This window comes from Diplotaxodon limnothrissa, linkage group LG14 (assembly GCF_057381915.1).
Source record: "Diplotaxodon limnothrissa isolate DT_005_m linkage group LG14, D_limnothrissa_male_GT1.1, whole genome shotgun sequence".
Lineage (NCBI taxonomy): Eukaryota > Metazoa > Chordata > Actinopteri > Cichliformes > Cichlidae > Diplotaxodon > Diplotaxodon limnothrissa.
Genome location: NC_140609.1, coordinates 19624043 through 19912400, shown reverse-complemented (window position 1 = coordinate 19912400; position 288358 = coordinate 19624043). Strand labels below are relative to the sequence as shown.

At 39.6% G+C, this 288358-nt stretch overlaps 3 protein-coding genes across 3 annotated transcripts; 2 read left to right on the top strand and 1 right to left on the bottom strand.

The window, feature by feature from the left end:
• The first annotated feature begins 37518 nt into the window (after positions 1-37518).
• Positions 37519-91041, top strand: pdgfd (platelet derived growth factor d). The gene is made up of 7 exons (XM_085370976.1): positions 37519-37781; positions 69862-70051; positions 72974-73151; positions 80166-80225; positions 81768-81984; positions 87634-87851; positions 90887-91041. The coding sequence occupies exons 1-7, from the start codon at positions 37664-37666 to the stop codon at positions 91019-91021; spliced, it is 1116 nt and encodes a 371-aa protein (XP_085227102.1). The 5' UTR covers positions 37519-37663; the 3' UTR covers positions 91022-91041.
• A 39375-nt stretch (positions 91042-130416) lies between these two features.
• dync2h1 (dynein cytoplasmic 2 heavy chain 1) lies at positions 130417-255634 on the bottom strand. Its single transcript, XM_085370035.1, has 97 exons — positions 255614-255634; positions 254802-255005; positions 254052-254225; positions 253781-253919; positions 253449-253567; positions 252967-253111; positions 252448-252593; positions 251944-252030; positions 251174-251308; positions 249532-249645; positions 249318-249429; positions 248739-248863; positions 247270-247445; positions 246805-247000; positions 245629-245724; positions 245157-245318; positions 244916-245014; positions 244507-244646; positions 243988-244216; positions 243149-243276; positions 242534-242649; positions 242097-242224; positions 241663-241812; positions 241345-241550; positions 240997-241152; positions 240761-240875; positions 239869-240039; positions 239171-239329; positions 236646-236714; positions 236283-236437; positions 235749-235881; positions 235538-235655; positions 235255-235367; positions 234944-235057; positions 234684-234825; positions 230757-230962; positions 229626-229808; positions 229228-229410; positions 228701-228924; positions 228314-228429; positions 224821-225020; positions 224578-224709; positions 224244-224376; positions 223776-223983; positions 223545-223674; positions 223008-223163; positions 222585-222844; positions 221412-221658; positions 221119-221270; positions 220824-220968; positions 219487-219589; positions 217572-217736; positions 208491-208615; positions 207809-208057; positions 207321-207429; positions 206480-206593; positions 205780-205922; positions 205357-205438; positions 204246-204409; positions 203637-203774; positions 202370-202483; positions 202059-202219; positions 201512-201635; positions 201223-201344; positions 200833-200919; positions 200188-200314; positions 199015-199156; positions 198440-198549; positions 198113-198133; positions 197031-197129; positions 196224-196347; positions 193307-193470; positions 192995-193114; positions 185213-185347; positions 184187-184330; positions 181050-181139; positions 176401-176466; positions 176237-176287; positions 176103-176156; positions 175695-175826; positions 174218-174290; positions 170135-170295; positions 169568-169693; positions 165253-165363; positions 163836-163905; positions 163466-163551; positions 159160-159235; positions 158715-158935; positions 157828-157932; positions 152112-152228; positions 149771-149878; positions 149122-149223; positions 140922-141011; positions 133681-133790; positions 133449-133530; positions 132235-132351; positions 130417-130615 (listed from the first exon to the last, which is right to left on the bottom strand). Exons 2-97 carry the CDS (start codon positions 254982-254984, stop codon positions 130454-130456), a joined length of 12921 nt encoding a protein of 4306 aa, XP_085226161.1. The 5' UTR covers positions 254985-255005; positions 255614-255634; the 3' UTR covers positions 130417-130453.
• Positions 255635-260870: 5236 nt separating this feature from the next.
• On the top strand, positions 260871-268382 carry LOC146618745 (uncharacterized). Its single transcript, XM_085370113.1, has 8 exons — positions 260871-260876; positions 263660-263688; positions 264353-264423; positions 265360-265653; positions 265879-266175; positions 267251-267361; positions 267471-267510; positions 267702-268382. Exons 1-8 carry the CDS (start codon positions 260871-260873, stop codon positions 267748-267750), a joined length of 897 nt encoding a protein of 298 aa, XP_085226239.1. The 3' UTR covers positions 267751-268382.
• The last annotated feature ends 19976 nt before the right edge of the window (positions 268383-288358 follow it).

Sequence of the window (288358 nt, the reverse complement as noted above, 5' to 3'; positions counted from 1 at the left end):
TAGTTATTTATAGTTGGTTTACACAGCGTTGTGTATGTATGTGTAAGTATGTGCAATGTGTATATATAGACACGTGTGTGTGTGTGTGTGTGTGTGTGTGTGTGTGTGTGTGTGTGTGTGTGTGTGTGTGTGTGTGTGTGTGTGTGTGTGTGTGTGTGTGTGTGATTTACATTGCTGTGCTTGAGAGCCACCATCTACTGGAACCAAATTCCTTGTATGTGTCTGCACATATACTTGGCCAATAAACACGAATCTGATTCTGATTCTGATGCATCGCAAAGGCCATAGTCGCTCATATACTGTTTGATTATATTTGTGGACTGCCAATTGCGCTGAGTTGCTGTTGTGTTGAGCCTATCCATTTCTTCATTTAGTCCCAGATTGAGGTCGCCTCCAAGAATAAGTGTGCCATCTAAGTGTTCAGAGAGTGCACTAAAAAATCCATGGAAGAATGAGGGTTCATCAACATTTGGACCATATATACTTACTCAAAGGAGCTTGGAAAGAAAAGCGTCTGGACTTCTTTAAGTTGCTTGAAGACGTTTCACACCTTGGCTCAGGCGATTAGAGGATCATCAGGGGGTCCTTTTGTCCCTCTGTGGGGGGTCACTCCCACTAGGTTTATATCTGGGACTCTCCACTATTTGACCTTAGAACTGAAGAAGCTTCTCGGATGAGAGGTGAAACGTCTTTAAGCAACTTAAAGAAGTCCAGACGCTTTTCTTTCCAAGCTCCTTTGACTACGATGACCTGGATGACTGAGAACCTTCACAGACATATATACTTACAATACATAGCTTTTTGTTAAGTATTGATAATTTATTAATTAGGAATCTACCCTCTGGATCTATAACTGTATCGAGTACTGTAAAATTAACATTTTTATGTATTAATATTGCTATTCCCCTTTGTCTAGAATTATAACAGGCTGCAAACACATTCGGAAACTCGGGTGTTTTAAGTTCGTTTAAACCTGTGACAGGCTTGTGAGTCTCTTGTAATAAAACAACGTCTGCCTGTAGTTTTTTATGCTGGTTAAATATCTTTAACCTCTTTCCTATGGTGCCAGCTCCATTTACATTCCATGTGACAAACCTTAGTGTGCCCATAATTGTGTGTGTATGTCTAATGATGTACGCTGGGTGTTTCGTTTAGACGGGTGAAGAGAATGTGGAAACATCACTTGTTTGTAAATAGAAAGAGAGAGAAAAAAATATGGTGAGAGGCTCCATAAGTCTGACTATGTGTGTGTATATTAACTAATATGAGCAAGCGTCGCTTGCGTGTGTGTCTTGTAAGTCTGTGTGTGCTGTGAGGCTGATGTAAATGTGCTGCCATTGAGCGCATGTGTTTGCGTGATCGTGGTGTGTGAATATGCAGAAATAGAGGGTGTTGTTTGTAGGTGAGTGGGGAAGTAGGTGATCACTGCAGTGAAAGAAAAGAGAAAGAAAGACACCACGAGAATGGTGAGCAACAACAACAAAAAAAGAAAAAAACAGAAACATTCCAATTAAAGCAATGACGGGGGGGTTGTCTGCTATGACATCATACTGATATTACTAGGTTAAACACATGTTAGAGGAGAGAGTGTGAGTGGATAGGAAAAGAGTGTAGCAGGTTCTTATATGGAGTGCAGTCAATATAACCACGGAGTGGTGCCGGGATCGCGGTAGAGCTGTCTGTCCACATAGAGCCAGTCCACGGTGATGACAGCGCGGGAGCCTCTCTGGATGAAGCTACGTTGAACTGGGAACAAGACCTTGCGTCGTTCCAGGATCTCTTTGGGGAACTGGTCGTTCACGCTGAAGTCCGTTCCTTTCAGCTCCCTGCCGCGACTCTTCATCTGTTCCTTCTGTTTGAATTGGCCGAATTTGGCCACAATTGGATGTGGTCTCCCGGTCGGTAACCTCACGGCCCCAAACGATGCACTCTTTTGAAGGCGATGTTCTTCATGGTGTCCTCCGGCAGCTTCAGGTGGGTTTTAATGAAGCTTTTCACCGTTGCTTCCACGTCCTCCTCAGATTCTGGAATACCAGAGAACACAAGGTTGTCTTGCATGCTACGGGCTTATAGATCGATAACGGTCTCTTTTATTTTTTTATTTTATATGTTTAGCTGGGTCACATTATCGGTGAGAGATTTGACCGACTCCTGTAGCGTGGCATTTTCAGCGGCAAGTGTTTCCACCTGCTGCTGGCTGAATTCCAGGGATTCTCTCAGAGATTTAAATTCTCGGTGTAAAATCTCCACCAGGGACAGCCTCGCATCGAAACTGGACAATCACTTGTCGATTGACTCCAGGATGTCTGCAACGTCTTTGCCGGCAGGCGATGTTGTGCCGGGGGAGTCTACCGGGTGACATCTTTTCGATGACGGCGTCTCAATTTTTGCTGGGGAAGATGCACTCTGGGCCTTCTTCATTACTAGATGTTGGAAGCACCGGTCGATGTAATCTTGGAGAGCGTCTAAACTCTAAACTTGTCCTCCAGGGTGTTAGAGATGATAAGACAGATGTTGTTAGTTATATGACACTTGATTAGTATATTTGGTATACTTGAAGCTTGAAGAAATTTTGTTAAATTCTACGCTACCATTCACTTTTTTTCCCCGCCAAATCTCCGGCGTCTGACGTCACCTACAACATGGGTCGCTTACCTTTTCCCATCACTTCCGTCACTTACCTCCCCTACTTACCTCACACGCACACGTCAGTCCCTCACACACACACGGCCGTCTTTCTCATTCTTCATCCTTAAATGTCAGTCACATTCCAAGCACATACGTACACACACATACTACAAAAAAGTACAAGGACATATGCATAAAAGGGAATAATACGCTGTCTGAAAACATGGAAACAAACACAGATGCGCCCACACAAGAGCAGTGGACAGCCTAAGAGCAATTTGAGTACACATGCTGTGTAACATTTGCAAACAGAATGCACTCAGTAGAGCATAAGCCATCATCAGGGAACAACTGTTACAGCATTTACAGTGTGCTTCTAGCTAATTAACTGCATCTACAGCTGAATCTAATGTGACTGAGGAGAGCAGGCATGCAATAAGCTCTTTTTTTGTTCGGCTTACAATGTGAGAGTGACCTCCCAAAAACAATGAGATCACAAGGTGTGAAAACCAGTGCCTCTAAGTATTTATTGGATTTAAGATGATTGCAATAGAGAATACTGTGCATTAAAACTGCTTTTTTTATTGCTTTAGTTCTTCTAAAATATTGGATCAGTTTTAACCTTTGGATATTTAAAGAACATAATGTAGATATTCAGTGTGTGGTTGGAGAACTCAGGTCAATAAAAGAGACAGATACGTGTTTCCCGTTTCAAAACTGCAGTCAGCTTTGGTAAGTTTGGTAAATTTAAAATACTAATCATAAATTATTACTTTTTACTTGGTTTGTTTTTTTTGGTTGGTTGGCTCTGAGCTCATACAAGAGACATCATTTTAAAGATGTTTGTGGTGCTTTTGAAATGAAGTGCTTTTTATTAGTATTTCTTTTAATGAGTGTTCAATGATTTATGTACTTTTTACCTGCTCCTTATATAACCCCCATTCCCATAATTTTCAAGGTGTCTCTTGTATGCCTCAGTGTCAATGTCTGTTTTTCACTCTTTTTTCTGCTTCACACTAATTGCATTTGTCTATGTCAGCTCCCCTCTGGCCACTTAGCTAGCTTTTATTTCTCTTACTCTAAGGAAGTTGACAGAAAACAAAAGTACTGTATGTACGAAATGCCATCGCATTTCATTTTTGCCCATGCAATCTTCTCATGCTCCAACTAGTCATTTTCTCACTCCCTCTTTGCTCCTGCTGTCAAACTTGGGGACAGCTTGAGCCAGTTTGGGACTATCTTTCCTATTGTCTCTTGTTGCTCACTGCTACTATTCTCTTTGACCAGCCATCATGCAATCCAGTGTTATCTCTTTTTCCTGCCATCCTGCAGTGCACTTGCACCATCCCCCAATTTTGCCATGGACTTGAATATACAGTATTAAACTAGTGTGGACTGGTCCAGTAATTATAGACTATCACTATACATTCATAATAGAAGTTTGTCCCTCTACCATATTCTTGGTTTTATTGTGGGCTTGTCTGTACATACAGTACTGTGCAAAGGTTTTAGGCAGTTGAGAAAAAATGCTGTAAACAAAGAATGTTTTTTTGGTGTCAGATCGATACCAAAATTTACAATGTTGCACAACACTAAAGTTCAATTTTCCTCCAACAAATATCAAATTTCAATTAGAGTACAGTACAAAGGTCTTGAGCTATTTTTCCTCGAAGACTGTCTTGTAATTTAATAAAGCGATATTGATTAATAGTTCTCCAGGTTTTCTGAAGATCTTTCAAAGGTATACTTTCGGCATTACAAATTATTTACTCATCTTCAGTCCAGCCCTTGTACCTGACTATTTTCAGAAGAATATCTTTGTTTGTTAAGCTACTTAACACTAACCTGTGAACCTATGACCATTCAACCAGTGGTGTTGGGAATTTTGACACAATTGATGTAATTATGTACACAGAAAGGTATCATCAGATTTTGATCCACCATGCTATACCACATGGAATGCTGGCAATGATCCCAAACACACTCCCAATGCAATAAAACCATACCTGGATAGAAAAACATACAGTGGAGGACATAGATCAGCTCCCCAGAGCCAGGACTGCAGTGTGGGATCATCCTGACAGAGAACGGAACAAAAGGCAGCCAGCTCCAAAGAAGAGTCTTAGATGTCCTACTCAAAGAAATTTTAGGAAATCCTGCCTAAGAGAGTTCAGGCTGTGTTGAAAAATAAAGGTGGTCATACCAAATAATGATTTTCAATGTTGTTAGAACTGTATAAACTCTCGTTTGCCTTATAAACTGTATTTCCATGTATGTATTTTAATTTATGGTGTTGGTTATAGTTCTCACATCATAATATATCAGTAACAGTTGCAGACCACAATTCTTTTAATATGATTCCAGTTCAATCCTTTTAGCAAGATTCAAGCCACAAAATAGATCCACTTAATGTTTATTGTAGTAACATCTTTAAATTGTCTCAATGAACTCTGACAATGCGTGCAGGTACCCTGGCGAAACACAGATTTTAACTTTAGCTGTGACAGACATGACCAAATCTATAAAAATAGTTGCACAAACAAAATGAAAATGACCAAAGGCCTTAAAATACAGCGATAACAAAAAGAGACATATTTCTAACTCTTAATAGTCCACAACCAAGTAGTGTTCCTATTGTTGCCGCAATATGTAACAAAAACATTTCCAAATATCTGACAGATCAAATGGTGTGTTTCACAACAAGAACCATTAGCTGTTTTCCTCTAGACAGCAAAAGCAAGAAACCCTGACAGTCTTCAATTTGAAAAACACTGAACTGAACAGTGTTCCGGTGGGTTGTTAAAAGTTTTTAAATCTCTTAAGGTCACAGGCCAGAAGATAACTTTTCTGAATTCTTCTCTCTGTACTAGGGTAGCAATAAACCAGAAGAAGAAGGAAACATTTCCTGAATTGTCATTGAGAAATTACATGTTGTTTAGAACACATACATAAGGCTTCAGCTACATGTTAATGCTATCACAGACACAGTGATATATGGAGATGGTTTTGTTAAGCGTGGCATAGGGCTTGTTTTGCTTGTCTTGTTCATTCTGTCATTCTCCTTGTTTCCATTTGTGATCTTAGCTTAATGCAATATCCATGAACATTATTTTATCCTTTATGGTTGTTTAAAAAAGATATCAGATCAAAGAAGGTGGTATCTGTGTCTCTCACCTTATTTGCCTCATACATCTTTTTGTCACTTTGTCCATCTCATTTTCTTCTTTCCTTCATCACCACAGAGACCACAAAGGAAATGTGCATTTCAGCCATTTTCTTCTTCTCCTCTCTCTCTTTTTATTTCTACTCTGTTCTGCTATTTCCTCCACTCGGAGCTGAGGAACCACAATGCTTGTTATTAACTTTCTCATACCATTTATCTCTCTCTCACCACAGCCATTACCTCCCCCTGTTTTCTGTCATCTTCTCCCGGCTCCCCGGCTCTCCTCTCCTCTCTGTTCTTCTCACACACCATTTGTCTGTTACTGTCTCATCAGTATTCTCCCACTCTTGCAGACAGCAGGTTAAGTTCGGCATCCCCAACCCACCTTCGTAACTCACTATCCCTATACATAATTATAGAAGGCTGTCAAAGATAGTCGTGATCCAAAGGCTCGGTTTATTTATCCATTTAGAAACTTGATGTGATAAAAGCTCTTGTAAGGGATGCCCTCATAAGAAATGACTTGCTTTGAAGCTAGAGGCTGGTCGATAGGAGATATTTCAGGCTCTGGTTGCCTAGGCAACCCTCTAATGTCTTTACCACCCTATCATTTGTCAATCAAGGAAGGTAGTCCCTTCATTCACTTGCCTTGAAGCTACGAAAAGTAACTTATTTCACCTGTGGTCACTTAAAGTTGTTGATTTTCACTGATATCCCAGCATCTCACAGAAGATAGAAACTGTTACCCAACAAACATACCCAAAAGTGGTTGATGTACATCACCAAAGACTGAACTATAGATGGCAGAGTACAAATGGGCCGGGACAATCCAGGATTGGTATTCTGGAACCTCTAGTTAATCATCCATGCATCCATCCATCCAACCATCCATCCATCCATCCATCCATCCATCCATCCATCCATCCTTCCTTCCTTCCTTCCTTCCTTCCTTCCTTCCTTCCTTCCTTCCTTCCTTCCTTCCTTCCTTCCTTCCTTCCTTCCTTCCTTCCTTCCTTCCTCTCCTGCTTATCTAGTATCCTGCTTATTCAACTGAGTTCATATCACAGTGGCAAATCACAACAACAGGTGCCTCAAGGCGCTTTATATTGTCAGGTAAAGACCCCACAATTGTACAAAGAGAACAGAGAAAACCACAAAAATAAAATGCCCCCCTTTGAGCAAGCAACAGTGGGAAGGAAAAACTCCCTTTTAACAGGAAGAAACCTCTGGCAGAGGGGTCACAGGGGGCTGGAGCCTGTCCCGGCTACCATATTGCTCACTCATATTAATATTGAATGAGCTAATTTTTCATGTGCTGCTGCCTGGCGTTGCTTCCCATGACTCCATGGAGATACTTCTCAGTAATAGGAAAATAATGATATCCCACCGCCATACACCTTCAACACCTGTGGTGATTTTGTGATAATATTAAGTTGTTCAGAATGAACAAATATCTTAAATAAAGGACAAACGTGCTCACCTACTACAGTGACCTTACATTTATTAAGTGGCAGTGATGCCTTCCCAGGTGAGGCATTACTTCTGTCCAGGCTGTCAGTTTTCAACGTTAGGGTAGCCAGTGAAGGATCATTTTTCTCTTTGCGTTATAAAACATGATATTTGTATGTTTGTAGTGTGACAAACATGTTGTAATACAGCAGTAAAAAATAAAAGAAAATAAAACATGGAATGAGAAGATGATTGAGATGATTGCAGTTTCAGCAAAATGGTTTTTTTTGGGGGGGGGGGGGGGTTGGCTCAGTGAGCAGCACAGTAGGAGCAAAGTGCCTCAGAGTAGCATTATTTTTTTTTAAATCAGAGTGTTATGTTCTCTCTTTCGCCAAGATAACAAGCAAGCTGAATGTAGATACAAAGTGAAGTGAATTCTCAGCTTGTGCTGATTGCTGTTTGTTTTAAACCACAAACAGCTCATGGACCAACTCAGCTGCTGTGACAACAAGCAGCAACTGTGTTACTGAGAAACTGGCTTTAAAACATTGCAAAAAATCCAGTTCCCCTGTCTCCCCCCGCCTTAAAGTAGCGCCATACAAAATCAAAGAACACATTCATCAGCTTGATTCAGTTCCTTGTTTTGGGCTTTCATCCACATGTGTCAAAATAAAACCTGCAGGGTCAAATCCATCTTCTTGTAAATTTGAATCTGGCTCCTTGATAAATTCGGGGCTGACTAGTTGTAGCCACAATTAATTTTTTTTAAGGTTGTTTGATGTTTGAATCCACGCACCACCACAGATGTAGAGTCATAGACAGGAGACAGAGGGCTTCATAAGGTACCTGAAGTGAAAAGAGGAAAGGTTCATTATTTATGACAGAGAGGCTGTGTGGTAAAGGCAAACCACATGATTAAAGATTTTTTTACTTTTAATTTGGATGCCTGTGGTAGTGAAGAGACTTCTAGGAATATTTTTAAGAACAAAATTAGAGATAGTTTATTTTTCTATTACTTCATGATGTATTTGGTTCTGTTCACCATGCTTCCATTAGCTGGCTTGAGACAAAAGTTGTTTTAAGCTAGTTGTATAATAGCTTATGTGAAAACACAATTGGAATGCAGTATTTTTCTTCGCCTGATGTAATAAAGGCTAAAAATTTTACTGATGACTTATGTTGACCAAACGATGTGTTAAATGGCTGTATGAAGCTAACATTTTTAAAAATTTAAGCATGTTAATAAACTATGTATGTATGCTCCTTGTTGTGAGTCTTATTTTCTTGTATGGTGCTATTTTAACCAGTCCCAGCCTTTAAACATATAGTAGCTTGCAATGAATATGTGAATGACTAACACCTTTTACAATCTTGAAATTAGGGTCTATTGCCAATTAAAAATGTAAATGTGTGTATTTTAGTTAATTTCTTATTAGAATTAGAAACCATGTCATCATTTTTTATTAGTTTTATGAGCGTCTGTGCATTGTACTTTGCAACATGTGCTCTGTTTCAGTCTCTCAGACACACAAATATGATCATAGTCACTATAAACAAGTCAGTCTGCGGTCACAGGACATCATTACATTCACTGTTCCATCAGTTCGTCTAGAAAGAAGGCATTCTCCTGCCCCGTCTTCATGAAATACATTACAGAAGGACTTGCACCTCTCTCGATTGATTTCACTAGCAGATCTTAAAAGATGTACAAATAACCTTGTGAAATCATCACCGGGAACCCATTCCTGTTTTTGATATGACTGTGTAAACATTAGACAGTTTTAGCTATTTTATTGTTTCTTTTATTGTTGTCATTTTAATACATTTGTCTGAAACAGGTCTCTCTTGTACATGAGGTATTGAGTCACAATGGGACTACCTGTATAAATAAAGGTTAAATAAAAAATAAAAATGAAAACACATTTTCTGTCTGGAACGTCTGAAAATGATAATAAGATGATGCATCTTCAGTCTAGCCGATGAATACTTGAGCATGTGAAGCTGTCAGGGATGGAATAGCCAACTTTTTATTGTTACTTAAAAAAAACAAAGCCTACATTATGGACAACCTCAACAATTTTGCTGTACGTGCTCATTCCTGTGCTTGCTCTCTCCCATGCCCATTATGTTTTTCCTGGATTTCCTTTTTTCCAGATCACCTGCTTTTGTGGCCCACCAAATCTAAGGTACTGCAAGACCACAAGACACACACACACACACACACACACACACACACACACACACACACACACACACACACACACACACACACACGTGTCTATAAGCAGCTGTGTGATATATTATAAAAGGAACCCATCCCTTTCCTGATTAAAGGTGAGTGTGCAGCTATCTATGTATATGTCCTCCCCCTATCCGGGAGGTCAGACTGTTTCCTTGATGACAAATGATGCTCTGTCAGCCATTTGCAAAGACAACTGTGGCAAAAAGGACCCGAGGTCAGTACAGAGAGTCTTAAAAATAAAATAAAACATCATTTGGACATAGTGATTATTAAATATTATCATGGAATCTTCTTCATCTAAATGTCACATTAATTGGTTAACACTAGCAAGCTGAATCTAAACTACAGGATCTGAACACTAACACTGCTTCACTCGTCAGATGTGAAGTTATACTTGTATAACTATGCATGTGACAAATAAAGAACCTTGAACCTTGAATCGTATATTAAAATGTAACTTCTTCTAGTTTACAGTTTAATTGTATAAGCCTGCCTGCGTGAGGATGTGTCGTGCTGATGATTTGGTTTGGTTGTTTCCTGTCACTCAGGCATGTAGTTAAAAAAAATGTTAAATGAGGGCTGAAACCCATTAAGTTTGACTGTAAGTGAATGAATAATTGATGTAACCCATGACTGGAAGGTGGTTAAAAAATACTGAGAAAAAAAACAGACAACCTGAGAGAAGGCATCTCAGAGATCAGCTCTCCTCTTGTTGAAAAAACAAGGATCTAAAGGAGGTGATGAATAGAGAGTGAAGGAGTGAAGGAATTTAAAGAAGAGAAGAAAAGGTGATCATGTTTGTATGTAGTCTCCAAAGGTGATAAAAAAGCCACTGCCTGACAGCAAACTCTCCTTAAATTTTAATGGAACTGCACCGATCCCCCAGCAACACTGGATAACAGTTTTAGTAGCTGAGAAAAAGGATGTGTTTCATTTGTGTCTTCTCATACCTCAGCACGTTTGTCCTGTCTCCTGAGCATTAACGCTTCAGCCATTCTTTTTCCACAGTTTCGTTCGTGTGTGTGTGTTTCCTGCTATTGTATTTTGTTTCAACGTCCACCCAGCAGTGTGGGTGTGTTCCACAAAAGGTCATGACTTTTTGTCATAATAGGTATTCCTGATTTTAAATGCCCAGGTGATCTTGCCTATAAATCATGATGTCATTAATTTCTCCAAAGTTGTGTGCGAGTTTATCGTGTAGGTATTAAATCTCTATTTTAGTTACAGTATTCAGTGTAGTTCTTGATTTCTTTCATGGCTCATTACAAAAACAGGAGCAAAGTGCATGTGATAAAAACAAAACAGATTATGGTTCCTGTTATCACGTGTTCAGGAATGAGTCTGCTATTCAAGAAAGTTGGAAAGACTCCCATGAACTTTTTGTAAAATCGCTGCTGGACCTTTGAAATATTGACATTCATGCAGGCAAATAATCCACACTTACATCCGGAGAAAGAGGCCAGAAAGAGGGATTCCTAATGCACAAAACTTGTTACTATTTGGATACAAGTGTATGCAAGCCCTTATTCCATCTACTAATGCATCTAATATGTCATAATGAATCTCTTAAAAGATGGATAGAGGGAGTGATATGTAAGGATGAGACACTTGAGAATTAACTGCATGTGGCAGATGGGAAAAATGTCCAAGGTGACGGGAGAAATGCTGTTCAGGCTAAAACACTTCAGAAACACTCCTCTTATCCTGCAAGGCTAAATATAGGCTCATTAAAAATCTAAAGAGCCCATGAAGTGAGGGGGGGGTTGGGGTAAATGGAAAAAGAGGTTGTCAGAAACACAGAGAGAGTGAGATTAGAGGGAGAGATGGACAGGTAAAAGAGATTTAAGGGGAGACAGCGATGATGAGAGATACAAAGTAATGTTAGGTACAATGAAAAATTGATTCATAGAGAGTGAGCAGTGGGGTATTTCTGTTTTGTACCACACAGGAGAGAGGAGCATGTCACTTACATCACATAGCAGCAACCAGCTTGCCCACTTCGCCTCTTTATTCTCTGGTCTCATCCAGTATTCAATAGCCTTTCCCCTTTTTGGCCAGCAGAAATAGATAAATGCCTCTTTGTCATGTTTCACTTCTATTTCTTCCGTAATTGAAAAGTGAGGTGGAGAAGTACTGGGTGGGGGTTTCAAAAGAGAGGAATAATGTAGATGAGGCACTGATGAAAGCTGTAATCAAAAGATGAATATTTTTAGAACCATCAATTTAAAACCTTATATTTAAGACAAAGTTGAAAATACCCAAAGCACAGGATAGAAAAGATGCAGCGTGCAGTCTTCAGACACATAAGTGTTTCTCATGATTCCGATAAAAATATTTGAAACGCAAGTAAATGGTCCAAACAGTTTGGTACAATGCACAGTTATCTCTGATTCCTGTGGTTTTCAGACATTTTGTGCTCAAGGCACACCAGAGGGCAAGTCAAAATTTCAAAGCAAACCTGCAATCATATCTGTGGAAAATAGCCTCTTTGCCATCTGACATGTTATCAGCTTTACTCTCTTTGGACTGAACATGAGGGCACTTTTAATCATCTTGATGTAGTAAGACAACTCCGTTATTTATTTAGTTATTCTCACTTTACAAATAACAAATTAGCGATTTTTCAAAACTTTTAGTAGAACCAACACAATTAGTCAATAAAGCATTGCAAATGAAAATTGTCAGTCATGCATTAGACTAGCGACCTGTCCAAGGCTTGCACTGCCTCTTGCCCTATGTCAGGTTTAGCCTATTAGCCAGTCCCTGCAAGCCTAAACTGGATAAGCCAGTAAAAGGGATGGGATGGATGGAAAACTGCATTTCTTTCCTTATTTAAGAAGCTTGGATGTGTTAGATTTATTGGGGATGAAACAAGAAATCTAAGCCTACTGCAACCATAAACTTTGATTAGGAGGAAATCAGACATATGATATAAACTTTTCTTCCGTTTTGCTTTCTGCACATGGCTGGATGCCTAATTTGTTCAAACTAATTGAAGTTATTTTTAATCACAGCATCTTTTGTGTGTGTGTGCGGGGGGGAGGGGGTTCACTATAATTCTCTAATACTAAGGACTGGATAAACTTCTGGGTCATTTAAGGTTAAGAAAAGGGTGTTTCATTTTAATCCAGAGACTTAAAGCCACTCCTCTTTGATTTTGAACCTGAATTTCAAGATTTTTGGATAAGAGGGTATTCAACACAATACAACAGCACATGGAAATGGACAAGGAAATGAAACTCATGCTGGGTCATTTTTAATGTGATCAGATAACTAACAGAAATCTAGAGGACACAGAGTGTGTGAAGGTTTGGATTCTGTAATGAGGACTGAGAGGTACCCAGGTGCAAGGCCATAGATTCCTTTATGGAATAAATGCAAGTACATCACCGCAAACCAGAGGATAACACCAACTCAGCTATGAAGAGGGAAAAGAGAAAGAGACAGAAACAGAGAGAAAGGTCTTGAGAGGAATGAGAGCAGAAGAAGAGCGAGACAGCCTTTGAGGAGAGAGCAGCTGTTCAGTGGAACAGCCTAAGGGCAAATTTCAGAATGCATGACAAGGGGAACCTCGAAGGCCCGGGTACATACGCTGACACACAAACACATCCAAGATGGGATATGATTCATGCCGTGATGTATACTCGCATATGCATGGACAGATGTGTATCGTCTCTTTTTGCATAGCCATACAAAAAAAGTTGTATATTGCTTCACAAACATATACCTAAATACACATGCATGAGTTTCTCTGATAAACATGTCAGTGTACCGATAAACACCATTTTCATCCATGGGAGGCTAATTTGAACTTTTAGTTAAAGGAATTTCAATGAACAAAGAGGTTTGTTTGGAACACTGGTTACACTGGTTACATAAGATTAGCCAAAATTACTCCATTTAACTCCAGTCCATAAGGTGACAGTAAAGCAAGACGACTACCCGATCCATCAGAAATGTTTAGTACTACAGGTCACAGGCTTGCTTTGGAAAATTTCAACAGGACTTTTGGGGACATAAAATTAGGTGTCATTTAGACCCATATTCCTGTAGAATACTTGTAGAGTACATGTAGAGTAAATATGACTGCACATTAGACCCTGAAAAGTATAGTGTTAACTGAAAAATTAATATTAGCGTCAATCATATTATGAGTGTTGATATTGCATAGTATTCTCCACTCTGCAACTTCCCTGTTGACAACAGGGAAATAACTGGGAAGAATAAAGCTCAGGGAATCTTTAGGGTTTGTGTGTCTGGAAAAAAAAAAAGACCACCGAAAAACAAAAAACGACAAATTTGTCAGTATCAGTTTTAAAAGTCTTAAAAATCTAAAATAGAACTACTACACACGAAGCTAGTGACAGTATGATCTTCAGTCTATAAATTGTGCCAGTGGTAAATAAACGGGCACGATGTTGAGTAATATTTCAGGCACAGGTCTGCAAGCTTGGGTCCTCTCCCTTGGGGGTTGATGGCCTTGCAAAGAACTATAGCCGTCTTCCTCTTCTTGTCCACCACTACTATATCCGGTTGGTTAGCCATCACTAGTTTGTCTGACAGTTTCCAGAAGTCCCACAGGATCTTAGCCTGGCATTCTACCCTAGGAAGCGTATCCCATTTTGACCTTGGGACTTCCAGGGCACACTCAGCACAGATGTTTCTGTATACTATGTCAGCCACTTGGTTATGGCATCCCATGTATGCGCTGCCTGCTAGCATCTTGCACCCTGCTGTTATGTACTGGATTGTCTCAGGGGCATCTCTGCACAGCCTGCACCTGGAGTCTTGCCTGGTGTGGTAGACCCCAGCCTTTATGGATCTATCTTACGTGAAACATTTTAGTAGATTGAGTTATTATTATCAGGTCATATCACAAATGTACCAAACAGAAAACTAGTCTGAGTAGTCTACTAAATATTTAAATTCACTTTAAAGCTAATTAAGGCTAGCTGTACTGTATGTCTCTGGTATTGGCGCTAATTGGTGTCAAAAAATGACCTTCCTCCCTGTACAGTCCCAGCGGGTATATTGGTAATGTTTGAAATTCAGAATGGCTCTCAGTCATGCTCCATCAGGTATTGCTTAACCGCCTTATAGTGTCAGAATTTAATAACCAAAAAGGTTAAATACACAAACGCAAACTCAGAGACTAGCCAATGTTTAACAGTAGAATCGCCAGGGGGTCAAAATGAACCCATTGGCCCCCTCTCAGGGTCTTGCACCTGAGAGGAGGAGGAGAAGACAATAGAGAGAAATAGAGAGGAAGGAAGAAAGGAGGAGGAGGAGGCAGGCACTGTACCATGACGTAGAGTATCATTCTCTCTTTCATTCCTCTTAAACACATTACATTCTTTTTACTTACTGTCCTCTCGATTTCACAGGCTTTCAAGGCCAATTGGGTTATTTTATTGCAGTTCTGACTTTACTGCATGGGGAACAACACTGTAAATGCAAATTAGCACACAAAAGCACACATAAACACACACACAATCACAACTGCCTGTGTGGAATTGTCTGTCCACACCCCTTCAGGCTGATCGATCGATCGATCTATCGATCGATCTATCTATCTATCTATCTATCTATCTATCTATCTATCTATCTATCTATCTATCTATCTATCTATCTATCTATCTATCTATCTATCTATCTATCTCAAATGCAAGCCAGAGGCTTACACAGAATTTCACAGCATGAACATTCTGTCTCTCTCACAAAAACACAGTCGCATGTAAACTGTTAAATATTGCTTCTTAATCTCTTGTCTGTCAGAGAAAGACTTGGACCACACACTCTGCCCATAACTCTGACTTTCCTCTAGAGGGCTTTATGCTTGTGTAATTGCATGAGAATGTGTGTGATGACTAATACATCAGTCTGATAAAACTTAAAAGAAAACCTTGACTGTTGTTCCAAAGGTAACGCCAGCCTTCCTGTGGAATGGGAGAAAAAGAGATTGACATTCACAGACAGAATGGCACTGCAGAAATTTCTCAGTCTCCTTCAAAAGAAGCCACTCTGCGGTATTTGCTGAAGTGGTAGCATCTGTGTGTGCACATATGTGGGGTTTGTATGTATTTTTAAATGTTAAGTAGCTCTCTGTTTCTTACCAATGTTTAAAATGCATGGCGTAGCTCACGGCTGACAACTGGAAAGTACAAAATTTATATATATTGCGCACATTTGCATGTGTGTCAAGAGGGACAAACTGAAGGAATTAGTTCATAAAGATAGCTTGAGAGCTGATGAAGAAGTAGAGATGAAGTGACAGGGCAAGTGTTTGTCTTGTCTGTGGAATGAACTGCAGCTTAATGAGCTTTTTTGATTAACTTTGGTCTGCTACAGTTTCACTTGTTCAAAATATAGACTTTCTTCTGCACAGACTACAGCATTATTAATTTGACTGTTTAGACAAAGAGAGCACTGTTAAAGTTAGGTGAAGATTTGGTCCAATTTAATGTAGAAAATATTCAGATTGACTTGAAAAACTTTGTGATCATAGATCATAGATGAATTTAAGACAGAAGTCACTTAAAGACTAAAGAGAGCATTTCATTTAATCCACAACCTGTCTTTTGTCCGGTCTTCCTCCCCTCACCCCCAATTGGTCGAGGCAGATGGCTGCCCCTCCCTCAGCCTGGTTCTGCTGGAGGTTTCTTCCTGTTAATAGGGAGTTTTTCCTTCCCACTGTCACCAAAGTGCTTGCTCTTAGGGGGTGTGATTGTTGGGTTTCCTCTGTATTATTGTAGGGTCTCTATCTTATAATATAAAGCCCCTTTAGGTGACTGTTGTTGTGATTTGGTGCTATGTAAATAAAATGCAATTGAATTGAACTGAATTTTTGATAGATAAACCTCTCTCCACCTAATAAAAACAACTTTCTAATCTTTGCTCATGATTTTCAAACTAGGAAAAACGTGGCAGATTTTCAACTGTTTTTTTTTTCTTTTCCCCCATTACCGTTTATTTTCCACATACTTGACTAGACTTCATTTACTTAGACACTGATAAAAGAGATATTTTTAATGCTGTAATAACCACAGAGAAAATTTGATTAACTATAATTGTCTAAGGGTGGCACTATAAATCAATAAAACGTTGGCAAATAAAGCCAGAACTATCTGTTTCTTTTTGTTTTGTTTTTTTTGCCAGGTCTAGTGGCATTTATTTGGCAGCTAATGGCATGGCTAGATGCCACAAGCTATGTCATTAAAAATGAAAAAAAAAAAGTGCTTTCTTGACATTTGGCAAAATGAACCTTTGAATTTCATAAAGTGAATTAAACTGTGTTCAAGCATTTCATTTTGTTAAGAAAGAGTTTATTAGACCAATAAATGCACAGCATTGTTCTTCATCCTCATTGCTTTGCTAAAGTTTTAATTTCTCAAGGTTAACATCCAGTTTTTTCAGTACAACTTTTTTAGTTTAGCAGTCAGAGGAAAAAAGTGTATGAAGAAAAAAAAAAACCCAAACATTATGTAATTTTTTTTTTTTGAAAAATAATTTGCAGTCAGTGACAGGTTTGACCCTAGACACTGTCATGACTCTCTCACGGGTCTTTGATGAAGCCACCTTCAGCCTTTGCTTGCTGCTCACCTGTTGTGCAGTGTCTTTGCCTTCAGTCTGGTCTTCAGTGAGTTGTATGCACTTCAGAATCATCAAGGATTCTCCATCTCTTTGTGCCAGTCTTTTTGTTGCTTTGCCTTTGTCATCAAATGATCAAATGCCATATGTTTTTTGATGCATTTTATAAAAAGATTTACGCCAAAGAGTACCTATTTATACTTATGCGTTCATCAGGATGAGTTAAACTCTCTTCTTTAGCAGTGCTGTCATCAGTACCGGTGCCACTTTACCATTTCCATTGGTTGGCAAACATGCCCAAGCCATACCTGAATCACTTTTTGAGTTACAAGATGTTCCTTTGTATTGTTCTTCTGAAGTTGCATCTTTGTTTTAAGTCATTTTAACTAGACACCTCACTTGTTTAACCCTTTAGAGCCGATCGGAGCGGACACGCTCTGTTTTGCGTAACTATTTTTAAATCCCGGCACTGCAACCACGTAAGCTAGCGCAAAAATTTTTTTTGCATATGATACCGGAGGAGTTGTACTTACATCTTATGCCATCAGCTTGTCCTAGGTCACGGTTTCCTTCCACATAAAGCTTTGCAAAAACTACATAAAAAGCACTTGCAGCAACAAAAACATAATATTCCAGAAACACGCTTTGCCGATCCGATCAGCTGTTCATAACACTTCCTACGTTGGAATAGACGTCAGCGCGAACTTTTGCATTTCCGCCATTACCTGCCCGAAACCAGAAGTGACGTCATTTTCGCGGAAATGTAGTCTTTTTTACCATCAGGGCCTCAGGGCCTATACTGGTCTTTTTAAAAGTTATCTTTGACTTTATGACTTTCTGTGTCGTTTCTGGGATGCTTAGCAGTTCAATATGAGTATTGCACTGCTGGAAATAGTTTATTTTGATGCATATGCTGCTTTTTTGCAAATTTGCAGTATAATATTTATTTTCGTTTTTCCTGCAGTGTATAGAAATTGGTGTATTTCAAAAATAAAACTATGAAGACACTCAAAATAAATTTCCTGTGGTGGGAAACTATTTTGTGCAACTTTTTTGTATTTACAGTTTTGAGGGATAAGCCTCTTAAATTTCTCCAAGTAGAAATATATGTTAAAAAAGCAAAAACGATTTTCAGTTTTTTTGTAGTTTATTGCACTTTTTTGCAATTTATGTAATTGCTATGCACTTAATGAATACATATTATTAAAATCTGGGCTATAATGGTTGTATTGATGTATAGCAACTTGAAATGCTCCCAAAAATGGCTCCACAGCATGTGTATGAATGTGAGAGTGAATGAATAGTGGTATTGTAAAGCGCTTTGGGTGCCTTGAAAAGCGCTATGTAAATCCAATCCATTATTATTATTATTAAAAATATAATATAAGCTCTGGCGGACTTGGTTCTATGGTAGGTCTTAAAGGGTTAAAGCATTCTTTACATTGCAGTGATAAAGGGTTTTTCTTCAGCATTCACAATCTTTTTATCCACATTTGCTCCACATTTTAACACATTTGCTCCTCTGTCTACCAGGTCATTTGGTATAGTCCTGTTCATATGTGAACGCTTTGCGATTTATTACCTCAACAGGGCACATCCAGTGATGAAGCGCATTGCTTCCACTTAGACTTATGTAGACCGACAACTCCAGATGAATTAATTGGAAAGTTTTACCTCTCATAAACTGGCCATATGTGATTGCTGCACAAATCTTCTTGTGCTTTGGATATCTATCCATTTTCTCATCCATAACTTCTTACCCAGCTGTCATGTGGGCTTGGAGCCTATCACAGCAGACACTGGGCAAGAAGCAGTGTCTAGCTTATTACAAGGCTAAACCAGGAAATCAGAAAACCATCATCCATCATTCAACCATTCATCTTTACATTCAAGATTGCAATTAATTTAAAGTCACCAGCTAACCAAACATTCGTATAATTGGACATGAATTCCACCTTCTCCAAAAGAACATGCAAAATCGAAAAGTAAAGGGTCACAGCATACCAACAGGTTTGAACCCATAACAATCCTGCTGTAAGTACTATAAGAACTTACTTTGTCTCTTTCAGTATGATCGCAAGTCAAAGAAAAACTAGGAAAAAAACTAAGATTATATATATATATATTGCTTTAGTGTTATTCTTTTCTGTAGTTCTGACTGGACTCGACAAAATTATTTGCTGTTTACTTTGACAGCAAAAATTACATAATTATAGTATCCAACTGGGCTAATCAAAGGTATACAAGTTGATTTAGTACAAACATCAGGTATAAAAACAGAGAAGCCTGCTCCTCAACTGCGTCAGGCACAAGGCTGTAAGAAAGACACAAGAAGAGAGTGGTCCAGAGGAGAATTACTTGTTTGAACAAACCCAGAAAAAGTGGAATTATTAACTTGTTCTCTCTCCCTCCCTCTGTGTATGTGTGTTTCTCTGTGTGTGTGCATGTGGAAACAGGGTTGTCCCACCCTTCCTGCATTAGATGTGCTTCTTTTATTGCCTTCAGAGGCAATATGCAGGCAAGTAGCCATAAACACAACATTCACACACACAACTACCAAATGCAAACTTTTGTAACTTCTTTTACACACATGTTTACATGCAAGCAGCTCCATTACACAACTTTACAGCTCAGATGTGGAGGGATGCTATTAATCTGTACATCCTATCACACTGACATGAGCATGAGCTTGTTTTCACTAAACAGATGCTTGCTTCCTTCTGCAGTGATACCTTTGGCGAGTGTGGTTGTGCAGAAGAAAATATAGTTTCAACCAAAAACTGCTCAGATTTTTGTGAAACGTTGTGAGGAACAGTCAGTAACACTAACAGTCTTTTTTTTCTCTTGAAATAGACATCGCTACAAGACTTATATATTTATTTATTTATTTGGCACTGCGAGCACCACAAGGCAAATGCCAGTTAGTCTCATTATATTGCCAATATCTCCAAAACTGGGCAACTCACACAAAATGATATAGATGGAGAAACTGCAGCAGAGGAAAAATATGTAAATTGGTTTCAGGGGCAAGCTGTCTCTGTAAAAAATAAGATAAAATAAAAATCACTATTTGGTATAATTCAAGCAGAGGAAAAAATACTCTGTGATAAAAGTTGTGTGGTATTTTTGGTATCATAAGGTCATCATTTAAAGACCAATTTACAAAATGGAAGTTTCTTCTAAATTGCTAAAATGCCAGCCCTTTGTGATTGTGACTCACTCAGTATGAATCACAATCGCTGCAATGATAAACAATAGAACCAATTTAGCATCTGGAGGTGTGTGGAAAACAAAAGTGTAGGAAATCTGACAGACTCCAAAAGTGCAAATTTCAACAGCAATAAACAGCAGCAGAAATATTTGAGAAAAACTGGATAGTCAAGGTTAGATAAAAAGAAGCGGTTAGAGAATCACAAAACTCAACTTTTAATAATTCTGCTGGCACATTACCTTTTCCATAATGTAGTCACAACTCAGTTATATTCAAATAGAAAACTCAAACTTGCTCATAAAGGACCTATCATGTTCTGCCTTTGTTGTTCTGTAGCACCAAGAACAGCTGGTGATGCTGCTACAATACTGTAGCCCCCAGCCAGACAGGAATTAGCAAAGGAGTTCTTTCATACCACCATCAGCGCTGGAAACACACACAAAAAAATGTGCATGAATTTTACATGTGTACAGTTTCACCAAATACATTTACAGCCATGAGGCGCTTAATATATTCTAAAGTGTACAAATGTGGCTCAAGCAAACTTTGACACACCTGAACTCTGCTGAAGAATCATGAAGATAACAAGACTATGACTGCCTTGAACATGTGTGGCTTTAACAAGCTATTCACATTTACTGTATGACATACTCCGTTCATATTTAAACTTTGCATTAGGTATCGTTTTCACGTAGATGTGGTTATAACAGCTGCATCTTGTTCCTCCCACATGCTGCTTAAAGACCACTTTCCATGAGTCATAAAGTTTTCTTTTCACTCCTGTTTTTTAAGTAGATTTTATTTTCTTAAACGTCAGTAGATTCTGCACTCCCCCCCCCCCCCCCCCCACCCCCCAATATAGTAGCTACCAGCAAAACAGATAGTAAAGACAAAGATAAATATGCAAGCATGTTAAATAAAGATATAAGGTAAAGCATATATTTTTATGAAACAATAACTTCGCTTCAATATTGTTTTGGGCAAATATGAAACTACAAAAGGACAGCCGGAGTTGGTGTTGAGGTGGATGGAGGGGCAGACGAAAACATTAGGAGAGAAACCGCAAGTTTACTCATTCATGTTGGCTTAGCAGAAAGAATTTCTTCTGTATGTGTTGAGAAAAAGAAAACTGTCCATCCTTGTTTCCTTGCAGCTCCTGATTCAAAACAGCCTGGCTGCTGTCAAATACACAACCGCAAGAAGAAGAATCCCAATTTGAACCTAATCTCAACATTCATGAAACCAAACTAAAACACCAAATTGTACTAATAAGTCAGACTCTTCCACTACTGCTATATGCTTTGAAATCTTGTCTGGAAGTTAATTTTATGAAGTTTGTGTAGGGTTCATTTTTATTTTATTATGTTCCTTCTTCTTTCGTTTCTTGAATTCTTGAATCTCTTTCTGCTTGTATCCTTGTAAATGCTGATGGTCACGTTATTATTTTGACTTCATAATGCTAAGTTATCCTTTTTTATCTTTAAGCTCTCTTTAACTTAACAGTAAGTCATTACAATTCTTAAATCAATAATTTAACATTTTTATAAATCCCTCAAAGCCCCTGGATGACTCATTAGCTGGTATAGCCAACTTGCTGGAACTATAACTAACTAGAACAATAGAATAGAATAGAATAGAACATATGCAACTATAATCAAAATCGACCAATCATTGGTTCCTTTGAACAACTCTCTACTGCTATAGCGTTTTCATTTGACATGAAATGTGCAACAAAAGACTTATCTGCACTATTTATCTAATGTTTTTCAAGGAAACATCTGGTTGCTGATCTGCACCACCACAGGACACTGCTGTCACAATGCATCACAGTGCAAGTTTATTAATTACTTACTGCAACTTCTTTGTATTAGCATGTCTCCTGTAAGAACAGTCACATGACCATGGGCTACTTACTGAAAGTAAATTCATAGGTTTTCTCGTAACATGATAAAAAAAAATTTCTAAATAAAGAACATGGCGCTTACAATATGTGGCACTGGTTGTGTACTGTATGTGCATAGATGCCTATGTGAGGGTGAGAGGAAAGTGGAAGGGACTTTTTATGCATGTTCACCATTAGCAGGGTAGAGAGTGGCCTTCCTAATCTTCTTTCTTCTAATTAAAAGCCTGTGACTAAATGGACCAGCACCAGAGCTGTCTGCCAGGGAAATTAAAAAATGAGAGATGATTAGAGGACAGTGGAAAGATGGAGGTGGCATAGAGGGACAGAGGGACAAAGGATGTAAGACACTGAGGATGGAGCAAAAACAATGGAAAGGGAGAATATGGAAGGTAGGAGTAAAGGATGGCAAAAGGTGTAGGGTGAGAGTAAAGTAGAGACAACTTAGAGGGCATAACAGTGACAGAACCAGATGGGAAAAGAAAGAGACATGGATGTGATGGGATGAGGAGAAGTTCGATCATGGAAAGATAAGAGTCACAAATAAATGGGATAGATATGCAAAACTAGAGTCATTCTGTGGTTCAGCTATACCAGAAGCTAAATTGTAAGGTAAAATGTAAAATGTTAATGTTAATGTAATGTTCATTGTCTATCATGTACATGTGCGAACATTTCATACCTTGCACTAAACACAGATTCCAGCTTCTTACAGATTAGAACACATTACTTTACATTTTTGTGATTTTATGAAAATGTAAACCTTGATGAAGTCAGGAGATCGACCAGTTTACTTAGTCAGGCTGGAGAGGTTCCCAGTGACTAGAACCATGGAAAGGGTCTTAAAGCTGGGAGGGCTGAAATTTTGTGTAAAGTGTGTATATAATATTCCATTCATCTTGTCACATTCTTATACAACTCTAAAACGTATTTTATTCTTGCAACTATCAGACCCTGCTGCACAAAACAGAAAAACAAAACTGAACTGGTCCACCAAGAAAAATATACTGGGAAACCTTTTGGTAAATCGCTTTTTGGTAGATCACTTTGTGGCTTAACACCAGCATGCGTCAAGACAACAGGTGAGGAACTTCATTATGAAATCACTAAAAGTATACTAGACTTCTAACTACAAGGTTTCTTGATACAAAGCAGTCAAGCTATATAGTAAAGCTATTGTGCACAGGTGACTAGAATCTATCCAAATATAGATATTTTACCCAGAAGCTAAATTTAACCAGATAGTTGAGTATCCATTTGCAAGAAAAGCAGGGCTCTGAAATGACTGCTTAACAATAATGCTAAACTGTGCAGTGGCAGGTCATAATAAGCCCAAGCGCTACCTGTGTGTGCAGGTAATAATATTCCAAATGTGACTTGACACTCATAAGTTTAGCTGATAAATTTCCTCACAACAGGCACTGATGCCGAAAGTGTTCAACATGTCTGTGAGGACATTTAGCTGGTGATAGGTATTGGCTAATAGCTCATTTTGAAAAATGCACCACTTCTACTGGTGTCTAGTGGGTAACGTAATTTAACCAAGATGCTTTCCAGGGAGAAAAAGTATTTTTACTTATTTAATACAACTTCCCAAATTACACATTAGTGAATAAAATAACAGCAGGAATAGTGTTTATTGCGTTTTAACACCTCTGTCTACATATTTTTTGCATTTGGCAGAGTGTGCTGTGATGTATACCTTTTACAACAGGGGTGACTATCTTGCTAATTAAAATGGGAACAAATCATTAGACTATAGTCAATTAAATGACAAAAATGCCATGAAAAAACCTTTAAAAATAAGCACAATTTAAACTTGTTAAACACTGGCTAAACAAATATTTTATGTGTATTGTAGGAGCTATATTGATTCCAACCGTTAATCAAATCAAGCATTTGTTGGTGAAACGAGCTGCACTTTTGGTTGTTTATAATGCTGCAAACACACACAGTGGCAAAATAATTTGTGGAGTTTTTTGACCCTTGAGGTGCAAGTAGCATTAGTGTTTTTTTATGCTAGCATCAACATCCTTGTGCAAAATGTGGTTACACATTGCTTCGGTTTCTTGGTTATATTCCAGTTTAAGAAAGCTGACATAACAGCTGCTCCCTTTTTATTTTTTGTGGGGGTAAAAAGTACTGCTGGGCAGCACTTGTGAACTTCCACAGAGACATAGACAGCATGAGAGACGTCTGTGAAAACTGTATTCCTGGGTAGAGGCCACTGTTGATGTAGCATCTTTATAAGGGTAATACATTCAACTGACCAGTATTTCTGGCTCTGACTAGCAAGGATAGCAATGTTAAAATGTCCAGCTACGTGCAAACTAGTGATGGATAGAGTTAACTTGCCATCTTTAATCGCTAAAAATACTTCAAATGCAGCCTCAGTCACTGGAAGAATCACTGAAGATAAATTGAAAAAAAAAATGCATAATGAAGACAGAGATCAAAAGAAAATGTTGCTCAATGAAAGGTATTATCCATTTTAATGTGAGGAATATTTCCATATCCAGCAGTAACAAGTGTGAACAAGACCTTTGCAGTTGCTGCAAAGAACCTTTGTCCTACAGCACATAAATCTAAACTTTAGAGGAAGCAGTCTTATGTGCTACTAAGCTTTGTAACCATAAGAAAACAAAGATTGAGAGTACAAGAAAAAAGATGAGGGAATGGAAGAAGGGGGGTAAGGGTGAACAGAAGAGACAGAAAAGATAAAGAGAATAAAGTGCCCTCGAGACGAGACCGTTTGATCATCCCAGCTGAATCAGCCATGTACTTTAGCTGAATTTTAAAAAAAAACTGATGCCGAAACTCTGCAATCCAGTTATATGTATCACTCTCTCCCCTCGCTTACCCTGTTTCTAAGGATCTCTTTCCCAGCACTAACGCATTCCAATCCTGTCCCTTTTACATCCAAACCATAAAAAAAGGTCCTAGATAAGATTTTTTTTCCCTCAGCAGGACAAATTACCAAAAATGATTTACCCTGCAGCCTTAAATGTAAGAAAGAAAATATAAATGTAAAATGAAATAAACACTAAGTGAATGTAAGTGGGCACTCTTATTCAGAATGCCTAGAGGTGCAGTGGGTGAAATAGCAGTAACAGCCTGACACCAGAGTTTGGACTGGCAAGCAGTGCATCTTTTTTAACTGCTTGGAAGAAGGATATCACCATCTTCATTTACAGTTTGCATTTCGTAAGTGCCAATCAAGCTTCACTACGAGCCAAAGGGGAATGAATAATTAGCTGGTAAATAATTGGGCAATGAACACAAGCAGTTGTTGTCTAGTTTGTTTGTCTCAGGGGTGGGACAAAGCAAAACAATATCAATCTTCCCTGTTATTCAGCAACAGTTTGAGCGTGGGCAAGGACAAATTACTGTCAGTTCTTTCCAATATACAATGTTTACACGAAAGTGCACCAGCCCTTTATCTTGTTGCTGCTTAAAACTGCTCTGCTATACTGTTAAGAAAAAGACCCCTCCTGAGGGAATATACCACTCATAAAATAAAATAGTTACATGAAAAAAAAGAAGGGCAAAAGACAGCCTGGCATACTGATTGAGAGTCGAACCTGTAGGTTCTCATGCGCTGACATAACTTTGACCTACTGCAATGGTGATCTTGCATTCATTAGCAGAAAAATTACCTCTATGGCAAATGTAAAGAATTCCTCAGTGACATCATTTCATATTTATGTAGTCTTTTCATGGCAGTGCTTCCGATAGAATAACACACATTTTATTCTTATGATTTTCCATGGCAGCATATGCAGATCTGACAGCCAGTAAGAGCTGAAAGGGATTTTTTTTCTCTGCTATTGCTTAAGTTGCTATTAACTATTATTACTTGACAAAAATGCACTACTCAGTCTTAGAATAGCAAGCGCAGAAATCCGACTGCCCCAGGAGACGTTAACGTATCACTGTGGTATCCTCAGCCCAAGCCTGACCAAACATCATCAAAGGCAGCATGATTAACCCCGAAAGAGAGAGAAGAGAAACAAACATAGTATGTCTTCCACAAGTGCAGCACTGTGTTATCACTGTAATCGGGTCATCTGTTCAAAATATAAGCCTGTAAAAATTTTTCTTTTTACTGACGTGTCAACGATGTCTGACAGTTTCTTTTAATGAAATGATCAAATATACGGTACCTCTGTAAGCAGAGTGCATAACTGGTCTAATTTAGTTTAAAACAGTATCCATACTTATATTACAGTATATCATGAATTTGGTGTACTTATTTTTTTGGTAATGAAAAGCACTTTGTGTCCAAGCACTAGAAAAACAGGGTTTTTTTTACTCTCTACAACAAAACAATTCCCAGCAAGCAAACATACTGCAAATGCTGCCATGGTAGAGTTCTGTGTTAGATTAAATGGTGGTGACCTAAATATGAGAAAAGGCCATTTGAGAAGAGGATCATCAGTTTGATTCCAAAGTTCAAAAAAAGCAAAATACATAAATAGCACAAAACAAAAAAAACAAGGCAAATAAACTCCAGCTGCTTCAATGGAGGAGCTCAGTGATCAACGCTGGCCCCCTGTTGTGATTATGCAAAATGCAAGTGTGTATGAATGTGAAATAGGACACTGTTTAAATAAGAAGTAAGTTTGACAAAATTATCACTGAAGGCAAAATAGGCCACAGACCTGTTTCCACTGAAACCCAAAAAGAGAAAAAAAAAATTCTGAATATTTTAAGAATAATTGCACAGATTCACGGATGGATGTTGAAGTCTGAATGGATGTCCTTGCCTTAACTATGCGGCTGTGTGCTTGAGGATCAGGGTATCCTGTCATATAGCAGAGTAAATACCTCTGCAGACCACCACCAGCCAAGCACGGGGATTAATGGGCCATTTGAGGCTACTTGACATTTCTGAAGCTTATTTCTTCTGCAGAGAACAAGAAACACAACCCTGGAAGGCCCCGCTCCACTGTCGCCAACATGAACACACAGGCAAACAACACAGAACAACACAAAAATGATACTTGTTATACTGCAGGTGCATAAAATTATTTTACAGTTTTTATAAATTGAAAATTAAATACATGCCAAGCTACTGTATTACAAATGTTCTTCACATGCACACACAAAATAAATTGTACGAACAGAGAAAGAGATGCTGGTAAATAAAGCTGACTGATGGATTTCCAGTGACATAATGTACTATAAGCACACATAATAATAAATCCATAAATCTAGTCAAACTCTCTATTTGCTAAACTATTCAGAGTGCGTGCACTTTGTAACCCGTGATATATCTACCAAATTAAAAGACCCTTACATTTAATAGAACTTAATCAAACAAAGTAAAAGTTTACTTCTGCGTGGCATGCAGAATTACTGGCCATTAATCTATGATTTTCCAAACACAGCTAGAATTATAGTATTGCTATATAAATTGCTATATAGAAACCCATAACAAGAAAATATATAGGAAAACTCAAAAGGCAAACAAAAGGCTGCCAATCAATGCATTGGTGTTTGTTTTTTACCAAATGCGAAATCTCACAGCTGTTCAAGAGAAGTCACCATCTTCTTTCAAACGGCTAAAAGTATACCGTAACATCATGCTAACTATTTATATGGAGTCACCAAGGATACATTTAGAAAAACATTTTTTATCATAGTTTGTTCTTACTGTCTTTGAAACATTTCACTAATTAGAAAATGTTTAACACATTAACCTGCTACCTAGGGCTGTGCGATATGACCAAAATCTCATATCCCGATATTAAGACATCTATCGTCCGATAACGATATAAATCACAAAAATGTAACATTTTCTGTAAATTCTGTGAATCTCGGGCAGCTCGACTTGTGGGAAGTGTTTCCAGCTGCGCGTCATGTAGCTGGAGTCGAGTGTTTTAACCGATGCATGAAACGATACATTTTTAGACATAAGTTGTAACGGCCGCCGTTTTCTTTGTGAGTATTTATTAAACGGCGTGCTGCGGGGAAAAGCCTGTTCTAATGTTTGAGTCTAAGGTTTATTTTTTAGCACCTGGCGGCTCTTTTTTACTTCTCATCCATAAATAATCTGCTTTTTCACGTGGTTCAGTTTATTTTGAAAAGTCTCAACAGGATCTTGAGCTTTATTGTGAAAGGTTCATGTGGAACATAAACAAGCGGACACGCGATGGTTTTACCGTGGTTGTTGCTAACCACAACGCATAAAAACAGGCGCTTGTCCGTCCATAGTGTGGTTATATAAAATATAAGAGAAAGAGAGAAGTTTAAGAAATTAATATAGCCACTACAGTGACCATCAAAACGATGAAAAAATATTGCCGTAAACAGTTTATTTTGCGACACCACGAAACAAACGATAGCGTAAAATGAAATGATAGACGTTTTTATATTTCATCCGATATATATCGTTATATTGAACAGCCCTACTGCTACCTATTATCCACACCACTCAAACCACTCAGTTTACCAATTAATGTAATCATACTGTTGGGTATATGTAGTGTTATGACCCAAGATCATGTGGATCATATGTGTGTGTGTGTTTGTGTGACTCCTCCCACCAGAGGATGGCTGTGGGGTTTTTCTCTCTTCCCTCGCTCTCAGCTGTGGAAATGGGCGTGTCTTAATGGAGATGGGTGTGTATTAATGGAGACCAGTGCCTGCTGAGTGGTTGGATTGAGTTCATTCCTGTTCCGGGATTGGATAATTGGTTGATCAACCAGTACTTAACCACCACTCCTGGCCTCCACCACCCAACAAACAGTCTGGGTTTGTGATTGTTACTTTGAGTGTCTCTGACTGAAAACTTAGCAAATTAGTATATTAGTAAGTATAAATTGATGTGCATGTCTGATGCGAGAACATTACTGTTGTAAATAATTGTAAATTGCTTTGTAAAGTAGTAATTTGTACCCTTTTCACTTTGTATATATTGTCCAATGTAGCAGCCTGGTAGGAGTGAGAAGCCTTTTCTGTTGACTCAGTTTTCTTCTCAGTTTTGAAGTAGAACATTAGGTAAGCAAATTGTCTTTTGGTTGACTTTTTTTTTGACAGGGAAGCTTTGTAACCTTTTTTGTTTGTTATTTTGGCATTGCTCACTGCCGACGTCAATAAATGGCTGCATAGCATTTTGGTAAGTGGGTAGTGTTTGCTCTCTCTTGGGTGGTGCGTGAGTGGAAGGTCACATTTCTTGTTTCGTTCGATTTACTCCTAGGCCAAGAACATAACAGTAGCTGAACAATTTTGGACTTCATCACAATAAACTAGAAATACGCACAAACATTTATCTACCATGGGTGAAGTGAGCTGCGTTCGATTTAAAATGTAATGTTGAAATTTAATTTGGTGGCTGAAATTGTGTGTTGTATTTTTATTGAAACCTTTAATCTCAAACCTTACACTCTTCATCAGTGTCTTTCGAGCCAAGCAAGGAGCGTGGTTCCAGGGATGAAAATCCACCGCCACATGTTTAACTGCAGACGTTCAGTCACCGTGCCTTCTCACAATACAATACTTTGAATATAATCAAATACCCACAAAACTAACAGTCCCATTGTCATACTTACACATGCACTAAGTAAATCTTACCCCTGCTCGTGTTGTCATTGTGAGATTGTTGGAATGTTTGGAATGTTAGTATTGATTATTCTGCTCAAGCTGCACAGAGTAATCAGCATTTCTACTGACTCTTGTTTAACCGATTTGGGTTTTTGAATCAAGTAGAGTCTGAGATGTCATTTAAAGTTAAGAAAGTAACTCTGCGTTATACTTTTAAATTCAATGAAAATTGCATTTAGATGCCGGTGGATAACTTGTCCATGTGTGACATTCTGGTATTTAATGCTTAGGAAGTAAATAAAGAGTTTCTTTTTTTTAATTCATGTAATGACTGTAAAGGATTTAATTTCACATTGTGTGACTCTGTTGTGTGCTTGATAATAAGGAACTAAGGCAATTAAGCCTTATCATCTGTGTCGGGAAGCACTGTGTACACTAATCTTTTGTTTGCATATAGTGTGTGTGTTTGTGTGTATGAGAGAGAGAGAGCGAAAGCAAAAGAGAAAAGGGGGGATATGAATATATTCTTGGCTATGTTGTTTTCACATGTGCATTTGTTTGACTCAGGCGTGACTCAAGCATGTCCAGTAAGTGCTTGTTTGTGTATTGTGAGTTTTCTAGAGCATTGGTCCTCATGGATCAGTACAACGCACAATGCCTGTTAAACACTACTATTCTTGTATTCATCTCAAAGTTTATTTGCCCTCACGAGAATCAGGAATAACTCACCTACATATATCTATATGCCGTACGCGAATGTATGCATTTTAATATATGTCTTTGAGTGTGTTTGTGTGCATTTAATGTCTCCTAGTTTAATTTATATACAGAATGTAAGTGTGTGATTTTGTAAGTTGGAGGCAAGAGAACTCTGTCAGTGAAGCAAAAACAATGCTTGTTAGAATAATTCTCCATTTGCCTTATTGCCTTTTGTAACAAACCTGCTAAGAACACCTACCTATTGATAATCTGCTCCAAACACAACGCATCAGACAACAGACAACCCTACACAAAATACACACAACACACGTATAGAGTAACTGCAATGACAATAGAATACAACTAGCACTATCAGAAATACAAAAACAAACTGTTATTAAAAAAAATCCTTGATGCTTATTGCTATAACACTACACAAAACATTTTTGCTTGAACTGCTTGAAAATAAAATGTATTTGAACACATCCATCAAATTACTGCTTATCCATTTATTGTTGGAAGGGCTGGAGTACAAATAAAAGTATTCTGAAGGGCACGGAGGAAGCAAACTTTGCAGAGTTCGATACACAATCAATACCCAATCTTAAAAAGTCAAAGAAAACGGGTTGTTAATGTGTAGGTTTTGCAAACTCTTTGCACAGTTGGACAAAGAAAAAAACAATAACAACACTGAAGACCTCTGCCTTTTGTGGATAAGCAGTAGGAATTCCTTGGAAGCTCATAAACCAGAGCTGGATGATCCATGTTTTTTTTTTATCCACACCCAACACTTAAGCATAAGTTAGAAACTTCTAGGAAGTTGTCTTAACAGATTAATTTAGTGCAAGACAGATATTGTGAGTTGCACAAGCTGGACTAGTGGTTCAGTCTCTTTAATTTATGCATTATGACCTGATCACCACTTATGCTAGCTTTCCTCTTTAACCTTACTGGCACCTAGAGAGATTACTTTTTGTCTGTAGGCATTATTGATTGGATTAACAATTTCAGCCTTGATATTCTGAGACATTACCCTATATAGTCCTGTAAGTCAGTGATGTATGCCAAGATTCCCACAGAGACTGCTCCAAGATTCCCCTGAGAAGTTCCGTGCCTTTCAGCAGAGATGCCTTTAGCCGTTCACTGAATTCAGGCATGCATGAGTGTAGTACAGGACATTGTGGTTATCAAACTATCAGCAAGGCTTGGAGTGATCATATTTTCATTTAGGTGAATAGCACAGCTGGCTTCATGCATTCTCAAAAGCTGCGATCAGTGGTTATGTATGAACCATGTTTTAAACATATAATCAAATATCGGCATCAGTGATCGTAAACAAGTAATATTACACTATAGGGAAAGACGGACAAAGCAAGTTCATGTGCTGGGTCACTGTTGGTTCATTATGGCTGTCCATGGTTTGTTCCCCCCAAAAATTCAGTCTTATATACTTAAACTACAATGCAAAAGGTAGAACAAATTTTATGTTTTGATTACAGCAAACATTTTTTACTAATGAATGCTTTATATCGTTGGTGTCAAAATCAAACCCTTGTCAAAAATAAGAGCTGATTTGTCTCTGTGTGTGTTTCTTCGACCAGGCTGTTGTTACACATGATGGTCAACCTCTTTAGCTGGACACAGGATGCCATTACTCACACTACAGTTATGGAATTACTAATTGATGAAAACTGAAAATAGAAAACAATATGTTCCACACATATTTGTGAGAAAACACCCACACATGCAGCACTCAATTAGGAATTCACATCCACATACTCCAGGGACATGCACTCACCTCTCTTCTCACCTACAAGAAACCAGGAAGTGCCTCATTGCTCACATTGCGACACTCACACACACAGCTACGTGGGTAAGCACACACTTGTGTGTTCATGCACACACTGAGAGATGTTGAGCTCATTAAGAGATTCTCAGAGGGCAGCCAAGAAAGACAGGCTACTGTGGGAACCAGGAATCTGCCACTCTACTGACCTAAACATGCACATCTATTATGTACAGGAAATAAAACAACAGAAGAAAACAATATGATGCTTTATTCTGATAAGGGACCATACACCACTGATAGGTAGTTCCACATTGATTTGAACATTTTTTTTTTTTTACTTTTTTGATACTTTATCCTAGAATTGATGATTTTAGTGTCTTTTTGCCAGGCTTTGGCAAATTTCTAATGGCTTTGGTCATGACTGGTTAGTTTTATGACATTTATAGGAAAGCATGCATTACGGGAAAATAAAGAAACATCTACAAGTAGTTGTTCAACATTATCCACTCCTGTATGCGCACTATATTTCACACTCATACAAATGTAAACTTAATTCTGTTAAAGCAGGTTGATTGTTTCAGCTAGCTCAAAATACTGCTTCCACAAAGTGCTGTTGTTGTTTCACCTGGACTGTTCAACCTATAACTAGCTTCACTTTTTACAGTTTGACTTGTACAAGTTAATGAGTAAAGATTGCTTCAGTTGTCATGTCAAGGCTCCCAGGGGGATCTGTACACACATACCCAAGTTGCCCTCATGCTAGCACACACACACACACTAAAACACTGGGCACGTCTCCATCTGCTAAAACATAATCCCCCTTCATCTGATGCTAAGCCAAAAGATGGAAGGATGAGGAGGTAAACAGAGGATGAGACAGGGAGACAGAACAAAGCAGAGAAAAGCTAAAGATAACAATCCTCTTTGCCCTATTTACCTTTGACCTCTGGCTATTAATCCGACGCAATGTGTCTGAAGAGATTGAGACATTTTGAGGCAAATAATTAGTTTATGTTTGTTAATTTGAACATTTTAACACGCAGACCTGAAGTTTTAATCACCAGTTTTTAGTCAGTTTTAAGCTTTGTAACAAAGCTTTGACTGTTTATGCAAGCTTGCATGCAACTTAAACTTAAGAGAATTGTGCATTAATACAAGCACCTAAAAAGATGCAATAGTTTCATGGAGGCACTCAGCCACTAAAAGAGACAGTTTCTAAGTTTCTTTCCTTCCTTTGATTGTCTCTGGACTACTTTCAGGAAAATACAGCCCAGAGCGAGAACAGATACACCTTTTTGTGTGTCCGGTCTTTAGAAATCATGAAGGCTGCCACATTTCGAGACTTAATGATGAATACATGCAAAACCTAAAAACCTATCTGACTAAACAAACTCAAGTTCAAGTTACTCTCTATTTTTTCACCTTGTAAAAACACATTGTCTGACCTCATTTGGATCACCTCTGACCTCATTACTATACTGTATGTGATCATTCTCAGATGTAACACAGACTCTCTTTTGACTACTTTTTATGGCTTCTTTGTTTTCTTTTTGCCCTTTACATCCTTTTTTGAATTTCCATTCCATCCCTTTTTTCACTTTTTATGTTATATCATGATAAGCTAAGGAAGTTTGTTATTTATATGAGTATGAGTCTAGTCAGACAGCAAACAAGAAAGACTTGCATTTTTTCTTAGCCTCACTCTTATATACACATGCATGCAGAGTCACAAAAACACGCATTCATGGTTATATTATGAAGACCACACCAATTCTCAGAAACCCTAGCCTAATTGGCCCAAACCAGAAACTGTGGGTGTGTGTCTGAAAGAGAAAGAAGTGGATTGTAGTTACAGAGTTTCCCAATTTGACTAGTTTCTTGGTATGACTGTGCAGGATTACCAGGGTAGCTGAAAACAGCATCGTCATTACACCACAGTGGGTGCAGCATTAGAGCACGCAGCTGATACACACACACACACACACACACACACCTATCTATCTAGGGGCAATTGTGGCTCAAGAGTTGGGAGTTCGCATTGTAATCGGAAGGTTGCCGGTTCGAGCCCCGTCTTGAACAGTCTCGGTCGTTGTGTCCTTGGGCAAGACACTTCACGTGTTGCCTACTGGTGGTGGTCAGAGGGCCCGGTGGCGCTAGTGTCCGGCAGCCTCGCCTCTGTCAGTGCACCCCAGGGTGGCTGTAGCTGCCATCACCAATGGGTGGATGACTGGTTGTTTAACCTCCTAAGACCTGAACTCTTCCACAGCATGCATTTTTAATTTCTCTTTGATATTTGGGCATATTGGGGCCCGATGAATGTAAAAACAAAGAATTGCCAGATTTTTTTTTTTACCTTATTTTTGTTTTTATGAAAAATCAGAGCCACATATGAGGATATTCATTTCAAATTTTGATAGAACAGTAGCAGTATAATGTCCTCGTAAGTGGATATCAGGCACTTGTAGAGCAACATTGAGTATTTTGGTCTAAATAACCCAAAATGTGATGTCCACATATGTGGACACCAGATCCTAGGAGGTTAAAGGAATGACAACAGTCTAGTCCTTAGGGACTAGAAAAGCGCTATACAAATACAGGCCATTTACCATCTATCTATCTATCTATCTATCTATCTATCTATCTATCTATCTATCTATCTATCTATCTGTGCAGTTCCTCCATTCTGCCACCAATCACAATCATCTACCCACATTCACAAAGAACTGCAATAGACATTTGGCCCCGGCATGACCCCATTATATACATCAAGCCAAGCCCCAATCTGGGATTACATGATGAGACAGAAGCGCAGCCTTAATCTGCAGAGGAACTGTGGGAGAAGTCTACCCTTAAAAATATTTTGGTTCACATGTGATTTTGTTTTTGAAAATATTTATTTAACAGAAAATTAATAAGATAGAAATGTTTAAAATGATAAACTTAAAAATAGAGGCTCTAACATGCAAATATTACTAACTATAGTATTCCTAAATATATCTAAAATTTTCAGAAGGCTAATAGTGGATCACCTCTCTTGGACCAGTAACAAAACAGTGGCGTTCAATGGGTTATAATCATTCATTCATAAGTCATTCATTCCTGAGCCCAGTTTCATTTTGCTACCACTGAAGACATCCTGGTAAACCAAGGGTGAAATCAACATTCACTGTGGACCATCGAGTGAATGTTAAGCTAAAATCATTGTTTGGAATATTCAGACTTTAAGGCCGAAGTGTTGCTTCACCAGGCTCAGAACTATGCAGAGCTTTGCTCCAAGTAGCTTCCAAAGTTTCAACAGGCCTGTCAGTGTTTAAGATTAAATCAACAGATTAAGCGGATAGCCCACTGCACCCATAAACAAAGACACACAAGAGACATTAGTTCTACAGCACATCCATACAATGCATGCTTGCTTTAGCAAAAAAAAAAAATTTACTTAGGCTGACACTTAACACAGGCATGAAACACAAGTGAAAAGACAATACCTGCTAATGTAACTGCATTTTAATCTATGTTTGTAGTCTAGATAGAAACTAATGACACAGATTATCATTATTTTAAAATTCATGGTAATTCAGTTGCATCAACATGGCTAGTTGGTCTCAGCTGTCTATGTTTTTACATATGAGCAACTTATGTTCACTTAAGATCCAAATATTGCTACCATGTTATTACATTCTTGGCAGGTTAAAGTTTTAATACCATAAGAAGATTTCATGTCTCTGTGCGCATGTGTGCGTGTCCATACACATTGTGTATGACAACAACCGATCTCTATGTATACAGTACTTACAAATTCACTCCCGTGGTGCATATGCCTTTGAAGCTCAGCAGGGTAGTCTAATAGCTTTTAATTTTAATTAAATTTCTCTCCCTATTAATAACCTATATAATTCCCTAAGTGGTTTCAAGTTTTAGAGGTGCTGCATTAGTCATTAGCCAATTGCTCAGTAATGGGTAGGCTTTCTGCTGACTCAGCAGAAACCCGAAGTTGGCAAGTTCATCTTATAAAGTCTAAATAACTCTGATAATTTTTGTGACTATGCACATGAACATGGTGCAAAAGAAATGAAAGCAAACAAGACATGCTAACAGTATTTGTGTGACCAGGGAAAAAGTGATAAAAACAACAGTGATTCGCAATTAGTCAAGTCAGAAACACACTCATATGATATTTTACGGTGGTGGTTAGATCACTGTTAGGGAGTGATTCCAAACAGTTCATTTCCAGATTTATCACATGTGCTGTGTTATCTTAGATGGGTCGCAACACCTCATTTTGAATTACAGAAAATATATGACATTAACATCGCTCAGGCAGAGCAAAGTGATGTTGTCACTGCCAAGTGATGAAACGTTTCTCACACTGAAAAACACAACATAGATGCTCAGGTCCAGCTTTCCTTACCCAGATGATCATGCATGCATTGCACAATGCTGTGACTTACTGTGACTGCTTGGTTAAAACTTGTGTAACAGATCTCATCCCCTGGATTTACTTGTATCTCATATTTCGTCAGCATGATTCAACATTTAAGACCTGAGGAAAGTAAATTTCCCAGTAAGTCCTGGACAAGTTCATGACACGTTTCCTTTCATGTAACTGGTGACACCCCCCATTTCCTCTGGATTTTCTAAAAAAAATAAAAATTAAAGAAAAAATTTGCGTTTGCTCATTTCCTCATTCCATTTTCCAAAGTGTGTTTTAACAATCAGGTACTTAATTACAATAATCAGAAAGCAAAAGATGGATCAATAGAAAGAATAGATACGAAGAAAACTTTACATACATTTTATCGATGTTTCTTTTGAAAGGTTTTCTTTCTTTCTTTTTCTTTTTCTTTTTTTTTTTTTTGAATTATCCTGTATAACTTTACACCCAAGCATCTCACCCGCACACCCACAGCAAGCTGGACGCTCACACACGGTGCGCACGCGCCACTCATTTGGCAAAGTTTGACGCCCCAACTTTAAAAGTGCAGATGCATTAGAAACTGGAAAACTATGCGGGATATTTCTCAGTGGCAGAATAGATTTTTTTTTAGTTGTTCCACAGAGATAAGACGTCCGGCGCCTACAGTCTACAGTCTGACCGTGAGCGTGGCTATATTACCCTCCACCTGCGCTGAGCTATTTCAGAGTTTTGCACTTGGTACGCCTGTGCGCGCATAACTTTTTAAAGAAAGCAAAGACTTCCATATTTTTTGGCACTTTGGAACAAGACGGGGCATAGAGTGCGTCAGACTTCAAGCGTTGGAATCAACAAGTGATTCCAATTTACGGGTAAAGGAGAGAGCTACTCAAAGCTCGCAGTTATTGCAAACGTTAATGGAAAGCTTTAGATAACTTTTGAAGTACATCATTTTTCGCTTAAGCCACTAGAAGACGAAGAGGACATTTACTCATTTTTACCGCTGTCGTTTTTTTAACCTAGCATCATTCTCAGCAACATGAGAGGACCAGTGTTTTTCCACATGTGGACGGTTCTAATTTTGGGAACTTTAACAGGAGTCGTGAGGGCTCAGGTCTCTACGACCAAAGTGATGAGGGGCAACAACAGAAGAGACGGTGAGATCACCTTTTTTAAACTTTCTTTAGCTTTAATATCGATGTAGCTGTAATAACATGTTTTGTGGTGCACAGTGTGTACGTGGATTTGTGTGCAAACGACTGACTTGGTGGTGAAAGTTAAGTGATCTAAAAATGAGCGATGGAGAAACAGGAAGCGCATAAATTCCGTTGAATAACAATTGAAATTTTTGAAAATGAAATAAAGAACGGGCATCACTTTGTCCCACTGGGTGTTAAACACCTTTTGTAGCATAATTATCATGCATCTCTACATAATTTAAGATAAGGTCTTCAGATTCTCAGAGTCTCGTGGCTGTATAAATTTCTGGATGTGTGCCATGCTTACTTTGCGCTCGTGCCTGAGGGCAAAGTCGTGGTGAAGTAGCGCTGAGTACCACGCGCGCACACCCAAACAGCTGCAGCGTTGCTTTTGGCTGGAAAGCATGAAAATACCTCTGTATTAGGTTCTGACCTGGATAGCTGCCCCTGAGGCCTGTTTGACTAAACTCTCTCCTGTGTGAGTGTAGAAAACACAAGGTTGCATGGGGAGCTCAGCCATGAATGAAAGTCTGACACAATAAAACCCTATTAGACACGTCTTAAACTATCTTTAGTTTATTATTATTATTGTTGTTGTTGTTGTTGTTGTTGTTGTTAGCTTTTTTCATCATTTCCAATTTTATGAATCATCTCAACCAAACCTGTCAACAAAACGGTCAGTATTTGAGTTTTATCATTTGAATCCAACAGTGTAACATCCACCCGAAGGACGTTTCATTGTACCCCGTTAGATAAATGCATGTATTTACGGCAAACATCACAATAGCCATAGCCATTGCAGAGCTGTAGCAGCATTATGAGGACAAGCAGACGGAATAGAAAAGTGATGGAAGAAATGGTGCAGATTAAAAGTTGGTGCTTTAAAAAGACAGCAGCTGCATCAGATCTTTTTGGGCGAGGTTCAAAATAGCAGCAGGATGAAAAGTGTTTGTTCCCTCACAGAACAGGAAAAGAAACGGTATTAGCTGCAAAGATCAGAAGAAGGCAGCGTTAACACTGGAGTAAGTTTTCACAATACTGTTAAAATCTGTGTTTTTAATACGTGTTCCAACTTTTGTTTTTCTTTTTACAGCTCTGTAGAAAATCTCCCTTGGTGGTTGCTATTGTTGCTATTGTTTTCAAGTTTTATGTTACTGAAGTCTGTCTCAGACTGCAATTGTAAACACAGTTGTTCTACTCTTTTAGTATTCCAGACACAGTATTTAATAATAGTCTTTGACCTTCATGACCTCTAATAATATATTTACAGTTATTTTCTAACAAGCATTTATAACAGCTGATAAATGAAAATTAAAAAAATAAAGAAACAGGAGGAACACCCTCCAAACGTACTATCAGCGTCAGCATATTTGTTGAAACACCACAAACACAAGAACGAGCTGATATGAGTTAAGTAGAGCCTTGTGGTGACATTAAAACAAGATTATTTTTAAAATGCACTGTCATATTATCTCTGTAAGAACATATGAATAAATTCACATACAAACTGTTACGGAAATCCTTTTCATCTGTTGAAAAGAAAAACAACATCATCCATTACATTGGATTTTTAAGTCACAAACGACTGGTAACAGTATCAGTCTTAAAGTTCCTACATCAGTCGAACTCCAGACATCATTGTACATTATACTGTTATTTATGCTCTTGTCCTTCTTGAAATTTTTTGACAATAACATAGCTAACCATTGAATGGTCTTGGGGAACTTTTCAGCTTTAATCCTTGTCCAGGGAGGTTTGCTGCAATACCTCAAGTTTCAAACACAGAAATTATGATACCAGCATATCATGTTTACAATAAAAGATTTTTCTCACTTATATCTGCTTTAAAATGGGTTAATGAAGCAAATCCAGCGCTGCTTTAGAGGTCCCTATATACTTTTTGCAACAGCTTTGTATTGTTACAACTATTAAATGAACAAAGTCAGGATAAAAAGTTTGAAGCTTAAAAATCAGTCCCACAAGTCAACACATACAACACATGCATGCGAGATTATTCATAAATTGGTAAATTGTTTTTTTCTCCCACAAACTGGTTTTACTCTAACATTTAAAAAATAGCTGTTATACTAGAGTCTCATTGTTTCCCATGTATTGTAATCCAAACTCCTTAGTCACTAAAACAACAGCGTCTTATCAGTCTAACTTTTTTTACACACTCACACTCAATGAGATGAGGTCAGCCATTCGATAAGAGAGCCTCTTGACACAGTTGTCAAACCATCCATATTTTCTAATAATACCAAATCAGACCGATATGATCAAAGTGAAGTCGAGTCACGTGGAACCGAAGCTGCTGTCCAGTCAGCCTGATTGCAAGATGTTTAGATTCAACAGCTCTTTAATCCATTGCAGAGTCTTAAAATAATACACTGCTACAAAGTTATCTTTACTTGTGTGTTTGTGTCTAGTTTTTGCCAAAACAACCAGCTTATGTGGAATATGAGAGCTTAGTTCTGTTATTTGATTGACTGTAGCTGATTAGAGTTGTTTCCAACCTAAAGCTGATAGGGCCTCCACAGCTTTCTTTCATCCATTAACCATTGCGAATGTGCTCATATGTGCGTATTTGTGTGTAAATGTTCTGACAGAATGTCTTAGCTCATTTCAAGGAATTCCCGCCAAGGTTTTGTTTTATTTTCCTCCCGTGTTTGTTCAGCATTTTTCTCATTCTTTTTGCCTGCTATTGAAGTGAGTCTACGTGTGCTTTAAAGGGGTTTGGGTGGTGTGGAGATGGGGGGGGGGTTAGCCAGGGAGACGGCGTATTTTTGTAGAGAAGGAAACACAAAAATACACATGTAAACACATACAACAAAATAAACACTATTTGGCCTTTCTGCTCAGAGGAATTTGTCATCTCCACTGAAAAGACCAGATGTCCCAAATACAATAAAAACTAATACACAAGCACAAACATATACACAGACTCGGCTACTACCATCGAAAACATCATAAAATATCACAGATGTTCAACTATTTCCCATACTGCTTATATTCTGTGAACCGCTCTACTATTGCTCAAGATATTTATTATTATAATAACAATTTACAACAACTTGTTAATATGCAGGACTAATAATACAGCGAAATGTTGAGCAACTGATGGTAAAGGTGACTGCTCTGCTCTGGTTTTTAACAGAGGTATAACTTAACTAGGGGCGATCGTGGCTCAAGAGTTGGCCGTTTGTCTTGTAATCGGAAGGTTGCCAGTTCGAGCCCCGGCTTGGACAGTCTCGGTCGTTGTGTCCTTGGGCAAGACACTTCACCCGTTCCCTACTGGTGGTCAGAGGGCCTGGTGGCGCCAGTCTCTGATGAATACTTCGCCTCTCAGTATTCATCTCAGAGAAATGATATCCTTAGGTATTGAGAATGCAGCAGATGGATGCAAAGCCCATCCGACATCACATAGAATTGCACATGATAGAATGGCATAGATTCAACAATGTATTGGAAGCATCCGTCAGAGATTTTAGTCAATGTTGACGTGACAGCATCACACGATTTGTTGCCTGCAGATCCATGATGATCCCCTCCTGTTCCACCACATGCCAAAGGTGCTCTATTGGATTGAGATCTAGTGACTGTGGAGGTTGTTTGAGTACAGTGAACTTATTGTCACATTCAAGAAACCAATTTGAGATTATTTAGGCTGATTCATATGGTGCGTTAACCTGCAGAATAGATACACTGTGGTCATAAATGGATGGACAGGGTCAGCAGCAGTACCCAGGTACGGTGTTACTCAGCTGGTACTGAGCAAAGTCCCCTAAGCGTGCCAAGAAAATATCCTCCACACCGTTACACCATTGATTGAAGGCAGGATGGATTCATGCTTTCATGTTGTTTATGTCAATTGCTGAACCCGTCGTCTGAATTGAGATTCATAATTTTTTCAATATCTTATTATCCCATTATTTAGTGAGCCCATGCAAATTGGAGCCTCATTTTCCAGTTGTAGCTGACAGGAGTGGCACCCTCTGTGGTCTTAAGTTGCTGTAGTTTATCGGCTGTAGTCCTTATGCTCTTCTGCATATATTGATTCCAATGAGTGGCTATCTAAGTAACTGTTGCCTTCCTATGAGTTCAAAGCAGCCGGGTTTTTCTCCTCAGACATCAACATGGTGTTTACTCCTAGAGAACCGCTGCTCACTGGATATTCTTTCTTTTTCAGATGTTTCTCTGTAAACCTTAGAGATGGTTGATTTTAACTTCAGCAGGTCGTCTAAATCATGTGTACATGGTGTGTGTGTGTGTGTAGATATGTTGTGTATATGTGGAAAAACAGAAAAAATGAGAGGGACATTTGGTGAAATATTAATCTTTTTAATACACCATCAACAATCCTTGTGAGACTCCTCATATCATAGCCTAAAATTTATTTTCCGCGTAAAATAAAACTGCTGACGTCAGCTGTAATGAAAATGTCAAAATGGTAATTTTAAGTTATTTACTCCATATATATTATATTAAGATTTCTCCTTGTAATATTACATTTATTAGTGCAGCTGGGCTAATCTAAATGTACCATGGTGTGTTTAGCTACTTAGCATACTGAAGTCTAAGGCAGACAATATGTGACTTTGAGAGAATGCGGTAAAGTGAAATTCTCTAGCGATATAAGAGCACTGATATCTTCTTTTTAACTGTTTGCTTCAGGATTAAAGTTACACTTTGAAGCTTAATATGATAGCATATTACATATTCAGGGGGCTTGTATTATACTGCATTTGTACACTCTTGTCCCTTTTGCTTGCATGTAATCCTCAAAGGAGACAAAAAGGGCCTGAAAAGCACAGGCAGAGGCTATGATGGACACTTTTCCTTGTTTTTAACAGTCACTTTAGCTCTTTGTATGTTATACATGCAGCCAATTGAAAGACTAACAACAACAGAAGTGTGACTTGCCCACAGATTGGTTGTTTGTAACACTGCCCCCTGGTGACACTAAACAGTTGTAACATGTGGATGATTTGCAAAGTTGTGCGTAGGCTCTGTGTAGGGCCAAAGCACAACTATGTTTGAGCCATTAGCACGAACGCTAACATGCACCACATACAGAGTTATTATACTTGGAGTATGAAAAATAGAGAGTAACCATAATTGCAGTGATAACCAGCTCTCTACTAGCAACAGGTTAGACATACAGGTTTCTCTGTTTTTGTCATAAAACCATCATTTAGTCATGGAGTGCAACGGGTCACTTTGGCGGACAGAGATTAGAAATTACGCATCTTGTATTGAGCACAATATTTTTTTTTTATGAAGAGTCGTGGCATATCCTTCTGAATCCTTCTCTTTCTTCCAATAATTCTTATCTTTGCCGTCCTCTCAGTGCCGTCTTATCAGTCTGCGCCTCGCTACATATCACTTCATCTCTGCAGATCCTCCTCTTTCAATCTCTCTCTTTCTCATGTCTGTCTCTATCTCTCAGCCTTCACCCATCTGTTTCAGCTGTTTTTAATCAAAAGCTATTTCACCCCGTTGGCTCTGTTGGCAAATACAATGTGACAAACAGTGTCACAGACAGGCATACTAAGACAAAACAGAGACACCTGCACAAGGATAACACATTTAGTCAAATGTATTCTATCAGACACTATGGATGCACTTGATAGACCTTTATTTACCTTTGTATACTGAAAAAAGGGCATAGATTATGAGAAAAAAGCAAAAAGCCACAAGCTCCACAGCAATTCATTTAGATATTGGTACAGATAATGTCCTCACCTGTTTGCATTATCAATAACTGTGATGTCCTGCGGGCCCTCAGTGTGTATGAGTGCTCAGTGTGGCCAGGGACACACAGCACAGACACACAGAGGCACAATCACACTCCCATCAAAACAGTCTTGTGGATTGGTGCACCGCTGGACTTGTAATACACTCGTGGAAACCCTGTGAAGAACAGTTCAAAGTAGAGATTCATGTTTGACTAAACAATTTCACCTCTGTATCCGTTGGTAGATGTCTTGGAGCTTTTCCAAATGTTCACATTCTTATGGAACTGTGTATTCCATTTTCCATTTCCTAGACCACTTTCGGCTTCTTTTTACTCGTGTTGGCTTAAAAGTTGAGATGCAAAGTTTGTACATACTTGACCTTCTTAAGCATCACTTGTGAAAATATATCCTCTCTAGTGTTCATTTACTAGCTATTGTGGAACTTTACATTAATATCTTCTCAAATCAAAATCATGTCTAAAAAAGCTATTTGGCAATTAGACTCAGATCAGGAATAGGATAGGAAGTAGGATAGGAGTCTAGATGCTGGTGGTGGTGAAGATGAAGATAGAGATGTGAAAGATTTCCCTTGTTGAATTTAGACATATGCTTCATCAGGATAGTGATGGAACCAAAATTCAGTGATTCTGTTTTGTGTGTTACATCACAATGTCACACCGACTTGTGATATCACACAAGCCTGGCGAAACTGAATAATGACAGGATGTAAATGGGTTCCAAATGTTTTTCTGGGACTATATTAAACACAGGGGTGACAGCAGGGAGGATTATGACTGAGGTTATTTGGAATTCATGAGTCACATTTCGGACACCCAACATGAAGCTACTCCCCACCCGCCCACCCAGGCTGAATCAAACACAATTACAGGATCTCCCTTTCAAGGGAATCCCCCAATAAACACTTTTCATCACGCACATACACACACACGCATGCTTTGCCACACACTTTGCATGAGCCAAAGTTACCCCACCTCTAAATGTTTGGCAGACGGTCTTTTCCTCCCCTGCACAGAAAAGAAAATAGGGCGGTGACCACTTGGACAGTGTAGTGGGAGAGGAGTGTGTGCTGTTTGTGTGGCGAGAGAGAGAGAGTAAGGGAGAGAAAGAGGCAAAGGGTGAAATGATGGCTTGAAAATTGAGTGGGTCTAGGTGTAGAGTCACGTATGATATGGTGCTCATATTTTAGGAGGAGGAAGCAAGGGCAGTGGGAGAGAAGTGGTAGTTTTAAAGGAAGCTTAGAGGGCACAGAGGAGGAGAACGGGGAAAAGGTGTGTAGAGAGAGATATGCCAAGTTAAAAGACCTGTCCTTCTACTTTTCTGCCTCGTCAGCTTCCAAAGATATATAGTGAAACCAATTGCAAGCCAAATGGACAGAGAAGATGAAGGTAAGCAGAACTGATAGAGGAGGGAAAGATAAGCTATTTCTGACGAGGGAGGGGGGTCAAGATCAAGAACAGTGCCAAACACCAGCAGATTACCTGATATCTCAGTATTTGATTAAAACTTGCATGATGCAACAAAAAAAAAGAAATCCTTTCACCCCTTCTCTAAAATACTAATGTCTAAATAAGAACAATGAATTCCCCAATATTATCCAAAGTTTACAGGAGTTTACAGAAAGAAAGAAAAGAAGCAATGACAGGATCTAATACGCTCCATTAACCACAGCAATGTGAGAACCCAAGAACTGTAAATTCATGATTTAAAAAAAAATTAACCGTGACCGCATCGTCTTGCAGAAATGTGATTATACTGTAACAATTTAGAAAAACGCGATGACAAAAAAGTGGTGATGAGGAAAGTTTTGCAGTAAATGTTACAGTTTTAGGAGCATGTTTATAATCTAATTCAGTCGAGTGAAATAGCTTGTTTGTATTTGTACCAATGCCAAGCTTAAACATTTTCATTTTAGCTTTATTTTTCTGATGTGATCATTTATCTTTATCTTTCTTGCACATGAACATATTACAGTGTTTGGGGAATCCCTGTACACAGTTGCAGACATTTTCTCGAAGGTTGCACACAAAAGAAGATCAGTTGTGTTCTTACTACTAAAAAATGCTCTGGATGGTTTAAGTGAGAGTGCTAGATGCATGGGAATTACCAAAATAATGAATATACATAATTTAAATTATTGTCATATGGCAGTGTTGGCTGTAACACATTACAATGCATTACTTTACTAAATCCAGTAATTAAATGACAGTTACAACTATGTTATTACTTGCTTTAAAAGGTGCTTACAAAGGTGTGGGGCGGAAAGAAAAAAAACGAACCACAAAATTATGTGTCAATGCATTTCAAGTCATTTTATGGAGTAATCATAATATAATGTAACGAGTAGTGTAACAAATTAAAAATCCAGAAAATATACCGTATTACTATTACGAAAGTAACGATTAATGTGTAATAGATTGCTATTTTGAGTAACAACACTTCCATTTGAATATTTATATTCTGATGTTTTCCTTATCTTATCCCCCATAAGAGGTGATATATGTATGAAAACAGTTGACATATTTAATGTTCCTCCAGCCAAAGTGAGCTGAAAACATAAACTCTAATGTGCGATCATGCCAAAAGTGGGATAATTCAAAAGTATTGGTAGAATATTTTGTAATACTTTCTAGTCTATACTGTGTATAGACTTTGATTACTTAGGGTTCCCATAACTGGCAACTATGGCACTTGTTAATGCAAGCTTGTTATGAGTTGTGCAGAATCATTTATCTCTGTTGATGTGCATTGTCTTCCTTAGCTGTAATAACTGAATTTACAAGCCAGCAATGCACTTTTGAAAATGAGCTGAGTTGGGGACTCAGTAGAGGAGAATTAGAGGGCGAGGTAGAGAGAAAGGGAGACAGATGTTTAGTCCTTGTAGAGTGTCAGTCTTGGCAGCTGAGCCATCGGACTGCCAAATAGCAGGGTGCAAATAACAGAGGAGGGAAAGAGCAAGGAGGTGGAGGTGCACAGAAACAGAAAGCAGTTGGACTAGTGGGTGAAACAAAAGAACAGATTCAAATAAAAGACAGAGAAGATAATGAAGGTTGAATAAGATAAAGTGAAGGTAGCTAAACAAGGAAGACGGGAAGCTAAACAAGTAGAAATGTATAACTATATAGAAGGTAAGAGGTTGACTGGGGTAAAACAAAGAGGAAAGGCTCAAAAAAGGGTGGCGAGAGATGCTGCATTCTGCCAGTGTGTTACAAAAACAGCTGACAAGCAGACGAAAGAGAGAGCTTGTGAAAGTAAGAGGGATAACTTCAGACAACAGAAACCGAGTGATTGATATGGAGAGAGACTGTAGAGGTGTGAAAAGAGTGATATAGAGTGCATGGCATCAAAAAGGAGAAGTATGAGTGGGAGAGGGTTGTGCTGAATAAGCAGTGAATGTGAGATAAACAAGAGATTGAGGGATAAGAAGAGGATAGGAGGAGACAAAAATTTGGAGAGAGAGGAGGGAGGGAGTCTCTGAACAAAGATTCACAGCACCCCCTCAACCTCAGAGAAACGCAGATGAATAAGAATGAGGAATATTAATAGGGAGAAAACATAGTGTGAAGAAATGGAAGTGTGTACTTTGAAGGTAGTAGATTAGTTGGATGGTGAGCTTCTCTCATGGCATTTAGTCTGCTCCAGTCCTTCACAAACAAAGCTAATGTGAGTCAACAGTTCATGCATGAGAAAACTTCTCATCTGTTTGTATGAGTGTGTTAAAGATACAAGAGAGGAGGACTGCATCTGTGTAGGTATGAGTCCAATAATACCTACTGGGCTCTAAAAGTTTTATTTATTGATCTAGATTTACATCCCTTCATTTTCCCTAAAGCTACTCACCTGTAAAACAGCATTTCAGCTCAAATGTTGTCTATAACATGTGGAAAAGTGAAGTTTACATGTTCAAAGCTTACAGAGTAATTAAGTAACACGTGGAACAAAGTATTAAATGCAGTAAAATGAATAAATAAAAACATAAAATGCCTGCTTAAGGCGCCTGACTTCCACGACCTGTCAGAACAGCTTCTGCTTCCTATTTACACAAACAAATGAACTCTAATTAACAACGCCACTGTAGTTGTACTTGCAGCAGGTGTGTTAATTACATCGATGTCCCTTGGTGCAAGGTGGTACTTTGAAACATGCTCTCTGAGGGGATGGAGGGTGCAATTAAAAGAGTCTGTTGTGCAGCTATTTGGCAGTCATTTGGACTTGAGTTGGAAAGCTGCTGATCTATATCACGCTGCAGATCATAGATGCATAAAACCAAAAGATGACAACATCCTCAGTTTGGCACAACAAGAACTGAAACCGAGTGAAAATGATTTCCTGCTGAGCTGCTTTGAAGCAAAATTTGACCTTGCCATCACAGACCTCTCCCCTTATGGCTCTGTAGGGTTTAATTATTGTATTTTAGGTAATATAAGGTGTACGTTTTTAGCATGAATGCATAAATGGTTAACTTGCGTCTTAAAAACTGCTCACAGTTGGGTCAAATTGCTTATTGCTTAATGAGTCATTTTATACATGGGATTAAGAATTAAAACATAATTGTTTTTGATCTTTCCTGAGTTATTTCCAAATCAAAGACTACAGCTATTGTACTATAACTAAGAAAGTGAAGACAGCCATACAATGGTGAGTTATGTAGAATGGTTTCATGAAGTGCATAAATTGTACTGTATTGCATACTATCCATTAGAGATGTCACAGTAGCAGAAATTTAATAGTCAATACCAATATCAGTAGAATTGCACAACATTCACATGCAATATATTTATTTATTGAAAATAGTTTATAATACTAACATGGTGGTGACAGACTTTAAAAATGTTAACATATTTGACACACACACACACACTGAAATGATAGGATGGTTGTCAAGTAGCTTGCTAACGTTTTGTGGTTTTGAATCAGGAGCTGTTTCTTTCTCTTCATAATACTTTTCTGTTCTCGTAACTTTATCTTGGTTTCATGGAAAGAGTTTGTGACCTTCTTGTTGTTGAGTGTAACCAGTGGTTTGCAATTTGCTGTATTTATATTCAGCTGGGCAGTACACTATTTCTTTTTCTTTTTTTTATCTGATAGGTTTATTTTGTTTTTTAGGACTAATAAAGGACTAATTTTACCACTGGACCTCAAATTTAGAATTTCAGCAGAAAACAAAGCTACCAACTACAAGTTCAACATTTGGAATGAACTCCAGATCTTCTATCTTCTTAGGTTGTGACGAAATAGTGAAAGAGCAGGACTCACTTGGCAGTCCAACTACTTGTCGGTCAGTTGGCCAATTACTTCTCAGAACTGGAAAAGTCTGTGTATATAAATGGCTGCAATTACTAAACAGCTAATGCAATACCTTTTTGATAAACCCAGTAAATTAAAGCTGAAAATCTGCATTTCAGTCACATCTTGGTTGTTTGATATAAAACCCACTGTGGTGGCAACAGTACAAAAATAATGTGTTACTATCCTAAAGCTTTGCAAAGCCTATTTGCTACCATTTATCCACCTATTTCTCTTAAGGGCTGGGTTATCCTTGGGGAAAAATTATTCCCATCACTCCTCAATATCTGCTGTGCTGACCCTGAAGCATCCTTCAGTGGTTTAATGAGCTCAGTGCCTTGAGACCAATAATCAACTCAACATATCCTGTATTCTTAAACCAATCTGTGTCAACTTACCAAGTTATCTTTTTTCAGACTTGTGTTCATACAAATCTTTACAATACAGTTGGCCAAAAAAAACAAAAAAAAACAGTGGGCAGCAAAAAGAATTTACTTCAAGCATCGTGTACAGTGAGAACTCATACAGGGTGCTGTGCAAAAATGATGCAGAATTTAGCATTCCAGTCATTAATCGTGTGTGAAGGGTTGCTTATGGATCACGTTTGAGGGTGAAAGGTAGGTAAATGGTGGTTAGATTATTTTCTCAAACTACACAAAGGTATAAAGTCTTTCAGATGTTTTCAATGCCTGCTGAAACTTGAATGAGGGGGAGAACATGACAAATGTCAGAAGTGACACTGCAGAAAGATGAGAGCAGGAGCTGCTCTCACCCCAGGAGATTCGTCCCTGCTGAAGGAAAGAGATAAACACCCTGTGTATTTATGTTTCGTGCTTTTTATATATATGTGTGTTTGAGTGTGCGAAAGGGAAAGTGTGTTTGACAAATCCTCCAGTGCACTGTGAGAGCTATGTCTTTGTTACTCTGACAATGGCGCGCTGACACAAATGAAAAAGATTCCTTTTTTCCTCCTCTGTCAAACACTTTTATCCTTCCTTCCCCTACTGTCAGCGTTTCTGCCCCATATTCACTCTCTGTCTGATTCTCAGTTTGTGTATCTCAGCATTCCTCACACTGTCTCCTACCTCTACCCCTGTCTTCCCTCTTCTTCATTAGCTTTTCCTCCTCTGTTTTCATTTCATCATTAACTCTATGAATATTGGTATCTGAGCAGCAGAGAACGAAGAGAAGGGAGCCGCAAGTGTTGAGGGGGAGAAGCAGGGACTTATTAGTGCAGAGAAATGGGGATAGGGGACGTGGATAGGAGTAAAGGGAAATGGCATTGTTAGAGGCAGGGGCGGAGCGGGGGGGTGGCTTACGGGGCTTAAGCCCGGGTTGTTTTGTCAGAAGCCCGGGGTATTTTGGAGTGTAATTTTTTCATAGTTAGATGCCTGGCTGACAACTGTATAAAACAAAAAGTACACACAATATTCGAAGCACATAGTGCACACTGTGGGAATTTACGACTGTGCGTGAATCCCCCCCTGATATTGGTATGATCCAAGCTCAGGCACTAAGCGACTGAGCGAGGGGGCGGGGCAGCTGCTGCCCGTGAGTGCGCTGTTGGAGAGACGGAGCCAGCCATACTAAGGAGAGCTTAAGTTTGACAAGGTACCAAAGCAAATCATTCATACCGTACAAATAATGTAAATATGACGGTGCATCACGAAAGATTGATATCAAACTGATCACTTGACCAATATTATTTTACTTGCTCTTCAAGTGAATCAACAAATGGCGAAATGAAAAGCCGAACAAATGCTATTTTTTTTTAGAGAGTCTTAGCTTACGTGTGTTTATTTCATATTTTCAGTTCTTACCCTCCCCGACTAAATCGGTTTCAGTTATGTACTGAAACATAAGAATGGACATTCGAGGCTTCTTTCAAAGAAAAAACTCAGGTAAATGTTATTTTATATATTATGCTTTGTATGTTGTTCAGTATATTTCTATGCAAAACAAGAGGGATTTCAGTACACAGCAGGATATTCACATTTGTAACCAGATATTTACACTTTAGGGAGAAAACATAAAACATTTTTACTGTACAACATCAATTTAGAGTAAACTTTTGTTTTAGATAAATATTGAAATATCTTTTGAATTAGTTAAATGTCAGAATAAAGAGAGACAGAGCTGTCTATTTTTTATCACTTTGATCAAATTTAGGAGTACATGTACACTAAGTTTATTGTTAAATAATAAGAAAACTCCAGACGATTCCATTCTGAGCTGAAGAAGCTTCTGATAGGTTAGTAGAGTCCATGTGAGTAAACTGGTGGCACAGCTGTGGATGCATATAAGGCAAAACACAGAGCCTGTTTCTGTGACATGGGAAAATCAAGAGATGTCAACCAAAACACCATGAAAAGAACTGTGGAGCTCCATAAATGTGGCTCAGTTTGAATACAATTTGGTGCCATTTGCAATTAAGAAATACAGATAGTTTCTCTCTTTACTCTCAAAGTTAACAAATATGTTTTTTATATTTATCAATCTAAAAAAATAAACATTTAGTCTGATTTGATCTTACAATTAAAAAAGTGTTTGTGTTTTGATCTGAAGAGTACATAAATATCTGGTTTCAACTGTATATTTGATGATTGTCAGCACAAAGAGGGAGAGAGAGGAACAAAGAGGGAGAGAGAGGAACAGAGAGGGAGGGAGAGAGAGGGAGATGGAGAATGAGGACAGAACAGAGATGAACAAGAGCAGGTGAGACACACATGTTAGTCAAATGGTTGTTTACCAAAAGTATAACTGTATCATAGGTACTCATGTATCTCGTACCTAGTGTTTCTTTTTAGGTTTGCTATTTTTCAAATTCTATATTTATTATGTTTTGCAGGCTTGTTTGCACAACAAGGCTAAATAATTATATAAACTTTTCTCAATCTAAATATTGTACTTTGGTAGAATTAAAAAAATAAGTGTAGTGCAGGTCTATGATGATTTTTAGTGCTACTATCATCTAGTTCTGATTCTGGTTCTGTCTTGGTTAAGTCCTCAGTAGTCCTGGTTTTGAACTGTTGTAGTCCTGTTTTAATTCCGGATCAGTTCTGGGTCTGGTTGAATTGGGGTTTAGTCCTCGTGTCTTGATACAGCCCTGACCTTGTTCTGCCTCGCTGCTTAATTAAAAAACTAGTTTAAGGTGTCTTGCACATGTGATAAATATTTTTCCCTATATGAAGTCATTCTTTTTTGAACAAAAGTCAAAACAGAGCCTATTAATCTTTCAGTCATTTCTACCCCCCCCCCCCCCCCCCCAAAAAAAAAAAAAAAATCCCACATGCATACTACCCTTTAGGGCTAAGCCCCGGGTGTTTCAAATGTCTGGCTCCGCCTCTGGTTAGAGGGCTATCAAAGAGGGAAAATGAGAGAGAGTGGCAGAAAGATTAAGTTGAAAAAGAAAAGGAAAGAAGGAGAAACTAAGAAAGAAATGACAGGAGGATGGTGCCGTGTGCTACTGTGGAGCCTGCAGAAGGATAAGTGATCCCAGTGGTAGATAGAAGGTCAGATACTCACTGACAGTGAGACCACTGTTTAACCCTGCACTAAGACCACACACACACGTGCACACACGTACGGCTTGTGCTTGCGCGCATGCTTTCTACAACAAACACGAATGCACATTTGCAGACACACACAGCTGACGTGAGGCGGACAGACTGAGAGCAGGATGGCTGTCAAAACATCAGCATCTGCTCAGGATCACACACAGCGCTCAGAGCAAACACACACACAAGCATACATCGAGCAAACAGCATCCAAGCCGCCCCTAGAGGGATCGAGTCTGATTTTTAATAAACTTGCGCTACTCCAGCTGGGGCATAACAAACACACATACACGCACAGACACACACGGGCAGATAGTGCCACAGCCCAGCACTATGTCTCCTCATTTCTTCTTTCATACAGTAGAAAAGTTAGAGTGTTTTTTGGAACGGTGACGAAATTTCAAGATAAAAATGCTTTTTTTGCAAATAAAATTCATTAGATGTTGATCATGTTGTATATAATGTTGTTTATAATACAATACTGTATAAGGTGTGTTTAGATCAGTGCGCATCGGTATGCAATTATCACTGTGTGTGTATGTATGTGGGCAAATCAGGGCTAATTGATTGTCCTCGTCAGCCCTGCTGTTCAGACTGCAGTAGCTGTCAGCAGGAGCCAACTGCTTCTCTAACAAGCCTTACAAACACACACTTTTATATTCTCACAAGCTCACGCATTATCACATTAACTCTTAATGCAGAGATGCACAGACTTGTGATAAATGTAGAGTCACAGGACATACAAATCCATGCAGGCAGACAGCTTAAGAGGTCTATAAAAACCAGATGTCAGTCCTAATATTTACCATTTGTATTTGTATGACGGATTTTATCTTAAGAATCAGTTTTGAGCTGTTTACCTTCTATTTGCCTTCAAGAAACAGTAACCAACAGTTCACAATGTTACTTGTAAAGGTACCTCATCAAACAAAGTGAGTATAATGGAATATAATGAAAATGGCAGATAAAACTCTGTATCAAGACACACTCTCATATGGGGACGGTATTGCTTATGAGGGCTTAGTAAATGCTCTGCATCAAGGAGTTAGAGGCCACGTCGGGACGAGCCCCTCTCATCCCTCATCCTTCCCTTCTCCCTGTCCCACCCCTCCCTCAGAACCTCCTTAAAATCTGTTGTTACAACTTGAGCTGACTCTCCTCACCTACCTGCTTTCTCCTCTCACTTTCTCTCCCGCTTGCAGGCACAGATTCCTCTCGTGTCTCACTCAGTCGTCAACCTTCCAACATTCTAGTTCTTTCCTCCTGTCAGTCTTACTTTTAACATAATTACAAGGAAATTTTTGCTTCGTCTTCCTTATTTAGCAAGATGGGAAAAGATATCAGACACCATGCTGTGATTCCCTCTCCATCCTTCACTTGGTGCCGCACTGTATTTGTGTATGGCACCACACAGCATGTACAACACTGTGGCCAGAAAAGGATTTATTCATGTTATGCATAAGCCACAATCTGTATTCAGCTTAGATGTCGGAGAAAAAAATCTTCTGATGGAAATACCCACAAGTTTTAGTTTAGTTAGCTTGTTACACTTCTACGTTCTTGTAAAGTAAATGTAAAAGTTATAAAAATGTTTTTGGCTTTAGTAATGCTGCATTTTTGTGTTTATTTGAATTGTATTTAATAAAGGAGGCAAATATAATTGAAGTTACTGACATAAATTGGGCTCTAATATGTGTAGTTAGTATGTCAAGATGTATTGGTGAAGTGGTTGGAATGTGTTGACTATGAAAAATGCTTTAATCTGCATTGATTATGCATTTGAGCCCCATCTCCCTAATACGATCTCTGTGTTTATGTGAATATGTCGCGTCTGCTTATGCGGACTGCCTCTGCATTCATGTGTCGAGGCTGCCAGAGCCGCTAAACCACAGTGTCTCCGCTGACCTGTCCTCAGTGCTGATTCAGCGAGTTGTTCCCCCCACTGCATTATTCAGCGAGCTTAGCCAAGGTGTTAAACAGGAGCACATCACTGCAGAGGATGGGAGCATGCTAAGTGGACTGGCAGAAGGCGAAGAGAATGTAGAGATGTTAACTTAGTGCTATAGAAACAAGACTAAAGCTGTATCCTGTTTGGATTTACGGATGTTAAAAACCCACGGTAAATCAGCTTGAGTATTTAATTCAGATTAATACATTATCCTTCTATGTAATGCATAAGTAATGTGGGAGATTGTCACAGTCAAAATAAGATTCTCTAAGGGACTTAAAAACAAGTAATGTGTCTTTAAACGCCCGAAACACTGGCTTGTCTTGATTTTAGTTTGAAAAAGCGTGGAAATTGTTTGTGTGCAAATCAGGAGGAGCATGAAGACTGGAAATAACATTTTTCACTGTTGATTTAATGCTACTCATTCAAGTTGTTTACAACTTAAAGGTGCTGTTCTCCACTACTGAACAATGAGGCAGTTTTCACAAAGAGCCACTTGTAAGAGTGACCCAAAAGCAAATCAAAGCCAGTCCCATGACTCACACATTAAAATCCCATCTTAACAGTAGAAGTACAATAGTAGCAGCAATGACAAAGAAGCCATGTATCGAAGAAAGAAGTTAAGTTCTTTTTCATCTAGTTTTTTTTAAATTGTCTAAGGAGCTTGGAAAGAAAAGCGTCTGGACTTCTTTGAGTTGCTTGAAGACGTTTCACCTCTCATCCGAGAAGCTTCTTCAGTTCTAAGGTCAAATGGTGGAGAGTCCCAGATATAAATCCAGTGGGAGTATCCCCCCAAAGAGGGACAAAGGAACCCCTGATGATCCCCTACCTAATCACATGAGCCAAGGTGTGAAACTGGGTGTGGGTCCCAATCAGCCAGGGTTTCGGGTGAGCTCAATGTGAAACCTGGCCCCACCTTATCATGCGAATTCCTGAGGTCAGATGGCCCAGGATGTGAGTGGGCATTAAGGCGTCTGGGAAGGGAACTCAAAACTGGATTATAGATGGCAGACAGTTGGTGTCGTAAACCACCGCCTTTGTTCAAAGATGGTCGCTCACAGTGGACGTAAATGGCTTCTTTCACTCCTCTTTCAAACCATCTGCCCTCTCTGTCCAAAATGTGAACATTGGCATCCACGAAAGAGTGTCCTTTATCCTTAAGATGCAGATGGACTGCTGAGTCTTGTCCTGTGGAGGTGGCTCTTCTATGTTGTGCCATGCGCTTGTGAATTGGCTGTTTGGTCTCTCCAATGTAGAGGTCTGGGCATTCCTCGCTGCACTGTACAGCATACACCACATTGTTAAGTTTGTGTTTAGGCGTTTTGTCTTTCGGGTGAACCAGTTTTTGTCTACCAGACAAAAACTGGTTCACTACGATGACCTGGATGACTGAGAACCTTTTAATTATAAGTAGAGCTGGGCGATAGAACGATAACGATATGTATCGCGATATAACTTTTACTCGATAGAGAAATTAAGCTATCGCGATAGACCTCGCCGCTCTTGTCCTCTTAAAAAAAAAATTTAAAAAAAAAAAGGTCAGCCGATCCAAATTCAGTAGCGCAGAGCCGAACCAATCACAGCCGCAGCGTCACGTCGCGTGACTTGTTACGTACAGCACAAGTGCCAAGCCGCACGTGTGTTTGTTTGGGAAGCAGCCAGCGCATAATGGAGGAAATGAGTGTGCCGACTAGAAAAATCAACCGAGCGTGACCGAAGAGAAAACAGATGATGGTTCCAATGCCGGAGAGATTGTCGAACGGAAGAGCCAAAGAAGGTCCGTAGTGTGAAGGTATTTCAGCTATTTCAAGTCTGACAAAAAACAGAGTAGCGTGCACTGTAAATTGTGCCGAAAGCAAGTCTGGAAATACAATAAACTGGTGCATGCGTCACACTGTGCGCCACGTTATTGTTTCAGTGAGATGAATTTCTACAATACTGTTACAGTTAATTCTACTCTCTGCAGTGTTTAAATGCTTACATATACACACAGTTACTGTCCCTCCACACATACGACTCGGTTCTGCTTCTATGCCCCAGCTTTGTTTACTTTTTCCCACCGAGGCTTCTAGACTTCTGATTGGCCAACATTTCTGCACGGTAGGAATCTAGCGCCACCTGCTGCTTTGGCATGTTCATAGCAGCGTTTTCCTTCATTTCTGCCTTTATGTGTGGACGGGATTATTTTTTAAAACGAAAACCGAAAATCTCCGTTTTCAAAAATACCCATGTACGTGTGGACGTAGCCTCAGTCTCTGACTGGAAGCTCTAATTCGTCATTCAGCTTTTGTCAGACTAAAGTAACTGTTAAAACTGTTTGAAAAGCTAAGCTATACAACAAGGAGAGATTGAGAATTTCCTTTTAGTTCTCAGTTTATTTGATATTGACAAAAGTTAGTCAGTTTTGTCTGTTCTTCTGTAAAACAAACTAAGATTTATTTTTAGAATTAATATTTTGTTTCTAAGTGGAATTGACAATTTAGTCTGTTTTGTTTGTTCTATTTTGAAACTTGAACGCTTTAGCGGCTGCCTTTTGTGTAGTTTGCAATATTTGCCTTTATTTATCTGAAAAAGTCTCATGTTCCTTAAGTACATCTACCCTGTTGAACTTATTATGGGAAATAAATATTTAAAAACAAGCTGCTGATTATTTCACATTTTACTTGTGAGCAACGGCACATTTAAATCTTACAAATATAGTTATTTGGCTTATATCGTGATAGATATCGTTATCGCCTGAAATGAAAAAAACATATCGTGATATGAAAAAATCTCATATCGCCCAGCTCTAATTATAAGTAAGATTTCCTACATGTTACAGCAGCACACAGTACAACAAAGCAAATTAGAGATATATTAGAAAAATAAATAAGAAAAATAAATAAGAAAAGCAGTGCACAGATAAACTCATACATGCAGTAACCTACATACACAGAGATTTTTTATATGCATAAAGTGCAGTTGAAGTGAAACATGTATATTTTAGCAAGCATGTATTGTACCGTCCGACTGGAATGAAGTACCTATGATAGGGCTTGGTACTACATGCTGGCTGCACGGAGCTGTTTAGGGCCACTGCAGTCTCATGTAGCAGGTGAGAGGTGTTGTTCATAATGGAAATTAACTTGGCTGAGATCCTCCTTTCACCCACCTCCTCAGTTTAGGAGACTGGCCAGGACAGAGGTGGCCCTCTTTACCAGTCTACAAAGTCATTTCCTCCTCCTCTCTGTGCTGCCACCCCAGCAGACAACTACATAAATGATTGCAGAAGCCATCAATGTGTCATAAAAGTTTCTCAGTAATGTCCTGGACATCGCAAAAGACATAAGCATGCCCAGCAGCTGGCTTTGACTCTTGTACAGAAATGGGTGTTTTATTTAGAGATTGTAAAGGTGAAAGCATTTTAGAATCCACTGATAAACAAAGGGTACAACAAAAAACTCAAAACCTTATACATCCTAATAATTCATTTATTGTAGAAGAGTTTAAAATCAATTTTAGATGATGTGTTTAAAAGAATTACACAAAAACCTCATTCAAAATCGATTCCACGGGCAATCTTTTCACCTTCACATTGTGCTCCACTCCTGTTAATTAAAAAATCTTTGCTGGGAAATAACATGTTTAGTCACCTGACCTGATCTAGTAGAAATAAAATATAAAGTCTTTCATTCTTGATGGATGTGAATAACACTGTAGCAAAGCACTCCACAGCTGTGAGATCCCTCCACATTTTTCATTTATTTTGTGTACAGCGCTGGTTTCTGCTGCTTTAGAAAAAGTGCATTAGGGGCATGTTGGCCATTCTCCTGAAGCAATCGTTACTGTCCGAGTTTAGTGGACACATATCTTTGAACAAACAGTATGTGATTGTGTTGGTGATTTCACTGCATCTTTGTGAGCTACAAGAATACACCAATGGGCTGTACAGACTCACATTTATGGATGTGTGAGTTGATGTTTGATGATTCACCTTAGCAACAAACACCGCATTGTTTTTCTAGTCCTTCACTGATTATACTTTTTATGGTGTGCTTTTTAGATGGTTGAATAAGTTGCCTTTGCAGTGCTTTGGTTAACATCACAAAGTATTTCCAAACAACTGATGATGATCCACTTTCAGGGACAAACTTTTTTTTGCCCTCTGCTTTGCCAGATGTTAGAGTTTTGCTTTAAGTCTGTCTCCTAATGTAGTTTGACTTGGCCAGGCGAGTCCAGGAAACCTAAAGCTACCCAGAGAAGATGTGATCGGCACGGTGATTTAGGGAGCGCTTGATTGACTTTGTGTTCAATTGGCGGAGCACACATTTTCAGTATCAGTCAGTTATGTTCCTTTTATTGTGGGAAGCCAAAATCACGATGGAGATTAAAATTTGATTAATTGTGCAGAAGGCATAAAAAACAACAAGTTCACTGTTAGACAGGTTGAACAGCTCACTGCCTACATTTTAAAATTGATCTCACAGTTGGATACAACAAAATATAAAAGAAAAATTTTTTTGTAAAAGCAGAACAGAAGAGGTTTATCATCCACATCTATCTCCTGATCACCAGACCTGAGGTCTCTCTCTCATCCACTGTTCCCTCTGCTCTGCTTTAGTCTGCAGCCCTCCTCAGTTCTGCTCCTCAGGCCTGACACATGTCCGTCAGGCTGCCCTGCTTCAGATTTCCTTTATTATTAGTTCATATTAGTTTTCCACACCCTGGACTCTCTGCTCAGTTCAACTATAGCTCCCCTGCTGCTCTGCACAGCCAGCAATGTACCCAGTTCTCCACGTATCCAAATGTGTAAACAATTCTTATTTTTTCTTGAGCACAGCATTTAACATTGATTTCTATGTAGTCAAAAACATTATCAGTGGTTTTACAAAAGACCATTTTAGAAAAAAGTCACGTAATATCAGTTGATGGGCTTTATTTTAACACTAGAACTGGAGGGCAGTCAGTTTGACCCTGTCGGAAGGCATAAAAAACAACTACAGTCCCCTGTTTATTTTTTTAATCAATCATATTCACCTAGCTTTGACTAATGTTATAGCAACAATCATATTGCTTGGAAATCCTGCAGTAGTGGTTTTAGATTCATTTCTATCAGGTCAAAATGACGTCCGCGGTGATTCTAGGTAAAATCTGTCATAATTGTTTTCTTCCAGACACCCCAAAATTCAGAATTTGGTAAATAAGTCTGATTTAGTAAAAGTTATGAGATGGTGGATTTGATTTTAACAGAGTTACAAGGTTTTTAACAATGTTAACATGACTTTAAAATCCCAGTGGGTCAAAATGACATGTTGGTGGTTCTAGTGTTAAAGAAGAAATAAAAAGGTCTTCAGCCTGGAAAACAAAACAAAAAACCCCCCAAAAAACAAAATCAGCTTAGGACTCCCTTCTCTTTAAGGCAACTTTACAGAGTGATCTTTTAGATTGGAGTTTCCGTCAGGTGGGTACCCTTAATGCCAAAACACCAAACTTTATCCTTAAAAGTGTCATCCACAGAATACTGGGTTATATGATGACTTTTTTGGTTTGTGTATAATACTTAACATCCTTTATCATACATATCAATAAACATCATTAAGACATTTTAACATATTATCTTTTCAACTCAGACTTAATCCCTGATTTCCACTCACTCAGGCACAAATCATTGAGAGCTGTTTGTCCCTTTTCTTTGTATCCATTAGACTAATTTGCCCTCATCAACAGGTGTTGAGTCATAGATGCCTGAGAGCCTCTTGGAAAAGTTAAGTGGATGCTAATGCTAATCAAAGGCCTAAAAGGATCATTGAAACTCACTGGTGAAGATGTGAGGGCCAGCTAAAAAGCTCCAGTACCAAAGGAAATTTAAATGTGTTGCGAGTCATGGCTTTGCATTGATGTTTTGTCTTTGTTTATGCCTTTGAAATAGATGGGAAAAAAAACAAGATAATGATGAATTTGCACAAATCTGTGCACATCACAACAAAGCAAGTGGAACACTTACACAAACATACACACAGAGTCATATATATATGCACACATAATAATAAATTTTTTGCATATTTATGAGCCCAACTCAGATATGCTCTTTTGTGTAACTTACACAGTTTTCATGTGTTGAGATATCTTGGGGCTTCTCTTGTTGTTTTCGCTGCACAGTAGTCGTGGCCACTGCTCCATCTTTCCTTTTTTGTCCTGACCATCGTTTCCTCTTTTACTCTTGTTTTTCTCAACATCCCAGAGTTTCCCAGTTTTTCTCACACCCATTCCAGATTTTTTCATCTCTACTCCATCTCTCTTATTGTTTTGCATCCCATATCTTTCTCTTCCCCACCCTACCGTCTTTCCCTGCAAGGATGTCCACAAAGAGTTTTCTAGCTCAGTTAACAATAATTTGTTCACATCTGTTTGTCTAACCTCATCTGTCCGTGTCACAGGACACGCCTTTGTTTCAGCTTCAAAGGGCCACGAAACTCTTTCTCACACATATTCACACGTGCACATTCCCTGAAATGAAAAAAAAAAAAAAAAAACTTCTAAATCCACCCTACAACTCACAAACTCTTTCTTATGCTCTGTTTCAAATACTCATGCTGTCACCCTGAAAACATCCACCCACACAGACACTCACAGTGGGTGTAACTACTGCTGCGAGTGGAGAATGGAGAGAGGCGAACACCCGACAGTGTTTTGGAATTGCCCCCAGGCAGGGGGTTATAAGGATAAGTGCCCTGTCGGTTTGGTCATGATAAGCTTGGTCATGATAAGCATTTTCACAAGTGACAAGAAAAATGGATGGATCTGATACACACTGTAGTTTTACCTGCAGGAATCTGAAAAAAAGAGTGAGAGCGTGATGTTTGCATGTGAAAAGTTAAATATGCATGTAAATCAATGTATTTACAGCCCTGACACTGATATGACTCAGGCACCAAAAGCTTTGAAATACAAAGTTCTGCCTGATAATGTTGCCTAGCAACTAAGAGTTTTCTTAGCAAATGTTTCAAAAGTCAAACGTTAGTGTGTTGCACACATTTATAGTCCAGACGAAGTATTTGCCTCACTTTTTACCTGAAAAGAATCAAAATGAAAGTATGATGATCTGGCAGGTATTGTACATAGTTTTGAGCAAAGTCACAGGGAAGCAGTTGAATGACAGGTTGTTGCAAGAGATGTTTAGTCGTCTTCCGCAGCGTGTAACTACATCGTAAGCGAGTATATCTCAAGATATTTTCCCCTGTTTTCCAGCAAGTAGATGTAGCTCATGTTAAATATAAGCATTAACCTGTGGGCCTTAAAAATGAAGCCAATGTGGTGTAAAAATTGCAGCTTGAAACCTGCTTTAAGGGAACCAGTACCCATATGTGTTGAGGCTGTTACTCAAAATAATATATTACAACATTGTATTACTTTAGTTTTTTTGTTTTTAAGTGATGCATGACATTACTAAATTACTCATTTGACAAAGTAATTGTTGACTCTACATTGGACATTACTCTTACATTACTAGTTACCAGTTAATGATAATAATAATAAAGTTTATATATATATATATATATAACTTTACAAAGTCCTTTTCAGAAACAATAAAAAAAAGTACAAAAAAAGAAGAAAACTCAGCTATATTAGGCCAATAACATGAACATCAGTTCATCAGCAAACCTTATCATAATGAGGACAAACGGGATTTTTCTTTAAGTCTTTAAGTAAGTTATGAAGCCCAAAGAGCACTTCACAGTGATTCTTTTATAGATACAGGTCAGGGTAGAAATACGAGGTTATGGGCCTGTCTGCTCATCACTGCTGCTTGGTTACCTGCTGAAGATCACACAGGCTGCGTGATGGGGTCAGCATACTTATCTTTAATATCACTATAGATTCTTCACTACTAATTTTGTATTAGTGTGTTGTCTTTGTAGACGCTTCAGAAGAGTCAGTGTTGTGATATCAGCAGCAGGTTGCTCTGTCTGACCTGGGCACAGTTTGCACTTCATGTTCTCGTCCTTTTTTAGAAATAAAAATAATTTCTCCACTCCTCAAATGTTGTAGAATGCTCCTCTATTTTCCTCCTTCACTGAAGTTTGCATTAGCAAGTGTGAAGGAAAAAGGGCATGTTATTTTTCCCATCTGCCCATTTTGCAGACATCGTAACAATAGTTACAACAGTAAAAACAGTATTGCAATACTGGCATTACTGCATTATAAATTTATTTTTATGTCATTACAAAGTAAGACACTACACTTAAAATAGCCGACATGTTTGCAGCTTGGTACAAACATTTTTTGGTCTTTTACCCTTAGGAAAAGCTGTGCAAGTGTGACTTTTTTATGATCATCTATTTCTAGTTTTTTAATTCTGTAGTGACTGAACCGAACCTCTTAACTCCTTGGTAACTTTTAAAGCACTTTAAATGCAAATATTCTTATATATATTAATGCACATATTCTTTGGTGGTTTTTAATGCGCAGTACATCTAAAGCTGGTCGATATACTTTCTAACCACGACTTGATTGCTTACAAATATGGCAGAAGCTCTGTTTTGTGTGAGATAATAAATGTAGTGTCCACACTACATTTGCCTTGGCACATGCATTTCCATGTGGGCTGGTTAACACTATGCAGTCCCATACACCCTTCTATTAAACACATATTTTCATTCTTGATCATCTCACAAGTTATATCAAATGATTGCCGTCTTTTCTCTCAGTCAATTCAATTCAATTCAACAACAGTCACCTCAAGGCACTTTATATTGTAAGGTAGACCCTACAATAATAGATATAGAGTAAAACCCAACAATCATATGACCCCTTCATGAGGAAGCACTTTGGGGACAGTGGGAAGGAAAAACTCCCTTTTAACAGAACGAAACCTCCGGCAGAACCAGGCTCTGGGAGGGGCGGCAATCTGCCTCGACTAAGAGCCGTTTGTCTTTGCCTCCTTCATAGTGCAATCAGTCCACACAAATATCCCAACACCACACACTTTGACAATGAATGCAGAGGGCATGCATCAATTTGAATAAAAGAAAATGGCACAAATTAATGTAGGCCAGTAATAATTGTAAAGAAAATGTAAAATATCAGAAAAAGATGTAATATACTGATTAATTATAGTTGTTTTTTTTTAACTACATACACCAGAGGTTTGACCTGGTCACGATTCATGAAATATTATTAAATGTTAAATTTAAGACTTTACATTAGGCATCTATTACTAGGGAAACAAGGAAAAAGTGATTCATCGTGATTAGAAACAGAGTGAAACAGAGATGGTGCAGAAATGAGCAAAGAGAAGAAGCCAAGAGGGAGTAGATATGTGGGGTAAGAACTGATGCTGACCAAAGCTGACACCCCTTGGCATGCACTGTTCACCCCAGGATATATATGTGTATGTGTGTGACTTTTTCATGCCTTTGTGCTTGTGTTTTGAGCATGACAGAGAAACAAAGGGGCATGTTTACAGCTGATTTGTCATGAGAAAGTGGTAAAACAATGAGCCTGCATAAGCATTACAGTGAAGCACACACACACACACACACACACACACACACACACACACACACACACATATATATATATATATATATATGTGTGTGTGTGTGTGTGTGTGTGTGTGTGTATATATATATATATATACACATTTAGCCAGATGAGCATTTAGCCAGATGGAAAAGGCTTTGGTTATTTCTCATGGGTGGAAATACTCTGAGCATGTAAGTGCAGCTCTCACATCCACAACCAATAAACACTCACATGTACACAAACACAGAAACAGTGACCCATATATACCCCAGTTCCTAACAGATATGCCCATATAAACCTATTGCATACACATAAACAACTAATGATAAAAACGAATACACAGACGCACACATTTACACATGCTCGTTGTGTTTATCAGCAGTTTTGCTGTTAATGGGCAGTACACTCTGTTACCAAACACAGATGAATAAACAACTCAGCAGATAACGCAGATGGGTCTGTCGTCAAAATATTTTGGGGTTTTTTTTAAGCTAATATTTGAAAGATCATATTTTTTATTCATACTATGACAAGTATTTTTGTCACCGTATGAATACAGTTGGCCAAAGTGCTGCATACAAAGTACTACGCAACATACTGAATGGTTTATTGTTAGTGTTTCCTTTGCTATACTTTTTGAGGCACATCTGTCTAAACTGATCATTGAGTGCTTTCATGGTGCTGTCGTTATAATATCCTTGCTCTGTTTGCGTACTCAGTCCAGAAATAGTCCAGGGCTAGCATTACTCAATTCTACACACTTTTATTCTTATCTTTTTATGTTTTTCTAGACACCAAGGTGAGATGCTTCAGCAAATTGAAGTGATGCATATATTACCTTTTCCAGACTAGCTGTTTCTCTCTGCTGTCAATAAACTAATCAGCTGCTGGCTGTAGTTTTAACAGACAGTGTATCACTATGTCATCTTAACTCTCCGATAGAAAGCAAGTAAAGCACATTTTCCCCCAAAAAAAGTATTTTGACCTGTCCATTAAATACTTAACTGTGATTTTTGAAACAGGCGTAAATACTTAGTTAATAATCGTGAAGCACATCAAAAATAAACACCTGCTTTTTTTTTATTAAAAAGAGTAATGCCACCTTGAATGAAAACAGCAATCTCTGGGTAGTTTTTCACAGCTGAAAGTGAATCCATTACGTGTGTCCTGCTCTCTTGTATATGTGTGTGTTTGTGTGTGAAAGTTATGAGAATTCATTGTTAGGAGATGAAAGTCAGACAGGATATGTTAGACAGGGGATGGCAGATGTAAGAAATGGGGTCGCCTTGTTATAGGTAATGTCCTCTGGGACTGTGTCTCTGTGTGGGAATTCATCATACAGTATGTAAACTGTCACTCAAGAAAAACAGAGTTTGCTTCACACAGAACAGACACTTAAACTAAAAAATAGATTTACTTTTTTAATATTTACTCTTTGCACACCTGTGACTTCACCAAAATCTGATTTTAATTAAGAGAGAAATATAAAAGTTTCATATCTTAGCTTCAACATCAGATCCCTCCGAGCAACTTCTCTAAAGAGCTATTTTTCCTTCTGTGATGCATCATGTTGCTGGTGATTAGAGTGTGATTGGCACTGGGATCAGAAATAGATTTCAGCACCATGGAGAACATTACACTCTGACACTGGATGTGAGAGAGTTAAATTTAATTAGGGAAAAATTAACCACATACATCCTTCAAGACATGCATGCATCCAAATACACACATGTATAGTCTGAACCTTTTTCTTGTAACCTGCCACATCCATAAACACACACAGCCATGTATCCATGACTTCAGAGGACATTGCATTAACTTCCATTCATCTGATAGAAACGTACCCTAACCTTATCAAAACGCTAATGCTTTACGACAAACCCTAATCTAAAGCCAACTTTATAAAGAGCTCTTCATCTCGAAAGGGAAGGATTTAAATTTAAGGTACTTGTTTTTTTGTCTCATAAGGAAGACACAGACCCATAAAGTAGCAGGTTGTAGGTCCTCGCAAAATGATTAACACACACAGAAACTGACTGCCAATTAAACTCTCAGACTCCTGATCTGACACTTAAATAACTGTGACAATGATGCTGCGTGACTGTGTGGTGAGTTTGTGAGTGTGGAGCAGACGACAATGTGCGTGCGTGTTTGTGTGTGTGAGCAAGATGGTGGGGGTTGGAGGGGGTGGCTAAATGTAGGATTTGAGTCAGACAGTGATATTATCAGCACAATATCATTTTCTGTGACTGCAGAATGTTGACTTCCTGTCAAATACACATGCCCAATTTCATTTCATATAAATTATATGACTAGTTTAGATTAAAGATCCTATAATCAATAAGTTATAATGTGACTGAGGCTTATGTCTTGCAAAAATAGAAATAACAACAGCAAGGAATAATAATAATTAATGGCAGATGTGTTAGTCCATCGCAGGACTAACACAAAGAGCCCTATATACATTCACATTCCTACAGCCATAATCACTAATTAAATTATTAATATTGATATTTTAAATAATAATAATAATAATAATAATAATAATAGAACCTACACTGAACAAAGCTACCTCACCGTGGAAACAGATTGAAGTTAATCTTATCAGAAAATGAAAATGAAAATTTTAAATATAAGTACAAACCTGTGAAAACCTGAGCTAAATCTGTCCCTGTCCTAATATTTCCAGACTGCACTGCATATCCATCTGTGCCCGCTGATATGTCTGCTGGTTTCCGGATTCTGCTTAGTCCGTGTGAGCCATTTACCGAAAATCCTCAGCAGTCTGATAAATTGCACCAGTTAGTTTCTCCCACTGTTGATTCTGTGGACTGGATCTTTAATAGAAATTTCCTTTCTAATCACTGTATCATTTGCATTAATTTGCAACAGTGTCACTGACATCACTGCATGATTTATATTAAGGTCATGATGTGACTGCAGAACATCATCCAGAAGAGCTCACTGCTTTTCAAGCACATTTGCATATTTCCTCATTTTAGTGTCTGCCCTCTTCTTGCACACAGATAGACTCATACCTGTGCGCATGGACAGGTGCATTAATGGATGGGTGCATTAATTGGGTTGTGGTTTTACAGCAATTATGTGCTGGATTATTTCATGGTCAGAAGCACTGACTTCTATCTCTTGATGTATTTCAGTAGACAGATGCTTCATGGTGTGATAAAAAGTGGCGCTAACGTGTATTTACGGTTATATGTATTGGACATTGTAAGCAATGCACACGCTGTGCTTGCGACCACTTGCAGTCACATGAGATTTAATGCAAATTCTTTATGAAAAGAACAGAAACAGACATACTCTGTTCACCAGGGATATAGTTAGGTTAGAGTTCCTCACATATAAGCACTTCTTTTGACTGAGTGGACTTACACAGCCAGGCTTCTGATCAGCAAAGTGGAAGAATTTCATTACAAATACAATTGTGCCCCAGCACACACATGCAGTCACATTTACACACATGCTCCAGACTAGAAGTACATGCTGCATTAATGCCCGCTGCCCATGATACACACTGGAGTGCTGTGTTAACTGTTGGAGCCGGAATTAGCAGACTGTTGAAAAGAGCAGAATGACCGGTGACTGAGGCGGAACTGCAGCACTGTAGAGAAGAGAAACACAGAGAGGAGGTGAAAGGTAAAGACGGGGCTGAGCAAGAGGAGGAATTAAGAGAAGCTCAGAGTGAAGTGGAGGAGGAGGAGGCCAAAGCTTCATCATCACCATCAACTCCCAGGGGTGCAGGCTGTGCCTTGATTATGCATTCAGTGCTCTAAAAAACACACACCACTCACAAAATACAGCCCTGTCAGCCTACTTCAGCACACAGCCTGACCTTAGGGAGTGTGTGTGTAAGAGCTTTTTTTTTCCCCTCTTGAATTTTCAGGAGCTCGGGAATAGATTTAGATTTGTGAGGCCAATTAATGATTATTGTTATCAAATGTCAAAAATAGATTTATGATTGCATTGATTAGTTGTGGCAGCATTTTGAGTGGTTGTAATTTCATGTTCACCACCAATGAGCAGCCGTTTTACTTAAAGCATAACTTTAGAACCTACCCATACAGCTTCTGTACATATAAACTTGTTACCTATATATAAACATGAAGCAAGAATATTTCTTCCAGATACTTTAAGTATTTTTGTTACAATAGATTGATGTGTTCACACAGATAATACTCCTCACCTAGAAGGCGCCCAGGAGGCAGCTTACTCAGATACCGAACCACCCCAACTGGTTCCTTTCGATGTGGAGGAGCAACATCTCTACTCTGAGCCTCTACCGATTGTCTGAACTCCTCGCCTTATCTCTAAGGGAGAGGCCAGCCACCCTTTGGAGAAAGCTAATTTTTGCTTGTGTCCACGATCTCATTCTTTCTGTCACTATCCAGAGATCGTGATCATAGGTGAGGGTAGGGATGTAGACCGACCGGGAAATTGAGCGCTTTGCTTTTACGCTCAGTTCTCTCTTCACCACGACAGACCGGTACAGCGTTCGCATCATGGCTACCAGGGCACAGACCCTGACGGGTCGGTCTCCGGCTACCAAAACTAGCAATGACTCTTGGTTCCAAGAGAATTATTCTGAATGATTTTGGTGGGGGACCAGTTATTGTTGATATTCATGACCTTCAGGGAATGCATGTGAATATTTTTTGACCTTTTCTGCAGAATAATAATAGCAAGCCAAATTTAGTTAGTGACAAATGTTTCCTTGAACTGAAATATTCAAATGTAATCGGTGTGAAAAGGTCAGACAATAATATTGTTATTTGATGGACACCAGTATATAAATACATGTTTGATAGAAACACAACCAAGTCTTTGCCCTATCTGAAAGATATCAGACTTTTTTCATACTAAAACCCACATGTTATATTATACACACTCATTGTACACTTGTTAGACATTTATTAAGTCCACAGTATTAAGTATTAAGTTCCACCTTACATGGAACTCAAAGCATTTGTAGAAATGGTTGAAACAACCTCCTGAAGTTCATCTTGTTGGAATAATATTTTCTTGGCACACTTTGGGCCCTTTAGTACTAACTGAGCACTGTTTAATTATCATGTCCTGACCATGTGCACCACTGTATGACCACAGTATACCATGTTCATTTGGCTGTTTTCAGCAGAATAATGCATCATGTCACAAAACTCAGATGATCTTTTACTGGTTCCTTGAACATGATGATGAGTTTGCTGCGCTAAACGGCCTCCACTGTCAACTGATCAGTATTAGCGTAGCGCAGTATGAGCATATGTCATAATTAGGTTTTGTAGACATAAAATATCTTGACATCAAAATGATGCATTGCTTGTAAAAAGGGTTAATAGGATGCAAAAATGTCAAAGATGGTTCACTTTTGCCATCAGCAGGTGGTTTCTCAACAACATGATGATGTCACAATATTAAGACGTACCCATGTGCTAAGTCTGCCCACTGAAGTGTGGTCTCTTTATCATGTATGAGAAAATCGCGGGCAGACAGACATTTGATGTATTATAGTTGGCTAGTCTTTGGGTAATAGTATATATGTGGGCTGATTAGTAGATAAAACTGCAGTATGGAGACGGCTGTTTAAAGATTTCAGATACAAAGAGTGGGGAGAAGTTTCGAACTGTGAAATGGCCTGCTGGGTAACTACCGCAGTCTCACTTAGAAAACAAAGATAAAGATAAACCCAAACAAATCTACGTGATCCATTTCAATATGTGTGCTCGGCACGCTCTTATTTAAATTAGTCTTTCGTCCTTTGCTGAGGATTGTTTCTGTATGAGCTGTTGTTTATATGTTTTGCGCTCCTCTTTTGCATGTCTTTGTGGGTGCCGACGTCTAAAAAAGTTTTTCTCTTGGGTGTGAAATTGCATCTGTGAACAATCTGCTTTGCTTCTTCTTCTATTATTAAATTGACTAACTAACTGATTAGCTGTAACCACTAACAGACAGCAATCGCCTCACCACAGACTTGTACCGCAAGGAGGAAAACATCACAGTAACGCCACAGGGTGGAGTCATCCACAGCCCACGCTATCCCAACGCTTACCCTCGCAACCTGCTGTTGTCATGGAAACTGCTGTCACCACCAGGGAGCCGCATACACCTGGAGTTTGACGGACACTTTGGACTGGAGGAGGCTGAGAATGGAATGTGCAGGTAAAACTTGACACAATACAGCACGCGATCTAGAGAAGTAAGGAGGGCGACGTGAAAGCCATTCAGGAAAAAAAAGACAAGAGTAGTAGAAAAAGTAGAATACCGGAAACAAGGATTAAGGCAGTGAACAAAAAGAAGAAAGAACACTGATCATTTCTGAGCAGCTGTAAAGGAGAAACATCAGATGAAGGAAGAGTGATTTAGAAACCCGAGCAGGAGATAGACTGATGGAGAAGTGTGACAGGGAGGACAGGAAAGTGTATTGTGTAAAAGCCTCGAGTCTGAACAATAGCAACGGTAAAATATGTGTGAATTATTTGGTACTGTAGTCACATGGCTCCACAATAAATTGGAATTTAAATGAACTGAGAGAAAATAATATTAAAAGGTATAAGGTGCTGGAATCACTGTAGGAGAGATGGATAGCTGAAGTTTGCTTTCTTGGCAAGAACTATAAGAAGTTTGTCCTTGAGGGCTGCAGGGAGAAAATAGACTTTTTAATCCCCATATGCAACTCAGCCATCTTTGTAAGCACTTTCCTGAAAAGACAAGGGGGAGCAGCAGGGGGTGGGGGGGGGGGGGGGTTGAGAGGAGGAGGAGACAATTGAAAAGGTAGTAAGAAGGAGAGAGAGCTTTGCCCAGTCTTTCAAATCTTGTTTGTCATATTGATTATGTGTGTGTATCTTTGTGGGCTTATCATCATGCAGTTTATGGTGATGGTCTGCTTGGCTGAGAACTCATCATAAACTTCTATCATAACAAGTCTGATTACTCAAAGTGCCTCATAACCCTAAAAGTTACCTGAACCATTACAGTGGTGGAAGTGTCCATAAAGAAAAATTAGGCTTTATTCCAAAGTTGGTGTTATTTGTTATGCTCTGCGTTCAGTCTAGCCATCTATCTACCAGCTGTTTGTGAGATTGGCACAATTGGAACAGAATTTCATGGTTGGCGTCAGTGACTCGTTTAAAATTGCTTCATCAGCCTTTATGTCATGAAAATATTCAAAGTCTAGCTTTGCCCGTGAGGCTAGTTATAGCCATGGTGATGTCATATAGACAGTCATATATCAGGATATGATAAATAAAAAAAAATAGCTGGTCATTTGAAGGACTTAAAAATGTATTTAACATAAACTAAGCTAACATGTAGAAGCAGTGAGTGAAAAACGGCAGCTTGTAGGTCCGGAGCATCTAGGTGTGTGTTAACGAAAAGTCAAGGAGGAAAGACATCAGCAGTGACCTTACAGGTACTGCTGCCTTTCAGTCTAGGAAGGTTTATATGGTCATTTCCAAACAATTTATAGTCCATCATTCTACAGTGAGAAAGATTATTCCCAAGTGGAAAACATTCGAGATAGTTGCCAGTCGTTCCAGGAGTGAATGTCCCATCAAATTCATGCCAAGGTCAGACTTTTAAATCCTCAAACTACAGCGAAAACCAAAAAGCTATATCTCAGACTCTGCAGACACATGACAGCAAAAGACTGCCAACTATGACTTGTTTGAAAGGTTTGTCAGGAGAAAGCCTCTTCTCTCTAAACAGGGTTAGCACTTGAACAACCACAAGACTTACCAAACAATGTCCTTTTGACTGATGAACCAAATTGGAGATGACCATCACTACAACTACTGCAGCCCTAGGATCTGGCCAACTCGCAATCACGGAGTCAATCATGAGTTCTATATACCGAAATGTGAGGCCATCTGTCTGACAGCTAAAGCTTGTCCACAATTGGGTAATACAGCAGGGCAAACTCCAGACCTTAACCCGACTGAAGACTGTGGAAGAACCTTAAAGGAGCTGTGCATAAACAAATGCCCACAAATCTTAATGAACTGAAGCAAGAGTGAGCCAGGGTTCCTGGCTATAACGACTGAATCAGGAGGTGTTTTGTTTTCACACATTGCTTCAGCATTTTGGTTTAGTTTTTATAAAATAAATAATGACATGATGTGATATGTCAAGTTTTTTGTTAGTCTCAGGTTGTATTTATCTAATTCTAAGTCCTGGTGAGGAATTGATCATTTTTAATGTCCTTATATGCAAAACCTTAGAAGTGACATAATTGTTATTGTGGCCACGTGTGCTGTGCTAGCAAAAATGGAGCATCAATTCTGCCACAAATCACTGAACTTTTAGCATTGCAGCGAATAATTAGCTTTGTTTTTTAATCTTTGGGCATATTTATTTTGGCTATTGTCATAGCATGTTATTTAAAATGAACAGAATCAGAATCATCTTTATTTGTTCATCTTTATAAAAAACAAGTTACAGAAATTCTGATGTAACAGTATAAAAGATGGACGTAGCTACCGTAACCCAGTCCCAGTTCGAAGCCTTGACATGAGCGTTTCTGTCATCGTCATCTTGGTTAGAAAAACCTAGATGTGACGAGGAATAACACGTTTGACTATAAAACTGCACGTTCTTGTGATTGATCGTAAGTCAATCTTTAGTTTCATACCACTAAATAATCCTAATTTCAAAAACATAATACAGTCAAGATTTACAAAATAGACTTATTTATTTATTCAGTATGACTCAAAACAAGTGACTGAGCTGATAAACTCAGCAGGAAAGTGTTGACAGAGGCCAGGAGTTAACTGAAATTTTGACAGTAGTAATCCTCGTCCCTGCAGGAGAAAATACAAGAATATTATATGAAGATAAATTGGTTTATAAACTGTGATGGCTGTTTACTGTTTTCCAGCTCTCTGGCTGCTTAATCATGACCTTAGCAAGAATACGTTTTTTATTTCCAGAAATAATGGGCAAAAAAGCACCAAAAATCTAACTACCGGTACTTGTGCTTAACTTGAACATAGTTTTTTGTGTGTGTGTACAGTTTTAATCCTCAGCCAGTCTCTCTTATTTCCTACGTATTAACATACCTCTATGTTGCTCTCACTCACACTGCAGGTATGACTTTGTTGAAGTGGAGGACCAATCGGAGACCAGCACTATAATTTGGGGTCGGTGGTGCGGGCAGAAGGCACCACCCAGTCTAAACTCGAAAACCAACAAGCTCAAAGTCACCTTCAAGTCTGATGATTACTTTGTTGCAAGGCCAGGATTTAAAATCTACTACTCACCACTGGTAAGGGGCACACACACACACACACACACACATACACACACGCACACACACACACACACACGGCTGATGACGAATTATTGGCTGTTATTTGAAACACAACATAAAGTCCTTCATTCAAGTGTGTTTTTGTTTTTAAATCCGATCAGTGTCAGACTCAGTACCACAGCAGTGCCCTAGGTAAAATGCCTCTTTGACCATTTTACTTGTGGCGGCAATAAAGAAAAGGCATGAGATGGAGATAAATAGATAGGAGAGTCAGGAGCAACAGAAAAAACACAGGATCTTGTAACGCTGTCAGTAGACTGCCAACATGTGTAAGCCAACCGTGCTTTTCTCACATGTCCATTCAACAAAAGAGGAGAGATGAAGGGATAGGTGAAGGAGGGCAGGACGGTTGGGGGGAAAAGATGAGAACATGTTCTCTCAAAGGCTGTCAAACAAATTGATAAGGAGATTAGCTTTGTCATTCTGTCGGCAAGAGGAAAGAAGAAAGTGAGGGAATCCGATATGAAATGTTCACCCACCCTATTATCAGAGGGGAAAGGGGAAGAGAAAGATCAGTGGAGAGACGCACAGACATTTAAAGATGTTCCCAGACTTCCTCATTTATGACAGAGAGAGGAAGAGACACAGCATCACAGACAGGGTTGAACTGGTGGCACTGCTTATTATCTGAGAAAAAAGAGAGAGAAAAAAGTGGTGTGAACACAGAAGGAATAAAGGTCTTAGCGGGCAGAGAGAGGAAAAGATAGATATCGTATTTATTGAAGATCCTTCCCTTTCCTAGTGCCATTTTCATATTACTTTTATTTACTCTTGCTGTTATTACAGTTTGTACTCTCCATAAACTGTATAGGGTGTTTAGGTTAAATTAGCCCTTAACTACCTCGACTGCAAACACTACACAGCAATGTCATTCAACCTAATGTAATGACAATGAAGTAAAAGCACTTCATAATAGAGCACTTGCCTAAATGTATCTACTTACTTCCTACCACTGGCGTAAACCACAAACTGCTCTCTTATCTCTCCCTCTCAGACTCTCATTGCATTTCGCTGCCATCCCTCCCTCCTCAGTCTTTGTTATTTCTCCTCTGGTCAAATAATCACCCCTCTGTACATTTAAAGCAGAATCCAGCTCCAGAGGCTTATCTCATTTAATCAGTTTTACCCATTTTTCAAAGCGCTCCCATGTTTGAGTGTGTGTTTGTCTCTTTCCGTCTTTCACACACACACACACACACACACACACACACACACACACACACACACACACACACACACACACACACACAGTTTCCCTCCAGCTAGACTGGAGCTTTGTGTGTGGCTTAATTTAGCAGGTCTAATTTGTTCTCTCCAGACCTGCCGAACAGATAAGAAGGAGGAGGAGAAGAGGCAGAGGGAGGAAAGGAGGAAGTGAGAGGCAGGGAGAGGCAGGCAGAGAACGAGGAGAAGCAGCAGTGGAAGGAGAGAACAGGTGTCTGAGATGGTATCGGCATGTCAGCTAATGACTAAAACAACCTGAACTGAGAGAGACAAAGAGAGAGAGAGAGACTCTTGTGAAGAAGTAAGTTATATGGAGTGGACTAAGGTGGATTAGATAAAAGAAAAACATTAGGGAAAGTGAAACATCGGTATAATTGGGGGAAGGTAAAGCAGAGTCACACAAGGAAGCAAACAAAGAAAAAAAGTTAAATTCTTGCTGTGTTGACACCTAAAACACTTTATATCCAAACCTACTTTAATCTCAGTTTGTTTGATAAAAAGCCTTCCTTGGTCCTAATGTCTTAGATACGAAGACCCAACTTTGGCCAAGCTGCATGCAAGCAGAGCAGCAGACTCAGTCCTCCATAAGTGTGACTACTTTGGAGGAGTTGTGGAAGGATAACGAACCATAGTTTTAGCTTTAGCATAAATTTAGCTGAATATTTGGTGTTGATCCATTGCCACATCTTGGGTTTACAGATCTATCGAAGTAGATTGCTGCAAACTCACTTGCAATTCTGCTTGTGTGTACGTCACAATATGAACCCAAGAAAAATGTGTTCTTTAAAGCTAAATGAAAATTCTTAAACAGTGACATGTGGGAAAAATGGCACATCGCTGCTCATAATGAGCCTATATGGCTGCTCATTAATTAGTTAGGCTTCATGTTCTCCTTCTTTAAACTAGCTTTCTGGTGCTTATTTGAACCATCAGTATGTCAAATGCTGATCTAAATGAGGTAGTGCTGCACAAAATAGCACAAGTCAAAAAAAAGTTGGATATCTTGCTAATGTTTGTCCAATGGGGGTATTTATGTGGCTAGATATAAACAGAAGTACATGGAAATGTATTTCTACTCTATTCTTAAAATTGAAACAGCAATTGTGAGTGCAATTCCATCATTTGGGTCAAATTTCAGTTGATATGCGAGTGTGTGAGTATGTGTGTCTTTATTTCACATCTGCTAAACCACCCAAACGAGAGACAGACAAATAAAACCCTGTAGGCATCACTGCAGTCAGAGGTCTAACTTGTTATTCATGTCAGTCACTGTTTCCTCCTAAAACATTGTTTTAAACTGGTGTTACTCACCACCTGCACTGCAGAATTACATGAAGCAAAGGGTGCATTTCATTGTACAAGAGAATCTTTTTATAAAGGCCCCAAAAATGTCTTTGAGCATCTGAATATGCCATCTATTTACTGTGAAGGGAAGCTTTTCTTTGTTTATGTTTGTAAGAATATTATTGATTTTCTTTTTTTTTTTTTTTCATTGTTTTTCGTAGTGTTCCTAGTAAGTGCAGGTACGTCAAGCACAGAGAGTATCAGTTGCAAAACTTTGTGTCTTTTCTTTTCAGCCATGCTTGGGATCATTGTCCTGGTACATAACCCAATTGAGACCAAGCTTTAGCTTTCAGATGGCCTCACATCTGACTCTAGAGTAATTTGGTATACAGAGGGGTTTAGAGTCAACTCAGTGGCTGCATGGTGCCTGGGTCATGTGGCTGCAAAACCAGTTGAAGTCATCACCCCTCCACCACTTTGTTGACAGTTGTTATGAGGTGTTTGTGCAGTTAATATGCTGGGTTTGGTTTTCACCAAACGTAGTGCTGGGCGTTATGGCCTAAGAGCTCTATTTTGGTTTTCTCTTATGCTAACAGAGTCTCAGATGCAACTCTTTGATTTTTGGGAGTTTCTCTGAACATAGGATGGTCCAACCTTGGGCTAAATTTGCTTGTAGCACACATCTAAATGCTTCAGACCACCAAGTTGCTAAAACGTCTGCTTTTATCGAGGTGCTCAGACTTGCTGATAATCCGTTAATCAAGTGCATTTGATTATCAGCACCTGGCTGCTACTTACCCTTTTAAATCCTACAGAAACAGTAAGGAGCCACTGCATAGAGTCATATGACAGGACATATGTTTTGCATACTGACTAAACTCCTGTAATCCATTAAGTACGAGCCTGAATTATTCCTAGATCAGGAGTGACACCAGAGGGTCCAATCTGGCCCACTGAATGTTTTTGCCAAGTAGAAAAATTGCAGTAAAAGTGAGTGGGTTTTTTGAACTGCAAATTTCATTTGAGTCAGAGGTGTGAGTCATCATTGCTGACAAAGGCATTACCTGTGGGTTGCCATGCCACACAGAAGCCAGGTGGTAAAGCCAAAGAGCTTTGCCCATGTTAATTTGCTTTGCAACAATAGCTTTTCTGGTAAACAAAATACTGAATGTGGAAAATCTGAGACGTGTTGTTGGAATTGCACTTATTTCCCTCGAGGCTTCTCGGACAAGACATCACCTGTTTGTTATGTATAATCTTTCGTGAAGAGTTTTAATCACTTGAGATCTAAACAGGCCGTGTGGGGTCCATGGACTAAAATTTCCTGCCACTGATCCACAAACCAAACCTCCATTGACACAGCTGCAGGAATAACTGCATTAGTTTCTGGTTGAATATGTATTACAAAAAACAAGAGAAATAAATAAATACAAATTAAACAAGGAACTGTAACAGTAAGTCTTGTCAGTTCTCTAAGCTGAACATTAGCTCACGACTCAAACATAGATGAGACAGCATAAAATGTGGTCAGTGTGACTTAACTTCTAACTTAAATGTCCTCTGGCTGTGAGGGCGATAGCTGCTCATGCAGGGTAAAAGTCGACAGAAAAATGCTCTCTCCCTCCTCACCATCTACTGCTCACTTAATCCTCAGCTGCTCCACTGTCCAACTGTACAAAATGGAGGTTGAAAAGGGCAGCTCCCTGATGTCCCGCCCTGGGCTGCTACTGTAAATAAGACTGCATCCTCTCAACATTAGAAAATGTGGTAGAGTGCCTTGAAATATTAACGTTGCTTCCATGATTAGCATTACTTTGTTGTTGGAAAATGAGATTCTCCTCTCTGTGTGTCCTGTAGAATTGAAACTTTTCTCCTGACTTTTACTTCCTCTTCTCTGCTTTATTCACGTGATATTTACAAAGAATCTTATTTAGATCTGCTAACATATATTGTTCAGGGCACATTGCAGAACTTTAATCAGTTAATCTGAAGATAATGACCTGGCCTGCTTTTATGTTAATCACTTAGGCTTGTCTAATGTTATAAAAAAAATACGGTGCTGAAAAACAAAGCAGGATTTTCTGATAAAGCGTGACTTAAACATTTGTGAAGCATCCATCTTTTCATCCATTTTTGATCTACTAATCCAATTCACAGTCACTGAGGGTTTGGGACCTATTCCAGCTGTCACTGGGCAAGAGGTGGTGTACACTCTGGACTGAATTGTAGCAACAAAATAGTGCTACAATTCAAAATCTGTTTTAGTGAATAAGTTCTTCCCACCATATGAACATAGCAGCAATCTGCTCTTAATGCTCCCATTTCCAGAAAAAATGTGTTTAATCCAATATGAGAACTTTAGAGAAAGAAATATCCTCTGGACCTGATGAGTTTGGTAGTGAATTTGGATTATTTAATCATTCATTACTGCAGATGCATCATTTTGTTGCTACAGTTCACAAATTAATGATATCTTTTCAGTATCATCCAGGAATTCCCTCCTACCCTCGTGAGACCGAACCTATTCATTATGTCCTCTGCAGTGGACAAAAAAAAGAAAGTTACACTGAAAGATGTCTGTGTAGGTTCTCAGTCAACCAGATCATGGTGAACTTCTTCTTCAAGAAGTCCAGTCCTTCTCTTTTCAAACTCCTTAGACTAAACTGAAAGACACTGTTTCCTCTCAGGAAAATAGACAGGTTGATGATTTAGTGCTCTCTTTGGATGCTGAGAAAGCTGTTGACCAAGCTGAATGGTCTTTTTAATTCACTGCTTTAACAAATTTGGTTTTGAGGACAATTATAGTGGATGGCTTGAAGATCCTGTATGAGGCCACTATTCTTGTTAATGGTCTTAGATCAGATAGCTTCCCAGTACATCAAATGTACTGAGACTCATACTGGTGAAAGGGCTAGACAATAAAAGAAAATACCAAATAGACAAATAAATAATGAAACATTAATAATGAAGCAAGCATTCTGCATTAATATGACATTGACCTCGAGTTGAGTTGAAAAAATTCTGTTTTTCATCTTTTTACTTTTTACTAGTACTGAAAATTTGTTTCCATTGCACGAGAACACATTTTTAAAAAGAATTATCTCTGTCCATGCCCTGTGATGAGTCAAGTCTCTTTATTCAATCCTATTAAGGATGACATGAAGCTTTTGATCTTAAAAGGAAACGGGACTAGGTGGTTGGGTGTGCAGTTATTTGTATGAGTACATTTATCCAAAGGCCACATGGAAGAATCTGTTAAACAAAAAACCTTTGCACACCGACTATCTTTGATGTCAACTCTATTACTAGCACACACTAAGACAAAGCGAGGGCGCTGTGTGTTTGAAGTCCAGTCGAGACAGATTTACTGTTCCACATTGACTGGGGATGGTATTTAAGACTCTTCAAGGAGAGGGATTCGATAGCTAGAGAGATTTTATGTGTGTGTAAAAAGTGTGATCTCTCAGACATTGTGTGTGTGTGTGCGTGTGTTTGTCTGTGTGAAAACAAAAGGGCAAAAAAGACAAGGAATGTGTGAATGAGTGCCAAATAATTCAGTCGGATGAGCGTTTCGCGTCAAAAAATGCTTTGACCAGAGTCTGATTACGTTCCCAGACAGATGCACATACAAAGGCATGCTGTGACCGGCTTCATTGAAAATTCTTTCAGGATTTCACTGACACACTGACAGTTTACCATCTGGACAGGCAGATACCTGAATGTCTTGGAAAACATGCGAACGCTCCACCCCGTATCCTGCAAGTTGACTTCAAGGGCAGCGACTTGAACAGTAAAAATGTGAGAGCATTGAATTGATAGATGGAAGCATTTACCTTTAGCAAGCAGAGTTTCCATTCTCACTCATCTTCACAGTCCTCTCCTAACCTTTACCTAGGATTTTATTTGCCTGACTTCAAATCCAATCATCACTTACAATAACTGTAGTTTCGCTGATATGTGAAGAAAAACACAGTTTGAGAAGATGTGGAAATATGTGCAGTATGACTGTGATGTCTGAGAGATTTAAGAGAAAAGGTCACTTAGGTGGCATTATCACTACACTGAAATACATACCAATAGTGGTTATAGGTCAGTCATTCACACCATGGAGCAGATACACTTAGGTTTCTTCACATAGCAAACCATGCATTAGAGGCGTATGCTGCAAAAGGTCACAGGGGATGGTGCAGTGACTGGGTGGGCTTAGAAAATGTTACTAAATGTTACAGACTTTGCCAATAAAGAAAATGTTTAATGTCCTCTTAAGCAGCATTTAAAGGTAATTCATCTCATCCCAACAATCTTAACCTCAACTTACTCAGTTGTATCCACATTTCTGCATTGTCAGTCACCTTTGATGTGTCACGTGTCATATCCATGTAGCCTCTGTGTGCAGACTTTTTAGGAGCTTATTCAGCCATAAGCAATAACACCAGTTATTTCCATTTTCTTTTTCTGCAGTATGAGTCTCCTTTGCCTGCATCGAACACCAACTGGGAGGCTGTCACCGTGCCCATGTCGGTAAGCCATTCTCACACAAACTTTATTCATGAGTTATTAGTATAAAAGCCTGCCTTCCAACACTTCCAACCCGTGCATAAATGCATTTGTAAGCACACCAGGAACAATGACTTGTAATTGTAACATATGGATCATTTGCATAGGCCAACACTCACCCACACAGAATACATTATTGCATGCATGTACTGTATTTAATATGCATGAACCTTACAGTGTCAAATGACTTGCTTCCTTAAACTAATGTTTAAAGTACGTTCCGGAAATCAGTGTAATTTCTGTAAGAGTATGTTCTTTGACTTATCTGATCATAATAATTAATAATAAGTGGGCTTCTGGCTGTGAGGAAATTTTAATACATATGGGTTGGTTATATAAGTATGTGGGTGCACGTTTTACACTAGTACATATACTCTTATACTCTTACAAGGATTAGATAATCCAAAAAGAAAAGCTAATACAAATGGTAACAGATGACAATGTCTTTATTTAAACAACAATGCAAAGGGGCTTTAAACATTTTATTTCAATATTCAGTTGAGCTCTTGTGAACATTTATTTTATAAGAGATTGTTTCACATTTTGATAGGAAGATTTACTGATACTGGAATTATCATTTTTATAGGATACTTATTAAGCCACTTTATTTAAGAGCTTACAATAAATCTTAACAAATCTCAGCGGCTCTTGCCTGTTTCTACATTGGATGAATCCACGTTTCCCCCTTAAATTGCTGAAGCCTCATTAGGACCCATGTTCTCTGACCTTAATGAAAGTCATTGCTGATTAGGGCAGTCAGTGTCATACCTATAATGTCCAACATGTCATAATAATTATACTCCTAGAGTAGTGGTCATCCAAATATCTTTTGTTTAATCTGGTGCTACGTTTTGTGCACCCCTGTCCTGACTATTGTTGGGAAGAACTGACAAGAAGGAGATTGTGATTTCAAGAGTGTATGTTCGATATAAGAACATGTTTTTAAATAGCAGAAATTCTGTGTTTAATGTTTTTCCCCACATGTGTATATCTCAGACAGTAGGTTGACATATGCACAAACAGGTGACATATAGCTAAAAAGCATTGTTGCAAAGATTTTGGCATTAACAATATTCACATGAGGTTTAATAGGGTTCATTGTATTGTTAATATGTGCAATATATGCTGTAATGCTCATGTTCAACCATGTGATGACTGGTAGCATTTTCAATTTTGATACAAGGTCAGCCTCACACTCAAGAGTGCTTACAGGCCTGGATGCACTCATTCATTTGAGCAGAAGCGCTGTGTGTGTAAAGAGTGAGCATTTACATTATAGTAAATGGAGTTTCTTAAAATCCAGATTTTGCTAAGTTTATAAATCTGATGTTTATTCAGATTTTTCAGAAATCTGTACAGAATTCTGATCAGAAACAAACAACAGCTCCAAAGTTATGGCTGTTGCTTCAGCTGTAATCCTTTAACTGTGGAAATTTAGGATAAACTGTGGAATTTAGGATAATTTAAATAGAATTAAAGAACTAGTTTTACTCTTGACCTTTGCAGGACAGTGGTGGCGGGAAGGTGTCAGCGGCGGTCACAGAGCAGGCACCTTTTTCACTCGATGATTTAGACAGAACCATAGCTGCCTTTGACACTGTGGAGCAGCTTCTCAGATCCCTCAACCCAAACACATGGAGACAGGACCTGGACAGCATCTACACTCAAACACACATACATTATAGATCCAGGGCCTATCACCTGGCAGGCAGACATAATAAAGGTAAGTTTTACATCTTATGAAAGTTTGACCTTATCTGACCTTAAAGAAGAGGTCAGATGCCCAAATTAAGATTATATTTATAATCCCCATATATAATTCCCTATATGCCTATATGCTGTCAGTATAAACAGTGGCAGTAAAAACATAATTGTGAATACTCTGTATAGCATTATTATCATTTTGACCTTGAAATCAATCTGTTGACCTTGAAGGAGAGGTCAGAGGTCAAATGTGACATGATATTTTAAATCTTTATATGTTGATAATACAAACCACACCTGTAAAAATCATAGTTTCTAAGTTATAAGCTTATTATCTTTTACAAATAAATCATTAAGGTGACCTTGATCACCTCTATGCTGTTATCAGTGTTGGGCAAATGACTTTGAAAAAGTAATTAATTATAGTTACTAGTTACTTCTTCAAAAAAGTAACTGAGTTAGTAACTGAGTTACAAGATTCTAAAAGTAATTAATTACTTGAAAAGTAACTATTGCATTACTTTTAAAAAAATGTTTAACCCTCTGGGGTCCAGGGTATAATTGGCATAAATAATTGGTATAAATGTTTAATGAATCATATTTCATAACTTTAAATGCAAATATAAATTGTCAATTTTAAAATCAAGTTTTGCAAACAACAACGTTATTTGCAGCCATTTACCTTTTACCCTATTTAAAAAACAAAAACAAATTCAAACTATTTACAGAACAATCAGCTGTTCTGCATTCAATAAGATGCCACACAAATTATTTGTGCCACTCCAAAAAATTATTTCTGTCCACTGTAAAGAAGAACATCACAGCCTGATACCTGCAGGTCTGACAGCAGCAGGTGTATCACTCCTTTTTCTACCTGGAGACAGCAGTCGCCTCATTCTTCTGACACACAACGCAAAACTATCCACAACACCACACACTAACTACACAAGACAGTAGCCATTATTCACACCACTGCTCATTATATAGTGTCTTTGTAGACTTATGTGTTGTAATGAGACCAGCTAACTAGTAGTAATAATGAACTAGTTTATCTTCAGTCAGACAGTCAGCACACAAGTGGATGCTGGGGTGGTGGAGGGGTTGAAAGAGCAGACAAATGTGGCGCTGACATGTCAGAAACAGAGATGGGAAATCTTGCAGCTGAAACAGGGCGTCTGGTATATGACACGAGGACGATGAGGCTTTTTATTGCGTGTGCTGTGTGACGCAGTGCAGTTCCTGAACCACCTCGCAGGCTTCGCTTCATTTGATGCCGTAGGATGAAAGTCATCCCTTTTTATTGTTCTGCAGATGGTGATCCTCAAAATCACTGCTGCGTGCACAGTATTCCTCCTCGTGCCGCTGCGGTCGGTCTCTGGTAGCTTGAAGGGGAGGGGGAAGAGCGTGAAGCCTTGTGCTGACCCAGACAGACCCAAACAGCAGGAGGCCCATTCTAACATACCGAGCTATACATAAAACTCAGTGCTACACCACTGCAGAAGAAGTCTGCTGCTGTAATTTGAAGGAAATTAGTCATGTAATAACTTTGATGGAGCAAAATTGTTGCTGGATGTTCAAATATAGCGCAGATGACAGCCAAAGACAACCCATGAAAAGGTGTATTAGCCAGCCTCTGTCACTTAAGAAAGAGATCTGTTGTAACATTAGGCTTTCTAGTAGGTGAGTGCATTAATATTTAATTTGGCTTTTAGGAAGGAATATATAACAGCAGGAGAAACACGCACATGCACTTCCAGCATAGTGATCAAAGTAACGGTGACAACTAAGAGAAGTCTGATTGACTATGATTGAAAAAGGAAACTTTAAAATATTTTTTCTGTTAATACCAGAGATCTTTTTTTCGGGGGGTGCTCCATTTTATGTGCAAAAGTATTGCCGTAAGTTGTTGCATCATCGAATTGCCCTTTGGGAGGGTTTATAGTGAGTCAGTGACAAGTTTAAGGCGAGACAGAACAACGCAGCTCTTTACTGTGAAGTCAATGCCAGCGACCTGCAGTCATTCAAGCAGCAGATTTTATCCTTGGGGATACAGACTGCAGATGTCTTTGACTAGATATGAAAATTAATATGCTTATTCCATACACAATAGAAAGGGAGTGTTTGTGTGTGCATGTCTGTAAAAAAATGTTCAAGCTTGCAGCATTTGCAGTGCTTTTGAGCCATCTCTCTCCTGTTTCAGTCTTTCTACCCGAGGGCTGTCCTGTTCCTTAGTAAATATTTGTACTTGACAGCAAATCTATCTCATTTATTAGTGCACGTGTGCGTGCGCATGCTGGATTGGCACAAGGACGAGGCTCTGTGTAGGGGCAGTTAGTGCATTTTGCAGGACTACCTAGAGCTGCATAGATGCTGCAGGTCTTCGATACACAAGTATAGCTCTCTCTAATTGGGAATTCAACCTGTGCAGTGGAGCAGAAATCTGCCACAGTCAGCAGCTTGGCTTTGCTTTCATTAAGACACACATACAAAGACACCCACCTCTGTTCTCATGAAAGACAGCGAGCCAGATGATAATATTAATTGGGTCGGCTCCAGGTCCGTAAAGTAACTCACACATATTCAGCCTCAAACAATTTCAAATGAAGTCGTCGTAATGCTAATACAAATAAACTAATCTTCAAAGAAACTGAGGGGTAAACACTGGAGCAGAATATGTTTTATGATTTTCCACACGTGCTCAGACCCTATGATGTGTTCACGTTGATACTGTGTGAGTGACACAGTCATTCTTGGAGTGTTGCTTGCTCATCTGTCTCTGTGTTCTTTCCCTCCCCTTTCCACACCAGTGCCTTTCTGGGATTATACTCATTCTCCTTAAACAGACACCTGCAAGTCTCACACATACACACCTGCAAGCTCACAGCATAAAAAAGAACCCCGTGCCTTCACCGTCAACCGTAAAAGCATGTGCCTTACCCCCAAAGTACACAAACACACTTACTGGATTTGCTCATTAGAGGCAATGCAGTAGCATAAGTCTGAATGTGCTGCTGTCACATTGTACAATCTAAAGAAACATTACCTCACAATTCTGTCACCAGACATGAAATTATCTCTTGCTGAAAATGTGTCTTTTTTTATCTTTAGTAAAATCGCAGACTACCTACATGATGGGTTCACTGTCATTTGCAAGCATGGACAAGGAATAAAGGCTATAATATGGTTGTAAATGTAGATTCATTTAGTTCAGCTGTATCCACACTTGACCATTCTCCAATTCAGGGTTGTGGGTGGGAGGCTAGGTCCTATCCACTTGTCATAAGGGGAAATAGACAGGATACGCCATGGATAGTTCATCACAGGGCTAATACGGACTGACAGATAACCTGATTCCCTCCCATCCACAATCTAGGGCCAATTTAGAATCACCAGTTAACCTGACAAGCATGTTCGAGCACCGGGGACCACCCAGAGGAAACCCGTAAAGACACACAAAAGACCCCATCCAACCAGATGGTTCAAACCAGGAGTCTTTTTGTTGCGAGGTGCCAGGCTCCACATGGCAGTTCTTTCCCTTGTTAGAAAGAATTTGAGTAGCAAATGATCATTATTCTTAATTTCCTGACATTTTTATATGTATAATAAGATTTATTCAAATGAGCAGATAGCTTTAAACTGATTTCACACTATCTTCTCTACTTATCCAATATTGTCACACAGTTGTCCTCATTTAACCTGCTAATGCTCACACAAACGCTGACATTATCCACTTTTCATTTAGTCTGACGCAGATATGCAAATATCAGCTGCCTGTAAGACAGAAATCGAGGATTTTAAAGGAAGAGGCAAACGTGTGCAGCACCTCAACTAGAGATAGCTTTCATTTGATGCATTTCTTTTCTATATAACTCATAAGTCTGTTCTTAATTTCTTATGACCATTTTACTGAAAAAGGAGGCCTAAAACAACCATCATCAGTGTTATAAATGCAATATATATAGAGCGCTATCTACCTTCACTTCTCCTTCTCTCTGCCCTGCCAAAGGAAATGATAAAATCTTTCCCCGCATTTCTCTCCTAATGGCAGCCATGCTGTCTTGCTGCCAGTGTTTTTGGTTTGTTTTTTGTTTTGTTTTTTTTTGGGGGGGGGGGGGGGTTACAGCACTACCTGAACTGCTAATGAAGCTCTGCTAATGCTGACAGTTTTACCTTTAAATTGTTTCAAGTACATATATATGGACAAAAGCTCTGCTAGGGTTTGAGTGCTTAAGCCACGACTGTACTTGATTAGTTTAGGGCTTTCTCCTTGTACTCAGGGAGGACAGTTGCTTTCTACTATAAAGGTGAACGTATCAGCAGTATCTTCTTGTTATGTTGCTTTTGCGAAGCTCCGACTCAGTCATGCATCCCTGAAGTGGTTTCTGCAGGCGGTGGAACATCGGACTGTGGTATAATAAGTGCTGAAGCTTTGGTACTCGAGTATGACTCCAGCAAACTCTAGGAGACCACTGAATAAACATTTAGAACTTTTACATCTACTTTTATCAATGCGATAAGTAAATGAAAGTGAACTGTGTAATAATTTCTTTAAAAAATATAAAAAAACTTGTGTTCTTATCCACTTTATGATTTCTATGCCGCGTGTGTTGTAAAGATTCACTGCCCTTGGTATGGACAGTGCAATGATTATTATTCTGCTGATGACCACAATCAGTGAGCAATCAAACCACCACTGATTGTTGCTCTGCTTCTGCTGTCTTTCTTCTATTCTTCCTCTTATCTTTTTGCCTTCAAACTGCCTGTGGTCTCTCTGAATTGCTCCCAGATTAAATTAAAACACTCGTGCTGTTTTTCACAGACAAAACAGCACGAGTGTCGGTTTCATTTCTCTCATTTGTCTGTGCATAACTGAGATAACTGTTGTAGTTCTCTGCTTAACCACATTACAAATCAATCTTTTCATCACAGTTGTTTGTTGGCATCAGAACAAATATTCACCTTCTACATTTTCACCGAGCAGACTTATGTGAATAATAAACGTATAAAGATTCTAGTCGAGCTCCTGGATCTGAATCTTTAGCAACAAGTGCTTTAATTAATTATTTTAAGTGTCCACCTGTCAAATAATTGCCTTAATTCCCTCAAAATGAGTTTTGAGTCATTGCAGCAGGTCCAGTGTGTGCTAACTAGGTGATTTTTCTTCAAAGTGATGACACAAAGAAAGGCTGTGATCTTCAATCAATGAATGCCCCCTGCTTTTTTTACTGCATCTCTTTCAATCCTCTCTCCATCTCTACAGTCACTTGTCATTGAAGTTGTCCCCATAACTAATAGTGTCTCCACCTCTCAACCATTTTCACTCAGTCAATATTAAGGATATTTTTAATGTAAATCACTCCCGTCCTTCCACGCCATTCTTCATTCTGTGCCTCCACTGTCCCAAACATTTGTCTTTATCATCACATAAAGCAATAACTGACCTGTCTCTTTCAATCTTAGTGTTAAAGGGAACTTTGCAGTGTAACACAGTATAAAAAGAGCTATTTTCCTTAGTGTATTTCTGTCATACCATAAAACACAACAGATTAAAAAAAGAGAAGGTAATTTGCTATTGTAAAAATTAGTAAGTCTTGATAAAAAGCACAAAGCGAGAGGGAAAAAAATGTGATCGTTTATTAATTTGATACTTTTCTGCATTATTGTCAAGTTGATCTGAACCGGCTTCACAACGATGTCAAGTGGTACAGCTGTACTCCTCGCAACTACTCTGTGAACTTGCGAGAAGAGCTGAAGACCACCAACGCCGTCTTTTTCCCTCGATGTCTGCTGGTGAAACGCTGCGGGGGCAACTGTGGCTGTGGCACTACTAACTGGAATAATGGTTGTACCTGTCAGGCCTCCAAAACAACGCTCAAACTGCACGAGGTAGGTTTAGCACCATGGAGGCACTCACACCGAGTTCAGATAATTACAGATTTCCAGACCACACAGCATCACAAAGAAAGAAAGAAAAGACGTGCAAGCTATACAGACACCCACACAGGCACACTAAGATATTTGGATCTCACAGTAAACCAGCAGAAATCTTTTTTATATGGGGAAAAAGAGCAGAAAAATTAGAGGGTGTGAAAGGGAAATTTGCTAAATATTCCCTCTACTGCGTCTATCTGGTGAGCAATGCCTTTCAAAGATGTTTTCCATAATGGCTCATGTGATATTTGAGACTTTTGGTGTAAGAGATGATTTTGCTACTGTTACTGTTGAACTATGATGGAACTAGATGAGTCCACCAGAAGAAGCAAATTGTAACAACCATTACACTGTTTGTTAGTAAAACTGTTGTTTTCAATACATTCTGTTTCAAAAGAAAAAAAAGTTTCTTGTCCATAAAAACAATAGTTCAAATCATAAACAGTTTAATGTACTCAATATTTTTCCGTGAATGTTTGTGCATATTGCAGCTGTAATTATGCAGCAGTACATGGGATCGTTAAGGGTTCTTCTTAAAAAGTCTGAAAATTAATTCAGCAAAAAATCGCCCTAAAATGTCTCACACTTCACAAACTTTTGCTGTCTTCATTAAATACTGAGAGGGAGCAACAAATCATATTAACCTTGGTCACACATGGCGATGAATGAGTCAATGGACAGAATGTATAATTACAAATGTACTGTAATATTTACAAAGTCCAGCAATACAAACGGCATATATATATATATATTGTGAAATCTTTTTTAACTCCATTCACCCCTTTCTGCTCATTACTTCATTTAAATTCAATTCAATTCAGCTTTATTCTATTCATGTAGCACCAAATTACAACAACAGTTGCCTGAAGGCACTTTACATTCTAAGGTATAAAATACAGAGAAAATCCCAACAATTGTATGATATCGTATTGAGTGAAAAAAGAAAGGTGAAGGTGAAGAAGAAACACTCAGTGCATCATGGGAAACCCCCCAGCAGCCTAGACCTAACTAAACTGTAAAAGTTGAGAGGGTTCCAGTCTCCCAAAACCAAACTGGGAGCTAGTTCCACAGAACGTATCATTAAGCACTGAGATTTATCTGCAGTAGTTCTGTAAGAACATTTCTGCGTCTATTACAAACAAAGAAAAACATTCCTATAATGCACTTTTATTGCTAAATGTAATATATCAGAACTAAGACTAATACCACATGAATCATATCAAATTACAGGCCCATCGTAGACTAATAGGATACTTTCTTTCTACTTTTTTTCTTTGTGTTACTCAGATATATGAAAATCCTCAGATACATAGCAACATTTTAAGCCCAGTGAAATGCTGAGCTGGCATTACACTAATAGGACTATTTTTTATCAGCACTCCCAAATCCAAACAAAAAAACATCAATTAGGCCATAAAAATCATTAATTTAGGTTTGTTTTTTGTATGGTGCAGCGAGTCTGGTTACAGAAATGTTACAGAAAGGTGAAGCAGATTTATTCAAGCACGAGAACGACATTTAAAAGTTCCACATCGTGCTGGGTACACGATGCTGCGGAAGGAAGAGAGTGAGTGAATGAAAGAGGGACTGAGAGGAAGTGATTTAGATGCAGAGTGAGGGACAAGCAGGGAGAAATTGGGCGAGTAGTAGCGAGGGCTGCATCAACAATGAAACAGCAATGCACCATCAGTCTCGCGCTTTCTCCCCACTTCTCTTCTCAGTGCTTTGTATGCCGCCTCTGTCTTTCTCTTTCTAATCTCTCCATATCTCCATTGTAAGCATTCTGTCTCTCCCTTCCTCTCTCTCTCTCTGGGTTTCCATCATCCTTTCATTCTACCCAATTCCCATTTTCAATTTATCCCTTTGCAATCCACCATTCTTGTTCTTTAAGCCTGCCATTCATTCTTCTCTGTCACTTCCCTCCATCTCTTTGTGTCTTTGTTCTTGCATAGCATCATTATTGAAACATAGTCCATAGGGCTCTCTCTCACTGTCTCTCTTTCTCTCACTGTTAAAAATCATACAATGACAGTTTAGACAAAAGTGGGATTTGGGGTTGTAATGGTGCTATGTGTGTGAAAAGGAAAAAAAAGTGTATTGTGTCGGTACACATTGCACTGCAGAGTACAGAACCACTGCAGTTTGGGTTCTCATGAGTGTGTTTGTGTGTCTAAGAGAGAGTAGGGTACAGAGACTGTGACTTCCTTTGTTCACTCTTCTCCTTGCCGGTAATCACGGACCTGTAGCTGCTTCCTTCAGTGACTTAACTTCTCTAGAAACACGTTATTACTCACACTAACGTTTCACTTCTGGGAAGTCCTGACATTAATCATTGGTCGCGTCTCTTTCATTGAGCTTTGGAAAACAAATTTGCTGCATCATTTGTGGAACAGTTTGTACCTTTGCTGTATTTTTACATTAACAGGAAATGCAGCAAATGGTGACTAAATCAAATTATGATTTCAGTGCTATGTATTTCCCAGTAAACATTTCTTTTGGTAACTTATGTTTTCCTTATTACCTGATAATGGGAAAAGCTCCTGCTCCCAAAGACTCTGAACACAAATAAGAAGACAGGTTAAGACATGAACAGATTTTTAGTGTAGCCACTTACAATAAACAGGGAGAACAGAAACTCCCGAAAAGCCAGGAGAAGATGATTTTCCATGACTACCCCATCATCGACTTTGTAATCTACATTTTTGACTTGCCCACTTGCTTCAAAGCCAAGTTTTCTGACATATTCAAATCCTCTCAGGTAGCAGTTCCTCTTTTTTGTTGTTGTTATTGAACTCCTGTAGTGTTTTGTCCCGACTGGTGTGCTTCCTCTTGATATTTCCTCTTTTATATTCAAACAGGATTCAACAAATACAATCACTTGACAACACAAAACAACGTCTGGCAATGAGACGGAAAACAAGAAATAATTTGTGCCCATTTTCATTCCCATTCTGCGTCCTTACCATTTTTTCCCTCTGTGCCTCTTCTAGGTGCTGAAGTACGCTCCAGACCCCATTCGGTATCAGCGCCATCAGAGTCCAAAGGTTCGCTGGGTCATTGATGAAATTTTCCTCTCACATCATGAACAGTGTGAGTGCGCGTGTCCCTCCCAGCCCCCTCGCTGAGGCGGGCACATCTGGAACTGTTAGACGAGTTGTCCTTTCTATCTATTTTGCAATGGACTTCATATAATAATAGCACCGCTGACAAACATGCAACAAAGAAGAAGGTAACAATTGACTTGTAAACTGCAGCTCGCGTCATGACTTACCTTTCCTCTGTCTATGGGCCAAACCTGTAAATCCTGTAAACGCAACTCCCATCCCAATGTTTGCTATTTACCATTCCTGCAACTTGGTATTTCTGTCTTCACTGTTCGTGCTGCATTTAAACATTACATGTATGGTATGAGTGTTAACGTCTTCCAAAGAAATCCCCATTAAACTCAGTCCAATTTCTTTCCTCCCAAATTTTAAAACCGTCGTTGTTGTAAACTTAAATTTACATTTTGATGAAAGGATTTTAAGGGAGGCCAGCCTGATTGAACTGAACCTGAATTTTTCTCCAAGCCCTAGAAAAGAAGTCTTTTACTTTTATGTCACATGTTTTATTGCATTTTTTGTTTTAAATAAGACTGTTTCTAGAAACTTTAGGCAACTGCCACGAGCATGCTGAGATGAGTGAGTGTGAAACAGAAGGGGAGAGGGGGGGAGAGAGGGGGGATGGGTTGAAGGAAGTTTACACAAAAATAACACTTGATATGAACTACAACCTCCAGGCTAACTACAGCCCTCCACATTAACACATTTACATGCACACACATCCACTCCAGGCTTCCAAAACCCAAAAAACTGTAGTTATTTATACAGGATCCTGAGGCTTCTTCTACTTTGTCTGGATATCACGCTCCTCGTTATCTGTCCGTCCATCCACACAGCTCATGCGTCTTTCTTTTCTTTCTCTCTCGCTGCCTCCGAGTCGAACACATCAAAGAAAATGTCAGATCCGGCTCCTGCCCCGTGCCCAATTTTCCAAGCATTCCTGGCATTCCAGCTGCTAAGCGGAATTCTGCTAACGCGGATAAAACCGCGACACTTAGACCCTGAACGCACAGCAAAGGAAAGAGAGAGGGAAACAGGAAGTTTATAGGAGAGGAGGCTGATGGAAAAGGGGAAATCGAGCCTTCTATTTGTAGATCACCAGCACGTCGGGATAAGAGGAGCACGATGCTTTTATGATAGATTCCAATTTTTTCTTGAATTTTCTAAATGCTCGTGTGTGTCACAATCTCACACGCTGCCCTGTAAGTTTGCAGAGATCTGTGGGAATTACCGTGAGCGATGTTCTTGATCTCTGCTCATAACACAAGCAGCACTTGAGTGTGTGTATGCGTGTCAGTCCCCCTGTAGCAGCGCAGGAAGAGGTCCTTTTGTTTAAAGGGTGGAGGGTTACCAACAGTCTGTAAGAGCTGGCAGCGGATCCAAGCATGTGAATGCTCAGCATGTGACTGTGTGTGCATGTGTGTGTAGCTGTCGGTTTAATGGAGAGTCAAAGCAGCAAAGCTAGAAATTAAATGAAACGCTCACATTGTAACACTGAATTATTATTAATAGATGACAAATCTGGGTAAGTTTAGGTAAAATGACAGATTTCTGAGGCGCTCTGCTGGAAAAGTGTACAGGTATATGTAGAAGGGACTAGAAGGGACTACAGATACTTTACAGAACAAACATCTAAACGTAAATTATGATTTTTTTTAAACAAAAGCCAAATCATCTCTGAATCGCTAATAAATATTTTTTAATTTCTATGTGTTATTTCATTGTTAGACTTTTGGTACACTCAGAAAAGTGTTTTTCTTATCGCTTCTCATTGGGTTCTCATTGACTCTGCTTAGAGTCATCACCATCACTAATCAGCATATCAGAGACATCACATTCTGCAAGTTAAATTCATGCTGTGTGGTCAACACACAATGACTCAAGTCATTTATGTTATTTCAACAAAATGCTGTGTTTTGCCAGGTCAACATTTTAGGCTAAAACGTTTTTAAATGCATAGTATTGTGTTGAAGTAACACAAGGGACTCAAGTTAACTTTCTCCAATAAATCCAACTTAAGCAGAATCTTTAAAACCAACAGTAGTGAGGTTTGTTTCTTTAGAGTGCATAAGGACATCGGCTGCTGCAGTTTCTGGACCATGCATATAAAATAAAGGAATAGTTTTTACATGCAAATTGATGTATTATAAACGTAGCAGGACCTGTGGTTGTGCACCCGTGTGTGTGTGTGTGTGTGTGTGTGTGTGTGTGTGTGTGTGTGTGTGTGTGTGTGTGTGTGTGTGTGTGAGCGTGTGCATCCTGTGTCTGCCAGTTTGCTGCTGTTATCAGCACATTCCACTGTTGCATGCACCAGTGACATGCTCTTTTTTCCATGTAGCTGTTTTGTTTTCTCCTGCAGCTCTTGAATATGAGATCACATGTATCTCAGCGTAAAACTTTAACTAGTTTCTTAGGTCAAACACAAACAGAGGGCCTTTGGGAACATTTGAGAGTATCGTACCTTTCAAAGAGATTTGTTTCAGTTTCCCTTCCCAGAATTTCAACAGGTGGCTAAGTAGTTTTAACTCAGAGAAAAGCTCTTGATGTCTGTTTTAACGAACAAAAGTCAACCTCTGTTGCTCCATTCAAAATATATTAAAGACAAAACTGTATGCTTTACCTAAATAATTTATTGTCTTTTTCTGTTGTTTTATTTAAAAAAATCAGTCTGTTGGTTTTGATAAATAAAATATTTCAAGCATTATTGGCTCGAATGCTTTGTTTTGTGTTATTTTTCCCCAGCCAAAAAATGATTTTATCAGGTCTTTGCCCAGGTTTGATATGATATGGAACAATGACTTGTTTGATCACCTGTGCAAAGCAATGGCAAATCTGTGGCAGTTTTTTTTTTGTTTGTTTGTTCTTTTGTTTTGTAGTGGATACCTCACACCCGATGTAGAGAAACACTGAGAACTGCAAAGAGCCAACGCAAACATAAGAAGAAGCTGTCAGATACCTTCTTACACACAGGACACAGGTCGCACAGGTCACCACTGAAACCGCAAATGCAATTTTTAAGAACAATGTAACACTAGTAGGTTCAGGAGGGGCTAAATAATTGAGCCAATCGAGTGTTTATTAGTTTTCCACAATCACTTTTCAGGAACGCCTCCACTTTTCTCTGAGCTGGTGATTCAGCTGCAGTCCAGCAACTTGGGAAAGATTTGGACAGCTGGATAATCGGACTGAGCTTTTATTTTTTTCCCCGCTTCGTCATTCACTCTGGGGAAAAATAAAAATAGAAAAACAAAATCTCTTCATTGCAGCTTTATTTCCTGTTGCTGAGGGACAGATGTTACGTTGAATTCACAATGATGCATATTTTGTCATAATAATGCATTTTGTAATTTAACTGCATCAGTTTCATCAACACTTCTCGTAACGCTGGCACAAATTATTTTGTAATGTTGTCTGTGTGGTTGTTTTTCCAACATAATATGCTCACAGTTACATTATGGACATGTTAGTTTACTTTAGTTTGCTACTATCATAACAAGTATTAGTTAGAACTAACCAGGAAGTCAACTTGAACTTCAGAAAATATTAAAAAGATGTTGGGGATATAAACCAAATCTAATGCTGCTCAAACTTCTATATTAAAAGGCACATTCACACATTGCTTTAAGTGTTATTATTTTTAAACATCTATCACAGTGGTAGTTTAACCAAAAACCATTTGTCATGTGAACTATAGAAGCTTGAGAATTGAACCGCCGACGTCCTCTCTATGCTACTACCTGAATCATGGTAAACACACCAGGTAAGCATAATCTTTCATCATGCAGGATTAATGTGTTAAAAGGAAATGTTATGACCAAAACCTCCAAGACTGTTTTTGCTGCCTGACCTCTTAGCAGTCTCTTCATGACTAATTTCTTTGCTACCATCACTCCCAGCTGAGGATCGTTAAACAGCTGCTGTTAAACTGAAGTGCGTTCTGCAAACGCAGGTCACGCTTCAAGTTTGAGGTCAGGTCTCTGGTCCGGCCAATTCGTCCACACCAAACTTGCTTTCTGCAGTGGTGCACAGTCATGTAGAAACAGGAAGGGGCCATTCCCAAACTGAACTTTGCAGTTGGCACAATGCAGTCAGACACGGTGTCAGATTTTACATGGCCCACCACTTTGTAGTTAAGTTCCTGTTGTTCCTTATCGCTTCCACTTTGTTATAATACCACTAACAGATTACTGTGGAATATTTAGTATTTAATTTCACAACTGAACTTGCACAGGTGGCGTCCTATCACTGTACCACGCTGGAATTCACTGAGCTCCAGAGAGCGACCCATTCTTTCACAAATGATTGTAGAAGCAGTCTGCATGTCAAGGTGCCCGATTTTATACACATGCGGACATGAAAGTGACTGGAACACCTGAATTCAATGATTTTGATGGGTGAGCGATTACTTTTGGTATTATAGTGTAACATTAGTGGGCTATGACCCTTATTAGGTGCCGTGGTAATCACAGGTCAACCTCACAACAACAAAGTAGAATGCTTAGGTCATCAGTAACAAGGGCTACCAGCTAATGTGACCCATGGCACTGTCACTACCACTACAAGGCTAAACATGCACACTGTCTGCTGGATTCATCTGTAGAAAAGAGTTTGCTGTTTCAAGTCGTAATACTGCTACCCTTCCCATTTTATCCGAGTCTTTTTTACATATCTTAAGGCTGTTTCCTGTCCCAGTTGTTGCTGTGGCAACCCTTCCTGTGCTCTTATCGTTAAACAGCAGTCTCCCCTTATACAGCCCGACAGTCACATCCCAGTACAAACAGCCAGACATTTGTCCATCCATCCACCATACATCCATCCATCCTGAGTAGTTTTTGAATTACCCAAAGAGAGAGAGAGAGAAAATCCAACAAAGTACACTGCTCTGAGTCCCTATGGACACGGAAAAGACTGAATATGAAACATAGAGCGAGATAAACAAGAGTGACCAGAATTAAGATTGAGCTTTAAAAAAGTGAAGTAAACAGAGAGAGACTGTAGGGAAAGGCAGATCAATCAGAAAAGAGAGAGAGAGAAGGTCAGGGAGAGACGGGGCATGTTGTTTGTTTGAGCCCATCATTCCTACACGGCTATTTTCGAGCCTGTCAGCAGCTTCTTATCTTTTCCTTGTGGGCAAACACACACAAAATGTCAACTCACTTTGTCTTACAGATTAGGCTGCCCTCGGGCTATTTTCATTTTTTCTTAATATAAACTGAAAAAAAGAAAAAGTCCTCTCCTCCTTTGTTTTGGTTATAGCCGTGGGTAATTGTGGGCTTTTTATCACTTCCCAATGATACAGCTTCACCTCAGTTTCCTTTGTGAAGTTCTTGTCCAAGGTCATATCTGGTAAAAAATAAAATAAAATAAAATATCACAGCTGATATTGTGATCCTGCAGTCCAGTGGTCATATGGAGGACCACACATTTTCATTGTTTCTTCTCAGGGGTGCCACTCGCAGCTTTGACTGTGAAAATCTGTACATTCCAGGCATAGTTGGTTTTTGCATCACAGGCTTCCCAGATTTTTCTGCCGTTTTTCCCTTGCTTACTGGGTATATATTGCCGGAAGGGGCATTTTCCTCAAAAAGTGGACAAGACATTCATCCACTGTCACTGGCCCTGGGATGAACATCAGTGGAAGAAGCTGCACCCATCTCTCCCAGACATCCCTGATGGGAGCAAGTTTGTCAGACCTCGGTCTGGTCTCTCTGTTGTCAAATCTGAGGACTCTTGAATCAAAATGATATCAAATGTGTGAAGTGACATCGTTGCCCAGAAAATGTTTCTGCCTGTCGATGCATCCCATAGACGATCAGTGGCCTCATTGCAGCATCTGTACACTCCAGCAAGAACAATGAAAGCATCCAGGTATTCCTCATCATGTCGCCATTGACTTTTTTTCCTTCAAGGTTTATCATAGTAATGATGATTCTTTCTAGTGACAATGGCATAAATATCTCAAAACATCTCTTGATGTCACTGACTTTGGTCAGAGCAAACCTTGTGATTCCAGGGGTCATTTTGATGACATTTGCAGCAGCTGCCCTGCCATGTACATCATGAGGTACTGAGCTCCAAAAGATCTTACCATTTTTGGACTTGAATCTTTCAGCAGGAGTAGCTTCAGCACCAGCGACCTCCACCTCTGATCAGATGTGTCTGTGTCTTCTGGATGATAGTCCACATTGTCTTCCTCCTTAGAAACCTGCCCATCTGAATCGCTATGCTGCTCTGTGTCCTCTCCTTCATTTTCACCAAAAATATGATCCAGAACTTAGCTCACTGTGAATCTTCTTCTCATTTTTTGTATGCTGCAAATTGTAAATGTGCACTCTGGAAGTCAAATGGCCACTCAAATAGTGAATTCACCTCACATGCCCGTGTTTATTTTGTTTTGTTTTTGTGCAGGTATACTGCAAAAAACATGCAAAATAAGAATCCCCTAAAGCTCATATGATTAGGAGAGGCGCTTGCTGTAAGTGTTTTAGCTGACAGTGCACTTATGATTTCAGTTTTGGCTTTAATTATTGCTTTATACTCATAATATTATACCTGGGTCGAAACCGACCCTAACAACACAAAGGTCATAATTTCAACTAGGGCATTTTATAATTTAGTGAAAATAATTTTTTTTATTTTATTTTGTAGAAATAGAGGTTCCTGACAAAGTCAAAAAGCCTTGATACAATAAACAAATGTATGTGATTTTTTTATGCATTTGAAATTTAAAATGGGTCGGTGCCGACCCTAACACGAGAGGAGGGTTAATCTAGGGAGGAGGTTGAATTGTGCTTAATTAGCCTGGACAGTAGCGGGGATGGAAAGAGTTGGGTGAACTGATTAAGCGACAAACAGATTTCAGTGAGAAGAGAAATACACTTGACAAAGACAGACAGCGCCAGACAGGAAGATTTGAGGGGGCAAACTGATGGGAATTGACGGAGAGGAGAAGACTCATGAAGACAGAAAAAAAAGGCCTTAAGACAGAAGTGAGCGTTTGAGAAAAAGCGACACATGGGCAGATGATGAGGAGGTGGAGGATAGCTGATGAAGTCATTGAGGCGTGTAGGAAAGAATGGTGAGAATATGACCCTTAACTGAGACACGCTGTAGTGAGACAGCATTGCCCTACATCGCACACAGTGTGAACTGACATGCAGCAGAGACGAATGGGAGGAGCGCTGTCAATCTGTCCTTTCTTTAAAAAAAAGAAAAAGAAATTGTCTCCTCTTCTCCAGACAACTTCCAAGATAACAAAACAGCTTCTTTATGAGTATTTAGTCTTCAGCCACTTATATCACTCACAGAGTAACATGTGGCTGTTTTACTTTGTTGCCCACACGTGGGTGAGGATTGTCCTTTGGCCACTTTGGAAAACATTGCACAGTTTTTCTTCCCTTTGACTGATTCCTCTAATTACCCTTTTTACTTATACGCACACACATACAAACACCCGCGACCTGCAGCTCTTCCTCCTTGTCCCTTGCCCCCATCTTTCCCCTCTTTCACACTACATTATAGAACAGCTTTCATTTAGGTATGAATATTAGATATTTCCTTTGAATAATGGAGAGAGACTTTATGTGAGGAATCTGCAGACATAGAGAGAAAAAAGGACAGTCCTGCTCGCGGGTCTTCACTTGCACATTTAAAATAGTCCAATAAAAATGACATTCTCACATCCAAACTGTCCCATTAAATAAATGATTTACTTAAAGTGCAAGGCAAGAATTCAGGTCTGTGTCTTTCTGTACACTGTGTTGCTTCAAAAGGTGGGAAACTGGAGGTGTCTGCTTGCGATGCAACTGCAGCTCTTTCTGATATACTGCGAAGAAAGAGTACTGTGTTTTCTGAGTGATACCATATTACAGCAGTTAGTGAAAAGACACCGATTTTTTTCTTTATTGGGACATTTTATGGTGCTTGGTGCTCTCTAGACATTATGGCGGTGGAATGCATTAAAAGTTTCACACATGGCTTCTAAAAGAATGGAGACAAAAAACAAATATCAGACTTTCTTTTTTCAGTTCTCGAGAAGTCAGGTTTGAGAAATTACGTTTATAGTTGCATGATATTGGAAGAGAACAGGGAATTACAGAGAAAAAAGGAGAGCGAGGAGGGTACAGGAAAAAACAAATAACACAAGCCCCAAGGCGCAGGATACACTCAAATTTGATAAAAGTGATTCACTGCTGTGTGTGTGTGTGTGTGTGTGTATGTGTGTGTGTGTGTGTGTGTGTGTGTATTACTTATAAGAGTTCATTCTGGCAGGAACCTCATGGCACACTTGATTCTCGCAGCCTATTCAATTACCTGAATTATCCGGTGCACACACACACACACACTCTGCTGTGTTTTTGGAGCTTGAGAGGACATTACTTTGACTCTCATACATTTAGTTGGGAACTTACCCTAATCACAAGTCACCATTATGTTCACAGGATCAATCATATCCATGTGTCTCCTCATTGTAACAAGCTATGCAATATGCTCTGGCATGGAATGTATTGCACAGCTCTTCATTTGCATAATCATTATGTCTTTATGCAAATCAGAAGAGTCAAGTGTGACTCAGTGCCTCTGGAAAATCCCAATAATCTTTTAAACTAACCTTTCCTTATCTACATGCCACTGCTGTTTAATTAGCAGTGGCATGTAGAAAGAACACAGAGTCAACTTTAAATGCTTTCAAAAACATGCCAGTGAACTATTTCTGTAACAGAAGCAAATTTTGCAACCGCGTTGCAAACTTTACAGTTTATTTTAAATCGGACTGTATGTAAAGGATGGACACCATCAGCATGATATTACCAATTGATTTTGGCCACCATCCTGTTGTTTTCTAAGGAGCTAAGAGTGATCATATTTACAAGGATAGGAAGTTGCATCCATAGATTCATTAGCATTTATGCACAGTCGCACATACCTGCTAGTGAATGTTAAATAAGCTAATAACTTCTCTTATCAAAACTGGTGCTCTGACCTCTTGGCCTGTAACTCACAGCGGGCTTTGATTTTTTGCCACATAATCCCACACAGCAAACCTGGTTGTTCACTGGCTCATAACAGACATGAAACTTAGCAGACAGCTGCCAGTCACAGAGTCGTTGCAACTTTAAGTCTAAGCGGCACCTGAATGGATGAGTCATTAAAAAGTTGATAGCCTTAGTTAATGCAATCCTTTTTGTACAGACTACATGTCTTTAATGCTTGTAATGTGGGCATTGTAACACTGCAGTCTATGGGGATTGACTCGCTTTACTCACCAGCCTCAAGAGGTCACTCCAAGAACTGCAGTTTTTGGTACCTCCATGAAAACCTGCAGAAAACCTGCAATTAGTTTTTGTTCAATTAGCCACAGCTGAGTGTATATATGGTTGTAAGAGACTGCTGTACAGGGATAACACCTGCCAATTATAGCATGTTTATCTTCTTTTGAAAGCTGTGAAGTGGCAACAACACACTGACGTGAACATGTACTATCACACCTATCCTTGTGCTTATTTTAAGCTGCATCTTCAGGCGAAATTTTAACCCTTTAAGACCTGTGAAATTACCAATAAGTTTGATGTGTCACATGGCCCTCTTCCTATTGAAAAAACAAAAGTTGTATCCAAGCTGGCCGACTTCTAAATGGCCACCATGGTCACCACCCATCTTGAGGAGTTTGCCCCCTCACATATACTAATGTGCCACAAACAGGACTTTAATATCACCAACCATTCCCATGTTATTACGGTGTATCCATATAAATGGCCTACCCTGTACATTACATTAGCAGTGGCATGTAGAAAGGATTAAGGCTGGATGACAAGAATGTTACTTATATGCAACAAAAAAAAATAACTTTTACACATGCTCTTTAGGACATTTTCACTTGAATTCATCATAAGTTACAAACTTGTAAGCTTCAAAAACAGAAAAGCCAGAAACTCTAAAAGAAGTCATTTCTATACTCAGATAACAAGCCTCACGCGGAAAGTGGCGATAAGACGAAGCATCTCATCCCAAAGCAAACAACGTGATCTGCCAGACCTGCTGATGGTTCTGTTATTGATTTGCATGTATTGCAGCCAAACAAAAAACACAATTATTATTATTAATGATTATTTAAAAGATGTATATATGAGTATTCTGTACACTCACATTTAGCCAAAACACTGAATATTTCAATTATTAGTGAATCAATGATCTTAAATGTAGGGCTAACTGTAAAGTTGAATTCTGCAATTCTCTGCACAACGTAAAGTGCTCCCACATACTTGCTAACTGTTCAAATAATTACTCTGAATTGTATATGTGAACACGGACTTTGCTTTGTTTAATGGGGACAGGATGTTGAGAGCAAAAATCCCCAGGGGGATTTGCACCCTGATCCTTCATGTTGTGAGGAAATAAGGCTAAAATAAACGTGCTTTCACCCAGGTTCAAATCTTGGCAGCGATGTATTTGGCTCGGCCCGTGCAACAAACAGAGTTGGCAGTGACTGCAGATAGGAACACTGCCAGTCATGTCCTGGTCACTGTATGGCTGCCAGCGGTTGATCAGGACCCCTGTTTTGAAGGGATGGAGCAATCTGCACGAGGCAACATGAAACTCTCGATGTGAAGCTCCACACTGTGTATCTGGTAACTGCTGATCTATGCTCTCTTCAGAGAATGACAAGGCTTGGCCTGGACACAGAATACAAACATACATGATGTGAATTTGTTAATGAACTGCTTTTTTCTTTTATACCACATGCCTGTGTTAACAGTGCTTTGTGTACTACTTTTGGATGCCTATCAAGCAACTACAGATGAAAACTACTTGCAGAGTCAAAGTACATTTCAAGTGCACATGCATTGGTCCTGAGCCTGTGCTATAAAATAAGTTTAACATCTTTATATCTGCATGCACTTACCCCAACATCTTCAGTCAGGATAATACACAATGCTCAACTAATTTTAACTTATTTATCAACTCATATCGACTCATCAAAAGTTAGCTCAGGGTTTCCTCTACGGGTTTAGATGAAAGAGGTAGTGTTGGCAGCATCTGACCAATCACAAACATGGATAATTACTTTCGGCAGAGCTGCTGATTTCACTAATAAAGATTAAATTATAATATTAGAAAAATATGAAGCTATTAGACTCCAAGAAGGCTGCATAAGCACACAATAGTCAGAACTCATTCCCCGGCCTGATGGTGCAGGGAAATAATCCTGTCATCCACAGGAAAAATCCCCAAAGTTCAGGTGGCAAGCCGAGGAGATGCAAGAATACCCATCTTCCCTGCAACCTCTCACTGAGGGAATCTGCAGACTGGCACAGAGTCCATCCCCTCTCCATGAGACTGGTTCCAGAGCCCAAAATGTGCATTGAGGTGAGCCCATCTATATATCAACTATATCAGTCTCCTTCCCCACCAGAGAGGTGATATTCCATGTCCCAATAGTTAGCCTCAATAACAGGAGATTGGACCACCATGGCCCCCCGCTGCACAACATACATTGCACCCAGCCTTTACAGCGACTCCTGGAAGTGTAAGCCAACAGGTGGCCAGGCCTATGTTGTTATTTTGGGCTGGGGCCCATGCACAAAGGGCCGGCTCCAGGGAGGGGCCCCGGTAAATGTATCCCAGGTACATTGGTACGAGAGAGTTAATCATGAAAGCAAAGTTGGAGGAGATGGCTGGGGAGAGGAGGTCTGCACGTCCCCATGGCCTGGACCCGGACAAGTGAAAGAAGATGGATGGATGGATGGATGGATGGTTGGAGTAGTAAAACACATAATACAGACTGAAATCAACACAGCTGCTCCAGACAAAGCAGCAATATAAGAAGAAAAGCACTGTACAGTAGTTAAAAGTGCTCTATGAGCGTGTGAGTCAGTAAGACTGGAGAAAACTACTATATTAATAATATTTTTGACCTATTTGAGGCTAGGAAAGAAAGCTAGCAAAAATGCTACCTGTATAAGTTAACCAACTTCTCAGTATCAGAACTCTATTATTAAGACACGGGAGAAACTGATGGATTATAATGAGCATCTGATTCCATTAGTGTTTAAGAGGCAGTTATATTGCTTATTCCTTCAGCTGCAGCCTCAGCGGTGTCTCCCAGTAACAGTCTGAGAGAAACTGAAGAATAAATCTAAAAACAGATTTTAAATACAGAATCAGTCTACTTGCAAATTTGATGTAAGGTCAGTTTTAGGATCATATATTTTTACCTATCAAAGAATAAAATCATAAAATTGTTTGTAGCCAACAGGGAAAAAGTTAAGAAATAAAATTCCTTGTAAGAATTTATATTTCTTACTAATTATAAGTGAGATCTGAACACATTAGACACAAAAAAGACTTTACGCCTCCCTATCATTGTTTTCATATTTCCATTCAACACTCTGGCCAAGCTCTGAAAATATTCATGTTTTCCCTGATCATACTCTTGTTTATCTCTCTCTTGAGGAAAGAATATCAAATAAAACAGAATCAAACACACATTTGTCATTGTCTAAGCTAAAGGAGGATTTTGGAAAGTGGGAGTCCTTGCCTCTTTCGCTGGGTGGTAGATTAAATATCATTAAGATGACTATATTTCCTAAATTTCTATATCTTTTTCAGTGTCTTCCAATTTTTTTAACTAAGTCATTTTTTAATAATCTAAATAGTCAAATCTCCTCCTTCATTTGGAACAAAAAACCACCTAGGCTGAATCAGAGTGTATTACAAAGACCGCGGGGCGCAGGAGGCTTAGCACTCCCAAATTTTTTGTTTTATTACTGGGCAGCTAATATAAGAGCATTATTGTACTGGATAAAAGACCATGATAATTTATCATCATCATGGGTAACACTGGAGCGGCTGTCGGTGAGTCAATCCTCCCTGAGGTCTTTGCTGTGTGCCAGATTACCTCTGGCGGGACCGATCTCCAGCTTCACCACGAATCCTCTTGTTGTCCACTCACTGAAATTATGGTATCAGCTCAGACGGCACTTTAAACAGACTGAACTCTCTCTTAATGCACCACCGCATAGACATTGCATGTTCTCCCCATCCTTAATGGACAAGGCATTTAACATATGCACAAAGCTTGGAATAACATCAATGACTGCTCTTTTCACGGACAATATCTTTTCCTCATTTGAACAGCTGGTGAACAAGTTCAAGATCCCTCAGTCACACTTTTTCAGGTATCTACAACTCAGGAATTTTGTTGCTTCTAATACTGACTGCTTTCCGTCCTGTCCACCTCCATCCCTTTTGGATGATATTTTTGATTTTAAACCAAATGCTAAGCGGGTTATAAGTGATGTTTATGAGCTGTTAAGTAATTTTAGGCTGTCCACATTGCAATCACTTAGGGAACGATGGGGAAGTGATCTTGGCCAATGGATTGCAGATGACACTTGGCATAAGATAATCAATAGAATTTCTTCGTCATCTATTTGCCTTAAACATGTGGTGATTCAGTTCAAAGTTGTTCACCGTCTCCATTGGTCTAAAACTAGACTGAGCAAAATCAAGGATGGGTTTGACCCCACATGTGACCGGTGCAAACGAGAGCCTGCTTCCCTATTTCACATGTTCTGGGCATGTCCAAAACTGGGTAGCTTTTGGAAAAGCATATTTGAAACCATGTCCAACATATTTGATGTTCCAATTGCACCCTGCCCGTTTATAGCTATTTTTGGGGTGACACCTTGTGATGCCAGTCTTTCCAAATCACACTCTGATCTTCTGGCCTTCTGCACTCTTTTGATATATAGAATGATATTATTGAAATGGAAAGAGCCACTTCCACCTGTATATGGGCAATGGGTTAAGGGTGTCATGTACTATACTCAGCTGGAAAAGATCCGCTACACTGTAAAAGGTTCGGTTCGGAGGTTTTATGACACATGGCGACCTTTTCTTACTTACTTTGAAAGATTAAGTCCGGATACTATTGCTTAATGTGCGTGTGAGTGGGGGTTTTTTTGGGTTTTTTTGTTTTTTTGTTGTTGTTGGGGTTTTTTTGGGGGGGGGTTTCCCTTGCCGTTGTTCATTTATTTTATTATTTACTTTGTATCTGTAATTTTATTTTATTTTATCTCTTCTTTCCTCTCTGGCTGGGTTTTAGTTACACTGTTCTGGATGGGTGGGGGGGGGCACGACTGTTTGTTAATATTGCCATAATTGTTGTTGGAAGCAATTCTTTGTTCAATAAAAAGGCCTTGATCAAAAAAAAACACACACATTTGTCCACTTCTGCAGATAAACAAAGGGAACATTGTGAAGACTACCACAATAAAAGTATAATAGAAGGAAAGCTCTTCAAAAAGAACACTTTGATGATCTCACAATCGTGAGTGTGTGTGTGGTATGTGGCTTCTCTACAAATTAGAAATGATTTTTGTGTGCACTGGAAAACCCATCCTGGAGATTAGGTCAGACAAAAAAAGGCAAAAAAAGAGGTGCAAAAAAACAGGAAACACATGTTAGCAGGGGCTACATAGCTCACCTTTGAGTATCTATCGCACACAGTGTATTCTGAGAATGTTTTGATAGCCCTAGGGTTGTGTTGATAGATTCATACAATAGAAACCCAGAAGATACAGAGCAATGTCTCCTATCACATCAAAGTAAAGGTAAGGTAAATGTGAGAAGCACTGCGCCTCATCTGTTTAATACCAAAAACTGGAAAAGAAAAATGCGATTTATCAGAGACAGGACTTAGAGCAGGACTGAGATCCTACTGTCACACCAGCTGTGGGCCATTAGCAGATTAGCAGCTCTGGCTCAGTGCACCACTGTCAGTGAAAAATGCTAATATGCTAATGTTTAATAGGTATAATGTGTACAAAAACACAAAGTACAGCTGACGCTAATGGTAATGTTGTGTTACGTTTGAACCAGAACTCCCAGGACACTGATGGAAGACGGGACACTGGAATTAACTTAAGAGATTTATGACAATAATTCAGACCGACTTAAATTCAGGGTGGCTGGATCGAGAGGCCAAGGATTGTGAGTACAGCAGAGTGGGCATGCCAAACTAGAACGGAGCACTTGATGCTGAGACGCTTGCTGGCACAAAGTAAAGGTCTAGGGCACAGGAGAGCCAAGGTTATTCAGACGAAAAACAAAAAATCAATACACAAAACCGAGAAGGAGAGATTCACGAGGGAGCCTGAGCAATGCGAGTGACAGAATGATCTGGAAACGAGTGTGAGAAAGAGCCAGGGTTTAAATGCAGCATGTGACTGATTAGCTGACTGGAGACAGATGCTAGAGCTAGAGAACCAGGAGGAGCAGGTTGCCAAAACCCTGGGGAGACACAGGACCCCCCACACTCACACACACATACACACACACAGTGGACAGATAGCAAAATCAGGTACGCATGGGAAGCATAAAGGACCAGATATTTTTGAAGGTATTAGATAAACTGAAGTGAGAAGACCTCCAAATTGATGAGGATTCACCTTAACAGGGAGATGAATGTGTGTGCTGGTGTCACTGCAATAACAGTAGACCAGCGGGTTAGTATTGGATTTTGTGATAGGAAAATATGTAACAGGTCCATTGGCGAGTCATTACCCGGTTAACTTTGAAGGTGAGCTCTCTAATACATGTTCAGATAAATGAATGTTTTTTAGTCCAAACTACAATCTTTTCTTAATTCTGCAAAGTAATTTAGGTGCCTAAATATTAACCATGTGAAATAGTAAATGGACTGATACATATTTATACACTATTTATACACTGAGCACCCGAATCACTTTTTTCAAGCCTCATTCACCGACTCACACACATTCACACAAGCGCCTTTTCTATGCTTTAACAAATTGTCTGCCATGTAAGCACTCCGATGAATGGATCTGAGGCAACTCAGGGTTCAGTGTCCTGCCCAATACTTGGACATGTAGACTGGAGTAGTCGGGTATCGAATCGCAAACTTTTTGATTGGTAGACAACCTGCTACCAGCCAGCAGCTATGGCAATTTAGCAATTTAGCAACCACCATGAAATGAGATGACACATCCATACTCAGCCTGATAATGTTTGGAGGAGGATTTCTTCTGGTGATACTTGTGCAGGGCTCTAGACTAACTTTTTGCCATGGGCGTACCGGTACGCCTAACTTTAAAAAGTTAGGCGTACCGGCACAAAAGTTAGGCGCACACAAATTTTATAATAATTTATATAATATAATGTGTTTTTCTGGATACACTGTGCTTTTTCAGCATTCAAAGATTGATGACACCGTGTCAGAGCACTGGCTATGAATTTCAGAAGGATCAGGCCTTAACTTAACAGAAAAGTTAGCAATAGTTCTTTTCCTATTACAGCTACATCCACTTCTGTCGTGCCTAGGCTGCTCACTAGGGCTGGGTATCATCACTGATTTCTATAATCCATTCGATTCCGGTTTTCAAAGTCCCGATTCGATTCAACTTAGCCTCAGACAGTCAGAAATATTATAATTCTGATCATTTATCAGTACTGACTTCATCAGAATTGTGAACATCACAGCAGATGCCTTTGTGTGAAAGTAACTGAGAATAAAACACAGAAAAACATGAAGGAGATTTTCCTGGTCTGGCTTTTTATAGCAGATAACCTTAAAAATATTCTACAATGTTCTGCATATAAAGTTTAAATTTCTTCAGTATTGAACAACAGAAAAAATAGGCTTTCTTGTCCGAGGTCATTTAAGTGAAAAAAAGAAAAGAAAAAGACAGCAGCCACAGCGCTGAAAACAACGGTAGACTGGTGGGCAATAAGCGAATGAATAATACAGAAAACAGAGATTGGAGACGGGAAACTGTTCTTGAAGTAAAGAGAGAGAGAGAGAGAGAGAGAGAGAGAGAGAGCTAGCTGTGCATGAAGTGTGATTTTAATAGTCGTGGAAGCAAAACAGCAAAATTCATGACGACATTGATCAAATGTGAAGCACAGTTTGCTGCTTCTTTTGCTGCTGGCTCGGTGGATTTTGGTTGGAGAGAGACAGAACCTGCAGCTCAGAATCAGCGCAAAAAGACGTAATCACAGCGCGGACCGGACGCATCAGAATCGCTAAGCTCCGACAGCGTGTCCGTCTACGGGCCGCCCGAGAAAGACAAAGTTGATTCTGATGCGTCGGTCCGTTCTGTGTTTACGTTCAAGGTTCAAGGTTCAAGGTTCTTTATTATTTGTCACATGCATAGTTATACAAGTATAACACACAGTGAAATGTAGCCTGACACGCTCCTCGACATGTGCAAAAATTGGGGGGGGGGGGTGTAGAGGAAGAACATTTTATATATATATATATATATATATATATATATATATATATATATATATATATATATATATATATATATATATAGTATATACACTGGGTGAATGTGCAGTAGTAGCAGCAAGCAGGTGAATTCTGTACATTAATATGAATAGATATCTGACTATTTTACAGGATAGACAATATAAACATATTTAAAATTAAAGGAATTGAAATGTACATTGTGCCTTGGTTTAGTGTCTGGAAGAGTCCTGTCTCAGTCAATTATAGATGATGTGAGAGGGCGGGTGTGTGTGTTTAGGGCACGGATGGCTTGGGGATAGAAGCTCCTCTTGAGTCTCTCTGTCCTTGCCCGGAAGATGCGGAACCTTCTACCAGATTGCAGAAGTTGGAACTGTTTGTTGCCTGGATGGGACGGGTCCTTCAGTATCTGCGCTGCTCTAGTCCGGCATCTCCTGGTGTAGGTGTCCTGAAGCGGGGGGAGAGCAATCCTGCAGCAGCGTTCTGCTGTACGGATCACTCTCTGGAGAGCTTTTTGGTCCTTCACACAGCTGTTCCCGAACCACGATGTCATGTTCTGTGTGAGGATGCTCTCCACAGCGCCTGTATAGAAAATCCTGAGGATCTTTGGAGAGACCCTGAACTTCCTCAGTTGTCGTAGGTGATACAGGCGCTGCCTAGCCTTTTTGGTCTGGACCTGAATGTGGGCAGCCCATGTCAGGTCTGAGGAGATGTGGACACCAAGATACTTGAAGGACTGCACCCTCTCCACTGGAGCTCCATTGATGATAATGGGCTTGTAGTCTCTGTGCTGACCCCTTCTGAAGTCCACCACCAGCTCCTTGGTCTTGCTGACGTTCAGCTGGAGGTGGTTGTCCTGGCACCACGATGCCAGATTCTTCACTTCATCCATGTAGGCCGCCTCATCGTTGTTGGAGATGGCACCCAACAACACGTCTTTGTGTGGAGTCCGTGTACCTGCTCTCATTTGCTGTTTGGTTGTTGTTGAAATGGTTTTGTGAGCTTTAATCTGAGAATCTGGCGTTTCTGGCCAAACACAGTTATATTTAAAAGTCCATTCAGGATTTAATGAATTGATATCGCTTTATTCAAGCTACTCACCTCCCACTTCCACCTGCACTTTCAACTGGACCGCGGCCAATCAGAGAGGTCCCGCCCCTTACTATCTCTGATTGGTTTAGTCCACGATAGGGGCATAATGTGTGTCTGTTGTTGACCACAGGGAAGGTTGCAGATTTTTTTTTTTTTTGCTACCCGAACAGTTGGTCGCACAGGTGCAACCAAATATATTTTTTTAGTCGCACCACTGAAAAATTTGGTCGCATATGCGACCAAATTGGTCGCACTCTAGAGCCCTGTTGTGGGATCAACAGCTGTAGTAACATGTGCCCAGAAATATGTCTGAAGGTTCTCAGTCATCCAGGTCATTGTAGTCAAAGGAGCTTGGAAAGAAAAGCGTCTGGACTTCTTTAAGTTGCTTGAAGACGTTTCACCTCTCATCCGAGAAGCTTCTTCAGTTCTAAGGTCAAATGGTGGGGAGTCCCAGATATAAAGCTAGTGGGAGTTTCCCCCCAAAGAGGGGGGAGATGGCAGACATTATAGATGTCTGCCATCTATAATCCAGTTTTGAGTTCCCTCCCCAGACGCCTTAATCCCCACTCACATCCTGGGCCATCTAACCTCAGGAAATCACATGACAAGGTGGGGCCAGGTTTCACATTGAGCTCACCCGAAACCCTGGCTGATTAGGTCCCACACCCGCTTTCACAGCTTGGCTCATGTGATTAGAGGATCATCAGGGGGTCCTTTGTCCCTCTTTGGGGGGATACTCCCACTGGGTTTAAATCTGGGACTCCCCACCATTTGACCTTAGAACTGAAGAAGCTTCTCGGATGAGAGGTGAAACGTCTTCAAGCAACTTAAAGAAGTCCAGACACTTTTCTTTGCAAACTCCTTTTACTATGTGCCCAGAAACAACAACAGAACAAATCTAGAGATCACCACAGTCATTTGTCTGGACACCCTGCATACATGTACCCAGCAACTGACAGAAATTGGACCAATGGTGGACCAATAGTACATTTCCTGCCATTTCCTGCCTACCTACAAGGGTAGGTCTCTCCTTTTCAGGGAAAATAAACTGAATAATCCCAGTGCAGTGTAACGAATTTCATAGGTTTGCAATTACATTCCCAATTGCTCAGTTTCAAATGCTCGAGTGCTGTCTATACTCACTGATGATCTGATTATAGATTATAGTTAAAATATGCACAACTTTATCACATCAAGATAGAAGATGTCATTAAATTTAACAAGGAGGCATTTCTGATCAGCTACACGCAGCAGTGTATGTTAGTGAATGACTGAGGCATGAAATGACAGATGGGAAGCACTGATCATTCAGATTATCACATCGATGTCCTTTAAACCAGCGGTCCCCAACCCCCGGGCCACGGACTGGTACTGGTCCATGAGTCGTTTGGTACCGGGCCACGAGAGTTGAGGCTCAGGTGTGAAATGTATGGTTTTCAGGGTTTTTATCGGTTTTCAGCGTTATTTTGTTATCGTTTATATCGTTAACTCGGTTTTCCTGGGTCTTTTCATGTGTGTTATGAATAACTCTTCTTTTTTTTCAGTACCGGTACTAGTCTTATTTTGTTGTATTTTTCCGCGACACCTTAAAGGCCAGTCCGTGAAAATATTGTCGGGCATAAACTGGTCCATGGCGCAAAAAAGGTTGGGGACCTTCCTGTTTGCCCCAAATTTCAACTTTGATTTTACTAAATCACATGGAAGATCTGTCATAAGAAAATCGCTGTTTGGAGGACAACAACTCATATATTAGGAATGCATTTTAATATTGAAGAAGTCTTGAAGAATGTCCTGTCCTGAAGTCTTGAGTTTACCTTAAATACAAAGGATCTGCACCAAAAAGCCTTTTTACTCAGTGGCTCTTATGTTCTAGCATTGTACACCTCATGATGCTTGAATGAGCCTGAGACTTATTTGATAAAACTCTATAAGCAGCTAAATAAACAGTGAATAAAAACTCCATCTAAACTGCAGCTGCAGAGACATCTGTGCTCTTTGCACAAGTAAACACAACAAGCATCTCACTTTATCCTTGGCTACCTTCTAAAAACCCTTTACATTCCAAGGTTGTTTCCCTGACTTTGGGGATAAACACACAGCCACTCATGTTATGGGAAAGTTAACCGCACTACAGACCCTGTTTACTTTGGGCTTTGGTATTTCAGCAGGTGCTGTGAAAGAATGCAGTGGAGTTTTTCTATAATAATGGTTATGTAGAGTTTCAGGATGAAGGTGAAATGTCTCCTAAGGAGACTTGATTCAATATGACTGTTGTTCAATATATGTAGCATCAATATACAGCAAATAATAATTCTTATTCATTCTTTAATTCATTTCATTTCAATTGATTTGATTTTAAATCCTTATTCTTGACAGTTAGACACTTAGGCCCCATCATATCTTAAAGATTTCATAGTGTCCTATAATCGAAGCAGAGCACTTCGCTCTCAGACTGCAGTCTCACTTCTGACTCTGAGTTCTGGGAGGCAGAGCCTTCAGCTTTCAGCTCTCCTGTGGAACCAGCTCCCACTTTGGATTCAGAAGACGGACACCCTCTCTACTTTTAAGATTAGACTCAAAGCATTCTGATAGAGCTTGTAGTTAGGGCTGGGTCAGATGACTCTGAACCCTCTATTACTTCTGCTGCTACAAGCTCAGGCTGCTCATATTATACTCTATAACCCTTATGAGCTGCTGAGGTTGGCCCAGAAGTCAACAAAAATTAAAAATTAAAAAATACAAGACAGCAGTAATCCAGGAGTTTCGGTTGTTAGCACTTTTGCCTCACATCAAGGAACTCTCGGTTTGAAACCTGAGTAGGGCCCTTCGGTGTGGAGTGTGCCGTTGAAAACCACACTAGGTTAAGGCTGCCCCTGTCAGCCCAGGACATTCCTGGAAAACACATTTTTAATCTCAAGAGTTTTCTGGTTAATAAAAGTATTTAAAAACAACAACAACAAAACATCACATTATCATTATATCAGAAGTGCAATGCTGCAAATACCCAATTGTACAAAATATGCAAACACTTACTGGCGTTGCTGTCATAATTAAAAAACGAAATTCTTTACATCAGATCCTAACAAGATAAAATTGAAAAGCATCTTCAGAACAGCTTGCCCATAATAGACCATTCCTCCAGAACAGAAGTGTCTTCAAGGCCAAACAAATCAGACACGACTTCACCTAAGCAACCGGCACAAACTGAACACCTCTGAGCAACACTCCCCTCTGCACAACAAATTTATGCTTCCCCACCAGTATCGGCTTTTTGACAAGATCTCCAAAATGCAATCACTTCCTCCTTTTTATTGCTGTCAAAATCCTTTTTGTGCAAAGCAACTCCAAAAAAAAAAAAAAGATGGAGAGGACAGACCTCAAAGCTCAAACAAATTGTGCAAAGCCATTTGGAGGGCTAGGTGACCACAACCTCCTCTAGTCTATTCTCCAACTGTGTGGGCATTGCACAAAGCTGTGGGGGTGGAGCCAAAAATGCCCTTTTTATTATTGTAAGACAAGATGTTTCCCATCATCTGTATTGTTAGAACACAGTCATTTCGATGACAGCTTTACCTACATTTCAGTAATGATAACTGTTATTACAGTTTATTATTGCACTGTTTGCTGTTATTACCTGGATGTGAGCATTTATTCTTAGTGCGATAATCAGCCTGCATGTTACAGAATACTGTAATGGCATTTTGCTTATCTACGTGTGTGTTTGTGTGTGAATGCACGAGCCCCCCCGCGGACAGGTTATCTGCCCTATGAAAGGAAGTCTGCTCTCTGACACCTCAGCGTGACTGCCATAACTCATAACTTACAGCAGCCACAACACACACACAGGCACACACACAACAGATACAGTGTGCAGATAACGATAAATGAATGCACTCAGCTCAACACACATTTAAAAAACAGAGGCAGTCAGAGAGACACACACAACTCCACTAAATAAAGTCCAGACTGGCTGCCCTGAATGCCCTTCAGCTACATAATTTACGGTGAGTGTCTGCGAGTGTCTGACCTGTTTTTGATGATGTTGGTGGAAACTTGCAGAGCATTATTCATGTCTGTACAGAATCCTGACTCAGGGACACGCATTTTTTTATTCGAATGTAATACAATGTGCTTGACGGGAAAAGTTTATTTGGCTTTTTTTGACTTGGCGCTTCTAATGTGAAATGTGTTTATCTAAGATAATTGCAACCACATTCTGCAGTGCGGGGAGTCAATCATGTGGTGTGATAAACCGAGCTCGAGGCCCAGCTGCTGATTCTCAGTTGCGGTGGTTAGTATTAACAACCAAGTTGTTTGATCAAACCTTGACATTGGCAATATAATTTAACGGCACTTTAAGAAATGACAAGGCATGGTGTATGATTTATCTACCCCTGTGGTAATTTGCTGTCAAGATTCATCACCCTTCCATATTTTATTGAAAACTGTGATTATGGTGAACTTGATAAAACATGCAGACAGGATGTTTTTGTGCTGTACCTGTGATGTGCAAGACTTCATTCGCATCATAGCGTATCATTCAGATGTTTAATGCATACATGTACGACGTAGCAACAGATTCACGGTGTGAGGGAAATCTTGTAAAAATGACAGATTTATACTTTAATGAGGCAACTTTGAACAGACTTCAGCTTCTGGACAGATACAGTTCTTAGCCATTAATTAAATCTGCCTTTAAAGCCATAATAAGAGAAATGTATTACTCCTAGATGTTGTACAGCATACTAAACCAAAATAAGGCCCGTCAACCACACTTTCACACCGGACAGTAGTATGTTGACCAAAAATGTCCAAAAGCATGAAGTTTCTTTAACCAGAACTTAAAGCCTGAGCCCAACATCTGAAACACACCAACCCCACACCCTAATCCCCCCTCCACCAAACTTTACACATTGGATTGCCAGACAGAGAAGCGTGATTCATCACTCCAGAGAACATGTCTCCACTGCTCTAGAGTCCTGTGGTGGCGTGTCTTACACAACTGCATCTGCAGTTTGCATTGTGCTTGGTGATGTGGGGCTTGCATGCACCTGCTCGGACATGGAAATCCATTCCATGAAGTTCTCTACGCACTGTTCCTGAGTTAATCTGAAGGCCACATGAAGATTGATCTGCAGCAATGGACTCTGCAGAAAGTTCTCAACCACTGCCCATTATACACATCAGCATTCACTGATCCTCCTCTATGATTTTACCTGACCTACCACTTTGTAGCTGAATTGCTGTCATTTCCAATCGCTCCCACTTTGTTGCAATACCACTACCAGCTGACTGTGGAATATTTAGGGTAGATTTATGACTGGGCTCATTGCACAGGTGGCATCCTGTCAGGGTACCACTATGGAACTCATGAGAATGACCCATTCTTTCAAATGTATATGCAGAAGCAGTTTGCATGCTTAGTAGCTTAATTTTACTTTCCTGTGACCATGAAAGTGGTTGGAACACCTGCATTCAATGAATTAGATGAATAAGTAAAAACTTTTGGCAATATAGTGTAGATTTTCAAAGGGGGTAATCCCCTACTCAGATCACAATACTCCCAGGGGAGTGTGGCATTATTTACTGGTAAGGACACAGTTGTATTTTGGTAAAAGATCTATAGTCACTTAGAAAAGCACATTACCCTTCTCTCTTTTTACTTTTACTTATACATATATTGTGCTTTTTACTCAATTTTGGCACTAGTAGTACTTTTCTTACAATGTGCATCATTCACCCCCTCACACAAGTGTTGTGTCCTATGCCTAAGCACTTTTTACCTAACATTTCACACTCCAATAGATCCATCACAGGCAACTCAGGTTTCAGTAACCTGCCCGAGGATACTTCAGCATACAGGCTGGAATAGCCAGGGATCAAATCGTTGAACTTCCGCTCTACCTCCTGAGCCGCCTCCTATATCCAGTCAACCACTTGCTGTGACACTCTCGGAATTCCTTCCACCAAGAAGGTTTCGGTATATATGCTAACTGCATGTTGTGTATGCTGGTACAGTGTGGATTGAGAGGGTACGTAGGTGGGTTTTTATATTTCACATGGTTTCTGCTTTGTTACTATGTTTGTTTGTTAAAACATGTGAAAGTGACATGTTTGCAACTGTTGTGAGATGCTTTATGAATACAGAATAAAGTCCTAATAAAACAACTTTCTTTCTTTTAAAGCCACCATTGTTTACAGAGCTCGTAGCTGTAATCTTTACATGACTCAGTTGCCTTTCTTTTCAAACCAAATTTGAAATCAAGAAGATTCCTTTTGTCTTTAAAGCACTGAGTAATATGCTTTCCTTTCTTAAGCTCTCAAGCTATGAGCTCTCTATATGAGCTCTCTTGCACTCTTGTCACCTTGTTTCGCCAAGGTCAGCTCATAGTTTGAAGTGTTTCTCCTGTCTTTTTATCATGTTTTTTTCCATAATTAATAATAAATGTTCATAATAATAAATGTTTTCCATATTATCTGTGTGATTGCTAAGTAAACAGCTGTGTAAAAGTCTAGTGTTGTCACAGGAAAAACAGAAAAGTAAATAAACATTTATTTGGTAAATATTTCATCAAATAAATGTTTTTATTTGGTGAAAGGGCTGGACTGCAAACAAGCTAGTTCTCCACCTGTCTACTATGAAGTCATACTGTTGTAATAGATGCAGTATATATACCATTGTCTTGTTAGAGTATGCGAGGCTTTCCATGAAAAAAAGACATTGTCTAGATGGGAGTATATGTTGCTCTAAAGCCTGTTTATACCTTTCAACACTGATGATGCAATTCTACATGTGCAATCTGCAGATAGAAGAAGTGGCTGATATAACAAAATCCTACCAGTGACTCAACAAAGATGGACTGCAGTATAGCACAGAGGCACTTGATGCATAATAGCAGGGTGCAAGATGCTAGCAGGCAGGGCATAAATACTGAGCGGAGATCTTGTGGGACTTCCAGATACAGACAGATAAACTGGTGATGGCTAATCATACATAGTCATAGACATAGTAGCAGTGGACAAGCAGAGGAAGGTGGCTGCAGTGAAAGACTTAGCTACAACAAGTGAAGAAGGAGCATGCAAGGTCAAGCAATAGCAAGGGCTGAGAGAGGAGCTAGGGAAGGTATGGAGACCGAAAGCAACAGCGGTCCCCATGGTAACTGGAACCATGGGGGCAGTGATCCCAAAACTGGTGGCTCCAGCAAATCTAGCTGATCCAGATCTAGAAGCCAGCGTAGCCTAATTCAAGCAAGTTCATTCACCCTGAGTTCAGCTCAACCAAGTTCAGTTCAAACACCTTGTCTGAAATGAAGAGGTGGATACTGTCAATGGCTACAGGATTTACTAGGTCCAATACACAGACACACAAGTTATTTTTCAAAACTCAGAAACAGGCTGAAAGGCCGTTTCCAGCACTTTGTGGAACCACTCAGGAACATCCTAAGTTTCTGACAAGGTCCTGAGAATTGTAATAGCAAAAAGCAAGACGGGAAAGGCAGAAATCTGACTTGTGTGCGTAGGACTGTTAAAAGCATTTCAGAGCCATTAACACCATTTTCTCTCCCTGCACAGTCTTTTAAAGGCAATACAGTCTGACACTCTTTCAGACTTGATGTGTGCTGTGACTGTGTATCTGTTTCTAACAGAAAGAGTGAGATTGTGTTGGATGACGATGAGTCAACTTCACACTCCTCCCTTAAAGAAGTTGTCATCTTCCTCAGCCTATCCCTCTCTCTTTTTCTTTCCATCTTCTCCATATTTGTCTAACTCTAGGCAGATGTGAACATTCTCCCATTTCTTTCCTCCATTAGAGGAGCCCTATTCAGGCATATTATTTTTTTCTGACTCACAGCTTCCATCAATTTCTCTCTCTCCATGTTGCTCTCCTGAAATTCTTTCTCCTTAGTGTTTTGCCCTTGTCTTCCATCATATTAATTCTTACTTTTCATCTTATCTTGTTATGCTCTTATTTCATCTTCTATCTGCACCGGTAATATTTTCCCATTTTCAATTTTATGCTAAGAAATGTGACAATGAAATGCTTAGCTGTGCTAAGACATTGACATTTAACCTTTTTTACTTTCTCCACGCCTGATGGACTAAAAGCCTACCACAAGAAGGCTATTAACAAATACTTGCACATCTCAGTATTTGATATCGCTGAAATGTATTCAAAAGATGCCAAAATATAATCCAACCCTAAATTCACTGCATGTCTATACTCACATTTCTCGGCTCATTCTTCACTGGTTCAGCTGTTTTGTCAGACTGCATCTTGTCTGCCTGCTTGGCTGAGTTTATCTTTACTAATGAAGCATATTAGTGACAGAAATGCTGAGCTAATCTTTCCCTGGCTACAGCACTGAGCAGAATTGCAAAGACAACTGAAAAGACAGTTTAATGCTGGCTGTCTAAACTCTGTTGCATGATCTGATCTGAGTTATCTGAAGTTCAAATATTAGCATCCCAACAACATTCAGCAAACTGGCGAGAAGGATTTATGGTAATGATTTAAATATATCTTAATCACAAATAAAATATCAAAGTTTTCGAGGCATTTGGGGACAACTGCAACAATTTTGTGTTCCTCAAGACAGAGGATTGGGAAGAGATACTGTGGGACAAGTCTCAGTAACACTCTGCTGATGCAATCCTGATGATATAGACGAAAGTCAAAGATAGCAGTGTCTTACACTGAGATTCAGTGGAACATGCACACAAGAAAACAGTTATGAGCATCATTACTGACTCAGTCTGACACAAAGCCATGTCTTGAAAAAGAATGTGTATGATTTCTGAGACTGAGAATGACTTGAGGGTGAACCTTTAAAGCATTTTGGGCATTTGGGATTCCCCAATCCTGTTTAAAGCTGGATTTCATTTAATAACCATTATTATTTTAACTTTAACCTGGTTTTCGATCAAGCTCGCTTCATAAATTAAAGGGCAACTCACCTGACATATTACAATCTAGTTATAAAACGCAATCCTTTTTTTTTTTTGTTCCTGGAAAAATAAAAGGGATAGAGGGACAGAGAGCCTGCTGTGTTTGTTTACAAAGTAATAGGCAAATTTATCAATCTTATTTTGATATATAGTGGGTAGAGCTTCCTGAAGTGCAGTGCTATGTTGCTTTAAGTCTAATAGCTCAGTCACAGTAAAGTGAAAATAGGAGAGCAAACTTCCACCTCAGAAATCTTGACAACCACTTTGCAGTCGCAAGACAATTCCACAGGTACCTTATCAGATGGATATATTCTGGTTATATTCCTATATAAAGGTTACAGAGCACCTGCATGATTTCACTGTTAAACTACCATCCTGTGGCAATTACATCACTATTTGTGAAGGAAATTCTGAATTTCTGTATCAGATCTATGAAGTTCTGGCTGGTCTCTAAATGCAAGTACCGTAGTTAACGTGCATTTCTGTTTGTAACACTGCAAACTGTTATCATACAAAAACCCACAGACGCTTAGATTAACTAGATTAAAGTAAAATATTTGCAAAGTTTTATGTTATTTCCCCTTCCCCTTCTAAAAATCTACCTATTAGCCTGAGCAATAAAAAAAGCAAATTGTGCACAATGATCATATTTATTTAACCAACATAAGCAACACAAAAAATTGAGTTTCTGGTGTTCGTTTGAGGCATTAATTTATGCAACTTTCCCATCAATTAAACAAAACAAAAACAAACTTCCCTTGGCAAAAAGGGTAACCAAAAAAGCTTTAAAAATCACGGGTATGGTACTTGCATATTGGTAAAACCTGCAAAAAACATATTCAGCGCTGATAACACAGTTAAGCTATTACTAGTTTTACAAATACATTTACATTTGTGTGAAAAAGTAAAACACCCAGTGAACACAAATAAACTCGTTGCAGGCCTGAGTATGATGTACTGCATGTAAGCGAGCACACCATCCTTCCTCACTTGCAGTGCTATAACAGGGTTTCTCACCCTAGGCAATCAATGCTCCTTTATACTGTAGTTACTAAGAGTCCAACAATCCACAGTGGCAGTGAAGAAAAAACACAGCCAAACTCTGCATCCATGAAAAAGCAACGTTGGTCTGTCCAAGAGCAAGAGCCGAACTATGTTTCACTATTTCCCACTCTTCTCTGTCTCTCTCAGTTCTCAGTTCATGGGTAAACACTGGATTATACTGCCCCTCTTCTAAATGTATCGATGTCCCAACCAGTCATTTCTTTTTCACTCTGAGGTCTAACAGGTCTTCTTCTCTCTCTCGTTGCCATTTGCGGTTGGGACAGCGAACTGTGAAACACTACAAAGATGAAGGCGCACCAGGGATTACATCTGCTGTAACCTTGGTGATGCATACTCTCATCTCTCTGTGAATAATCACAGGAGGCTTTTCTCTGCTGGTTCCTGGTAACTCAGACAAATCATGGGGCTTACAGCGCGTTTAGCAACAGGAATACTCTTAGCATCCTCCCCATCGCTGGACTCGCAGGTCATTCGGATAGCTCCCACGTCGAGTCCTCTGACAGTTGTGTAATACCATCAATTCCCCCTCACGCAGATAAATCAAGGTTACACATCCTTCCATCGCTGCACAAAGTACCTTGGGTTATTACTTCCCTCCCCACAGACTGTATCAGGCTTAGCCTCAGCCTGGTTCAGTGGACGATATGAAGGGGTCTAAACCGGCTATTCACAATTATTACTGAGTGTTTGCAATTCCTCTGCAAGAACAGAGAAGATCCTACTTCTCGCTCTGGGAAACATAGTCCTTTTTGCTCATCAGTTACTTGTTCCCCAGTGTTTTTTCTCTTTTATAAGCTGGGGCAATTGAAACAAACACACAGAAACACTTTACATGTAACTGTATCTACATTTACACCAACTATGAAAATGTGAAAATCTCAAAGTATCATAGCGGTTATGTCAACAACAGTTTTTCCATGTATTTGAACATTTCACCATTGGGGGGTTTACCCCACAGTTACAGCATGCTGACTGTCTTATTGCCGTTTTATCGCTGTGTTGACGCACTTTGAAGATATCAGTTGACTGCAAGAGGTTAAAGACCGGTCCTCCTCTTTGAAGCAACCATTTCAAAGGGAACGAGACTGCAAGTTTGTTGCACACAGTTGCAATCAAAACTGATGTTTTAAGCCAACTTTAAAAGAGGAAAGTTCAATACATGATTAAGAGAAGTTAATTTGAGCCAAAGTTGTTGCTTTATTTTAACTGGTAGGGCTAAGTTGTGATTGAGCTGAAGGCTGAGCTCTAATAGTCATGATTTACATGTGTCAACAGCACAACAATCCTTTACTGAGCAAGAAACTGAGTTTACTCTAATGTGGGAAGTGCAAAATCATCACACCTCACCTTAAATAAATGTGAGGGAACATGTTCTAGTAGAATTGGAGCAGAAACAAGACATTTGATGCTATTAAAATGTAAAAGAAGAACTTCAAGAATATCAGGGAAAAGATATTTCTAAGGAAAGCAGACTGTATTGTGGTGAGTACTGACAGTTCAAGATGATAATGTCAATAATTCTGTTCACCGAACAAAGGCGCTTTTTTACTTCTCTTCTTCTTTCAGAAATTCATGAGTCAAATTGGCCAATGTCAGCCCACAGCAGGCATTCACTGCTTGATTGTTACTGACACAGAACTTCCCCAACTGTGACTCCTCTCTGACATAACAGCAGCCAAGGTCATTTTGCGTCATAGAAAAACAAACAAAGAAAGAAACAAAATGGGCACAGGTGAGGAAAAAAAGGTGATGACAACGCTTTGGTGGTGCAAACTCCCCCCACTGCGCCATGCTCTGTTACAAAGTTAGATCCCCTTTGAGCTGGCAATTTCTGATACTTTTATCACAAAAGAAAAAAATTATTGAGTTCCACAGTTTGCCACAAAAAATACAGAAAGAAATCATGGTTTCTGGATGTGGAAATAACAAAATAAATTGCTAAATCCTGCAAGAAGTGGGTCTGATATTGCACCTTAAAGCCTCTACTGCTACACAAGCCAGCAATGACAAACCTCAGATTCATTAGACTCAAATAACTGCATGCTCTCAACTTTTAAGTCACTTTTTTTCTCACTTTTTTTGTGTAAATTCTATTATCCAAAGAATTTCATCAACTGTAATACCGCAATGCTTCTCTGACACATGCAGATTGGATCTCTTTGCATGTGACGGTTGGTCACACGCGAACACAACAAAGGCCTTTTATGCTGTCTGAGCATGTGTATCGTCTCCACTGTAAGACTCGTGACCGTGTGCGCTTGTTCCAGTGATCCACGGTTTGTCTAAGGGCTGGTAGACAGGCCGCGGTCATAAATATGCCCAGCTGTAACCACGGTGATTTGCAGGTTTGGAGAAGCCATAAACACGGCCACTGAGCGGCCCGCTGTCCGTAGAGGAGGCTGAATTAAGTGGTGAGTGTGTGGATCTGTGCGTGCTTGTGTCTATCCATACTGGAATGTGTGCCTGCGAGCTTCCTCAAGGGTATTCTTCATTGGAGATGGGAGCAGTTTGGTCACTGGGTGAGGGTTTGAGGAGTGGTGGGGGAGGGTCATTAATCTATGCTGGTCCATTGGCTGTAACGGCGGAGGGGAGGGGTTAGTGCAGCTGGTCAGTTAACTGCTGTCAGCTTTCTAATATGGAACATTCTTCAATATTAGATGGCGAGTGCATGATCACTGGGGCCCAACCAGATCCACTAAAACACTACATCTTCTCTGTCCTGCATCTTTTAACCTCTCACATTTTTTTTGTTGTTTATTATGCAGCACGGTCTCCGGGTAGGTCGAAGATGGAAGATCATACTTGCTCTGCATTTCAATAATGCAGCAAGAACAAACTCGTTTGAACTGGTTAGCAGAATTATTGCAGACTGTATTGCAATACAGTTTGGCTACACAACCTGAGATGCAGAGGATTAGGCTAGTGTGATCCACATGCCTCAAATATAGAACTCTATGTGACCTCTTCTCAGGTTTGACATGTCTTTATTGTGTTTTTTTACCATTTATTTAACCAAAATGTCAAATTCTTGATATTGTGCCCAGCACCGGAGCTTCCAAAGAAAATCCACGCAAGCAAGTGAAGGATATGCTCCGTCAGAAATGTTTCAAACGCATGACAATCTTGCTGTAAGCCAAGAGTACTAACCCCTGAGCCAGTGTGCTTCTTACAATTAATTTGAGCACAGAAAAGCTATTCAATGTTCCAGTGATACATGCAGTACAGTATGGACAGATGCCAATTGTGGTCACAAGATGATTTCTGATTGATTCTGACTGAAGACCGTATGTAAAATCAATACAGAAAACAGCTTTTAGATGGTGTGTGTGGCCTGTGATGGTGGGATCGATCATAGATGGGAAAAACACAGCAAATAGTTTGCCCGAAAGTTCAATATCTGTGATGAAAGTCTCCGTCGCCTTCAAATGGATTTCTAAACAGTGTCAGATCTTAAAAAAAGAACAACCAAGTCCAGAGAAACAGTTTGCTGGAAAAAAAAACATTTAGATGATGTGACTTCACACTCCTCTGAGAGGTTATTACACCATTATATACCCTAATGGACTCCATCTCTATTATGCTGGCAACAGCACTTCAGCTGAAAGTTCTCAGCGAGTTTGTTTCATGTGATATACATCAAACACATTTACACTGAAACTGCAGCTTGTGATTAGCATGAATTAATTTCATATCAATTCTATACAACCCATAAAAAGAATTTATAGCAGGAAGTCGTGCTGGCGTCCATTAACTTTTGTTGTTTTGAATAGGTACAAAATAATACCCTGGTGCTAAGTGCTCTTAGCAACAGCCTGGGTCATCTATTGAGTACATGCATTTCATAAAAATGTCTTTACAACCACAATAATTTTGGCCATAATGACCACTACATAGCCCACTGTAGCTGACTTTAGACAGATGCTGGGCAAAGTGCAAAAACTTCCAACCCATATTTTTAAGCTCCTGTGCAAATAGCCGTCAGAACAGAAGATAGTTGGACATTTGCTCTGAAAGCTATTTGGAAAACAAATGTGACTTTTTTCTATTTTGTAAGAGGAACTGGCTCTGGCAACATTTTAAAACACTGATCGAAGGAAACCACAAGATACTTTAAAAAAAAAATTGATAAAGGATTTTCTGGGTAAGGTAAAGTAATTTATCTTAGCAGGCTTCCTTAGATAAGACCAAACTAAGCTATGACTTATACCTATATAAGTAAGCTAAGTCTGATATAGAAGCTAAGCTTTTAAAGGACTGTCAAATAGAGCCAATACCTCATAGAAAGAAAATTATTTCTGGAGCAGAACGCCCCTCGAAGTATCCTTATTTTAAATTGTTTGGATCACAGTAATATACTGTACAGTGGTGTGGTTGTTACCAGTGTTGCTAACCAAAAGGTTTTGTGTTTGAATCCTGGGACCCTCCCGTGTGGAGTTTGCATGTTCTGCCTGCACCTGTGTGTAATCTGGCTTCTCACCACAGTGGCTAGGTAAGTAAGAAAGTAAGGTTTATTTTTAAAGTACCTTTTACAAAAAGTGGTCAAAAAGCATTGTACACAAAATGGAGCAAAACTAAATAAGAAAACATTAAATAACATAAAAACAATTGTGATTCAGAACAAATTCCATTAGAAAAAGAAACAACCTCTGCTCAAAAAACTCTGCTGTCTCTGTGCTGACCCTGCTGCAGACTGACTACACCCCACCCCACGCCCCAGGACCTCTGGGATAGGCTCCAGCCCCTTAATTGGTGACCCTCAATTGAATTAGTAGGGAAAAATTGAGTGAATGGATGCATCAGAGTGCATCAGAGTTAAAATGTGCCATAGACACCTTGGGGTGAGGTTGGGTGAGGGCTGAGCTACCACTGCCAGAGTTTCTGAAAGTTTTCTGTGCTGCCTAGAAATCAGGATGCAGTCCACAGTGCTGCTTACTGATCACACAGCGATACTTCCCCAAATCAAATCATTTAAGTTTAAATCCCTTGAGTTATTCACAGAGAGTAAAACGAACCAAAGTGGTGGGCGTCTGAAATTTCCCCAGTATTAACAGAGGGCAGAAATCGTTCATGGGTCCAAACTGCAGTCAGTGTGAGACATCACATTGTTTACACTGAAGCCGAGAGCAGAGTAAATGTTTTTCATGTCATTCTTTTTATTTTTTCACAAGTATTGAGTATTTTCTATGTACATTTTATGACAGAGCAGACTCAAAATGATGATTTTCTTCCTGATCAGTTAATCAATAATCTATGCTGCTCACATTATTAATACGAACCACAGAGTGATTGCAGGTCGCTTCTTGTTTCCCGTCCCCTCTGTGGACTTGTGCATGTAGCTCAAAACCTTTGATCATGTGGATTGTCTGCAATGCACAAACTGTACAACTGAGAAAGCAATTTTTCCTCATGTTATTTTTTCTAGCATACATGCATATATGTGCACTTCATATGTATAAAAATTAGAAACCTGACTGGTCTGAGTTCAAGTCCACAGCTGTCAGTATTTTTGCATGAGCTGGCTTTTAGTTTTGGCAAGATCTCACATAAAACATCAGAGGACAGTAGTTCACAAACTCATACTCACATACTTTACTTTAAAATATCTCATTTTTTCAAGCTAGTTTACAACACTAAATTTTAACCCCATCTCCCTGGCACAGGTAACAAAGTCTCATACAAAACATGACCTAAAAAAAAAGAAATCTTTTGATCTGAGCCAGTTCAACCACACAGTAGGTCTCAAATATTGTATCAGAGATTGCATGAGGTCTTCAAAGGAACCTAGTTAATACAATAATCTCAATAGTTTGCACAGAGGTCATTAATTCGAGTGAGAAAGGGGCAACAACGTAAGAAGGGAGTGCAAAATTAGAAATTGTAAAGAAAAAAAACTCAGAAGGTGAGGCAAAAAAAAGGGAAAAGGTGATACCGCAGAGGGGAGAATAAGAGGTGTGAAGGAGGAAAAGATAAGTGCAAATGACAAGAGAACAAAGTAAAGTTGAGACTGAAGGCAGCAGAAGAGGAGAGGAGCGAGGAATAGAAGCGATTCAAAGCAAAAAGAGGAAAAAAAGGGGAATGAAATCCCTCTTATGGGTGTTTGTGCCTCCTGAGAGGGTCACAGATTGAGGAGATGAGTGACCTTGTGGTCATCTGTCAGCCCCTCTGACTATGCTGGAGGCAGGATATCTCTCCAGGGAAAGGACACACTAGAACACACACACGCATGCACACACTTGAACTCACAAACCATCGTACAGTATACTGAGGAGAACATATGCATACTCCCACATTCTCACTCACACGTTTGCACAGGAACAAAACAAAAAGGATGAAATCATTTGGAGCACAACACAAAATACGTGTTGTGAGGCAACTGAAGAGAGACTGCACTCTTTGCAATGAACAAACAAGATCGCTTCATGTCACATCCTGAAGGCTTTCACTGTAAAAAACTGCTGCCGTCAACTTTTCTGTACTAGGCTGTCTCATACTGGTTCCCAGAGGTTTGTACACAGGCACAGTTTTACATATGTGACACTCACATGAGAGGAAAACATGTTTTTCTATAGATATTTTAAATGTAATATCGTGCACAGGCCAACAGACTGATTTTAAAGGACTTCAGACAGGGACAGGGATATCTGGCAGTAGTTAAAACTGCATCTCGTGCCCTTCATCAGCATGTAATCATGAAAACCATCAGCCTGCGGTCACCACTCAAAATGTATATAGAAAACTGAACAGTGAACAATTTTCATTACTATTTTATGCACATAAAAAACAAATGTAAAAAGGAAAATGTCTCTTTGAAAACGTTTGTTTCATGTTCTGTGCAGTCGCTCCAGAAATCAAATGGCTCTACACATTATCAAAGGAAATTACATTAGCTACAATACTGAACTTTTTTTCCCTCCTATGATTACACTGTATTTGTTCTCAAGGCACGAGGCCAGAGCTTCTTTTACACACATATATATATAGGATATATAAGATATATTTAAGATCACTTAGGCCTTAAACCTTTTCGCAGTGGGTCCCTTGCAATTATTTTAATGGGCTCTGGGGATCCTATGTTGTTATTAGGAGAGGAATGAAATGATCATCTTGGCTAAAGCAGCAGCTGACCACTAATACATTGTCTCATTATATCTTGTACTCTCATCTTGGATGGCAGCGCTGTGGCAAGGAAAGGCCCATTACAAGAGGAAGCTAGCATGAGGTAAGTAGTGCTCCTCATAATGTGTGGGACAAAGACATAACCTTTGTAGTTTAGCCTCTGTAACACCACCATAGTGGATTGTAAATCAAACAATCAATATGGGGCAGACTAAAGTGCAGACTTTCCGCTTTAATTCAAAGGGTTTTAGAAGTTTGTTTGCTCTGGGTTTTTTGGGGTTTTTTTTTTTTGCATGAATTGTTGAAGAATTACAGACATTTGAATCTACAGTCCCCCTTTTTTAGAAGTTCAAAATGAATGGGACAATGGATCAACAAGCTGTTTCTTGGCCAGTTAATGTCAGATAGGTTTGATAACTTTTAGAGGTCTGCAGAAGGGCAGTTCTGAACACCCAACAGATGCTCAAGAAAACTTGACCTTTGACCTTCACCTTGAGGTCGAGGTCACTGAGATTCTAACTGGTCCAAGATGTTTAGCAGATGAATCCATGGTATCAATTTCAAAATCCTAATCGCCTTGTTCTCGAGTTACCACTTCCACAAACTTGACTGTCCACCCCGTCTGCCCGCCCGCCGGCATGGTGACAACACCCCAGTCGGCATGTTTATGCTGAGGGATAAAAAAGGAAGTGTCGAGCTCTCCAGGGCCAAAATAATAAAATACAACCTGACACACTATTTAATAACAAAAACTCAATATCCTACATAATCAATCAAAAACCACTATCTTTGGCTCCTCAGTCACTAACACTGGAATTGAACAGATAACGGACAATTAACAGGTAACAACTGGCAGTATTTGTGATGAGGGGTGTGGCAGACCCAGTCTGAAACCAGTGGATCTGACACTATGATAAAATAGTACAAAGCATTAAATATGACAGTATTAAGTGGTCTTTTCATATCACCAGGAACTTTAATATCGCTTAAAGATAAACAGACACTATATGTACAGCTGCAGAGCGTGCATTAAGCAAACATGTCTTGGTACAATATTTTTCAGCTGCTGTTGCCTTTGGGTCAATCGAACTTGCTCACTGCCAGGTAGATCCCACTTTTCCTCTCTTGCCTCCTTGCCAGTAGTGTTCGCATCTCTCTCTACACCTCCTCCATTTTGCTCTCCTGCAGTGTATTTTCTGCATGTTTCCATCCGGCTTGACTGTGTTGGCTTCTTCCTCTCACTTCCCACCCCTGAAGAAAACTCTCTGTTGAGTTTGGACACACTGAAGCGTTTCTGTTGTCGTTTACTGGGAAAACAGCGCAGTGAGACTTCTGAATCAAATTGTGAAGCCCATGAAGGTTCCAGTCCTGTACTGCTTATTAAAATATGGCAAGTGCCCAATAAGGGAGTGTCTCTAACATTTTAAAATCTGGGAAGCAGATATTTTATCAGCCTTGTTTTATGGCGAGCCAACACATGTTGGCCTGGTTAGCATGCTGAATGCCAAAAGTTAAAATACCATTCGACACGCCGTGAAAGGAAGACTAAACGTAGACCAAACCTGACTCCAATCTGAGGAGGCCTGATTGTATATTTTACAGTATAGAAAAACAAATGACAAGGTCCTGTTCATTCCTGTTTATTTCCTCATGTTTATTTGGACGAAAAAGCCCCCCACAAGTGTTAGAGACATTATCAGACAGAAAACAAAATGTTTATGTCTCACATATGCACGGTTTACATAAGCATTATTGTATTGTTGCTTAAACAACACAGAAAATCCCCAAACACTTGTGGACGTCATGGAGGAAGCTCGGGAAGAATGGAGGGCGGGTCAAGACAAAGGCAAAGAAAAGGCCAAGATTTTTTTATTATTATTGAAAAGTGGGAGTTTTTTGAATGCTATGCGCGCACTAAACGTGGCGGTTTACAAACGGATTACAATGCTTTGCTGAGGTAAATCAGAAATCTGTCTATCGCAGGAATCTGCAGCGTGCCGCGTTTACATCATTGCTCTGACGTTTCACCGGATTACTCATGTCGTGTGGGTTTGTGATCAGAACTCCAAACAAACAACCTGCAAAGGCAGCTGCTGAACACCGTCGCAGCAGGAGTTTTATCACAATAGTTTCTCAAACCTGGAATGCTAATTTGAGATAAAGACAAAACTCTGTAAACACATTACCTTGGAAACAAGCCCTTGGCAAAAGCCTTTTTTTTCTCCCCCCTTTGCTGCAATGCTGATGTTAATTTTCCACCGCTGCCTACAGGATTAGAAGTCATCAAAACGCGAGGAAGAGTTGTGAAACAGCGCTCACTGTTTTGAATCCAATTTCAACGTCTCATTTTTGAGCAGAGAGAAAATAATCAGCCTTTAGATTCCCATTTTGACTTGTTACAGTGCAATCTAATGAAAACATTAAAGATCTTTATGCTGTTAAGGAAATACAGGACAAACTGGCAGTGTTTCCAGTACCGTAGCAGGTATAAACCTTTCTATAAGCTCCCTGTGTTTCACTTTCTCCCTCCCCTGTTGATTCCCCATAACTCACTCACTACTTGTCCTCACTCCCTCCATCCATCTTTCCCTTTAACCTGTCCTCCCAAACCCTGTCACCTTAGCCACACTCATTTTCCTGTTTCTCTTCAATTTTCTCGCCCAAGTTTTACGGCCCTTTTCTCGCTCTTTCCCGTCCCTGCATCATCACCTCCCTCTCTCCTCCTCTGCCTCCATCCTTCTGTCTGTCTCTCGCTCGCTCGCTCTCCCTCTCTGACCCAGAGGGCCATGTTTCGCTGAAATCCAATCCTCTCTCTTTTTTAAACCTGCTGTTCCATTTCACTCCCATTTTGTCACACTGCAGTGCACACACAATACCCGCTCCTCCCTAATTTCAACTCTCCTCTCCGTCTCCTCACACACACACACAGATGTGATCACACTTTCATACACTGACATTAACAGACATTTGCGCAAAGGCATGAGAAAAATTGAAAAAGTGAGTGGGGGAGGGGGGAATCTTAATTAAGCCATCAATCAAGCTTGATGCTTATGATTGGATTCATACACAAGCGCCCATACACACCTTCCAAATCGCACGCCCACACTTGCAGCTCAGCGGCCATCCATCACAGCTTCACTGACTCCGTTCAACCTCAACTCAGAACCAATCACACAGAGGTTAGGGACTAACTTGTGCATGTGTGTGTATTTGCGTTACAGAAAGAGAACTGACACTGAAGTGCATCATGTCTGTAAAGCCCCTTTCAGCAGAGCTGTGGGAGAGGCAGAACACAGTGAACTGAGATCTGTACAGTTCACTGTCAAACAGTTCTGACTACTAATAGTATGTGACGGAGGGTCAGCGCCATTCTGAAACACCACGCACAAACACACACATCTCTTTTAGTACTTTAGCAATGTTATTCTATTGAAGGCAGGAAAGATGGTTTTTATTTTACCTTTATTTTGAATAAATACGTCCAAAAGTACAGCAGGGAATACAATGCCTATGCAAAAAACATTTTTTAATATGTAATAAACACAATTTTCTTGTGAGACTGGAAGTAGCAAGACTTACTGACAGTTTTAGTGTAGTAGTGTTTCTTGGGATCCAAATAATAATGCATGTATAGTTTATTAACAGTATCACCGCTGTTTGTCTTTTAGCTTTTTATTCAGTTTTAGTGTCGTAGCACAACCCGAGAAAGCATCAGTTATTCTTTGGTCCTGTTTTCCTTCACTCTGGTCCTTTCCCTTGTACTCTGTTATACAAATGATATGATATAAAGCAAATGTGTTTTAAAAGGTTTGGTCTATGAGCTAATGCGCGTCACTGAAAAATTACCCTGACATATCAGAGTGCTAACAATCCATCTGGTTTATTTGTTGCCCTGGTCAGATACTGAGCACAGAAAATCCTTTTTCTCTCTGTGACTCTCGCCACAACCAGATCCCGTCCTCTTACTGCTGTTTGAGAAAAAGAGCAGCTCCACACTGTATCCACTGGTTGGGGTTCGCTCCACAGGGCAGAGAGATGTGCGTGACCACCTTCACCCTCTCAGAGCTGGTATAGAGAGGCAGACAGATACTCTCCTCTGCTGCAGTGCAGGCAGCAACAGAGTTCTAGGATGAAGTAGAAATTTAGTGTATGAGCGTAAGTATGCACAAATACTGTATAGTCACAGAGTTTCATGCTAAATGATTAAAAATTGACATATCTCACAAACGTGATAACAAATAAATGACAACTTTCTGCCACTGCAATGTAACTGATTAGATAAAACATATAAAACTTCAGTCATTGGTCAGTGAAGACCTGGCAAACTCTGGTCACTAGGGAAAATGTGAATTCCTAGACCAGTTGGCGAGTGGTTGCTGGAACTTGCTGGCTGCCTCTAGGTTAAATCAGTCGCAAAGAGAGATCAAAGCAATCGCATTTCAGTGTAGCCTCTTTGCAACCAATCTCACAGCAACTACTCGCCAACCAGTCGAAAGGTCTCAAGACCAGCCTGTAGAGCCCAGTCAACCTCTTAAGTCTGACATCATTAGCCATTTCTTAGCCCAGCAAAGAAGGAGGATGAGGATGAACTTTTTTCCCCTCAATAAACGTTCATGTGCGGGTCCCCGATAGGCAGAGACAAATGCAATCACATGGTAAGAAGAAGACGCCAAAAACTGACCCAACTTCAGCAAGAGAAGACCTGAGACGATCCATCTACAACATGAGTTTAGACATTAATATGCTGCTGCATGGTTTGGATGACTCGCTATGAACAATTCTTAAACCTAAGCTTGACGTCCACACTGAAATTTTAGTCAGAGCGATTCTTTTCTGGAGCACTCATATATTTGGTGTCCGGCAAACCAAGAGTCTGTGGGCTGTAGTTACGTGGAAGGGTTTTAAAAACTGACCATAAAGACATGTTGCACATGAATAGTGCTAATAAAAAGCCAGAGAGGCCGACGATGACCACTAATTCTTTTTAGGGACTGACAGAAGATTTTTAAGACCAATACTAATATTCGGTCTTTTACAAATATGGCAAACAGACAAATGTTATTTATTTCATATGTTATTTATGAATTGTTACTAAAATAATTAACAATCCAAGTTAAAAATAAACATGTCTCAATGTCAACACTGAAGCTGTATAGCGCCCTCTGTTGGACAAACTATGCAACATCAACACTGAAAAATGTTCTAACGCAGTTGAAAGACGATCCTCTCGTCTCTTCATTACTTTTTAAATTAGTATTTATCAGCTGTTACATGTTAGCAAATATCAGCCATATCAGTCAGATATTTGGCTGGGCTCTACCTGTGTGACTGAAGCCTAAACAGCAAAAAACTCCCATCTGCACAAATCCCCAGAGCGTCCTCCAGACTTTGTGTAATTTTGATAAACATTCATATTTCCACCATAACGCAACATCCAAGGTCAAAGAACAAGTACTTCATTAACAGAGTAGTCAACTGACATGAGAGCACCTGGCAACTGTTTAAAAAATGATCTAGTCATTTGTGTCACTTTTCAAATAAAATTGCAAACAATTGCTGCCAAAACCCTAAAATGTAAACAAAAAGAATTCTGTTTTATACAATTTATTAGCTTAAACTGTACATGTTTGGGTTTTGAAAGACGACGTTGCTGTGGGCTTTGGAAATCTTGAACAAAACATTTAAGATGATTACTGTCAGGTGCTGCACAGTGTGGTTCTCTCTTTTAAGAACACATGCATACCTGTGGAACCCAGGCCATGTAGCACGTAGGGACAGCTGACACGCTGGGAGAATCATGCTGGTTCTCACAAAGATGAACACCATCAAAACTGCAACCCTCCAACTGGAGACCTCCAATCTACAAAGAAAATGCAAATGATAAGATGAACAAGAGAAACAGACACGCGAAAATGGAACAACGGGAAAACAGCTACTCTGTGACTTAAACGCTGAACACTGGTGGGAGCCCTTCCCAGATTAACTAGCATGCTACATACTACATGAAAGAGACATCAAGTGAAGTCAGTCTAGTGACTCAGGGATTTTCCACAGTAGGACAGACAATAAAGGGAACTCTGGCGTCAAATCAGACACACACATACAAGTACTATATCACCATAATCTGGGAAAGAAAAACCCAGAGAGTGAGAGCAAGACACAAATCCAGAAAATGTTTTTACATATTGTGTGTGTGTGTGTGTGTGTTTGTGTGTGTGTGTGAGAGAGAGCTCATTGCTTCACAACAATTATATCCTTTCACTTTCTCTGTCAGACGTCTGAGTGTTTTCCCCTTCCCTCCCTGCAGCTGCAGCCTCTTTGTCAGCACCAACACCCTTTCCTTCTCTCTTTGTGTATTTTAACTAAGCGCATGTCAAACTGTGCCAATTTTTATTGGCATGAGAGAAATAGAAGTATTGCCTCAAAGTATTATATTAAAGACAGTCATATCACCCTTAAATCAGAGCATAAAATGAATAACTGATGACTGAGAGGAGTGCTGCACAGTTCTGTTTGGTCAGAAAGGACTAGAATTACACAATATATCCAAAACGCACCAGAGACCTGAGCTGGCTGCTGTCAGCAGCGGCCTTGTCCCTAATAAAGGCTTTATTCACACCAGGGGGATCTTTGCACATTTCCAAAAGTGCAGTTTGGGTTAGCTGAGTGATCCCCATGTCCCAAAATCAGGCATAATTCTGGGTAACGTACCCTTCTTAAAGAGTTGAGTTCTGGCACAATGGCTAATTCTTTGCTTTTCTTTTACCCCCAGTCTCTCCTTTTTCTTCAGTCTTGTAACTCCTGCCTCCTTACCTGCATCTGTATCTATTCTTGCTGTCTTCTTCTCCAATAATTATCACTCAGCCAGTGTACCTTGGTTATAGCACTTATATTCTTCTGTAGATGGAGGTGAGGATCTGATGTTTGCATGCATGAGCAGTAGATGACTGGCTTTACCTTTACTTGTAGTTTTGCTTGTGCAATTGGACTCCTCCATGACGAAACAAACACCAAACTATCCATAGAACAGGACATGGTCCTTAAAAAAAGCAAAATGAATATATGTATTTTTAACATTGATATATACACTTATTCAATCCCCTATGAAGGTGTCCAGTGTGTGTGTGTGTGTGTGTGTGTGTGTGTGTGTGTGTGTGTGTGTGTGTGTGTGTGTGTGTGTGTGTGTTACCTGGCAGTTTCCTGTCTCAAAGCATTAAGAAAGGTATCAGGGTGAAATAGCTCAGATAGATCTAGGATGTCTGACAGGAGTGCCTGTCTATTTGCACGTTCCACCCAACTCTGTATGAAAAGAAAGACAGAGAAACAGAAACAGAGAGACGTGTAGACGCAAAGATTAATGAGCCAAATACTTTGCAAATTACAAATAAAGACTCAAAGCTAACACATAATGCAGGCATAAAATCTGTAACACAAAGGCGTCACACAGTTTTATGTCACATGGAAATACGACACAGATTTGAATTCTAAAAAACTTGTTTACGTTACATGCTTGTGCTTCTCATAAAATAAAACATACAGTTAGATCCATGTGCTTTTGGGGTTTTTTTTGTGTGTGTACCAGAGCTTATTCTAGTTTCAGTTAAATAATGACTATGGGCTTAAAGTGTAGCACAGGTTTAATTGGAGGGGTTGAACAAAAAAACCAAACACAAACAAAAAGTGCATGAACCACAGTAGGTGTCTTTATAAACAGAGGCTCAGATGTAATTGGATACATAATTATAAAGCTGTTTTATGGCCAAGTGTGGGCTACATTTTTTCATAAATTAGGTAGGTCAGATGTCCGGATATAAGCTGAAGAGTGGAAGCTGTTTGGGTTAATCCAAAATATGCTGTCAAAGGAGCACTCACTGCAGGAGGAACAGGCCGTCCTCAGGCTACATACACTAAACAAATCCAACAGAGAGGTAGCAGGGACTTTAGGAGTGGTCAGATCAAGAATTGAGTGCATTTGGGACACACCGGTGAGCACCGCAACATAAAAAGGTTTAGACATCCACTGAAGATAACAGTGCCAGATGACCACAGGGTCCTTTCCTATGAAAAAAACCCTTTAGAACATTCAGCCGAGTGGAAGGACAGTCTCCAGGAGGGGACTGACGTCACATCTTATGAAGACTCTAGAGCGGCTCTTCCTCAACCTCCTCCGACCACAGGTACAACATGCCCAGGACCCACTACAGTTTGCATACAAGGTGGGTGTCGGAGTGGAGGATGCCATCCTGTACCTCCTACACAGAGCCCACTCACACCTGGATGGGGGAAAAGGCACGGTCAGGATCCTGTTTCTTGACTTTTCCAGTGCCTTTAATACCATCCGGCCCTGTATGCTTCAGGAAAAACTGAACAGGATGGAGGTGGACCCCTGCCTGGTGGCTTGGATCTCCGACTACCTCACCGACAGACCACAGTACGTCAGGCTGAAGGACATCACGTCTGACACAGTGGTCAGCAGCACAGGAGCACCACAGGGAACTGTGCTGTCCCCTCTTCTCTTCACCCTGTACACCTCTGACTTCTGCTACAACTCTGAATTATGTCATATTCAGAAGTTTGCAGATGACACGGCCATCATGGGGTGTATCTGGGATGATCAAGAAGAGGAGTACAGAAGTCTGGTGAGGAACTTTGTCGCATGGAGTCACACAAACCACCTGCAACTCAACACCTCAAAGACTAAGGAACTGGTTGTGGACTTCGGGAGGTCCAGAGAAGGTCCACTGCCAGTTCAGATAGAGGGGGAGGAGGTGGAGGTGGTCAACAAGTACAAGTACCTCGGGCTGTGGGTGGACAATAAACTGGACTGGTCATGCAACACAGAGCACCTGTATAAAAAAGCCCAAAGCCGACTGTACTTCCTCAGGAGGCTGAGGTCTTTTAACATCTGCAGGAAGCTCCTGAGGATGTTTTACCAGTCAGTGGTTGCTGGAGTACTTTTCTATGCTGTGGTGTGCTGGGGGAGCAGCACAGCAAAGAGGGACTCATCCAGGCTGGAGAAACTGATCAGGAGGGCTAGCTCTGTGGTCGGCATGAAGCTGGACACTCTGGTGACAGTGGCAGAGAAAAGGACATTAAAGAAACTGATGGACATTATGGACAATGCTGGGCATCCTCTGCACACGGCCATAAACAATCAGAAGAGTCTGTTCAGTGACAGGTTGCTTCTCCCCAAGACAAGAACTAACAGACTTAAAAACTCCTTTGTCCCACACGCCATCAGACTGTTTAACTCCTCTCTGGAGGGGAGAGGGAGGGGAAACAGGAGGACAAAGGAGGGGGGAACAACTAAGCTGTAGTGCCTCTGCACCTCACTGTACAATACCTTGTGCAATACTTTTTGTAAATAGTCAACAGTGCAATAGACTCAATACTTGAAATGTGCAATTCACTTGTATTTTTATTTTTTATTCCTATTTATTCTATTTATCCCCTTTGTATATTTTATTTATATTTGTCTCTGTATTTATATATATATGTGTGTGTGTGTGTGTGTGTGTGTGTGTGTGTGTGTGTGTGTGTGTGTGTGTATATATATATATATAACAGTTCTGTAACTGTAACTTTGGTCGTTGCTGTGCTTTTTTTGGAAGTCGAATTTCCCAGAGGAACCCACCCGAGGGATTAATAAAGTTCTATCTTATCTTATCTTATCTTATCTTATATCATTATCCAGGTCTACCATAAAGAGAAGCATATTCATTACAAGATGCAAACCAGTCACCAGCCTCAAAACAGAAAGAACATATTAGACTTTTCCATAAACACAGCGTAGGACTTTGTTCATTTAAAAACTGCATTGTATATTTGTTTGGGTCATCTTTCTCTAAAATTAAAGCTTGTTGTGATGATCTGAAACAGGTGAATGTGACAAATATGAAAAAAAAAAAAAAAAAACGAAAGAAAACGAAGAAATCAGGAAGGGGGCAAATAGTTGCAATCCATCAGGTTTTGAGAAGTAAATTAGCGGAATATTCTGCAGAGTTAATCACCTGGTCTGAGTCGATCAACAACAACTGAATGGAGCAGCAGTAATGGCCAAAAACATACACACACACAGCAGGAAAACCATTATTTGGGGAGGGCCACGAGTGCCACACTTCAGGGGATCATTTAAAGAAAAGGATTTTTACAAAGTATTTATTAATATGTTGATTTGTCCAATTACATATTGAACCTCTAAAAACACCAAACTGTTCAGAAAAACATTTCAGCTAATATTTTCATTCAAACCTTTAAATAAAAGGTGAAAGGTTGAGATTCAAACTCATATTCATCATGTAACTGTAACTTGACCACATTTTGGTGAACAGCTAAAATAATAAATAATGTCACAGTCCAAAAACACATGGACCCAGCATGTATCTTTCAGTGGAATGGTTCCTAAATTGGACAGAGTAATTTTTGTCTCAGTTATTGTGTATTTGTAAAGTGAAGCCAAAGGGTTACAAAGGAGAGAATAAAATGCACAGCCTAATGTGGCTAATAGACCATTTAATGCCTCACCTTTTTATCACCGCATCAACAAGCTGATAAAACTGGAACACCAATTATGCACTAATGGGAACATAATACACATACAGACGCACGCCCACAAACCTCGCAAAGCCCAACGCCATTTTATGAGCGCGTGGACAGGGTTAGTGGTGTACATTTACTGAAGCACTATTCTGAGGTACAGTTTTAATGTACTTGATTAAGGTATTTCTATGTAATGCCATTTCTATTTCTATCCTTCTCTTTTAAGTAATGAGTATGTGTTTCAGCACTTTGTAAGAGAGTAATTAAATACAAAACAAGGTGCAGTGCTGCTTTTCCCAAAGTATATCTGTACAAGGTCTGCGCATGAGACCAAAAACCATGCAGAATATTTTCTACAGCAATTTCTTAACTGTATTTATAATCAAGTATTAAGATTTGCCACCCCAACTTTAAAAATAATCCTGGAAACACTCCCAGATTCTTGGGTTTTGTGCAAAAACAGTAAAATAAAATAAATGCTTAACCCAGACAAACAGTGATGTTAAACATAATTCTTTGTGTAACTCTGCACAGATGGACTTGGAGCTTTGTTAGCCCCGTCCAATATGTTGATGCAGTCTGCTATATTCAGCAACATCTGCTTTGATTAGATGTCGGCCATCTATTGTGTCACAACAAAAAGGGATAAAAAAAATTATTAAATTGTGTGGCAAGCAAAAATACTTTATTACTGGTAAATGTTGCAGAGCACAACTGATTTCACTGTGCTTTTAAACTTTATAAATACAAAAGATTATTTAAGCCCGATTGGCTTCAGCTCTAAGATTTAATGTCAACTGAAGAAAAATGCTGACAAATGGAGGCAGAATGAGCAAACATTTTATCTGTCCAATAGAGATCCAATCTCTTTTATTAATAGATTCACTTTTACCACAGAATCAGTCTGCACTGGCTTTAGAGATAAACTGAGATGAGCTTTATGTCAAGAAGAAATGTGCATAAATCCTAGCTTCACATACACACAAGTACACACTTGCAACCGGGCGCATGTGGGCACACATAATCAAAGCGAGGCATGCACCAAGAAAGATTTGGGTGCATTAATAATAAAGCGAACCGAGTTGTGCTGATGTTGCTCATGCTATTTGTGCGTATATACTGTATGTGTGCAAGCATTTGAGTGCTGTCAAGGTCGTCCTGTTCGTCTGGGTGCACTGCTGTGCTGTTGGCTTTTTATTCTTCAGCAGCTCCACACAGCTGCAGCTCTGGAAGAGTCCGCCTTTATTGCGCTGATTAGCTAATAGAATACAGACATGCTGCAAACAGAGATATCACTCAGTGCTGATGGGCAGAAACAGACAGTTAAGGACAGCGCAGCCTCTAGACAGACACATACTAAGACAGATGGAGTGTAGGTAGACAGGGAGGCTAGAAGACAGGGCAAAAAAAAGAGAAAAAACAAAAATCGAGTATCAGGCAGACATACACGCAAACAGATGGGTAGACAGGCAGGCCAGCAGACAGACAGAGGCAGGGAGGCTCGCCCACGCAGATAATGAAATGCATCCACACAGAAATAATTTCTGAACGTGAGGGTGTATGTGTGCATTCTAGTCTGCCAGAACATATTGAAGTACAGTCAGACACAGTTGAGCGGAGATAGAGAGGAATTTCCGCCAGAACCCTTATTTCCTGGCACCAACCTAAGGCTGACACTTCGCAGAACCTCCTGCTTTTATAGAATAATCCCCTTTTATTTATGTACCCCTATTGAAAACAACAAGAAATTTTCTGGCAGCGTTTTAATAAACACATTGCCTAGACCACCCTGTATGTCATAACGTAAAGTACCGCAAATTCAGCTTAAAGGCCTCTTGTTGTTTTGAGATCCGTTTATAAAAAGTGGAATTCCACTTCATATTTTATGATCTCTGAAATGCGAGGTTCTCTTTAAATCCTTTGGAATTAAAATTTTTAGAAAAGAAATCTGTTAATATTCATCACTGCTGAATGACAAAGCTCTGGGTAGGATAAATGCATGATGAATTTAAATGGATCCCTCAAAGGCTGATTAGAAAACTCTTATACTTCTTAAGTCTCCTTCCGTTGAGAGCAGCACTACAGAGGATTCTCAAGGCCATCTCAATTTTTAACTCAGGCCATCAGAAAATACCATGTGTTGTTGAGGACAAAGGTGCTCTTATAGTAGTGGGCTCTTGTGAATTTCAGCCCGTGAAGAAATAATTAAAACTAAATGATAACAACTGTTACACACTAAGGTGCAAAGCCTTTTTCTTTTGCTTCTATGGAGCCACAATTTCTTTTCATTTTTCAAAGTGATCTCAAGCAATAGTTCTTCACATTTTTTTGAAGGTCTTTCAGTGTTTTTCTTTGGGCATTGGCTGCTTTTACGCTCAGTTTCACTCCAGTCCTTGTGCCTGACCATTTTCAGGGAAATGTTACTTTTTGGTTGTCAAGCCACTTAAATACTGACCTATTATTCATTCATGTGTAGAAAATGACACCTAACATTAAGAGATAAACCTGTGCAAAGAACCAACACATTATTTACAAAAGTGAAAAAGACAACACATATATTTGCACGAACAAGGTGATTCCAAAAGAACAATTAGCCAAAAACGTGCCATATCTCGGAACGGTGTATAGAGTTTCGTTAAAAAGCCTGAGCGAACTGGGTAAGTAGAGTACAGGACTGTCACAGTCCTCTATTTCATCTGACCCTTCAGTTGATCCATCTACTGAAGCCTCATCAGAATTGCTCTCTGTGGAAGGGTAGCTATCAAGGAGCCATTCTTGAGGAAGGGAAACAGGGAGAAAATGCTTAGGTATGCTAAATTACTGGACTGAAAATCAGTGCCAATAGGTCTTTTGGAGTAATGGATCCAAATTAGAAATTTGGACAACAGTGAGTGTATATAGCCATTTATAATACATGATTGAAGCTCTGACATGTGGCTGTATTTCAGCCAGTGGGGTTTGGGATCTTGCCAAAATTTTATGTAATTATCAACACTGCAAAGTACTATCAGATAATGAACCACCATGCAATACTATCTGGAAAGCGTCTGATTGGCAACAGTTTAAATTTTCAAGCATGATAATGATCCCAAACACACTGCCAGTGTAGTAAAAACATACCTGGAGAGTAGAAACACACAGTAGAACACTATCAGTGATGGACTGGCATTCCCAGAATACAGACTTGAACATTATTGAAGCAGTGTGGAATCATCTTTATAGAGAAGAGAACAAAAGGGAGCCAACATCCAAAGAAGAGCTTTGAATATCCTTCAAGAAGCCTGGAGACCTATTCCAGAAGACTACTTAAAGAAATTACAAGAAAGCCTGCCTAAAGGTGTTCAGGCTGTGTTACAGAATAAAGGTGGCCATAACAAATACTGAGCTTTGTGCCAACTCTTTTTTTTTGCCTTATGTACTGATTTTCCATATATTTCGGCACCCATTTCCCATTGTAGCATTAAGCCTCAAAACATTTGCACTTTTCCATCCATCCATTCTCTTCCTTTTATCCTTTTCAGGGTTGTGGGGGTGCTGGAGGCTATTCCAGCTGTCTTAGGGCGAGAGGCAGGGTACATCTAGTACAGGTCGTCAGTCTGTCACAGGGTTAACATATAGACACACACAACTATTCGCACTCACATTCACACGGGGCAATTTAGGGTTTTCAATTATACTAACTCCATGTCTTTGGACTGTGGGAGGAAACCAGAGTATCTGGAGAGAACCCACGCACGAAGAATGCACTATATTTGTCATGTATTGCATAGCATGTTAATAGATGTTTGTCTGCTTTTTATAAATATTCTTTTTGTGACTGTGGTGAAAAGCAGGTTCCTAAAGAAAGACAGCAGATTATGTCTTTTTGCTATACCATCCATCACGTGTTACCTGTATGGCGAGGGCCCGTGTTACGACTGCTCTGAGGTACTGCATTGGCTCCTCTGGTCCCTCCCATTTATTCTGCCATGTTAAAGGACACTGAGACAAGAGGAAACAAGCACAGAGAATAAAGGTCAATGCAAGCAATAATAAAAGCAAAAATCACAAAAATGAGTATAAGCAAAAGAGTGATGTAAACCATGTTTTTTAAAAAACAAAACAAACAAAAACAAAACAGGGGTACTCTGCAGGTTTACTCTGCCACTATGTGAACCTGCCTCTATGTCCTTCTCCTAACCATGCTGGCAGCCAAGCCACAGTTAATCTGCAGGAGGACTGCAGCAACATCAGCCCCTGTCGAGTTGCCTTGACACGATTCAAAATACAAATTTAACAATATGTGTAAGTCACTGAAGGGCACGCTGCGCCCAGCTACATCCTCACTGTGGTCCAGCTAAAATGCAATCTATATTTAAGTTTCTGTGATGTCACTGGTGACATCCTCAATTTCTGTCATGACATGCAAAAACAGTTACAGCTGGGTGATACTGAGATAAATCTCAGGCACTATTTTATATATTGTAAAAATACTGAATATATTTGTGACTTGTTACAATGCTAACTTAAACTTTACAAGTGAAAAATACTCTTGTGTTCATAAACAGTACTGTCTGTCTGTCTCCTGATGTAAGTAACTGTTGCAGATCCACAGACAGTCTTGTCTGTGCAGCAATATCTGTAATGTCTTAATTTGGAAGTCACAGACAAATGTAAAATGTTTGCAGGGTTGGGAAAGGAAAGCTTTCTCAAGAGAAGAATGTTAACTCCTGAACACGTTAGGCCGTGTATGTTACCGTTAAACAGAGATCAAAGATTTGACTCACACACACATGCACAAACATGCACAGCAGGAGGCTGAGAATTGAGAATTTGGTGGTATTTAGGCATGAAAGCCATAATGGAAATAAAAGAGACTTTGCATGTCTCTCAGCTGCAAGTCAACCATTCACTCACTCACTCTCCTGCTGCGGGGATGGGTGTGTGTATGTATGTGTGTGTGTTGCACTGAAGTGTCTTAGGAGGAAAAACGTGCTGGTTTAAGTTAAGTCACTGCCATTTGTGGGGTACAAATAAGTGTAAAATGCTGTTTTAATTATTATTTTTTAACAAGATAAGGGTGGCAGAAAACAGAGACACAAACCAAATGTATACAGGAGTGCAATCAATATACACCGATCAGACATAACATCATAACCACCTACCTAATATTGTATTGGCACCCCTTTTACTCAATTGAATCCTGGATGCTCAATTGATTGAAATCTGGGGAATTCAGAGGCCAAGTCTGCACCTCATACTTGTTGTTGTTGTGCTCTTCAAACCATTCCTGATCCATTTTTGCTTTGTGGCATGCCACATTATCCTGCTGAAAGAGGCCACAGCCATCAGGGATTACCTGATATGTTAATGAAAGTGTGTACAAGGTCTGCAACAATGCTTAGGTAGGTGGCAGGAGCCAAGATTTCCTACCAGAACATTGCCCAAAGCAGCAAACTGCCTCTGCTGGCTTTCCTTTTTTCTGCATCCTGGTGCCTCCTCCCCAAGCGAGCAGTGAACACACACCCGGGTCATGCACATGATATGCATCAGACCAGGCCAACTTCTTCCGTTTCTCCATGGTCTAGTTCTGATACTTATGTGCCATTGCTGGGGCTTTCAGCAGTGGATATGGGTCAGCATAAGCACCCCGACTGATATATCCCGCCCACTAACAGGTGCCATAATGAAGAGAAAATCTGTCTTAATCACGTCAGCTGTAAGTGGTCTTAATGTCATGCCTGATCGATGTACAGTGGGGCAAAAAAGTATTTAGTCAGCCACCGATTGTGCAAGTTCCCCCACTTAAAATGATGACAGAGGTCAGTAATTTGCACCAGAGGTACACTTCAACTGTGAGAGACAGAATGTGAAAAAAAAATCCATGAATTCACATGGTAGGATTTGTAAAGAATTTATTCGTAAATTAGGGTGGAAAATAAGTATTTGGTCACCTCAAACAAGGAAAATCTCTGGCTCTCACAGACCTGTAACGTCTTCTGTAAGAAGCTTTTCTGTCCCCCACTCGTTACCTGTATGAATGGCACCTGTTTGAACTCATCATCTGTATAAAAGACACCTGTCCACAGCCTCAAACAGTCAGACTCCAAACTCCGCCATGGCCAAGACCAAAGAGCTTTCGAAAGACACCAGGAAAAGTATTGTAGACCTGCACCAGACTGGGAAGAGTGAATCTACAATAGGCAAGCAGCTTGGTGTGAAAAAAATCAACTGTGGGAGCAATCATCAGAAAATGGAAGACATACAAGACCACTGATAATCTCCCTCGATCTGGGGCTCCACGCAAGATCTCATCCCGTGGGGTCAAAATGATCATGAGAACGGTGAGCAAAGATCCCAGAACCACACGGGGGGACCTGGTGAATGACCTGCAGAGAGCTGGGACCAAAGTAACAAAGGTCACCATCAGTAACACACTACAACGGCAGGGAATCAAATCCCGCAGTGCCAGACGTGTTCCGCTGCTGAAGCCAGTGCATGTCCAGGCCCGTCTGAAGTTTGCCAGAGAGCACATGGATGATACAGCAGAGGATTGGGAGAATGTCATGTGGTCAGATGAAACCAAAGTAGAACTTTTTGGTATAAACTCAACTCGTCATGTTTGGAGGAAGAAGAATACTGAGTTGCATCCCAAGAACACCATACCTACTGTGAAGCATGGGGGTGGAAACATCATGCTATGGGGCTGTTTTTCTGCCAAGGGGACAGGACGACTGATCCGTGTTAAGGACAGAATGAATGGGGCCATGTATCGTGAGATTTTGAGCCAAAACCTCCTTCCATCAGTGAGAACTTTGAAGATGAAACGAGGCTGGGTCTTCCAACATGACAATGATCCAAAACACACCGCCCGGGCAACAAAGGAGTGGCTCCGTAAGAAGCATTTGAAAGTCCTGGAGTGGCCTAGCCAGTCTCCAGACCTCAACCCCATAGAAAATCTGTGGCGGGAGTTGAAAGTCCGTGTTGCTCGGCGACAGCCCCAAAACATCACTGCTCTCGAGAAGATCTGCATGGAGGAATGGGCCAAAATACCAGCTACTGTGTGTGCAAACCTGGTAAAGACCTATAGTAAACGTTTGACCTCTGTTATTGCCAACAAAGGTTATGTTACAAAGTATTGAGTTGTATTTTTGTTATTGACCAAATACTTATTTTCCACCCTGATTTACGAATAAATTCTTTACAAATCCTACCATGTGGATTCATGGATATTTTTTTCACATTCTGTCTCTCACAGTTGAAGTGTACCTCTGGTGCAAATTACTGACCTCTGTCATCATTTTAAGTGGGGGAACTTGCACAATCGGTGGCTGACTAAATACTTTTTTGCCCCACTGTATGTGTTGATAATATGTTGAATAACTACTTTTTGGTTACAAACCCAAGCTACTATGATGATTATTAGTATTGGCCTGCGAATTACTACAAGTGGTACTGAAAATCTAACTGATACCAGAGATTACTTCACCTTTAAATCAAAAAGCCATTTCCTCATCGGTCACCATGTCCTGATAATCATGCTCTTTCTACCAAATGAAGGTAGGGGTAACACTTTTTCTGTCTTGCAGCACTGCTTATGACTCTCATACAACCCAAGCCCCCCATCAGAAAGTAGGTAGTTTGGGTTCTTTCCAATCATGTAATTATTTTTTTACTGCACAGCTGAGAGAAAGGGCAGCAGAGCTGATCCCCTCAGAACTGTGTCTGCTACACTTTTACATTATCACAACCATAAATGGAGCATTTTTCAAATGCATAAATCGCATCATCAGCTCATTCTAACCTTCTCTGATTTAAATGGGGTTAATTAGTAACAGTCGGTTATAATAGAAGCCCAAATGCAAAATGGCATTAATCCATGTGATCTGCTCATTGTATGCAACAGTATTTCCTGTAAAGACTCCAATCTAATTCATATTCTGTTTTGTTATAAAAGACACTAAATGCTCACTTAACTGTGTATCTGTTGTATGTAATTAGGATTTTTTCCAGTAATATTTAAAAAATTTAATGTGTAATACAAATTCAAGGCCTTACCTTAAGAAGCACCCGCTTTTATTTTACCAGTGCTATATCTGATCTCATATTTTAATTTTCTGCTTGTGTAAAAATGCTTCTGTTTGGTTCAATTTTCAGTGACATTTGTAGTAGTAGTAGTGCCCAGTCGCAACATAAGAACTTTAACAAAAAGAAAAGAAAAACAAACAAACAACCCCCCCCAAAACAGTGATTTTCTCAGCACCAAACCTGGCCACAGTGAGACAGAAAAACTCCTCAGTCAGGCACATGGAGGACAGCCAACTGCCTTGAACTTTTGGTGTGAGGGAAGAATATCATTGTCTGTTTAGTTTGCCCCCCTGGAAACCTTGGCTTTATATAGTCATAAATAACTGAAGCTGTACATACGTAATTACTTACTGCTTGGACAGTGATAAAGTTTCTTTAAAATACTGAGGTTTAAAATAATGTTAGAACCAAATATTATAGTCACGTACTGTAGCATTGCAGGGAGAATCGCATTTAGGCCAATTCACTCAGGGGCTTCTTGTCAGTGATGTAAAAATACTGCCAGCTAGGGTCACAGAAGTCATCAGGTGTTTGTTAAAAAATTTAGCTGCCAGTAAATTCGATGTATGCCGAGAATTTTGTGTTTCTGCAAAATGTGCAGCAGGAAACATAACAGCTGCTGCTGCTTTTTCTATGGTTCAACAACCTTTTTATACTCTAGGCAATATCTTTTTTGGCAAAACTCTGATTTAATTGTCAAGCAATGCTCCCTCTCTGGGAGAAGCTTCACATCAGAGAGCTTCAAACAATATTGTGGGTCAAAATTAATGATCTTTTTTTAATATAAAAAAAGAAAAAAAGCTATGATAAAAAGTTATGACACTGAAAAAATTCTCCTGATCTATACAGCTAACAAAATGCATTTCTGTCTTTAACAAAAAGGTAAAACACAGTATCTTGATTATGCATATTACAGAAATTAAATCTTTAGACAGGCCATAAAGGAAAAGGCTCAGAATAGGCTGAACAGAACTCTTATAAAACTTGTATAAAAACTGTGATTGCATCTGTTTCATATACAGCACTGAGGAGTTACATAGGTCAGTTAAAATGGACGACAAGGTATGATCTTTTAGGAAAACAATGTAAATAATGTTAAAGGTTAAACACTTAAAAGTGGAAATCAGACTTTAAAAAAAAAGTTTTTATTTAGACCATAGTGTGCTAAAAGCTGATGGACAGTGTTTTGGGGGTTTTTGTGATACCGAATTATAATTGAGATATAAATTAGATGTATATTAGAGATATAATTATAAATTATAAAACAAATGGCTTTGTTTTATTTTATACATTTGTACAGTTCCCATTGATAACTGACTTAATTGTAATTACATATATTTTTAAACCACTAACATATTTTATTATTTTGAAATTCGGAATAGATTTTAAATATCAGAACATGATAAAAAGTCCAGTCTTTAGTAGGTCTTATAAGGTACACATAACCTGAGATGAACTACAAAGCATTACACATTACACAGTGACATTTATTAAAACAAACAAACTACCCAAAATGTAGAAGACGTGTGGAAAACGAAGTAGACCCTTCTTGTTTCAATAGCAATTAAGAGGGTCAGTACCAGCAAGGTGGTAATAAACCAATGCATAGTGGTCATCAGCAAGTACGAACACTAGGGATGGGTACCGGTGTCCGGTGCCATGATGGCACCAGTTCTGACATAAACGGTAGTAACCAGACCGAAAAGCAGCGCACATTTCGGTGCTTTATTTCGGTGCTTTTTTTTCCTGAGCTGTGATACACTTCTAGCCAATCATTTTACGTTTCCGAGGATAGTAGGCGGGCCCAGGTACGTACGTTCTTTTAGAGCAGAGCTACAGATTAAAAATGTCCAAGGCGAAGCGGTCAAAAGTCTGGTTGTACTTCACAGCAAAATATGCAAACTCAGCAGCCTGCAACAAGTGCTTTAAGCTGATACTGTGATACTGTCAAAGGAGGTAACACCTCAAATCCGATGAAACACCTGGCGACGCATAGCGTTTTTTTTAAAAGCCCAGAAATGCACCGTATGATAGCTTGCTGCGAGACCTCACACCGAGCACATCTACTGCGGGTGGGTTGCCTGTTATGCAACATCTCCCAAAAACACGAAGAGGAGAGTCCTGGCCCCTAGCCCTGCCAGTGTAGCAGAAATGATGCAGCAGCAGCCGTTCTTCTCTGCGTGAGTAGCTTAATGTTGTTCGTGTGTAATTTACGTTGAGTAGGCTAACCATGTTATTAAATTAATGCATGTAAGGTGAACTAGCAAACATCATCATAGCTACATGCGGCTGTCTTCTTGTTTGATGGCAGATACTCCCTTCACCCTGGCCAAAAAGGCTAAAATGACCAAAGAAAAAGTGGAAAACAGTTAAACATGAGAGGTTTTGAACAAAGTTTGTGTTTTTTCCATTGTTTAAGCACTGCTTCCAGCCAAGAGTGATACTGTATATGCCCCATAGCTGCAGAAAAGGCTAACATTGTTATCTTTTTACAAAAAACAGCTGAACATGAGAGGTTTTTGGACCAATTTTGTGTTCTCCATTCTTTAAGCACCGGTTTGAGCACTGTTTGAGCACCGGCACCGTTTCAAAAGTACCGGTTTGGCACCGGTATCGGATAAAACCTAAACGATACCCATCCCTAACGAACACCTCTATAAAAGCAAAGGTTGTGGCAGTTTGCTGGTCTGGAGCATGTTAAAAGAAGCTTTTGTTGTTGCCCATCAATCTAGGAAGAGTTATAAGGCAATTCAAAAGATTTTAAAGTCTATTTATTGATAAAGATTATTCACAAGTGGAAAACATTCAAAATTGCTGCCAATCTTCCCATCAGTGAACATCTCAGCAACTTCCCCCAAAAATCACACCGTGCAATGCTCAGAGAAACTGCAAAAGGGTTGGATCATAGATTCTATAGGTTTCAGAATATTATCTGTTGTTCTTTGAATAAATGAGACCAAAGTCGAGATGTTTGGCCATAATTTTGTTTGGAGAAAATCATACACAGTATATCGGCACAAACACTAACTGTCAAGAATGGTGACAGAAGGGCGATAATTTTGGCTTGTTCTGAAGCCACAGGACCTGTGCATATTGAAGTCATTGAGTTGACAGTCAAATCCTTTGTATTGTTGTATTGCTGTTGTTTATCTGAAGTTGCATTTTCCTAATTTGCCTGGTAAGAACCACATGATTTTTTATTATGTCCTGATAATATAAAAACCTTAGAATAGACAGAGGGTGCACTTTACTTTTACCATAACTGCATATTAAAAGAAAAAGCTAGCAAGATAGAGAAAATGTAAGGAAATCAAAGATTGGAAAATGTGACAGATAAAGACTGGAGCTGGTCGAGAGGGCAACGGAGATACGACTAAAAAAACCTGCTGATTAATACAAAAAGAGAGAGAAGGCAAGCAGCGAAACAGGAATTATGCCCAAGGCTTCTCTCTGGAGATTACACACAGAAGGAGTGAAAGGTTGGATGTGTCTCTTCTTCTCTACCTCATAATATCCCCTTTGTCCCCAACTCAGCCTGAAGACATACAAGGATACATATTGTGTTTGCTACATGTCTACATGTCAGCTCTGTATACTGTGTATGGGCCTGTCCCTGTGGCCTTCATTTCACCACAGAATAAAAAGAATTGCAGTCCCCCTCTAAAACAATATGGTAAAAAGAAAGCTTTACTTTACATTGTCACTGTCACTGAAGACAGAGCTAACTGTGTATTTTATGGTAAGAGTTAGAAACCTTCAGCAGCATTGTAGAAAGATTTAAGATAAATGTGAGTTAAAAGATGCATTGCATACAGCATTTGGGACTCTGTGTGCATTTGTAATACTATCAGGGTAAGGCCTTCCATTTTATTTTCAATTGTATTCCACATTTATTGCACTAAGCCCCATTTAATAAATCATCATGAGAAACATTAAAAAAACTCTAGATAACACATGTACTCAAAAGCATAAAATAGCACATAGAGTGTTAGGGTTGAGTTTCTCTGTCTTTTGCCTGTCTTACCTCTTGATTTAGTAGGGCAGTGGCCAGTTTCTGGACTTCTGGAGTTAACAGTTGAGTCCCTCGGATGACCTTGCTCAGTGCGGCCAGAGACTGGTGTATACTCTGTGATGACACTTACAGTTTACATACAGTACATACTGTGCAAAAAAATACAATCATTAAAGTCATCAAACTCATTAAAGATATATGCTGTACACTCAAGCCCCAAAATACCATGACATTCATTCACATGATCCTGACCACAACTGTATGTTTCATAATGAGGCAAATGGCTATTGGATGCAGGTAGTGATCAAGCCTGCTTCCACTGATTGCCTTGGTTCATTTAACCCCCCCAACAAACAGATAACTGTAAGTGTCTAGAAATGAATAAAACTATTCCATGAGATAAGTAACATACTTAAACAATCAATGAAGGGAAATTAGCTTATGCATCTCCATGGCTTTTAATCTTAATCAGTTTTTTCAGAAGAAACAAAGCAAGCTTTATTTACATACAAGTCTCAGTCTTTTACTCCATGTTGAATTAAACACGGTGGGTACCACTACCTAACCCCCCCCCCAAAAAAAAAAAAAAAAGTATTCGGATACTGTAATTATGTGGTAGCCCATTTTGAATGTAGCTATCATTTCTAATGTTTTTACCCACCTGGACCAAGCGGATGGCATTGAACTGTTCCAGAGAAATGAATGAAAGGACTGGTGATTTCTGACTCTCTGTAGGTGGGTCCACCTTCTGGTGGATTAGTGTAGAGCCCTGATAGATGAGAGACATGAGAGAAACTATGAGAGAGCTATAGCTATTTGAGTCTACTTGTTCCAATACAGAAATGATCACTGTACATCAATGTGAAGTTGTTCAACGTGATCACCTTCATCCTATGAAAAAAATATTTCTTTCTGACGAGTGCTCTCTTTCAAGATTACAATGCTCTCATCTGTAGTTAACTGTATATAAATTGCACTGACGTGAAATGACAGTGCTCTGTACCACAATCATCGAAACAGAATGAGGGGATGGTTCCACCCAGTAGAGTTCATAAGACTTTCTGAGGGGCTTTTAATGTGTTCTAGTTCAGTGTATGGAACTTAATGTTGATTTCTCATTTCATTTGCAACATGTATTGTCTACATAATACTCAGAGTAAGATGTATGTTCACTTTAGGAACTCCTGCTACATTAGCATGCTATCTTTCCCCCCTTATACAGTACAATGGTAAAATATTATCTATGGATTTCCATATGGATCATTGTATATATGCATATACTAAATTCCTACAGTAACATCATATTACTAAACAGAATTTATTTTCTTGCTCCACACAGTGCAAACACAGGGGTGGAGGTTGAGCACTTGTTTACATTAGATAAACACTTTGTGTTCTGTATACAAAGTATACCATACAGTATACAAATAGGTTACAAAAAATATACAAATAAAAAATAGAAAAGCTTGGATTTTGTTGTAATCTATTAGAACCATCACACTCTATACCTGGATTCTATTTCGCTTTCCTTGCAACAACTCAGTTAGAGAAAGAGGCAAAAAAAGAGAGGAAGAGAAGGATAGCAGGACCAAGGGATGAAGACAGACAATGAAGAAAAAAGCTGGTTGGACGGGATTCAGATTGACTAGAGCTAAGCTATTGTTTCCATTTAAAAATGTAACTAAAAAGCCAAATAAACAGTCTCTGCTGTATCATGCTCTGCCCATGTCTTTCCAGACTACATAATGATTTGCCAAAAATAAATGTGTCTGTACATTTCCACACACACACACCTCTCACATATTTTCCACAAACCATAAAGGTTTGCACACACAACCAATGCACACGTGCAAGTACGTGCATTTAAATGGCACACTGGGAAGTTCAGATCCACTGAGGGTCAAACAACAAGGTTGGTTGATGACAAAGGGATAGTTAATTGAAAGCAGCCAGAGGTTGATTGTGATCTATGGAAAGCTTGCTGGTGACATAATGGCAACAATTAACACAGTTAACCATTTTCCTTTCAGTAAGTACAAAACAACTCCATCTACAAGAGACTGAAAGAGCAAGAAGAGAGACAGAAAGAGAGGAGACATAAGTGTAAATGAGAGAGGAGACAGTAAGCATGTGTGCTTGACAGCATGAGAGGCAGAGAGAGGAGACTGATACACGGTGACTAAATTGTTAAAGGTGGAGGCAGATGTCCTTTTAATTTGAAAACGTGCCAGTCTCCAAGCAACTGCACACAGCAGTACTTCTTGGCCAAGCAAGCCACTGTGTGTGACAGCCTTTGACAGCACTAGTAATATCCGATTACTTCCCACAACTTTTAATTAGGTGTCACGACCCTTGTTGTCTGTTGGTTTTGTTAAGTCCCTTTGTGTTCCTAGTTTTTCCATTACCCCCCTGCCTTCTGTATTCCCTGTCCCCTGTCTTCATGTTTAATGTTAGTCTTCATGCTTCAGTTATTTTAATTGTCTTTGTGGTAATGCTGTTTTACTTGGAAGGTTAGTTGTCTCACCGTGGCTTTACTTCCTGCTTTTGGGTCTTTCCCTCTGCTGTGACCCTCATGTTGACCTGTTTTGATTGTATTCAAATGTGAACAGTCTGCCCTGTCTGTGCATATAGCCTTGCCTCTCCCCTTCTCCATTTACTTCCTGTATATCTACGTATTGTTCTTTTTTGTTGCCAACTGGACTGTGTGTTTCTCCAATTTTTGATCATTCAATAGTTTTCCTTTTTTTATTTAATTTGCCTCAGAGTCATGCACTTTGGACCTCCACCCATTTCTGATATTACAACTAGTTGTTGTTGATGTGCAGTGACAGTAGAAATGCTGCAGTATTAGTACGGTTTGACTTTTTAAAGTTAACTAAATCAAGGCAAATGAAGTCCTTTAAAAGCTACAGATGCAGCTTTCCAATTTGGTTTGCAGGAAAAGGGCAACAAAAAGTAATGGGTCAATAAAAAGTCAATATGAAATGGTAAAGACAGCTAACCTGGTTGAGTTTCTTCCATAAGTTCAGGATAGGTGACAGTCCATTTGACCAGAGCTCCCTGTCAAACTTTGAACCTGTTGCGACTGAGCGACTCAGGATGCGCAGTTGAGAAATTACCTGTAAACAATTAAAACACAAAGAGTCAGTGGTATGCTGCATGTGCTCCTGTAAGAATAAACGGCCTATTTTTTTAAAACACCACCCATATAATTTGAAGTAGGCACATGAATTTTGACTCCCATATGTAAAACCCAAAACACTGTTTCAGGCCCTGTAATGTTGAAAAAAAGAAGAAGAAAAGAGAACCATAAACACGCCTCCTTACATACCTAATCAGCCAAGCTTAGCTTCAGGATTAGAATCTTGGACAGTACTTTTATCTAGACTCAGTGTGTCTGTGTGTGTGTTTTGTGATAGTGCAAGTTTCCACTTATGTCTGCGTTACAAGTAAAGCAGCTTGTCTGATAAATGACTTTCATTTGGTCCAGGAGAACTCTTTACTAACATTTGTTTTATCTTCTCTGCTCAGGAGGAAAACGGTATATATGTGCATTTGCACACATGTCTGTTCGAGTACATCAAAGAGGGAGATGAAGGTAGGATTAAAAAAATCCTAATCTAAAATTGAATTGACAGCAATATGAAGGAGGTTGATATCAAATATAAGGTGATTCAAATAGTAATTTAAATATATTAAGATAACCAAGATTTTAATAAGCTGAAATTTCTGCCATAATTGTCTGGGGATAAAAAGTTACTGGACATTACACAACTTCATGCAGTCAATTTACTCAGTTTTTCACATTATTTCAGTATAACAGTATTCTAGTTTAGGGTTGTTAATAAGTCAAGCTGATTGATAAATTGAGCATAACAGAGTGAAAATCACAGATGCCACAGAAGGCACAGATGTCATTATATCTAAATATATAATCAGAAATGAACAGAAGCAGTATACGAGAGAGCTTCTATGTGTATATGCAAGATTTGGAGAAATAAATCTCTCTGCATTTAATGTCTTTTTTTTCTGTTATTGTAGTTGTAATGGCACAATGATACATTTTCACATGCTAGTTTTATCCAAAGTGCTTATCTTTGACATTGTGCATAAAAACTATGAATGCAGGAAATCATACCTCATGCCTTTTGTAAAGACATTTCAAACCCGTGTCAGGTAATTGGTAAGATTAGACATTTATATTTAATGGTTTCCACAAAATCTGCAGACTTTTCCCCAGGACCTCTTTAGTGTATGTGGTTAACAGCAGAACTCAAATACAGTGAGAGTAAAGAAGGGACACATTTTGGGGAAAAGGGAGAGAAAAAGAGAGAAGATGAAAGTGACAGTGACAAATGACACCAGGATGGGAGACTATGACATATGGGGGAGATAGGTAGAGAAAGAGACACAGTAACAGACTCACATAAGTGGTCTTGTGGGAGTCGTATGAATTAAACTAGGTTGGTGGTTCCAGTGATCAGGAGACCACGCTATGAGTGAATTTAATTGTATTAAAACCCACATGGGGATTGTCCTTACAATCTGTAAAGGTTGCGTGTGGTTGAACTGAGGATAATTACAATCAGAAGACACAAAAAAAGGAGCAGCAGCTACTTTCAGCTGTTCACTTATTCACAAGGTTTCGCCACAGTGGGAAGTTCCACATGTTTGATTTGACAGTTGTTGTTTTTTTTCTTTTAAATGCTGGATGTCCTTACTCATCCGAGTCCAGAAGGATTTGGGTCATCTCCTGGAATGAATGGATCTTTTGCTTGTAAACTCCGACAGTGTGGAATCACTTAAAATCACAAGATATGCAAAGTGTAAAAATCTTCTGAGAAATCAGTATCTGTATCAGTAGAGATCTTCAATGCAAACCACCAGCGACCACAGAATTACGCTATCGGTCAAAGCAATTATGAGGAGAACTTTGGTGCAGCAAATCTCTCCTAGTGACAGCCAGCAACCAGTCGCCAACTGGTCAGGGAATAGACATTTGTCCCTAATGCAATGTTGACCATCTCCGGACCTGTGTGACTGAGACTCTACCTGATGTAAATGTGGCCAATCTCACATTGAAGGTCATCATCTCAGACACTGACCTAAAATCTTCAGTATTTTCAGTGGACTCTAAGGGGCACAAGATAAGATCATCTGAATGTTCTCCTTCAGACTCCTCAGGACGATACAGTAGATCTTTACACTGACAGTCTCATCCTGGGGGTCAACTGAATGCTGCCTTTGAGCTTGGAAACTGCAAAATCTTCAACAGAAAACCGCTTGGTCACAGTCAGTGACGATCCTTCACATGAAATTTGGGTCAGTTTTAACAAGAAGATGATGCTAGCTCTAAGTTTGATGTCAGTGGTAAAATCACAGAGGGCATAAAGCAGGAAGTGGCAGTAGCAATCTAAAAATAGCTGAAAGCTCTCTGGATATGTCCCAGAACATGATCTTGAATGTAGGATGAGCAAGATTTTAAAAAGATCATACCTTGTACAAACAGAAAAACGCAGCAAAACGAGCTCATTGTAATGTCATCGCAATGTCACGTATTCCATTTTCATTTCATTCTTGCTTTGGTTCTATCAGCATGTTTCTTACGAAAACAATGATTTGGTTCTTTAAAATAAATGAACCCTTATATGTGCTCATGTTTTGGTTACTCATCCAATTTACACTAAAGCATCTTTATTTTCAAAAATGAATTCTTAACAACGATACCAGGCTTGAATGGAAAACAATGGAAAAACATATACATGTTCTTTTCTGCACAAACGACAATGATAACAAACATGCTATTGTAAAAAAAAAAAAACTCTTTCTCTAGTGCATGCAACAAGCAAGGTTTAATTGTGGTGTGTGTGTCACATTTATACTATTTCATCTTTCCTTTAGGGTTAAAAAGATCTTGGATTTTGCTTCCTCTTATAGATTTTGTAGCATCTGGCCAAAGTCCAGGCCAGTTCCTCAAAGACAACTGGCTCTTATGCAGCTTCCTTCACATGTATTATAGGTCAACCTTTCTACCATTTCGACATTTGCACAATATCACAAGTGGCAGAATCAAATCAAAACATATTTTTCTGCTTCACAGAAAATCTGTAAAAGAATAAAAATCAATAAGTCTCAGCCTGAAAAAAATAATTACCTGAATGTGTAAAGTAAACACCAAAGACAGGTTCTATCCAAACACTACACACAGATTCATATATTACATAGACTATATAGTTTGTATTATTAGATGTGAATATTGGAAAATTCAAATGATATGTTCACAGTCAGTGAACAATGCAGCCATGCAACCTTCAGTCTATATCCTGCTTCTGTCTTTTAAGATTTTCATCTCCCTCAAACTCACACTAACACACACACACACTGAAATAAAACATATTGTGTGTTTATGTGAGACTGTGTTACACTGTATTACATCAGAATCTGCAGTGACCATAAACCATTAAACACATTCACACATACACACCAGGGTTTTCCATCCTCTATAAAGGAAGAAAGTACTTGGCAGATTCAACTTACTATGCAGATTTTGCTCAAAGCTCCATAGGCTGAAAAACACCAACATCCATTTTAATCAGCTACAATCATCTATACAAACTGTCAGACTCAATATCTGTGAAGTAGTGGTAAATGTATTTACGGCTGAAATGTTATTAGAAACCCTCAAGTTGCTTCGGTTTATTGTCGTAAATGAACAAAACAGATTGAGTGCAGCTTTTGCAGAGTTTGCTTATATAGCTCAACGCAAGAGCTAACACAGATACACATCAATCTTATCTGATGCAAAATATATAAAATATTGCCATACACTTGTTCGGATGATAAACGTCAACTTTCTGATGTTATCAAATGTTCCTTAAAATGATAACTACATGCAAAAATCATCATATTGTGAAAAATGTTATTTTGAGATTTGCATGAGACATGATATTGAAATGAATGAAATTATGGTTTACAAAATTAGGAAAAAAATATTATCAATGTTATTATTTATGCAATTAGTTTATGTAAGAAAAATATTTTATTAATTATAAGTCATATTAATATGGTATCAAAACTAAACAGATGGTTCACAGTTGATTTTATCACTGCCATACCACCAACAAACGCATACATTCTTTAAACTGAATTATAAAGTATCATAAATACAAGTTTCAACTTTATAATATCCAGGGTTCATTTATTTTAATGTTTAATAAATACTGTGTAATGAATGTATAAACAGTTTTATAAATGTCAGCTGCAACTTCTAATGACATCCTGATAGTGTTTACAAACTAACTATTAACCAAATATTAAACATTTTTAATTGTCAATGACTTGTTGCCTTGACGAGAACAAAAGTTTTTGTATTTACTGTCAATGTGAAAGTTAGCGCCGTAGTACATTGAGTCTCAAATACCCAGATCCCTCGTCTCCTAGGCCAAAAGCAGACTATGCTTGATAAGTTTTAAATGAGACATCTACGTAATTCTACATGCAACAAACTTTCAACATCCATCCATCCATTCGCTTCCGCTTATCCTTTTCAGGGTCGCGGGGGGTGCTGGAGCCTATCCCAGCTGTCATAGGGCGAGAGGCGGGGTACACCCTGGACAGTTCGCCAGTCTGTCGCAGGGCCAACACATAGGGACAGACAACCATTTGCACTCACATTCACTCGCACATTCAAACCTAGTGGCAATTTGGATTATCCAATTAACCTATCCCCACAAACTTTCAACAACCATAGCTAAATGAGTACTTACAGCTTGCAGGTAGTTACATTACATGAGAGTACGGTATGTGCTTAAGTGTACTGGGCATTTTTTATGAGCATGCGGTACTTTTGAGTCTTTTCTGGAGAATATTCTCATTCGTTGTCATTGTTTTGGAATGTTGCAATAATAATAAACATACATGTGAATAAAGCGAGCATATTTGTCCACCCGAATACTGGTAAAATTCTGTTAAAATACATGTAGAATAGATTAAAACATCTGCTATAATTCACCAGGGCGAACGGGCAATCATATGATTCATGGTGATAAAATATTTAAATCAACTAAAAACCCTAGCCAGTGGGCAAAGGCGGTATTTGTCATTGGATGATTGGAAAACAGACATGAAACAAACGCCCAACAGTTAGCAGTAAGAGAAGGGGTATCTTTAACCAGACTGCCCTGAACTCTATTTTTCCAAACTGTGTTACACCTTCTGCTCAGCTTCTCTGTGGAGAAGGATATATGCTGCAGCAGAATAAAGACCCTAACCTCAAAGCTTTGCACCTTCTGCTTGAAGATCAAAGAGGAGGACTGACTTCAATGATTGTGACTTTTTGACAGTCACCTGACCTCAACTGTACATCTATGGCGGCACTTGAAAAAGTGGAAAAAGCCAAGTATTCCTGACATCACAAGGAGCTCTTTGGAACACTGTCAAATCACGCTGAGATAACATGGCTTATCATGTGGAGTCTACGCCAGCACTGCCAGGATTGCTGCTCCATCCCTCCAGTGGAGTTCCACTGACTTATGGGATCAGTGCCAAGGCGCACTGAAGCTGCTCTAGTGACACATGTTGACCCAACACCTCGCTAAGACAATTTGAGTTGATTTTCTTTTCATTTTTCATCTGTATACATGCAAGACTGATGTGAGCTGCAGGCGATATGAGCACATGTGCTTGTGTGAATAGGCAGACTGCTGTGTGTGGGTGCACCTGGGAGCTGACGATTCTCTGGGAGGATCTCGCTATGTTGGCAGGCAGACCAAAGAATGCTGGCCTGTCATCCTCTGGGAGATTCTCTATTACTCTGCGGTAGTCCTGGGAAGACACGCAGACCCATACAGGTCACACATTGACACACCCATATAAAGAGAGAGAAAATGAAAGCATTCTGCCAATTTATATCATGGCTTTAAGACAAAATACATTTTTCCATTTCTAAGCAACGATATCAAATTGAAAAGTAAAATCTTGTGGCATGCTTGTTAGATTTCTGTGTGGGTGTATGGGATTAATAATGCAATACTGAGCTCATTAGGGTGTGTTGTTTGTAACAGTTTGATGCAGGTTTTTTAAACAACAAATATTTGCCTTGAATAGGGCTTTAAAAGCCTAAATTACTAAACTGATCTCCCTCATCACTCACTGCTAAATGCTAAATTCTAGCAATAGACTGTCAATTCAAATGATAGATTTCTATATTGATTGTTTTTTTAAACAAATGACCTCTCAGTGATTCTGTGGAATGAACTAACTTCTGGAAAAGAAAATATAAACAGAAAGCAGAGCAGCAGAAAAACAGAACCACATAACCACTTACTTGAGAGTTATTGCTGACATTTATTTGTAGTGGCTACTTTATAAACCAAGCGAAAATGAAGCTAACACCAGACAGAAGTTAAACACAAACCCCAACTAGTGAATCTAATCAACCGTTTTTGCTTCTTTGTCACTGGACGTGGGCTCATGAAGATGTAAACAAACTATATAAACTTTCACCTTAAGCTTAAAGATGCATATATTTCTAATGCACGTATATATCTTAATAAAAAGTATATGTACAACTAGGTGTTACATGATGAGTGTTCCCAAAAACCTACCAATATGGCACAAGAGTTTGGGAGGCTTATCTGAGGTGGAAAGAATCCTCCTCTGCTTTTTCTCTGTCCAGCAGAGTGGGAGGATGAAAGGAGACGTGCGGAAAAGAACTGCTCAAGGTAGGAGCGCAAGATGCGGAGGTCAGACGGGTTGTCAATACGTCCCCCATAGATAGCATTCTCCAACAGACCATGGACAAACTCCCACTGAAATTGTTTACCACCTTAGAGATATCGAGACATATAAATACACAAATAAAAAGCAGGGTCCACACAGAAGGTAAATAACACAGAGATGCGAATGCTGAATTGCCCAGGGTATGCTCTTTCATAATTGGTCGTCAAAGAAACACTGTCATAAAAGGCAATCAAAGAAACAAGAGATTATCATGTGCAGACAAAAATGCAGAGCTTTCTGCTGAATTTACACATTTCATCAGCGTCCTACCTTCAAAAAGCCTGTCGATAATCTCAAAGCCAGCACGAAGGTCTGACAAGGAAAACTCATAGAACTTTGTCCAGCCCTGCAGATAAATCAGAGATAAGCGTACAAGTCAGTACAGAAATGACAAATGAAAAGTGACAAAAAACCTCTGGACTTTATTTAGATCCAAAACTCCATCGAAATTTAAAATCCAGATGGAACTGAAAGTACAAAGTTTAATAAGTCGATAAAACACACATTTTCACAGCACTGACCATTTCTGTAAAAACAAAAACAAACGAAAAAACATTTTTATTTTTTTAATTTGATTACATCACTTCACTTAATCACCTGTTGTAAACTGCCCACTGTAGGTGGATGAGGTGAGAGGTGGAGGAAAACTGTGTGGGCATCTTTCAGTGATTAAGTGTATGTTGTTTGTCCAGCAATTGTGTGCCTGAATGTGCGTTCAAAGACTTTTGTGGGACACGTTTCGCAGGGCCTAATAAATTCGCTTACAGTATAAGTGTCAACATTCACAAGTTTGTAGGCTTTTGTATTAAGAAAATGCTGCTTATTGAGCCACTGTTTAATTTAATGTATGGGTTATATTTGTGCTTACTGACTGTAAGCACTTCAGATGGTGTGCTATAAAATCAGTAATTTACCAGACATAGCTAACCAGTCAGCTTGTTGTCCTTTGGCCAAATGTTAATCATTCATACACACACACACACACACACACACACACACACACACACACACACACACACACACACACACAGACGCAACTTTACAGATTCCCTTTCATTAGGAATATACACAACCTTGGAAATAGAAGCCTGTCCGCTTTGCTTCATTTTAATTCTACTGCCTTTGTCTTTTTAAAAGAAATATTTTTTGCAGTGGCATGTAAAGAGGATGAAAACAAGAGAATAAATGAGATGGGGAAGAAGAACAGTAGATGAAGCAAGAAGAAAATGAGTGATGGTGGAGTGGACAAGAGGCGCTGCGACTGTTTCAGTAATTAGGTGATCATGTTCTTGGATGAGAAACAACATTACCATCTCAAATGAAAACACTTACCAGAGATTCAGTGACTGAGCAAGAAAGAGAATGAGAGAGATAAAAACAGCAAAAGAGAGACAAGAAAACTGCAGACAGGCTACAACAAATATCGGGGGCCGGAAAGGAAAATGGATTTTAAATAAAGGGGAATGCTGGCAGACGAGGTATTCTATGATTGGTCCTAAATTTGAGAAATGCATCAAGTACCATATACTGACACATAAATGACATCTTAAATTTGTTGAAGTCTCTTTTTATCTTTATATTTCATTAGAATGTACTCAGATTGCTTAATGTCAAACAAACCAGCACTTCTAAAGTTAAGAAGCTTTTTTTTTTTTAGTTGATTGGTTCATAAGGACACACGAGGAAACAAGGAAAGGTAAGAATCAGCCAAGACTGATTTCCAGTGAATCTCGTTTCGTTAGGATTTGAAAGGAACAAGCATAATAATACACACCTTCGGTTTTTTCTTTTATAATGTTGTACTCAGCTGTACACGTCAAAAGGGTACAAAAGTCACAATGCTGCATTAAGAAAAGAGCAAGAACATGCTTACTTTCTCTCCCCCGCACACCTGAAGCTGTGTGAGGTAGCAGTGAATGTCAGACTGTCACTTTACGAAAGCTATTTTTATGGGTTATTTCTGCATTCATGCAGACATTTTAAACCTTCAACTCTGATTTAATACATGAAATATAAAAACAAGAATTAAATACATTTTTGGAGTTGTTGATTAAAAAATTGTTATTGGTGTTTTTACACACGTTTTAAAGCTGTTTTGGGATTTTGGCATTTTAAAATTCTAATATCTAAAAAAACTCCTTGAGCTAGGTCCTTCAAATATTTTAGGGTACGTGATTGTATGAATATGGACTCTCAGGAGTGTCTCAGGTTAACATATAAAGATGGATGCTTTAAGTCTACAGAATATTTCCATATCCAGTCTCTGACAGCAGATTTGAAGGCCTGTGGAAACCTGATTGTTGTGGGTAGGCTGGGTGGGCAGATTTTTTATTTTTTTTTACTTACAGCTTCTCATAGACAAGGTGCACAACATTAAAAAAACACAGTCAACATCAGGTAAATTATTTAACAGATATTAAAGCTTGATTATGAGATAAAACATTCTTCCATCCATCTTCAGTGTGACATTCCCAGAATGTTTTTACAAAATGCAAGTTTCTATTAATATTACATCCAAAATTTGGCATGGCATTCTCTCTCATTTTCCTATTTTTGGCCTGAGGCTCTGAAATTTTGTATAATTATCATTAATAAGTGTATCGTTCCTTAAGATGTTTTCAGTCAAATCAGAGATCGTCATTTGGAGGGATTTGATGAAGTGATATGGAATGACCTCAATACATCAATGCCCGAAACTGAGAAAATAAACAGCCAGATTTTATCTATAGAAATGGTGATTACAGAAATTAAACAATAAAATACTGATAAATACCTCTAAGCACTTGCTTTTAAATAACATATCAGATGCCTTTATTCTCATGCCATGGTCATTTTTAACCTAAAAATCTCAAGTTTGGGCATTTGTGCTTTCCAGCCTTTATCTGGATTTCTTTTGGGAGCCTGGATGACCATTTCCAAGAGCACCTCAAAGGACTCAAATCCAGCACGTGTTCCTACTTCAATACTGCTTAAATGCTTTTATATACGTTACACATTCTGAACTCGCATGGACTAAAAAAGCTCTACTTCCACTACGTGCCATGAGTCAAGACAGAGTTGAGACAATTTAATTTCCTTTCGACTGGCCACCAACATCAAAAGTATTCCATACTTCACTGTCTTTTATATTAGAAATAGCACACACATTGCTCTATAAGCAGTATGCATGACAAGCATCAGGTGCCTCACCAGTGTGGGGTTTATTGACCAAACTCAGTGTGTTGGCCAGCAGACTGGGTTACTACAAAGGCTTATATTGGCTGGATGTAAACATTTACACATGCATGGGTACATGCACACAGCCATGCACACACCCACACACACAGAGAGACTCAGTTTGTGTGTTTGCCTAACAGAGCTGTCATGCTTTTTTCTGTTTATTTCTTTTTTTTTGTAGGTTTTTATTTCACATTAATTTCAGGTTTACAATTTTTAAATGTTCATTCATGTTCAAACCTACATATTCAGCAGGGAATCAGGTAGTTATTTCTCCCACTGTATACTCTTCAATACTACAAACCCACTGAACATGCATTTTGGAATCTAATGTAAAATCCTTGTCCCACAGATGGCATCTCTGTATGTTTTACAATTGATTTCAAGATTTTACTGATTTATTGTGCCCAAGAACTACACAGCAATGATGCTGATTCAATATAAGCTGGTTTGGAGCCTTGGACCCTCAGGTGGGTACCTTCTGGCTGTCCCAAAGTCAAGGATTTAATCTAAAAGTGACCCTTCATCTTTGGAACCACCTGCCTGCAGAGATAAAGCTTGCAGAGTCAGTGACTTGCTTTAAATCCCTTCTTGAAAAACATTTCTACATAAAAATGTGTTCAAAGATTATTTTTATTGCTATGTTGCATTTCTTTTTTCTCTTTTATAATTTGTAATTGATCTGTTCATGTTTTTTATTATTGCTTTAATAGGTATTAATTATATTAACATATTTCGTATTTCTTGTTGTTTGAAGTCTGTCTTAAATTAACCATCATTTCATGCCTTCCTTGAATACTGGGCTTAATCTTAAACCACTATTTGAAAAAGGTATTTTCCAGATACTGATAGGTCTGGGAATGAATTTTGGTCATCCTAAATTTTAGAAACTCATAGCAGCAACCTTTCACCACCCCTCTAATGTGACATCCTTTATCAATCGTTAATCCGGCTACAGGCCCATCTATCAGGTTAATTATATTTTATATAGTTTAGAACCATGTTGACTATTCACAACAAATATTTTTAATTGTCCAGTGTCTGAGTAGGTTCTCAGTCATCCAGGTAATGGTAGTCCTTAAAAGCTTGAAAAAAAGAAGGTAACTCAACTTCTTCAAGTTTGTTTAGATGTTTCAGTTCTCATTCAGTTCTGAACAGAAGAGCCTCTTTAAAGTTGTTTAATCATTTTGTACGCCTTGATTAAATGGGTTAGACACCCTCTCTCATCAGAGGGACAAATCATTTTCAAATGATTTGGAATTTGAAAATGTGCTGTGTGCGTAGTAACAATGACAAGGTTGGAGTACTCACTCACATGACGATTAAGCACTAAGAACTATGATTATGTTAAGTATTTTACCTGTGGGATGTAGTTTCGTCTCTCTTGACAGACGGCATGGAACCAACCCAGACAGAAAAGAGACTGGGCTCTGGCCAGAATACCTCCTGCACACAATCAGTCACGACGTCACAACACAGAAGCTGTGATTCTGGTTCACATGACAAGCTGCTAAAGCTAATAGGCAGTGATATCACAAACAGTGATTATACTAGTGCAAGAACACGTACTTATATTATAATCAAAGAAAGTGAACTGTCATTTTACAAGACAGATTATTTATAATATAAGCATCAGGTCTACTTGTCAGCTATCTCAAAAGGCTGACACATGATGAGTTCAGAGATGTATATTCTACTCTGACGTATCAATTTCAGAGACGAGAGACAACCTTTACTGATCTGCTCTGGAGTCCAGGACTCATATGTCCTCAGCAAATTCTTCTTTAATCCAGGAGGATCCTGGAATTGTGAAAGAAAGATGTTGGAGGAGGAAAAGTGAAAGTGTGAAAGGTGTTAATCCTGCACATTATTCACATGTAAATTCAAAGCTAAAATTGCAAACATAAAAAAACATCCTAAGCTCCAAACACATAAATATTTTGAACAAATGCATTCATACACAAAATACTTATGACCGTAGCAAAAATCTGGCAAAGTATGACAACTGCGAGACACTGAAAAAAAATCATAGCAGGAAGGCTGAAAATCCTTTCTGCACTTATTAACTGTAAGGTAAGTTATTTGTAGCCCATCAACTGACTTATTAAAAAAAGGAAGAGCTAAATTAAATATAAAAATAATTCTTTAGTTCGACAGTGTTGAACATATAATTAACCACAGGAAGGACTGGAACAGAAGCTTCTTGACACAGAGTACTTTGGTACTCTTGCAAGAACAGATTAGACTATACACAGAACTACTACATGTGCACATAACTACTGAATATAAATTATATAAATGTTTTGGTATAATTTAGCTGAAGCATCTGCCACATGATCCAACACATATTGTTCCTCTAAACAGTTCTCTGAACATTTCATTCCTCTGCCAACAATATGGCCCATTTGAGTTAAAACCAATCAGTATACATCGACTTTGTTCAAACATAAACAGCTTAGCTGAAGATCTTGTACACCATCTGGGGGGTTTCACAATGCACACTGCCAGTAAGGCGTACACAGAATTTGCCAAAGTTGATCAATGTACTGGATAAGTTGCCAAATCAGTAGATTAGATATATTTGTTTAGGTGTAGCACAAATCAACCAGTTAACCCATTTAAATAAATATTACATACATATATCAGTTTATAGCTTCAGATATTAATGTTAACACTTATCCTGGAGCCGAGACATTTTGTATTGCAGTAAGCCAGACTGTGTTATAATGTGTATAAACACATGTAAACTAACAGATTTTTCCAAGTGTTTGTGAAGAAAAAGAAAAGATGAAAACAGGGAAACAGACAGGAAGTTCATGCAGCATGCTTGGCTGCTGAAGCAGCTAACCCCATGAGCACAACTCGAATCAGAAACACACAGAGCACTAAAGCAGCGTCACTAACACACAAACTGCAGGCTTCTGTATCTCCTGGCGTATTATATGGAGTAGGGGAGATACAGATAGATAAATTCTGTTTCCAAGGATGATTTGAGATACTGTATAAAAAGTGGTAATAAGTATAAGGATATGTAAGCATGTGTACAGAATGCCTGCAAAAATGTGTTGGAACAGCTCTAATTTGTGCAGTGGGTTAAAACACCAAACTTATGGTATTGGATGTGTATTTGTGTGCGTGTGTGTATACCTCATAAGTGATCTTAAGGCTGGACTGCAGCAGAATGGGGGGAAATCTGGGGTGAACTTCTGCTGTCAGCCAAAGACGGAAGCCTGCTTTGGGCCGTAGCACATTTAGCTCCTATAGAGGAAAAAGAGTGTGCACATTAAATAGATTAATATATATACCAATAAATCAATGCTGAAATCTGAGTTTTATGACATGCATCCAGCACCACTGCTTCCCAACCCACATATCTGTGCAAATCTTAAATATTTCAAACTATAAACCTTACTCAGTGGTTGACATGATGAAACGAGTGCAAGAGTCTAAAAACGGCACCAAACTCAAGAAATGCGCCAGTGTTGTGTCTATGCAAAAAATAACTTAGCACAGAACCAATGTTAAATTGTATCTTTAGGCACAAAATATTGTTGAAAAAACTCATTACTTTCAATTTCTTTGGCTGAATATTTGAAAAGTGCCTAAAACACAGTTTGACAGGCATAAAAATTGTATTTTTGTATAAACACTATGATTCCAAAAGAGCTATTAGCTGAAAACTTGGCATATACCAGCCTGGTGTGCTGTGTGTCATTAAACAGTTTGGTATGGTGTGCCAAGATTAATAAATAAATAAAAAGAGAGGAGTAGAGGACCAGAGAAGTGATGGTTGGCCTAAAAGATCTACATCTACAGCACACAGATAGGATCTGAAAGTTATGTCCTTAAGAAATCTGAAAAAAAATAAGCAAAGATCTGACCCAGGAGCTTGGAGATGCATCGTAGCTGGATAGAAAAACACACACTGGTACATTATCACACACGGATTGGCCTCCCAAGAGTTCAGAATTTAAGATTATTGAAGCAGTATGGAATGATCTTGACAGAGTGGAACAACAGGCAGCCAACATCCAAAGAAGAGCTTTGAATGTCCTTCAAGAAGCCTGGAGAACTATTCCTGAAGACTACTTAAAGAAATTACAAGAAAGCCTGCCTAAAATAGTTCAGGTTGTGTTACAGAATAAAGGTGGTCATACCAAATACTGACCTTTTATATTGTATGTTTGCAAATTTCAAGAAATCACTGCACTTATTTTCCTAGCAAAATATAAAGAAATGAGAGGTGCCTCAAGACTTTTGCAAGGTGCTGCATGTAGGGAAATTATACTAATTAAACTAGACCTTTGAGCAGTATACTTCAAGTAAATACATTTCATCCTTTCATGTTTTCCGTCTGTCTTTTTATGTAATTGTTTCTCTTTTAGAATCATTGCACTGTGATAAATTCTCCACAATGACAAACCCATTCACTTCACATTCACTTTTCTTTTTCTTCTTTCAGCATCTTTTTTTCTCCTGACTCCATTACTCTCTCAATTTCTAGCTTTCTTTCTTTCACGTCTCCCCTTTACATTCCTTCCCCATCTCTTTCTATTTTTCTCAAAGACTCATGGTTAAAAATAGCCTGCTGGCACCTTAGGGTCTTGTGTCATCTGATCTCATACAAGCACAGACACACACACACATACAGTCAAACTGTAATCAATGTGTTTCTGCATCATTTAGAGCTCAAGTCATCCTCATGACAGCTCACATGATCCCCAAAAAAATCAAAGACCACAAGAACTGATGTCCCTTGAAGAAATACTTGATGTCCCCCATTGTATGTGGGTGTGTATTGCGTAAGTGTGTCTACGCATATGTCTGTCTGAAGCGTCGTCAATCAGAATTCCACTGCAACAGATTATAGCGTTGCAGGATGGTGTACGACCAAGAAGAAAACAACGAGGAAAAGAAAATGTGTAGATGTGTGGATAGAAAGCAGGAGCAGGAAGACGCTAGAGAGAGCATAAATCTATTTTAGTATTCACAAATCAAAATCTCTCTTTGTTGGAATATATCCACACTGTCCAGAGTGTGAAAGCCAAACCACTCATGCACAAATAGATAAACTAAATAGGCTCTGAATCAGCACACCAGTGATAAGAATTATCCTTGTAAAGACACAGATATCATATTTCGATCAGTTACTAATTACATCACAGCAGATATTCTGAAACACATCACTGGCGGTATCTGATTTATCATAAAAAGTGTGGATCAAATTTTGCCATTGTTTCCTCATACTGGAATAATACAGACAGAAGCAAATTGATTGCAAGAGTGAGGGAAGGATCCATAAGTAGACAGATGGAGTGACTGATGTAAAAAATGAGACAGAAAATAGCACAAGTGGAAGAATATGAGTAGACAGCAATGAGAGGACATCTGCCCTGCCAACTCAGATTATGAACACTGACCACTCTTCTCTGCAGTCTCTCCACCTCTATTTCCATCTCTTTAAATGGCCAACTGCTTTAGTGAAGAAAGGAAACACCAGAGAGACAGATGGGCAAGAAAAAGAAGCTGGAAAACAGAGCGGGAGAAACGGTAAGCAAAAGGACGAAGCTACAGAAACTGAAGCGTATACTAAAACACACCCCCTCTCTTGTTAGAATGTTGCGGTTCAGTTCATTTTCCCTGTTTTTTTTCTATTTTCATCCTCAGTTTCTCCATTCTTTCCTACGCTCCTTGCCTCCCTCGTTCCTCACATTGCGTCAGCTTTTCATTTCAAGCTCGAGTGCTGAGGCCCCAACTACATCGGTAGCTGCGCAAAGAGGGAAACAATGAAACAGCGAGAGAAAGGGAGAGACGGAAAGAAAGAGTTATACTTGTAAAATTTAGGGAGGGGTGTGAAAACCTGGTGAGAAGATGGCGGGGGTATAGAGTTGGAAACAAATAGAAAAACAAGCAGATAAATCCAAAGTGAAATATTAGGAGAAGAAGTAGAGGAGAGCTGTAATAAGCCATGGTTTAAGTCACACTCAGGGAGGGGGGCGCAGAGCTGACACGTGGGATCTCTTGGCTATCTCCAAGGCACGCACACAGGCACACATATACAGGTGAGGGCTATGCACAAACAAACACAGATACGGGGGGTAATCACAGCATGAAGTGGTTCCTCTCGATATGGTACCGTTATCATCCTGCACTGTCCCCGTTGGGTTAGGCAGGAGGAGACTCGGATTCCCACTCTTCGGTTTGGTCACCTGTTGGTCGACACTGTTATCAACAACCACTACTTAAGGACAGGCTCCAGCACTCAGAGTCCACCAGGTTGTGTGCCTCTTCAGAGTGGTAATCGGGCTTTTTTATGGCTCCCCAGCATTCTCGCAGATTTTTTAGTGTAATATTCTTGTTTTCCTGCTTTTCAGTACTTCCCCAGTGGCCAAAGAGTGGCTCCCCACTCAGTGCAACTCGCCTGTTTCCATCGAGCAGGTCTGTTCAACTTCACTGAAGAAGTCTATGTCTCAACTCACCTGCCTGCCTGCCCAACCTCCTATAACTAAAACCAATCATTCCCAGACTTACAAATTACTCCTCTCCCAGTGACTAACCTGCTCAGTCTTTTGGATCTCTGCACGATGACATCTTCTCTCCTTGAGTCAATAAACCAGCTAAACTTTGAAACTGTCTGCTTTGGGCTTTGCTTCCCATTATCGCTTTTTTTTTTGGCATCTGACAGATGTGGCCTGCTACAGCAACAAAAAAATGAAACTGAACCCCGGGAAAAAATAAAATAAAGAAACAACCAAAAATTTGCAAGACACAAAAGAATCCTATTTATTGTAAGATAAAAGCCCATCTTCCCTGAAATTAAAATATACAAGACATCACAACATGATAATCCACACATACTTAAAGCAAGATCCAAACACATATACACATAGACACACACACGTAAATGTCCAGAGAGACAAATGTAGAAACACAGCGGCATAAACAACACCAAAGAGTCTATTGTGGGCAGGCAGAATAGCAGAATAAAAAATGTGTATGTGTAGACAAAGGACAGAAGGTAATTTTAGATATGGAAATTTGGGCAACCAGCAGAATGTGTTCTTGGCTTTGTTTTTGTATGTAGCAGTTTTGTAACATTACAGATAAACACTTACAAGCTGGAGTGAACCCCCCCGCCACCCCCCTCACACACACACACACACACACACACACACACACACACACACACGTTGATGTAATGTAATATCATTTTACATTAATGCAGAGCTAGTTAATAAAGTCCAGCTGTTGACTGACACAAGTTCATATCCATGAATAAATAATCTATTCAGACTAACTAACTGACCCCTTTTCAGGTTCTATTGTTCAACCATTATTAACCCAAAAAATAGTTCAAAATACAAAAAAAAAACCTCACTCAGACGCATGAACACAGATAAAAGCTAACGGCTGATCCTCTGGCACTAACACAGACAAAAACTCACTGAGACAGAGTACTCACTTTTTCCAGGAGGGGAAGCCATGCGGTGACAAGGTGAAGGTTTTTCAGGCAAAGCCAGTCTCCATTTCGGGAGCATTCTCTGAGTGTAGCTAAGGCTACATCAGCCTGCCCCTGACCCATGGAGATCTACACAGAGAGGGAGAGCAGGAGAAGTGGGGGGAGAGATGGAGGGGTGAGAGAGAAACAGAGAAATTGGTATGAAACTTGATTACTACACTGTAATAACTCACAAGTTAGGCACATATCTGATTCAAGTGAGATTATCACTGAGTTTCAGCTTTTAAATTGTGATAATAACCACATTGTATTACTTCAGCTGTGTAAGAGCATCTTTTCTCAGACTTATATGCCAAATAAACATATGTCAACAACTATTTAGCAACAGGACATTTTGTAGCACCTTCTGTTTTCCCCTTTAAGGTGTGTAGTATATTACTAGATTCCAGGCTAGACTAAATTGAATGGGCTAGATTCTATAGTTGTGATCTTGCTGTTATGATAAGAAAAAATCCACCTGCACTTGATAATCTGCTGCGACTTCTACCATTTTATACTGTTATTCGCTACCTCATGATAATTGTCCCTGCCAACAGTTTCGGCTGCTAGTTCTGCGAGCTCCTGGGAAGGGTCTGCCCCTGGAGAGATGATGATCAACACTGGCTCCCATTCCATTGTCTCGGTGTAGAGACGCCGCAGATTCAGAGGAGGGGGTGAGAGCTCTTTCATAGCTGCACAGAGGAGGAAAAAGGGAGTAGGAAGATGACAAAAAGAGTCAGAAAAAGGATCTGTAAAATGTGTGTCAACATTACGTTCAAATTTGATACGGTACTCAGAGTAAGTGGATATATTGTGCAGGGAGGATACTAGCAATGTATAGAGCAAGGGCTGAACACAGCAGGAAAGAACAAATAGAGGGAAATGCTAGTACATAGCAGCAAAGCGGTATTTGGTGAGGGCAGATGGGTTAGAAGGAGACATAGATGAGATAGACAGGGAGACAGAGAGAAGGAGGGGAAGACAGCACCTAAAGGGGTGGTGATGTGAAGAGAGGTCTGGGGTAAAAAAGAAAAAAGGGAAGGATGAGGGAAAGTGGAAAGAAGGAGGTAATGGAGAAAGGGAGATGGGGAATAAGAGGAAGACACTATGAAAGACAGAGAGAGAAAGTTTAGGAGGGTGATGTGCTATGCATATTGAGTACTAGGTATGCAGCAGAATTCACCACACAGAGAAGAACACCTTTTCAGCCCCCTGGTGTTGAGAAGCCAAGCTCTTACTATATCAGTGTGTGTGTGTGCGTGTGGTGTGCAACCCCTTATTGAGAATACTTAAACTCTAATCCCGCTGTAATATATTGAATCACATATCAGATATGGGTTAATAGTGACACACATGCAATGATCCAGGCACGCCGAGCACGAGTGGCTGTGTTAGAAATTCCTCTGTGATGTTTTTTGTGCAAGTATCAGCAGATATTGCTTTCAGATACGAGCGTGCGCACACAAACAGACACACACACGCACAGTGCTGTCTTCTCTGGTTGGCGCAGCTGCCCCATCCTGAACATTCTTTTGGTGTCTGCTGCCAAATGCAATCTGCTGCACTGAAGTACACATGCATGCACATACACAAGGTCTTAGTGGAGAACATCGCCGAGTGACCTTTTGCCGCATCGCTATGGCAACACTAAGAAAAACAGTTCTCCGACCACATGGCTTGTGATGTGTCTCTGCAAAGTAAGGGAGAATTGGCAGAACGTGGGCCTGCACAATTACATACACAACTACCTTTGACGTGCGCAGGTAATCAGTATTCATGCTGCAGACCAGCATCCTCCGTCTGAATAGCAAAGTTGACCTTGGCCTTTACAACATGCTATCAAAAAACAGGGCTAAGATGAGCCTGGAAAAGGACAGTACTGGTCTCTCTGTGGTTCAAACAGTGCTGTTGAGGAAACACTGAGCGACTGTGAAAGAACGGTGCTCACATACAATCCTTGGCATTATGAGCATTCAAGTCTTTCTATAAAAATTTCATTATCTTTCTGTCAAAGTCACTATTTTTGTGAAAGAGGTTTTGTGTGTTTTGAGAAGTTGTATGAGCAAGCACCGAGTCTCTATGTGTGTGTGTCTGTTGTATTCACTCAGGCATGCCTGGGTGTGTGAGAGCAGTGCCCAGGCCTGGACTGGAGGGATTGAGTGAGATTAGCTGTAAGAGGATTACAGACCATGCCTCATTAGCATACTGATTTACTGCCAAAAACACATACACATAGACACAAAATCTTCTTCTCTTCTGTTTCTTTTTCATCTGTCTGTCGCTCAAGCTCTTTCAAATATACATGCACTATTATCCACCTCATCCATTGTACACGCAGTACACTGTTATCAGTGGGTTACTGCGCGTGTAAGGATTGTGCAGATGAACTCTGTATAGTGATTTTTTTTTAAAGTCTACCTATGTATAAAAATAGATACACAGATGTGATACTTGTGTTTGAGAAATAAGCTCAGTCCACAACAGAAAATAACACCACTAAGACAGAGAGATGGAAAATACATACACACACCGGACCCTTTATTAGGTACACTTTGCAAGTATTGCCTTCAGAACTGCCTTAATTATTAATGGCAAAGATTTAACAACATTCTTTTGAGAATTTGGTCACATAGTTGCTGCAGATTTGCCAGCTGCTCATCCATGATGAGAATCTGCCGTTCCACTACATTTCAAAGAAAGCAGTTTGAGATTATTTGAGCTGTTGAAAGAAACCATCAGAAGATGGGAACAATGTGGTCATAAAGGGATGGCTGTGGTCAGCAACAATACTCAATTAGTCAATTAGTAAGAGGCCCAAAGTTTTCCATGAAAATATTTCCCACACCATTACACCACCAGCTTGCCGATTTAAGGCAGGATGCATCCATGCTTTCATATTGATTACTGGTCCTACATCCGAATAACGCAGCAGAAATCAAATCTACTCAGACCAGCAGGGTTTTCCAATCTTCTTCTGTCCAATTTAAGGGATCCTGTGAAAATTGCAGCCTCAGTTTGCAGGTCTTAGCTGACAGGAGTGGTACGCAGTGTGGTCTTCTGTTATTCTAGTCCATCTGCATCAAGGACTGATGTGTTATGCATTCAGTGATGTTCTACTGCATAACCTGGTTGCAGCAAGTGGTCATCTGAATTACTGTTGGTTTCCTTTAGCTTGTAGCAGTCTTGCCATTCAAGTCTGACCTCTACCTTCAAGGCCTGGATCTCACAATTTTGATGACCAGTTTAAACTTCAGCAGGTCGTCGTGATCATACAGCAATTTGCCTAAATGCAAATTGCTGCCATATGATTGACTGATTAGAGCTTAATAGGTGTACCTAACAAAGTGGCAAATGAGTATACATTTCAGTTAGGAAATTATTTTGGAAATGTTTGACATTCACTGCATTCTGATCATATGGAACTGACAACAAAATGAAATGAATTCAAATGATTTTATTGTCAGTGTAAAATTTTTATCTGCAATTAACAACAATGCCAGAAAATGGAAAACCCACAGGGGTCCACATCCATTCCTTGATAGTTTAATGCACCGGTGCAAAGGTGACTTGGAAATGTTTGCACAACCAAGCAGACATTCTGTTATGATAGATATTTGGTTAAGAAAGCAAACTACAGGGACGAGTGCTTCAGACTTGACATGGGGGTCATCGATGGAAACTTTGACAGATAAGCACAAGGACAGTGCATAACTCTGACCTTAAATTCAACAATCTAGTGAATTCCTCAAAGAGCGAGCAAAGCTGTACCCAGAGATCACACTGCTTAAGTGCAATATTTCCACTGTGTGGTTTCACAGGTCAAACAGAGAATTCAAGTATAGTTTTGGTTGTTTTGGCTGACGCTTTGGTCTGAAACTAAGGTATTGGCTATCCTCGTGTTAGAAAACATGACGCAAAACAAGAGTTACAAAGATATTTTGGATGCGTCTGTGTCAGTAGGAGAGAGAGAGATGAAAAAAGAGCACAGACAGAGATTTGTGTGCATGTGTGCGTGTGTGTGTGGCATTTACTTAAGGACAGTGACATTCTTGCAATGATGAAAGACAAATAAAGAGAGGATGCGAAGGACTATTGTGAAAAACTATAAAAATCACACCATTGATGGCAAGTGGGAAAATACGGCTTAGAAGTCCTGAATAAAAGCCTTGTCTGAGAATATTTTGTTTGAGTAGAGTGTGAAAGCAGAAGGTGCACTTGAAAAACAAAGCACCTTTCTATATAGTGGAGTGAAAGCAGAAAAATACTTTACTGAAAGGAATAAAAGAGGACATCTTCATATGTTTATATCTCATTATTCACAGCAATCACAATAAATTTCAATGTGCTTCAGTTTATCATTTCAGTCACATTTTGGTTTGTTTACTTTCAACATCTGCATTATATTTTGCATAAGAAGAGAATAAAGAGTGTTGGTGTATTTATTTTAATGATCTTGGTCTGACTAATTAGGGCAAAAAAGAAATCTTGTAAGCATCACTAAAGATGAAAGACACTGTGAATTTGTTGTTTTTAACTGGGAACCTATTTTTTAATGTATATTCAGGTGCACAGCAAATATGAAAAGAACACACAGTAGTAATCTGAAACACTTACCTAGGGTTTGAGATGCAAAACAAGTCATGGCACTCTGCAGCCGGTCTGGTCTGACAGCCTGAACCAATAACAGCTGGAAAAAAACAAAAAAATCCCCACAAACCGATAAAACAAAAACCTTATGTCAAAGCAGTATGCGACATATTCCAAAGAGTCAGGTATTAAAAAGTAATTCCCTAAATTATTCATAGATCCACAGTCTGACTCACAGGGTGAGGGTTTGAGATCTTCTTTTTAATATATTTTAGAATTAAATATATATGGAAACGAGTATGTCACCTGCATGTAATGCATGTATTTGACTTTACAGATAAGTGGCTTCCAGTGTCTTTCTTTGTCTTGAGAATGGGTAATTTTTTTTATTCAATCTGGAACCAGGTGGGGAATGGTGTTTTTTTTCTTTCTATTTGACCATGGATTAAACAAAGAAAGATTGAAGAATTTTTTTATTATACTAAAAGAAATTAGAGGGCGAGGTCCTCATCTGAAGCTGCCCAATCACTTTGGCTACAGTCACACAGGCCCAGAGAGGGTTGGCAACCTGCTGGCAGCCACTGGTTGCAAGGAGTAATTTGTATTCCCCAACTGGTTGGTGAGCGGTTGTCTGAGGTTTTGGGTAGTTGCAAAGGGAAATTGGTCATAAAAAGGTATAAAGGTGCTGCACTGAACATTTCCCTGTGATTGGTGCTGGAAGTTGCCTGTAGTTTGCATGCAAGATCACAACTTGTCTGCAAGTGCTCAGCAACTATATTCAAGTAACAGTTAAATTGTGAAAAGTGTGTCGCAAGCTTGAAATGGAAACTATTTGCTTTCACAGTAATAGCTGTATCTGTTAAAACATGTTGGTTTTAGCAGTGAATCACACCTTTTACTTTGAAGTTCCCACTGGCCTTTTTTAGTTTTCTGGTGATCAACTGGCATTTGGCAAGTGTTTACAGACAAGTCAGCATTTTTCATGCAAACTATGGGAGAGCTCGGCAATCTGCTAGTGACCAAAGCATTCACAAGGCAGCTTTTGGTGTAGCAATCACTTTGTGACATTTGTTGACAGTCAGCAACCTTCAATAAAAACCTGCCAACCTAATACACATTTTTCTGGGGTCCTAGGTTTATGTAACCTAGATCTTAAATGTACTGTATGTATGCAAAAGCAAAAATCGATTACACAAACAATTACATCTATAGCCAAGTTAATATACATATACATAACTTCTGTACCATAATATTATGTATTTGTACATATTATCCTTTTAAGTAATTATGATAATAACTATCAAAATAAGAAGAAGTAGATACAAATTATATCTGGAGGGTAAATAAAAATGTTTAAAATAGCAGGCTGTCTGTTGTTGTAACAGCAATCAGTTTCTAAGCAGAAACAGGAGTGACCTATGCTGAAAGGTTCATCTTGAACCAACAAATGCGGGTGTTCAATGATTCTGTGGCTCACAGCTAAAGAAGTTGATTGAAAGCTGACCTGTTGGAAGGGAGTAATCTTCTTGGCAATGGAAGATGGGATTTCTTGTTCACAGTGCGAGCTCTGCAAGAAGGACAGCCAAAGGTCTGAGTCACTTAAACAGAGTGTCTGGTAGAGAGCCGGGAACGTAGCCTGCAAAAGAGAGGGGGCAAAAGTTAAAAGGGTGAGAGATGTAAGATGAATAGATCCAATCTTTAGCTTGGTAAGGACTGGTTCACTGGCAATCTATTTAAACACCTTTAAAAATGCATTTTTCATGTCAGGAGGCAATATTCTACTGTTATGTCTGTGCTGCATATTGCGGCAGACGGTAGATGATGTTAACATGGAACTTTTAAAAGAAAATCCATTTCTATCCGAGCTGAGCATGTATGCTTTGTTTGCTATTTTCAATATCAGTGCATTTACTTTTAAAATGGCCACTGCTCCGTGCCTCTCCTGATCAATCCAAGAAGGGAACTCCTACCAAGACAGGGGAGACGTTAGAGAGACAGAAAAATATGTGGTCTTCTTGTTGTTACAAGAAAAAGTTGAATTCTTACCTCTTTCTTAAACATTTCTCCTACGATGGACCCAGTAAAGACATCCCATTCCTACAACAAGCAGAAGAGTTCAGATTAACACATTGAAAGCTAAAAAGCATAGCAATCGATTGTCATTGGAATAGGTAATAAAATCCTAAAAATGAACAAACAAAATGACTCACGTTCTCGAGGAAGAGTTCGGGGTACATGCCTTTCACAAAGTGTATAGCAAACATCAACTGGTCAGCCTGCCACAGATGTAATGAAAGGAAGTGATAGAAAAGGAGAGAAAGAGAGAGAGAGAAAGGGTGGGAAAAAAAGGGGTTATTTATCACTAGTGATAAAAGTTGAGTTCTGACATGTACAGGGCTATACTTTCTGCTCAGATTCAGCCAAATGCTTCAAAACCGACGAAATGAGCCTTCAAAGTACAAATTGTTATTTTTCAGGTTTCAAGTTTCAAGTTCCCCCTTGTGTTATTTTTGTCTAATATTTAAATTTTAAATATGAAATCAGGAAGGGGGCGAATGCTTTTTCATGCCACTGTAGTACACACTAGATGAAGGATGCACAATCACCTTCTTTTAAAGTAAAATAGGACAATTTTTAACAAGTTTAAAGCCCTCTATGATAAAAGTGAAAAAATAACACTGAAATATATTCTGTACGTACATAAAGGCAAATAGTAAAAATACATGTAAAATTAAAAAAAATAAACCAGTTTGAAACAAAGTAATTATAGTAACTTAGTTGCACCAGTAACTCTCAAGAAGTTCTTTCATTTCAAACATGCTTAATGTAAGACTTCAATGAGTCACGACTTTCTAATATAGCTCACATCTTACGTCTGTGGTGGTATAAATGGCCCATAACTGGCATTATATAAATCTATTGATTCTACTGAATTCTCATCATTTGCATGTAACAGTACCACAGTACTCAATAAACAAACACACAATGCACCTAATAACATTCACAGTGGAATACACCCACATTGCTTCTGTGACCGCCACACATATTTATGTTAATCTAATTTCATGCACTTAACAGCTGGCAAGGGCAACCACATTAGAATTAGCATGCTTGTCCGTAATAAGTCTCAATGCTCTATAAAGTGGGCAAAAAGAGGTTAAATGTGTTAATCAATTCAGCCGGGTTATTCATAGAAGCTGATGTCACTGCTATCAGATGCAAAGATTGTAGTCTGTCAGAGAACAGCTATTCATCATTTGGGTGTAGAGCAGGGCGATATGGCCAAAAATATTTATCACGATATATATTTGAAAATTTGCGATAACGATATAACCGACGATATAATTGATGCGAGACAAAATACAACTCCACAACATTACTAGCGCAAAAAGACAACCTTCCATTTATTTTCACTTAAACAAGAAGCTGGTTTTTATGTACATTAAAGCTTTATAAAAATGTAACAGTGCAAATGCAAATTCCTTGCTGAAAGTTTAACCAAAAGGCATTTCCAGTAGAAATGGGCTGACATATCCTGAGCATAACCATGTATAATATCCACTGAAGTTAAAAAGAGGTGCTTTGCAACATTAAACTGCAGTGTGCAGTATGTATTTTTCGGACCATAAGGTGCACGGGATTATAAGGCACATTAAGCGAAACAAAGCAGTCAGATAAATCAAACTTTATTAAACTCATTCTTCTTGCTTCCTCCACTTCTGTACCATTGATTCATTAATGTTGAATTCTCTGGCAGCTGCTCTATTCCCATGTTGTTGCAGTCTATTAATGACTAACCTCATATTGTGGATGGATTATCTCAGTTGTTCTCCTGACTGAAGTTTGGTCCGTTTACAACATCCTGCCATGCGATTGCATTTGTCTCTAACCATGAAGAACCTTCACGTTAACTTTTATAAGTGGAAAAGTGTTAGTGTTCGTCCTCTAGCTTCACTGTTTATGTTATGCTAACATAGCTGTGTCGCTAGCGATCACGTAGCACATCATTATATACCAGCTAGCCCAACTTCAGTAACCCTACAAACGTCACTGCTGTTTAGTTTCCTGTCTTCATTTATGTTGGAAGTGATAGCAGAACTGTACGTTTGATTTTTTTCAGAAATCTCTCAGTCAGAACATGCTATATCATGCTTAGGTAACTAGCGAAACTAGCGAGCTAACTTCCGCTAGCTTCCTGCTAACGTCTAACTCCGTTAAATGTAATAACTTTAGTTTTCATGGATGCCTGGAAGTTAAACTTCATAGTTACACCTGGTAAAGCAGCAATGCTGATCGTTTTATTAAAGATGAAAGAATTTAGACAGTTTTTAACTCTAAGTGATGCTGCAGTGTTGTTTGACCTGAAGCGTACGGAGTTTAGGACCCAGATTACTCCCAGATTTAAGAGCATCTTAGTCCGACAAATATGACAATAACAACGGCCGCTTGCATGTTCTGCAAAAAAATGTGCTTTGTCGTGTATCTGACGGACAAACACCAAACCAGTTCCACATCACGGAAGTTGCACCATTTTTACAAACCAATTCTGGTTCATCTGTTTCACTCAACAATCGGCCATGTGCGTATGAAAACAAAGGCACTGCGCATGCGCGTTTTACTCCCATTCTATCGCGATATTTCATTTTCCTATCGTTGCCTAACATTATACCGGTATTACCGTGAACGGTATAATATGGCCCAGCCCTATTTGGGTGTATTTATTGGATGATTATCTAACGCATGGTAGCAAAAGAGGAGGTGCACACAGGGCTCCAGAATCTATTTATAAATTAATTTGGGTGCATTTTAAACTAAATGGTAAATGGCCTGTATTTGTATAGCACTTTATTAGTCCAAGGACCCCAAAGCGCTTTACACATCCAGTCATCCACCCATTCACACACACTGGTGATGGCAAGCTACATTGCAGCCACAGCCACCCTGGGGCGCACTGACAGAGGCAAGGCTGCCTGACACTGGCGCCACCGGGCCCTCTGAGGGTTGGACAGAGGAAGAGCACCACCAGTAGGCAACAGGTGAAGTGTCTTGCCCAAGGACACAACGACCAAGACTGTCCGAGCCGGGGCTCGAACCGGCAACCTTTCGATTACAAGACGAACTCCCAATTCTTGAGCTACGATCGCCCCATAAACTAAGCACCACTGGCAACAAAACCAGAGTTATAGTGAAGAAATTATATTATACAGCGCTTTGTTTTGTCAGGACCAAGTAGTTGTTATTTATTCATTTGTCGCTCCCAAAGGGGCATCCACACAGGAAGTGGCTGGCAGTGGCAACCAGAGACAATAGAAATGCTTGTGACCTATGGACAGCACTGAGCAACACAAAGTAAACTTTTCTTAACTTTGAGGTGAGAGATTGAAGCGACTACCAGTAAGAGAGCAGCATGAAGGATAATCTTAGTTGATATTTGACAGGTTGTAAATAAATTAGAATGTTACCTAGGTAACCAGAGCCTGGTATGTGTGTGTGTGTGTGTGCGTGCATCTGTGTACCATGTTTACATATCTTTGTGGGGACCAAAAATTGGAATGTTACTATTTTTATCGGGACCAACAGCCCTTATAGGGACAAAAAGCAATTAGGTTATGGTTAAGGGCCAAGGATTAGGGGAAGCGGCCAGGGAAAGCATTATATCAATTACATGTCCCCACCAAGATATGACAGGATATCACAGGTTTACTTTCCTGAGAGCTTCCTGGTAATTACAGGACTATTGTGACTGAGTTTCACTTTGTTTTGTATCAGATGCAAGTGTTTTGTTAGACACAACACATCCACACGCCCCACCTGTAAATAACCTAAATAAATCAAAAAAGAAAATCAAGCATTTTTACATAGTCCACATCTTCAAAAGCCTTCCTAACACATCTCTGCTTGTCACCTACTATATTCTGTACTTTTACCAACCAGATGATGACCCAGCTTGACGTGTAGCAAAGTTAATTTTTCAGGTTTAGACCAGACATCTAAACAGCCATGACCTCTGTCCAACCCTCTCTATGCTTCATCTCTTCATCCATGTCTAAGTGATTTACCCCAAGCTGCAAAGTTCAAGCCCGTCTACTGAAGTGCTGCAGCAGTGGATACTGTACAGCTGTGCACACACAAAGTTGAAGAGTAAAATGACTGATTACACAAAGCACAAAAATGTGCCACATTTCTGTGTGCATGTGTCAATCTGTGTGTATACATGTTTTTGTAGTGTGTGCTCTGAGTCAGAAAGAAATGAAGCTGAAAGAGTCTAAAACCATAAAAGTCTCTTACTAGTATAGTATATACTAGAATAGTAGCAGGTAAAGACCCCGGGTAGACTGTAAAACCTTGACTATATGTCATATATGCTACTACAAGTGAAACTAGTGCCTTGTCCAAGTCAAGAGATGTATCTAAATTCTCACATTAAGAATAATAGAACTAGAATACAAACACACATTCATAATCTGTTCATAAAGTCAATTCATTCTACAGTGGAATTTAACTAGATATCAGTAAGTAAAAAAACTAAGCAAGTCATCACACAATATATATTTAATATTTTATGACCACCTGTTAGCTGTCTATCTATCCATCCATCTTCTTTGAGCATATTTTGTAAAAACCATGAAAACATTAAATAGCTAAAGGAGGTCAAATGGCATCATAATATATTAATTAATTAATTTTAGTATTTTAACACCTTAGTACCAACAGAGCATCGTTTAAATGCCACAGCCCACATGACCATGTCCATTTGTTTTATATATTACCCACTGATAACATACAAATCACCAAAATTACCCAAATAAATTATCCGAACAACGTTTGCTTTGTAGTTCTGTATAAATATGTGCTTTACCTTGAAAAGAGACCGACAGACATACTCATAAACCATATTCTTCAAGTTGGCTCCTAATGCCGCAATCCTGGCATCAGTATTCTCTTCTTCCTAAAATGTAAAACAAACAAACACACAGACATAAATGAGCTGAAGAAGAAGACACTGGACATTAAAGAGGACAAACTCATGTTACAAAAGGATGTCGTGTCACAAAGTAAGTTTTTATTAATACCAAGCAGGAAAAGTGTCTGTAACTGTATTTTATAATAAATAACTGTGTCCTAGATGTACTACCAAAAGTAGAATAATTGAAAACAGCATTTTTATTTTAGTGTGTTCTTTTTTTCTGTCATATCAGAGGAACCCAATTGTCTCAAGGCTATTCTGGAGTGCATGCGCAGCAATTACACCATGATAATAACACATATAGAGAAAGACACAAAAGAAACAAATGGAAATAGTACAAATAAATAAATAATTTTAAAAAAAAAATCCAGATGGACTTATTCTCTGCCCCATCTGTTTTTCTTTCCATGTATGTGTCCTTCTGCCTCTCCTATCTAAATCTCTGCTGTTTTAAACCTTTGCAAAAGCTAATCTAGGCTTCGTAACCTGCTTCCACTCAAGGTGTGTGTGACATTTTTTTTTCTGTTATATAGTTATATTTGAAAAAAAACTATTTTTTAAAAATATAACACAAGTCTTTCCTGTTTCTTTTCCACATGGGTATGCTTGTTAAAGTGTGACTGTGTGAATCTATGTATGTAGGCAAACAGAGAAGTGTGTCTGTCAGCCATGAGAGGGCAAAATTCTCTTGTTAGATTTCAGAAGCCATCTGCACTTTGTGGCAAATTAAACTTGCTTATTCAACACACAAACCAATGGATGCAAAGATAGAGAGTCCATGAATCAGTGCACTATTCTGACTATACTGCTGACTGTAAGACAACATACACACTCATACGTAGAAACATGTAAGAGTAGTGACCAGCTGCTGCCTGGTGACATTCTTGGATGGCAGCACTGGCTCTAACAACCCACACAGGATTTGGGAGAGTTAGTGTTCAGTCTCTCAACCCACTCTATGTGTGTTGGTGTGTATGTGTGTGCACATGCATGTGTGCACTCTGGTTATCAGACAGTGCTTAGGGCTCAGATGGGAAACAGCAGTGTGATACATGCACGATGTGCTCCAGCTGTACAGGTCAGGCTGAAATACTCGGTTGCAGAAGAACACAAAAATGATCCTTCAAAAAATGTAACAAAGTAAATTAAGCTGAATTTATCAAAACTAAACTGAGCTAGACAAAATATTCTTAAATAACTACAGACACCATATATCTTTTGCAGTCTGCTTCAGTGTAAACATATTGTCTTGCACTCATGCTTGTACTGATGAGCAATAAATGTATTAAAAAAAATAAGCAGTAGCAAAACTGCTTTACTCTGGACATGCCAAAAACAGCAGTTTATATTATTGTGAATAAGTTTGCAAAGCAGTTTTTTTTTAATGTATGAAACACTGGGGGGTCTACCTATCAGATGAACAGTGGATGGATCCCAGAGTCCTCCAGTCTGATTGGTGCCTTTGGGCAAATTACTGAACCCCAAGTTGCCCTCTGATGTGTGTAAATACTACAAAGCGTAGATAAAAGCGCTGTATGAATGTGTGTGTGATTGGGTCAATGAGACTTGCAGTAAGAAAGTGCTTTGAGTGCTCAACTGAGTAGAAATGCATTACATAAGTACCACACTTTTTTTTTACCATCAATGTAAATTGAGCTGTGATGGAAATTAAGAAAATTAGACCTTCCCGTATAGTCTCTTTCCCGATAACAGTTTGTAAATGAATTTCTATGTCACAGAACCAGCCTTTCCCAGAAGATCTGTAATGATGCAACGCTTTTTTTTTTTTTTTCCATCTTTGAGGGTGCGTGCCTGATCAGAACAATCGAAGAGTTGCTCTGCTCTTAGTGGTTGTTACGTCATTAGACTTGCCCAACAACCGCCTGGGCAACGTATGAGGCTGACTAGTCGAAAGGTAAAAGGCCAACTGAAGAAAGAAGCAGAACTATCTGGTCAGAGCACACAATGCACTGAGCAGAACTGTTATTATATATTGGAAAAAAGTGAACAGGCTTTTATGAAATTTCCTTCTACGTTTCTTCCCAGGCCACTTTGCTAATTTAGAGGTTTAGGCTATCGCTTGAACAGAGCTAGCATTGTGCATAGCTCTGCCCAATAGCTGTGTGCATATATATCTATTGTGTATGAGCAGTTGCCAGGCAACCACAGAGACCCTCTGTTAAAAAAAACTTGTTAATTAGCGAGCAGTTTAGAGGTTTTTTTTTTTTTTTTTTTTTTTTACTGCTGGACAGAGTCGGGCTAGGACAGTTTCCAGTCTCTATGTTAAGCTAAGCTGATGAGCTGTTGGTGATAGTTTCATATTTAGTTGACAGAAAAGAGGAGGTGTCAACTTTCTCACTCAACTCTTTGCCAGAAATTAAATAAATGCATTATCCAAAATGTCCAAAGCTATTCTTTGAAGCTGAACTTATACTATTTCATCCATACACACATGGTCCATCTCCACTGAAACATCAACTACACTAAACTGCCTAAGCATCAATTAGCTGGTATATTAATAAAAAGCCACGGATTGTCCATATATCCAATAATACACAATGCCACGACTGAAAACACATGAACACACACTGAAAACAGTCAACTGTTATTTTAAACAGTTTAATTTTACGCCCTGATTGTGAGACTATTTGGAAGTGTGGGTATTAACCTTTTTTTAATCCGTTGAACTAATTTTTGTTTAGTCACAAGGAGATGTTTTGTTGATGCTGATTTCACCTCAAGAGTTTATTAAACACAATTATTAAAAGTGTCTTAAAACATGAGTGAGTACTGTAAGAGCTGTGAGGAATTTCTTGCTGCATTGTATACATTTCTGTATACATATTTTTTATTTGTTGTATTGTATGTATGTATTATTTATGTATGGTGATCTGCTTGTATTTCTTTTACCGCCAGTGTGGGACAGTACTCCAATTCCATTGTACTATTGTACAAAGTATGACTGTGCAGTAACAATAAAGGGTTAGAGCTAAAGTTAGCTAAAGTTAGAGCTAAAAGTATTTAGTTACCTTCTTGGCCTGAAGAGCTCTTTGGAAGAGGCGCAGAAAAGAGGCGAGGCTGAAGCGGTACATGTTGTTGATCTTTGACAGGTCTGTGATAACAAAATACATCTTGCTAGCACTCTCTGCAAGAGGCAGGTAGGCATCCCGTTCCTAAAGTAAAAGCAAAGAAAAACAGAAAGAGAGAGAGAGAGAGAAAACAATGTCAAAAAGAAATAAGGGACAAAACAAGGAAACAGTGAAAGAAGGACCACATATGTTGTGGAGTTACAACAGATGGATGGATGAAGACAGAAAATTGCACTGACATGCAGAAAACATAACATGCGCGAAAAAGCAATTACAGGTGTTTATTTCAATCAAAATGGAAGAATAGAGGGATAAATTAGGATGGACTCAATGACTTGTAATGAGAAAGGAGCTGTGAGAGAAAAAAGAGGTGCATGGGACCCGGGGAGAAATAATAAAATACACACACACATAAAAAAAAGAAAGAAAAAAGAGTAAAGTGCAAAATCAGTTCTGGTATAACACTGCACCCTAGAGGATGAGTATATAATGCATTTACAATGTGCCTACACTTTTACATATGTGCAGTCCGATGCCTGCAGCATTATATTGCTCATTTTATTACATTTAATATACATTTGGCTTACTTGTTTAGGTACACATTCTGTGAAATTGACAGCATGTTACATCTACCTAAATATCTTGTTTTAATAATTAATTAGCAACTGTTTTACAGGGTCTCAAATCATTTATTGGAAAGTAGAACATATCTCAGCTAGCGAAGCTTTCAGGAGTCATCTGTCAAAGATTAGAAGTTACAGTCTTTTCGATTTTCACTTACAGCCATTTGAACTATGAAGAGTCAGAGTTTGCCTCACAAACATCAAGGTATGACATCCGTGTAGAAGGCCAACATAACTCATACTGTTGATTCCCAAAGTGTTACTCCTTTTAAAACTGAACCCCAAAAATGTATTTAGTATATAGGATTTTCATGGGTTGTGTGTGTGTGTGTGGTTGAAATACCTGGTCCAAGGAAGCCTGCAGCCTATGTGATTCCAGTAGTGACTCCTGGATTAGGGCGCTGCTTGCTTTGGTCTGGTTTAGGCTGTCTATTAGCTCCCTGTTCTCCAGAATATTCCCCTGAGCTGTAGCCAAGGTCTGACAACCAAAAAAGGACAAGTTGCAAAAGATCAGCAGGAAATAAGTAGAAATTTAAATTACATAGAGAGAGTTCAATTGGATAAAATCTTTGATCTGATAAAAGTTGCAAGGAAAAGACAAGTTGTTTGCATCATGTGGGGTTTTTATTTATTTTGTTGTATTTAAGCATTCATTGGGTGTCAAGAGTCTTCCACTAAATCCTGTGGAATCTATTCTCTGAAACCAAGTGATAAAATGTATTCAAATAAATTCAAATACAATAGATGAGAAAGCAGCAGAGCATGGAAATGTCAAGTCAAATATGCTCCTACAATTCAAGAATAATTATATGTCTAGTACCACTGAAGCACTGACATCTTGGTATGTGTGTGTGTGTGTGTGTGTGTGTGTGTGTGTGTGTGTGTGTGTGTGTGTGTGTGTGTGTGTGTGTGTGTGTGTGTGTGTGAACAGATTTCCCTTAGACAAAAAAAAAAAAGATCATTAGGGTGAATTCCACAATGTCCATCGCTGATGTGTGCACGTTTCTCTGACTGTATACTGTATGCATGAAGCTTTTGTTGAGCTGTTGTGTGAAAGTAAAGAAATGAAGGAATCTTCATTGGAATGAAGCACTTGGCCAGGAAGAATTTGATGTTTTGCTCTATACTGTCATTACAATATGTGTAAAATGACATGTCCACACAATGCTCACCCCCTCTTATGGCTACATCTTCTTAAACCAGCAGTCTTTATGAACACACTCTAGCCACTTTATTAGGTACACCACATGGGACAGATTCAACAAGCTGCTGAAACCATTCATCTGAGATTTTGATCCATGTGACGTGACAGCATCAAACAGTTGCTGTAGATTTGATGGTTGCTCATTGAATCTCCTGTTCCACCACATCAACGTGCTCTCTTGTAATGTGATCTGGTGACTGTGGAGGCCATTTCAGTACACTGTCATGTTCTAGAAACCAGGATTAGGTGATTTGAGCTTTGTGGTACCACTGTCAAGACATCAGCCACAGCAGCGTGGAGAGTCTGGGACAGAGCTGAAACCACATGGGAAGAAGAGTTCCCAATATGCCCCATGTAAGTCGCTATAGTATAACTTGTGGTAAGGAGATTATCAGGGATTCTAACCTGTGGCCGCAAGTAATGCTTATTGGGACTGAGGGCTTCATCTCGAGATATTATCAGTAGCAGCATGGCCTTGAGCAAGCTTGTGGTGTTGAGTAGGTAAAGGGGAGCTACATGCAGACACCCCTGAAAAAGGCAAGTCAGCCTCAGTAAAGTATTGTCAAACCAGGCCAGCCTCGTGGTCCTCTCAGTTAATGGCATACAGCTGGAGTTGATGCAAACATCATCTGTCAGAGCCTGCCTGAGATATTCAATGCCAAGACACAGTGGACATCTGTCATGGCCATCCTCCTGGCTTAGAGGGACCAAACATGCCTGCAGGATAGAGTACCTGTGCCAATTTCAATAAATGGTGTAGCAGTGAGGCACAAATCTAACACAAGCAGCAGGTATAATGCTGCCAAATTAGCAATGTTGAAGAAGAGCGATGAGCATTCAGCCTAGTAGTTATTTGAGTTACTGTTGCTTTTATGTCAACTCAAAGCAGACTGCCCATTCTGCTCAATGGATATTTTCAGTTTTTTAAACTATGATGGGATGATGATGATGATGATGATAGAAGGTTTGTTTTCTGTTTTTAGTCTTTATGCAGTTCAAGTAGTTGGACAGAAGAAGGTTTGAATGGGCTTTGGCTGTAGCTATTTAAATTATCTGTGTTGAGAACAAAATGAACACGCTGTGTTGTCAGTAATTGTTGTGTTCATATTTGTCTGCAATGACGAGAATACAGAATAACTGGCCCAGTTACTGATGATTAAGATATCACTAGTTACAGAGGCTAAATCATCAGAAAGCAGCCCCTCCAGTGGATACATTGTATCCAAAGTTTTCCATTTGGTCAGTCAATTTTCACAGATTCATTGAACTAAACTTCAGTACTCAGCAATAACAGCTTCTGGTTATGATGAAGTGCTCCATCAGACATATGCGTCAGCGTTCAGGGGAGGGAAACTGATCGCGACAGCAGCAACTCCTCCTGCTCAGTCTGTACACACCGTTCTATTTTGTCTACCATACCCTCCTCAGGCTTAGTCCTCATCAGTGGGTGGGAGCAAAAACAAGATCTGCAGTGCAGAGAAAACTGAGCATTCACACTGGAAGAAAATGAGGTTTCACCAACATGAAATCATCATCTCCACATTCAGGTCCGCAGGTATTTGGGCTCTGACATAATTCTGAATTTGCTTCTGCACACCACCAAAGCAGATTTGGTGCGAAGCAATCAACACATGATTTGAATGTAGACTTTTATCTTCTATTCGGGTGATTTTTTTTTTCAAATATTACTTCTTTTTTTAGGAAATATTCAATGGCCAAACTAAAATAAATTATAAATATCAGAACAGCTAGGAGGATGTTTTTGCCAACATCCAAATACTATGAACTCAACAACCTATAGCTTTGTACTCCATTATGTACAGGGTGGACCATTTATATGGATACACCGTAATAACATGGGAATGGTTGGTGATATTAAAGTCCTGTTTGTGGCACATTAGTTCATGTGAGGGGGAAAAATCCTCAAGATGGGTGGTGACCATGGTGGCCATTTATAAGTCGGCCATCTTGGATACAACTTTTGTTTTTTCAATAGGAAGAGGGCCATGTGACACATCAAACTTATTGGTAATGTCACAAGAAAAACAATGGTGTGCTTGGTTTCAACGTAACTTTATTCTTTCATGAGTTATTGACAAGTTTTTCTTTGTTCACAGCGATTGACATGTCGAAGGGGTTAACACATGAGGAGGGGATCAAAGCAAGAGCCCACAGCGTGGCACTCGTCGCATGTCACTGGAGAGTGAAATTAGTCGAACCTTCGGCAGATATTAGCTACTCACAAATGGCACCCTTACAAACTCCAGCTACTGCAGCATCTCAACGAGGATGACCCAGATCGACGCACAGAATTTGCAAAATGGGCAAAACAAAAATTGGAACAGGAACCTCAGTTCACGCAGAAGATTTTGTTCAGTGATGAGGCAAACTTGAATGTGAATGGTGAAGTTAACAAACAAAACCACCGCTATTGGTCTGACACTAACCCACATTGGATGGATCCCTCCAAGACTGTTGGAACAACAAAAGTGATGGTTTGGTGTGGTACATGGGGTACAACGACAGTGGGTCTATTCTTCATCAATGGAAACCTCAAGGCCACTGGATATTTGAAATTTCTACATGATGATGTGTTTCCCTCTTTGTGCACTGAAGCTGGTACGTTCCCTGAGTTTTTCCAGCAAGATGGTGCACCACCACATTATGGGTGCCAGGTCCGAGCATTCCTAGATGAACAGTTTCCTGGAAAGTCGATTGGTCGTCGTGGGCCAGTTGAATGACCCCCAAGGTCTCCTGATCTGACCCCCTTAGACTTTTATCTTTGGGGTCATCTGAAGGCAACACAGAGGTATCGAAACACGGGGGCAAAAATGCTCTGGCCACCGTCACCGCTGTCGTGGACGCCAGGGGTACCGCCTCCGGCCACCTGGTCGTGCGGTCCACCACAGTCAAAAGGTGCGTGAAACCCTGGGACTGCGGCAAGGGACCAACCAGGTCCACATGAACGTGATCGAAATGCCTATCGGGGACACGGAAAGGTTCGAGGGGTGCCTGCGTGTGCCGGTGGATTTTCGAGCGTTGGCATGGGATACAAGCCGCCGCCCATTCTTTCACCGTTTTGCGAAGGTCCGGCCAAACAAACCTGGCGCTGACCAGCTTGACCGAGGCCCAGGATGGACACCAGGATGAGAGAGGGCATGCACCGAGTCAAAAACACGACGACGCCATGAAAGGGGAACCACTGGTCGGGGGTGGCCGGTGGAAACGTCGCAAAGCTTCACACACCCCCGTTCTCTGCTAGCCATCGGGGCGGGGGGGCTGGGAGGAGATGTTGGCTGTCCGATTGGCCTCCCTGCTGCTGCGGAGCCTGGGACGGTCTGCTTGCCTCCACCCCGGGGGGAAGGGTAACATCTCTTGGGTCTGGGTTCTGTTTCCCCCTCTGGGAGCGAGGGTACCTGGACCCAGGGTATAGAGTATGTTTGGGGAGTGTGATTGTGTGTACATGTCCATTTATGTCAATCCTTACGTTGGGTGAGTGCTGAGTGTTTGTATATGTGTGCATGAGGGTGGGAATGCATGTTTGTGTCTGTGTGTGCCTGTTTGTCTGTGTCTATATGTGAGGTTGGGTCTTAGACTCCACCTCTCTGGGAACTCCCAGGCCCTTCAAGGCCTATCTCCCCTCACCACACTCCCTGCCGGTGACTGATGCCCTCAGGGGTCGGTGCATTGGTGGTTCTTGGTGTCCGGGGCTGGGCGCTCAGGTATGTACCAGCTCACTCCCGGTGGCTACCTGGCGGGGCCTGGCGGCTGTTGCTCGGTCAGGCCTCCTCCGGGGTGCGGGGGGCCCTCGGGCCTCCAGCCTCTGGGCCTGCGGCTCGGTTCACTCTGGCACAGCTGGCTGCTGGCAGAGCCGGTGGACACACCGATGCAGCCCCCTCTAGCTTCTGCTCGGTGGCTACTGGGTGACGCCTCGTCTGGGGATCCTCAGCCCTTCCCATGAGGGTGGCACGGATGCCCCTCCAGTGGTCCTCCTTGGGCTCTCGCACTCTGGGGCCTCTGGATGTTTTTTTTTTTGGGGGGGTTTTTTGGGCCTCTGGATGTCTGGGGCCTGGATCTCCTCCATGCCTGCTTCATGCCCTGGGGGACGGGGCTATGGCTCTCTACATCCTTTTGCAGACCATTACATGTGGAAACCATTTGAATACAAGCACGCTGATCCACACAGGTGTGCACACGGGTGTTCACTGTTTGTAGACTTAAATTACACCTTTCTTGGCTGCTACTTCAAAGCACATTGTGCACTGTCTGTCCTGCGTGCTGCACAGCAACATTGAATATTTAGTATTTACTGCTGTTTACACTTAGCTAGATTAATGCGATGGTGTTGTGTTTAGTATGTTGCTTTGGGTTTTTTTTGCTTGTTTTCTATTCTTTTTCTCTCAACAGGTGATCCAGGAGATTTTTTTTCTCCCCCCTTTCTCACTGTCCCTCTCCCCTTCTGTTTTTCTTTTCCTTCCTCTTTCTTTCTCCCTTTCCTATCCCTCACTCATGTCTGTCCCATCTGTAACAACTGAAAATAAAATAAAATAAATAATAAAAACAAAGGTCCATCAAATGGACCAATACGGCAATGCCACGATGATCCATTTGGCAAAATAAATCCATTGGGTATCCTTGTTGGTCTTCAGACAACAATTCTGATGGCTAAAGAACCAAATGGGACAGACAAAAAAAAAAAAAAAAAAAAAAGGAAACGTCGCAAAGCAGGTGCGGACCGCCGTCCCACACAGGGGTGTCCTCCAGCACGTGGCCAGTTTTTGTTGACTGAAGGGCAAGGACGTCCGGGTCAGCATGTTGCTCATGGCAGCGTAGTCCACGCCGACATACACCGGAGAAACCAACACGCGTGAGAGACAGTCAGCGACGTGATTGGACTTACCAGCCACATGCTGAATGTCTGTGGTAAACTCTGAAATGGCCGCCAACTGCCGCTGCTGGCGTGCGCTCCATGGGTCAAAGACCTTGGACATGGCAAACGTCAAAGGTTTGTGGTAGACGTATGCAGTAAAGTTGCGACCCTTGAGGAAAAAATGAAAATGTCGTGTCGCGAGGTGCAGGGCCAGCAACTTCCTGTCGAAAACACTGTACTTGTGTTCGGCATCCCGGAGCGTACGACTGAAAAAGGCGAGCGGTTGCCAGAGACCTGAAACCCGCTGTTCCAACACGGCACCCACTGCCACGTCAGACGCGTCGGTGGTCAACGCGATCTCCGCCGACGGAAATGGGTGGGCCAGCAGGGCGGCGTGGGCCAGAAGGGCGGCGTCAGCCAGCGCAGACTTGGCTGCGGGAAAACACCTGGACGCGTTCGGCAGCCAGTCAACGGGATCTTTGTCTGTTTTACCTTTTAAGGCAGCATAGAGCAGGTGGGCAGCTCTGGGAAGAAAGCGGTTGTAAAAATTTATCATCTCCAAGAACTCCTGCAACGCTTTAACCGATGTGGGACGCGGAAAAGCCGAAATGGCCCGGACTCTGTCGGGCAATGGAACCACACCTTCAACGGAAATGCGGTGCCCGAGGAAATCCAGAACAGGCAACCCAAACTGGCACTTGGAAGGGTTGATGATCAGGCCGTGCGCTGCCAAACGCTGGAAAACCTGGCGCAGATGGGACTCGTGCTGGCTCGCTGAGCAGCTGGCCACCAATATCATCCAGGTAAATAAAAACGAACGGCAGCCCGCGCAAAACGGAGTCCATCAGCCGCTGAAAGTGGGCGGCACCTTTCAGGCCAAACGGCATGCGCAAAAACTCGAACAAGCCGAAGGGGGTAATGACAGCGGTTTTAGGAACGTCTTCGGCGCGCACGGGAACCTGGTGATACCCCCGCACCAAGTCAATTTTAGAAAAAAATCGAGGTTCCGGCGAGATTGGCCGAAAAATCCTGAATGTGGGGAATGGGGTAACGGTCATTCTCCGTGGCATTATTTAAACGGCGGAAATCTCCGCATGGCCGCCACCGACCATCCGATTTGGGTTCACCATGTGAAGCGGAGAGGCCAATACACTGTTTGAACGCTGTACAATGCCAAGGCGCTCCATGGCTACAAACTCTTCCCGAGTGATGGACAGTGTCGCAGGGTCGAGGCGGCGCGCACATGCGAACACCGTGGGACCGTGGGAATATAATGCTCCACCCCGTGTTTCGTTACTGTGCTAGAGAAATTAGGGACAGACAGCTATGGAAACTCTAAAAGCAAACGCTGAAAAGCATCCCCGGAGGTCACTACATTAGCCCAAATCAGGGGCTCGGCGGCCCGAGTAAAACAGGGTAGCAAAGAAAACGAGAGAGCATCAATTAAACGTCTGTTAGCAACATCGACAAGCAGTCCATGAGCACACAGAAAATCAGCACCTAAAATAGGTACAGAGCTAGTGGCAGTTTCAGCGCCACAGCTGCAACCGGAGGCGGAGGACCGGCGGCCGCTGATGCATCCAAAGCGGAGTCTGTGTTATCTTCGGCCCGTAGCATGCTCGAGTCAGGGGTCACCAATGTGGAGGTAAGTATGGACAACACAGAGCTCTCAGTTCTCACTCCTTCTTTATTCCTCTCCAACATCAACTGAACACATCGTGCCACAAAACACAGCAACACACTTCCTCAACACTGGGTGTGAGTGGAGCCCTCTAGTGGTCCACCACAACATTACCAATAAGTTTGATGTGTCACATGGCCCTCTTCCTATTGAAAAAACAAAAGTTGTATCCAAGATGGCCGACTTCTAAATGGCCACCATGGTCACCACCCATCTTGAGGAGTTTGCCCCCTCACATATACTAATATGCCGCAAACAGGACTTTAATATCACCAACCATTCCCATGTTATTACGGTGTATCCATATAAATGGCCCACCCTGTAGAATCCTTGTCTATATTTCCCTCACAGTATATGTTAGCATGAGTACCTCCAATAATGATTCTTCCAGCTGAGCCAGCTGTATCTTCTTGTCTTCCTCTTGTTGTAGTAGCCTTGTTTTCTCAGTCTCCAGCTCTGGCTTTTCTTGCTGGATGGTCAAGGCTAGCAACTAACATACAGACACACAAATAAAGAGCCAGTGGGCACACTGTATGGCCACATCAAGTATATATCCCATGTATTTGTGTTATTAACTTTAAAGTTATTATTGGACATGATTATGCTCAATAGGTACATTTTAAATTACTGGCATTGTACATTTTATATGCATTTGTATTTGTGTGCTGGTTGAATGGGTTACCTGTCCCCGCAAGCCTGCCCTAGTTGTTGTGAAGTTGACCTCAGTAACCACTGAGACGGCATCAGGAGGGATGAAGGGACTGGGATTCCGTGTTGCCAGGAAGAGACGGAAGTCCTCATTGTAATCAATAACCTTGTCTCCTATCTGGACCACATATCTAGGACCTGCACATGTGCAAATGTGTCTCTTAACAAGGTACCTTGTTTCACATCAACTTTTAACTTTATCCTACCTTCCGTCCTTTTACTTTTCTCCCTCTACTTTCTTCCCCTTCTGTCGTCTAGATGTCCGCAGTGCAGAACTGTCAATTTTTTTGTCTCAGCACTTTAATCTTTCTTGTTCAACACTACTTTTAAGTGGATAACTTGCCCTTTCACATACTGTCTCTCCCCCCGCTCTTTCCAATTCTGCTTCAAATAGCGAACCGCCTCTCCCTGGATGATTCAGAGCCTTATGAATCACACATCATTTTTACAGGTATGTTTTCAACCTCTGTTTTTTATATATGTGATTGGAATGCAACTAACTAAAAGGAGAAACTAAAGTATTACTGGCTATAGAAGACGCTTCAAAAACCAGTCGTCTATGAATACACGCTGTATTTGGGGGCTTTTTTTTGTCCAATTTTGTAAGACAATTTCAAAGAGTATTCATCCATAAAATGGAATGACCAAAGGACTGCACTGCATGTTTTTTTTCTATGGACAATTTTAATATCCAACAGCTGCAAAGTATTTGAGAAAATTAAGTGGATAAAATAACTACCATTTTGAGATTTTGAGACTATTAATTGGTGATATTTTTACTACATAGAATTCATTAGGCTTAAACTGAAGAAAATGGGTGGATGGATGGATTTTAATATCATATTATGTACATACAGGCTAGTCCTTGTGTAAAATAAGAGATATTTATGTCTAGTGAATGCATGTTTCTCATGTGTGAGATTTGCATAAACCTATGGACACTAAATGAGACAACACCAGGGTTCTACAGCATCTTATTCTCATGCATACAGAAAAAACCCTCAAAACTGAAAAGTCTAATGTGCTCTTTCTCTTTGCTGTTTCTCTTGCCTTTCCAAAAAGGCAAGGAACAAAGACTAGGTAATTCAAGGAAAATCAATAAGTGAGCTCCTACTGAGAAACTACCACACTTTACCTGAAAGGTCCATTTCTGTGATTGTACAAATAATGAGAAGTGACACACGGAAAGCAATTACTTCTTATGTACCACAGTGTGATAATGCAGCAAACCTGTTTTCTTTTTTCACTTATTGTTATTTATCCACCGTCTCCTTCGTTCACACTTTTCTTTTTCATTTGTAATGCTCGCCCACAGTATGCTCATTAATTCTTTCAAATATAACTAACACTCAAAATAATGGACATGGTACAAAGTTTCACAGGCGTTTGTTGAAAAAAAAAGTAAGTCAGGAGCAAGTTATTAATAAGTTATTAATATCACTGACATCAAGACTCACTATCAAAATGTAAGGCTTGAGACACTAATTTGAATCTATTGGCTTTCAATCATTATCTACAGTTTGGTAAAAAATTAAGTACACACTATTTAAATTCTAAGGTTTTATGTATGGGGACATAGTAAAAACAATCTGATCCTTAGCAGGTTTTACAGCTGGCAACATACAAATTTAAACAAACTACAACTGCTTCCACAGGAATTGAGGGGGATCAAGATCTGATGGTACTTTTCTATGTTTGTAAATCCATCCGCTTTGATAAGATCCACAACACCACTGGCTGAAATTCAGCCCCAAACCATGACAGAGCCTCCACCGTGTTTTATAGAGCTGTTACCACTGATTTCTGTCCAGCTCTTGAGTAATTCAGCATAGCTCAGCCTTTTCTCCCCTTTTGCCTTCCTTGAGAATGGCTTCTTAATTGCCACCGTTCCAATGGGACCATTTCTGCTGATGCTTCAGTGAACAGTAGATGAATTGACTGAAGGGCCAGATGCATCTCTGAGGTCCTGTGTCAGGTCTTTGCCGGATACTTTTTTCTATTTCTTGATGACATGACTTTATGATACTGCTCATCTGCTGTAGGCTGTTTTTTTAAAGCCTGCCACTTCATCTTTTGTGACCAGCTTTGTAGTTTCCTCAAATTGTTTAAGGACAAAGTCTACACCATATTGATATATGCCATGTTTTCAGCAAATAGCTCTTCAATAATCACCTTTTTTAGCAGAAAAATATTATTTTTTATGCCTGTAAAACTATTTTATCTTTTCCATTTTTCATAGATTAATTTCATAAAGGCAGACATAGACATTTTATAAAGAAATGTAAACAAATGATGTGTTTTTGCATCAGGCTTCTAATTGGTTCTGTATCAAGTCATCTGTAAACAATTCACAGGACAGTGTTAAGCAACCGAACAAACAAAAAACAATGGTAAGATAGAAGGCCTGAAAATGAGTGGAAAAAAAACATGTCCAAAACTAAAACACTGAAGACCAATTAAAACATATTAGAAGTCTGGCAACTTTGAAGTAAATTATAGAGAAATGAGGGGTGCTTCTGCATTTTGGCTGAGTTCTTTTAACTTTCCCTTTACTGTGACTGTATTGTGGAAAGGTCTTGTCTGAATATAAAATAAAACATGAATAGTCAATGTTTAACCATTTGATTTACTTAATATTTTACAGAGTAAGGCTTTTGAGAGTGAGAAGAAGTACTGTGATGGCCCAATGCACTAGTCAGGATTGGTTAATTAAACTTTGAGGCAATATCCCTCAGAATGGGATTTCACTACGCTGCAGAAAAGTAGCCCCTGGATAGAGATGAGTAGTCAGCAACCTGAGGTTGCTTAAGCCTCTGAATTATGCCCAAAAGAGTTCTTCAGCCCAACTTTGTATGAAATTGGTGTTTGTGCTTGTGAGAATGTGTGAGTACCCTGTGCTATTAGGTCTCTCCTCAGCAGCGGATAGAGCACAGGTTCAACTCCATCCATCTCTTGGATGATAAGGGTTTTTCCAAATCTGACTGCCAGCTCTAGGGATGTCATGAAGTTATTATCCTATAGAGAGAAGCCACACAGACACCCAGTACTAAGAGATTACATTAAATTCTAGAGGTGGATGGTAACACAGTTCTCTCGTGTATCTGGTGGATGGAAGAGTAATTATAGTTGTAGTACAATTACGATTAAAAAAGAAAAAAAAGAAAAAAAATTACAGTTGGAAGATGAATAAATCTTATATTTTCTTTCTAAACAAAGCATTTACATCTAGAGCGTCTAGAGAGTTTTAACAAGTTATTAAGCAAAAACCAACCAATTTAAATACATATACAAAAAATAAATAATTAAATGAGTGTTTTCAGTGTACCTGATGACACTAATGCAGTAATTAATATGTAACAGTTAAGTGATAAGTAATGGACACCAGTGTTACTTAATGTAATCATCATAACTTTTTGCTAAAATCATTACCTGGACCGATCAAAGTATGGTTAAGGCTTGCTTCTAAATGATTAAGATATTCTAGTAAAGAAGAGAAACTTGGATTCATTAGACAAGAAGAAACTGATCAGTCAAGAATGTCTAACGGAAAACTTAGAAAAAGAAGAAAGAACGGGTTAGAATGAGGGTTAACTGAATTAAACAAAGCACATCACCAGTGTGTGCACAGGATTTTGCAAAATCTAACAGATTAATGACCCTCCATTCCACGACACATGTTACTGATTGTGTGTTGTTACCTGCTGGTTGATAACCTCTAATCTGTGCTGTTTGAGATGTGTACATAGCCACTCTGTAGCTCGGGATGATGGGTCGATCAGGAATGGACACGCAACACTCTGAGTCAGAAATGAGGAGAAAGCAGGACATTTCAGCTGACGTTGTTTTAGGATAGTTTTACTTATAAAGCACACAACTCACCTAGAAAATGATGTGCACTGCATGTGTGTATGCATATGGTTTAGCCCCGTCACAGTGCTATCATACTTACCACCTTCCTATATCAGGCACAGGAGTCTTTCTCTCGCCGTCTTTCTTACTCCCTCTCACATACACACCAAGGATTACAGTTTGTTTATACAGTGAAAGCTGAAACCAGTGTTTTTGAAATCTCTATCCGGATAGGGTCCACTGTTCTTGTACCAGCTGAAGTGTGCAGCAACATAAAAAGATCTCTAATGCCTTTAGGAAAAAAATGGTTGTGAATGCTCATGAGCCTGACAAATCAGTTCTGAGGCAAATCATCTACAAGTCTTGTACATGGAACCACTGACAATTTGCCCACAAGTAGTTACGGCACATTCAGCGAGAGAGCGGACCATTTGATGTCTCCAAGAACCCCCAAAATTTTATATGATCTATGTCATTTTTGCGAGAGTGTATGCGTACATATACTCCCTAGACACTTTATTGGGTACACCTGTCCATCTGCTCCTTAATGCAAATTTCTAACCACATGGCATGAACTCAATGTGCCATGTCAGAAAAGTCAAATAATCTCAAACTGTCTCATTGTTATGTTTCTTGAACATAACAATGAGTTCACGTGACTGAAATGGACTCCACAGTCACCATCCCAGTCCAATAGTGCACGTCTGGGATGTGCGAGATCTATGCCACGAAGAATTAAGACAGTTCTGAAGGCAAAAGGTGTCCAACCTGGTACTCTCTAGGTGTACCTAATAAAGTGACAGCACATCTCTTTCTCACTAGTTTCAAGGCAAACACAAAAGCAAAAGAGAAACAGAGAGACAAAGAAACACTAAATAAATAAACTAGCTATGTAGGAAACAGCTACGAGGATGAATGATGGACTTCTTACCTTCAACTTGAGTGCATTGATCTGGTGGTGGCGATGATAAAAACAACACACAAACACGATACAACCAAATGGAGCACAGACGTATGGCAACAAGGACACAACTTTCGGTACAGCTAGACTTGTTTTATCATGTTAATGCTGGGTTTGTATTGTACTTTAATGTCTTTTTAAATATTTTATACAGTGATGTGAAATAAGCAAGCCAATGCATAAATAGTATTAATAACATCCTTATATAAAGTAGGCAAAAAGAGACTGAAATTAGTGTTTATATTTAGTAAATCCCTGTGTCACGTTGTAGATGCAGATTTGAAATATTAGTCTAACCTGCAGTATAACCAGTGCATTCTCCATTGAGAGATCATCTGATGGCAGCCCTTGACTCTTCCAGATCAACTGTTCACTCTCCGAGCACAGGAATGATCGCAAGTCAAACTCTGAAACAAGCAACAAAAAGGCTTGTGTCTTTATTTGTATTTATTGTCACCATACCTCAGTTTAAATATCACTGAGATAATAATTAGTGCTTTTCATGTACAATTTCAATGCATTTATATTAACGTAAGAGGAGATCAGTTACTGGGGTATTGATTATTGATGTAGTATCATATCATTAAAAAACACAAAGTCACAAAACAGGATTATCAAGTACTGTGATGCTTTCTGAGCCTGGGATTAAAACATAACATCATTATAAATTAAAATTAAAATTACCATTTATTTAGTTAAATGGCAAACAAGCTCTTCGAGAAGACCCTGGAGCTGTAACGTCTGTATGTTCCATGTTGTAACAGTAGAGTCCGTTATGTTGTGTGTGGGCAGCGGTGTCTGAGTAGGCTGCTTGGGACAGGACTTGCCATATGCTGTTGCTAGTGTGGTAAAAGAACTAGTGATATATTTACTCTGTAGTCCAGAGTGAGCCATCCACGAGTCCAGACACTGTCGTCTACGGTCTTCCGAAGCTGCAGACAGGTAGGTGATGAAGGCTGCCGCAAGCAAGGCTCTAACAGGGAGCGTATCCAACTCATTCTTTATCTCGGACATCTAGGACAAAATACAGGTAGGTGAACAAAGTATAAAAACTAATCACATTAGAGTGACGGGCAGTATCGGGAGAAAAGGCGTGGATGTGAGAAAAGAAGGTGGAGCAAGGAGAGAACTGAAGTTGGTACATTGCTCATATGTTGCTAATATGGCCCAGTGCAAAACATGTTTGGTTTTTGTTTGGTTTTCTTCCTAATGACTCTTTAATACTAAACACAGTTATAAATACCAAATGACCACATAAAGTGTTTAACTAGACGAAAAAATGCTAACCCACAAGTGCAGGACCTGGAACACACTTGCTGTTCTGCACCGATTTTACTGACACAGCTGTAAAGACTTCCAGGTTCATCAGGATTCCTTTGAGGTATTTTAATAGCATGTCAGGTGAACACGGGCGCACCCGCACATCTCTGTAAAATACTTAAACATCAGGCTTAATTGCTAACCCTTTTCCCCACTTATATCCACATCTGAGGTTGCAAGTTTTCATGACCTTGAGATCTCTAGTCTACTGCATTAATACATCCTACTTAAAAACTTGCATCTGTTTCACTTACACTGTAGCTGTGTACACCTGACTCATTGGTTTTCCCTTCCTGAGAAACACTAAAACAGCTTAGAAGTATTGATGTATAGTGACCTACAGCTACTGTACAGCGTTGAAGTGAGTGTATGTGTGTACACGTGAAAGTATATGGTAATACGTGAGTGGAGAGCAAACTGGCTCTCTGGTGTAGTCCTTGAGGGAGACGGTGGGACTGAGGGTGTGTGTACGAGCGAGCGTGTCAGGAAGAGATTGAGTGTTTTAATTAAGGTGCAGACAGATGCTGTGGAGAGGAGTAAAAACAGCCAGAAGGGACCCAAGACAGCGGGATCCATCCCCCCTGTCATACACACACACACACCCACGAGCTCTTAGACACTCACGGCTCCTGTTGCTCTTACATGGCAAATGAGCCTCTTTTTGAGTAAATGTGTATAACCTCCCCCACCAATACATATATCATCACAGCCATACATCAAACTACCTGTGCATTCCAGCGTGTGTGTTCTCCGTCCAGTTGTGATATAAGCTGCTGGGCAGCAGTGATCGTGTCCTGAGCTTTTGACACATCGGCCTCCAACTTAGCTGCCTCTGCAGTGTGACACTGAAACCTGCAGAGAAAGTAAGGAGAAAGAAAAGCCAACCGAAAGCAGATGTATTGTAATATTTACCCAAGACGATAAGATGCATTGTAAATATAACAGGTGAGGCTTCCTCTATGACATTTACAGCAGGTAGAGTCATATAGAAAATGAGTGTAGTGAAAGTAGGACATCTTTCAGTTATAAGATGATTGTATTGTATGATTGAACATGGATGAGGAGGAGGAAAACTGAAGACTAAAGAGGACAGAGCGCAGGGAGCTCAGTGACACTAATGTAAAGTGTGAAGTTCGACCCTTTGTTGTGCTCTGATGTCGTAAACACTGATGCTGGTAAATGTCTGCCCATGTTTGTTGCTGTTGTTGTTCATTTTTAGGTGGCTCATCATCGCATCAACAAATCAACAGTTCAAGATTAAAAGAAACTACAACCCTAATCTCAATTTAAGACAACAGCACGCAAAAACCAGAAGCAAAACCCAAACTACACAGTATAGAAGGATTAATTGGTGAAGGAAGGATGCATACTTCTCTTTCAACTCATTGACTTTGGCTCCAACAGTGCTGAGCTGGTCTTCTAGTTTATTCTTCCTACTCTCAGTCTTCCTCAGGTTTCTGGACACATACAACACACGCATTGATTTATTGACTTACTTTATGTATCATTTATTGCATGTGTAGCATCGAGAAACTGAGCGTGAGTTAGAGTTGAGTAGAATTAGATGAAGTCAGTGATCACAAGTTTGTTTAAAATAATACAATCTAGATCAAAATTACTTCACAAAACTTAGCAACTTTTTAATTTTTTTAATCAAGAACTTCAACTTTCTTGTTTTTTGTTTTGTTTAAACATACAGCGTTTTACAGGTTGAAAGCATTTTCGGTCTTTTATAGAGTTGTGTTTGTGTGTTTTCCTACTCCAAAAGTCCAGCCTGTTCTCTTTCCAGTGGCTCTATCCTCTCTAGGACGCGGGAGTATTGGACATTGGCTTTGACCCAGGCAGCCAGAGGAGCAGCTGCTGCACTTGCACGCTTTGCATTCTGAATGAAACAACAGTAGCATTACAAATCAGTGAAACAGCCATAATAACCTCTTTAGAAGACAAACACACTAACAAACCAACAACAACAACAAAAAAACAATCAAGCTGTAATAACAACCTCCAACAGTACATCTAATTCTGATTCTGCTACTATGGTAGGCAGACCTTAGGGTCGAAAGAAGCCCTGTTCCTGTTGAGTAGCTCTTCCACACTCTGGCGAATCTCAGGAGTGATGTTCCTGGCTTCAAATGTAGCTATGTCCTCCCTCACACCACGTTTAGCTAGAAAGCTAGAGAAGAGAGGAGTTTTCATGTGTGAGTTCAACATTAAAGCCAAACACAGATGAAATCATCAGAAAGAGATCAAATTAACCCATAAAGCAGATAGTTTAATGTTAATTCAAGCCTAAAATATGAGCCTTTTTTTCCTTAATTAAGCATGAACAGTTGCCCCCCCACCCCCAGCACCACCCCGCCCAAATATACGCACACAACCTACACTCGCTCATTAGCAGTGCAGAAAGGCTTTGTTTATCCTTCCCTTTTCTTCCTCGTTTCCCACCCATTCTCTAACACCTCATCACCTCCTAATGCCTCTTTTTGCTAACCCGAGAGGTGTCGAAGATCCTCATCAATTTAATTACTCCCAACAGGGTAACTCTTCATCTTCCTATCCATCCCTTTACACGTTCTTCCTATCTCTTTTCTCTCACCTCTTCATGCTGACCCAGGAGGTGTCAAAGATGCCCATCAGCCTCAGTACCCCCTCCAGGATGTCTCTGATGACATCGGGAGGCATGCGGAGGGAGCGGATCTCAGACAGCGCTTCAGGCTTGATGTTTCCAACTGCACGCTTTGCTTCATCTACCAAAGGCTAGAGGGCAGCAGGGGAAAAGGCAGCGAGAGATGCACAAGTACGTGAAGGATAAGCACAATGGGGATTGCAAGCCTTGAAAAGGGGGGATGTTTTCTTGTAACTTACAGAAATGGGCATGCTCACAAAAACAGGCAACAAACCACTTACCTGTACTTCTTTCAGCTCGTCGTCGATTTTGGCTTTTCTCTCTTCAATTTTGGACACTTCTTGAGCCATTTTCCCTTTCAATTTTTCCATCTCTGCCTTCTGGTCACTGGCATTCTGGAAAATCCAAAAAATAAGGAAAATGTTCAGTACACTAGATTAAAAAACAGGCTTTTAGCATGTACTGAAGTTAGGGGGAAAAGGCTTAATCAGGATTGAAAGTAAGCAGCTGAATATATGATTTCTATATAATCATCTGTATTGTATTTTACATTTATAGGATTTTTTTAGGAATATTGTGACACTGATGATGAAAAAGCAGTGAGGACAAATGTTTGGCCGCATCATTTTCCAACAGGTCCTCTCTCTGACCTCTTCAAACCTGAAAGTTTTATCACATCACATTTTCATCTAAAGCTAATCCCAACATTGGCTTTTTTTCCCATCCCTATAATTCTTCCATAGTCAAGGCTCCAGGTCTTGCTATATGCCACATATATTCCCCTTTTCTGCTCCAAACCTTATTTTCATTCTTCCTTAACGGCTCTCTTAATATTTCCATCTTTGCCAAGCCTCAGTCAGTCTTCCATCTATTTTGTTTACACTCTTCCCATCGTTGTTCCAGTGTTCCTCGCTTCTCTCCCTGCTGTCTCCATCCCCACAGGCGACATAGCTACTACAGACCAAAGGGATGAGTCTAGTTCTTAATTATCACTCTGCAAAACTGACTCCTCTGACAGTTATTTCTTTTTCTTTCTTATTTTTGTTTCTCATCTCCTTTCTTCCTCCCGCCCTCTAACTCAACAAACCCAATCCCCACAGAGTGAAAGATAGAAGGATATCATAACTAATGAACAAGGTTCATCTCCTTTTCCCCCTCCACACATCTATCCAACCATCCATCCTCGAGACAGACCCAGCAGGAGGAAATGGAAATGGGGGTATCAGGAGATGAGAATGAAAGGAAAGTCACAAAACAAACAAATACACATACGTACACAAACTAAATAAATAGTGTCTTCACAGCAGGGAGGATATTGCCATGGGAAAGGCAGAAAGTTTTTTGTATAATGCAATGCAGATGAAAAAGAAAGCCAGAGAAGAGAAGAGAGGAGAGAAGTTGGATAGATAGACATAGAATAGATATAAGTTAGAAAAGACATGAAACCCTGCAGGACTACTGTCCTGAGCCACACACGTATACCCACATCCACCCATCCCAATACACAGTCACTAGCGGACAATGCACCAGCAGCACAGACATACACACCTGCATGGAGGTTGTGATTTCCTGCAGGGCAGAATCTGCCTCCTGTTGTTTAGTCCTCAGCAGTTCGCTCTGCTCTGCAGCCCGCCTCTTTAGTTCATCAACCAATGTTTTAGCTTCATTCAGCTTAGAAACGCCTGCCTGTAGACATAACATGTATTACTTTACAAGTAATGTCAAACTTGTTTCCTCTTAAAGATTCAATGGAATTTGTGTGTGCAATGTTTACCAACAACATTTACGGTTGCTTTGTAATTGTACTTTCTCATATCAGTGTGTAAAACTGCAGTAAAACTTTAAATAAAATACTACACAGGATGAATGCTGGGCACAAGCTCATCTATCAGGGCTGGATACAGTTCCAAAAACCAAATAACTTCTCTAATCCATGTCTTTTATTTGCTGTGTGTCGTTTTCACCGCAAGGCTCTTTTAAAACCCTTATCGTCACTAAAAGTCAAATCAAGAGCTATTTTATGTGTAGATCTATCGATTTTCAAGTCTAGGATAAACAATTCTCATCAGTTGTTCCAAAAATAAGTTGCTTCTTACGGAAGTAGTAAAACTCATACTACTTATAATTCTGTATCACAGGGTAGATTTGCAATTTTACCTGCAGATGCTGCTGTCTTGTAGTAAGCTGCTTTTGCTTCCGACTGTATAATGCGGTGTAAACATGCAGAAAGGCCATGTACTTGCTCGGTGTTGCACCGTGTTCGCGGCATGACTCATGGACCATCAAGAACAATCGGCACAGATCCCCCTGCCCAGACCCTCCTGAGAGTCACAGGTGAAAAAAAAGATGCACAAAGAGAAAAAGTTGATATAAAGTCATTCTGATTACACTAAAAATATAGAGCCATTAAATATGTCTAAGTATTATAAGCTTATGATACTACTACTATTAATAAAATAAGATAATTCATCTTAATTTATCACATGGTAGTGACTAAATGGAAATATGAGTAAAATAAAATAAACAAACAAATAAATAATAATAATAACAATAATAATAATAACAATAATAACAATAAAAGCCTTTATGGTAGACAGTTCAGATGGAAGCCCCTCCTCAGTAAGAGGATAGCCCACCTGGAGTTTGCCTGAAAGACTCTCAGACCATAGAAACAAAACTCTCTGGTCTGACAAAACAAAGATTGAACTCTTTGGCCTGAATGCAGAGTCTCATGTCTGAAGGGAATCAGACACCGAAACCCGACTGAACATCTCTGGAGAGATCTGAAACTGGCTATGCATCGACACACCCTCCCTATCCACCTGATGGAGCTTGAGAGGTTTTACAACAAAGAACGGGAAAAACTGCCCAAAAATAGATGCGCCAGCTTATAGCATCATACTCAAAAAGACTTGATTGCTGCCAAAGGTGCTTCAACAAAGTGTTGTGCAGTCTGTGAGTACTATTACACTGTAGATAAATAGAAAATAAATACGAGACTGATTATCTATTTATTTGTTTAAACAACATTGACCAGTTCTAATTTTTTCGTTTTTCAATGTGATTAATCATGCCAACAGCATGAACAACTATAAAATGGCTCAAATGCACTTTGTCATCACTCCTATTTCAAAGTCACTCACATTGTGAAGGTGATAGCTTCGCGTGTATACAATTCTGCATTGGCATTTATCAGCTATCTGACAACATTTTAAGTCCAGAGATCATCAATCATTCATGAACTGTGACTTAATGTTCATGTGCTTACCTGAGCTTTTCCTCTTGCTGCCCTTTTCTCTTTCGGTCTCCTCCCCTCCCTGCTCAGTTTTTGCCAACAACAGCTCAGGTATCTGACAAGCAACACGTTTAGGTTTACCAGATTTGCAAATGTGACTATAAAAGAACTGATGTGTGCACAAATATGACCGCAACACCATGATTTTTAAAAATAACCTGTAAAGTAAAAAAAAAAAAGTTTTCAATTTTAAAATTCCAACAATGAGAGAAAACCAATTCATTATTAGGGCTGCTGTATTAGGTCAACAGACATTAGTAGAGCAGAATTACACAGGTCTGTCTTTAAAGGTTGGAAGGAATGTGCATTGCTAATCTCATAAGCAACACTTAGCGTGAGCTTTATTAACAGCTGATGATTTAATGCCCATTTTGATCTTGCTGTTCTGATATTAACCTTTTTCATGCTGCTTTCAGACCATCCTTCCATCCACTGGACAGAGCACTTGCGGTAAAAAGCTGGGTTGCTCTCACAGTTGATGGTGAAGTTAGGGTTGGAGGAGTCCATGATCAGAACAATGTGGAGGTTCTGCTGGATTCCTGAGTGGGATGTGAGACAGTGGTGAAGGGAATTCATCGGGAAACTTTGATGAAAGGTGGACACGGTGTGGGACAATGACAGGCATTGGTATTATCACTAATAATACCAATATATATTATAGTTTTTAAGTATTTATCTTTCGTGATGTTGCACTGACCGGAGACATCTTTCAATTTCATTGTACTTGTGACAATGACAATAAAGAATATTCATATTCATAATAGCATCTTTATTAACTTGTATCTGGCAGAGTTGGAGAGAAAAGGTGAGGAGTAAGCTCTTTAGTGGTTTTACTTTGCCAATAATGGTTATTGATTTGATTCACAAGCAGCAACCTCTGTGACATTGCAGCATTTATACAGTACCAACAACAGTGCGCAGCAATGAAGCAGAAGAACACAGTCGGATATAATCAAGGAGAAAAACAGAAAAAACAATCTCTGTAACTAAATGTCACATATAATAGAGGTTTACAGTGAGAAGAGGCCCTAATGAAGGAACAATGAACAACAGAAAGACAGAGGGACCATGCTGTCAATAAAACCACAATACTGACTGTGAGAGAAATAGTTGTAGAGAGGTCCGGTGAATCCATCCTGGGAAGCACCATCTTTCAGTGACGAGAGGAGTGGCTCCAGTTCCTCAGGGGTATATAGACCTGGAACTTCACCTGAAAAATGTCCCCAGGATACATTAGAACTACAACTTAACTACAACAGAGAAAATTCTTGAGTGTATGATCCATATTCAAATGCACATCTCATATATAGTTTATAATTTTAGGAGACACACATTTCTTTCTTCTTCTTGCAAGAAGAAGAAAGAAATGTGTGTCAGGTAATCATTGAACATGTTCAATGATTACCTGATCTCAACCCAACAAGGCACACTTTTTCAGATGAAACTGAACATTAAAAACAATGCTCATATTTAAAGTTTTGGTAGTTTGCCCAGTTACTTTTGAGACTCTGAAAATGATTCCTGAACAGTAAATGAAATACTTTTGGTAAACCCCTTGAATTAGAGCTGAAAGTCATTTGACAAGACTTTGTACGCAAGATGAACAATATCACCCAATAACCACTCAGATCTGTCTGCTCAGAGTGAAGCTGGAGTGGGGGATGGTTGGATGGTTAGCCTAGCATGAAGTCTGTGAGCAGGAAGAAAATTCTGGTCTGACTAAACCCAAAGGTCAAAATAATTTCTTCTATCAGAACATAAACCCATCTAAAACCATAGTCCAGCTATATATTGCAAATACTGTTTAAGATTTGCAGTGTGACAATCGCAGTTTAAACATTAACTCTTAAATGAAGCTACAATTTCTTGAGTCCCAATAACTCACGTTTCTATAAATAAAAAAATAAGGCAAAAGCATAAATAAACACAACACATACCTGATGACAGCAGGCTGTTCACCATCTCTAAGAAAGCTGGGTGGACAAACTGATAGTCCTCTAATAGTAAAACCACCTGTTGGCCCTCCAGACCTGCCAGCTGCATCACCTAATCACACAGTATCCACACAAATATATTATATAGTGCCATCAGCTGAGATTACATAGTCTATGCTTAAACCTCCGCAAAGTGAGACATCTGTCAACATATGATAATGGGTACTGATTTAATGCATAAAAATCAACTAAAACGACAGAAAATTCTTTTATCAGTAACTATTCACTTTTAATGGTAATTATAGGTGTCACTCAATCTGAAAAAAACACACAAATGCTCAACAGGGAGTTCTTCAGAATAGGAACCGTATAGCCTGCAGGATTAGTGTGTAACGTGTGATTATCTCTAAGAGCATTTTGCAAATGCAATTTATTAAAGTATAATGTGAACCAGATAAAGAGATAAAATCTAATAAAGGAAATCCACTTACCGTCTTGAGATCACTGTTGAAATGCTTCAGGGTGTAACCACGGGAGATTTTTGGAGTAAACAACGTGTATCCGTGCATGTGTGACACTAGGCACGTGGCTGTGTGCCGACCCACTCCGCTGCGCCCTGCCAAAAGCAGAGACCCACCAGGTCTGCTTAGGACCCGATCTACCCTGGACACAAAGTCGCACACTTCCCAGAACAGGAGAAGATCCAGCTCCCTGTTATCTCGACTGTACAGCACGACTCCCTAGAGGAAAACGAGGAACAGACACACAGGTGAAGGAGGTACACAGCAGCAAACACAGTGAAGTGAAAATAAGAAAACAAAGACAAAGAAATGCAAACACAGAGTTAGACATGACGATGAAAAAAGAAGCACAAAAACAGAAGTTTATAAATTTACTAAAGCAAAGTGGCAGTACCATTTCTTTTACTTTAAATTAGGTAAAAAGTTTAAGCTTTTTTAGCAAAATATGACACTAGTGCAGATTATCCTGTCTAAAATGCTATTGATATACTGATGATTTATTGTATTAGCGCATTTGCACATAAGGACCATATCAGTGTTTTAGCTAAGAAGAATAAAGAGAAAATCCCTATAGTTGCTGTAACACTGTGTAGACACATCTTTCTGTCCACAGTTAATCCAACAAGTCTAACAACAGTCTCTTACTGCGTACCTTCTGTATAACTTGTTTTAAATCAGTAGAGTCCAGGCGTCCCAGTTGTTTGCCATGAGGAGGCAGAGACTGGCCAGGAGTGATCACAGCCCCCTCAGACGCTCCCCATGTCACATAGAAACCATCTGCAAACAGACAAAATAACAGACTATTAGTGGACATGTTAAATTACATGGAGGTTGTCTAAGAAAAAATAAAAGTGCAGCATAGACAGTGTTGTACTAGCAATCAACTGTGTATGAAACACAGAAGTGCAGAGAGTGCATCCACCATCAGGGCTAAATGGCCCATTTTGTCAGTTCAAAGAAAGTGATCCAGATCTGCAATCAGCTTTGATGGGTTTTTACTTTGCCCATGATTCACATCTTCACCAGATTTCCTAAAATGAGGGTGGGTAATTGTTGCACAATGTTGTTGACAAACAAACAGACATCAAATTGTATTCTCGAATGTAGTTTGTGCCTTTATAAGCAACTTGTGCACAAGAAATTTTTGTTTTTGCAATCCCTGTTTTCCAGGTGGCCACAGTCTGGGAGAGGCATTCCTCACTGGGGATACAAGGCAATCTACAAGCTGATTAGATTAAAGATTTAGATTAGATTTGTCTGCCTCTTTGTAACCGAGCCAGTTTTCTCTATAAGGGTTTTCAGTGCTATTTTTATGACAAAAGCTAGCAAAAGCTACATCTTTTCACAGATTTCCAGACTGCTGTAAAGCACATTATTAAACACAATACATAGTATTATTGCTAACACAGTGAGCTGGTTCCCTTTCAGTCGATTCACTCGGTACAACACATAAGTATGGATATGGATATGGATATCACGCCCTCGCGTGTCCTGGCTGAAGAAACCTTTATTCACACCTTCAGGGCAGATGACGTGTGATGACATGTGCATGGTCCCTCCTGAGGGATGCGGTTTCTCTTTGCACGACAGCAAACAGCACGATGCCTACCCTGTCTGCCTGGGGGTCGTCCACACTAGGAGAGCGTTGACGGAGCCCAAAGCCTGTGCGTTTTGTCGCCAGCTCGGGCGCTTGACCCTGGAAAGATGGGTGATGTTTGTGGAAAAAGTGCTGGGACGCTTGGCTGTCGCACGGCATGACCCTCTCCTTTCTGAGTCTGAAGACGAGGATTATCCAGTCGATGTCCTAACACTCTGACTCTCCCAAGCACAAACCCCCTGCACACAAAATGCCTCAGGTTGTAACTCCCTGTTCAGGTGTGTTAAATGTTCAGGTGACCACATCAAGTGTTCCTGCTGTTTTTCATTGTTGTGCCCCAGAAAAGGTGCATCCAACAAAATGTGTGAATGTACATGTTTCCATGTTACAGTCAATAAAGAGTGTTGTTTATTCTCAAACAATCACAAATGCTCAGCCTGCAGGCAGAATGAGCCAGGTCAGGCAGGTGGTGCAGTCCCCTGCAGACACACTGAGGGGCAACAACGCCCCGCCGTCAGTGCTGCAGGTCAGCCGGCTGGCTGCTCACTTCCCTCAGTGGCGCGCTTGCGCCCCCTCTCTGTGGGTGCTGCGAACCTTTGCCATGGGTTACCGGTTCCGGGTCAAACTGTCTCGTTTCCGGAGACTCGTAAACACGACTGTCGACACAGAGGCGGCCATGATACTCAGAGACGAAATAAAGGCGCTATTGCAGAAAAGAGCAATACGAGTGGTCCCCACTTCGGAGACAGACAAAATCTGGTACAGCCGTTATTTTGTTGTTCCAAAAAAAGGTGGAGGGCTTCGTCCCATCCTTGACCTGCGAGTCTTGAACACATATCTACGGACGTACAGGTTCAAGATGCTAACACTCAGACAATTCTTGAATGCAGTCGGCCCGGGAGATTGGTTTGCAACAATCGATCTAACAGATGCTTATTTTCATGTGGTTATACACCCGAAACACAGGCAGTTTCTGAGGTTTGCATTCGAGGGCATAGCCTACGAATACCTAGTGCTGCCGTTCGGGCTGTCGCTCGCTCTTCGCACCTTTACGAAATGTGCCGAGGCAACGCTACCGCCCCTCAGAGAGAGAGGCATCCGCATCTTAGCCTACCTAGGCGACTGGGCTCTCATAGCTTGCTCCAGAGAGCAGGCGGAGACACAGCTGTCGCTGGTTCTGTCACACATTCAGACTCTGGGGTTCTCTGTGAACTTTCAAAAGAGCTCGCTAACCCCGAGTCAGCTGATTTCTTTCCTCGGTTTGGAAATATGCTCACTTTCCAGCACGTTTGTCTGAGAACAGAGTGGCTGGTTTAATCGCTGCCTCGCTCAGTTTCAGCTGGGACGCAGACTGCGTTTCCAGACGATATTACATTTGTTGGGCATGATGTCATCTATGATCGCCATAGTGCCACTTGGACAGTTAAAGATGAGAGCGTTTCAACACTGGACTCTCTCTCACCGCCTGTTTGCATTGCGTCACCTCCGGAGCAGGCTGACGGTAACCGCATCTTGCATGCTAGCTCTCCGTCCTTGGAGGGAGCCCGGGCTGCTGCATCAGGGCTCTTGGATTGGGAGGGTGTTGTTTTGCAAAATGGTGTCCTCAGATGCTTCCCTAAGAGGGTGTGGAGAGCTGTGTGAGGGTGCATCAGTGAGAGGGATCTGGTCCGCAGCCCAGCACGAGCTGCACATCAACCACTTAGAGCTGTGTCTCTAAGGGCCACCTGAACCTGGGGCCAGACCTTCTCTCCATGGGGGGGGTCCTCCATTCTCTCTGGTGATAGAATGGAGGTTACACCCTTTAATAGTGGCTCAGATTTGGGATCTATTTGGCAAGGCGCAAATAGATCTTTTTACCTCCAGGGTAAATACTCACTGCCCCCTGTTCTTCTCCATAATCGACCACGATGCACCCTTGGGCATGGACGCACTAGCGCACCAATGGCCAGATGTGCTCCTGTATGCATTTCCCCCAGTGGAAATGATATCTCCAGTTCTAGAGAGAGTGCGTCGGCAGTCTCTCTCTCTGCTTCTAGTGGCCCCTTGGTGGCCCACAAGGTCGTGGTATGCAGAGATAATCAGCCTGCTAGCAGCGAGTCCTTGGCAGCTTCCTCTCCGCAGGGATCTCCTCTCTCAGGCGGGAGGAGAAGTGTTTCATCCACGCCCAGATCTGTGGCGCCTTCATGCTTACCTGCTGAGAGGTTAAACTTGACTCACAAAGGCTCCTCCCCTTTGTGAGTGTGGACGCTTCATCTCTTTGCTCTTGAATGCTTTGCTTCTTATATTGATTTTTATTGATTTTTATGCTGATTTTTTCCCTTTTTTCCGTGTGAGCTTACCTGCGATAACTTCTGGACACTTGTAGATCATTAGGACTAGAGTGTTCTTAACAGAAACAGCAACATTTTATGGTTACCTTGTCCTCAGCGCTCCGTGTGTCTGTGGCCTAGACACAGCTGAAGCCTGATTACAGCGTCTGGGCACCGAGCAGCCTCAATAGCCTGGAAAGGTGCTAACCGCTAGGCTAACTAGCAACAAGATGCCTTCCCTCTCCACAGATGACTACCACAGCCTCCTGCAGAAGATTGCAGTACTGGAGACAAAAATTCATCGCTTAGAAGTAAACGTGGAGGTAAATGGACTGTGTGGAAATGAAACAACCTTGCCTTTGATTCAAAACAATGGCGATGAGCAAGCTAGTACACAGCTAAGGAGCACAGATAACATGACCAAGAAAGTAGACTCTGTGCATTATTATAAATCCTCAAGTGATAATCCCCCCTTAGACTGTCTTGGTGCAAAACCAAGACATAAATCATGTCTCCTGGAAGGGGGAGGACGTATCACAGGCAGGGCACAGCGAGCTGAAATCTCTGAAACCGACTGGCCTTCACTTCCTACGAGACAGAGAAGCTCTTCTACCCCTGTATACGGGAGGAAACAGGACTGGACAACCGTGAATAGGAAGGTTAACAACAAACCTCCAAAACAACTGAATGTGAAACTGCAGAACAGATTTGCTCCACTATCAAAGGACCCTGGATCTATATCGGACAACCATCCATCTAAAAGCAGCGAAATAAGGTCTGAAAATCTGTTGAAAAGTGAAAGGCCACAGGGAAAGCTAAAGGCTAGGCCTGAAACTCTGATTGTGGGTGACTCTGCCGTAAAGGATGTACAAAGGATGTGCGGTAAGAACACTAAAGTCCTCTGCTTTCCTAACGATATGGTCAACAACCTGAAGGAGAGAATTCTTCAAATTGCAGATGAATATCCAACTGTGACAAACATTGTTCTGCATACAGGGTCAAACGATGTGTCCAAACAACAGTCGGAGGTTCTGAAACGGGACTTTACTGGATTATTAAATACTGTAAACTCTCTGAATGCAGCTGTATTCATCAGTGGACCTGTACCGCCGGTCAGAGGAGGAGACGAGAGATTCAGCAGGTTGTTTACACTGAATAAATGGCTTATATCAGCATGTGCTGACCACTCAGTGCATTTTATCGACAACTTTAATATTTTTTGGGAACGCAGGCATCTGTTCAAAGCAAATGGATTTAATTTTAACAAGTCAGGGGTGAAACTGTTCACCTCCAACTTGTTTTATTCCATACGTCATCCATCCGTGCTTGGTGCCAAGGCTGAGATAAACGAGGAGTTATCTCATAAAGAGGAACAAACAGTACTCCAAGAACAGACAAAGCCCAGCAGAAACCTTGAGGAGGAGCTCCATTTGCCCCCACCCGGGAAGAGCCTCAGAAAGGAGAGACATCCATGGCATCTGAGGAAGAGCCTCAGAAAGGAGAGACATCTAAGGCAAGAAGAGGGGTCCCTATTTGCCTCCAACTCTCTCAACAACACCAACGACCAGGACAAGGGACCACGACCTTCCCCAGTCCCCCAAACCCCTGACAGGCCATCACCCTCCTCCCCCTCCCTTTCTCCCTCCTCCCCACACCTGAAATTCACTGAGGAGATGATGGAGCGGGTCAATGCTGGGCTCAGATCTACCCCCGTCCCAATCCCTTTTTGTCCCCCATAAACCCCCCACCAGAGCGGCCAAAGGTTCGCCATCGAGCCCCACCCTCAACAGAGCAATCGAAGTCACATTGCCCAGCCTCGCCCCCCTTAGTTCCTCTTCATGCCCTGTCTCCGCAGTCTGATGCGTGATGTGTGAAGGGTCCGGGCTGTGAGGATTATGGCAGTGATGACTTTTCCCAGGAGAAGCTGGGACCCTGTTTACTAGAAGGTTTTAAAATTTCTGTACTTTTAGGTGACAGGAGACATGTGGCCTGGTCAAAACACAGAGAGCTGCACTCTAAAAGATCTTTAAACATAGTAAACATACCTTGTGTGCCACAGACTGCTCCCAAACACGAGGGGACAAGTAATACCTCTAAAACACTTAAGTTGGCTTTATTAAACATTAGATCTCTAGCTGGGAAAACATTTTTAATTAATGATTTAATCACTGAGCATAGCCTTGATTTTATGTTTTTAACTGAAACTTGGTTGGACCAAAGTAACAGTGGAGCTGTTCTCATCGAGACGACCCCTCCTAACTACAGTTTTATCAGTGAGGTCAGGGCGAGCAGGAGAGGAGGAGGGGTTGCTGTCTTATTTAATGAATCATTTCAATGTAAGCAGCTATCTCCTGGAAGTTTTCAGTCTTTTGAATATGTGGCTTTACAGCTGAAGGCCCCATCCAAAGTTGTGTTTCTTAATGTTTACAGGCCTCCCAAATACTGCACAGACTTTTTTAATGACCTCAGTGAACTGCTGTCTGTGATCTGTGTTGATTTTGACTGTGTAATTATTGCTGGGGATTTTAACATTCATGTGGACAACCCTCAGGACAAAGGGACTAAAGACCTGAGTAACACTCTGGGCAACTTTGGGCTGACTCAGCATGTAACAGAGGCCACACATAATAGAGGACACACTCTTGACCTACTGATCTCCAAAGGCCTGAGCATTTCAAAGGTTACTGTGTCTGATGTGGGCCTGTCTGATCATTACTGTGTTTTCTTTGAAAGTAAAATCTCAGCCCACACAAATATATCAACAACAGTGATCACAAAACGGTGTATAACTGAACACAGTAGTGAGATCTTTAACCAGGTCTTCCCATTAACACCTGACCTGTCCAGAGGGTCAGTCAATGAGCTCGTCAATAGCTTCAATGCTAACATGTTAAATGTAATGGACACTATTGCTCCCATTAAGGTGAAGGTTATCTCTGGAAGGAAAAAGTCTCCATGGAGAAACTCCACACTGGTGAAAAATGAAAAAAGAGAGTGTAGGAAAGCTGAGCGCAGATGGAGAAAAACAAACCTCCAGGTTCATTATGACATTTATAAAGAGAAACTTCACAATTATAATTTACAACTGAGGAATGCAAGGAGGTCCTACTTCTCTGACATCGTCACTAAAAACAGCCATAATGCTCGGGTCTTATTTTCTACAGTTGACAGGCTAACAAACCCTCCTGTGCCAGTGGCAGCTGAACTTCATTCGACCATGGCCTGCAATGACTTTGCCAAATTCTTCACTGAAAAAATCCAAAAAATTAGACAAGCAATTGGTACATCAACAGCAGATCCAGGATATGTACTGTGTCCACCAAAAAACTGTTTAAACACCATGAAACAGTTTCAACCTATTAACAGCAAAGACCTGGAGGACATCTTAGGTCAACTGAACTCCTCCTCCTGCTGTTTAGATGTCCTGCCAACAAGTTTTTTCAAAAAGGTCTCAAAGACTTTAGAGTCAGACCTGTTACAGATCGTCAACTTTTCTTTATTATCAGGTGTGTTTCCAGAATCACTAAAAACTGCTGTAATCAAACCTATACTGAAAAAGGACAATCTTGACAAGACACAAATGAACAACTACAGGCCGATCTCAAATCTCCCGTTTTTAAGTAAGATCATTGAAAAAGCAGTTTCTCAACAGCTCAGTTACTTCTTAAAACAGAATAATTGCTACGATGCCTTCCAGTCAGGTTTTAGACAGAACCACAGCACTGAAACCGCTCTGACCAAAGTGTTTAATGACATATGTCTGAATACAGACAGTGGAAAAATGTCAGTCCTAGTTTTACTGGATCTCAGTGCAGCATTTGATACAGTTGACCACAACATATTACTCAAACGACTGGAGAACTGGACAGGTCTTTCAGGAACTGTACTAAACTGGTTCAAAACATACGTAGAAAACAGGAAATACTTTGTATCAATAGGTAACTTCACATCTGAGCAGACAAGTATCACATGTGGAGTTCCCCAAGGTTCCATCTTGGGACCCCTTCTGTTTAACATCTACATGCTCCCACTGGCACAGATTATAAACAACAACAAAATAAACTATCACAGCTATGCAGATGACACACAAATATATATCACAATGTCACCAGGAGACCGAGGCCCTGTACAGGCTCTTGGTAAATGCATTGAGGAAATCAATGACTGGTTGTGCCACAATTTTCTCCAGCTAAACAAAAACAAAACTGAGGTAATAGTCTTTGGCGCCAAAGAAAAACGATTACAGGTCACCAGAGAACTTCAATCTATACATCTAAAAACCACAAACCAGGCGAGAAATTTGGGTGTAGTGATGGATGCAGACCTAAACTTAGAAAAACACATTAAGACAATAACAAAGTCAGCTTACTATCACCTCAAGAATATATCAAGGATAAAAGATCTGATGTCTCAACAGGACCTGGAAAAACTAGTCCATGCATTCATCTTTAGTAGGCTTGATTACTGTAACAGCATCTTTACAGGTCTACCTAAAAAATCAGTCAGACAACTACAGCTCATTCAGAACTCTGCTGCTCGAGTCCTCACTAAGACCAAAAAAGTGGACCACATCAGTCCAGCTCTGAGGTCTTTACACTGGCTGCCTGTCCGTCAGAGGATAGACTTTAAAGTTCTGATGCTGGCCTATAAAGCTCTGAATGGTTTAGGACCAAAATACATCAATGACCTCCTGACCCAGTATGAACCATCCAGATCCCTCAGGTCATCTGGATCCGGTCTTTTATCAGTTCCCAGAGTCAGAACCAGACACGGAGAAGCTGCATTCAGCTTTTATGCTCCTTATATCTGGACCAAACTCCCAGAAAGCCTCAGATCAGCTGAAACACTCAGTTTATTTAAATCCAGGTTGAAGACTCACCTGTTCTCAGCTGCATTTGAATAAAGCACCAAATCCACACTTTAAGCTTAAATTTCAAAACTTACATTTAACTACTGATTTTATCTACTGTTCTGATTTTATCTGTTTTGATTTTATATACTGTTGTTTGTTTGTTTGTTTGTTAATTAGTTAGTTAGTTTATTTGCTTGTTTTAATCAATTTTAAATCATGCTTTTTATTTGTTCTTGTTTCTAATGTCTCTGTAAAGCACTTTGAATCACCTTGTTGTTGAATTGTGCTATACAAATAAACTTGCCTTGCCTTGCCTTGCCTTGATTGCTAAGGGTTTGCCACCTAGTGTGATAGCGACAATTCAGAGCGCTAGGGCCTCATCTACTAGGGCCTTGCGCATGTCATCACACGTCATCTGCTTTAAAGGCGTGAACAAAGGTTTCTTCAGCCAGGACATGCAAGGGGGTGATATCCCATACTTATGTGTTGTACTGTACCTTGTTCCTCTCCTTCAGGGAACAGAAGTGTCGGGGTTTATCTTTTACTCTAATCTTTTTGATATCACAGCGTCCAAAGTAAAGCTTGTGTACAACATGGACAACACTAGATGACCTTCTGGTATTATCCAGAAGAAATCTCAGAACTTTATCAATCAGTGAATAAGACATACTACTAGGCACAGAGTTGGCTCTGTTGACACACTGAAAGCAAGCAAAGCAAATGGAAAAAAAATCAATAATTAAAATCATTACTAGTTTAGTATTCAAAACAGACCATTAACAGAGATATTGCCACGTGTAAATATATATGCAGAGCTGTCAAAAAGGGCTCTAATCATATACTGCTTTCATTCAGACATGCCCAGCCAGTAATATTGACATTAACTGCTTAAAAGCCTCGTTCAGTAATAGTCTTTCATGGTCAGACCTAATATTTGGCTTATGACTTAGAAGTAAGAGCACAGCCATCCCATACCAGTCATGTTATCTAGAGCATCAGAGCTCCAGTCCCCTCGTATGATGGAGGAGAGGATGTTATCAAAGGTGTGAAGGTCTTTGGAGGAAACTAGTCGGTCTCTGAAGAGCCTCCTGGCCTCGTATGCTACCACCTCCAACACGCTGTCTGTCACATTAGATTGAGCTAAAGGGAACAAGTGAGATACACACACACACACACACACATATATGAATTAAGACTTAACAGAATATAGTTAAAAAAACAACCTTTACACATTTACACAAAATTAAGATTTATTCATTTTGTTAGACCCCCCCCCCTTCCCCGATAATTTAAATATTTAGGTGATCTCATACCAGGTGTTAGCTAAATGTATACGTTAAATATACAATCCAAATTTTAGTCTGCCTAAACCTGGCATTTAGTTTCATAATAATCACACTATTACTCAGGATTTAATATGAGTCAAAGGGCTGTTTTTGACAATGCTCAGTATGACAAAATCACCTCCCTGGATCACACATATGTAATAAATTTCCCCACGAAACAGCAGAGTGCTACTTGCTGAAAACTGGAGGGACAAGCCAGATTTGTGATACTATGGAACACTGGTTTCAACGGTGCCTGAAAATACTGAAACATGACAAACACAGACACAGTTCTGTCTCTGGGGTTTTCCTAGCAATTTAAATTCTAAAAACCATTACAGGAAAAAAAAATAAATGTAAATTTTTCCTGCATTTTTTTTTTTATTCCCATGACTTTTGATTTCCAAAATCCACTTTATAATGATTCTGCCACCAGCAGTAAGGCAAATAAATCCTCGCTTATTTTGGAGTTTTAAGGCAAACACTGATATTGATATTTGTTAATATGAATAATTAACAATATTGGTTGTTTAATAAAAAAAGCAATGACCACAAAAACAAACAAAAAGCAATTCTAATTTATAATTTGTAAATTTCTGAGTATATACAGAATGGGCTCCACGAGCTGCATCCATCTAAAACTTGTCAGTGCTCTCTTGTGGATACTCTACATAACGGCAACAGATGTTCTTAAATGGCCTCAAAGATATGTTATTTTTTTGGCATTTTTACACTGATGTTTTAGTGAAATTGTAAAAGTGATATGTCAGCATCTGTGACAGTATCCAGTCTCAGTATCAACCCATCACCTCTAAAACACATCAAATAAAACTAGGAAGCACAGATAACACTGCCTAAAGGACTTTATTCAAGCTCAAATTCACCACAGCCACAGAAGAAATATAAAGAATAAGGATTTTTTTTTTACATACCAAAAAGAAGGTAAGCAGCAAACCGGGCAGAGAATTCAGAAAGAAAAAAAGAAAGTAAAAACTGATGAGGACAGGAAAAGGGAAGTTTCTCTGCTGATGTGTTTAATTAAAATAAATGATTGGACTCACTATCACAGCAGGAACACATTGCAGAAGGAGAGAAAGAGTGACAGAAGGAGAGATGAAAGGACAGCAAAGGGAGAGGATGATGAAAGAGTGAGAGACAGACGAGTGGCAGAAAGGGACTGGGGAAAGAGAAGAGAGGAATCAGAGAGAGGCCGACAGAAAGAAGGAAAAAGGTGAGAGACAGAAACGGTGGCTCTGAGCTGAAAGAACACAGACGAGTAACTAACTCTGTGGGGCTGTATTTTTTTGTATTATTCTGGCATTAAAATGGAATTATTAATGTTACTCAGCAATATGAATAAACTAAGAAATTAGTAGTGGGTCATTAAATTCAACCTTCTGCTTTTGTATGTGTAGTGACTAGTGCCTCAAAATAGTCCCCTAAGTTTTTAACTTAGAGAAGGCTGGGCCGTGTTATTTGAAAAATTTTAACCTCATAAATCTTACTTTGTTTTCTAAAACACATACATATTTATATCGATCTATTTTTGGTTTGATTTTAGTTACCTGCAGTGAGGTCATACCGCAGCAGGCTGAGAACCCATTCTGTGAGAATACAAGGTGTAAACACATAATGGCTGTGGTCATCCACTGTGAACTTGGCTTTTACCTAACAGGAAAGAAGAAAATACAGAAAGGGGTTATTATATTATATTATTATACACTCAGCAGACAGTTTATTAATCAACTTAATTAACTGATTGTTAACACAAAAAACCACATGGCAGCAAATTGATGCATTTAGGCATATACTGAACTTCAAACCGAGCATCAGAACAGGGAGAAAAATGACTTAATTGATTTTGAACATAGAACAGATCCATCGTTTTTTTTCTATTAATGGTAGTGGTGTAACGATGTGGGGGATATTTTCTTTGTTGACCTTGTACACATGCTTTATTACCACAATGTATGTGTCTTCTGATGGCTGCTTCCAGCAGGATAAAGCACCATGCCACAAAGCTCAAATCATCTCAAACTGGTTTCTTGAACATCACAATCACTTGATAAAACTGTGTTCCTAATAAGGTTCTTTGTTCTGCCCGCATTGCCGTTTTATTGTGAAGCACTTTGATGTACACTAGTCTTTTAATTGTGCTATATAAACAAACTTTGACTTTGACTTAATAAAGTGGCTGTGAGTAAATATCTATAGATACAGATAAAACCTCTTTTCATTACACATTTCTATCTACCGCAAACTAGATATGCAAAAAGATGACACGATTAAAAATAAGCACCTGAATCTCCACATTTATCACTACGCTGCATTTATAATCCTAATAATCCAATGGCGTGAAGAGCAATATCAAAATAGCAACAGAACAAACATTCCCCCCTAAGTGCGTACACAAATGCATAATAACTTGAAAATGTCACAATTGCTGAGAATATCTGACATTTGTGGCTGCAATAAAACAGTAAGAAGCTACTGTGAAGGCGAATAACAACACAACAGATTTCTTTAACTGATATTTTCTAACATCATGAAAGCAAAATCTCAGCATTCATCTGGACACATTTCTGAGTGTCAAGTTATCTTATGCACAAGTCTCTACAATGTAATGCCTGTACCTGTAATAAAACCGGCACGAATTATGTGAAAACCTAATGTGCTTTTGAAAAGACTGGAGAGAACTTGGCTAACACCCATTAGTTAAAAAATGGATATCTGTGAAAATACAAGGACTTGGATAGTGTGATTTTGCATCACATAGAGACTGTTTTAATCTGGAATTACTCAGATTTCTTTGTGCCTTTTTTATGCTCTTTGCATCTCAGGAAAACTGTGTTTTTACAAACCTGGTTATAAACTTGAATGAACACCCTGTGAAATGCAATACCTGTTCATAGAGCTGCACAAGAGACCCAGCCAGCTGGTGTGTTTTCCCTGTGCTGGCCCAGGCTGCCTGGCTGCCCAGGCTGTGCTGGAGAACTGGCTGCAGGTAAGCTGAGTAGATAGTCTGCAGCTGCTCCCTGTCTGGATAACTAAAGTCAGGTAAAGTAAACAGTAGGATAACAAGAATGAATCACTGTCAAGTTTGAAGGAGCCCAAGCAGAGAAACGGAGAGAGATGGGAACAATGACAAAGTGCTGTTTTACTGGTATTTACTTATATGTTGCTTGTTTTGTACTTACTCTATTGTGCAGATGCGTACTATAGAAGAGAAGCGGGTTGTGAGTGAATGTGTCCCAACAGCACCTCCTGTGGACATGGAAGCCACCACTTGTATGTTCTCAAGACTGACCCACTCCAGATTTTCATCATAGAACCCCTTATAGGTCAACACCTGAAAGAAAGGTTAATATATATTGTGATGCTTGGTGGTGGACATGAAACAGTCTAAGTTTCTGAGAGTGGGCACTTGTATCAAAACTGTTTCCAACACATCCAGCCATTGACTGACTTTTTAATTTATCTGTCTTTTTACCTGCTGGAGGAAGGCAGTGAGGTTGCTGGTCCCCCACTTGTCCGGTTTGGGTAGGTTGATGTCTTTTAAATAAAGGACCAAGTTCTCGCAGTCCTTGGGTCTGAAAACTCGACCAGTGTTAGAGCTGAGCAACAGGCACGTCTGGCTCAGTTTCTGTAGGACGTGGCGTGATGATGTCTGGGCGCTGCAGTGAACCACAGCAACTTGGGTGGAACGCAGCCGAGAGAAGGCGTAGCGCAGGAGCATGCTGAACAGGACGAACAGAATAAGGTCAGGAAACACACAAGAACTCAAAGTACGTGAGGTGAGACATGAGCGCAGAGGATGGCAACAGTTCATCCATATGCTTAAATGTTTTAAACAGTTCAGCTTCACCCATTTTTAAGCTGATCTAAGGACAGCAAGAAAGGATAAGAGGATGAAATCTGTGTTACTGCCACATTAATCAAAAAAATAAATTTTTGGGACGTCAAGAAAATTGTTTACCTTTGACTCAAAGGCAAATTAAAGAAAGTAAATATGACGTGTTCATGGGCATGCACAGTCATTATCAGAAAATCTGTACTTTTATCAGAAGACTAAGTTGACAAATCCCGTGCCTTACTGGCACCGTAACGTTTCAGACAAAGTGAGGCAGGGCATGAGGATGAGAAAAGAAAAGACTGAGAGATACAAAAGTGGAGTGTAAAAGGCAAACTGAGGGACCCTTGCTCTTTTATACCCAGGGGAGGGACACAATTACTTGTGGGGCAGTTCAGAACTTGATGTGTACACGTACACAATCCCAAGCACAAACAGCACGCACACACACACCCAAAGATTTGATCTTTATTCTGAGCTTTCAGTGCCTTTACAAGAAAGGTCAAGTCTTGAATAAAAGCAGCTTTGATTTCACTGTTGATTATGTGATTGTGTCATTCTGAGTATTCCTATTTGAGTGCCTCTGTCTCACAAACCACACTGCACACTCTGACCTCACCAGTGATTTTTGTACTAAAGGCTAACATGAGGATAGAATAAAAAAATACCCTTTGTGAATTGCTTCCGCAGAATGCCATTTGATCTTAAGTCAGGATAATGGAAGGTAATGTAACAGTTGTTCAGCAATCATGGCTTTGTGAAGGGCTAAATGGTTTTTAATGTGTTTTTGTATATGGATCCAGAAGTAATTACCCCTTTCCACAACCCTCTGGCCCTACGACCATGAAGGGCTGCCTGTGCTGTGTGGTGAGCCAAGGAGAGAAACCCTGCAGACCTCTCTGCATGCCTGGAGTCTCAATCACAGGTAGCATGTGTGTATGAGAGAACTGCTCCAGCGTGAGACCCTCAGGACGCTGGAACATGTAACTTGCTAGATGACCACTGTCAGTGTTATAGTAAGTATCCAATGGTTTTCTGGGGTCTGGTGGGCTTTCCCTGGCCCAGCTCAGCAACTACAGGAGTGAAAAGACATAAAGACAAACATTAGCAAGTTATCCATCCTTATAATTTTCAGCAGTTATAATTAAGACATGAATACAATTTAAATCCAAACATAAAACTGTTCTTGAATTCAACCTCTATTGATACCAAACGAGAACAAAATGAGGTCCTCACCTCTTTGGCAAACTCCTGTCGTGTTTTGAGGTTGAGGTTTCCTCCCATACCTCTCAGTAGACCAACGATGAACTGGCCCCTCTCCTTCACAGCATTGAGGTGAGACAGGCAATTGAACACTGTGCCCACTAAACTAGTTTCCACCACAAAGTCATTCTGATGAGGAGAGAGAAAGAACAGCATACAGATGTAAGGATCAAAGATCTTTTACGATTTTCAAATAAACCGGTTGAGCAAAAGAAAAATCCAGTCTGTAAGGATTATGTAAATTAGAAGGAAATAATAAATGGATCTGTTCATTGAGCTGAAAGGTCACAAGTCATTTCAGTTACTTGATTGCACTTTCATAATGTTACCAATTAAATATATCATAATAAATACTGGTAATTATAAATGAAGTTAACTGATCAAGGTTCTAAGTTGCTCAGTGCGTATGACACCACTGTGTCAGGTTCCAAACAAAAGATGTGTTTAATATTTAGAACAATGAAAAGATGTGACTGCTTTTCATGCACTGTGTAGCAGTGGGATGCTGACCTGCTTGAGGACCCAGTCCAGAGATCTTTGGAAGTAATCGCCCAGCCAGTTTTCAAGATTATTGTGACACTCTTCTGGCTGACCCTTTAACCACGACTTCACCAAGGCACCCACATCAATGTCCTCATCACTTTAGATATGAGGAAGTAAAATGCCAGTGAGACAAGTACTGAAAAGGTGGAATTTGGTAGAAATAAATGCTTAAAACTCTTTCTGCATAGGCTGACTGACCTGAGAAAGATCATGCCCATGCGGGATATGGTAGCTGGTGAGGCACAGCTGAGGTCATGAGTCTCAAACAGGAAGTTAACATTAGGTCCAAACTGGATGCGTTCGCCACTGGGCATGGTTAACAGTCGATTATCATCAAGGACAGAATTCAGACTCTCAATCCACTCAGGATCAATGTCGCCATCACATACGATCCAAGAGTTCACCTCTAGAAAACACAAATATACATGCATATGTTTACAACGCATGCATTCAGGATATTAATCACGATACGGGGTGTGTCTGAAAGAATCATCTGATTTCAAAAGTTTTACATACAAAACTTGTTCACAAGTGCTTAACATTGCAGAATTAAAGCACTTTGAAATTGGATGATTCTGGTGATGGCCAAACACTTTTCCAGTTTCAGTGGGCAATAATGTCAAACGTCTGGTTAATCACAAACCAGCAGTGTCCCTCTCTTATTACCCTGAGATTCTTTGACCACGTTCCTGGCACTGTGGGTGAGGACGCCATCAGACCACTCTCTGGTGTCCATGTCTATATGTCCCAACAACTGTTGTCTGGGCATGGCCTTAGGATTCATTGTGTACTGCTTCACCTACCAAACAAAAAAAGTGAATTGGCAAGAACTCAAGGCAGAATTTCTTTAATTTTGAAAATGTCGCTTTTTAGATTCTTTTATATGCTAAATAACACTGGAACTCAGACAGTGCATAATGTAATTTTAGAGGACTTGTATTACATCACTTTTTCCAGTTACAGCATTAAATTCAAGAGGGGAGGTTCTCCCTCTACTCACCACTTTTCCTGTCTTGCCGAGAGCCTCCCTGAGCATCCTCCACAGTGTGGACTTGCCTGCTCCGCTTGGCCCGACAACAACTACGCCCATACGTTGTCTTAGCTGTTCATTTAGCTCCAATGCCTTCTTTAGCTATAAATGACAACAATTACTCCATTTAACTATCTCTGATTTTCTTATACCATCTTTCTAACAAACAACGTCAGTTCACATAGTGTTTATTAGAATTCTTCATATACACACCTGGCTGGGTATAAGTTCAAGCTGTGCCTCCTTATAAACTTGTTCCAGTGCATGTGTTAGTATCTGGTCCTCCACGTCAGTGAAATCAACCCCAGAGAAGACATCTCTCACCAGAGCATCAAACCGAGAGCAATCGGCAAAGGTCAGCTTGGACATTGTGTTCAGTCTTAAGGCCTGCACTACCATACTACTCTCTTCAACTGCAAGTAGATGGACAGAGAGAGAAAATGAGTTAGAGAAAGAAAAGAAATTAATATAAATTTAATTTCAATCCAAAACAGGGATAAGCATAAAAAATACTTGAATAAGAGTATGGTTAACACTATAAAACAGCTATAAACTATGAAAAAGGCAATATGCTGAATGAAAAGAAAAAAAAATAGAAAATTATATAAAAACAAGGGGAGGAAAGTTTAGTATTGGTTTGCTCTTGCAAATGTCCCCAGTGAAAAATGTGCTAATTACCAAAACTTGTCACGATTTAAGACACTGTCAATACTTTTGATCTCTTGTCTTTCTGCAGAGAAGCGCACTTGGCCAGACTACATACAGAGACAAACACAAGGAAAAACCTCAGGGACTCATCGACAGACAAGAGGTTCACACAATGTGTCTGTGAATCTGTGTGTGTGTGTTTGTGTGTTGGACAGATAAAAGGTGGGTGCTTGAGGAAGAGAAAGATTTAAAGGAAAGAATGATAGAATCTGGGAAAGGGTGAGTAAAACCAAGGTAGAAGTGTGGGAGGTTATTGAAAACAAGAGGCATGAAGGGGACCTTTGGGGTGAGAAAAAGAGGGCACCGATTGCGAACGAGCGGGACGAGAGCAACATCGACAGCCAGGTATCAGAGAAAGAGAGCGCTAACAAGAGGTTAGAGGAGGGAGCAGGAACTGAGGAAGAAATGCTGAAGAGGTAAACAACAACGCTCTGGCAAAGTGTTTTGAGGACGAGAGAATGCAGAAGGACAAAAGTACAGACAAGTGAAAAACCCGAGGGAAGAAAAGTTTTTAGGGAAAGTGCTTGAGCTAAATGTCAATTCATGGCATGTCCGTACTAGAATATTTAGAGGGCAAGCGCAGCATGTGCACAGAAAAAGAGCTGGACACTAAAGCTTTCTGTTTAAGTATACTCGTGGTGTTTATCCGGCTGCATTCAATAGATATCCACACAAAGAGGCACAGATAAGCCAAGCACTTTTATTGTATCTCTGTTGAGCAAAGGATAAGCATCTCCAGACCAGTCAAATTTTTAACTGTAACCTTATCTTCCGATGCTTTACGTCAACTCGAAAACTTTCTATCCCTCAGGTCCAAAGGTTGCTATCAGTATAGCAGTTTCAGCACTTCCAAAAAGTAGATTTTCAACTAGACTTAGAAAAGTTGCTACTTTTTTTTTTTTATTATCAGAGACTGCGTCGAGATTTCTGTTACAGGTTCATCTACTTCTGTGGTGGATGAAGAAGTTAAGAAGTCTAAAGAGGCTAAAACTTTGACAAGTTTACTTGTGGATTCTTTTTCAATAACCCCAATGAGCCAAATATGTCAGTCTGACAAAGGGTGTTATTATTATTAAAAGTGTCAATAGTCTTTTGGGCTCCTTTAACTTTAGTCGATTAAAACAATCAGATGATATTAAAAGCGTGGTTTGGATGTTACATGACAGCACAGTTACGCTTACTTTGCCTTTGAGATATATTTATTTATGATGTGTTGAATGATCCTTCACCAGGACAAGAGTCCGGTCTCCAATAAACACAATGGATTGAACTATATATTTTTTAACATCTATCCATCCTCTTTTGCTTATATGAAGTCATGTTACAGTGGCAGCAGGCTAACCAGACATCCTCTCACTCAGTGAGACTCGACACTTTGAGATCCCTCAGTTACTCCTGAGGGATCTTGTACCCCAAAGTATTCCCATACGGAAAATATAATTTCTCCTATAGGTTCTGGGTGTACCCCAGAGTTAGGGTGAACAACTGATATTAAAAAATAATAATAATAATAATAATAATCTGAGGACCTGCACTCTGTTCTTGACATATACCATGAGGGGATATGATGGCCTGGCCTGGTAAATGGCCTGTATTTATATAGTGCTTTACTAGTCCCTAAGGACCCCAAAGCGCTTTACATATCCAGTCATCCACCCATTCACACACACATTCACACACTGGTGATATGCAAGCTACATTGTAGCCACAGCCACCCTGGGGCGCACTGACAGAGGCGATGATATCCCATACTATATGTGTTCACCATCAAGGAGCAGAAGTTTTACACATAGCTGCTTTTTATGTTAATTAAATGGCCCAACTTTACCCAATCACAATTACCCCCAAGTCACTGCTAATCCCTTGGATCCAGCTGAGTGACACACCAGGGGATGAAATGTTGACTTTAATTTCTCATTGGAAATCTTGTCAGGAGTGTGAAAACCACACATCATAATGTTTCCCTCTGCCAACAACAGACCAGTGGTCCCAGTATGAGGCATCGAGGTAACTTAAGGCCTTTTGTTTAGCTCTCAAGGTCATCATTAGCCAGGGCAGCTTTGAAGCATCTGTGCAGCAGCTGCCCACAGGGGAAGTGAGAGGAGCCCATAGCAAAAAGTTCGTTAGCTGGAGAAACAGCAACAGCCAAGAACACCTAAAAAAGTGTGTCTGTTTGTTTAAATTCAGCCTCCAGATGAGAAATGTCTTGAATACAACAGTAGACTTTCAAAACTCTACCCAGAGGGATGTTCTTTCTAATTATGCCTATTTTTGTTAAGTACAATACATCACTGTAACTCCTCTGTAGGACTAGAATAAAGAATGTGTAAATTGGCTAAACAAATATGCAGCCCATAACTTTCAGACTTGTAGTCTCAATCAGTGTTGACTAAAGTGGCTTAAGACAATTTATCAGATTATGTGCAGCTCCCTCTTAAGTATAGATTTCATTCTCACCCCACCAAATGATTTCACAAATTAGCACAACCTCTGCTTCAGACAGAAATAAATCATTAATCAAGTCATCAGGTGCTGCTTGAATATAATGAAAGTCTGCCATTAATGTTGTGTAATTATAAACCCGAATAAAACACAGTGTATTTTATAAAAATCCTAGTACTTTGCATTGTTAAAGTTTTGACCCTTTGTACTTGGCAAAGAGTTTGATTTTGAGTCAAAAATGAACCCATTTCCTCCTAACTTTCTTTTAAAATACATTTTTGGCCTTTTTAGCCATTGTAATGATGTGACAGGCTGAAGGTGGACAAGAAAGGTTGGGGAGAGCAGGGGGAAGGGATGTAGCAATTGGCCCGGTACAAAATCAAACCGTGGTCTCTGGAATAACCTTGTGGCATATGAGTTGCCTGCTCAACCCAGTGAGCTATACTGGCACCCCCTCAAAACTTTCTTGACACAATATTGGAGAAGAAAAAATAAAAATGCCTCACAGAAATAATCTATATTAAAAAAAAGGAAAAACACCCAGAGGGGGTCTTACTCTTTTCTTTGTTGCGATTCCTTCTGTGTTGCTGCAGGAGACCGCCGCAGGCCTTCAGCACTGTCTTTAGAGCTCGCAAACCCCAGTCATAGTGTTGCTGAGGAGTCAACAACTCTCTGGAGAAAGAAATAAAGGCACATTTTTACACATCACACACTCGCAGTTGGCGGTAGCATTGTCTGTAACAGTCAGTGGTGGGAAGCAGAAAGGGTAATTTATCCACAAAAATCAAGCAACTGCATACTATTAATGCTAAAACGGAAAGTCCGTCTAATAATAACACGTGAAACACAAAAATCACACACAACACAGACATCAAACTACACAGGTGAAGCACATTGCATGTCAATTTGACCCTAATCCAAACCAAAAATGACTTAATTCTACCTTGCCAGGTTGAAGATTGCTACCAGTTTGCATCCCAGTATTTCTCCATTTTTGAAGCCCTCGGAGTAGAGGATGACTTCAGAAATGAGCTCATTGTCTGGCCTGCTCATGGCCACAGGCCTGAACAGTTGCTTTAGGTTGTCTGGAAGTTTCTGTCTGCCTCCATAGCCTTTTCCTGCCGGATTTAATGTGATAAAGACTCCAGAATTAGGGTCCAATTCCACCTAGAGGATGAAGAAAGGAAGAACATGTTCTTCTCAATATTACCGGTATGATTTTTTAAAACTGGCATTAGTAAAGTTTAAGCAGTTCCTTCTTGAATTATGACAAATCCAGTTTTTACGCCATATATGAAAACATAAATAATTTACTGTGGGACTGATTTGACTGAAAGACAGTTAAAAAAAATAGAAAAAATAATTGTATATCATGAGAAAGTGTCATAAATTACTGAGGTGGGCTTGAGAAATCAGAATGACCTGGTGTTCAGCATTATTGTTTTTGTCTGCATTTGTTTATTTTCTGACCTCCTTCCCTAGCAGATCGGATGTGTTCTTATGGTGTTTGAGAGAGTCTTGAATGGCCTGAATCTGCATGGAAACTGCAGACAGTACTGCTTCCTCTAAACGGTTAAACTCGTCAAAGCAGCCCCATGCTCCACACTTCACCAACCCCACAAAGATCCGTCCCATTGACTTCACATCGATACCCTGGAAAACAGACCAAAAAAAAAGCAGTCGTTGTCATTTGTACTCAATTTGCAATCCTACTTTGTTTGTGCATGTGTGTGGACTAATCAAAAGGTTAGTGTATGTGTGTGTCTACTACTGCACATATGTGATTCATGGATATATTGTATCCACGTCTTTAGTTGTAGCTTTCGCTTTGTATATATTTTTTGCTTTTCACAGAAGCATCTATACACCTCGTCACAGTTGAACACCAGCACTTGACGTCCAAACAGCCCTCCTAAGGCTTTGACGGACTCAGTCTTGCCTGTGCCGGCTGGCCCATAAGGATTCCCCCCGAGCCCCATCTTCATTGCCTGGGTCAGAGTCAGGTAGCATTTATCAGTCAGTGGAGTGTGCACCAGCTTAGCCACATTCCCCTGGGAGGCAGTAAGAGATAAGATTAAAGATTAAAATTAGGAATAAAGACAGCAAAGGAAAGTGATGGTGGCCAGACAGCATCAGAGATATGGGTGAAGGGACACGATGGAGACTGAAACAAACTTGTCAAAAAAATAAAGGAAATGAATGGAAAAGGATAGACGTGACAAATGAATGATGGACGGGCAAAGAAAAGAAAAGTAAACGGGAGTCTGGATGTGGTTGTAAAAAACTGTAGAGTGGAAATGCAAGAAGGCACTGTATTACACGTGCTCCTTATCCCTGCATAAACAGTGCCCCCCAAAGGTAAAAAAAAATAGGTTCAAATACATTGATTAACACCTACACAACAGCTCCCATAAGCGGGATACTGCAGCCTGCCACACTGCAAAAACTGTTTAACAATAGCTTGTGATAAAGCTGATCCAGCCCCCAAACTCCTGCCTATAGTGTAATTATTACTGATATAAACTGGGATTAAGAAAATGCATGTTCTCCTAATACTACCTTACCTGGGTCATACTGAAAGTAGCTACAGAATGAACAAAATGTTATAGGGCTTCACCTGAATATTAAACCCTCGGCTAGATTTAGATATTTGGTTTCCTTTTTTTGGTTGTTACACATGAATATAATAATTTTTGTTATGGTTATAAAATTAGACATGATGTCAGTCATTTATCATCTGTAAAAATAGACTAATACAGATGGCACAACTTGCTGTTGAAAATGTCTGCTGCTTTCCTCCCTTGCAAGTCAATGTGCTGTAAAATGAATGCTAAGAAAGCAGATTTAATTTCCTGTGGTTTAATATTCTTAATTAGAAAAACAAAATGTCAAGTAAAGATTAAATGGAGTGCAGGAAACATCACTGAATGTTTTGGTTTGTTCCATTTGTGTAATTGAAAAGAGGAACGCATATACAACACGTTTGCACTATATCACACCTGGTATTCATAGGTATAGCTGAATTGTGCATCCACCATATGTATGTGGCAGCATTGGTCCGGCCCCATATAGAACCGAAGCTGCTTCTTCCAGGCCCAGGCGTCAGTAGTGGTAACTCCTGCCTGGTTAAGTTGCTTCACCACACTGATGTTGTGGATAATATCCAGGATCAAGGCCTTCAGCTTCAATTGCAGGACACTAGACTCTGTACAAGGAGACATGCATAAATTTTAGGGTGTCAGAACCTGTAAAAGTACACAAATAACACATTTCTGACATAAAAGAGCATTGTATCTGTAAATGCAGGGTGCTGGATTTAACCAGGCCAGGAAATAGTTAATATTTGTTACAATAGTGTATTGAATTTGAATAAACCACAGTGTAGAACTGAGAAATTCTGAAATGAACAATATGATTTTTTTCAGTATGACTCAGGCAACACATTTAAACATTAAAAACAGTGCTGCATTACCTCTTTAGTTCATCACTGTTCAAGTTTTATGGAACTGATTAGACCAGCAGCTGTAACCCTGAATTTTACATTCTTGCTTGATATGGGATTTCTCTCTCTTTCTTTTGGTAAAGCGGTGATCATTCCAAACAGGTGTCAGTTCTTGACTTCAGGGGATTGTAATTTGTATTAAAAAATAGCATTTGAGCTTATATAACAGAAATAAGCAAGGCCTTCTCCCCAAAAAGACATTGCTGGAAAGCAGTAAATGTTCTTTTAAAGGCCAAAGAAACCACATACATGTCATTCAGTATTAAAAGGGCCTCTCAGTATGGGCAAGTTGCCCGTGCCCTGTGCACTAATGCGCATTGATACCATCGAGGATGCTGGCTTTTGTACTGTGTGCTTACAACAAGTGAGTGATGGCCTTTCTGTTTAGCCTGGAGGATTTCTAAGAGTTTTAAAATTTGACCTGTCAGACCACAGGAATATTTTCTGCTTTCCCTCAGTCCGAACAAAGGCCCAGAGAGAGCACTGGTGCTTCTGGGTCTGTTTATATGTGTATTTTTTTTGCCTAGCAACCCCCCAAAATCAATTATGGCTACACTCCTTTTTACCACTTCAAGCCACCTTTTAGGCATCTTTTATAGTCTTGTTGACATGTATGCATCAATAGTGTCAGCCTAGCTAGAGATGCATACAAATTACTTCAGCAAATGTATGCCAAATGTATCCTGCCAAATGTATCCTGTCTTGCCTCACCAACAAATGGCTCCTCACTTCCTGTGGAGTTTATGAGGCGATCGTGGCTGAAGAGTTGGGAGTTCACCTTGTAATCGGAAGGTTTCCGGTTCGAGCCCCGGCTTGGACAGTCTCAGTTGCTGTGTCCTTGGGCAAGACACTTCACCCGTTGCCTACTGGTGGTGGTCAGAGGGCCCGGTGGCGCCAGTGTCCGGCAGCCTCGCCTCTGTCAGCGCGCCCCAGGGTGGCTGTGGCTACAATGTAGCTTGCCATCACCAGTGTGTGAATGTGTGTGTGAATGGGTGGATGACTGGTTGTGTAAAGCACTTTGGGGTCCTTAGGGACTAGAAAAGCGCTATACAAATACAGGCCATTTACCATTTATGGACATTTTAGGCAGACTGGGTAATTAGATTGTCTTTCTTGCCATTACTTTTGCTGCTTTAATCAGTCCCAGCACTTTATAACCACTTGAGACAAACTGGTGTTAAAAGAAAGCACATCACATAGGGATTTTACCCTTTTTAACCCCTTTTCACAACGGTGTCCTGCATCCATCATTTCCTCTCAAAATGAATCATAAACGAGCAAAAGTAAGACATTATTAGTTAAGTTAAAACTAATAAGCGACACGACCACTCAAAATAGTCCAAAATGAGCCTTTGCAGCCTTTACACTGGTTTAGTCATAATAACCTTTTCAGCTATCAAAAGCCCCCAATTTGATACAGCTTGTCATTTTCAGTAGAAAACAAAATGAAAACTTCCCCCGGCACCATCCTGACACAAGAAGTGAATTACGTACTCCAAAGCCGCCTTTTTTTTCTTTAACAGCTAAAAGAAACAGCACTTGCAATATTACAGTACATCACCACCTAGGCGTGTCAGTCCTATCTAATGAAATCTCTAAGAAACATTGCCATATATTTTGGTTTTTTACACAGAAGCCAGTAATTTAATAATGTATTATCATGGAAATAACTGCTACAGGCATAAATGGAAAAGGTGTGCATGTAAGAATATAATATTTCCATATAATATAATCCAGTGCTGTACTAAAATAAAAGGTATTCTACAACTTTGTGAAAAAGTCTAAAAGCAAATTTAGCCCACACGCTGAAGTTAAGCATGAAGAAAATGACAGAAGAGATTTGGAATTTGACCATTTCCCAGAACGCCAATGTCCTGTGAAATGTCGGTACTGTTGGCGCTTTCATCTCATGAATGAGTAACTTGTTTAAATCTAAAAGTAAAGCAGATTTGAGTTCTGAGGCAAAAGTCGGCTGTTATGCTTTATGCAGCCATATATTCATCCCCGGGTCATTAAATTCGCCTGTCAGATATGTTGCCTACAGATTTAAAGCGTACTACTGCCCCTTTGCAGCTTCCTAGGAGACTATGAGTGATACACTCATTTGGAATTAATTTCCCACTCATCTCATAATCCCAACAGATTCAACCAAGCCTGAGATTTGGATCAGTATCTGATGTAGATTAAGTACACATATTAAGTAGCAATTGTTTATCTGGACTCTCACAGAAAGGTCAAAAACTAAAATAAGGGTTGTGAAATTTGCTGTAGAAATAACCACAGAGAGAGAGAGAAAAATCACACATCAAGTGTGGGGCAAAGACGTGAATATTTTAAGACCTCTTGGGGAAAAAACATTGTGTAGTTCCTGTTTATCACAACTTCTTCTGTCTTTCTGTGCATTACCCTTACGTCAGAGATCGTAACCAGTCAATATTGGCAATTCTAATTGCCAATATGGCCACTAGGGGTCATAGGACTCCACTCAAGTAGCCCTGCTATTATATATCAGTTATATTGTATCACTTTATATATAATGTTAAAGCTAGCATCTACGTTTAGCTGAATACTTGGATTAGAGGAAGAAAAACTGTAGAAACACTAGTGAACACAGTGACATGGTGATTACTGTTGCCTCAAAGCCGAACAGTAAGATGGTCCTGGATCTGGCCAGGGCCTTTCTGTGTGGAGTTTGCTTGTTCTCCTCGTGTCTGTGTGGGTTCTGTCCAGATACTACGGCTTCCTCAAGCACTCCAAAGACAGGCATGTTAGTAGGGTTAGGTTAGTTGGTGATTGGCTTTAATATGCTTCAGATGTGAATGACAGTGTGAATGGTTGTCGGTCTCTATGTGTTAGCCCTGTGACAGACTGGCAACCTGTCCAGCATGTACCCAACCTCTCGCCCTATGTCAGCTGGGATAGGAGATGAAGTCAGAGATGCAAGGCTGAGACTGTTTTGGACATGAGCAAAAGAGAGGTAGTGGATATGTTGGGCAAAGGACGTTGAAGACAGCTACCAGGCAAAAAGAAAAGAGGAAGTCCACATAAAAGGTTCAGGCATGAAGTAAAGGAGGGCCTGCAGAGGGTTTGTGTGACAGAAGAAGATACTACGGATAGAGTGAGAGTAAGATGACTTGTTATGGCCATCCCTAAAGGGAGGAGTGGAAATAAGAAGAAGAAGAAAGAAACTGGCTGGTTGTAATAATCACAGATTTGATGTTTATTCATTAATGTTGGTTATAAATTGCTTTTAACTGTAAGTTTTTTTAATCCTTGTATGCACACACTAAGCTAAACGTATATGTTAAATAAAATCCATATCACGTGTGCAGAATTTCATGCCGTCCAGGGAAACGTTACACCTGTCTGAATGGGCACACATACTTTATCTTCCCCGATGCTTAAACACAAATGTGTTCCCTACCTGTGTTATCAGAGCTGGTGTCCACTGTGGTATAGACTTCTAATTTGCTGTTAAGCTCCAACTCCAACTGATGCAAATTTTGTTCTTTTATAGCTCTTTCCACATCTTCAGTAAATTGGATTTGCTCAGCCAGACACAGGATCTACACGAAAAAATGCAACATTGTTTAATGCTGGGGAGAAAAAAAAACGTATTTTCTTTTACATCACAAGCTTTAAAGAATATTTTTAAAAAGCAGTTGTATAAATGAGTGTGTGCACCTGTGATGGATAACGAGAGGGGTCCACTTCCCCTTTCTTTGCTGCTGACACACATTCATACAGCAAGTGCTTTAGGGTCTCCTTCATTTCCACAGACAGCTCACTTAACCACACCTAGAAATGAAGGAAAACTGTTTATGCAGAACCACAAAGGAAGGTTCAAAGAAAAAGCATATAAAACGTTTAAAATGAATACACATTTGTGTTGCTTTGAATAAATTTTTAAAAAGGATAAACATACTACAAGTACCTCCTTAGACCTCCAACAATGATAATACTATTTATCCATTTATATACAGTCATAGCTTTACCTCCACAAGGCTGTAAATGTGTACAATATTTCTGAGTGGCACAATTTCTCCCTCCAAAGAACACATGGCGACAATGTGCTGGCATTGCTCATCAAACACAACACTGTGGATGCCTGCAAAGGGAATATATATGCTACCTTCACTATCCAATACAACCGTTATGATTCAAACAATATGAACAAATATAACAAAAGGGGGAAAACAGGTAGAAGACAGAGCGACAGCAGATAAATGCAAACGATCATCAGCAACAACAGAATGTAAGAACACACATGTCTCTGACCTGCAAAGAGTTTTTTTAGGTGTGACTGGATGACACTAGGGTTGGTTGCCTGCCCAAGAATTTCTAACAGATCATCATCCCCAATGAAATAGAACCGTGGGAAGGCAGACCGTTTCTCCTGTGATGCAGACACAAAACCACATTTAGGTAGTGGTGATATTTGAAACCCATGTGAAAGAAAGCAAATGTCTTCTCACACGTGCGTATTCACCTCCAGGAACTCATTGAGTGACTTTTGGCAGCGCTGTAGTTGGTCCAGTATGGTGACGAGGGAGTTTCTGATGCCAGCCCTCGAACTCAGAGAAACAACTCTGTTGTCTCTCTGGATGTCTGACATTATAGACCTAAGACACGGAGCGAGAAGATGTTCAGTTATGCCAGTTTCTATTTGTCAGCAAAAGAGAAGCCACATGTAGTTTATGGTATATTATCACATGTAGTATATAGTGGTTTTCTAATCTTACTGAACACTCAAAGTGCGTCAGACTACAAGCCACATTTAACCACACAGTCAAATAATGTTTTATTCTATACATTGCAAACATGGAGGTCTTTCAACTGTCAGAGGAAGCTAGACTACCCAAAGAAAACTCATGCACTCGTAGTGAGTGCGCACATTCAAACACCAGAAGGAAAGGTCCAAATCAGGAACGTTCTTGCTGTGAAGTATCAGTGTTAGCCACCATTGTGCCTAAATGGGCAAACGCTTCATTTGTGTTATTACACAGAGCTGCACACACTGTACCTGAAGTCTTCATCAACTCGTTTGAAGCGAGCTTCCTCTCGGGGCAATGCTCCTCGTCCAAAAATGGGCTCCAAATAAACCCAGCGCCTCTGGATGGCATTCAGACTGAGCAGATACTCATCCAAGTCGGACAGACGAACTTCCCACAGACTGACCTGGATATACGTGGAGTAAATACTCAAACCTTTGTCACAGTTTCTTCATCAGGGATTAAATGTTAATATATAAATGAACCAAATTTGTTTTTTAAAAACTGCATGTACCAATACAAGCTGAGAAAGGTATGTGAAAAGTACTTTTTCCATACATAAAAAAAATTAAGCACTTAAAGTTTATTCATAGATTTAAAGACCTTGACCTGACCTTGTCCTGGAAGCTGCGGTAATAAGGGGAATCTTTTAGCGACTGCAGCAGACAGCGATTATCTCCCACCTAGATAGACAGAGAAATGGTGAAAACGTAATACCTAATACATAAGATGTCATTTAGGCATTTAGTGTCAACTATGTCTCCCTAACAATTGAGTCAAGTATGCTCTTTTATTTGAACTGCCTGACATAACATTTCACTGATGTACTGAAACAACATTTGCATGTAAATATGGACAGCAACATTTAAAGCAGCAAGTACTAATTATATAAAAAAAAATTTTTTTAAAACAATAACACTGTTTCACAATCAGACACAATGGGTTCTATCTTGGTAAGCCTCTACAAACCTTATGTATGGGTCATTCTAAAGCAGGGGTCTCAAACTTTCGGCCCGGGGGCCACTTGTGGCCCACGTCACTCCTACTTGACGTGAAGAAATGTAATGCAATTACATATTGAACTTTTTTTGTAGGCATGATTTGTTTGTTGCTGAATGCAATGTTGAAATAAGTTCTTTAAAAAGCAAAAAATTATTTAATATGAAAACAATATGAGCAGAGAGTACAAACATGTTGAGGGATTGGCTGTGTTGGTTCAGTGAGAGAGTTATTTGTAAAGAAAACAATTTTCACTAGAAGTCAAAAACTAATGTGTACACTTACGTCTGCATTTTTATTTTGTTAAATACAAACAAAATTAGAGTAGAAGTGCTGCCACGCGTTTGATCAGAAAGACAGTAACAATTTGTTTATTTGATAGTTCAAAGTAGTAGCAGTTGAAAGGCCTCAGTTAAGAGTGAGGAAAAAAAATTACGTTCACATTTGCAGATTTGTCTTGTTATACAATATTTGACATTTAAAGAAAACTAGCAAAACACTATATTTCTGGAAATATTTGTGGGTGTTTTTGTGTTTGTTTGTTTGTTTTTGTATTACTTGAACACTAAAGTGGACCTCCAATGAGATGACAGTGCCAGCAGTGGCCCACAGCCCATTTTGGTTTGAGACCCCTGTTCTAAAGAGTTCATTGGATTCAAGTGTGGCACTGATGCAACAAGTCAGCTTGTGAAATTTCTACCCTTGTAAATATTTCACAATAAGTGGCATTACTACAAAGTGGAAGTTTCCAGAAACCACTGAAACTCAGCCACAAAGTGTCAGAGTGCCAAGTGCTGAGGTGCATAGTTCGTAAAAGTCGCCCTCACTCTGTTGACTCAGTAAGTCGACCAGACCGCCTCTGGCATTAAGATCAGCACAAAAACTGAGTTTGCTGAGATGAGGTTTCCATAGCTGAGAAGCTCCTGTACTGTATGTGTAGGCAGTCTTGTACTTTTGTCCATATGTGGTATATTCAGGGCTCATGTTCAGATACATTTGTGTTCAAGAAGTATCTTAAACCACGTTAGCCTAAATCACTAAAAGCAATACTTTAGTACAAAAAAAGTGTATAATTGCAGCAAATCCCTTTGTGGCTCTTTTTCTTATTCAATTTCCTCTGATAAATTAAACTAGAGGAAAGAAGCAGCAATCTTGTGCCACCCTATCCAAGGATATAATGAAGCTCAATTATATCTAGAGGCCATCGCAGATTCAATAGTCAACAATATAGAACATCTAAAACAATCCAATCTAGACAGGCAAAAGATTAACTACAGCAGGACAAATGTAAAGCAAGATGAGGATGAATGAGCGCAGCAGATAACTGAAGCTGTTTCTCAAAAAGGGATGCAAGTGCCAAGATTTGCCTGTTTGTCCCTCTGGAGTCATTAAACAGAAAAATCTCATTAGCCACTTGAATGTTCAAAATGTCTAAAGTTTCCTATTTGGCCATCATTTCCATCTTAGCAAACAAGTGCTTCTTTAGTGAATTTCAACAAGTGGATACATTTCAGGGGTTTTAATCTCGATTTGTATTCTTTTTACTATAAGTAAGTAGCTAATTTCTAGCTTATTTCTCTGAACTATCTCAAGCACTGTGCTGCCCAGCAATTTCTTATAGGCTAACTGCACCTGATCTAACTACATTAGATCTCTGTGTTCAACCTTCTCCTAGTTTAGTTCACAATAAATGAACTGCAATTTATACAGTACCTTTTTACACTCGCATTTTTAATGTAACACCTGCAAACCTAGATGGAGGCATCAAATGGTACTGATGATTCAGGATCTTGCCTAAAGGCACTTAAATTTAGCGTTGCAGGAACTGAGGATCGAAACATGGACCTTCTGAATAGCAGACAACCTGCTTTCAATTCTGGGTCACCATATACAACATGATTTTTGAGGGCCATAAAAGAGAACCAGACAACCAGGGAGGGGTGCAAGGTCCATCCAGGAGATGTGACTATTTTTCATAAAATGATTTATGGTCAACTCTAACCAATTAAAAAAAAACTCAATTTACTTTCCTAGTCAAACTTCAGAGATTCAGTGTGGCATTGTGAACCAAATCTGCATTTTATATTTGTACACAACAGCTGACTTGATGTCTTTTTTTTTATGTGTGCTCCACATCTACCTGGTTGACAATATCCTTCCAGTCCTTGATGAGGGTGAGAGTGCGCCCACTGCTGTCTGTGTACTCAGTGAGGGTGAAGGTAGCTGCAGCTCCCCACAAATCCAGCTCCCTCAGAGCTTCTCTGATTGTCACCTCCGCCTGAGCACGACTGTTCAGATCCTATATCAATGTGCACCACATGCACACACAAAAAACACACGCCTCTGCATCAGTCATATTGGGTTTTGCGTCTGGACCGCCCGTTTGCCTCATTACATTTCCAACACATCACTGAAATCTGCCAACATGCCAACTTTTTCTAAAAAACCTGGAAGACTAACATTTCTCAGCTTCGAGTCGTGATGTACTGACTTTTTCACTTCCATTTCTGTGTTTGTGCGTGCACCGTGTGAGAGGTTGCTTTAATACCCTCAGGATTTCAAACAGGTTTGATTTTCTTGCGATTTTCTTGATCGGGAGCTGGTCGTGAGGTGTTAATCGCTTCTCGTTACCCCATGTATACTACATGTTGCACGACACATGATTAAGGCGAAACTCGGGCCAATCCAAATATACAAATGCAGGCCAAAGCAGCTTTATAGATATCAGTTACGATCTTTATCATGCCATTACTGAAAATTACTGAGTTCTGATTCCCTAAAGATTAGGGCGCTAAAAAAGACATTTATATACAATTTCAAAAGTGTGTTTGTACAGACCTTGAGCTCCATTGCTTTCTCTATGATGGTATTTGCCACAGCAAGAAGATCACTAAAGGTAAGTCTCTCTAAAGTCATCCCTCTTGGGAGGCCTAGTAAACGGAACATGTCCAACCAGTGGTCCTGAGACAGGTGGTCCCCACGTACATACTTCAGCACTGGAATCATGTTCTAGATATTGAGACGAAAAAGAAAAGGAAACAAAAACAAAAAACAAGAAAACAAAACAAGATTTGTAATTAGATCACTTATAAAGTCAGATTAAAGATTTCCCTCACAGCCGTGTAGATTCAAATGAGACGTCACAGCCCCCGAGGGAACATCCCACCTTTGCTGGGATTCCCGCTCGGGGGTGGCATGGTGGTACGACAGGGCAGCACTTACTGTTCCCTGATTTCAATTCCACCATCAGGCCGGGGCTTTCTGTGTGGAGTTTGCATGTTCACCCCTCATTTGCGTGGGTTCTCTCCGGGTATTCTGGCTTTCTCCCACAGTCCAAAGACATGCAGTTAGTGGGGATAGGTTAAATGGAAACTCTAAACTGCCCATAGGTGTGAATGTGAGTGGGAATGGTTGTCTGTGTCTATGTGTTAGTCCTGCAACAGACTGGCGACCTGTCCAGGGTGTACCCTGCCTCAAAAAGGAGAAACGAGGAGAAAGGATGGAACTGTGTACATTTTTAAGTCATGTTTCCACTTAAACAAACTGTATATGAAAATGTAGCAGCTAATTGCTGTGACATTTTCTGAGTAAACTCCAACAAGAACCAGAATAAGTTTTCTGGATATCTGACTCAGCCAAAGCATACACACATATTTCAGATAAGAAGACTTGAATTGAATACGAAAAGAAGGCAGCGACATATTATTACTTGAACTGTACTAGTATATACCTTGTATTTGTCGACTTCCCCTTGTAGTTTAACAGACATCACAGTGGGTTGCTCTAGTTTTCTTAGTCTTTCTTGCCAAGTAAACAAAAACTCCTCAAATACATATGTTTTACTCCTGTAAATTAAAAGAAAAAACACACACAATTACATGACTAAACACATAGTACTGATTAAAAACATAATCAGTACTCTACGTAAAAGTTTAGATATGAGCCCTAAACATGACCCCCCTCTACCTGAATGATATCCAGTCTTCCTGGGCCTTCTCTGAGAACCCTTGGTGCCACTCCTCATACAGACCCCACATTTGGCTGCATTCCTCCATGTCTCTTTTTGTCTCTTCGGCCACAGAGAAAGACGGAGTCTCCAGATTGAAATAGGCCCAGTCTTCACTGAGGAGAGCACAGGAGAGTCAGACTTTTGGCCGTAATTGAACTAAATGCGATCTCTTCACACCAGAGTCATAACTGAAAATGATCTTGTACAAGTTTTTCATGTGGCACACGATAAAGGAAATAAAAATCCCAAATACTTTAAACATTCTAAATCTCTTAGTGAATAAACCTGAATGAAAATAAACGTACAGCAGCTTAGTGCGCACAAGCTCTAGCTCCTCAAACTCTTGCTGTTTGTCCCTGATTGTCTGAAGACATACAAGCAGGGCAGCATGATCACCAGTCTCAAGCATCTCATCTTTAGGTTTTAGCTGGTCCCAGCGTGCCTTAAACCGCTCCAGATCTGCCCTGTAAACATCGATACGACTGGCCGCATAACTTCGCATCACCTCCACCTAAGAGAGTACCATGCATGAAAAAGAAGGAGTCATTCTGAGGAAAATAGGATCTGAAAAACCAGTTGGAGCAATAAGCTGATCTAAGTGTGTCTGTATGAGTATATGTCACCTGGTCTTTGACCATTAGCTGGTGGCTCTCCATGACAAGCTCCAGCTTGTCCCACTTGGCCCTGAGTGAAGAGAGAGAGTCCAGCCCAGCTCCAGCCACCGCACGTAGCAAGCGGTTCTTCTCCTCAGCAAATTGGAACTGAGGTAGAATCTGTGTATAGACATGAAGCACAGTTTGTTTCAAATGACATGGTTAAATTTTAGACGGTTCCTTGTGGACTTATAGGACCAATGCTATAAATCAATCAGAAATATGACGAGACATACTGTAAAATGCATTAAGGAAGACAAAGCTTTTATTTCTTTGACAGGGAGCAAAATGTTTTACTAGGTGTATGAAAGTTAACCTTGAATTCTAAAATTACCCACAAACAAGGAAGGAAGAAATTTACAAAAAACCCTAACGAGCTGGGTTTAGGAGTGCTTGTGTCTTACTTCAGGTTTGCGGGCAAGTATCTGGTTATATTTGGCACTAGCCGCACCAATTTCCTCCATACTCTCTGGTCGAGTGGACAAGGCGTCCATTGATTCTGTCACAAAAGTTTCTATTGCTTGTGTGTGGCCTGCAAGCAAGAAGGAAGAGAATATACTTTCAAAAAAGGAAAACAGAAAAGGAAAGGGAAAGTGAGAGCAAAGGGGATATCTTAGAGCTGAAGAAATGGAAAACAAATTTTCAAAACACAGACACAAAATTGAGAAAGAGAAATAAAACAATGTTTTTTCATTGGTGAGATACACTTAATGTCTTTTATATAAAAGCATTTATTGATGCAAAGAGAGAAACAAAGTGGGGGCTTGGCTAGAGTGTTTTCGTTCTGCCACAAACATTACATACTGGAAAAAACAAGGAAAATCAAGGTGTCTGTGTTTACCTTGTATAGATTTCCTAAGTGAGAGGAGCAGCATGTCAAACAGCCTCTGAATCAGGTCATCTATGGCGGCTTTTACAGGCTCACAGTTGACGGTGATACAGTCCACTTTCTCCTGACTGACAAAGAACGGAGGCCAGTGACAGAAATGCAGTTGTTAAGTGTTACATTTGTGGTGTAAGTTCACTTTTAACTGCACAAACTGTACCCAATAAAGAAATATAATAAGTAAAACTATAAATGGATAAAGCAGGTCACTGACTCAGACAGTGAGACAAATTCTTAGTAGAGAACAGAACATAATGCCTTGGGCTTTTCTGGAGTGCATCATTTTCTAAAAGTTATGAATTTGATGTGTGATCTTTGCTGGTATGATTAAACAAACCTTCCCAAGCTGTTACAGAGAAAAACACTTCAGAGGACTCGATTAACAATTAACTTGTAACAAACAAAATCACTTAAGATATCAAAACAATCTGTGAATGACCTAGTTATATAAACAGTATATAACAATACAGTCTATACACTTTTTGCAATGTTTACTGTCCTTATGTGTAAGCATAAATATCATTTTCATTTCACCAGGTTTAATTACATTAGTTAATACGTGATGTGTACCTGGGTAAACGTTCTGACTCTTTTCCCTTGGCTTTCAGGGCTTTGAAATTTCTTTCCCAGTCCTGCACAGAACTCAAATGCTTCTCGATCAACTTCTCTAAATCAGTCTGTCCCAACACCACCCACTCCTGCACTCACGCACACACACACACACACACAGGATCACAGTGAGGCGGGGTGCAGTGCATATTTCCTATTTTTAAAGGTGTCTATGTTAAAGGTGACAGTAACGATATCATCCATCAAGACACAGATGACTAAATAAAAAGAGAAGTAAAGAGAAGATGAGATAAAAGAGAAGTCTGGTGCGGGCGGAGGGCTTCCCCCTGCAATTTATACATGCATGATCGCAGACTAAAGGGAAAAGACAATAAACTGTTCTGTCATGGTAGTATGCAGGGGAACACAGCAGTGAAACAACAGCGCTTCAGTACAAAAAAAAAAAAAAAAAGAGAACCATGACTGATCCAGGTTTCATTCTTTCAAAGACAGCAATACAGTTATTCCTCAGTGCAGTGCTTCAGTGAGAAACTTGTGACAAGTGTTTCATTATTTTAAATATACGTACATATATAAAATGGTACGCTGCTGAAAGAAACTAAAATCAAGTCAGAACCATGATGATGATAATACTAAAGATTTAAGTGCTGAGCCAAATAACTGATCGGAAGTTATTAAATCTCGAGTCCGAATTTGACCAGCCTCAAATCCGGTCCAGGTGTCAAAGAGTTACACAACATGCAAATTTTCTTTTTTGTACATAAAACACTATACAGAGGCTCTCTTAAAGGAAAGTTAATAACAAATCACTCTCAGAGTAATTATAAAAGTCAAAACACCTTGAACTTGTGTTGTATAGCTTCCAGGCGACTAAAGAGGTCCTCAGCCTTGCTGAAAATTGTGAGGAACCCAGACGCATTCCTGTCAATCATGATGTTGAAGATGAGCTCCTCCCCCTGGGTGCTGACCCCTCGGAACTGGTTTGGGATCGAGATGAAACGCTTCATTTCTCTAAAATAGCGTGCACGCACCTCCTCAAATGGTGGCGAGAACTGTAAGCGGCCCTGCCTGTTAACAAGAACAGGATTAAAACGATTCCACGGTTTACTCTTAAATCCACATTAATCGATGATACCCTTTTAGAAGAAAGAGGAAGTGATAGAGAGGTAGAGAAAACTGTTGATATGACCAAGGGTGAGAAGTGAGAGGTGTGGGGAAAAGTCAGTAGTTGCTGTTATTGACAAGAGAAGTTGAAAATGCAGATGCAGAGAAAATGCAGAGAAGGGAAAAAAGATGACAAGAGTTAGAGGGCAGAGAGAGAAAGCAAAACCTGGACAAGTGAAATTTTGGGCACTGACTTGAAAGTGAGATCAATGTGTATTTCTGGCAAGTTCTTGTTCAGTGCTTCCAGCCCAGTCTGATACTGGTGTTCAAGAGCTTTGTACAGCTGATGGTTCCAGTGCTGACGCCATGCCCGCATGTCATCAGACCTGAAGCCCTACAGACACAAACGCACACACACACACTTTTTATTTCCTATACAAAAAATATTTTAACTATTTATCCAGAATGATTTATCCTGAAATAAGAATGTTTTCATGCTGAAAACATGGAGACATATTTACTTCCGTATTTTAATTTTTTTTATTTACTATTATAGCCAAATCAACGCAACTATTTGTAAAAAAATATTTTATGCACAAAATAAAAATCCTATTAGGCAAAACATCTGCGACACATTCCATCCAAGACATCTCCAGTCAATACCTGAGCCTCCAGAGTGGCAAAACCAGCACGAAGCTCCTGAAGACCATCCTTCCATCGCTGCTGATGTCTCAGTAGGTCAACATTCATCAGTGTCACGACCTAAAAAATGTACCCACAGATACGGAGAAGAACAAAGAGAATAGTAAGACTTTTGCTGCTTATTCCAATTTGAGTGGGGAAGTGTTGTTGCAAAGAACTGTACTAAAGGCCAAAAATTTAAATACTGTGTCTCTGCTAGCACCTTCTCAATGAAGTCAGTGTGCCATTTTCGTAACTTCCTGTTTTCGGTGGAGAGTTTTTCAGCAGCAGCCTGCAGCTTGCCAATGTAGACTTCTAACTCTTTGGGGTTGTCCCAGGTGATCTGCAGCTTACTTCCTGTTTTCTTTGACTGAGAACGAGGATTCTTACAAAGACAAGCAGACCGATTATCTCCACGTCAAGACACAAAATTGATGGCAGGCAAATTTTCAAGGTGAACAAAGTTCACCATATATATATATATATATATATATATATATATATATATATATATATATATATATATATATATATATATATATATATATATATATATATATATATATATATATATATATATATATATATATAAGGTACTGGCAACTCATCAACTTTGACTCTTATAACATTACACATAGAAAAGAGAATAAATACAATTAGTATTATAAAACAATACTTTCAAATGTGTGCTGTACCTTAATGACATGCTCAAAGGCCAGGGCAAGATTTAACATCATAGGTCTCTGAGAGGGAATCATCTGCTGGTCAATGGTGTTGTAGAAATGAGCAACCTATGAAAACGGTAATATGTAACAGTACGAGCATAAAAAAGCAATAGATATTCATAAAGATATACACAGATATACCCTGGCTACTATGTTAGGAATACATGCTCAACTGCTCTTTAACAAAAATATCTAATCAGCCAATCACATGGCACCAACTCAATGAATTTAGTCTAAGTCTGAATCTGAGCGTTTCAGAAACTGCTGATCTGCTGGGATTTTCCTTCACAACCATCTCTAGGGTTTACAGAGACTGGTCTAAAAGAGAGAAAACACCAGCAAGCAAACTAAAAAGACCTTGTCAGACTAATTCAGGAAGGCAACAGGAACTCAAATAACTATTTGTTACCACCAAGGTATGCAGAAGAGTATCTCTGAACACAAATCACACCAAACCTTATTGCTATATTGGGCTTTACTAACAGAAGAGCATTCTGCATGCCATTCCTGTCAGGTAGTAGCAGGAAACTGAAACTAAAATTCTCATGGGTTCAACAAGACTGGACAATAGAAGATTAGAAAAAGCATTCCCTGGTCTGATGAATCTCAATTTCTGCTGCAACATCCAGATGACAGAGTCAGTATTTGGTGTAAACAACATGAAAACATGGCTCTATCCTGCTTTATATCAGTGGTTCAGGCCGGTGGTGCTGGTGTAGTGGTGTGATGGTCTGAAGGATATGTTCTTGCCACACTTAGGCTCCATATTAAATACTGATCATCATTTAAATGCCATAGCCGGTTCTGCCGGAGGTTTTTTCCTATTAAAAGGGAATTCTTCCTTCCCACTGTCACCAAAGTGCTTGCTCATTTGGGGTCACCTGACCTGATTGTTGTGGGGGGTTTTTACCTTACAACATAAAGTGCCTTGAGGCAACTGCTGTTGTGATTAGGCACTTTATAAACTGTACTCAAATGGCCTCCACGATTACCAGATCTCAATCCAACAGAGCACCTTTTTTGGGCAATGGGCAAACCCAGGATGTAACTCAGGACTTCCTGCACGTAACAACTGAAGTGGCAACTGAATGTATATAAATAAATTAGGAAAGAAAAAATATTGCATGTCTTAGCTTCCGCTCTCACCTGTTTTAGGACAATGGCTTGTCTGTAGAATTTATCTGCAGTATTAGCAGCCAGTTGTATTTTGGCTGGGATGGAAAAGTCCAGGGCAGAGAGCTGCCTGACCTCCCTGAGCAGACTGACTAGTCTGTCTGAGTACTGAATCTTGAGTCTGCCATCATCATGGTCCAGCTCCATCACACGGTTACTGGCCTGAAGACTATACAGGGTGTGAGAATAGAGAAGTGCAAAATGTAACATCCATTCAAGCCAATATTCGTTCCACTCTGGGTATTTTAAATGATTAAATAAAAAATACAAAAAAACAGCATACAATTGCAAAAGGATTTAATAACATTGTAGAATTGCATGCCTCTTTCAAACTTGTATATTAATGACCAACATACTCTTCTGTGATGCTTCAACTGAAGTTCTTCTTTACACTTTCATTTCTAGGATTTTGTAACCTAAGGTCAAAATATTACAGACCTGATCCCTGACTTTGGGTCAGTCAGCTCAGAAAGTATATCTCTTGACCAGTCCTCAAACTGCTCTTGTTCATAGGCCCTCAGAATCTCCAGCAGGTCATCACAGAAATGCAGGAACCCTTTGAACCCAGAGAGATCTGAAAGCAGAGCCTCAGCTAGGCGGACAGAGTCTTCCACCTATTGTAAGAATGAAAGACATGAAAATAAAATACATTTTCTTTTGACTGTCACAGAAATTATTTTGTATTTGACATATTAGAAACAAAAAAAAACTGCAAATGTAACAGTTGTTTTATAGCACTGTACAAAAGTCTTGAGCACTCTACATTTATTTATATCTTGCTTTCAAGAATGAGACTGTCTCAAAATGTTTTAAAGTGGTCTTGAGCAATTGTTCTTCAGACTTTCTGAAGTTTTTCCAAAGTTTTTCTTTAAAGATTAGCTGCTTTTTCACTCATTTTCAGTCCACTCCTTGTACCTGACCATTTTCAAAGTTTTTTTTTATGTTTTTAAGCTCCTAACACTGACCTATGACTTATTCCAGCATAAAAAAGGCACCTAACTAAATATATAAGCCAGCATTGTGTCTACATATGGGAGAAAACTTTATTTGCTATCTTTGGGCATTTTGAGGAAACTGGGCAATTTGAGGACTTGAATATTTTAGGAAATTCAAGAAGTTGAGGCCTAAAATTATCTACAGCACATCAACAGTATCTGAAAGCCTTGTCTTTAACAAATACGAAAAAATCCAGCAAAGAGCTGACACAGGAACTGAGATATGCATCTGGACTATCAAATGACCCAAATGACTTCTGAAGGCTCATCAGAAACGGTTTCAGTGAAAGGGTGGCTGTCAAAAGGGGAACAGGAAGAAACAGCCGAAATATGCCTCATTACACAAAATTAGACTGAAAATCAGTGGCAGGTCTTATGGAGCAATTAATCCAAATTTGAAAATGCTGCTTCACATTGCTTTTCATTGTCATCAGTATGTAAGGAGGAGGCCAGGAGGTAGATATAGCAGTAAGTGTCTACAGTAATCTGTAAAAAAACAGTGGAGGCAGCATTTCATCCAGCGAGGTTGAAAATTTTGATTGAACTATGAATGCAGAAAAGTAAATGAACAAGAAATTGTTCATCATTAAAGCAAAAGTAAGTGGTACATCACCAGCTTAAACACAGTACCTCATGTAAATCTTACATTTTGTTGGCATTTACAGTGTAGGGCCATAAAAGTTCCAGTAGCAATAATTTTTGACATTAATGTCGTGTCATAACAATAAAGTTGACTGAGAGTTTTTTTTAATGTCAGGTAAATCTATGAGCTGCCACTGACAGTCTGGGTTGCTGTGGAGAAGCCTGGGTTTGGTGCTATTTGGCCAGTAAGGTAGGGTTAGGAGAGGTGTGCTCACATGTTGGTGCCATACTCTACATCGCCATTCTGGCAGCTGTAAATGAACCAGTCACCTTGTGTAGGAGCTGCCGCACCCAAACTATTTTGTTGACCACCTCAGGGAGGTTTCGGCCAATAAGAGGGCCAGACTTGTCACCAGGACTTCCATGGCAGCGTGTCTCAAAGTCAGTTTTCAGACCTGAGAAAACCAAAAGAGAAGAAGAGGGGGGGTCAGAAATCAGAAGTGACAATTTATTACCACCTAGTTTCCCAAAAGAGAGAAGACATATTAGACATATTATTTAACATATAACACTGAACTAATACCAGCATTCCTAGACACTCACCATACTGCTCTCAGGACATTCACTCTAACATCTATAGAATTTTATTGCTCTATTCAAACAAAATCATTTCTAAATTTCTTTCTCCCAGCCTTACACAATAAAATCAGCTGTTATGGACAATAACATTGTTAAAACAACATTAATTCAGCATTCACTGTCACATAAATATACAGCATGCATAAACAGGATTTATTCAAGGTGTTTGTATTATCCTCCAGTGTTTAGACAAATCACTGTAAAGTCAAAAACTGAGAAAAATATGTATGTATGTATGTATGTATGTATGTGTGTGTGTGTACTATGTACCCTTGTTGTCGTCTAGTAATCTCGCCAGTAGGGTCTCTCTCTCTGACTGCAGTTCTTTGCGGATGGTGGGACGTCTTATAAGCTCCTTATGTTTCAGAAATACCTGTAATAGCTGGGAAATAAATACACACTCAGGCAAATCCAGTAAGTTAACTCATCAGCACACACCCACACAATATTTCACAATCTGAGCTGAAGTGTGATGTTTCACTACCTGTTGTGGGTTGTCCTGTACATCAGCTATATAGCTCTTCAGTCTGCCAGCAACCTCCTGCTCTGATGGAGCCATTAGACGCTCAAACTGAGCCACTGCTGCTCTCCAAAGAGGCTATAAAAGCACAAAAAAATCAGAGTAAGCACTGATTGCTATTATTAATCCTCTGCACTTCATGATCACTGATGATGATCATTCCTTCTCTATCTATTCCTGTCACTGTAATTTCCTTCATTGATCAGCTTCTCAAAGTACTCTTTTCATCTTCTTAACACACTCCTGTCACTTTTAAATACATTCACAGCTCCATCTTTAACCATCCTAACCTGCTGCACATCCTTTCAAGCCAATCTAATCTTCCTTAGCACCCAGCCTTACATACAATTCACTATAAGCTTTTTCATTTACCTGTCTACTATTCTTCTTCTTCTTGACAATCCCAATTTTTCTAGGATCTCTACTTCCTGTGGAAGCTGAGAAAAGCCCATCTCCCACCATCCATTCTCACCACCTTCTACAGAGGGACTATTGAGAGCGTCCTGAGCAGCTGCATCACTGTCTAGTATGATAACTGCACAAAATTGGATCGCACTACCCTACAACGGATAGTGAGAACAGCTGAAAAGATCATTGGAGCCTCTCTTCCCTCCATCACAGACACTTATCGTAACCGCTGCATCTGCAACGCCACCGGCATTGTGGAGGACCCCACACACCCGTCACATACACTTTTCACCCTGCTGCCTTTTGGCAACAGGTACCGTAGCATTCAGGCCCTCACTGCCAGACTGCGAAACCGTTTCTTCCCCCAGGTCGTCAGACTCCTGAACACTCAGTGACTGGACTGACACACACACACACACACACACACACACACACACACACACACACACACACACACACACACACACACACACACACACACACACACACACACACACACACACACACACACACACCTTCATACACATCACTACCAATCACTTATCTGCAGAATCTCATACACACACGCACACCTTCATGAACCAAGTGACTTTTTGCACAATACTTAATCTTTTGCACATTTCTATTGCACTGTTGTGTCTGCACTGTTTTGTGTCTGTATCATCCTGTTCTGTTGGGTGTTGGACTGTCTTTGTTTGTTTTTTTGTTTTGTTTTTTCAATTTATGCACATTGCACTTTATGTAATCCTCTGTTGATTGTCTGTTATATGTCATATGTAGCACCAGGGTCTTGGAGGAACGTTGTCTCGTTTCACTGTGTATTGTACCACTGCACATGGCTGGAATGACAATAAAGCCACTTGACTTGACTTTTGTTGGACAACCTCTTTCTTTGAATACTTTCCTGTGCTTCCTCATTCCACCACCTAGTGTCTTTATCTTCCTTCTTTGGTTCTGAACACACTAAATATCTTCCTGGAATTTGGTTTCTATCACCAGTTCAGCTGTACTTTCCCAGCCATCTGGTAGCACGTCTCTGCCACACAGAGCCTATTCAGTGGTAAATGTGGTTTAAACTGTGATTCTTCAGAAGTGATAAATACCAATGATTCACTTAAACTGCTACCACAATCCACAACAGTTGCATATAGATGACAGAAACAAGATACACAGACACGTGAAGTTCTTTATATCGAACCTCTGTATAAGGGTTGTAATGCAGAGGGTTGAGCCCAGAGAATGGTTCGAAAACACGCTCTACAGTCAGAGCCTGTTGCTTCGCTCCTGGTAGCAAACACAGCAGCTTCTCATGAACCACACGTAGAGTCACAACCTGGAAAACATAAACAGAAAAGTGTACAGTGTGCACATCAGTGTCCAATATCCATTCTCACAAGAGTCAACAATATGACTTGTGACTTCTTAGTGTAGAGTAACAAACATCCATGTTCCATCCATGGAAAACAGGGCAGATAAAATATAGTTGTCAGAAAAAAAGAAGAGGAAATAGTGGCTACATGTGTTTCAATTAATAAAACCTTTCTGAAATTAAAAACAAAAATAATCAAATACTCTATTTAATAACAGGTCTTCTTTATAAGAGACTGACAACTTATGAAATGACAAAACTTAGGCCTGAATGTATTTTAACAAGAGCTCCAAAACAATTTTTTTCTATTTATCTATTTATTTTAAGGGCCAATCTCTTTTACTGGTCTTATATTACACTTTTTTGTGTTCTGTTCTTCAGTAGAAAACATGCGAGGGAAAATTCCACCTAAATGTGACGTCTAAAAAAGTAGCAAGAAGGAAACTGATTATTAAAAGTGTGTCTGTAAGTTTCATTTAATCGCTGTATTCAAAGCAAACAACAAAGAGGTTGTGCAAGAACAAGCAAAACAAAACAAAAATTCTGCCTGTTCTCGTTAAAGTAAACAAGAAGTGTTCTGGAACAGAGCCACAGTTTACTTCATTCAATCTGTTTGCGAGGCACTGCAGGGTTTCCGGGGAGTGTTTGTTTCCCTTCCAGGGGTGGGGGGCATGTCTCTTCCACACCTGAGGAAAAAATAACAAAAATAATTTAACAGGTTTCCGGGACTGAACACAAATCATCTTCATCTGGCTTTTAATTCACAAAATGAAGAAACAGTATCTGTCAAATTTTACACACTATTTCCAGCTTGAAGAAAATATATTTCTTACACCATACAGTACATTTGGAGAGTATTCACAGCGCTTCACTTGTTCCATTTTTTGTCACGTTACATCATTATTTTAAACTTGATTAAGTTCAGTTTTCACCAGAAGATTTCACAGACAACACCCCATAATGACAAAGTGAAAAAGGTTTCTGTGAAATTTTAGCTGATTTATTAAAAATGTGTAACGTGACAAAATGTAGAACAAGTGAAGCCCTGTGAATATTTTCCAAATGCACTGTTATTTTTTCTCATTTTCTGAAGCTTCCCATACCTGTCCAGTTAAATGCTCACAGGCTACAACCCACTGTTCACAGATGGCAAAACCCGTTCTCAGGTTCTCTCTCACTAATACAAATGGTTCCTCAAAGATTTTAAGACCACTCAGCTTCCTCTGGACAAATCTCCCCAGGGCCCCGCCTTGTACAGGTAGATATAAAGAAATGCAAAAAGAAGATTAAGAATACAGTTGCTACATGCATATGCATATTAAAAAAACCCCAACAATTTAAAAAAGATTTCACAGGCACATAACAGGTATATTTGGCAACATATTATCCAAAACCCAGAGACCTCGATAGTACGTCACTGCAATCTAAAGCATGTAAGCATTTTATTTTTAGCATAAAGTACGTAATTGCAGTGCGTAGCAAGTACAAAAAAGGACATTTGTTTCAGTTCCCAAAATATGGCCAATTATTACTTTGTAATATAAGGAGTAAGTAAGTACTGTCATTGGCAAATATTTTCTCTCATTTCCCCTTTTTGGTTTGTGTGTGTCTGAGAGTCCTACCGATGACATCCATGAGGCGGACCATGCGTGTCTCTGGGTAAGGGTCGTAATCAGTCTGCCTCCAAATGTCATCCAGAGCGTCCCTGCTCTGTTCCACCAGATCCATAACATCAGACATAGACAGGCTATCGAGACCATCGTATTCCTGGTGGCAACACAAAGAGATCAGTGATCATTTTTAGTTTCCTCCCGGTGTGTTAACAGCTATGTAATAGTAACAAATTACTGTTGAAAACAGCACTTATACAGTGCTAAGCTTTAAAGATTTTAAATGTCTAAATTTGTCATATTGTAAATAACATTGCTTTACCAGCTTATTTATAGAATTATTGCTTAGTACAGTAACAGAATACAGTTCTCATCTCATAGTTTAATTACCTTCCCCCCTTTGTACAAAAACTATATTTAGCATCATATAAATGTATTCATTTTTATTTGTATTCATTTTTTAAATGAGTAAGTCTTGATACATGCATTCATACCTTTTGTATTGGTTTGAAGTGCTCAGTGAAATGTTGAGATCTTTCTCTCAAACTACTCTTCTCTGCAGACTCTGAGAGATCTGCCCAGTACTGGAACTCATCGCTGGGAGTCAGGATGCCTGCAGAGTGTAAGAAATATGATGTACAATGTCTAAAAGTCATAACGTAATCAGTGATATACAAAATGATATACACATACTCGCAAGACGTTTTACCACTCATTATGCATATGATTACATCGCTCCAAAATCCAACAATTTAAAAAACTACCATAACCATTCATTAACACCCTTTCTGCTAAAATATACTCTGCAAACAATATGTGCGCATACCCAAGACATCTTCCTCTGTGCAACCCTTCTTGGCAGAAGGTTGTGTCCCAGACTGGCGAACTACTGAACCCAGACCCAGCTCCAGCTCACTCAGGAGGCCAGCCAGTTTAGGGTCAAATGCAGAACGCCAACGCTCATCCTTGAGAGAACAAAAGGAAAGTTAAAAAAAAACAAAAAGAAAAAAAAAAAACTTTCTTTCTTAGTCTAACTACAGATAATGATTTTTCATGTAACATATCTGGAACCTCTCAATGCACAGGGACAGACTCACCTTTAGCAGTACAGGTGCGAAAACCTGTCTGACAGCCTGATAGAGGGTGTTAATGGGAGACTCCAGCATGGATGAAACCAGAAGGCTGTGATGAAGGTTATCTTCTGTGATCACTGTGGGACGCAGCTTGAAGAACACCAGCACATTCTCTCTAGTCTCCCCCACAGCTTCAATCTGTGTCAAAGGATGGAGTTGTTGTTGTTTTTTATTAAAAAGGCACTAAACCGTCAAGTCAACACATGGAAGGTAACTGTACAGAACGTCAAATAACATTTTGTTATTTGCCCCTCCAATTAGCACCTCTGTGTGAGAGACCACAGTTCAGAGCCAGAAAAAGGTGCCCACCCTAGGTTGGAAATTAGTTTCTGCCTCAAGTGGAGAAGTTCAAGTATATCGGATGTTGTTCACAAGTGAGGGGAGAGTGGAGCAGGACACTGACAGGCAGACTAATCAAACCATCTAGAGAGGGATGTCTAACATCTCTACTTCTGCTGCCTCTTTGATGAACACCCAGATAAGTTGGAGAAAGTGAATCATGTATAAAAAAAACCAAACCCAAATCAATTTCTTTGTTAAATTGATATTTAGAGATATAAATATTAATTGCATTAATATATTTATTGATAATTCATTTTTAAATATGGATTAGATTGAAAGATGTTATAGATTTAAACACTGCATCAGTTCAACAACTATCGATGTGTAATGTGACCCTTTTAATAACTTTTTTTTTTTTTAAAGAAAACTTACCTTATTTGATAAGCGAAGGTCATTGTCATGTCTGCTGACAGATAAGACAAATTCATTTCCATCATCTAAGAAGTTATTGAGCTCTGGGCTGTCAGTCAGTGATGATGATGGCTTTAATCCATAGAAGTTTCCAGTTGTGGTCAGAATAAACTTCTTGCGGACATCATCTGAACCATGTGGCATCTTTCTGCTGGAACTAAAATACTGGCAGCAAGAAAGCAAAGACATCCAAATGTAGGGATAAATAATTGTAAAGGAATGCGTCTTTAAAGAGTAAACACAATTGTATTGCTTATCAAGCATAGATCTTGAGACTAAATAAAAAAATAACAATAATTAAAAGTAACCATAACGAGCGGCTTTGATATACATGGTTATTCAGGATAATCTCGCCTTTTTGCTGTTTTATCCAGCAAGAAATATGCCTTAATATCAAATACTATCAAACTAAATTTCTATTTGAACAGCCTACCGTTGGTAAACCCACGAAACCTTTTACATTCACTGGTTCAGTGTCCAGCTAGAGGTTATTGGGTAGTATTTAGAGTCGCTGAACTGACCCAGTGCTGACATCCCTGCTAAATTAGTAGCTGTTTTTGCGCTGAAACATCGTTAGCACATCAAACCACTAGCTTTTTTCGTTTTGTTTAAAATCAGACTTATGCCTGGAAAGCAGCAGTACCAGGTTGTGGCAAAGGAATGGCCACGGGCAGAGTAAACCATCAGCTAATAGCTAACACTAGCCTTGCCTGTGTAGATTCGCTGGCTCACTTTCGGCGCACAGTCAAGCTACAGAATATCTGGTTTCATACCGTTATGTCTCGAAAAGAAACCAAACTCCGAAAGCTTCTGAATGCTTAATCCATGGTTTGAAGTTTTAGCAAAATTGCCCCTCTCAGTTTGTAAGGGAGTTCGTCAATGCTAGTGTCGTTGCCAGGTAACAACGACGAGATTTTGTTTCACGTGACACAGCTATTCCTACGTAGTTTTTATGCGGCATTTACGTATGCGGCCACATTAAATTAAATGTTTGTTTTGCTTTGTTTTACCACATAGAAATGTTAGAATGCAATAGTATTTATTGCCTTGTTACTTTAATAGTAGAGTAGTATATACTTGCGATTCGGCTACTGTTTCAACGGCGACATTCCGGAAGCTACGCAAGCAGATTTAGATTTTCAAACTAAAAGATCTTATCAATCCGTGAAGCGAACTGAGCGAAACCGCGAGGGCAGAAAAAGTGTAGGTTTTATATTAGCATTAGGAAATGGTCAGGTAGCCTACTGTGAGCCAGTGTGAGTTGCTGAGGTAAGAAACCTTAAATAAGCATGCTTCTGTGTAAGAATAATGTTGCAAAGGATTCAAAACAATAATGACGCGTTTGTTTATCTTATTTAGTAAAGAAAGTGGGACATTGTAGACGTTAGGTGTATGCTGCCCCCCCCCCCTCCACGTTTGCTGTGTGCTTTCATTTTCACACAATTTAATTTAAGAACAATGTAAGTAAGCTGTGTTAACTGAATCAGTATTGTTTTATCTAATGTGGTTAGCTTCTTCTTTAAGACAAAGATTCCCTGCCAGACATAAATTACTCATCCTAGACTGACCATTTTCGGTCTTGGATAAGGAACTCATACTTGTAAACATGGCAAAAACCACTTCACAAATAGGGATTCCCTTCTGTAAGTAGTTTCGTTTCTTTCACTGACTCTGCGTTGATTCATTTGGCACACACTGTGCTCATATCGCGTTGCGCATTTACATCATGAATGAAGATATTGTTATATATGAAAGTAAGTATGTTACAAAATTGCAAACTTATCTTTAATGCTGAGAAGCTAGTAACACTGACAATCAAATCTGTGGTCACACATTTCTCAAATCACTGTCTAAAGCAATCTTTTCCGTTATACGAGTTCAAGTCAATTTTGTGTTCAGTCTTCAATCACTCAGTTACTAATACAGCACGTGCAAAGACCCTAAAGTGGGACTGATGAATCAGGGTGGCAAGAGAGGAACTGTGATACTATATGAGGATGTCAAGAATGACAAAGAAATATGTGAGTGTGGTACAGGACATATATGAGGACAGAGAGATAGTGGTGAGTGCCACAATATAAGTGACACATTGGTTTAAAGTGGGGATGGGACTACATCAAGGGCAGCTCTGAGCCCTTTCTTGTTTGTAGTAATGATGGACAGGTTGACATACACTACCAGTCAAAAGTTTGGACACACCTTCTAATTTAATGTTTTTTCTTTATTTTCATGGCTATTTACATTATAGATTCTCACTAAAGGCATCAAAACTATGAATGAATGAATACTGAATTTTGTAGTAAACCAAAAAAGTGTGAAATAACTCAAAACATGTTTTATATTTTAGATTCTTCAAAACCGCCACCCTTTGCTTTGATTACAGCTTTGAGTACTGGCATTCTCTCGATGAGCTTCATGAGGTAGTCACCTGAAATGGTTTTCCAACAGTTTTGAGGGAGTTCCCAGAGATGCTGAGCACTTGTTGACCCTTTTGCCTTCACTCTGTGGTCCATCTCATCCCAAACCATCTCGATCAGGTTTAGGTCAGACTATCTGGCGCAGCACTCCATCACTCTCCTTCTTGGTCAAATAGCCCTTACACAGCCTGGTGTGTTTGGGGTCATTGTCCTGTTGAAAAATAAATGATGGTCCAACTGAACACAAAGCGGATGGGATGGCATGTTACTGCAGGATGCTGTGTTAGCCATGCTGGTTCAGTGTTCCTCAATTTTGAATAAATCTCCAACAGTGCTACCAGCAAAGAACCCCCACACCTGCTCCTCCATGCTTCATGGTGGGAACCATGCATATAGAGATCATCTGTTCATCTTTTCTGCGTTGCACAAAGACATGGTGGATGGAACCAAAGATCTCAAATTTGGACTCATTAGATCACTTCTGCACAACACAAATGATGGTCCCAAGCCCATTAAGAAGGCAAGAAATTCCACAAATGAACCCTGACAAGGCCCACCTGTGAAGTGAAAACCATTTTAGATGACTACATCATGAAGCTCATTGAGAGAAGGGCAAGGGTTTGCAGTATCGTCAACAAAGCAAAGGGTGGTTACTGTCAAGAATCTAAAATATAAGACATTTTTAGAGTTATCTTTTTTTTCTTTGCTGCATAATTTCATATATCTTGCTTCATATATTATCTTCATTATCTGATATCATCAGTATGCATCTACAATGTAGAAAGTAGTAAAAATAAAGAAAAAAACATTAAATGAGAAGGTGTGTCCAAACATTTGATTAGTAGTGTATGAGGTCAGATGAGATCAAGCAGGGGTCTTTGTGAACTATGATGTTTGCAGATGACATTGTTATACGTAGTGAGAATAGGGAGCAGGTGGAAGAGAATCTGGAGAGGGGGAGGCATGTGCTGGAGAGAAGACAAATGAAAGTCAGTAGAAGCAAGGCTGATTACATGTATGTGAATGAGAGAGAGACAGGTGGAAAGGTGGATCAAAATAGCAAAAGTAGATGAGTTTAAATACCTGGGGTCAGCCATCCAGTGCACAAGACGGGTGAAAAAGTGAGTGCAGACAGGGTGTGGCTGGAGATGAGTGTCAGGGGTGATTTGTGACAGAAGGATAGCAGCAAGAGTGAAAGAGAAGGTTTACAAGAGGGCAGTGAGACCTGCTGTGACGTTTGGTTCGGAGAGGTGGCACTTACAAAAAGACAAGAGGCAGAGCTGAAGGTGGCAGAATTGAAATTGTTTTTCATTTTCATTGTGAATGAACTGAATGTACAGGATTAGAAATGAGTATATCAGTGGGACAGCTCGGGCTGAGCGGTCTGGTTAGAGAGGCAAGGCTGAGATGGTTTGGACAGGTGCAGAGGAGGGAAAGTCGATATATTGGATAAAGGATGCTGAATATTGAGCTGCCAGGCAGGAGAAGAAAAAAAGAATGCCACATAAAAGATTAATGGATTTAGTGAAGGAGGTTGGTGTGACAGACGAGGATGCTAGAGATGGGGTGAGATGGAATTAGATGATCTGACTTGGACTGGTAGAAATGTGTAAATCGTGGTCATCATTTTTTTAGGCAGTATAAGCACATTTAAATGGCTTATACTGTTGCCATAAACATGCAGCTTTATGCAGGGACGCCTGTAAAATTATTTTAACAGAGATATTCAGCCTTTGCTTGGTGTGAGGGGAGTTTCACACATGGTACGAGCTGATTTGTTTAATGTCTTGTTTCAAATCTTAGAGCCTTTCCTCCCACATAGTGCTCATTGCCAGCACGTTTCTTTTTCACCAAGCAAGTAAGACAAAGTTTCAAGGTAGTATGTAGAAGATCTTGATATGAAAGTTGTAAGAAAAATGTATTTTGTATTTTATGTGCATTAAATAATATTCCTTTTCATTAAAGGTTTGTCATCTAAATGTTAAATGAAAAGCATAAGGATGAGTCATTTACAAACAATACTGCAGTTTCTTAAATTTTCCCTGGATACATTAAAAAATTCCCACATTATCTGATAAATCTTTTCCACATTGTTTCGTTATTAAATCCGAGTATATTTGCCAGGTGCTGTGGAGAATTCTTTTCTCTAAATGGGTGTGTCAGTGACCTCATGGCCTCGTGAGAAATTGCCGGCCCATCTTGGGTATTCCCCCTATTCCTCGCAGCTAGACACTCCCCCTTTTAACCGAGGCCACTCTAACCAACGTGTTTTGAAAAGGTCAATGCAAAGGAAAACAGAACTTTTACAAGAAACATCCCAAATAATTTCGTATGAACAAAATTTTTATTGAGCTAAAGGTCACTTGAAGGGAAATGCTTTGTGTGTAAATCTTTGTCATTTACATGTTAAATTAAACAATAACCTTTCTAATACACTAGAAATGAGAAAATTGTCCACCTGGAAATGTCATATATGGGGAAATAATCAACTAATAATTGTGTCATCAGACACATTGTAATTATTTAACAAGAAAAACAAAAGAAGTTCTAGAAAAGTTGGCAAGAATTCAAAAAACATAATGTCAATGTGAAACACTTTGTGGTTAGTCAAAGAGATGATATGAAAAATCAGAGGTGGGCGTGTACTGTACACTCACAGGTCACTGCCTGTAATAAAACGTCAAAAGCCACAGAGAAAGTCCATAACTTGGCCACACAGAAAGCCACAGTCTTTGTGTTTGTGTGCGTTAACCAGTTTTAGCGAACGGCAAGTACATAGGTTTCCAAGTACATAGTCACATAGGTGGCACAATGAAACATTCACTGTAGTCTGTCAAACAAAGTTACACATGTTAGCTAAGATTCAAAATGAAAATCATAATGAATAATGAATATCGCATGGTGTTTCATCTAAAGCCTTTTTTTAAAATGTGATTTTTTTTATTGTGTTACAACAATAAAACTGGGGTGCTTGCTTATGTCTGTGTTACTGTGCAACCTGAAAGAAAATATCCTTTTCCTACATTTGGTGAAATGTGACTGAAGCGCACTGATGTTCCTGGCATGTAGTGGAGCAGATAAAGTCGATGCCAGAACAATACCTTAAAAGGGCTAATAAACTAAGGTTAACTTTGCTCTTTAGTTTCTTTATTTCTCATTTATACAGTCTGTTACCAGGAGAACTATTTGGGATTTCTTCAGAAGAATTTCTGTCACATGTTCAGATGAGCCAGAAATTGATGCATACGGAAGTGTTTTAGGCTGATTGTATTACCACATAAAAAAGCAGGCACGCACAGACACACACACACCCACACACACACAATCAAAATCTTCACAGCTGTGTAATTCTTTATAAGGCTTGTTGATTTTGCCAAGTGAAAGAGGCAACGATTTGATTTAGATTTTCTAGTTATCGTTAACTACATTTTCAAAACAGTCAGTGATCATGCCTTTAGCCTTTATGCTAGTAACAACTGCTATCAGTTCTTACTAGCATATGAAAAAGGAACTGAGATGTGGCTCCTCCTCCCCCCGCCCCCTCAGCATACCAGACTAGTTGAAGAATTTACATTGATTTAGCGATTCATTTTAACACAGAGAGCACGGCGGCATGATGGTGAGTGTTTGCGTCATTTGAAGTTTGATAATGTCACATACTTAAACAGTGTTTGAATTGATTCGGGCTACCATCATCGTTCATGCTTATGCTAGATGATAATAATAATGTGAGTCACTCAATAATGTAAGCTGCTGTGTAAACAATCGAGGCTATGTGAAAGTGACAGAGAAGCGGAGTGTGCAGGCATGTGTGTCAGGGTCTCGGTGTTTACATTGCTTTATTCTAGCTTGCCTCAGGAGCAGTGAACAAATTAACAGTTCGGTTGTAGCTTGAGCTGAATCCTTATACAAGTTAAAACTTTAAGTGTTCAACTGAAACTAATACTGAGATCACGGATACAATGGCAAAAATAGGCTTTCTTCGAAAGGAGGGTGGCTTCTCCCTTAGAGATACGGTGAGGAGTTCAGCCGTCCGAGAGGGGCTCAAGGGTAGACCCAGGACAGAAACTCTCGGCTGGCCTGGGAACGCCCCGGTGTTCCCCCGGATAAACTGGAGGAGGTGGCTGGGGAAAGAGGGAGGTCTCGGCGTCCTCTTAGGGCTGCTGCCCCCGCGACCTGTCCCCCGGAAAAGTGAAAGATAGGTGGATAGCTGGATGGATGGAAAAGAACAAAAATGGCATGGTAAAGTGGAAACTGCATCAAGGACAGAAAAAAATATACTGCTAATACAACTCTTTGTAACCAGCTGCACAGACAGCATGCTTATTGCAAAGCTAGCAAAGAACCGAGAAGGGTTTTATAGTTAAATGAATGCGGATAACCGGAAGAAAATGGATGGCTGTATAGAGGGATGAATGCTTCTCAGGAAATGTGTTTAAGCTCTGGAGTATAAATTGTGACGGTAATGGTAACGACTAGTATAGATGTGCTCTCAAAGAGAAAGCAGAGAAAAAAATCCTGAGCGTTTAACACAGATAAACAGATAGACATTCATATACATATATCGAAATTGTTATATGTAGATATTTTTTCAGCACGACTGAATGTCTGTGTGACTGTACAGCCTTTCTAGGAAAACGACTTTAGTATGAAACAGTGTGTCCACCATGCATGAACCCAAATAATTAAGAGAATGAGAAAGGAAAGAGAAAGTAACTTTTGTGTTTTGGCTGTCTCTGGGAAAAACAAAGGTCAAATGCAGAAAGTGTCAGCATTAGAAGACAAACAGAGGCACTCCACAGAATCCTTTACAGTCTGGCTTGTTGTTTAGTATCATTTAGATTAAAAAATCTAAAAAGAAGATGAGTCGTGAAACTCCATTTGGATGAATTCAGCTGATTGTGTGAGGTTTTTAATTTGTAAGACAAAAGGGGTTTAGAGGAGAGTATGTGTGTATGAGAATAGCTCAGCAGAATGAGTGTTCTCTCCAATCATTACGTCAGGGGAATTCCCATGTACTGCAAAGCCTTGCTGATTAATGCTGTTCAGTTTGCACAGCAGTGTAGTGATAAAGCAGAAGTTGCAAATACAATAATGAAAAAAGGAAAACAAAATACATTCACAGATTGATTTGCAACACAGAATCAGAAATTCTATTTTTAAATATACTTGTAAGTACTGTAATTTGCATTAGAGTTTGGAGGTGTGCCCTGTTGTTTTAACATCAAAGATCTGTAAATTATTTTATGTAACATTATATCAAACAAAATGCTATTCACAGCTTACTCTCACATGTCTCATTAGGGAAATGTAACCACCCTCCCCCAATGGCCACATCAGAGTTGGATAAAATTGTCACTTAATTTGAGTCCTTGATTTAAAAAAAAGAAATCCATCTGCATTAGTATCACTTCCACAGTTCATTTTGTATCAGTATTCCTGAAACCAAATACACCATGCAGTTACTTGACCTTTGGGATTTCCCTCTGTTTTTGTTTCAACTTATGACAGTCACTGCTGCTAAATGGCCACTCGTGAAGGGTAGGGGTGTTTCCACTGGTCAGCCTCTTTAAAACACCTTCACTTTAGATATTTACTGACAATGTGGAGAGAAGCATATGTGATTTTTTTTTTTTTTTGTGCTTTATCCTACTACACCATATCCTACAACTGAAACAATCCCGATTTGATTTTCCAAGTGGGAATTTCCTGAGATTTCTGATCACTGCCAGCAAAGTCACATAAAAAAAAGATCACTTCCTCATGAATAGTTTTAGAAACAATTTCAAGTGAAACTAGTTCATCAAAAACAAATAAAGTCTGTGCTTCTTGTTGGACGAAACAAACTGATCTGTTTATTATATTTCATTTTTTATTTTTCCAAATTTATATAAGACAGGGGAGGATATGTAATAAGCTATGTGCTTATGTGGTTAGCATTTGGTTCCTATGATACCAAATGCGTAGTAAAAGAAAACTAGAATGTTGTTTTCTCCTAGCAGGTACAGGAATACACCCTTTTAGAACAAGCCCTCTCTTATACTGACTGGGACTTTCCTTTTGCTTCTTGTATACTGAAAACCATTTGGGTGTGTTCTTTCAGGATGAGACAGCCTGTTTTCCCCCAAAACATGACTGTAAAGAGCCAGTCAAATGTTTCAAATAAGATTCTAGTTCACTGAAAGGGTAGGATTGGGTGGGTTTCGGGACTGGGTGTTTGATATCGCCCTTGTGTAGCATTAATGATATTTTAAGACAAAACTATCATTCTCCTGACAAATGTAAATGGTGAGAAATCACTGCATGCAAGTTATTTTTGAGTGTTCAGGTGTACATGTGCCACTTGATGGCATCTCACACTACATTTCATTTCAGTGATTAACCAGTTTGTCTTTCTAACAGGCGTCCACCTGGAGCCGGTATCATTTCCTGTAAGTAATGCTCCGATTTTCTATTCATTCCTATCATGATTTCAGCACAAGGCAGCGTGTGGTTAGGGCACTTTTGATATTTTAACACCCAGTCACATGTTCCTGTTATTAACTGTTGCTCTGATACATATCCATGTGCCACTGTTGTGACTGGACTTGTAAGACTTACAGTAAGTAAGGCCCAAAAGGATTACTAGGAAGTAAATTTTGGAATGTAATTTTCTGGTGTTCTAATTTTAAAAGCAGTTTCCTCCTATATATCTCCTGTTACTTAAATATTATATTATTAATTATTTATATTAGCTAGTTATGGGCATCAGCGTAAGGTTAATGTGAAAGCTTATGGATCCAGACATGAGTTTGTAGCCTTCCCACTGATCTCATGTGTGCGCTTGTGTTGTTACTTGAACTGAAAAGAGAAGTGATCATTTTAGCTTCAAGAAGTTGGTGACAGAAGAGAGCAAATCTGGCCCAAGTTCATTATCTGTGTTTTACGATCATTGCTTGGCCACAGATGTTGTTTACTGAACTGTCTCAGTTATTTCCTGGTTGTTGTTACTGTCAGCTATCTCAGCCATCTTTAGGCACTGATGCAAAAAAAAGTGTGTGTGATTCTTTATCTCCACGTGCCACTTTAATGATTCACCATTTTCTGTGTTCCTAGAACTCAAAGGTTTTCCCTTGATCTGCTGCTATCTCTTGTTCTGACACTGACTTGGCCCTTCACTGTCACAGGTGAGCAGTTCTGCCAGCAGCACTCGTTCATTGTGGTTAAACATAGAAACCAGTTGTTTATTACATGAATAAGAATGTGTGATATGACAGTATTATGCTTGGTTGCACATCACTAGCTAAGGAAAGAAAGCAAAACGTGTGCTCCCCCAACTCAGATTTACATAACTTTAATTTTTTCTTAGTTTGATGGAGTGGTCTTATGAAGAAGTTAAACTTTTTAGGAGATTTCCTTTCTTTGTAAAAGGTGAATATGTAGATCAATGCTATTCGCACATCTTTGTAATGAATAGGAAGCTGCCATCCACATGACTGGACCAGCCATTACAGCAGCACCCTATGCTAACACAAGCTAAGCTAATGGGTTTTTGGGTTTAGCTTCAAATTTAGTGTATAAACACGAGTGTTGACTATTTCTTCTCATCTGACTCTCACCAAGAAAGCAAGGAACCCCATTTTCCAAACTATTTTCTATGTCTTCCTTCAGAATATTATAGCTTTCCTGTCTTAGTCCCTTTAATGCCCCCTGTTCAGTTTCCAGCTACCAGTCCAGCCCAGAACTGCTGGAAAATGCAATTAGTAGAAAAATCTGAATATCTGGAAGCTAAAGCCAGAGATGTTTTCTTACGAGTTGGTAGATAATCAGTCAAAAACACTCACACTTCAAAACAGGAAAAACAAAAAAGTTCTCTCCGTGTATTCTGCACAAAAAGGAAAGACAAAGGGGCTTATGAAGAAGTGAAATTAGCCTACTGCGTCATGCAGCGGAACTCTGCAGGAGCTTAAACAAAACCGCATGGAAACACATGTCTGCCCTAAAATAGAAACTGTTTGCATTCATTTCTCCCTTTAGATATTTTCTTTAATAAAAGATATATGCCCTAAAACTTCATCCCTGTTCCTTTTTTGTTTTTGTGTTTTTTGTTTTTTTTTTAACAGGAGGTGCTGCTATTCTCAAAGGGGAGGTCGGTGGAAATGTGACTTTTCACTGCTCTGGTAAATCAGTAAAGAACATTGACTTACTTTACCTCCAAAGAGACAACGTCTTTGTTAATGGTTATTATGAATCTAAAAAAGTACCAGCAACGTGGAACAACACAAAGTTTGATCGCAACACTTCATCTGTGTTCATGGATAACCTAAAGGTCTCACACAGTGGGGAATACAAATGTCACATTCGGTACAAAGACGAGCAGCATATTAATGAAGACTCAATAACCCTCAGTGTCACAGGTATTTATGTCTTCAATTCATCTCATGAAGTTCATTTTTATATGACTGTCAGTGTGAATAGACCTTTAAGATGAAGCGTTACAATAGTGTAAAGTATGTGCATGTAATATAAATATAAACAAAGAAAACAGCTGTTTTCTTTGTTTATATTCATATATACGCCAGTCCCTTTGTACATGTTGGAAACACCAGGCTGATATCACTTTCCTTGTGTCTTTCTTCTAGCAAAGTACAGCAGGCCTTTATTCAGTCCTCCAGTCTGCAGCGAGGAAACCCAGAATTGCCAGACAACGTGTACATCAAATAATGGATACCCAGAATCCAGCATGATAGTTCAGGCTATAGTTACCAGCACTAATGAGACCATCAGGCAGATATGGCAACATGTGAAGTCTGTCTCTTCCCCAAATCCAAGTACATTTCTGTATAACATTACCACCGCTGTGAGTTATAACTGCTCGAACGGGGAGATAAAGTTCAGCTGCTCCGTGGGTGACGTCACTTCGGATGAGTTCTCAGTCTGTGAGTAGCCTGTTCATCTTAGAAAAGACAATTATTTCTTTATCAAAGTAGTTCCCACAATTAGCTACTGGACAAGTTTTGGGAAGTTTGAAAGCCAGTGGAAATCTCTTGGCATATATCCCCTTTATTGTTTTATTTCATAGCAACATCCTCTTATTCTGTCAGCATTTGTGTGGCTGACACAGAACAGTTTAGGTTGAGTTTTTGTGATTTTTGAGATTTTTAAAACTTATGTGAGGCTACTAGATTACATTTTTCAGCAAGACGAATGAAAGTGACTGAATAGCAAAGCATTTCCTGCAGAATCAAACTCAAATTACTGCTGAGACTGACGTGATAAAAATTACGTGCTGTATTTATTCTTAAACTGAGGTATTATGGAAATGTAAAATTTGTTTGAGCCTACTATATGTTTATTAATACAACAACAGAGTGGGTGCGTGGGGGAAGTTCCAGGTTTTTTAGAGCTTTGCAGTTTTACTATATGTCATGTTTTGACATATTAAATTATAATGATTGTTCCCTTTTCTTTTCTGATCAGTTGCTTGGTGGTTTTTAATTTACCTTCATGTTAAAATAGTGAAGCTGTGACACTGTGAATACATTGTGGTTGCTGGGTTGATAACATCACAATATCAGCACTGACAGCAGTAGTAGTGTAGTATTACTGCTGTGCCCAATGTAAAAAGAAAGATTAACGAGTCTTTTCTGCATATGCTAAGAGTGTGCTATAAACGTTTTCCTGAATCAAGAATCATACAGTTTAATCATACAGTGGGGTTTGTACTTATGTTAGTTCTGTGAAATGAATTCAGTTTAATTCAGATTTAAGGAAAACGATTCAGTTAAAACATTCGGCAGTTCATTTTCATGAAATAGTTTAAGTTGACCTTTAAGTTCCCCAGCATGGAAAAGAAAAGGCAGACATGCCTTGTTTTTAGTTCAGTTCACTTTTTTGTTTTAGTTCTTCAGGGTAATTAAATATAATAACTCTTTTTTTCTGTATTTCATAATACTTGTCATGTGGGGTTCTTTGTAATAATCTTGATTCTGATACATTTGTTCTCATTGATAGGTGCTCATCAGGATCAACGCAGCACTGATATAGTAATTATGACAGCCATTTGTATACTGGTGGTGGTGGTGGTCATGATTGCAGGTGTTTTGTGCTGGAGAAGACGGACAGGTGAGCACAGAAATTGCACACATGTGTAAAACTGCAGGGACATGAAAATAAGAGAATGAATAACTCAAAATGTGCAGAAACTCATGGCAGGCTCTGTGTTGTTTTTCAGGAGGCAGTATGAGGCTAGAGAGAGTAAATACAAATGAGGCGTAAGTAAGTGTTTAATTGTCTATAATAGTGTAGTCATAATACTTTGATTACACAGTAATCTGTGTAACTTTTCATAGAAATCAAAATTGTACTTTTGATTTCTGCTTGTAGATTAGAACAGATAGTGCTTTCGCTTTCCTTGTTTTTTCCTTCTGCCTAATTATTTCCTTCTGTGTTTTATTTAATCCAGGGTGGAAATATCACTTTGTGAAAAAAATGGAGAAAAAGAAGCTGCTTGAGGGGTGAACCAGTGAAGGACAACATTAAACCCACGTTCAAGGATCTAGAGGGACAGATATCGTCTCCTCTGTGTCAATTACACACTGTGATCAGCTGGTTCCACGCAAAATAGGAATAACCTCACCAGGCCTCGCCAAGAGTGAGTGACCCATCACCAGGAACTACATGCTATTAACATTTCACACTCAACACTTGTGACTTTTAGCGTTTGAGGAAGTATCATATCTTGTTCTTTTACTGGTGAAGCAAAGTGCGTCAGTAAAGTGAGAATGGCTGACTTCACTATGTAAAAGCAAAAAAACAGACTTTATCAGCGGTGTGCGGTTAGGTTGTTGTTGAATACTGGAAAACTGTGACAGAAATACCTCCTGACGCCGTGTGACGATAGACGAAAAACAAGAAGTTAGAAGAATTATACATATGTATGTTTGTATTTGTATACTATGTATATGTGTACTTTGTTGTTACACCAACCACTGCGGGAAGAACCTGGCACACTCGCTACAATGGTCACTTGTGGACTATGAGTCATTTAAAAAAAAGAAAATACTGTCATTGCTGCACTTTAAAATCCCCTCCTGTACATTTCTTCTGTAGCCAATTTTTAATGTTTTTTTCCCTAGATTTTTAAACAACAGTGTAAATACTATATATTTTTTTTATTTTAATAAACAAAAAAGAAAAGTTCAGTCATCTTAGTGTTGATTTTTTTTGTTTTTGTTTATTTTTTAATAGAATAGTACTACATTGGGGTCAGAAATAATAACTGACATGTACTGGAAAAAATGTGGATGAAGAAAAGCTGGAATTCAGAACATTTTGTGCAGATTAACTTGTAATTTTAAGCAAATTTTGTGTATTGTGCAGTAAGTTCCAGTATTTTCAGATTTCCTTGTAAGGTGCAATGTTCAATACAAGGGAAATGTGTTTTTTCTGTATTTTATTTAAATGGCCGTTAAACGTTCCCTAATGGGGGATATTGCGGTCTTCTCCACAATTCTGACGTTTTCTCAGGTGACTGTTCTCAGGTTATCACATGTAACCTTTTGTATGCTATTAAGCATAATATTTATTTCAGTCTAACTTTTACTTCCTTGAAGATATTTATCGGTAAAATGTTTGTGCTATTTACAGTTTTTGGTAAGAGGAGCCTGTCTGTTATTCCCCATTCCCTGGAATTACCAAAAATTCTCTAAAGGGTGTTTTCATTTCCTAAATTTGCTTGAAACACTCTTGTTCGGTGCCTAATTTATCTTTTCTTTTTGTTTTTAGAGTTTCAAATTCTGTCTGTGTCCCTTTTCAACCAATAAAAGTTATGTAATTTAACTGAAGTTGTGGGAAGAGTTACACTCGCACTTCACTACACCACACGCAGCTTTAAACCTCCAAGTTCACCTTCAGCTGCAATGTAGTCAAACTGCCACTAGATGTAGTACGAGCACCACAAAATTGAGCTGACTCTTGCTCACGTATATGATTGTTTTTTCAGGTTTATGTGTACAAGTGCATTTGGATGTTACTGAAATACCTCATGATCCCAAGCACACTTGTCTTAAGATAGCCTGTGAAACAAAGTTAACTTCCTTCTGCCTAAGAAGAAAACAGTGTTTAATGTGTAATTATATCAGTGTCTGCACTTTCCTTCCCAGTACAAGAAAGGTGTTGTAGAGTAGACTGGACATGCCATAAATAGGGTAATTCCCTCACTATTAAGTCTTTGAGAGAGGAGATGCAAGTGAATATGGTGTACACGTCACACTGAACTGTCTTTTTGTATATACACCAAGTTTGTACCTACAGCGCTGTGCAAAAGTTTTAGGCAGGTGCGGGAGGGAGAAAACGCTGCAAACAAAGAACACTTTCAGAAATATAAATGATTGTTTATTGGCCCCAAATTTATTCTGCAGCAGGACGACAACCCCAATCATACAGCCAAAGTCATTAAGAACTATCTTCAGCATGAAGAAGAACAGGAAGTAATGGAAGTGATCGTGTGCCCCCCACATCATCGAGTGTGTCTGGGATTACATGAAGAGACAGAAGGATGTGAGGAAGCCTACATCCACAGAAGATCAGTGGTTAGTTCTCCAAGATGCTTGAAACAACCACCAGCCGAGTTTCTTCAAAAACTGTGTGCAAGTGTACCTAGAAGAATGGATGCTGGTCATACCAAATACTGATTTAATTTAGATTTCACTTTGGTTCATTCACTTCATTTTGTTGATTGATGAAAATAAATGATTAATACTGCCGTTTTAAAAGCATTCTTTGTTTGCATCATTTTTTCTCACCTGCCTAAAACCTTTACACAGTACTATATACTTAGTGGCCATTTTATAAGTTACACCTTGCTAGTACCACATTGGACCCCCTTGAGCCCTCAGGAATTCCTTAATTTTTGATGGCAAAGTTTCAGCAAAGTGCTCCAAACATTCCTCTGAGATTTTTGGTCTGTTATGACATGGTAGCATCACACAGCTTCTGTAGCTTTATCAGATGCTATCTATGATGTGAATCTATCATCACACTGCCTGGAAGATGCTCTATTTGATTGTGATCTATTGACTATTGAAGTCATTTGAGTAGAGTGATCTCACTGTCATCTTAAAGAAACCAGTTTGAGATGATTCAGCTTTGTGAGTGCATTTTCTCCTGCTGGAGCAGACGTCAGGAGATGGGTACGCTGTGTTCGCACATATATACAGAAGGTCAGCAGTGATTCTCAGTTGGTACTAACAGGCCCAAAGTGTGCCAAGAAATTATCCTTCACAACATTACAGCACTTTGTTTGTACACGGCAGGATGGATCCATGCTTTCATTTTGTTTATAACAGTTTCAGACTCTGCCATCCAACGGTTGCAGCAGAAATTGAGACTCATCATACCAGCCAACATTTTTGACCAATCTTCTGTTGGCCAATTTTGCTGAGCCACAGTTTGTTGTTATCGGTTGATAAGAGTGGCATTTGGTGTGGTCTTCTGCTGCTACAGCACCAGGTGCTTTATTCCTTTTTTCACTGAATTTGTCCCACCTAAAGATACTACTGCCAGGAGGCTGGGGGGTAGTACTAGTGGCAGGCAGTATTTTTTACATTTTATTGCTCCCATTATCGTTCTCATTTCTCCAGAAGCAGATTTTCTCTCACTTTCTCTCATCATGAGTCACTGTGACAGGCTGTCAGTCCACGTCTCTGCCCTGTGTTTACATTGCGCAGCAGAGCAGCACCAGGCTCGTTGCACTTCAGGAATGTAACCCCAAGGTCCGTGCCTTCCTCCTCCTGTTTTCCATTTTCTCCACACTAACTTTCCCAATTTTTTCCTTCCATTCCTTCATTTTTTATTCACTCTTTGCAAAGACTCAACCCTTCCCTTTCTCCAGTCTTTCCTCTTCTACTCCCATCCTCCCAGAAACATCCTTTCCTCTGCCATCTCACCCCCTCCCACTTGTCCCATTCTCTCCTACTACCACCTTTCTCTTCTCTTTCCTTTACCAACCCTTTCTCCTTTCTCTTCGCCAAGCCTCCACTCCCTTTCTCACCCATGTTTTTCTTTTCCCCTTTTTAAAATTCAGAGCATTGTCCCCGCTCACTCACACCCCCTTTCCCCTGTCATCATCCCCTCACCTCCCACTCCGCCCCATCTCTGTCCTCCCTCCTCTCATTCCTCTGCTGCCTAACCCAAACAAACCAGGGAGGACCTTCCTCTCTGGTGATTGTAAGAGAAACACACCACATGTCAGAGTTGGTTTAAACATAAACATTAGTCAATCTGAAGTACTGAAAAAGAATATGAGGTACTTAAGTTCAGCATGAAGTGAAATTACTATTTTATGGTAAAACTAACCACCGAATAGACAACAATTAGAAAACAAAATGTCTTGGTGTATATAGGAAAAAGTTTATTCCCTTCTCCATTGTTCTGTTTAATGAACAAAAACCACTTAATAGTACTACACGCTAGCCTACAAGGAAAGCAAAACTATCCAGTTTTCCCTTTGTTTATAAAGCACAAGTCTTTATAGACACATTAGGAGTCAGGGCAAAGAGAGGAGTTATGATCATCATAAAGAATCTAAGCAGACTTTTGTGTTTTTCCAGTGACGCAGCAGAGCGTGTAATCTACTGCTTAATGGAGAATGCTCTCAGTCAGAACACAGGCCTGTGGCATTTCTCAGCAAGTGGTTTGTGACCTCTGCCACATTGTTCTGTGTGGGACTTATAATCAGATTATACTAGTTATGAAAGTCAACTAGATTAGTTTTAGTGGAGGGAGCTGGAGCACAAAGGCATCAATTCACAGCAGGAGAGGGGAGCTGATCAGCTTGAGGAGGATTGGTAATGTTTGCTAAATACACAGAGTGCAGTGTAGCAAGGCAAACAACGTAGAATAATGTAGACAGCTTAACTCAGCTCAAAACTGTACTTTTAAAATGTACTTTAGAATTGCATTGGAGTATCAGTAATCGTAATGTGCTCATAAATGTGCCCAAAATACTACAGCAATTTGTAGGTATTGTCAAGTAATACCAGAAATCGAGTATTCTGATTGGACAAGAAAATGTTTGTATGTTTGCAGATATTGCTGATGTAAATAAACTGTCACAAAACACTAATAAGTTGGTGACTTAATGTCTGTCCCTTTACTAAAAGACCAGCTGTTTCATTCTAGCCTTGCACTTTTTTTGGTGTCGGCTTTTTAAATAAACAAGCCGACATACATTTGAGGCTGTAGGCTGTACCAATGGCTCTCATTTCCCATCATGCCTATAAAGGACCTACTAGTTAGTCACTCAGTCTGTGGTCTGTTTAGGTCTTCTGTCTTATGTTTACAAGTGTTACTTTTAGTTTATATTTTTACTTGCCAATTTAAACCCCAGTTCCAATAGAAGATGGAAAACATTTCAAAGGTTTAAAATGACACTTCACGTTCATAAAAATACGAGCTCATTTTGAATTTGATGCCAATAACAAACCTCAACAAAAATAGTTGGAACTGGAGTAACACAAGGCTGGAAAGGTAAGCGGTACTAAAAAGAAACAGCTGGAGGAACATCTCACAACTGATCGGGTTAATGGTCAACAAGTCATTAACGTGATTGGGTATAAAAAGAGCATCTTAGAGAGGCAGGTTTTCAACATGGGTAGAGGTTCGGCAATCTGTTCATTTCTTGAGGTTAGGCTGTCAGTCCACGTCTCTGCTAATTTCAAATGGACTAAGGCAAGGTAGAAAACTGTTCTGTGGTCAGATGAATGAAATCTGAAATTCTTTTTGGAACACATGGAAACTAAAGGGAGGAGGCACCATCCAGTTTGTTAACAGTCCAAACGCCTGCACCTCTGATGGTACAGTGGTGCATTAGTGCCTATGGAATTAGCAGCTGGCATATCTGGAAAGGCACCATCAATGCTGAAAGGTATATACAGGTTTAAGAGCAACATATACTGACATCCACACAACATCCTTTTAAGGGAAGGCCTTGCATATTTCAACAAGCCACACGAAACTGAAACCACCAACTAAAAACATCTGGCGCATCATGAAGCAAACATGAGATAAGTAGATCCAGGACTGTTGAGCTGCTAGAATCCTAAGTCAGACAGGAGTGGGACAACAGTCCTCTGTCAAAAGTCCATCAGCTGGTCTCCTCATTTCCCAGATCTTTACAGACTATTGCTACACAGTGAAAAACATGGCCTTGTTCCAATGTTTCTGATGCTTGTTGTTCCATCCAACTCAAAGGGATTACTTCTTAAAATGATACATTTTCTCATGTGAACAATAGATATGTTTTCTGTGTTTCTGTTCTGAATAAAATATGGGTCTATGAGATTTGCATCATCAACAGATCAGTCTGTTTTTATTCACATTTTAAACCACATAGAAATGTTTTGGGGAACTGGAAATGTCAAATGATTGTGATTTCGGTGTAATTTCTGTAGGAGTTTATTGTTTTTTAATAAATAGTGATACAACTGTTGTATTTCTTTACACTAGCTACAGGAAATATACGGCAGTTTCTTTTTCATTCAGTGCTGCCTGCACACAACCTTACTGAGAGCCACTGAGGGAAATGGGCTCCACATCGAGAACCCTAAGTTAGATATGTTTTGTAGATGGTGCTCAGAGAAGAAACATAACGAGGCTGTTGGAGCGGTCGCAGTGAGGGACCAAGCAGGTCAGGAGGTTCAGCTCTGGTGCTGAGGCTGACTGATCATGTTGCTGTCACTGCAGAAACCCTCTCTCTCTGACCTCCAGAGACAGGAGAGGTGACCTGGAAGCATTTATCACCTCTGTGCTTTGTGACCCATGGGCTGGTGCCTGAGAGAGGGAAAATAACACTAACATAAAAGGAGAAAGCAAGGAGGAGATAGAGAAATAGATGAGGAAAATTGTGACCCGGACAACAATCTGTCACTTTTAAGCCAAATTCGTAAACTGAAAAACTTTTTTTTAGTGTTTCATTAAATGAGAATGTCCATATTTTTTTTGTCCATATTTGTGAGTAAAGAATCTCATCCTGCATTTTGAAAATTCTAGTGGCAGGTTTCTGAAACTGCTGGAATCCAGTACGGGCTATTTGAGTGTGCATTAATGAAGATATTTCTTAGTCGGAGGATAAAAGCATTGCTGGTGCAAATGTGTGGGCCTGGTTTGGTTGAGCCATTAGTTATCATCAGAGATTTGAAAGAACGTGAAGTATTGTGAGAAATAGTTGGCTTCTAGCTCAATAGAACTATTAACACCCCTCTGTAATGATGATCCACCAATGGAGCTCTTGGCGAGGGCTTTTTTAACTAGGCAATAACCCAATATCTAAAGCAGTGTGCATGTGTGTGTATATGTATGAGCGTGTGTGAGTGTGTGAGTGTGTGTGTGTGTGCATAAGCGAAATTTGAGCAGACATTGACTAGAGTCACATCTCCTTTGAATATTTATAGTACTGCTTAAGATTTGACCTTTACATTCGCACACTCATGCATGCAAACATATAGAGAGAAGACTATATTACCTATCTATCTATGTAGCCATCTATCTGTCTAGGGTAGGTGTGGAGTAGACACTGGTTTGCGGCCTGAAACACTCAGACAGGTGATCACTCTTGTGGGAAGACTCTATGAGGGGAGATAGTGTGAGAGACCAGTGAGCAACTAGTATCAAGGAATGGCTGGTGGGATGCCCAGTTGGCTGCAGATACTTGGCAGCTTCATGTTTCTGCAAAAGCTGAACATCAAAGACTACCAGAAGTATTAGTAATGTGTGTTGTGGATTGCTCTGTAGTGCATACAACAACTGCGCAGCCATAAGCTGTGTATTGAGTATTGGCTTGTTCTTGCCTTTATTAATATGAGTAAAACGAAAACTAGCACAACCTGAAAAATGTGTGTTATTGTTTTGTTCTTGGTACCTTATCAAGTTGAAATGATGAACTAGCTACATAGCCAAGATGGCAGCCAATGAGGGTAAGAAATGTACCGCATTCCATACTCAACTTTTTAACCAGTCTTTAATTATGAAAAATTTAACCCCCCCCCCCCCCCCCAAAAAAAACAACAACCCTCAAACAAAAACAAAAACAAAAAAATAGAGCTAGTATTTTTTTTATCAAATCAGTTGACCAGAAGCTAGTAGATGAGCCGAATTTACTTATAGGGAAATCCTAATATGTCGGTTATAGTTTTACATAGATGATTGCTGTTTGGTGTGTGTTTTTGTGCGTGTGAAGTGCATGGATGTATGCCATCACTTCATCATGGCACCATGGCAGTAGCTGTTGCTGCATAATATTGACTAAGCTGTGCTCTGCCAACAACATATTTTCTTCAGTCATACCCCCCTTCACCCTCTTTTCACAGCAAGTGTTTTCCCCTTTCTGTTGCTGGGTGAAGTTTCATCTCTTCTGGGAGCAAGAATCTATATGAAGGCAACACAGTTGATGGCAGTGTTCTATAGCTACTATGCAATTAACTTTTACTGCTTAGTGATAAGTTAAGGAGGGAGAAAGCTGTCTTTTACCGTTTTAAAAAAGTATGCTTTTGTGTTACATGGGCTAAAGGGGACATAATTAGCAACTGAAAGTGAAGAAAGATGCGAAGAAAAATGCTCTGCAAGCAGGGGATACTTGACACCAAAGGGTCCCTGCAGCAACCTCATCTTAAATTTATCTCTACATCCCAGACATGTTGAGGGATTTGAGGAGGGACATGGTGTACAGACACTAATGTGGAAAAAAAAAACAAAAAACGCACCCACCAGAGAATTTTGTTTCCATATGTTAGAAGAGTTTATCAGATTGAAGCCCTGTGCATGAGCTTGCATCTGTCTTGCACGTACGTTTGTCTTAGTGAACGAAGGTGTGCGTGCAGTATGTGTGCAATAATTGACACCTGAGACAGTTAGAAGGTCATTCCTGGAGTCTGGTCACATAGCTTTGATCATTTTCTCATCGCCTCAGAAATAGACCAGAGAGGACAGAGTTTGCACAAACACTCCCTTGCTGTGTGTGTACTTATGTCCAAGGGGGAGGCCAAGGGAGAACGTTCGTCTAACAGACTGACAGGGAATGTGCACTTGTTTGCAGTGCACAAGCCTTTGTTTGCATGACTGCCCTAATGCATTTGCACCCATACTTTTGTTTGCCACTGCTTGCATTTATCGTGTGAAAAGGCTCATGCGCATGTATGCAAATACCCAAGGGGGAAGTCTGTGTGCACTCATGTGAGTGTTGAGAGGGGTGATTGTGGTTTCTCAAGCTCAAAAAGAACTTTGAGCTCTAATTTGTGCATGTATGGATTTCTTTTATGAACAATGAACATGAGGAGTTTGAATTGGTTAGATTTGAGCTAATAACATATAGTAGAGGACGTAAATAGTATAAAATATTTATCTGCAGATTCGTTGTTTTAATCTTCCTCATCAGACGTTTTTAATGGAGTGTGGTGTTTCTTTACTTTGAGAACAAGTTTTACAAGAAGGTGCAGTGATTGTAGAAAGAGATACTCGGATCTTTATGTGGTTTATGGAATTGTGGATGCGGGAAACCTTGTAAGGCAAGGACATCGTCTGGGGGAGATGACTCTGAGAATCCCACCATACAAGTGTCCTTGTAACAAAAACAACTTGCTCTAATCTTCAGAAAATAAGTCCTATTTCTTGTTTGGTTTTTCACATTGAATAAACACATATAGACATATATTGGTGCAATTGGAGACATTGTCATGGCATAATTAAGTCCAAACATTGCTCATCAAAGTGTCTTTTTGCCACTTTTTGTGGTAGTAAAAATTGCGCTTTCTCACACAAAAGCACAGAATTATGTACCTAAATATACTTGACAATTACATACATTTTTTGCTATTAGTTATACAACATTTAAGCCATGCTATGCAGCATGAGAGTTTGTCAGATTGGCACAGCTAGTGTTTTAAATAGTCACGTTTCCTGAAGATTTCATCCATAAAAGACCAGAACCTAATTTAAACAGCTTGGTCTATAAACAGTCTGGTGCTTATCCTTCTTAACACACACACCTGCACTATATCTGTGCTTGTCCTAAAATAGCCACCAGGAGGAACTCTTTTCTCTCAGTTTTAGGACATACTTGTAAAAATGTTATTTTTTTTTTATCTCCTTTATTGGATTTACACATTTACTAGATGCTCTGATAGGTTTAGTCTTGGTGGTCTGATGATATCTTCAAGAGAGTGAGAGAGCAGAGGAAGAGGAAGCATGCATGGCTGGAGGCAGCTTCTTTAAAACCCCCATGCTCTTGTTATATTTAGTGCTTGCAAAGTTCAGCCCCGATCCTTTCTTTTTTCTCTCTCTCTCAATTCTCCATGTCACGATTGTACTTGACATAGCGAATAAAGTCGCCAACATTTGCAGTTAAGTACAAAACACTTTTAATGTTGCAGAGTAGCACAGTAAAATCTAACTCTCAGCTCTAGTCTTTTTACTCAGCCGTTCCTTCCTGCTGCAAGGAACAGTAAACGTGCAACATTAAAGCGAATGCTTATAAGTTTTTTTTAAAACTATGGTTTACTATCAATTTTTGGTTCAGAACAAGCTCTATAAAGACTTCCGAGAAGGGCAAGCCAATTCTCTTGTTTGAATAATACTCAAACTCTTGCCTCGAGACATAAAAATGAACACAAATATAATAAATAAGCAAAAGCATCACTCTCAGCCATTCTTAAGTCTGAGTGGACCATGTTTTTGATATCAAACACAAGAAGACAGCTGAAAATACTAAAACGCTTTTGAAGTGTGATCGTAAAAATCCCGCTTTTTCGTGTAAGTGTGCGTGCCTTTGGCAGTCCGCGCTTAAAAAGATGAAGCTCAGCGGGATCCAAATCTGTGAAAAACAACAATAAATTTTGTGAACCAACAAGTCACCAGGTATTAAACTTGATAAGAGTTTTGGGGCAAAGGGAAAGATCGCTCTCCCTAGATTCTCTGTAGATTAATACTTCTTCTGTGGATTCTTCAGCGCTGAGTTTTAACCACACATGGTCTTTGTCAGAGCTAACCTTTGCTTGATGAGGACTTCGGTCTGCTTCATAGCCTTACATAGAAAAATCAATGCTCGTTTGAATAAATGCCCAGAAAAAAAAGGAGTATCTTCATTTGAAAGTCTGCACAGAGACCATGTTTGGTTGTAGTTCAAATCACTGAAAGACCCGCAGGCACCATCAATCCATCATAAAGGTATTGCAGCATCTCATCTTTCTCATAGCAGAACAGAGCATCGGGGGAGGATGCACTGCATGTTCGGCCAACTCTCCCAACTGCTCCAATGAGACAAATTTCTGGAAGCAGAATACACATTGTTAAAGCACGTCACCATGGGACGTGGTCAGGCTCACCTTCCTGTTTCACAACCCAGAGAATAGCTGAGAAATGTACATTCATAGAGATAAATGCACCCAAACATGCAAGCATTCACTGCGAGGCCGGAGGAAAAACAAACATCGAGCACACAGGCCCGCACTCACATTCACAGGGGACTGGGTGTAAATCAAAAGCATGTTATATGCAAACAGACCAGGGGAAATCAGGAGCCCTGAGGATGAGGAGGAAGATTGTGAGAGAATTTATAACGAGAGAGCGGGGAACGTTGGTAATTTGTGTCTCCTTTAAATCAATTTTTTTTCTTTAAACTGTTCCTGTGAGAATTTTCCACCCACATCTGTGAACATTAACAAGTCTCCAAAAGTAAAGGTAGAAACTGAATAGCCCAAAGTGTTCTCAGCTCTCAGTACATGTATTTAGGATGGCTCACGAGGGAGAACGGGTCATCTACGCAGATTCGATCTCGCTCATGTCGATGCACCCTGGTCTTGCCCAAGGATGTGTCTGAACCCTAAATTCCCCCTGATGCATCCATGCAAGTTAGTAAGTTATTAAAGGTATAGAATAAAATGCTGTATTTGCATGAAAGAGCAGAAAACCACAATTATTTTTTTTTTAGGAAGGACACAGCATTTTTTTATTTGCAGCATTATGGTACCATTAACGTTCTGGCTAGGATGCTGACAAGTTGAAATTCTGTTGTTGGCTCTTTTATTCTGTTGATTGAGTGTTCACAAGCTGAAAAAATCAAATGTGAAGAACACAATGTAAAAAAAGAACCCTGGGAGTAAGATGAATTTGTAGGCAGACATTACGCTCAGATGAGTGTGCCAAAGGGCTCTGATAAAGTAGCTGGGCTGTGCAAATCCAAAGTTTTTCCTAGTTGAGTATTTGTTATTCCAAGTTGATTACTCAATCAGTCATTGCATGTTTATGATATGAATTTAAATATACTGTTTTTACAGAATGGAATGGCCTGGCATTTATATAGAGGTGTTCTATTCATACTGGCCACTCAAAAGACACTACACTGTAAGACACAGTCAGCCTTTTTCTCAAATAAATTCACAAAGGACTTTCGTCTGAATATTTAAGCACTATTCTCATTTTGCATCCCACCTAATATCCATGTTCATGCTCTACATATGCCAGAGGAAACCCACACAGACACATGGAGAACATGCAACCTCAACCTCATGACTGACATATGTAAGTACTGTCTTAAAGCCTTTGACTGACTGCGTGAATGTCGTCCCTTCCTGTGTTGACCAACAACCAACCGAAACAACAAAAGTTAATCAACTAAAGCCTACGGGACACAGACCTAAAGAGCACTTATTGACCATCTGGAAACCACCAGTCGTGACGGAAAATGAGTGTTTCCCGATCCCAACTTTGACTGGTTGCTCACTGGCACTGGGTGAAATCAGTTGGAAAGAGGGTGCTACACTAAAACTCTTGTGATTGCTTTGATTACAAGCAGGTTGCTGCAGGCACCCCTTTGTTTGCATGAAAGATCCCAATTTATCTGCAAACTCTTACCATTTCACTCTGTTGGAGCAAAACTTAAAAAGTGAAAAGTAAATTGGAAACAGAAAACGTTGGTGCAAATTTTACTTTAAAGGTCTCCATTAGCTTCTATTGTTTTTAGCCGAGTTGCTATCTTCTGTGCAAACTATGGGTGACTGAGGCAACCTGCTAGCGGTTGAAGCAATCAAAATGAAATTTTTGGTGCAGCACCGTATATGGATTTAATGCAAATTGACTTTCAGGAACCTCCAGAAACCATCCAGATGCAAAATAAACACTTTTTCTCTTATCTCACACTTTAATAGCCCCTTTAGATCTTTTGTGTTATTGACACGATCTCACCTAAAGCCTTTTACAGTATGTCACCATTTTTATAAACAATCTTTTTCATGTTCCCTTTATGCTTTATACAGCTAAACCTGTATGTCAAAACACTCATGCACGCCATACTGTATTGGGGAGACTAAACAGAACTGAGATGTCTTGATTTTTGCAATATTGAGATACATCAAATATAAATCAAAGAACCCCTGTGATTCATGATTTTAAAAGAAGGAAAAAAACACAAGCAAGTAATATCAAAGGTGAAAAGAATAGAACTCCATACAAAGTCTAGCAAAAGCAGAACCAATAATTAAATAAATAAATAAAATTAAAATATAGAAAAAAAAATGCACAACTGACACCAGAATATTATTCTGGAAAAATATATCTTTTTGTAGCACCATATTGTCTTTGGTTTCTGGATAGCATTTGGAAACATCTGGAAGACAATAGAGGCCAATTTCTTATGACCACGTGATCTTTTTGTGGACGGGGGATTTATTTTTGGCTAACAGAAGTTCCCAAATAGCCAAAATGTCAAATAACAGGCAGTGTTACAATAGATAAGGACACCCTGCAGAAAATCAATGGAAATGTACGCATAATAGATAATAAAGAAGGTGGGGTAGAGGGTTTGTCTCGTATATGCAGACATTCAGTTGCTACAGATGGACTAAATTTTATCTTGTTTTGTGCATTCAAAGCCTATCTTACCCAGAACGTTTATAAATCCTTTAAAAATGATTCGCTCCAAGAAAGTCTGCTGACTATCTGCAACAGTCAAAACACATTTTTAGATTAAAATATTGAAAAATTATTCAAGCTGTATCCATAAGAACAAAGTGTAGAATTCTGATAGAAACCAAAGACTGTCTCCGTGTTTTGTAAAAACCTTGTGCCTCTAATGTAGTGAGAGTGCTGCATGACAAATGTCTGAGCCAAACTCGAGAAAAATACTTTATCAAAAATTCATAATCGTCGATCAGAAAAAAAGGAAATAAAATAGCCTGATACATTTTTTTCCACAAAACCAAAGCTGGAAAGCAAAACTGATGAAAACCTAATCTCAGAATCAGAATGATTATCGTCTTTCATGTTGTTTTTGGCTGCGCTCCTTAATAGCGAATAAATTGACTTTGAAGCATTCCCAATGCATCAGTCTGTCCGCCCCCTGTCTATCCAGACTACCCTCCTCTCTTGGCCTCCTACAATTACCCCTCCTTCCCAACTCTCCCCCATTCAGGCAACCCCTGTGCCCTCTTGTATCCGGCTATTTAGCGTGACAATCCATTATTTTGATGGCTTCAGAGGAAAAATAAGAGGGGGAAAGAAATGGATGAACAGGCAGCACTTTGACTTTCAAAAAAGGGACACAATTTCTTTTATTTCTAACCTTTCTTCTTTTCTTTTTTTAGCTCTCTGCCTTCTTCAACCTATTTCTACCTTTCATTTGTCGATTCCTTATTCTAGTTTAACTTTATGCGCTGTTAGGATTTTACACATCCTCACTTTTTTTTTTCAAATATGTTCCCGCCTCCTACTGCGCCCCATTTCTGCTTGTTTTCTCCCCCCCTTCTCCTCTTCTCTCTCCCTCCAGACCTACTTTACCCCCCTTTATGCTGACCCCTGCAACCACTCTACACCCCTCTGACTTGTGAACCATCTCTTTTCTGGCTCTCTATTGCTTTGTTGCTGGCAGCCTTTTTTGGAAACCTGATAGGGCCCATAGAAAGAGAGGAGCCAGGGTTTAAAATGTCTGAAGTCGACCCCCTCCAATCAGCCTCCACTTATATCTACTGTACAACCACCGTACCCCACCCAAACACACACACAAGCCTTTAAGCAACACGGGGTGTGTTTTCAACTTCAGAGCCTTGTGGCTGGAGTGTGGAGGTGGGAACAGTTATTGCATATGCATCCCAAAATGCTATGAAAGAAACACTGCTCCATACTCAGCATCGCCTTAAACCAATCTTCCTTTTAATCCACATTACATTCATCTATATCTACATTCAAGCATTTATAGTACATATCCATGCCCATGTCCTGCTCTGCTTCATAAATGTCACTTTGGTCTCCGGGCTATGCTGGGCAATGTGATGACATCATAATATTTTATATAGATAATGTTAGATTTTAATGTTGTTAAATTAAGGCGAAATGATGCTTTTATAAGGTGTTGAACTGCTAACAAAATGCCATTTGTTGGTAGGGGTTTGCTGGGTAACACGATGAAATCATATGTGACACAGATAAAACCTTCAGAGGCCTAAGATGTACCTGTGCGCCAAGTTTGGTCATTCACTTCCTGATTGAGTGAGAGCAGTTTGCAGACAGACAGATGCATTCACAGCAAATTCACATTTTGTTCTTTAACATGTTCTGTATTGAGAATTGAACTAAGACAATAATTTGCTTGTGATCATAAGTATAATAAATATTGTCCTGTAAATGCGTTATTCTGCTTGTGTTAAGTAAGCATAACAAAACTGGACAAACTGGGTGATGGATGCAGTGTTCTCTGATTACTTCTTTCTGGATTCTCTGCGCATCACGAAGAAGACAAGTCAGCTACAGGTAGTGGTTTAATGATATCATGTATGTGGTTATAAGTAAAATGGTCTATATTTTACACAATGTATGTGAAAGGGCCAATTCAGTCAAACATTAGTATTATGCTTTCTTATTTTCTGCCAGCTTGGGGTCAATTTTTATGGTGACTATTTATTTAGAAGCAATTTTTTGCAGTAAAAGTTGTTCAAAGAAAGCTCTATTATTTTTTTATTAGTTACTGACAAACTGTTTCTTGGTAAGATATTTTGCTAATGAACATAATGTGACCATAAAAAGCAATTTGTTGCACTTCATTTGCACTGCAGACAGAAATTGCAGTACTATCATAAAATAACACATACACAATCAAAGCTAATGACAGGCCCACTGGTGTGAGCACAAGTAAGCACAAACATGGCTTGAATAGACTTAATTAAGTCTAATAATAAGTTCTTTCATATGCAAACATTACATACATGGTTAATAGCACACCATAATTTAGCTGTATGCAGATTTTTGTGGTTAGTAATGCATTTGCCAAGTATAACTTTTATGGGCTCTGAGAAATGAATTTTTACATTATTAGTGCTTCAGTCTTGACTTGTTCACGTTTGGAGAAACAGCTAGGTCATCAGCTAACATTAGCAATGTTAGACAACTGTTATCTGACAAATAACAATTCCTGCTATGTACATAATAGCATTAGTACTATATCAGTGGTGCTATAATAATTCATGTTAGCAATGTCAGCTAGCTATTATCTGACAAATAACATGGCTTGTTGTACAGACAACAGCACAACCAATAGCAAAAAAAGCATCAGGACTAGCAAACAGGCTACTAGCTATCAAGCAGCTACCAAACTGTAACTTTTAACTTTGATAATATATAAACATATGAGTACAGCTATGAAAAGGGGGACATTAGATTTAAAAAAAAAAAACCCAAATTGTGTTGTACTTGGTTCTAAATATGTTTTTAGCCTGAATTTGGGAATTTTACCATGAATATCTTGCTTGTTCCAAGTGGCCATTCTAGGAGTTGCCTCTTTTTTGTTGTTGTTGTTGTTTTTGTTTTTAGCATTTTCACATTGTGTCTGCTGCTCCTATCCTCGTCTCATTGTGCAATATGTCCTGTTCAGAGACTTCTCATGGAAAAAAATCCACCTTAAACTAAATGCAAGAGGATTACCAAATCTAATTGAAAGTGAAAGGAAAAGACATTTACAATAGTTCTTCAAAAGTTGATTCTGTTCATCTGGACGTAGCGTTTTGTGGGAGATTAAGGGACTGACCTCCCAGCCCATTGTTCCTCAGTGGGCTGGTTTCAGTCATTATGCAAATGTACTATTTATAAGATTTGGGGAAACCTGCAGTCAGCTGAGACTGAAGAAGTCATCTGGATGTCCAGATGAACAGAATCAACTTTTGGAGATTTACTTTCCTGGATCATTGAGAATGCATCAAGACATTTACAATAGTTCCATGACCTAAGTATAATCATGTGAGTTAAATTAGTGGAAAGGGAAAATAATTCATTCCTTTCCTTTAAACTGTGCTCATTCTGCATACAAAACCAACAGCCCCCCAAAGCCTTACAACATTCCCCCCGTGGACTATGTAAAATGTGTGTCAGGGCCTTAGAAGTGTGGCCAAGGCAAACACCTGGCACAGTTCAGTGATCTGCTGCATTTCACCATCTACCACAGAAATATACACACGGGGAGTTCATACACAGACATAAACTCAGTCTGTGTGCAGTCACAGTTTCTGCCAGCATGTGTGCGCATTAACACACGGAGCAGATGCTGCTAAATGCAGAAACATTTAAACGCACACGCGTGTTTAGTTGCATACACGCGCTCAAGCAAGCAGTCGCTATAACACAAGTGAAATGTGGGCTCAAGCGCCTTTTCTGTTTTTGTCTCCCTCCCTGGTGGTGTGTCATGTTTCGGGGGATAATAGGTGTCACAGTGAGACCCCTTTGGTCTCAGCGCTCTGGGGGGACTCTAATGGCACACACACATTCAACCATGTGAGCACAAGCAGCTCATTCTCTGGACCATGGGAACCACAGATGACTTGCCACTGCTCTCATCTTTCTCTACCTCTACCAGTTTCTTTCTTTATTCACTCCCCTCACTTTCTCTTTTTTCTTTTTGCTTTTATCCTGCACACACAGTCATCGGCCCCATTTATAAACCACATTTGTGTTATTAGCTGTAAGAGCTCGCAGTCTACTTCTTTTGATAAGTTTTTGTTTTTAATCTTAAGTTTCTTTCAACACTGTTAAATATAGAAACTATCGGGTCACAGCAGGATGAATGTGAATAATCCCTGAGCTATTTGCTTAGGTCCGGGAATCCTACAGCAACAGAAAAGATCATAAAACTAAAAATGTAAGAGGAAATGAAAATGAATGATAAAGTACTTACTGTTGTAACAGATTACATATAAACGTCCTGGATCAACTTAAGAACAATGATTTGAAATTGAAGCATTATTGCAGATAAGTGTGAGCAGTCTACAACAAAATATCAAAATATCAAATCGCTTTGCTGAATGAAACCAGTCTGTGCAGTTCACTTCAAAGATTTCTAGTGATGAACTATATGCAGTCGGGTTCGATTAATCACTTTTTATTATTTATTTGAAGCAAAACAGCTGAAACACCAACAGCACGTTTAATCTAGCTCAAACTTTACAATTACACTATACATCAAAATTAAAATGACCCAAAGCACGATTTCTCATTAGAGCTCTAGGCTGGTGGAGAGTTGTTACTTTTAGGCTGAGTTTGACTGATCGGTGCTGCTTGTTGCTAAGCAAAGCTAATTAGCACTTTCCTTTAACTTATGGTAGTTGTTTGCAGACACTGTTTTGCTGTGCAGTAGCATTGCTGGGTATTAAAAAGGGGTTTCATGTTTTGCTAAAGTGCTGGGTATAGTCAGCCTGTGTTATTTTAGCATCAAATGTCCCTAGATTTAGCAATGACACCACATCCATGATTAGTTACCACAATTAATTAATTTTAAAAAATAGCAGACTTTGACACCACATCTTACCTACTTTGTAAACTGGAATTATCTTTGATTGCTATTCCAGTAATATACATATTATAATATTTTGTGATGCATCTCCTGTGAAATTTTGAAATATCTGACTGTGAGACTGGAGTGAGGTAAGCTGTTTTATATTTAAGTAACAGTATATACAGGGATGGGGAGCAATAGCATGCATATTTCTCTAATGTGAAGGATTTTCCCTTCAACACCATGAAGAGCTTTAATCACAGGATTTTTTCTTTAGCAGCTGCCGTTCAGGATGACAGACACTTGATAAACTGCTATGACCTACACCAGTATTAGCTTTCATGTATTATATTACTTATCCTCCCTCTTGTCTTTCTAATGTGACAGGCAAAGTGACAACTACTCAAAGCCACAAGGCAGGGAGAGAGGGTGGATGACAGAATGAATTAAAGGGAGGAGGGGGAATATGCCTCCAGGTAATGTGTGGGAGGCTCCTGTCTTTTCTCCTCCATCTCCTTTATCTACTCACTCTCACCCAGGCTTGAATAGTGTGCTTCGTGTGAACATTTTAAGCTTGTTTTTATATAAATTTGTTTATGTATAAAGGTATTAGTCATTACTTACATTTTCCTGTATCTAAGTGAAATATTAGCCAATAAAAGCATCTGATCTTTCACACCTCCCAGGCACTTTGGTTAGGTGAGCACTGGGCCTCAGCCAAAAGTTGGATTACAACACCCAAAACAACCTCATCTTACTTCTGCTGTCACTTAGCTGAATCCATGGCCAGACAAGATTCCTCCAGTCTTTCTTGACAATACTTGCATTTTGTTAAGACATAATTTTTAAAAAAAAGTCTGTCTGTCATACTTGGAATATTTGATTTTATTTTGGAGGCAGAGGAAAAGCAATCATGTTTAAAAAAAAAGAGACACTTTTTAAATAAATAACCAAATTCCATTTTGGTTTTGCATGTGATTCTGGATTCAAACATGATATCAAACTTTTTTCTTACTTTGAAGAGACAAATATTACTCAGAAACAAAAAATGGCAGTAGAGTGATGGAGGGACAAAGATATATCAAAAATATGATTCAAGCAAGAAAATGTGAAAATTACCAAGAGGTAATGAATTTCTATGAAAATGATCTATGCGAAGCATTAAGCATTTATATGAACATGTCTTTAAATAAGGGTTTAAATATTATACAGCTAATTTGTTTATTGGTTGAATTTGATCCTTTTTCTTTTATATAGGTATAAAAAATGGCTGTAATTCCTAAAAAGTTAGTGCAAAGTTTTTGTTAACTCCCTTCAATTAAAGCTTACAGTTGATACTTTAATCACATTTTGATTCCTGATTTAAAACCTACTGTTGTGGTGTAGTATCATTATATAAATACTCATGGACCTAACTATACAACTTGGATTGGACTGACCTAGTACCACATATCAAACTGCACTGTTTTTATTGTGTGAGCGTGTGTGTGAGTTTAAGTGTGTGTTCTTCCTGGCAACAGTTGTTGCATGCGCTAAACAGACGAGGTTGTAATTTTATAACCCCGTGTCTTTGAATCTAACCACTGGTGTGTGGCGAGACATGTTCACACTTCTACCCTTAAATGCTCTCACTCCACGGCCAGATCATTATGACTTCATGCTGGAAACTCATCCAAAGGTTGCATAGAAATACAAGATGCTAAACATTTGGTATGGCAACGTTTCTCAGCTTTAAAAATCAAGTATGTGTATATATATATACAGCAAAGCTTAGTTAATGGCCATTTTCTGTTACTAAAAGCCTGATTTTTTTGTTTTTACATGTTTTTAAAACACCCCTGCAGTGTACTTTAAAGTAAACAGGCAGCGAACAAGTCATTGTTGTCTCATGCCTTTAAAAAAAAAACAGCTGTACATCATCAACACCTGGTGGAAGCAAACAGACATGAGATACGTGAGTAGACGATCTTTTCAAAGTGGAGGCTATAATTTATAACTTGACACATTGTGTTTGAACACAGAACAAGAATGATGATTTTATGCCTCGCTTCTTAGCCAACACTGATTTTATTTTTAACTCGTCTCTATGGAAGCTAAGGTAATATTTTTTTTAACATTCGTTGCCCTGAATTGCTCCAGATAGCCCAGAGATTAGAGGACAAAACTCTTTTAAAGTCAGCAGGCACCACTCCCACTGCAACCATGACATCAGTCAAGGCAACCATGACTTTACTTGTTTTTGGCTTCCACAGACATGAATATATGTGTGCACTCAGCAATGTTCCAAGGACAATTGTGTAGTCATAAGAACCTGGATTTTC

Excerpts from the sequence above, each read along its gene's own strand:
- pdgfd (XM_085370976.1), top strand. The coding sequence starts at position 37,664 with ATGAGAGGACCAGTGTTTTTCCACATGTGGACGGTTCTAATTTTGGGA. Across the intron at positions 37,782-69,861 it reads GGGCAACAACAGAAGAGACG|ACTTGTACCGCAAGGAGGAA; the intron begins GTGAGATCACCT and ends GCCTCACCACAG. Across the intron at positions 70,052-72,973 it reads GCTGAGAATGGAATGTGCAG|GTATGACTTTGTTGAAGTGG; the intron begins GTAAAACTTGAC and ends CTCACACTGCAG.
- dync2h1 (XM_085370035.1), bottom strand. The coding sequence starts at position 254,984 with ATGCCACATGGTTCAGATGATGTCCGCAAGAAGTTTATTCTGACCACA. Across the intron at positions 248,864-249,317 it reads ATTACTAGACGACAACAAGG|GTCTGAAAACTGACTTTGAG; the intron begins GTACATAGTACA and ends TGGTTTTCTCAG. Across the intron at positions 176,467-181,049 it reads TCTGTCGGTCTCTTTTCAAG|GCTGACCAGTTGATGTTTGC; the intron begins GTAAAGCACATA and ends CATCTGTGGCAG.
- LOC146618745 (XM_085370113.1), top strand. Across the intron at positions 266,176-267,250 it reads TTCGGATGAGTTCTCAGTCT|GTGCTCATCAGGATCAACGC; the intron begins GTGAGTAGCCTG and ends TCTCATTGATAG. Across the intron at positions 267,362-267,470 it reads GTGCTGGAGAAGACGGACAG|GAGGCAGTATGAGGCTAGAG; the intron begins GTGAGCACAGAA and ends GTTGTTTTTCAG.